The 288358-nt window shown below is 49.2% G+C and overlaps 2 protein-coding genes across 3 annotated transcripts; both read left to right on the top strand.

Annotated features, from left to right (window-relative positions):
• Positions 1 to 6635: 6635 nt before the first annotated feature.
• Positions 6636 to 227971, top strand: LOC119458717 (isoaspartyl peptidase/L-asparaginase). 2 transcript variants are annotated; one of them, XM_037720573.2, is made up of 7 exons: positions 6636 to 6737; positions 6824 to 6909; positions 79354 to 79558; positions 169551 to 169693; positions 205855 to 206021; positions 208523 to 208752; positions 227765 to 227971. In XM_037720573.2, exons 3-7 carry the CDS (start codon positions 79372 to 79374, stop codon positions 227959 to 227961), a joined length of 924 nt encoding a protein of 307 aa, XP_037576501.1. In that variant the 5' UTR covers positions 6636 to 6737; positions 6824 to 6909; positions 79354 to 79371; the 3' UTR covers positions 227962 to 227971. The 2 variants fall into 2 exon arrangements, with proteins under 2 accessions (XP_037576501.1, XP_049527349.1); XM_049671392.1 differs by having other exon boundaries at positions 79370 to 79558.
• Positions 227972 to 279221: 51250 nt separating this feature from the next.
• LOC125947265 (uncharacterized) lies at positions 279222 to 280628 on the top strand. Its single transcript, XM_049671680.1, has one exon. The coding sequence runs from the start codon at positions 279222 to 279224 to the stop codon at positions 280626 to 280628; it is 1407 nt and encodes a 468-aa protein (XP_049527637.1).
• The last annotated feature ends 7730 nt before the right edge of the window (positions 280629 to 288358 follow it).

Consider the following 288358-nt stretch of genomic DNA (forward strand, 5'->3'; position numbering starts at 1 on the left):
CTGGCAGCTGTCCGTACACTTTGGGCCAACAATCAACCCATCTTCACCACGTGCACGATGTCAAATGCGCATATCTCCAAGCATCTCCACGGCCGCGACGCCGTCAGCAGATGATGATGATGAAGTGGTGCCTTTCCCTTTGAAACGGGCGGCCGTTAAAATGACGGCCGGGCAAAATGAAGCAAAAAAAGAAAAAAAAGGAAACGGCAATAGGAAGCAAAAAAAAAAAACTATACACAGGTGTGTATTCCATCCCAGGTGGAACAACTAACCAAAACCAAAACAGGACGGCATATACTACGCAAGTTAGGAATGAATTACCACAATCAATATGGGGAAAAGACGACGATAACGAGAGAAATTCGCGACAAACTCCTAGTAACAAATATACCCAGGAACATGCATCCAGTTTACAACAAGGGCAGACGCACGAGTAGAGCAGAGAAAATGATCCGAAGCTATGGCTCAGACGACAGAGCAGCCTTCGTAGACGCGGCTGAATACACACACAGAAATAGCTACGTGGCAGTAGTCGTAGATCACACCCAAAAACCCCTTACAATCGTGTCAGTTAATACCAAACATTCCGAGACAGCAGAGGAGGTAGCCATTGCACTAGCATTGGTCTCCACAAATGCTCAATACATAATTAGTGATTCTCAGGCGGCCATTAGAAACTATGCTAAGGGTAGGATCTCTCCTGAGGCGTGGCACATCATCATAGTCAACAAAGCAAAATTCTCTAACGCAGAGAAGAACGGCAGGCAATTGCTCTGGTTCCCAGCGCATACGACTCCAGCAATTCACGCAATCAACCCCAACGAGGTAGCACACCGCGAAACTCGAGGTCTTACTCGCCGAGCTGAGCAAGGAGTGACTTCCATTGGGCAGGGAAGCGCGGAGGAGGAGATCTGGAGAGAAAAAGACAGATTAACAAGATTTAGCGATATTACAAAATTCTATCAAAATCAGAGGCGAATATTACCACCGCCTCACACTAAACTGAACAGAACTGAGTCCGTTGCTTGGAGGCGATTACAAACAGAAACCTATGTGAGTCTCGTGCAGTTAAAGACTTTCTACCCCGAGATATACGCCAGCTATATATGCAAGCTATGCAAGTCTGCTAGAGCCACCCTTCAACACATGTTGTGGGGATGCACAATATATCAAGAAAAAATGGCAGTCTCCCCGGAAAATCTACGGGCGCGGTGGTCGGCCACGCTGCTCAGCTCAGAACTCCAAGACCGACTTTGGGCCGTCCAGCGAGCCATGGATGCCGTGCGGGAGCAACAGCTCCCAGTGGCGATCTAGGCGGCCCCAGGCCCGGGCCTCCCAATCGCCGGATTTAAAATAAAGTTAGGTCAGTCAGTAAGGTGTGTTCCAGGAAGAGTGGTCGACTTCGTGGCCTCAAGGTGCACCTAAACTGTCGCGGATACTTCCTCCCCGGTCTTCAGGGGCGTAGCCAGGGGGGGGGGGGGGGCGCTGATGGGGCCTCAGCCCCCCCCCCCCCCCCCCCCGCAATGTTTTCGTGCTGGCATGCACCGCCGACCAAAACTACCACCGACGCCGGGAATCCTTCTGGATTTTGTCTACAATGTCTTTTTCACGCTCGAAAAGACATTTCGGCACGAACATTGCGAACTCGGGCTGGATTTCGTGGCAGCGCCCTTGCACCTGGAGTCACGTAACGCAAGGAGCCCCATCCGAGCACGAACTTTCAAGGGCTTTTCGATAGCGAGGGCGCGCGTTGCGGCGTGTCGCAGCGGCCGCGGAATCTACGGAGCGCATGGATTTCAATTACGAAACTTTATGGGTATAAAGTTCTCAAACTTTTGACGCGAAAGGTGCACTGACATTTCCAAAGGTGTGCTTTAAAAGATTTTCAATTCTGGAACTTTATGGGGTTAATGTTCTTATAAACTTGGGCCAACATGCGCGCACTCGAGCCCTCGTGTCCCAGCCGTTCCAGAAATGGAAGCACGCCCTCGCAATCTTCTACCCACACGAAAATACTAAATATCACGGAGAATGGCAGCTAGCAGCTGATAATTTTCTCCAAACATTTTCAGGAAGCGTGCCCAATGAGATCAATCAGTTGGACCAGGGCAGGAAAAGTAAAATATGAGAAAACAGGAGAAAGTAAACGGCCTATTATTGAGGAATTTCTTTTTTTTTTGCGGGCGACAAGGTCTGGCTTCCCGTGGCCATAGGGACAGTGGCCCTATGGATTTAAGCATAGCCCCCGCTGAAAATACAGGTATTTTCAGAGCGATTCTTCGCATGCGAGCTGATTGTGGAGATACATATCTGAAGAACCATTTGGAAAGTTGCCCCAGTAATGCCTCGTATTTAAGCCCAGATGTACAAAACCAAATTATAGAAATTTGTGGTGAAATTATCAGCAAAAATGTGGTTGATCCCTCTTATATAGGAATCGGTATAGAACACGAAAGTGAAACGTGTCTTCACAGAAGTAGTGTAATGTTTATTGCACATTGATATATAATGTCTATTGGTGTTTTGTGGCTAAAGCGCCCTTAGGCGTTGATGCACCCACGCTGACGCCTGGTGGCACGTCTCCTCCATCACGACTACCAACGCCGATGACCATGAGCAACCGTCGTGCATATGGAAGCTGCACTACGCTGCACACGCTAGCACAACGCGAAAGACGAAGCACGTAACTGACACACTAATACAACGCGCAAGACAAAGCACGTAACTGAATCGTCACCGAGTCAAATCAGCGCGTACAGCGCGTCGTAATTGCAGCCTCCGCGATCAACTTCAGAAACATTTTCAGAGCTAATTGCGGAGGCCACGCTCCGCTGTGCTGAGTACGGTGAACGCCACCTAAGTGGCGTTGGTAGTGCTTCTTGATGCCAGCGTCCCTTCGAATGCTGGCATCGAGGCGTCGCAGTGCTGAGACCACCGAAGCGTTCACTGTCGGTGCGCGTTAGTGTCATAATGCAGTACTTCTCTTTTCTGCTCGTAGGCGGCGGCACCGCCCCGAGCACGAGCGCGGGTACACGGAGGAGTGTTAGATATATAAGGCGCGTCTGTGTAGCTCTGTGCAAATGCGTTTGTGGCGCAATGGATTAAACGCTCGGCGATCTATCGTCGCGGACCGAGAGGTCGTGGGTTCGATTTCCAAATTTTGCATGTTTGTGGAACTTTTTCTTCTGGTTTCTTTCTTTGTATTATGTTCTATGACGTATTTCCGTGACGGAAATACGTCAGTGAAGTCTTGGTGGACCCCGGCATAAAACACTTTCGTGTTAAAAAAGCCTAGATGCAAAAGCAGGCTGCTTCTCTATACTTCCTGACGAAATGACGGACATCGCTGGAATCGAACAGCCTACTGTTTGTGCAAGGTACCTAAACAAGTATGCCAACGACATCGAGGGAGTGTTTTAGGTTTTAGCACCGGAATAGATGCCCATCTCTCATTGCGACTGCAGCTTCTATGTAAATGTGTAAATACTGCTGCAGATTGTAGTCACCCTTCCCGTGGCCACTGCTAGCGCAGAGAGAATATTTTTAAACAAGAGTTTACTAAAAAACTACTTGCGCTCTACAATGTCTGTGGAATGCATGGTTAGGCTGGCGCTTCTATACACCCGCAGAGACGTCGGCATCAACGCGTCCGAAGTCATTGACCGCTTCGCTGAACTTCCCCGCCGAGAGAAGTTTGTCCTTTAGATAGCGAAGCAGCAAAAATCAATGCAAGTAAAAAGCTCTGCTCCTTCAGGTCCATAAGCTCTTAATTATGAAAACGTTTGACTGTTCATTAGCTTTTAAAACCGCAGGAATTTTCGCCGTTTATTCTAGCAGTTGGCATCATGATCAAAACTATCATTCGAATACGAAAATTACGAGGACATAAATGACCAATTTTGACCGACCTTGCTCATTGAAAGTCCGGCCCACGCGGCGTTTGCCGAAAACACACGCGGATATTGGGTAAATCAACTTGCCGCATCATCTGTGGCTTTCGTTTGTCCTTTTCTTTCCTTTTTAGCTACCTGCTTTTATTTCTTTTTTGAAATAAAGCAATACGCTCCTTTAATTTTGGGTGCAGAATAATTGTTGCCGCTCTGCAGGCAGTTAAATTACACATTTTCGGACTGATTTCTGTATTATTCCTCTATTATTCTACCCATATGGCGCTGTAGCGACCGCCGCATGGCCCGGGTACATATCACGATTTCTGAGATCATAGTTTTGTGCTTGCCTGGATCATCTGTCTTTCTGTGCGCAAAGTTTACTATCTGTGACTGCGCACATGTTTATTTGTCTTGTTTGGCGCATTATACACAGTGACGTTTGCTTAAATACGTAGATTTATTGGAGACTGATACGTATTTTTAAATATCTTGTCGCGAGGTTTTGTGTATACAAGCAGTGAACTTTGTTTCCAGTGACTCTTTTTCGCCCTTTAGCGCGTTCCTTCGCATTTGTATATTCTATTCTATCTTGGCATTTCTAATGTATATTTTGCAGAACTCCTACTTTTTATTTGAACTATAAGGAGGCGGCCGCGCTGCAACCTGAGCCCCCGAACAAAATTTCTGGCTACGCCACTGACGAAGACCACGCAATTGATCTGCGCTGCTAATCAGCTCTGACGAGAGCAGCTGTCGAAGGCGAACCATTTTATCACCGATGTAGCGGCGTCATACGATAATGAGGTACATGAAGCTGCAGCATAAGTTTATCCGTTTGATGCTGTAACTTTCGTTTCCGTTGTTTCTTTTCAGTTCCGAAAACACTTAAGGCTAAGTCGGAGTACATGCAAAGGGCTGCCAGCGCAGTTTGCACGCTCGTCCCAGTACCCCAAAAATCATTCGAATGGCAAGAGTAATTCGTCACTTCATATTTCAAGCATCTTATATATTAGCATATTAGCATATTATAGCGTCACATATTTATGAACACCTTGAGTCTAACCACTTTTTTTCTCTAAGCAACACGGTTTCAGGAAGGGTTACTCATGCGACTCACAGTTATTCCAACTCACAACGGATCTTCATTTTAACATGAACTGTAACAAACAGACTGATTGCGTTTTCTTAGATTTTTCCAAAGCTTTCGACAAGGTTGCTCATTGTCGCCTATTTTCGAAATTGTCCGCACTACGTTTAGACTGTTTAACAATGTCGTGGCTGCGTAACTTTCTATCTTTTCGTCAGCAGTTTACCGTAGTAAATAACTTTTCTTCAAACATTTGCGACGTAACATCCGGTGTACCACAGGGAAGTGTTCTCGGACCTTTATTGTTTTTAATATACATAAATGACTTACCCTGCGGTTTATCTTCATCTGTTAGGCTATTCGCTGATGACTGCATCATTTACCGTACTATTAACAATTTTGATGATCACCTTTCCCTTCAAAATGACCTTGAACTAATTTGGAACTGGTGCGACACCTGGCAGATGTCTATGAACTCATCTAAATGCAAGGTGCTCTCCTTTAGTCGTAAGCGCATTAACTCCGACTTTTCTTACTCCATAAATAGTAGCGTGGTTACCAAAGCTTCATCATATAAATACCTCGGTGTTCATCTAACACCGGATCTCTCATGGAGCACGCATATATCTGCTATCTGTTCTAAAGCATCCAAAACACTAGGATACCTTCGTAGGAATCTACGCAACTCGCCTCCCAATGTGCGCAAATTAGCTTACCTTTCGTTTGTTCGTCCGCAACTAGAATTTGCTTCGTCTGTATGGTCTCCTCATCAAGGTTATCTAATTAGTATGTTGGAAGGTATTCAGAACAGGCCTGCACGGTTTATTTCTCGTAATTATGCCCGTCATACCAGCGTAACCCAATTAAAGCTAGATATCTCACTCCAAGAACTGGATATACGCCGAACTAGCTCCTTGTTATGTCTGTTCCATCGGTACGTTCACAATGATACGTCACACTTTCTGCCACTTCACACACCTGAACGCACGTCAAGCCGCCTTCATAACAAATTTAGCTTCAAGCGCGTTTTTGGCAAAACTAAAGCGTTTAATTCATCTGCTTTTCCACGTGCCATCACCCTGTGGAATAGCCTTCCTGATGATATCGCTATGTTATCTAACCGGGATGCCTTTCGTGAAAAATTACACGCCCTGTATGACTGTATAATGATGTGTCACTGTTGCACTGTTAGTGTTTCTGTTATTCTCGCACTGCGGGACCTCTTTATAAGTGTCTTGGCAGGATTTTATTTTAGTTCTACTTGTATTCGTTTGTTCATTGCTTTCACACGTGATATGTACTTATGTTATTCGTTTTACTGCTTTTTCCATTCATTGTATTTTCTGATTGTAACCCCCCTTACTCAATGTCCTTTAATGGACCTGTAAGGTACGATAAATAAATAAATAAATAAATAAATAAATAAATAAATAAATAAATAATAAATAAATAATAAATAAATAAATAAATCTGTCATCAATAAAATGCTTGACCTTGTTCACGTCTGCAAATCGCGGTGAGACCAAGAGATAAGTGGCCTGTGTAATAGAGCGTCGTCTGCTTAACTTCGCATTCGGCATGTATCTCGCAGAGGGCGCTACAGTCGCAAACTCTCATTTGGTGGCTCGCACGTTCGTCTGGCAGGAGCGAAACGTGAAACTCGGGCGCTGTTTGGCGTAATATCCGCTGCACTGCCACGGTGACAGGGTGGCTCAGCTGAACGTACCAATAGTTGTGGTTTTCAGTGTCGTAATGTAACAGTAAATACAAATTATTTGACCACGTACATCTGCTTCCCGTCAAAGTTGTGGGCTTTAGTTGTGCAGCAGGCAACACTGGCTCGCAGGTGGACGCCCTCGCTCGATAGCAGACGGTGAGCCGATAAGCTCCACTACACTCCCCGCTGGCCTTTCCTTCACACGGCAACGAGAGGTGAGCCGCTGAGACCTTTTTCTTAATTTTCACACACATGAATGGGGCCTAATCTGGTGCCTGTTGTGCGATTGCTGAAGCCGCAAGGAATGCAGCGGAGTCGGCGTCGCTGCGGGGCAGGTGTGCAGTTCTTTTTTTAACCCAAACCTCATTTGAGCGGTACTGTGCGCGAGAGCGACGAACGAGAAAACGGGCCTCCGCGCAGCCAAGTCAAGGTCATATGTGGCGAGGCAGCAGCGACCGCCTGCTTTTTTCATGTTCCTGTGCTGTCCCCTGTCGAACGCCACTGGAAACGTTTTGGAAGGTTGCCGGGCAGGGTAGCCAGATTTGGCTATTATTGGGCTCATTTTTATGCGGTTTGGTGTTGAAAATTCACAGTTGGCTACATTTGAGCTATTTTTGTCTTAGCGACTTCCAAAGACCACGTTAACACTTGCAAAATTGGGGATTGTCGGTTTATGAAAACCCAAAGCTACAAAGATTTGGAGGCAATCTCGAAGGCTGTGTTTTTCGGCAATGTTGGTGCTGAGAGGATGGCGTCATGGCTGCCATGTTTTACGTCATTCCGGCGCTAAGCTTTCTTGTTATTGTTTTGATTTCGGCGCCATCTGCTGCTGGTTCACACCTGGCTCAGTAAGAAAAACGTTGGGGCTGACAGATGTCGAGTACATGTTCTGTGCCGGCTGCTATGCAGCAGACTAATATGTGGACTCACACAACAGCTCAAGTATTCGCACGAATGTCTTGGCGCGTCATTTTCGCCCGTGGTCCTTCAATGTTTATCAAGGGTCTCTCGAAACCTGGTGTTTGGCTTTCCCGCAAATCACAGAGTTATTTATTTACCCAGTAACTTTACTTTCTTTTCTGTATCTCACTTTACTTTCGTAATGGCATAAGATATACTTATCTTGAAGAGCTAAGAGAGGACACTTCCATAGGACCCTGCGGCCGATTATGGTTCGCAGTGCACCTAGCGGGTGTGTGGTATCTTAGATACACAGACTCAGAGATTAGGACCGCTGGAAAACTAATCTCGAAGGCTTTTATCTGGTGAAAGAAAAATTACACGGCCTCCAAGATCGATTTCGTGCGAGTGCTCGTCCCGGAGGCTATATTTCGATTTTTTTAACGCGTTGCTTGCATGCATCGAGTAACTTCGTTTAAGCTGTACCGCCAGAGCAGCAAGCACACGATGCCACTGTGTGTTTATGCAGACATTTTAAATAAACATGACAAGTGTGGAAGAGACGAAACATTTTATTTTCGAGTCACAGTCTCAGTAAGCGCATGCACTTTTTTTTTTCGCAACGTTCGATGAACGCATGCACAGGAAGATGTTGCACTGCAAAGTGCAAGACGTGCCAATACAGGTGCCATATGTTGAGAATAAATTCACAAAAGGAATAAACAGGCGATATTATGAAAAACCCCACAGAACGGTAAAACTGGAGCATTAGCATTAAAGAGGAAAACAACGTTCGTGCTTTGAAGCCTAACTTTCTTATTAATAGTTTCGGGCTACATAGCAAACAAGGAATGAAGGCTGCTCACTTCAGTTGTCACCCAACCACGCTCTCTCCCTGTCCTGCCGTTGTTACTGCACCACGCAACACAGCAGTAATTCCCGTATAGTAAGTACTTGGCTACGGACGGCACGACCTGGAAAGAAAAAAAGTATTGGTTATGTCTTCTCTCCCGCCTTCGCACAAATTTTCACCTACGCACTTCAGATCGCCCTTTCGCGAAAAGCGTCACGTGCGTCACAGCTAAAAAAAAAGCGTCACAGCTAAAAAAAAAAAAAAAGCAACCTTCGGTGCCATGCATGCGCTACTGAGGCAGGAGTGTTCATTCAGAATCCGTCGTAGCCACAGCTTACAAACATTCTTCTCAATTCGCAAGTTCTTTCTAATTGCGCTCGTAACAAAGGCTTCAAGCAATCTGCGCACGCCATGAATAACGATCCTAAGAATAACTGTATTCTTTCACACAATTGTACACACGTGCATTGAATTCAGACTACATATACCGGCGTGTGCCGACTCACTTTCTCGCGCCAAGAAACGATTTTCTCACAAACGTGCTGCGCAGCATTCCAAATTGCTGTTTCCCCGCAGGGGCGTCTGCGCAAGTAGGCGTTTGGTGAGTTGCGCCACCACGTACCCGAGCACACGAGGGTTGGACCCTCCCGCGTGTAGCCGTGCGCGGCTTAGCCGTGTCCGGGGAAAAGGGGATCCTGGGGGTTGAGTCAATACCGGGGTTTGGACCTTTATGGCCCCTCGGTGGAGGCAACACACCTCTTTGGCCTCCGCTTCGCGTAGACGGCACCCCCGGACTGACCCACCCGGGGGAAATCGGTAGTTGCCCTTTCCTCTCCTTTTCTACAATCTTCGTCTTTTTCTCTCGCTTTCAATCTTTCCTGTCCTCTCTTTATTTTCCTTTTACTTCCGACTTCATGGGCAGCAAGGGTTAACCTTGTGCATTATATCCAGCCTTGGGTATATGTATTTGGTTATAGTGGGGATGCACCGTTGGCGTGCACAGAACTGAATCGTTTGTCCTGTGTCGTCCCCTAGTTGGGCTCCATGGTGGGTGGCGGCCATCCCGGCCGAATATAGCTATCTTTTCATGGAATAGAATTTCCCTTCACTCCCTGATCGCTCCCTCAAGAGGGGGCGCACCGATGAAACCTTTAATTTCTTCATGCAGCCAAAAGAAATCTTCCCAAAGTATCATGTAATTCACAGTCAGCACGAAACCAAGACAGTCCGCACAATATCTCCTTTTGTTGTCTCAAAATCTTTGACAGAATCACTAGGCCCAGGCTACAAAGTAACTAAGATGGGAAGCGGCGACCTTCTTGAAGTTCGTGACAAGACCCAATACAGCAAATTATCAAAACTCATTGCTTTTGGAGACATCCCTGTATCAGTTGGCCCACACAGATCATTGAACACTGTCCGCGGTGTCATCTCTGAAGATGACCTAATCGATCTTAGTGAAAGCGAGCTACTCGAGGGGTGGCAAGATCAGAATGTAGTAAAGGTCCAAAGAATCACCATCAGGCGCGATGACAAGCAAATCCCAACAAAACATGTAATCATAACCTTCGGAACGAGTAACCTCCCAGACTCGATAGAAACTGGATACTGCAAACTCCGTGTACGGCCATACATCCCGAATCCGCGCCGATGCTTTAAGTGTCAGCGGTTCGGGCATGGTTCGCAAAGCTGCCGAGGGCGCACCACCTGTGCAAAATGTGCATCCAATGAGCACTCGTCTGATACCTGCACTTTCACCACCCACTGTGCTAACTGTGACGGAGATCACCCAGCGTACTCCCGTTCGTGTCCATCGTGGAAAAAAGAAAAGCAAATCATCGAACTGAAAATCAAATTCAACCTATCATTCCAAGAGGCACGTAAACGTTTCTCGACGAACAACCAGTCTAATCCGTCCTACACCGATGTGGCGCGCCGGGGGGCAACGTCACATCATTCGGCGGCCGCCCAAGTCACACGGAGTGTGACGGCGGTCACGCCATCAGCCCCCCTGGCTGGAGCAGCCAGTGCTGTTCCGCCCCCTGCCAAGGAGGGCCAGCAGACCCGCGGGTCTGGGGGACCCAGGGCCACTGCCCGTGCAGATAGGCCCGAAACCCGTGCAAACGTGCCCGCTGAGCGGGCACTATCCACCGCCTCAGACGAGGTGATGGATACAACAAACAAAACACCGGCGTTTCAACGCCCAAAGAACGGCGCAGCTCCCTCGAGCGCGCCGGGAAGAAAGGGAAAAACCCCCATCACGGGGCCTGGAAAGGCCTCGTGAGCTAGCCTAATTTACCTCTCTTAGACACACAGCACAAAACACATATAAAATGGATACACAAATAGTACAGTGGAATGTTAGGGGTTTACTCCACAATCTAGATGACATTAAGTAACTCCTACATAAGTACAATCCAAGGGTGCTGTGTGTCCAAGAAACACATCTTAATTCTTCCCACACGAACTTTCTCCGGCAGTATGCCATTTACCGAAAAGACCGCAACGACGCCCTTGTCTCGTCGGGCGGTGTGGCCATAGTAGTAGATAAAGGTGTTGCTTGCCGGCAAATACAGCTTAAAACGCCTCTAGAGGCAGTTGCTGTCCGTACAGTACTTTTTAATAAGATGATCACAATTACCTCTTTATACATCCCCCCGAACTACCACCTGTCAAAAACAGAATTTCACAGTTTTATCTGTGAACTGCCCGAGCCTTATATTGTCATGGGCGATTTTAATGCACACCACACCCTTTGGGGAGATCGTCGCTGTGATGCTAGAGGGCGCCTAGTAGAAGGCTTCCTCCTCTCTACAGGTGCATGCTTACTAAATAAGAAAGAGCCTACATTTTACAGCATGGCAAACAAAACATATTCATCTATTGATTTAAGCCTTGCATCTAGCACACTCGTACCATACCTAGAGTGGAACGTGATTAAGAATCCATATGGGAGCGACCATTTTCCCATTGTCATAAAATTAACAAAAGCAGATGAGTGCTCTCCACGGGTCCCCCATTGGAAAGTCGAGTCAGCCGACTGGAAGCGTTATAAAGAACTAACGCGCATGAACTGGGAAGACATCTCTACACTTCCTATCGATGATGCAGTGGCGTATTTGACAGCGTTTATTGTTGATGCGGCGTCAATATGTATCCCCAAAACAAATGGATCGCCTTCTAAACGACGTGTTTCCTGGTGGAATGATGAATGTAGAGAAGCGCGAAAAAAACAAAATAAGGCTTGGAATCACCTCCGCGACTCTCCGACTACAGAGAATCTTATCAGCTTCAAGAAAATAAAATCTGAAGGAAGAAGAACACGCCGCCGTGCCAAAAGGGAAAGCTGGCAGAGATACATCTCCAGCATAAATTCTTATGCAGATGAAAGAAAAGCTTGGACTAGGGTAAACAAGATAAAAGGCCGTGAAACTCATCCTCTACCATTAGTGAACACACAAGGAGACACTCTTGAGGCGCAAGCTGATTCTCTAGGAGAACATTTTCAGTACATTTCCAGTTCATCCCATTACTCAGATACATTCCTGAGACACAAGCGACAAGCGGAGCGACTGCCTCTGGATCGCAAAGGAGACAGAAATGAACCCTACAACCGTCCATTTAACATGGCAGAATTTCAGGCCGCACTAAATTGTTGTAATAAATCTGCCCCTGGAAAGGATCGAATACTTTACGAGATGATAAAACACTTAAACCCCGAAGCACACAAAACACTCCTATCGCTTTTCAATGCCATATTCTCTGCCAGCTATATTCCGTCCGCCTGGAGGGAAGCAATAATAATACCTATTCTTAAAGAAGGCAAGGACCCGTCTTCAGCCAGCAGCTATAGGCCTATAGCCCTAACAAGCTGCTTATGCAAACTATTTGAGAAAAATAGTAAACCGACGCTTGATTCATTATCTTGAAATCAACAAAATACTAGACCCTTTTCAATGCGGTTTTAGGGAGGGTAGATCCACAACTGATCACCTTGTCCGCATCGAGGCGAACATCCGGGATGCCTTTGTGCACAAACAGTTATTATTATTATCGGTATTTCTAGATATGGAAAAGGCATACGATACAACTTGGCGTTTTGGAATTCTCCGTGATCTGGCTGCAATGGGAGTCCGAGGCAACCTCTTGAGAGTGATTGAAAGCTATCTATCTAATCGCACGTTCCGTGTTAGGGTTGGTATGATCCTATCTCGTCCATTTACTCAAGAAACGGGTGTACCACAAGGTGGTGTACTGAGCTGTACTCTATTCGTTGTGAAAATGAATTCGCTCCATACTGTCTTACCTAGTACGATGTTCTATTCGGTGTATGTGGATGACGTACAAATAGGTTTTAGATCATGTAACATTTCTATCTGTGAGTGACATGTACAACTTGGGTTAAACAAAGTATGTAAATGGGCTGACGAGAATGGATTTAAACTGAACCCTCAAAAAAGCACTTGTGTTCTTTTCTCGAACAAGAGAGGTATACTACCTGACCCCTGCATTCATCTTAATGGACAACGGCTATCTGTGAGCCATGAACATAAAATTTTAGGCCTCATTTTAGACACTAAATTAACATTTATCCCCCATTTGAAATATCTGAAAGCGAAGTGTCTAAAGACAATGAATCTACTGAAGCTATTGTCCCGGACATCTTGGGGAAGTGACAGGAGATGCCTTTTGAACCTCTACAAAAGTCTCATTAGGTCGCGCCTCGACTATGGAGCTATAGTATACAACTCCGCTGCACCTAGTGCTTTGAAGATGCTAGATTCGGTTCACCACTTAGGTATCCGTCTTGGTACAGGTGCCTTCAGGACTAGTCCTGTAGAAAGTCTGTACGTTGAATCAAACGAATGGTCACTACATCTCCAAAGGACATACTTAAGCTTTGCCTACACCCTGAAGGTTAAATCAGATAGCCAGCATCCATGCCATTCTACCATTCGCGACATGTCCGCGGCCAGGCTGTTCTGTAACCGCCCGGCCACTAGGCCTCCTCTGTCACTTCGGTTGGAAGCACTGTCAGAAGAAACAGGCGTCCCTCTTCTGAAGAATGTTCTAATGGGTCCTACTCGTCTCCCACCGCCTTGGGAGTGGCAGAATATACAGTGTGACATTTCTTTTGTTGAAATATCGAAACGAGCACCTGATACACATATACATTCACATTTTCTTGAACTTCAGGATAAGTATTTTTGTGCTGAATTTTATACAGACGCTTCGAAGTCTCCTGCTGGTGTTGCCTATGCAGCTCTAGGACCATCGTTTTCAATATCCGGTACATTGAATCCACATACAAGTATTTTTACGGCAGAAGCGTACGCGATACTCTCTGCAGTTCAACACATAAAACAAATGAATCTCCCAAAAGCTATTGTGTTCACGGACTCATTGAGTGTAGTCCGAGCTGTAATGAGTGTACGAAAAAACAAGAACACTGTTTTTAACCAATTATATGCAGTGTTGTGCTCAGCGTATACGGCTAAACAAGTCATCGTCCTATGCTGGGTGTCTGGCCATAGTGGCATAAAAGGCAATGAAGATGCTGACGGGAACGCTACCTCAGTAGTTTTTAGCGACGCCGACAAAAACATACCAATTCCTGCCACAGACCTTAAACCATACTTACGTCAAAAGCTGAAGAAGCACTGGCAGAAACAGTGGGATACCCAGGTATTCAATAAACTGCATTTTATCAAACCAAAATTAGGGCACTGGATATCAGAGAAAACAGCACGATACAAAGAAGTGCTCCTCTGCCGATTAAGAATAGGTCATACCTTCGGCACCCACTCTTACCTACTGACTGGAAGTGATACTCCGTCATGTCGAAGGTGTGGCGACACCCTTACAGTGCTCAATGTCCTCATTCAGTGCAAGGAAATAGAAAGGGAGCGTAAAAAGTACTTTTATTCTGCATACCTCCAGCATATCCCATTTCACCCAGCATTCTTTCTCAGCAACGAACCGCTTTTTAACTTAAACACAGTTTTTAGATTTCTAGATGAAGTTAACGTCTTAGAAGTAATTTGGTCAGGTCATGCGTAGCAAAGCCTCGCCCTCGAGGCTGTAGCCGCAGTGACATGTCTTTTACCACACGCCTCTCATCTCTATACTTCAAGAGCCCTGTGGAGGCAGTAGTCCTTGTATGAAACCTATTATATCACCTTTTCGTAGTAAAACTTTTATGCTAATTTTTATTTGGTCATGAATCATTGTCATTCTATTTTACGCAGTTTACAGCGACCCGTTCTTAGGCCTTTTTACAGCCACATAACATGTACATTAACAACTCAATTTAATCACTTCATTCATAATACATAAACATTTTATTACCATATGTCATGGTGCTCTTTGGCCATAGCTGGCCCTTGCGCCATTAAACGCCACACATCATCATCATCATCCAAATTGCTGTTTCTTACATAATGTGAAGCAATCCACGAACATCATGAGCGAAGTGAAGAACACAATAAAGCTCTCTGCGCCGAACAGCACAATGCGACAAATGTCAACTTACGGCTGAAGTGACAAATAAATAAACAATTTGCAAAGTAATGAAGGGAAAAAAGAACGTAATGAAGGCCTTCTTGCCAAGCAGACAGACGTTCTGGCAGATGAACCCAGCAAAGACCACGCAGACGTTATCGCACATCTTTTGTAGCGTCGCCTTGCTTCATCACACCATGGCCGTTATTTTGTAGCGATGCGTTATGCTTTATTCTATATACTAGTCTTATCATCCACCGCTCACGGCCGACTGATCCCGTTGATAACGTCTACGTCTACAGCCACATAGACAAGTAGACTAGAAAAGTTACTACAACAGATAGGTAGTACGCGCGTTCCCTTGGAGACAGGGAGTGTTGTATTGCCCTCTAGCGGGCGGCATGAAGCTGCGTAGCTCGGCCGCTTTTAGGCTGGAGTGGCCACTCTTGTAATGCGTATGCAGACGCAATCCGTATGGACGCTTGCAGACGAGCACGCGCAAGTTGGCGAGCATGGTCAGCACGGGCGATTGCATCACGGGCATAATCGCTAGTCGAAGCTGGTGGACGGATGCACAGTGCCTAGTCGTAGCGTCGGTTCTCGGCCATACAACAGGTAAAACGGGGAAAAGCCAGCAGTTTCGAGACGGGAAGACTTGTACGCAAAGGTAATGTAAGGTAGAGCCAGGTCCCAGTCACGGTGGTCGGCTGAAACCTCCTTCGATAGCATGTCTCTAAGCGTGCGGTTCAAACGCTCAGTGAGGCCGTTCGTTTGTGGGTGGTAGGAGGTGGTAATTTTATGCTGTATTGAGCAGGCACGCATGATGTCGTCAATGAATTTGGACAAGAACGAATGGCCACGGTCGGTGAGCATTTGACGCGCAGCACCATGCATCAAAATGATATCGTGTAGGAGGAAGTCCGCGAGATCAGTAGCGCAACTGGTCGGAAGAGCGCGTGTTACGGCGTAGCGGGTCGCGTAGTCCGCAGCGACGGCAACCCACTTGTTTCCTGATGTAGATTCCGGAAAGGGGCCGAGAATTGGTCTAAGCCGACACGATGGAAGGGCTCGGCAGGGATGTCGAGCGACTGCAGGTAACCAGCGGGAAGGCTTCTTGCGTCGTTGGCAAAGTTCACAAGCGGCGACGTAACGCCGTAGGGAACGGCCAAGGCCCGGCCAGAAAAAACGGCGACGTACTCGGTCATAGGTTCGAGATACGCCGAGGTGTCCTGCCGTTGGTACGTCGTGAAGCTCTTCTAGAACCATAGAGCGGAGGTGTTTACCTAGTACCAATGTACCTAGTTCAGCTGATATAGTACTGTATGCAGATGACACTAACATACTTTTCTACGGTAACGACTTCTTGAACACTATAGCAAATGCAAACAAATATTTGTCTGAACTATCATTATGGATGCCAATGAGCTTCAGCTAAATGCGAAAAAAATTATAGTGTTTGAACCTAAAAATAAAATTCTAACCTTGGATCCTGTCCTCAGTTTCGAAAAGGAAAACATTGAACGTGTGAGGTCTACACGTTTTCTTGGAGTGGTCTTTAGTGAACAGTTAACCCGGACTGAACATATTAATTACTTGCTTTCCAAAAATATCACGCTTAGTCGGACTAATGCAAAAATTAAGGCTTCTTTTATCAACCTGGCTAAAAAACAACTATATTTTACGCTTATCCAGTCACTTTTCCATTACTGCCTATTTGTATGGGGCAGAACAAAATCTACAAACCTAAACTCCTTATTTATCTTACAAAAAAATCAATTAGAGTAATCGATATTATTCCCTACACTTACTTAAAAGGAAGGGATCGAGACACCGACCACAAAAAGGTTGAAATATATTTAAAAATACATTTACGTTTCGGCTCCCCCACGGGAGCCTTGTTCACAATGAAACATGCGGCAGAGCTTGCGCCCTCTTTATGTGCGGCTCAAGACTAAGACTAATATGTGGAAACAGACTAAGTGTTTAGGAAGCAGACTCACACTGGTTCGCTACCTCAACTACACATCGGTGCATCCTGCTTCGCAAAAGAGGGCTGTTGTCGGCGCTCTTCTTCGTCGGGCGAAAAATGTGTGCACCGCAGCGGAAGACTGCACGGCGGACAGTGCACTTGTGCGGCGTGAATTGACGGCTTGTGGTTACCCTGAGCACTTCATTGACTGAGTAGGACGCCAGCGGGCTCGTGCAGTACCCACCTACCTTGGACCCCCAAAAAACGGGCTGCTATACCACACGTCCCAAGCGTAAGCGAGACCCTTGTACGAGTTCTGCGCTCATATGACGTGCAGGCTGCGCACGTTCCCTCCCGGAAACACAGGCACGCGCGTGTAAAATACCCTTTGGAAAAGGACAAGTTCCCAGGTGTGGTGTACGTCATTCCATGTGCGGACTGTCGCTATGTCTACGTCGGAGAAACTGGCAACTTCAAGACTTCAACAGCACAGGAATGACGTCCAAAAACGACACGTTGCGTCGAATGCCCTAGCCGAACACTGCGCAACTACGTCACACACGGTTAACTGGGACAAATCTCGCGTGGTCGCCAGGGAACGAAATCATTCTGCGCGTCTTTATCTTGAATCCTTAATCATCCAAACCATGGCGCACACTCTTAATCGCAACGAAGGAAATCTGCCGTCCGTGTATGCCAAATGCCTTGGTCATGTCTTGAGCCGCACATAAAAAGGGCGCAAGCTCTGCCGCATGTTTCATTGTGAACAAGGCTCCCGTGGGGGAGCCGGAACGTTAATGTATTTTTAAATATATTTCAACCTTTTTTTCGTCGGTGTCTCGATCCCTTCCTTTTAAGTATGCATCGTCCCAACCAGACGGGCTTCCGTCATACTCTCGATTTCATTCCCTACACTTCGAGTACACGAGAATACTGGCGACCACTTCTTAACGTCTATAAGTTAGTAACACTTCGACAGGGAATAGAGGATCATTGGTTGCTCCCACGGAGTAAGATAAACAGGAGCGCCGACTCCGCCGCCGCGCAACGCATTCGCCCGGGACAAACCGTGCAACACAAATTATACATCGCGTAGCGCTATCTGTCAAGGCGCGTGGAAAACACTCAACAGCTTGCTTCCATGTGCGCATGCGCTGAGTGGCGGAGACTGGCGGCGACGGCGGCGCAGAACTGGCAGCGCGGCACCCGTAGAGCGTGTCGTCTGCTACAAACGTTGACCCTCGGCCGTCTCAATTTGACAGCAATGAAACACAAAAAATTTATGCGCACAAATAATAAAAGCGCAAATAAACACGCGGTAGCGCTTTTATGCACACATACTAAACATTTTCAGATGTCTTTAGGTGAAACAGACGATAAATGATGCTGTACAAAAAGACACAACAGAAGTACTTGTTTTTCACTCTACGTCTGCACGGAAGCGAAGGTGCGAAATTTTCGTCTTCCTCGCTTTGTTTACCATGGCTGCAGTATGTTTATTCATGCCTGATGGAACAAGGTATCTTGATACTTGTGCGTGAAGAGACTGAGCAACAGGACAGTGTTTTGTTCCCGGCTGTAAATCTGGGTATGGCAAAGGACGCGAGAAGTTTTCGCTCATCGCGGCGCCTTCTGATCTTCAACTACTGCACCAGTGGCATCAAAAAATTCCTGAAGGTAAGCGAGCGCTTAAAGCAATGGACAAAATACGTTCGCGACACTTCGAGAAGCAGCTTATTTTTGATAGTTACTTCAGCAAAGACAAAGGCGATGTCCTACTAGATGTAAAGCAAGTGCCTCGACTTCGAAGCGGAGCCGTTCCTTCAATTTGTTTAGGGAAGCCTGGCGTAGCTCAATGATGCTGAATGTCAGGAGGAACCAGAAGGCGCCAATGCGGAATGACGAGAGGAGCTCAATTTAAATTTGTCTACAACTACACACAGTGCAGGTGTCCTTCCTTGTCCAGAGACATGCCGTAATGTAGAGAGAGAGAGAGAAAGAGAAAGAAAGACAAGGAGGTTAGCCAGTGTAAATACCGGCTGGCTACCCTGTAAATTCTCAGCCTCGCCTTCGAGATGATTCCCCTAGTTATGCAGACACATAATCAGAGCTTCTATTGCCAAATAATAAGCAGGAAACACTGGCAGGAATTCCCAATTATTATGTTTAATGAGAATGTGGGGATTCTGCTCGCAAGAGAACCGGGCGACACGAAAAGCACCGCGAGAAACAAAGAAGCAAGCGAAGCATCTTAGCACTTGATGCGTGCTCAGTTAAAAAAAGAGTGATAAACGTCAGCTTTTGTATAAAAACTTCTTTTCGCTGTCGTCTGTCATTGCTTGAGACCACCCGAACTGCCATTATATCGCCTTACCATTTGCTATATAGTTTTTCTTTCCGTCTTAGTTTCCGTAATTTGTTTATTTTCTGTTCCTGTGCCTTGTAAAGTCCCACGTAGGCCACCTGACAAATGACCTGCATTTGGCCTGTATAAAATAAATTAAATAAAATTATACATAACTTGTTTCTCCTGCTAACGTCACTCCGTGAACCGCAAGAGCTATGTACGCTACAGGCGTCAGGGCGTGCGCGGAGCAGACGACCAAACGGACAGGCAAGCAGATGCCGCGAGAGAGTCCCCGTGCCTAGGGTGCCTCGATGCCAGCGCCGCCGTTCAGGGTGGAGACAACCTCGCTGGCACCGCCATATTGAATCACACGAGCTTAGACTCGGCTACGCTTGCGTTCATAAATAGTGTTACACGCGGCGCGCTTCAAAGTGCTTTGCCTTGATGAGTATTTTTTTTATCAGTATCGCATCTGCACATCTTCATAACCAATAGCCGTTAACTCTTCGAGGGTCGAAGACGTAAATTTATGGCACCTGGAACATGTCCCAAGTTGCCTTATTCAATCACATTTAATATGCCGTGTGTATGTTTCACAGACGCAGTATTTTTTTAGCGCTTCGTTGCTCGGTATGTAAGGTTTGCGACCACCTGATTATGGAAGTCGTTTTTAATTTACGCTGTTGTATTTTGGTTTACACGTCACGCCTCCTTTACCGTAGCCAGCCACTCGCGCACGGCGGTTAGTTTCACTGGCGTTGCGCGTGCTCTTTGCGTTGGTTGCAATTATTTCACAATATCTACGCGCAATATTTTTTGCCCACCACACTGTGTGCTGACAGGATTAAACTGGTGTAAAATAACTGCGATGTGAGAATAAGGTTTAATTAGTGCTGTAGAGACCTATTTAACGCAACTTGTTTGTGTCAATCTTGCGTAGTACACACAAGAAACGAAACGATGCACAGAATATAGTTACTTATTAATGTGTGGCACAGACAATCATGAAAGAGATGTGTACATGAAAAATTATATGTACTGTGTGGCGCCTGAAGGTCACGTTGAAAGACGAGATAAAAAAATTCGCCAGGTAGGCTCGAAACACACAATGCGGGATAGGGAGTTTTTTGTTTTTATTCGTTACGTGGAGGGGGGGGATTTCAAGTGAGTCCATCAACATTATTACAAACAATATAAATAGAAAACAAGAATACCAACAAGAAAACGCAACCACGGGTCATATTAATCAAGATATACAGCCAGAATACATCAGCCACCATCGCATACATCACATCAGCCAAACATATCGATGGCGAGTACAGAACATTTAATTAAATAACCATTAGAACATTGACGTTAAACACATTGAAAAAATAAACAACACTGCATACATATCGCGTACAAAAACCGTACATGAAGCTAAGACAGTCAAATACAGATTAGCAATGTTTTTCACTTTGAAAATAGTCCATGATGTAGAGAGATGCAACAGGCCTTTCTCCTGCAGTCGACTCAAACATGCTGATGGCGACGATAATGTAATGTGTGGTGTAACCTGCAAAGCAAGTCACTTTACGGCCAGTTGACGTCAGCCACAGTCTTGCTGTCATCAACATCGTCTGAATCATGAGGCTCGTTTAGCCAGCGCAGGTGGATACGCAGTCGCATGACAACAAAACGGCACATCAATTTTCGCATTACGCTTGGGTGGCCAGTGCACTGTCCATTTCCCTGTCGATTTCCCTCGTACTGGTCCTCTTCAAAGTGTTTCTAAGTACAAGTAAAACAACAAAAGTAATTATTGACTTTTAAATTGATATGAAAAGATGCCTTCTAAATAAAGCGAACCCATTACAGTGCTTAAAAATAAATTTTCGCAGAAGTAATGCTGTATTACCTCGCTTCACACGTTTCGAAGAAATGCACAGGCTACAACAGACACCATGTCAGAAAGCTCCGAAACATTTTGGTCCCTGAGGCCCCTTAACTCTATTACACCTGGGCATACCGTGCACAGGCATTTAAAGACCGTCACAGTACCCACTACGATCGGGAATGAGCACGAATGACCATTGGCTAACGAGCACCACGCTACAAAGATATACAAGTCTAAAAAATCAACTATGTAACGTAACACCCTGAGATCCACAAGATATCTGCTGAGAAATCAGAGAAAATCACAATGCTTCGCTTGCCAAGTACACAACAGCCGCTCTCCCCAGACGAAGCACAGCGTTCTTTAGTCCGAAATAACCAGTACTAAAAAAGAAACTGCGAAAAAAAAAAGAAACAAGAGACACACGATGTGTGCTTCCCGTGAAAAAGTAAAATAGGTGGTTTACATGACGATTCGTAGCTAATGTAAGACTATTTCGCGGCTAAGCATCTTAGTCAGTCCTTAAAATAAGGGTACTACTCGCATAGACTGCGCCGATCAAAACAAAACGAAAAAGGCCTATGCGACGCGCGCTCGCAAACCACCCGTTACTCAGACAGCATCGGTGCAGTGCTTAGTTCGTGAGCGAGGATCAGAGAATTTACTTAAATGAAAAACACGGTGCTGTAGTCTAAACTTTCTTGACACTTACCTCGCAAATGTAGGAGTTATCCGTTGCCTTCCAGTGATCCCCCTTTACTTGGGCTTCCCATCTCTTCCGTCGCTCTGGGTCCCGGGGGAAGCGAAAACAACGAAGTCCTTTACGCGTTGATCCGGCGCACTTGGTAACACAACAGACCGTCATGTCGACTCGATGCCCTTGACAAGCTTGTTAGTCATGCGGCTGAACACTGCCCAGCAAGTAGAAGCGTCAGCGAAGCAGCCGCGCGCACTCTGCCTCGAACTAAGCACCGGCACCAAGCAATCGCAACCGCTCGCTGTGATTCAAGGTGGCGCCGCAGCTAGAAAGCGGCGGCGCGGGGGCGGTCATACCTGAACGGCGGCGCTGGCATCGAGGCACCCTAGGGAGGGCTCCACGCGACGCGCGGGCGGTAAGGAGCGCGCGTTCAGCGCGTAGGTCGAGATAGTGGTTTTTCTCCACATGAATCGCTCGCACTGAGTGTCACTCGAGACAGTTTCCGCATGTGTGATATTTTATGCGTTAGGCAAAATGCCGCGCAACTGTTGTGTGCCGTTGTGTTCCACGAATGCATCGAAGGACCCGCAAATACGCTACCACGAGTTTCCCAGTAACGCAGTACGCAGGGCCGCATGGCTGCGAAACATTTCCCGTGAAGGACCCGGCGGAAAGGGAACAGTATGGCAGGCGAATGACAGGTCCCTGGTGTGCGCCTTGCATTTTACGGAGCAGGACTACAAGAAGACCGAGAAGTTGAGGATACTTTTGCCAACGGCTGTGCCGACAGTGTTCCCCGGTTATCCAAGCTACATGAGCACGAGGAGCACGCCTGCTCCGAGGAAGAAGCGGCCACGCTTGGAAATAGAAGACGATAATGCGCAGTCGCGTGCCGAGTGCTCGGGCAATGCTGCTTCAAAAGACAGGCCTGTCATTAGCCAAAACGGCTCGTCAAGTGACAGCACTGAAGCCACGACGCCCAGCAACTCGGAACTAGGGAATGAAACGTGTGTGGAAATTGCCTCATTTTCATATGCATCATGTCAAACTGCATTCGACCTTCTTAAACTGACGGAAGAAGCTCAAAAAAAAAAAAACGCGCTGCTTCCAAGCGAAGATCGCTCGTATGAAAGGAGCACTGCAGGCCCTTCAAGAAAAATTGGATGAGGCTGAGGAGCGCGCACAGTTTTATGAAAATAACACGGACCTTGCCTGTTTTATGAAGGTGCTCAATGGTGCTGCGCAAGGCTACAAGACTGCCGATTTCGTTAGAAACCAAGTCCGCAGTTTCTCGACGAAGAAGCCCCACTACAGTGACGTCATTCTAAGGGAATGTGTAATTTGGAAGGCATGCTCTAACAAAGGTTATGAGCATGCAAGGTCCAGAAATATCTTTAAGCTCCCTTGTCGCTCAACGCTCCAGAAATATGTAGGCCATTCAACAGGTGAAATCGGCGTCACTTCGAGCATCGAATTCAAGGGTCTCACTGTAGAGCAAGAAGCGTTCTGCTCCCTGATCATTGACGAGATGGCCATACAGCAGAGGGTCATATACGACCGACAAGTCGACAAACGTTTTGGTCTCGTTGACCGTGGTGAAGAGCACTCAACAGCGGTACCCCAAGTGGCAAACCGATTACTATGTTTTGTAATAGGAGGCTTGGCTTGTCAACATCATATATCATTCCTGTCGGATATTTTTTCACGAGATGTCTGAAATGTGACCAGCTGTTCTCTATGACCATGGAAGTGCTGAAAGTGGTTGAGCACGTGGGATTTCGTGTTGTGAGGATTGTAACCGATAACCATCAGACGAACGTAGCACTTTTCAAACGCCTGAACGAAGATGGCACACTTTATCACGCAGTGCCGCACCTTCTGCGAGAAGGTACTCCTCTCTATCTGTCATTTGATCCAAATCACTTGATAAAGAACATCCGGACTAACTTTCTGGAGAGAGAGCTAACAGATGGAAACGAAGCAATACGAGGAGGCACGTCTCTGAAAAAGCTGCTCGAGATTCAAGCTCATCTGCTGGTAAAGCCAGTTAGGTTTCTCACGAAGTCTCACGTAGAGCCCAACAACCTAGAAAAAATGAAAGTCAGCAGGGCAACACAACTTTTCTCAGATGTTGTAATTGGGACACTCAAGTATCTTCAGGAATATCCCCAGTGCCATCCAGATGCAGAGGAATTTCAGGAATTTTCTGCCACCATTGAATTTATGAAAATGGTGGCAAAATGGTATGCCCTTCATGGAATTGGCATTGTTAGGGCGCACGGCCCATACTAGAAATTCCAAGCACCAAACGAGGAGCACATCGTCTGCACTTTTGCCACACCTGCTGCTGTGCCGGGAGCTGACTTGCGGGGCGGACGACCACGCCATGTAAGTCTGCAAAGTTTTCATCAGAAAGCTCTTACGAGCGCTTCTTGCCAACTGGGCAGGAAATGTTAATATGTCTGTTGAGCGTCTCGAAGGCTTGGCTCAAAAACCTCTGGCCAGGAAAGTGCTGCGCCTGTGATTCCAATAACACAGTGATCCTTTTTTCACGCACGTGCAATAAAGCAATTATGACTCCCCTGATGTTCACAATGCTTTTGCTTATAAGGTGTGAGGAACAATCATTCCGGAATTACAACTGCACCTGTCAATGAGCGACTCTCCTGTTGCAAAAATAACTGTAGCACAAACATACATTATCGAGGGCGAACAGCGCAACGGCAACAAAAGAGAGAAAACATGACGCGAAAAATCGCAACTCGCACGAGCAACCACTTCAGATAAAACTAACACTTGCTATATTTAGGTTGAAGCATCGCCGACGCACATTCGGTAGGACGATTACCAATATAGTTAACGCTATAGCAAGTTTATTGTAACCCTTTAAAAACTAACAAGCGCATAGCAGCTGCGCTGTCAAGCCATGATGCGCCGCAATAATTCCGGCGCTCTCGCTTTCGGTCTCCCCAGAGGTCGATGATGATGATGATGATTTATTGGCATCCCCTTTGAAACGGGGCGGCGACAAATAGTCACCTAGCCTGCTTGATTTAATCAGGCTCCCCTACTGGTGGCGCCACGGCGGCAGCCCGGAGCACTAGGCGCGCCACGCAGTATCCGCTCCACGCGGCAGGCCGCACCGTGTGTTTTTCATCGAGCGGCCGTGGTATGTGTTAGTGTTGCCTGTTTGGTCTGGACTGTGAGCTTGCCTTGCGCTTGCGTTGCGGAGTGGTAGCTTTCCTTCGATGTTTCCGTTTATTTTTGTCACGAATGGACAATGTAAGAATGACTTACGCTCGTAAGTAATGGTATATACTCATCAAAAGGGTACAGGCCAGCACTGTGCATTTTATGGGTGCACAAACAACCAGCGGAAAATAACGATTTTGGGGAGTATAGTGTGTCCACAACACAGCACTCCGCGAGACCACTGACAATGAGGTACGTTCACGCTTCACCAGTTTCCTGCATCACCTGAGGACTTTGCTTTTCAGTCTAATATGAACCAATAACGCATTTTGGTAAACCTTTTTCGGCACATTTCCCAATAGGTTGCGAGAATCGTCAGCTCTTCGATGCAATATTTTCTCGTATGTAGTGGCAGAGGCTACATTTGTTATTCTTTCAAACACGACTTCATTCCAGTGCCTAATACGTGGTTCACACGGCGCAGTTTTGATCGTGATCGAGCCCGATCTCGGTCGAATTTCTCGATCGCGATTGGCTTCTTGGCCCAATATGTGGAAGGGTGCCAATAGTGGTCGAACATTCGATCGGGATCGATCGCTATCAAAAGTGGCCGTGTACACCAGTATGAGACAAATTGAAGCATTCTGCAAGAGAACTAGTCGGTAAATACACTTCGCAACGATCTGGAAAAATCGTGTCCTATGGAAGATGTATGCAGCCCCTGTGTCCACAAAAACATTGTCTCTGCGTTCACACGCGCCCTGCGCGGCCCTGCACATAAAAGTAATTTCGAAATCTAGCACCTGGGCACTGGCATCAGTTGCACTGGCATCTGTGATCACTGTCGGGCGTCGGTTGTCTGCTGGTACCGCGCTGCTCGAGTGCCACGCTTCTACTTTAACCTTTGGTTATAAACATCCTACGCTGCACCAGATCCAATAAATTTTGCATGATTGAGCTGTTGAGTTGCGTCGGAATCGTATGCAGTAACCACCGCATATCTACCAATCGCTGACATGCGTCGGTGGGCCGCCGGCGCCTGGTTCTAAGCATTGTTCGACAGCTACGTACCCGCCTGCTTTCGCTAAATGAGATAACCCTCAACCGCGAAACGTAATGGTGATCAGATTCAATCGACGACTACAGTCACATGTGCCCAGCAATAACAATGAAAAATACGGCTGATTAGCTCGCCAGGTCTCGACGAAGCAGCCGCAGCCGCTACCGACGACGAAACGCAACATTCACTTAGCGCTCACGCGAGCACGTGAAACATGTAACAAGTCAAGCGGCACAAGACAAGCGAAACGGAATAAAGTAATCGAAATAATGCTTCGCGAAGATCATACAACCTAAGTGTGGCTGGCCTGCTCTCGCAAGGCTCACAGTCCAATATGGCGGCATATCATGTTCTGACGCTAGACGTCGCCCGTGTCGGGCAATGGCGCTACTCAAACGTCTGTTTGTGAAAATGTTATAACTGCAGTGTTCTTATCAATTCTGAGATGAAGTCGACAGCTACACGTGTCATTCTGGTTGCCTATATGTTTTCTTACCTTGTTTCCCTTCCCCTCCTTCCTTAACCTGTCTTTATATTTCGACGTGCACTGCAAATAAATTTCAATTCTTCCAGCTTGTCAGCTTGCGTCTGCCTCGCCTGCGTCAATGATGTAAATGATGATGCAATGATGCAATGATGAAAAACACACGGTGCGGCCTGCCGCGTCGTGGCGCAGGCAATGGGCGAGAGCGTGGAAGCGGAGTTGACAGTTGTCGCCGCATTTCGCTAGGAGGGCGCCAGTAGTAGGGGAGGGTAGAGTGTACTAGACAATGGTCGAGTGGGCCGAACGACGCTCTCCCGCTGAGGCGCCGCGTGTGGAAAAAGTGTGTGAAGGCGCTGCGAGGCGAACTGGATTAAACTGGATTAGGGCGGAGACGCGCTCCCCGGCATAGTCAACGTGCTTTCGCTGCGGGCGCCCAGCCCGATAGTAGGTTCTTAAAATAGTGCTTTATTTCAAGTGCAAATTTATGTTTACACCATTTTGCCAAACATATATATTTGAGACATGGATTATACAGCGCGACGTCTTCAATTTTGCTGTCGTTGTCAAGTGCGTCGTCTGGCAGCGAGCGCGCGTTCGCTACGCGGACGCCCAGTTTATCTCGCAGAACGTCTGTGCAGTTCAGTTTTTTAAATGTTTTAGTTGCTTTGGTGCGCCCATGACTCTTGACGGCCGGTAGCAAATATAGTTTTAGCCAGGTGAACTGCTGTTTTTACCACTGTCTTCTGAAAGTAACTGCAACCAATGCCTCCTCTACTGGATGCCCGCCGCGTCGCTCGCTTTGCCATTGCGGCGGTGGTTCCCTTAGTTCTGCATGAATTCCGTGAGGCGGCGCTCGTTGCCTTTTCAACTTCCGGTGGCGGCGGCACCGGCGGCTGAACGCTTCCGCCGGCGCGTCGGTAGCGCTGAGCTAGAGTGTACTAGAATATGGTCGAGTGGGACGAGCGGCTGGGGCGGCGCATGCTTTGCAGTGAGGCGCCCGACGTGGAAAAATATTGGGGCGGTGCTGCGGTCGAAGTGGATTGGGCCGCATCAAGGTCGCGCCGTTGGAAACTGCTGGCGATACTTCTGGGCAGGGTCATTCGTACTACTTCGCGCGCTGGTATTTGCGTTCAGACCGATCAAATGGGGTTCATAATGGCATATGACATGTATTTATGCCTTAAGAATAAATTCCTTTCCTTTCTCTTCTTTATTTATTTTTTATTATTTTCTAATGCCGATCGGTGATTGCGCGTGCATTGCGGCCGCAGTGTCAGCTTTCATTTTACTATATTATTGTACGGTTCCCTTTGGAGAAAAAAATATTTTTCTCGTTCTTCAAGCAGCATGTATCTCTCGTGTGTATTGTTGCGCATATAGTTTTATATCAGTAGGTCTTGCGAAAAGCAGACGAAGCAATTGTAACGTATGTAACCTTCCTGCTTGCCGCTTCAAACAAGTAAAGCATATCTGCCCCATCCCGCGCCTTGTACTTAGATTTACGGGACTCATTGGTATAGATAAAAAAAGTAAACTGCAGTGCAACATTCCAATCAAGTCTCCGCCTTTCTCGCGTAACAGAATGCGGAGTAATTTGTACGGGGTCATAAATTTATTGCAGTCGGACCTCGCGCGCCGAAAACGGTTTTAGTTAGCCATTCTATATCCTAATCTTTGGCCGTAAGCCGTATGTGGAATTTTTTTTTCCAGTCGATACTTCAAAAAATAAAAAAAAGAAAGAAATCCTGCGCTGTAGCCTAATTAGTGCCTATATCGTGGATACGGCGTTGCGCTGCTAATTCGGGAGCTCGCGGGCTCAATCCAGGTCGCGGAATTCAATGGGAACGAAATGCTAATTGACTCGTGTACTTCTATTTAGATTCGCGTTGAAGAACCCCAGCTGGCAAAAGCTAAACCGGGTGCCTCATAATCATATCGTGGTTTTGCCACGTAAAACCCACGAATTTGCTTATATTAAAAAAAAGAAAAAGAAAAAAAGCAGGTGGCTGCGCTCTTCGGCTTATTTCTGGGGGTGTAAACAACATAAAATTATTCTCGAGCCTGACTTCCCAGAAAAACATGTTACGCTCACCCTATATTTCATGCTTAAATGTAATGCCGTTCCCAAATGTATGACCGCTCAACTCTGCAGCTTATATATTATAAACGGCTGCGTTCAGTTATCCCGTGCACTATCATAACGACCATAATGAAACAAAGGAACGGCATGTCTCACATATACGTAAAGATATGTGCATATCTGTTGCGTTCGTTGAAGAAGATAAGTGTGGTACCACATGGAGCACTCAGTTTTAATGGGCTGCAAACATGGTGAGACTGGACCTCCCGTCCGTTAATTCTATCAGGAACTGCGCCTCTGCGCAACAGCCACGACTCTCCGGCAGCAAAATAATTCGGAATAACAGTCCTCACTTGCATGCAGTCACTCACCTTTGAGATTTCAATAGTGCCGGCATGCGTTGCATTCGAACGGAAATGACTATTCGGCGTCGTACAGTATATCAATAACACGCACGCACGCACGCACGCACGCACGCACGCACGCACGCACGCACGCACGCACGCACGCGCGCGCGCGCGCGCGCGCGCGCGCGCACGCACACACACACACACACACACACACACACACACACACACACACACACACACACACACACACACACACACACACACACACACACACACACACACACACACACACACACACACACACACACACACACACACACACACACACACACACACACACACACACACACACACACACACACACACACACACACACACCACACACACACCACACACACACACACACACACACACACACACACACACCACACACACACACACACACCACACACACACACACACACACACACACCACACACACACACACACACACACACACACACACACACCACACACACACACACACACACACACACACAAGATGGTTTTGCCTGCTATGAATATTATTTCTACGAATGAGAGTTTTAGTTCTAGTATTCACTAATACGTGTGTTTGTTACTGCAAACACGTGCCCTTATTCCGGCCGGGAGTTCTCCCTTCTTCAATTATTGCATTTATAATATTTGTTATTTTCCCCTACATATATATATATATATATATATATATATATATATATATGTCTACGTACCCTTTGATTTAATTACCTAGAAATACATTGATCATTCTTCGCGCCACGCAGTTAATGAACCTGGTTTCTTTCACTCTAATATTGTTTTCTTCGATTATTGTCCCTGATCAATATCCACCAACAAGAAGCGCGTGTAAAATGACACGATATCAATAATAAAATTTTCTTACGTGGCTTCATGTTGCACAGATACCAGTTACTTTTGGAAGACAGTGGTAAAAACAGCAGTTCACCTGGCTAAAGCTACACTTGGTACATGCCGTAAGGGGTCATGGGCGCACCGAAGCAACTAAAACATAAAAAAATGTCACAGTTTCGCCCTAAGGGCGAAGCAATGAATGCGATAGCAACACAGCAATGTCATACGAAGTAAGGTGAGCGGCTTTGGTAGCAACAACACGCAGAACTGTTGTCGACGCCATCGGCGTTTTGCCCGCGTTAGCTCAAAATGCGTGCGGCGTTGGTGACTGTTGCTGGAGCCTCTGATATAAATAGGCACTTGGTGCCGCAGCTAAACGTCGCCTCCCTTCCCTCCCCCTCCCCCCCCTCCCCCACGGCCTCTCGCGCGTCGGAAGAAGGCGCGTTTGCTCTGCATATACGGTGATTTTAAAGGAGGAAAGAGACGCCTACTTCTACAGCCCTTAAGCGAGCACGGCGCAGAACGCGCGTTTGTTCTCCGCCGTGCGTTCACTCCCCGTGAAAGCGCGCGCCCCTCGCGCCCTTTCACTCGCACATGCAGCGTTCGGCGCGCGGCGACGATTTCATCTCCATTGACGTCATACGGAACCTCACGGCGACGGCGCGCCGACGGCAGAAATCTGCTTTTGAGTGTCCATATAATTGCTATCGCAATAAAAAATGTACTGCACAGAGGTTCTGCGAGAAAAACTGGGCATCCGCCAGCGTCCGCGTAGCGAACGCGCGCTCGCTAGCAGACGACGCGCTTGACAACGACAGCAAAATTGAAGACGTCGCATTGTATAATCCGTGCCTCAAATATATATGTTTGGCAAAATGGTGTAAACATACATTTACAGTTGAAATAAAGCACTATTTTAAGAGCGTGCTATGCGCAATCGGCCTCGGCGCTCGCAACGAAAGTACGTTGAATATGCCGCGGAGCGCGTCTCCGCCCCAATTCAGTTCGCTCGCAGCGCCCTCGCACTATTTTTCCACACCGGCGCCTCAGCGCCAGAGCGCCGTTCGGCCCACTCGACCATTGTCTAGTACATTCTACGCTGAGCGCCGATATGCGGCGGGCGTCTGCTATCGAGCATTCTGGCAGGCGCTTTTATTGCGATAGCAATTATATGGACACTCAAAAGCAGATTTCTGCCGTCGGCGCGCCGTCGCCGTGAGGTTCCGTATGACGTCAATGGAGATGAAATCGTCGCCGCGCGCCGAACGCTGCATGTGCGAGTGAAAGGGCGCGAGGGGCGCGCGCTTTCACGGGGAGTGAACGCACGGCGGAGAACAAACGCGCGTTCTGCGCCGTGCTCGCTTAAGGGCTGTAGAAGTAGGCGTCTCTTTCCTCCTTTACAATCACCGTATATGTAGAGCAAACGCGCCTTCTTCCGACGCGCGAGAGGCCGTGGGGGAGGGGGGGGAGGGGGAGGGAAGGGAGGCGACGTTTAGCTGCGGCACCAAGTGCCTATTTATATCAGAGGCTCCGGCAACAGTCACCAACGCCGCACGCATTTTGAGCGAACGCGGGCAAAACGCCGACGGCGTCGACAATAGTTCTGCGTGTTGCCGGTGCTGCTGCATGTCCAAGTTTATACAGCTGATAAAGCTAATATCGTTACTCCGTATAGCTCTCTACAAATTTGCTATCGCAATTGATGCTTCGCCTTTCAGGTGAAACTGCGAGAACTTTTTTTCACTATACGGCGAATGCGTTTTAGGGGCGAAGCTCCTTATAGCGGCACCCGTTCGTCCCCGTCGTAGTAGGTAGCCACGTCTAGTTTTATGAATTGCTCAATAGATGGCGTTGTGTGTCCGTATATGTATGTATACCCATATATACATATATATGTATACGTATAGTATAACCGGAAGCCGACTTCCGCTTCCACTTCCGGTTCCGGAAGCCAGCTTCCGGCCGGCGTTTTATGAAAAAAAAAAATGTCACAGTTTCGCCCTAAGGGCGAAGCAATGAATGCGATAGCAACACAGCAATGTCATACGAAGTAAGGTGAGCGGCTTTGGTAGCAACAACACGCAGAACTGTTGTCGACGCCATCGGCGTTTTGCCCGCGTTAGCTCAAAATGCGTGCGGCGTTGGTGACTGTTGCTGGAGCCTCTCATATAAATAGGCACTTGGTGCCGCAGCTAAACGTCGCGTCCCTTCCTTCCCCCTCCCCCACGGCCTCTCGCGCGTCTGAAGAAGGCGCGTTTGCTCTACATATATGGTGATTGTAAAGGAGGAAAGAGACGCCTACTTCTGCAGCCCTTAAGGAAGCACGGCGCAGAACGCGCGTTTGTTCTCCGCCGTGCGTTCACTCCCCGTGAAAGAGCGCGTCCCTCGCGCCCTTTCACTCGCACATACAGCGTTCGGCGGCGCGCGGCCACGATTTCATCTCCATTGACGTCATACGGAACCTCACGGCGACGGCGACGGCGACGCCGACGGCAGAAATCTGCTTTTGAGTGTCCATATAATTGCTATCGCAATAAAAAATTCCGAAAGTTGTGTCCGTAGCGCGGAATCGAACCAGGGACCCCTCGCTTCCGAACGCGCGGCGCTAACCACTACGCCACGAAGCGCACATAGACACACGCACCACGATGACAATAAATACCCAACATTAACGAAAGGCCGCGTTTCTAGCGCGTTTCTAACGCGTTTGTGCTAGCGCGTTACGGCCCGTGTAAGAAGCTGGTGTAAGACGCTGTGGCCTCTCCGCCTTACCTTCAACGCGTTTCGAACGCGCTGCCCAAGGCGGTGGCAAGTCAATTTCAAGTCGAGGAGCGTTTATGAATACGGGGGGGGGGGGGGGGTATACTCTCTCAGCAGTCATGTGATGGCGTCGGCAAACGCGGTGCACGTTCCGGCATGTGTAAATGGCTGCGTAAGACGCTGTGGCCGCTCCCCCTTACTAGAGAGTACTGCACGTTTCTAACGCGTTTGTGCTAGCGTCCCCTTAAGCGGGAGATCCGATGATTCCCTCCGGAGCTTCGCCCACTCATCATCATTCACCCCGTGGATATGCTGTGATTTTTTTAAAGAATACTACTAACTGGTGGCCTTAACGTACGCTTTTCAGTGACATGCACGGTAATATCTACGTATGCAATCGACACACGCATGTTAAAATAAACTTGGGCCTTACGTTTTAGCTTGTGATGTCGGTGCCTCCGCCAACGCACCAGCCGTCAGGTCGAGTTCTATACAGTCCATCGCTTGTTGCTTCTGGTTGCTCGCCGTGCTTGAACGAAAAAGCGCTTAATTCCAGTTTGCTTTGCAGACAAGGGCTGCTTGGTCGACCGAGTTCATTGATCGTTCACTGTCCTGATGTAGTCAAGTTCAAGCTGCCGGCAGTTCGAGGAAGAATTGCTGTATTTCGCGTTCACCGACACTCGCGAATAAGAACGCGTCAAACCATGCGCAGCATTTGCGTGTGGCAGCATGTCTCTTGGAAGTCGCACGTAGTCGCACGTGTTGAGGTTGTGATGGTTTCTGTCGGGTTACGCGTCCTCATAGCAATTTAGCGCAGGTCGATTTCAGAGAGAACGCGTTGCGCACATGGAGCAAGGTGAAGTTTTGGATCCCAGCCCTAAAGAAGGTAGTTTGGTGACAAGGATGGCCAGGCTTGAAGCACTTATCTTCTACGTGGAAATTGAGCACGAGCACCCCTTCACGCTTAAAATGACAAGATCGATGGCCATCAGTATGTCGTAGTCAGTAAAACTGCTTAAATGTCCTTGCCTGAGCATTATCGCTGCAGTGGAAAAACGCGTAGATAGTCTACATTTTAAGAAGTTTTCGGGAAAAAGTTTCACGCTCCAGCAGCTTGACAGTGGCATGTCTGTCGGTTGTGCCAATTGCATAGGTGCTGAAAAGTGGCTTGAAGAACTTGGCAGTTATAGGATGCAAAAGCCTCCTGCGGTGATCGGTGTCAGTGTTGCCGCATCGCAGAAGTGGTAGTCCCATAAGGAGTTGGACACTCCTTTCCACACAAACCTTTAGTGGTTATGAGAATGATTTCCTGTGCGGCAGCACGCTGTCGACAAATTTCCTGAGGCATGTCAGAAGTTTTACAAGTTATTGGCTTAGATACATGAGCCCCCCGCGATCTTGGTGTGCGATGAGGCCAAGTGTCCGCTTTAGTACTTTGCAGCAGTGCAATGTTAGGCGCAGGGGATGTTTTCACTTGCCGCTCTCACAATGAATCCCCCGACCATCGCCACGCTGGCGACATCTCAATTTGACGGCAATGGCGCGTCTGCGAGGCACTGTTCTTTTAGCCTATCTACCGCCGCGTCTAAACCCTTTTCAGCAATACTGGTGGTCTTTGTGGGAGTATGATGAACTGGTATAGAAGCTGTGCTGATGAGAACGATGGCGAGCTTCTCACGTTGCTTTGGGCGGAGGAGGCGACGATGCCGGTCTTGAGCATCTTTTCTATTCCACACACTGCGCTTTTCACACCCAGGGCATCGTGGTAGCCGGAGCTACGCCGCAGAAATCCAAACATGGCGTTTATGGGGTCACTTGAGAATTGGCGCGTAAGCACAAATTGAAATTTCTTGTCAGAAAGGAGGAACCGAATACATTCCACGTTTGGCGTTGTTGTGAAGACAAGCGCTTGGTGCGTTTCCTTAGGGTACGGCCGCGCTAACGGCAAAAACACGCGCAAGAACGCGCGTCAGAAACGCGCGGCAACGCGTCATGCCGCGCGCGGCAAAAGCGGCAGGAATCGGGGGCCTTGCGGCGTGCCGCGCGAAATGGGTTATGGCACGTACACACTAGCGGCAAATCGCGCGCGGCGCGACGCGAAAGCAGCCGCGAAACAGGTTTTTCTTGCCGCGGCAGGGATCGCTCCTGGATAGAGTGTACTAGAATCTAGTACACTCTACTCGTGGACCGATTTTTTGCGGTTTGCCGCGTGCCGCGGATGAAGGAGACCAATGAGAGCGGCCCGCTTCCGTGACGTGCGCGCGGGAAACTGGTGCCATGCAGACCCGCCAGACTGCTCGTTTCGTACTCGCGTCCGGTTTAGCCGGAAACTCGTTTCGAACTATCATCTGCACGCGTCAGCTCCCGGACCGAGCTGGTGGATAGTTCGAGAAGGGGGGAGAGAGTCTAGTCTGTCACGTGATTGCCGCAGCGGCGCGCCGCCGGTTGGTGTGGCCGCCCTGCCGCTGCTGCGTTTTGCCGCCGGCGCCGCGCCGCGCGCGTTTTGCCTAAAGTCCCTATATAAGAAAAGTACCGCCATCCTTTGAACAACGCCGCTTCTCTCTCTCCTGTATCTCCGATTGGACGATGATAGCGGGCGCTTTTCACTTCTTTATATTTAGTTTTTTTCCGCTTCAGGGCCATGTTGAAAGTCCTCTGTGCAGCCGCAGTAGCCGGCGGCGGCGGCGGCGCGCGCCCGGTCTGAAAGCTTCAACGTAGACTTTCTAGGTGCGCCACCGTCGACTTGGCTTTCGCAAGCAAAAAGTAAAGAAAAAAGCAAGCGCTTTAGGAGAGGAGGCGGCAGAGGAAAGAGTAGAAGGCGGTACTTTTCTTTATAGGGACTTTAGTTTTGCCGCTAGCGTGTACGTGCCATTATTTCTGCGGCAAATTCCGCGTGCCGCGAGATGAAGAACCAATCAAAAGCGACGAGGGTGACGTCACGGAGCCACCACAACTGGGCCGCCGCCGGTCCGCGCCGGGTTTTCAGTCAACGATCGTCGTCGTCTCGCATGAAACAACGAGCGCTGGCGGTTTTGCTCGCGCGATCGGAGACCGCCGGAGATCTTATCGCGCTGCCGCGCGGCGAGACGCGCTTGCCACGGTGGCCTATCCTGTGTGTCTCTCACGTCCCTGTCGTTTTTGAATTGCGCTAAAGTCTTTGCCAATATGAGGAGGTCTTTGGTGTTCATCTTTCGGAGCCTTAAAAAGCGATAACTTACGCTCCTGGGCTGTTCTTGCATAGCCAGTCGCACAGCCTGGCGCGTAATGGCACGCACATACTAGCGGCAAAGCGCGCGCGGTGCGCCGCCGGCGGCAAAACGCAGCTGCGGCCACACCAACCGGCGGAGCACCGCTCCTCTCCTGACGTGACACTCCTCTCCCCTTCTCAAACTATTCATCAGCTCCGTCCGGGAACAGTCGCGTGCAGACGATAGTGCGAAACGAGTTTTCGGCTTACACCGGACGCGAGTACGAAACCATCAGTCGGGCGGGTCCGCATGACACCAGTTTCCCGCGCGCACGTCACGGAAGCGGGCCGCTCTCATTGGTCTCCTTCATCCGCGGCACGCGGCAAACCGCAAAAAATCGGTCCAGGAGCGATCCATGCCGCGGCAAGAAAAAAATGTCACAGTTTCGCCCTAAGGGCGAAGCAATGAATGCGATAGCAACACAGCAATGTCATACGAAGTAAGGTGAGCGGCTTCGGTAGCAATATGAATTGTAGTAAACATGAGCTGATTAAGTAAGCAGGTGTGCTGCGGCGTAAGTAGACCGACATGAAGAGAGACTCGATGACCACGAGAAGGCGCGTGTGAAACGGTGGTGTTGATGAGAAGCGCTTCCCGTGGGCAGCGCGTGCGAAGGGACACCTGTAGTGCTGCACTGCCGATCCGGGCAGCATTGCATGTGTAGCGTGCATTGGAAAATGTGGCCTGACTATTACTAACTGAATGAACAAGCGTGGTGTGAGCGCGCACAAACAAACATGAATAGATCACACACACTGAATGACTGCAGACAACGACTGTCAAAACGCTGGCAGCGAGCCCATACGCCGCAGCGGGCGAAGATACTACGTGCGGTCTATCGCTTCAACGGAAACTGAGCGGCGAATGCACGGCGCATAAAGGTCAGAGCCGTGTGAAGATAAGAGTTGGTGCGGACGAGCGACGAGCGCGGTTGTTGGCAGAGTAGAAGTGCGCCCCCCCCCCCCCCCGCGCTCCCTCCGGCGCTGGCTTCCCGCTTCCTTGCTTGGGCGTGGGTGATGGAGGGCGTTCGCTCTCCGTGATAGCGCGCGTCCCCGCACGCTTCCGCTCGGGCATACGGCGCGCGGCGAAGATTTTTTTTATAGGGAACCTCACGGCGACGGCGACGACGACGGCGACGGCAGAAATCCGGTAGAAGTGTCCATATAATTGCTATCGCAATAAAACCTGTTTCGCGGCTGCTTTCGCGGCGCGCGTTTTGCCGCTAGTGTGTACGTGCCATAATGGCACATACACACTAGCGGCAAAACGCGCGCGGCGCGCCACCGGCGGCAAAACGCAGCTGCGGCAGGGCGGCCACACCAACCGGCGGAGCGCCGCTGCGGCAATCAGGTGACAGATTAGACTCTCTCCCCCCTTCTCGAACTATCCGTCAGCTCGGTCCGGGAGCTGATGCGTGCAGATGATAGTGCGAAACGAATTTCCTGCTAACAGCGGACGCGAGTACAAAACGAGCGGTCGGACGGGTCCGCATGTCACCAGTTTCCCGCGTGCACGTCACGGAAGCGGGCCGCTCTCATTGGTCTCCTTCATCCGCGGCACGCGGCAAACCGCAAAAAATCGGTCCAGGAGCGATCTCTGCCGCGGCAAGAAAAACCGGTTTCGCGGCTGCTTTCGCGGCGCGCGTTTTGCCGCTAGTGTGTACGTGGCATAACAGTAGTTTAACCGCCGCTTAGGCGGCATCATAAACACTAAGGCTACGTTCACACTTGGTCTCGAAGCAGGCGGAAGCGGCAAAAACTTCTAAAAATCCGCCCGCCTAGGAGGCGAAGCGGGCGGAAAACCAGGCGGGAAGCAAAATCGGTCTCGGACCGATTTTTTTGCCATGGCGAGGCGGAATCGCGGCGGAAAGTCGTTCCGCTCGACCGGAAGCTCCACTAGCATGTGAACATCCGGTCGTAAAATCCGTAAAGCTACGGCGCATGCGCCCTGCCCTGGCGGATTAGTCGCGAAACGTTTTGGAAGGGTCGCGCGCGCGGCCGTGCGGCCCCGTCTCGGGGAAACGTCCCCAGAAAAAAAAAAAATGCGCTCGCACGCGCGCCACTGCAAGTGCAAACTCGTGCTGTGTAACTCGTTGAAACTTCACTGGTAGCTCGACGTCGGTGCGGTCCTGAAAACGTGCGTAGCGTAAAGCCCCAACCACAGGCATGCGTCGGCACGCTTCCGCGCGCGCCGACAAGCGAACGCGCCGCTTCGCGTCGGCTGGAGGAAAAGGGCGCGCAACCACAGGATACTAGCTCTGACGCGTGCCGGCGCTCGCTCCTCGGCTGCGGTGCACTGTTGCTTGACCATTTTGTCTTCAACCGTCCAAGTGCGGCCTAAAACAGCCTTCTGTAAACTGAGCTTGAAACAATAAGTTAGTGATCTGTATGCTATTTTAGATGTAAAAAAACACGTTTGATTAATGAATGTACGCCTGCCGCAACGGTTTCCTTGAACATAACTGCACAAGCTATCTACATCAGCGATTGCGTTCGCGTTGTCGTCTGCAAGATCACTTTGCAAACACCTGCACGAGCGTGGCATGTCACATCAATAGCTCTCGTACGATCTCTTTTTTTTTTTTGTAGTTCGTTGCACAGCCAACTATGTAAGAATTACCTAAGAACTACGTAGGAACTACGCAAAGTGTCAGTGAAAAATCTGTATTATAAATATAATTGTGCTTGTTGGTGCATGAATGAAACGCGTAAGTGGGTTCTGAGAAAATCAGCAAAAATAAATAAATAAATAAATAATTGAAACACTTGTGGCGCTCACAAAGAGACATTTCGAACAGCCAAAATTTACCAGTTTCGTAGCTTGTCTCCTGATTCTTGTTTGTCTTATCTTTCCCATGGAACCTTTAATTTTTCTAGGTTGTTTTGAAGCATCAACACCGCATCGGGAGGCCTTGAAGCACTTATTCGTACTCTTGAAGCACTTATTCAAATGTATGGGCAGCTCATTTGCATAATATGAAAAAAATATATGTAAACAGGTTATTTTAAAAATTTATACACTTCAAGTTCCCACAAAAAAAACGGAAAGAAATACCAGTTTGTTTATTGTTTTCAGCCTACAATGATGTTTCGAATGAGAAAGACATTCAATTTGTTATGTGAGGCATGTAACAATTGCTGCGCCATATATTGCACAACACTGGACATGGCAGCCAACCATTATTAAACCCCAGAATAAATTAATGGCACAATGCATATGATCAAGCAAAAAGCGTTTTATTACACTTAATGGATGCTTTAAAAAACTGTCACACTATAATAATATTGCACAAAAGCTACTGAACTAAACTAATATACTAGTACATATTTAAAGATCAATTTCATATTACAGTAACAATAACCAATCAATCAAATGTTTATTATAGGGCCCTGAAACAGCGAGAGGGCCTCTGACTGGTGCACTTAAAAAGCAATATGCGAGACAAAATGTACAGAGAACACAAATGTGGAAGACAAAACAATGCGAGATAGAGAAACATTTAAGGGAAAAGAAAACAAGGAAGCGTAAACTGCAGTTAATCATACAACATGATTATCTACATATATACAATACATAGGAAATGAACTCTGAAATATGTCAATGCAGGCACAATTCTTATGTTTTTTGGAGTCGAGCCATATATAGGACAGTCTTCATTGGAACAAGGCCAGGCACAGAATGCGGAATGTTACCTGGTATACTGTTGCAGCACGACAAATTGCGCAGCTTTGGGAAAGTATAATGCCACTGGACCACCTAATACAGGAACGAAAAGGCATGATTTAATAAGTCTTGCATGAGTGACTAACAACTTCATTACTCGAAGGGGTGAGGTGTAAGGGTGTCTAGAGGTGCGAGTTGAGGTACATTTGAGAGTGCTGGACTATGGTCGCCAGAATGGCAAAAGGAAGACAGATATCAATTTATTCTGGATGCATGCAGTGATGTCAGAATTAGATTTGCATGTTGTACCTCAATATACAGAGACATACTCTAGTAGTGGAAGGCACACAGCAGCATACGATTTCAGAAACAACAGGTGAGTGGTCATCATGCAATATACGACATACAATTCCAAGAGTGTGAAGGGCACTTTGTGCATATTTAATGTGTGAACAGAAGCTTAGTGTTTTGTCGAAGTACACACCAAGATCTTTGATTTCATCGACACTGGACAGTGGAGCATCCCGAAGGGCGTATGAAAATTGTACATGGTATGTTTTGCGTGTGTAACTTAATGCCATAGTTTTGGAAGCATTTAAGAGTACATACCATTATTGTTTCTGCACCAGCTTGAGAGTGAGAAAATGTCTTTTTGGAGGTCAATGCAGTCGTGAACACTGTTGACAGTCTTAAATATCCTTAAGTCGTCTGCATACAAAGCCATGCTGTCCATCTATTAAAATGTTCTTAGCACTAACAGAAAGCAGGGAATGCAATACCGATTCAAACACTTTTGACTCAATGCAGCAGATAGATATAGGTTGGTAGTTAGTAACTGCACTCGCAGCACCCGATTTGTGCACGGGCAATATCCATGCTACCTTCCAAGTGCTAAAAAATATGCTAGACTTTAGGGAACTATGGAAGATGCTTGGGACAACAGGGGCGCTTCTATACGTCTTAAGCAGTGTGGGAGGAGTACCATCAACACCACAAGAAAGGGAAGCTTTGAGGCACTTCGTACACTTGAAAACAAGGTCTTCATTGACTGATAGCATAAACACTGTGCCAGGCTGAGAAGGAAGGTTACTTGGAGCATCCTTTACACCATAGACACAACAGAAATGTTCTGCAAAGGCATCAACAGTGTTCAAGACATCATCACCATTTTCATCAAGAAGACACCTCTTTGGCGCTCTCTTTCGAAGAATGACAGCACACGAAGCTCCAAAAATATTTTGAATTATGTGTCGTGCTGGCTTCAACACCATCAATTTGGTTGTAGGGATCATTATAACTATAATAATAACAACAACAACTAATAATAATAATAATAATAATAATAATAATAATAATAATAATAACCTTAGCAGTACCATGGCACTCTAGACAGCTCGCAAGGCTAAAAAAGTAAGGCTCATGTCTGCACGCTACAGCGTCTGATAGTCAGCCATCTAGAGCAGGAATTTGCTCTAGATTACGCACTCGCTCGCTCACACACACACACACACACACACACACACACACACACACACACACACACACACACACACACACACACACACACACACACACACACACACACACACACACACACACACACACACACACACACACACACACACACACACACACACACACAAACACGCTTGCTCACTTGCAGAACACATCACACGCACATACAGGGCAATAACTGGGAAGTCGACGGTGCACAATGCACAGGAGTGCCGTTTCACTACGGTCGCAAGGAATGGGAGTCCTAATGGAGAGAAAGCTCTGTATAAGAATGGAGTTGCGGCGTTCGACTGTACAGGTGCGCTGGGGCTCAGGCGTCCTGATGGTTGTTCAGACGGACAGAAGAAATATAAGTGTTTCCAGAGAGCCACACAGCGCCCTGCAGAATGGACGGACAAGTGCAATGTTGCGCTGGTATTGCAGGGTGCGCCACTTAAGGGCTTTGAGGTGATCCTTGTAGGCTGGCATGAGCTTGCGACGATCGAAAAGATGGGAGTAGAGGGTGTGCATTGCCCGGCGCTGAACAAGCTCAAGTTTGTCAGCGAGATGAGTTTGGTAAGGGGACTAAACTGATGAGCAGTACTCAAGCTGTGGTGGTACGAGAGAAGTGTAGAGTGCTCTGAAAACCTCAGGTCCCCAGGGAAGGGAGAGACAGGTCACAAATCCCAGAATGCGACGAGCCTAGTGACTTGTGCGGAAAAGTCGAGAGAAGGGCTGAATATTACACCCAGGGTGGGAAGGGTCCGAACGGTCTTCATGGGGGTGCCACTGAGGAAGTAGGTTGGGTGCACAGAGGTTGTGGTGTCGCTGATATGCATGGCAGCACTTATTTCAGTGCTAACACAAAGTTTGTTATTGTAGGCCCAGTCGTCCACCTTTACAAAATGTATTTATTTCAAGCGCATATGCTGCGCTGCGTGTTGGCATAATGTTGCAGTGCAAGTGTTAACTAGTGAATTAAACACACTCTGCGAAGATGCATTAGGAACTTGGTTTTGAGTTAATCTTTTTCCCGACTACAGTTTATAGTATCACAGCGAGATGCATTTTAGTGCAAGCTGAAGAGATTTGGGCAGCTTCAGCATACAGACTGCAAAATGCACTGATGACACCTTTACCCCTTCCCTGCAATGCATGCACTCACACCACCTGATCTTTGCATAAACAAAACAAAAAATATATCAAAAGCCAATTGCAGTTTCACTGACTCAGTACATGCTGCTTGTCAAGCAGGCATCGAAGCAATCCTGGTATACGCAGCAGCATGCATAAGGTCCTACTTATGACGCAGGTCCTCCTATGCATTGCACACGGTGCACAGTGCAAACAGATTTTTTTTTTCCAAGTGCTCAACTACAAGAACACATGACAGTGCTGTATCACGTTTCCTTCAGTGTGTCAGCGTTCTTGAGCGCTGCACGAGCGATTTATCGCCAACTAGCCTATAAGACACCTGCACTTGGAAGAAGTGAGTGAAGGAGTACTGTGAACTTGTACTGAACTCCGAACGAAGAGTGCACTTTCAACTAAACGGATGGCATGGCTGAAGATGTACGCGTATTTCCCATTGTTCGGCTACTAGTGTCTTTCGCTTTCGCAAGTTATCTTTGCCGCTGGAAACAGCGCAGAGCTCTCCCGTTAAACCCGAGTCCCGAGACCACATAATTCACACACGAAACACGCCGCGGTTCACCACCTGAAGTTCCACACGGTTTATTTACACCACACGAAGTCAGGAGTGCCATATTTCAAATCACAGCAGCGCAAAGCGTAACTGAAATTTCATTTACTTCGGCAGAGTTTCTCAGCTGGGCTCGTTCACCGCCGGTCGAACTCGACGGACGCGCTAGGCCTACGCGTAATGTAAACAACATCGGCGGTAGACGAGTGCTGATTATCCAGACTTCACACGTCGAAAGCAAGTTTCCATTCATTTCGAGCACAAGAAAATATACATACAACAAGCACAGGCGTTGCCGCAATCGTCTGCAATCGTGATTAGGTTGGATGTTTTAGCAGACGATCGCACTGAGATCGGCGGAATCCAGCGGGCCGGCAGGTTGGGTTCGGCGGCGTCGTTCGAACGCGGCACGAATTTTCGTCGCACTTCCACCACCCACGGTCGTGGGTCGTGTCGGCCTAGTATCACAACACTGTCTTTCAGAAACACTGTCGCGCGCGTCGTGCGTCCGAAGCACTCGGACGATCGTTGGTGTCGGCGCCTCCGCATCGGCGGCCATCATCAGGCGTGGCAGCCAGAGGCTTCGCGGACTCTGATTGGTGGACGCCGGCGACGGTTTGCAGGCTCTGATTGGTGGACGCCGGCGTCGCGTCGACTCGCGCCGCTGGTTTTCTAGCATCGGCAGCTGGCAAAATCTCCGCGCGCCGACACGCGCCACCCCGTTCGCGACTGACGCTTTTGACGCATTTGACGCATTTGCGCGTGCCGGCGCGTGGCGAAGCGTGCCTGTGGTTGGGCCTTAAGACTGCAACTCCACTTTTAACAGAAAGCGGTGAGGGCTTCGTCCATACTGCATAGGGAACCACGTAGTTGCCGCCTTGCATTCATGGCTGTAATAGCAAATTTATCGATAAACCCCTGCGTTACACTTGGACGACACTTAAAAACACGTTGCTGACGAAGACTTCTTGCAGCGTCGGTTCTCGCTTGCTGGTTGTGGCAGCGTGTGTCCGACTTCACGTACTCGTTCAAGGCGCGGTAGCACTGGGTCGATACGAGACCAACAAGACGCGCACGCCTACGATTGGCCGACCATTCAGCACTGTGTCGCTGAGACCATTTTATCATACCAGGCCTACAAGACGTAACCGACGAGCGCGAGTTGTCGTACTGCGACGGGCTTTCTTGTCGACGGCACCGATAAAATCAGCGTGCCGACCATCATTCGACCGAACCCCGCGCGATCGGCCGTCAAACCGATAACGCGATAGCCGCAACGGCTTCGTTAGTATATATAAATAATCGCGCTCAAAGTGAGTCAAGACATGCCTACGAAGTTGAAATGCACAAGATTCGACCCTCTCAATCCGTGCACATAAGTTTGAGCCAATGTTGATCCTGTTCAGCGAAGGTTAGGCCTGGCGCCGTCGAGTTCGCGCACCCGCTACCGGCGGACCGGTACTGAAAAGTAAACAAGTTATAATGAAGGAAACGGCTTTTATAGTCCAATTGTAGCCTTAGCGATTTGAAATAAACTGCCCTTCGCTTCGATCGTCGCGTACACAATAAGCCGCAAGCGGGGACACAGCGCTGTGCCCAACGCCTGTGCCAACATCTGTACGTCACCGTTCCCGTAGGCTGCCGGTCGTATTCGCAACGTAGATGGGTGGGTTTTTACGTGTTGGCATGCTGACACATTTCTTAATTCCTGAGATGTACAGTCAACCACAAAAGTTTGCGGACCACGCGAGCGCGTGGCCAAGAGCCTCTTCGCGACACTTCCGCTACGTCACCAGCGATCGACAGCAGCGCTACGTTGAAGACGCATCCCTCCTTAAATCTATGGCCTGTCTATTTTCGCACTGTGCGCAAATATTTTCTACCTATCTCTTTCAACGTGACGCGCTCTTTGTTAGCCAGGGCTACTTGCTTATATTTTGAGAGCAGAATATCAGTACAAGTAATCAGACAGCGTATTCTTCGGCTGTTATCAGTTCTATTTTCGCGTAGCCACGCTGTTTTTTTTTTTTTTTTCGTGAGTGCGTGAGTGAGCGGTGAGGCAGCCATGGGACAAAGATGCTTAGTCAGTAGGCAGAATTTTTTCGTTCCTCCCCCATCGCTAAGTGACAGTAGCGGCCGGGATTTGATCGCCTGCGCCCAGGTTTTGCTGCGCAAAGCCCGAACCACCGCGCTGCTATAGTGGTTACATTTAGAAAAATAAGAAATAATCGGGTGCGATGACTCCTTTTATAACCCTTTGCGACACGGCGTCCTCGTTTGGGGACTCGAACTTCGGAGGCGCGTCCCACGCCACGTGTTTCTTCAAATGACCTAAAACTCAGTGTGCACATTCGTGTCCGCTTCCTGATGGGACAACTAGCGGTCAGTTAACTTCATTGTCCTGCGTATTGCTGCAGATGATCACTTTGCTGGAGACACTACCTTCTTCTTTCTGGGGTTTTACGTGCCAAAACCAGTTCTGATTATGAGGCACGCCGTAGTGGAGGGCTCCGGATTAATTTTGACCACCTGGGGTTCTTTAACGTGCACTACAACGCAAGCACACGGGCGTTTTCGCATTTCGCCTCCATCGAAATGCGGCCGCCGGGGCCGGGATTCGATCCCGCGACCTCGTGCTCAGCAGCGCAACGCCTTAGCTGACTGAGCCACCCCGTCGGGTCGGAGACACTACCATGTTAGACAATCGTTCGACGTGCCGCGTTCCAAGACCAACGTCAAGAGTATTTTTTTTTTCTCCGGTCGACACGAATACAACCGAAAAAGCAAGTGTGCATGCGTTTCGGGCCTAATAGTTGATTCTTTTTATGCAAGCATTGAAGCTGACGGATTTCAGAATAATTAGATAATGAGTTATACGCTAATTAATTTTTTTACTGAAACTCGCACAAAACAGCACATTGCTTCGTCTTCTTTCTTGGAATGTAATAGTGAGCGTCTTGAAATGATGCCATGCGCATTTGACGCATTTGCAGACAGTGCATCATAATTCGTGTCTGAAGGGGATGAATTTATTCACAAGACATTTACAGAAGTGTCATGAAACATAGGTCTCTCAATGATCTAGTAGGAAGTGAAATGTCCGCCGTTTTCTAGCACCTTATTGATGCGTGTGGGCATCGACTCGTACAAAGATTCAGTAATCTCCGGTCGACCGCGCAGGCTTTCCCATTCTTGTGCGATCGCTTGCCACAGCGTATCGGCCGTGCGGCCGCGGTTGGCTCGTGTGGACAGCCGTTTCTTCAACATGCCCCAGACATTTTCTATGGGATTCAAGTCGGCGCCACATGGAGGCCACTCAAGCTGGCAAACAGCATGTTCTTCTAGCAATGACTGGACGATACGTGCTTTATGGATCGGGCTGCGGTCGTGTTGAAAAAAATAGCAGCCGTCGCTGAAGGGACCGTCCAGCGCATACGGAACGAGGTGTCTAGTGATGACGTCGCAGTACCGTGACGCAGTGAAGGGCCCTTCCAGACGCACAAGGGGACCAAGGCCATCTTTGCTGATTGCTCCCCACACGCTCACGGAACACCGTCCACTGGATAGAACACTCTGTGTGTAATTAGGCAGATATCTGCAAGAAATAGCATACAATTGGGTTCCAGCGGCGCGTCTAAAAATGTTGTGATTCCTCTTGCGTATGAACTTTATAATGCTGTTATAGAGTTGCAATAGAAAACGTGCAAACATCATTAGATAGTACTGAAAGACCCACTGGCAGCTTTTAATTAGCTTCAGAGTAAGTAGTACTATGAAACAATCGTTAATGTTTTCAACATAATACCACTACAGAAAAATCTCGTAATGTCCAAAAGCTCATTTTACGTGAAACATGTTGTGATGCAGAATTAGCTTCGTGAATTAACTGCCAATACACTGTAAACACACCTGCAGTTTAGTGGACGCCAAACCCGCTTCCGTTGGTCCCAGCGCGTGGAAAAAGTTGACTCGTCGCTAAAGATGACATCGCCCCTATTTCTCTGTTGTCCAATCTTTCATTGCTGTAGCGAACATGAGTCGTTCTTGTAGCTGGCTGTCTGAGAGGCAGGGCTTCTGTGCTGCTACGAAAGACTGCAGGCCAAGCTCACTCAGCCTTCTTCTTACAGTCTCAGACGATACCGTGAGCGAGAGCGCTTCTCGGATATCCTCTGCACTTTGAAAAGGATCAGCCACGATGGCGGCCGTAATCAGGCGGTCCTCTTCCTCAGTCGTGGCCCTTGGACGCCCACTGCGCTCCATATCTGTGAATCTGTCATCGTCGCGGAAAGCTTGAATAATCCTATTCATGGCAGTCCGGCTCCTGTTGGTTCGGCGGCAGATTTCGCGCTGAGGTATTCCCTCTATAAATAAACGCACAATGTGCCTTCTTTCGTCAAGTGGAACACGCAGCGGCATCTTTCCAAATAGGCAATCACCACGTGGCCTGAAGCAAGTCTACTACGTTTTCAGCGACTGATGCGAAGATGCGCCTATGTGTGAAAGAAAATTTTCTATGCATCCGCTTTTTCTTTATTTTTGATGACAGTGAAACACCTCCCTACCCTTTCTCTCAAGACGCAGAAGCAGCAACACTCATTGGACCAAGATGCTGCCAACCAAAGTGCGCCAGTAAACGTCGCGTAAAAAAATCGTCGCAGCGCTTCGTGAAACTTATCTACCCACTGGCACACCAGTCGACAAAGGTTGCAGTGATTGCTCCGATACTGCTATCAAGCCAGATATGTGGCGGTCTTATCGCAGACAGCGCTCTGCGTCAACACAACGAACTAACAATGTCATGCACGGGAATAAAAAATTAACAGGCAGGCGAGTACCAAGAGGGCTCATATCTGGAAGAGCGCCCCTGTCGCCGCTAGGTGGCGTACCGCTAGGTGGCGCGGATAGGCAGTCTGGCACGCGCTCGCGTGGTCCGCAAACTTTTGTGGTTGACTGTACTCTCTATCTCTGCGTCAAACCCAAAACAACAGACGGTACATTCGGTACAGCAGCATAAACAGCCGCTTCGCGCTCAGTTATATACCAACGGTGTCAGCGATGGCATCCGCGTTTTTGAAGGAGAACAACACGACCTTTAAATGAGCGCATATGCGAGCACAGTTTGCTCTAATAATGCTTTATGACACGCGCTAACTAACTATCGCGAAGTTAAAGAAAAGCGAGAATCAGTAATAAATTAACAGCCCAATATTTGTAACTGGATCACAGCCGCCATTGTTTAAGTGGCTCAGCCGCTCATACTGACTCGTCTCACGATGGAACAACGCGGCTCATATGAGCAGATACGTGTGTTTTATTCTACGCTTTGACATTATTTCATATCAGCGCCTTTTCATATATGCACCTTTCCCCCATTTTTTGACGCTAACAACAATCTGTGGCTGTAGATGCCGATGTAAACAAGTGCATCGCTTTGCTAAATCCGACGCGGAAGGCTGCGCACTCGAAAACATCTTATTTATGCGAAATGTCTAAAGAATGTGTAAATAGAATTACAAAAAAAGCGAGGTGCAAGTGCAGGAGTTAGCGCCAACAAACTCCAAAGCAGCCGCTACGGCAAAGGGAACTCAGCGTGCCTTTATCGGCCGCACTGTAAACACAACGGCACAATCAGGCCTGCTCACCCTACATGTATATAGCTGGAGAGTGCTACATGGCTTCCAGGAACGACATGCCGCCCCCCAGAAGCCATTAATAATTATTCTCGATCCATGAAACGCACAACCGATGCACACTTAACACGGGCGCAGGTTCACAAATCAACCGGCGAAAGCCCCAGCACCCTACCAAAACGTTTCCAGCGGCGCGCGGCAGAGGGCAGCACAGGAAAATGAAAAAGGCAGATTGTACATGGCACCAAAAGTGTAGGCTGCGATGGTGCTCGACGCGATCTTGATCCACCACTTTCTCTACGACAAGAGTGGTACTAAAACGTACTGTCAGCAATACTCGCGATAGTATTCAACGTCGCGCGACCGGAGGTGCAGCAACGAAGCCTTGGGGTGACCCAACTTCTCGCGCTTTTGCAAAGCTGGGCGAACGCACCACAGCCCCTTCGGAGGTGTCCGCTCCTTCCGTTTATTCATTGTACATTTCTAGGAAACAAGCAGGTAGAAGTATAAAAAACAATTTCTTCTCCCACTTCCACGGCAGAAAAAAGTTGGGTAGATTCCTCGTTGGCGCTTCGTAATTCTCGCACGGGCGCGGTATGTTGCAGAAGTCGCAGGGCGCTTTTTTCGTTGCGCGGTGCTTTTCTCGTCGCGACAATAGATTGGGAGCATAGGTCTCACGTAGGACGCGCAGGCTTCGGCGAGCCCCAACACAAGGGCCAGCCCGGGTTTTAGCTTTGGTGTACTGGAGGCGCCGCCAATAAAACGAAATGATGAAATGTTATTACAACCTGTAAATAAAAGCTATTAAAGAAATATAATCACGCCTAGGCACCAACCTTTGACTCAGCGCTACCGTGCCCGTATGAGGAGAATTACGGAACGGCTACGAGGAATTTACCGAAGGTCGCAGATGACACGCGAAGTTGCGCGAAATGAACACTTTTGATGACGGGTGGGACAATGAATGAACATATACCGCTCGAAATGGTGCGATAATGAGCGCCACCACGCCGACAAACGCACGCAGACTAGATGGATGTGGGCGAAAGCAGCAGCGGTGGCCGCGGCGATAGCAAAACAAATGTGAACAACTTGGACATGCGCGGAAAAGATTTTCCGGCCGCTTTGGCCTTTCCGCCCGCTTGCCGCTTCCCGAGTGTGAACGTAGCCTAACGCAGGAAAAGGCGCGAAAGAAGCGAGTTCCGCGTCGACGACAACGAAAAAAATTGCCCGCCAATCCACCCTGTGAAAGTGGTTGGAAAGCGAAGCTTTCTACGCCACCCTCACGGTGACTGCGGCGCACTTGATATTTCACACACTACAACGTAACTTTAACCACGGCCTTTATTATTATTTACTTCACAAGAATGTTCACTACTGCTTTATGATCTGTGTGATGTACACTCAAATTTTCAGTTTTCACTGTAGTTACATTCTTTGCCAAGGTTAAATCAATGCCCGTTCCGCGAATGGTGGTTGGTTGTTTTGCATTGGTGAAGCACACGAATGCTAACTCTTCCAAGACGAAATGGAAGGGTTTCGAATGACGTCAACCCTCTTTCAAGCAGCTGCATAAGCTTTGCAACAGCTGCAATCTAATCTTACGGACCGCGCCGAGCCTGTTTCCGTTGTTTGCCCGCAGCCCTTATCATCCATCATGTTGGCTCATCACGTTGAAGCTTGTTTTTGTGGTTTTTCTTGCGAAAACGAGTGCTTAGTTGTACGCTGAATGCCTGAATTCAAGTAAGCTATTCTGCTATACCTGCAATTGTTAGCGGTTCGTCGGGATCGTTTTTTGCTTACAATGACGGACACGACAGAACCCTTGGCTGGTAGAGGTACAAAGCTTCGCTTTAAAAGAGGTTGTAGAGGCAATAGCCATGCGACACTTTAAGGATGGTGATTGCGTTAGTTTTCAATCAGTTGCTGTTACCAAGACGGAACTTTTTTATTTTTCTACGTGATACACACCTGTTAGGTGCCTCGGTAGTCTACAAGCGTTTATCTTAGCGTTTGTATCGCAACCCTGTTGAAAGTCGCTCTGTGTTTTTATTGAATTTCTCGTTGCTTTTCGGGTGCACAAGTGTGTCTGATCTATATAAGTTCGGCGTTCGTTTCATTAAATAAGCAGGTGTCAGTACAGCTTGTGTTATCTCTTTCTTCGTCTCGTGTGTTTTTTGCGGTAATCCTAGACCAGCATACATGCTTACATGGTCCGATGTGCGTGAAGTTGAAAGGCGCGCAAAAAGGCTGCCGAAGCTGATGCCCACGAAACCGACCATGTCCATATTGAAAGATAGAGGGGTACCAAGTGTGACCTACACATTCGCGTCCCCCAAAATAACAAAAAAGAAACGTGCAGGTTGGAACGGAGGTAACGTTAAATTTCCGGGTAGTCCATGTCGCTGTGTTGGCTGCGGCAGCAGATGCCGGCGTCACCCGATTGCTTCGCGATGCAACTTGCTCATCTTCAACGGCGACTGTCGGTGCAAACAGGTGGGACACTGTCCAATCTGCTTGCACTGCTGGTTGTCGCTCGTTACCAGACCGCTGTGTGCGACGACGAAAGTGAGCCGTTTACGAGGTCGCGTTAATGATTCCAGCGTATCTCGACATGCAATTTTTATTTCTGCTCTTGTACGAGAAGGTGCACTGCTTGTCTTCTACCAATAAAGTCGCACGTTCCGTTCACTCACTTGTGGCTTGTTTTTATGGGCGTCAGTAGAGGCTCTTTGGTCTCCTGGCAATTAGAACGCAAAAACTACGCGGCAGCCAAGGCAATGAGGCGTGCCGCAACGCCAACCGGGCGAGCGCGGCGCGTACCAGCGTACGCGACCAGTAAAAAGCTGCCATATTGAATTTTGCTAAAAAAAAAAAATACATTTTCGCTTCCTGTTTGAGCAGCGCCATCTGTCTTATGCCTAAGTTCCATGCGCTGCCGTTTCTTATTTTCGTACGACAGTTTCCCTTCTCTAAAGTTGGTTCTTTATTCTATGTCGTCGTCGTCTGGCATGAAACAACGAGCGCTGGAGGTGTAGCTCGCCCGTTCGGAGAGCGCAGGAGATCTTATCGCGCTGCCGCACGGCGAGACGCGCTTGCCACGGTGGCCTTGCGGAAAGGCGCTGACACGCGGCAACTTGACGCCCGCGGCATGACGCGCGTCTTTTTTGCCGCTAGCGTGGCCGTACCCTTAAGGCCAACCTCCATGGAGCGAAAAAGCGACGAACTTTCGGCGGCGGCCGCTCGGCGACGGCCGCCCGCCGCCCAACGTCAAAAAAAAAAAAAAAAAGAAAGAAAAAAGGATGTCTGTTCGCCGCCGATCCACTCTGTCCAGATATTCGCCGCCCAGCGAACCGCCGCCGCTGGAAGTCGTCGCGCGCGGAGGAGAGCGGGGACCAACGGGACCATAGCACCGAGGTTGACTTCCGTCGGTCGCCCGTCGGCGGGAGTTTTGGTTGTTTACGCTTGGCTACTATTCGGCTATTTCCTACCTTCGTTTCAAACGCTTGTTTTCCAGCGCTGTTTCACCTCCTTGTTGGTTGTTCCTCCTCATTGTTCTAGTGAATAACATGTGGTCACGGCTTGTTTTGTGTAATCTATGTAGTTAGAGGCTTGGTTTCCCGATGATGCTCTGCCCATGTATACCCGCAACATGATACGTTGCCTACCGCCGTGTTTTGGAAAGACGTTTGATTGAAGTTTGCAGGGTGTAGTTCACTGGCACATGCGAGCTGAAGCATCGCGTAGGTGCGGCATATGAGCGGCTCGCTACTTTAAGAGACAAAAGAGCCTTCTCGCAAGCCACTTACGTAAAACATGGCGGCGGTCCCCGCTGCCCGCTTCGAATTTAATTTGGCGTGGCTTTTGTAGAATTCACTTCGTTCGTAGCAAATGACTGCGTAAACGGCTTTCGCTTAGTCTCAGGCCGCTTCGACGACAGTGTATTGTGAATAACCTTGTGGAGTTTTCGAGATCGCTTCTCGTTTCAAACGACACGAAGGCTAACGAGGCAAAACCTTCAAGATCGACTCCACCTCTCGACTTCTCTTCATCTCTCGACTCCACCTATCGGGAAAGTCGAGAGATAAGCGTGACGATGGCATATGGCCTCTGATTTCGGAAGATCTCGCAGGCCAAGTAAAACTGTAATAAACGTGTATATAGCGTACGCTATTAGTTGCGTACGCTATACTAAAACTGTCTAATAGCTTTCCGTGTTTCCTCGATGGCAGAGCAGGCTCGAAGGCGGAAGCTGACGGGAGAAAAAAACTGCTGCGCGCGAGCGGAGAGAACCGCAAACAAACACAGGCTCACAGACGAGGGATAAGTATCGGCGAAATACCGACGTGCCGCGTATTCACACACAAAAAAAGTTACAGTCTAAATAGATTCCGGCTAACAGCGAACACTTATTGTACGCACTTTTTCAGGTCAGGTGCCTTATTTTACGTGTAAAAACATTGATTTAGGCGCTGTTGTGCCTTCTGCTTTTATTCGCCAACGTCGCTTTCGTAGCCTAAGGGCCCATTCACACTTGCGACTAGGCGAGGTTGCGCGACCAAGTTAGTCGCAAAGCGACCAGTCGCAAATGGTCGGTTTTCTCGAAATGCGACTGTTTCGGGCCAGTCGCTCACTGCTCAATTTTTCAGTCGCGCGACCGCAGTCGCAGAACAGATGAACCAATCAGATGCGAAGGAACGGAGCGTCTGTATACGCTGACGCTTATTTTACGCGGCGATGACATTTCAAGCAGACGTGAACGGCATATCGTGAGACATTTCGGTTTAGCGACTCGTCGGTCGCATTTGTCAGTGTGAACATCGTTCGTCTTGAGTAGCTTTTTGGTCGCCAGTCGCAATCGGTCGCGCGACCTTGCTTAGTCACAAATGTGCATGGGCCCTATCTCGTCTGGCCACAATGACTCCTCGCGGGTTGAGTCGACCGCATGGTCGGCGGCGTTCGCCGGCTCTTGGTTGCATGGAGTGTGGTGTGACGAATTCGCGACGGCGCTTCGCGCTGGATTGTTCGTCACGTGAAATTCGTCGCGAAAGTTCGCTGCATGGTGGTTGGCCTTTATGGCACGTACACACTAGCGGCAAAACGCGCGCCGCGAAAGCAGCCGCGAAACAGGTTTTTCTTGCCGCGGGAGGGATCGCATCTGGACCGATTTTTTTGCAGTTTGCCGCTTGCCGCGGATGAGGGAGACCAATAACAGCGGCCCGCTTCGGTGACGTGCGCGCGGGAAACTGGTGTCATGCGGACCCGCCCGAACGCTTGTTTCGTACTCGCGTCCGGTTTTAGCCGGAAACTCGTTTCGCATTATCGTCTGCACGCGTCAGCTCCCGGACGGAGCTGACGGATAGTTCGAGAAGAGGAGAGGAGTCAAGTCTGTCACGTGATTGCCGCAGCGGCGCGCCGCCGGTTGGTGTGGCCGCCCTGCCGCAGCTGCGTTTTGCCGCTGGTGCGTACGTGCCATTACTCAGGAAGTTTTCCGCGCGGATTTTATGGCGAATTCCATTGGGAGAAGAGGAGCAGGGCGCCGCGCAAAGCGGAGTCGGGTGACAGCGCAGTGAGAGCAGGGTCACACGACCCGCCACTGGAATACGGTGCGCATTCGGAGAGCAGGTGGGAGGGGGACGTGTGAGGAGAAATATACGATGAGACTAAAGCAATCGACGGCCGACCATTCTCTGCAGGAGAGCGGCAAAACACGCGTGATCGGCTTGTAATCGTCTTGTAATCTGTCTTGTAATCTGTCGGGCGTAAGGCTGTCACCGCTTGCGGGCACGTACTACATAATTTTGTGCAGCGCTGACGCATCCCACAACGTTCCCGCCTGCGAAGATCATGTGAAAGTGCAACTTGAATCTGAAGTCGTGCTCCAGCAGCTTTCGCTGCTGTCAGGTCGAGGGTCTCAAGCACTTCAACAAGGCGAAGACGCTTTGCTGCCGCTGTCCCCCGCGCATCCGACGAGAAGCAAGGCGGACTAGAAGTGCCAGGATCTGTCGCTAACTCGCTGCGAAGCTCGCTCGTATCACGGACGGCAAAATCAGCGGTGCCAAAACACCAACTACGCTTGGCTGATGCCATTGCCGCCGTGCGCCGGCTGAAGCAAAATAAAAAGAAATGAGCAGGATATGGCGGTTTAAGTCACGTGACTTCCTCCGTACTCCGCTTTTTAGGCGAGAGCAGTCCGGACGCGCGACACTAAATACCGACCACATCATCGCCCAAGGTTAGCGGTATATAAAACATCATGCTGGCAACTATGGGCCGCTCCCTAAAACTAGCTCTTTCATGTACCCAGAATGGAGGCCGAAATTCCCTAGTCAAGTCGACCACTTGAACAGGCGAAGTGAAACTCGCTGTGCATATTCTTTCGCTGCTGCCCATATGATTAATGATGGACCCGCCTATGCGCATTGTTCTGTTTATAATAATTCCTGTGTTTGTTTGTTTGTTTTAGCCAGGATTGCGTTATCTCGCGAGCGCTCACATGAATTCACGGGGAGATTGTTAGGACTGTCAACAACTTCACCTTCGGCGATGCCTTATGTCTTGTGTGGCATATGCGATCATTTGGATGAATCGTCTTGGTGGCGACGATTGTTGACCCTTTTTGTGTATGTAAGTGGTCCATTGTGCGCGATAAGGAATCGGTTATTCGCATTAACATGTGTGTGTGTTTATTTGACAAGAAATTTAGGTCGCTCCGGGGTAAAGCTTCAGGCTCCGTGTGTGTTCTCAAATTCTGCAATCTGTTCGTTCACATCTGTGCGCCCACTAACCTCATGATTCCAAAAAGTCACGTTAGAAACATGATCTTTCCGTTGTTTTTTTTTTTTTTTGAGCCAGTGAGCTGTTGCCGGTTAGAGCTACGGGAAGTCCGCGTGGCAGGTCGAAAAAGTAAATCGACTATTGCAATGCACCTGTAGATCGTCAGCGCGTTTGTCAACGCAGGTGATAGGCTGACTTTATCTGAACTTGTGAATCGATAAGTCGCGCAGTGTGTGCTGCTATGAGATGCAGAATATGCAAAGGCACAAACGGAACCGAGATCTAGTTTTCTCAGACTTGCAAAATTTTTACAATAATCGTTCAGGTCATCCTGCTAGCTGAAACCATGCAGTGCTGATGGCATGCTGATTGCAAAATAAACTGCACCACCATAAGGTTAGCAACTGCCTTGCGGAATAGATAGCATTACATTTGCTAAATGTGTTGAGCATCGACAAGATCGAACGACCTACAGAACGCTGATTTGCGCACGGCAAGATATGTCAAGGACGGGTGTGCTGGGCCAGGGAAGCTAAGAAACCGCCACAAGAAACAGCTGGGAGGGCAGATATGGAAATGGCCTCGAAGTTCACGCATAGAAACAAATATAGGAATGCTAGGCGCCGCCACGCCGTTAAACATCAGGTGAATGTTGAAGAGTGCGACATTGACTAACGTAACAGTAAATGATTTTAAGAATTGGGGGGGGGGGGACCGCATAAAAGGTGTTAAGAACGAGTCGAGAGAGCGTCTCGTCACGGCCCGATCGCTCAACACCAGACGGCCATGACCAGTCGCCTATAGCTGGCCTCAGCTATATAGGCGACTGGTCATAGCACTTACCCCGTCGTAACACACGCTAACTTAGATTTCTCATGAATAAATGAAACATAGTTTCATTTCTCTTCAGAATAAGCTGCAAGTGTAAACCTTGCGCCCACGTTCATCTCCTGTGTGCACACACGTTGAAATCTGGCGCACGCACGCACGTACGAGGAGCGGGAGGCGATAAGAAGGCGAGCGCAGCATGCAGTCGCGTGACTTCACTAGGGACATCTCCGCCTCGCAAATCTAGGGAACCGCACAAGACGAGATCTGGCAACACTGGTGTGTTCTGGTGGGGATTTAGTCGCTCCCATCCGGACTGCTCCCGGCTGCTCTCGGCGCAGCGAAACTGCTCTTGTTGTGCCACTGGATGACGGCTCTCCCACTCCTGTTCGGCCACTGAAACACGTCGCCTCTCGAACGAGCACTTTCAGCCGACTTTTGAGTGCTCCTGTTCTCCCAATGGAATTCGCCATTAGTTTTCAAGTGCTCAATGTAAGAAACAAACTCGCCTTCAAGCCAGTCCAGCCTTGGGTCATCAATTTCAGAAAACTGACGAGCATCTGCATCATTGCGATGGATGTGCTGCTGAAGTCCATGCATGTGAACCACTTGTGGGCGCGTCAGTCGGCCCCACAGATTCAAATTCGGCATCGCAGCTGTGACCTGAAGTAATTTAGTGCTGCCGTTACTGCAGGACCTGCACGGCCGCCTTCACATTCATTTTTTCGATGTTCGAAGGGAAAACGTGCTTCCTTGTGAGAAATCTGATTGGCCGCCTGCCTTTGCATGTTGTAGAGCATTTTGACATACTTTGATGAAATTTCTTTGTTTTCACCAAATTCCTTGGCCAGGAATTGAGACCTGATGTTCTTTATAACATGGCCCTGATCGAATGCGAAAAATATATCCATTGATGGATCTGCCGGATGCGGTGCCCGTGTTTTTGCTTCACCTCCGCTCAGAGTTTCCTTAGCGGTTACGTTGATATTGTGGTTGTCGGTTACAACTCTGATAATCTCAAAACGAATGCTGGCTGTTTTGATGACGACGTGGCGAATGACCTCGGCGAGCTGGTCCCCAGTGCAACCTTTGGTGAAGAAATGACGGACAGGTATCTTATATCTTGCGTGCAGGCCACAAATAAAAAAATGACAGCAGATTCACGAGGTGAATGATGATGAGTGGGCGAAGCTCCGGAGGGAATCACCGGATCTCCCGCTTAAGGGGACGCTAGCACAAACGCGTTAGAAACGTGCAGTACTCTCTAGTAAGGGGGAGCGGCCACAGCGTCTTACGCAGCCATTTACACATGCCGGAACGTGCACCGCGTTTGCCGACGCCATCACATGACTGCTGAGAGAGTATACCCCCCGTATTCATAAACGCTCCTCGACTTGAACTTGACTTGCCACCGCTTTGGGCAGCGCGTTCGAAACGCGTTGAAGGTAAGGTGGAGAGGCCACAGCGTCTTACACCAGCTTCTTACACGGGCCGTAACGCGCTAGCACAAACGCGATAGAAACGCGCTAGAAACGCGGCCTTTCGTTAATGTTGGGTATTTATAGCCATCGTGGTGCGTTTGTCCATGTCCGCTTCGTGGCGTAGTGGGCTAACGCCGCGCGCTCGGAAGCGAGGGGTCCCTGGTTCGATTCCGCGCTACGGACACAACTTCGGAATTTTTTTCTCATTTTTCTCAGACTGGTTACACACTACTACTACTACTACGACGGGGACGGAACGGGTGCCGCCATAAGGAGCTTCGCCCCTAAAAAACACACAGCAGTGAATTCGCCAGATCCCTCAGCTGCCGGAGCGAGGTACTCGAGGTCAGGACCTAGGTCGACATCACCAACGAACGCGTCCCTTTTTTGTTGTAGAGCAGATTTTGTTTAATTGTCATCTCGTCAAAACGAGGCTACATACTTTTGACTGCTTCCAGGCGGGAGCGAACCAACTCGCTGAAACCGACTTCACCGGACGTAGTACCAAAGTATTTTTGTAGCGTTGTTCTGCAAGGTAGCTTGAGAAGCTCTTCGCACCTCAAGTATTCGTATGCTTTTGTTGAGAGGTGTCGCATTACGATGCCATGCCTGACTGTTATTTCCGACCAGCGTGGTGTCTTCCTTTTATAGTTTTTTACTTCTTCCAGAAGCAGCACTGCTTTTGGCGTCCCCTCCTCGGCGTCAGCCACAACTTCTAAAAATGCAGAGACGTAGCGCTCTTCTTTCAGTTTTCGAAGTTCTTCTTTGTAGGCATCTACAGTTCTGCGCAGTTTGTCACTTCCTGCTCGCAGCACTCGTTCTTTTCGTCGCCATCGTTTTCTTTCTAGAAACATGCTTGACGTGTTTGAGTCACATTTTGTTAGCGTCTTGAACGAGCACAAAGCCTTTGTTGGTTGCCTTTTCTTCTTCTTACATGCAAACCTCACTGAAACTGTTAGAGCGCTCTGATCTTCGGGCTCTGAGAAATGCGTGCCATGATTTTCTGAATCAGCTTGTAAACCTCTAGATGGCAAGGAACCAGTCGTAGTAGTACAGCTCTGATTAGGCACCAAGTCTTCTTTTAGTGTATCTTTGCTGGCTGCCACGTCAAACGAAAAGTCGCCCATCGTTCTTGGTTTCGCTCGACAACTTCCAAACTGCAGCCAGGAACAGCTATTGGGTAAACTTCAGCTGTGGCAGAAGGGTCCTCATTCAAGTTATTCTCTGCTGTCTGTTCATGGTGCGGCTGCGAACAGAGTACTTTGCTTTCAGAAGGCAGTATGCAACCAAGCGCGCCTGTGGGCGACGAATCTCGCTTGCGCTTTTCCGCTCTGGCACACCCGGCTTCCGGCTTTTGCCAAAAGCACTCGCTAAACAAGCTGGACACCGCTCCACGCTTGAGTCGACGTCGTATTTTGCAGCTTTCTCGGAAATTGCACTCCCGAAAGTGCAAACTGCAAAAAACCGAGCAGTTTGAGGTTAGCGTGGGCATCCAGTTCTCCCTAGCCATCTTTCACGTAAGCTGCTGTCGACCGGTAGGTGATGAAACGGTAGATGATTGACTCACACTGCGGCACGCAGCAATAAGGCATGATGTTGGGCACCACAAGGATTCACATTTAGGAGGTCTAAAATTGATGCATAAATGACCGATAAAGGGCGCAGGAACTGCGAGCTTAACAAGCCGGCTTTTAACTAAAGAAATCCTGCGACGAAGTACGTCTGTCAACGCGAAATCCTTTACACACAAACTGATGCAAAGCAACACGTCTGCTAACTCCAACTGTGTCGCAATATTCACAAAGCGCTTTTACGAGCTGTGTAAACCACTTTCTAAAACTAAAAAAAATAGAAGGAAACATGTTTCACGACATTTCTTACCACAAATCGAGGTTTAGTTTCTTTATTTCAACATTCAAACAAAAAATGTCGCATAGCCTGTCGTCTGCTCGGCTCCGCGCAACGCGCTTCTCGCAGCCGAGGTCGTCTGCTCCACAGCCGTCCCGCCGCGCCTGCCGACAGATGCCACGGTAATCTCAGAGGCCGCAGCACGGGATCTAGCTTGCAGGCGTCGTTGCCTTCTTGCGAGAACAGAAAATGGAGAGGGCATTGCTGCAACATGAAGCTACGTAAGAAAATTTTATTATCGTGTCATTTTACGCGCGCTTCTTGTTGGATCAGGGACAATGATTGAAGAAAAACAATATTAGAGTGCAATAGACCAGATTTATTAACTGCGTGGCGCGAAGAATGACCAATGTATTTATAGGTGATTTAATCAAAGATATATATATATATACATATATATATATTATGAAAGAAATGCTCACACGTTTAACAACAACAGCACTGCCGATCCGGGCAGCATTACATGTGTAGCGTGCGTTGGAAAATGTGACCCGACTATTACTAACTGAATGAACAAGCGTGGTGTGAGCGCGCACAAACAAACATGAAGAGATCACACTGAATGACTGCAGACAACGACTGTCAAACGCTGGCAGCAAGCATACGCCGCTGCGGGCGAAGGTACGTGCGGTCTATCGCTTCAACAGGAACTGAGCCGCGAATGCACGGCTCATAAAGGTCAGAGCCGTGTGGAGATAAGAGACGGTGCGGCGAGCGACGAGCGCGGTTGTTGGCAGAAGAAAAGTGCGCCCCCCCCCCCCCCCCCCCCGCTTCCTCCGGCGCTGGCTTCCCGCTTCCTTGCTTGCGCGCGGGAGAGATAAGAGACCGTGCGGCCGAGCGACGAGCGCGGTTGTTGGCACAGTAGAAGTGCCCCCCCCCCCCCCCGCTCCCTCCGGCGCTGGCTTCCCGCTTCGTTGCTTGCGCGTGGGGGATTGAGTGCGTTCGCTCAAATACTATTATTTTACTGACGTTTCGGCCGGTGGTCCGGCCTTCATCGGAGTGAATGAGAATACACAAGACGTTCGTTGCCAAGGTGTCGGGAAGTCACGTGGAAAGCACATGTGGCTCCAAACAATGTGTAAGGGGAAAAAACAAAATAAACAGCAAAAATACCCGTTTTTTTAAAACGAGGCACTAACAGATGCAGAGAACACGACACGTGGATGGCTGTGATGAGTCACGGAGGTGGACGCGTGGTCCTCACCGTCAAAGAAGCGGGAAAAAAAAAAGAGAGAGAAAAAAAAAACTTCCTCGATGTAAGCGTCTCACTGTCTGGAGGTAGATTAACTACCAAACTTTACAGGAAGCCAATAGACACCCACCAGTATTTGCATTTCTATAGCAGTCACGTCAGACACTGTAAAACGGGCATTCCGTACAGCCAAGCCCACCGCTTTAAGCGTATATGTTCAAACAAAGAAGATTTCAGTGCTAATTGTGCGCTAATGAAAGACGCCCTCCTGAAGCAGAAATACCCGGCAAAAATAATTGATGATGCTGTAAACAGAGCTGGCGAGCCCAACCGTGCCGACATACTTAAAGCTAAACTACCTGATAGTGAACAAAGCACAAATCTAATCCTTACCCACTCTGCGTCGGTGCCCAAGGTTTCAGCGATTCTTAGAAAGCACCATAATATACTTGCACAAAGCGATCGCCTTAAGCGCATATTTGTGGAACCGCCCCGCGTCGTGTATAGGAGAAATAAAAATTTACGCTACAGTTTGACAAAGTCAACCTTAAACCCAAGCCGTGGCAGAGGCTGTATGCCTTGCAACAAATCACGTTGCCAGGTTTGTCCTCACATGAGGACAACACAGAAAGCAACCAGTACCGCGTCCAACTTCTCAGTTCAAATAAAAGGAAACTTTACATGTGACACCGCCAATGTGATCTATCTTCTTGAATGTACAATTTGTAGTCAACAGTATATTGGTCAGACGAAGACACCTTTCAGGATACGATTTAATAACCGCAGGTCACACACAAAATCTCTTTTGAACGTTCCCGTATCCAAACATGTCAACCTTCCCGGTCACTCTTTCAATGACTTAAAGGCGACAATATTGGAATCAGGCTTTCGCTCACACCACGACCGGGAAATTAGCGAGTCCTATCTTATCTATAAGTTTAATACCACTGCCTCGGGTATTAATGAAAGCAAAGGGAAACTCACGTCCTTGCCTTCTGATTAGACAAATGTGGTTATAGCCGAAAGTTAATTCCTTGTAGTCTAACCGCAACGCATATAAGACGGTCTTGCTTCGTGCTGGCACGTCCGCATATCCTCTCTCTTTTTCACTCTGGAGACGTTATTGTGTCGCATGCCCCCTTCGCACGGCGTGTCTGCCGTGGAGTGCCTTCTTATCTTAAACGATGGTGGTCCCTCGGGACTGGGGAACGCGCTGCCTTAGAGGCGGCTCATCAAAGCCACCCACATGTGTTTCCCTCCCTTTTTTCCCCCTTCCGCCACCAATTTTTTTCTCTCTCTCTCTTTTTTTTTCCGCTTCTTTGACGGTGAGGACCACGCGTCCACCTCCGTGACTCATCACAGCCATCCACGTGTCGTGTTCTCTGCATCTGTTAGTGCCTCGTTTTAAAAAAACGGGTATTTTTGCTGTTTATTTTGTTTTTTCCCCTTACACATTGTTTGGAGCCACATGTGCTTTCCACGTGACTTCCCGACACCTTGGGAACGAACGTCTTGTGTATTCTCATTCACTCCGATGAAGGCCGGACCACCGGCCGAAACGTCAGTAAAATAATAGTATTTTTGTTGTTGTTAAACGTGTGATCATTTCTTTCATAATATTTTCACCGGGTTCAGCGCAAACTCCTAATTGACTATATATATATATATATATATATATATATATATATATATATATGTATATGTAAGGGGAAACATACCAATTATTGTAAATGCAATAATTGAAAAAGTGAGAACTCCCGACCAGAATAAGCGCACGTGTTTGCAGTAACAGGGAAAACAAGGGGAATGCGGGAGACGGCGATTCAAGACGATGAGTAACACGAGAACAAGGTGAGAGCAGGCACAGTATACTTTGCCGAGGAGAGCACATGTCGCCTTGAAGAAGACTTGTCGAAACGTTGGCTCCTGCTCTCACCTTGTTCTCGTGTTACTCATCGTGTTTGCAGTAACAAACACACGTATTAGTGAATACTGTACATAAAACTCATTCGCAGAAAAAAATATATATATACATATATGCAAGTGGTATTGACATACTGTTAGACGCCGAATAGTCGTTTCCGTTCGAATGTAACGCGTAACAGCATTATTGCAGGCTCAAAGGTGACTGACTGCATGCAAGTGAGGACTGTTATTCCGAATGATTGTGCTGCCGGAGAGTCGTGGCTGTTGCGCAGAGGCGCAGTTCCTGAGAGAATTAACGGACGGGTGTTAGTAAGTCCTGCTTAACAAGTTTCTAGCTCTCATTAAATGTAAACGCTCCGTTATGGGGCCGCCTGTAAATCTGCTAACTTGATTCAGACAAGAAAAACTTTTTTTTGACAGTCTCACCATGTTTGCAACCCATTAAAGCTATAGGTGCCCCATGTGCTACCACACTTCTTTAACGAACGCAACGGATCTGCACATATCTCTACGTGTATGCGAGACATGCCGTTCCTTTAATTGTTTCATTATGGTCGTTATGATAGTGAACCGGATAACTGAAAGCAGCCGTATATAATATTCAAGCTGCTGAGAGGAGCGGTCATACATTTGGGAACGGCATTACATTTATGTATGAAATATAGGATAAGCGTGACATGTTTTTCTCGGAAATCAGACTCGCAAATAATTTGTTTTACACCTAGAAAAAATCCGAAGAACGCAGCCACCTGCTTTTTTTTATTTAAACAAATTCTTCGGTTTTACGTGGAAAAACCACAATATGATTATGAGGCACCCGGTTTAGTTTTCACTAGCTGGGGTTCTTTAACGTGCACCTAAATAGAAGTACACGAATCTTTTTCCACTTCGTTCCCATCGAATTCCGCGACCTGGATTGAAACCGCGAGCTCCAGCTTAGCAGCACAACGCCGTATCCCTTATATAGCCAGTAATTATAGGTACCGCGCCGGCTTTCTTTTTTTTCTTTTTTGATGTATCGACTGGAAAAAACATTCCTCGTACGGCTTACGGCCAAAGATTAGCATATAGAATGACTAACTAAAACCGTTTTCGGCGCTCGAGGTCCGACCGCAATAAATGAACTCGTACCAATTACTCCGCATTCTATTACGCGAGGAAGGCGGAAACTTGAATGGAATGTTTCGCTGCAGTTTACCCTTTTTTATCTATAACAATGCCTCCCGTAAATTGAGTACAAAGCGCCGGACGGGGCAGATATGCTTCACTTGTTTGAGGCGGCAAGCACGAAGGTTTCATAAGTTTCTTCGTCTGCGTTTCACGAGACCTACTGATAGAAAACTATATGCGCAACAATACAAACGAGCGATACGTGCTGCTTGAAGAACGAGAAAAATATTTGTTCTCCAAAGGGAACCGTACAATAACATAGTAGAATGAAAGCCGACACTGCGGCCGCAATGCACGCACAATCACCGAGCGGCATTAAAAAAATAAAGAGAAAGAAAGGAATTTATTCTTAAGACATAAATCCATGTCATATGCAATTATGAACCCCATTTGATCGGTCTGAACGCAAATACCAGCGCGCGAAGTAGTACGAATGACCCTGCCGAGCAGTATCGCCAGCAGTTTCCAACGGCGCGACCTTGATGCGGGCCAGTGATGATGATGATGATGATGATGATGATTTATTGGCATCCCCTTTGAAACGGGGCGGTGACAAATAGTCACCTAGCCTACTTGATTTAATAAGGTATACTATACATGTTCTTTATCTAGCATTTTTGTATACCTCTCATTATTCTCTTTCTTTTTCAAAAATTTACCTTGTACCGCTACCTATGATTTTAAGAGATCAGGTCGTATCCATTTTTTCCCTTATTTTTTCCCACCAGTCGTCTCTTGCTTATCTCTACGGCTGATCTGTTTGTTTCCTTCCACATTGAAACCAAGCGCTTCTGCGAGTTGCACGTTACCTACGGTTCTCGCTGGGTGGATCCCGTCGCATTCCATTAGGATGTGCTGAGTGGTCTCTGGATCTTTACTGCAGCATACACATGTCTTATCTAGTTCCGAATATTTGTTCCGATATGTTTTCGTCCTTAGGCAACCGGCTCGAGCCTCAAATAGCAAGGCACTGCCCTTTGTGTTATCGTACAGATTTTCCCTTCTAATTTCTTTCTTCTCATTCTTGTAAATCTCCATTGTCCTTTTTGTTTCCATTCTTTGCATCCAATTCACGGTCTCTATTTCTCTCACTTTCTTTCTGATGACCCCTGGTTGTCTATTTACATTTTCGATTATCCTGTACTTGGTTGCCAACTTCCTTGACCTCTTCCTCCATTCTGTGTCCACGCTTTTCATGTAGAGATACTTGTGCACTTTAGCCGCCCATTTATTTTCATCCATGTTCCTGAGCCTTTCTTCAAAACTAATTTTGCTCTGTGCTTCTCTGACTTCAAAAGAGGCCCAACCCATGTCACCCTGCACTGCCTCATTTGTCGTATTACCGTGTGCTCCCAAAGCCAACCGGCCTACTGATCTTTGGTTAACTTCCAAAGCCGCCAATATATCCGATTTTAAGCATATAATGGCATTTGCAAATGTTAGCGCTGGCACCATTACTCCTTTCCAGATTCCACGCACCACCTCATACTTATTGTGGCCCCACAGTGCTCTGTGTTTCATTATTGCTGCATTCCGCTTCCCCTTTATTTTCAGATTATCTTGGTGGTTGCTTGAGTAATTCTTTTATTCATTTATGTGCACGCCGAGGTACTTATATTGCTTCACTATGGGTATTACTTGCTGTTGAATTGACACCACGAAGTTACTCGTCTCTTCATTAAAGATCACAATTCCTGATTTCTCTGTGCTAAACTTAAGACCTAGATTTGTCGCTGCATTCCCACAGATATTCGCAAGTATCTGTAAATCTTTTTTATTGTCCGCTAGTAGCACAATGTCGTCTGCGTACATCAGTCCGGGGACCTTCTGTTGCACCATTTGTCCATTACGCATGTAGGATAAATGAAAACCTAATTCGCAGTTTTCCAGTCGTCTTTCTATACCCTTGACGTAAAGCGTGAACAACAATGGTGACAGAGGGCATCCTTGCTTCAATCCTTGGTGAATTCCCACCATTTCATTTGCTTTTCTACCTTCCCATACCGCTTGTCTCTATATATCTCCCTCAGCAGCTCCACAAAATCGTCATCTATGCCTTCGTATTGAAGAATATCCCACAACAATTCCCTGTCTACGTTGTCATAACCTCCTTTAATATCTAGAAATGCTACCCATAAAGGTCTCTTCTGAGCTACTGAAATCTCTATGCACTGAGTTAGTACAAACATATTGTCTTCTAAGCGTCTGCCTGGCCTGAACCCATTCTGTAGTTCCCCCAATGCATCGTTTTTCTCCACCCACTTCGACAGTTCTAATTTTATGGCTTGCATTGCCATTCTATATATCACCGACGTTATTGTAACTGGCCTGTACGAGCTCGTCTTATCCTTATCTCCTTTGCCTTTGTAGATGAGATTCATCTTGCTTTCACGCCATCCAACGGGAATTTTCTTTGTTCTAATCACTTGCTCTATGGCATTAGTCAGCAGTGCCTCGCTTTTTGGACCGAGGTTTTTGATTAGCTGTATGGGGATTTCATCGGGTCCTGCTGCCGTGTTGTTAGGGACATTTTGTGCTGTCTTTTTCCAATAAAAGCTTTCTATGCTAAATTTTGATCTCTCTGGCCTCTCTGCTGTTGCTGGATCTGTTGTCTGAACTACGCTTTTTCTCGTGCCGAAGTTATCCCTAATGACGTCTGTGATGTACCGCAGCGCATCGTCTCCGTAGATGTTACTGTCTTCATCCCTTACAGCCGTTTGCGAGTTTTTAGTTGGAGCTCCGAGTGCTTTTATATTGTTCCAGAATCCAGAATATATGGTTCCAATCCACTTCGATCGGAGCGCCGCCACAGTATTTTTCCACGTCGGGCGCCTCAATGCAAAGCATGCGCAGCCCCAGCCGCTCGTCCCACTCTACTCGCGCTAGTACACTCTAGCTTAAAGTCCGGGGGGGGGGGGGGGGCTCGGCCGCCTCTCCATTTTCTTTAGGAGGGGCCCGCGGCCCCTCGGCAGGTCAACTGTAGTACTGCAGCGCCGATTCGACAGGCGCTGGAGTTGATTTCATTACCAGTGGTGCCGTGTGTGGGGCAATTGAAGCATTCCACTTTTCAATAAATGATTTAATCGCAATTAATCGGCTGATGTGGCCTGGAGCGAAGGCTGGTCCTCGGCCGAAACGTCAGTGAAATTTTGGTATTTTTCCTACGTGCTTCTATTCTTTGACCTGTTTCTTTGCCGGATCCTGTGATACAACGCTTCACTGATGCGTGTATATACACATGAGCGTGTGTGAGGGTGCGCGCGCAATACTGGTTGCCGCACTATGAGGGTCCCCCCTCCTCTGAAGGGGGACTTTAAGCCCTGCCGCAGCGTCCAATAGCAGCCGCGTACGAGAATGTGCTTTATTACGAAATAAAGCACATACAAAAGAGGGAGGATCATGGCTTCTGTTGAGAGCGTTTGAGAGAAAGGTGACTTCGCGCTCCGGTGGTGAGCTCCACGCACCGCGTACGACAGAAAAACTTGGCTGAGATGTTCACAACAGCGTATGCTACCTGCGAACCAAGCCCGAAGGGTGGTTCAGGGTCCTTTTAATAAACTTGCGTAAAATAGGTATAAAATGTATAAAAGCGTTGAATATTTTTTGTTTTATTACTCTCGAATTTGGGACATCGAGCACTGCAAAAGCCGCATTTTCCAGCTTTTCTCAGTTAACGTTTTTCCTGTTGAGAAAAAAGGTGTCCGCTAGAGTAAGCTCGGTTTCGGTGTTTTGACGGATTTTAGTATGATATTTATATAAAATTTGTTAGAAATAAAAGATAGTTGCGACGTCCCTCTGATTCTCCTTATCTGAACTCACCCTAGAAGCTGCAAGTGAAACGACGCTTGATCTCTTTTTGACAAGTTATCCTCCTTCCTGTATTAGCAGTTGTGTCTTGGCGCATTGCATTAGTGATCACATGCCAATTTGTATGTACGTTCAAAGTGCAAATATTGCGATACGCAGAAACGAATCTGACATATTATATCAGGACATTAGTGAACAAACACTGCGGGCATTTCAGGCAGAACTAAGCGAGGTGAACTGGGATAATATCCTTCAGGAAAATAATGCGGAAATGGCTCACACTATGTTTATCACAATGTTTGTTGATGTTTATTCAAAACACTTCGTCTACAAAAAACGGAAGCATAAAAATTTCAGAACGCCTTGGCTAACAAAATACCTGTTTAAGAAAATAAAGAAGCGTGACCAGCTTTATGCTAAATTTGTAAAATACCGTGACCCTGCTGACCTGAAGGTTTTTAAAGAGTACAGAAATAAACTAACCAAAGAGTTACGAAAACAAAAGATGCTTATTATTTCCAAATGTTTTCTTCATGCTCTCAGAGCGATAAACTTTGGAATAAGCTGAATTTTGTATTGGGGCGACAAAGAAGGAGCGAGCCTATAGAAAGAATTGCTTACAAGGACAGCAGTTATCACAGCAGGAAATGGTTGAACAGTTTAATAAATATTTTGTGTATCGCGATACCTACGTTACTTCTTCAAAACTTCCTGACCTTACTTTCCCTCCAAATCAGAACACGCTCTTTTTCCAGCCTACAGTTGTTCATGAAGTGCACACAGTATTTTCTAGTCTTAAAAATTCGTCAAGCATTGATCCTGATGGGATGCAAATGACACCCGTAAAATTTGTGCTACATGAGATCGCTGAGCTACTTGTACAAATATACAACTTGTGCATCGCAACCGGTGTTTTTCCTGCAAAGACGAAGACTGCGAGAGTAACAGTACTCCATAAGAAAGGCAGCAGGTTAGGCATAAATAATTACCGGCCCATATCCGTTCTCCCTATCTTTTCCAAAGCTTTAGAGAAAATAATATTTGTACGTTTAAACTCATTTTGTAACAAGCACAACTTAATTAGCGAATCTCAGTATGGGTTTCAAAAAGACAAGTCTACTGAGTTAGCTCTACTGCATCAAAAATAATATATTCTTAACAATTTCGAAAACAAGCTTCCCACTCTCGGTCTGTTTGTAGATTTCAGCAAAGCGTTTGATTATATTAGCCACAATATTCTTTTTCATAAGCTCAATCGTTATGGAGTTAGAGGACTTCCTCTCGAATTTCTTAAGTCGTATCTTCGAAATAGACGCCAATATATACAGATAAATAACTTCACGTCCCAAGAAAGATTTATACTTTCTGGAGTACCTCAAGGCAGCATTCTGGGTCCTTTGCTTTTTAACCTCTATGTTAACGATATTGTAAATATTTATTTCAACGTAAAATTTATAATTTACGCAGACGACACCAGCATATTTCTAACGTCACGTTCTTACACCGAGCTTATCACAATATCAAATGAAGTGCTCCTGAATCTTAGCACATGGTCAAAGCAAAACTGTTTATGTGTCAATTCAACCAAAACGAAAGCTATAATTTTCCGTCCCAAAGGAAGCACCTCCCCTTTACTACATGGAATTGCGTATAATAATGCTCAGATTGAAGTTGTAGAAAGCATCAAAATCCTAGGCGTCCATTTTTCTTCATCACTACTATGGAATGACCATGTAAACGTTGTAACGCAAAAACTGAGTCAGATAACAGGTATAATAAGCCGAAACCGATACCTTCTTCCTACATCAGTTAAAGTACTCTTATATAACGCCTCATTCGCTTCTCATATCAATTATTGTCACCTCGTATGGGGCACTACAATTGATACGAATTTAAACAAATTATTTTTATTACAGAAAAGGATAGTACGCGTCCTCGCAAATGTTCGGTACGATGCACACACCAAACACTTATTTGACAAGTTTAAAATTATCACAGTGCACGAAACTTATAGGCGTCGACTTTTGCAGAAGTTTTATCACATGAACAGGAAAAATTATCTATCCCTTGTTAAATTATCTTGTTTAGAAGAACGCGTCCCCTCACGTTTCACAAGAAACACAGAACCCTAGACAGTGCACCGTTTCAGAACTAAAACAGCTCACAAATGCTAAAAAACAACTTACCAAGGCTTTTAAATGCTTACAACAAATCTGGAATTGATATATGTGCACTTACTCCATCCGAATTTTCTTGACTTAATCAGCAGGACTAACATTCATGTTTATACGGTCAGCTATTTGGGGAGTGGAGATTAGTTCAGTGTACAGCTTCTTGTATACATTTACATTATATATATATATATATATATATATATATATATATATATATATTTAATACATACTGCTAGCCTTATATGTAAGGCTGTAGCAGGGTCGGGACACAAATACAACTGTGAGAGTGGTATCAAACTTGATTAACAGTTTCCGTTAATAACAATTCCAAACAGTTTCTGTTAATAACAATTCCAAATATTGTGGACAAGTAATAAAGGCAGTACAGACACTTTCCTGCAAGTCATATAAATGTATGCAATTCATATACACAAAGGTAATAATAACACTGTAAACATAAAAAAGAAACCTTTTCACGAACAATCACTGGCATGAAAAACACTTGAAAAACACTGATATATACTTTTAATCTTTCAAGCTAAGGCAGTAGAGAAATATAATTAGTTAGTCTTGAGACAAACATATCACTTGAACTGCTACCAACGACGTCTTCTGGTAGTGCATTCCATTCTGTTATTGCCCGTGGAAAAAATGAGAACTTAAATGTGTCATTGTGGAATCTATACTCTTTCAAGTGTTTACTATGTTTTGTTCTAGTGGGCCTGGTCTCTGAGAACGACAGAAGTCGGCGGCTATTTCCGTTTACTTCATTATTTAATAGCTGAAATGCGAACTTGAGTCGTAGAAGCTTTGCTCGTTTGTTTATTGTAAAAAGACCTGCTCTTGCAAGGAGTTCAGAAGGCGAATCACGGCGTCGATACTTGTTGTATACAAATCTAATTGCTTTTCTTTGTACTGCTTCTAATTTATCAATACATCTTTTCGTGTGTGGAAACCAAGCTATAATACCATATTCAAGAATTGAGCGAACTAATGATGTATATGCTAATAGTTTTGTACTTGGTGAAGCAGTCCGGAGTGACCGTTTTAGCGAGCAGAGAGCGGAAAAGGCTTTACATGAAATATATGACACCTGTTTATCCCATTTTAAGTCTGAGGAAATAATTACTCCGAGGTACTTGTATTGGTCAACGACTTTTAACGGTACTTGATCTATTACATAGGTGAACGACAGAGGCTGCTTTTTTCTTGATATTGTCATAGAGACAGATTTATCTAGATTAATATTCATCTGCCATGATCGGCACCAGTTCATAACGTTTCTAAGTGCATTGTTCAGAGTAACTTGGTCTGTAGTATTGTTGACTTCTTTATATATTATGCAATCGTCTGCGAACATGCGGACTGTCACATCCGAGTTCTCAGCTAATTCATTAATAAAAATGAGGAAAAGAATAGGAGCTAGTACTGTGCCTTGCGGTACTCCTGATAAAACAGGTGAGTGTTCGGATGAGTAGCCGTTGCAGTGAGTATACTGGGTCCTGTCTGAAAGGTAATTTTTAATCCATTTTGTGACCTTGCAATTACCAAATAAGTTATCAAGTTTCCAGAATAACTTAGTGTGCGATACCCGGTCAAAGGCTTTCGATAGATCAAGAAAGATAACGTCAGTTTGTCCACGGTTTTTAATGGAAGTTGCGAGGTCATGGATTGTTTCAATTAGTTGCGTTGTCGTTGACCGGCCTTTTCTAAACCCATGTTGATTTTCACATAGAAGTTTGTTGTCGTCTGTGAACTGCATAATGTGTTTAAGTATGATATGTTCAAATATTTTGCAGACAGTACAAGTTAAGGAAACTGGACGATAGTTAGAGGGATTTGTAGCATCTCCAGATTTATGGATCGGTATAATCTTAGCAGTTTTCCATTCACGCGGTAATTCACCAGTGTTCATAGATTTTTGATAAATAAGTGAAAGGTATTTGGCTATCCACTCGGCGTATCTTTTCAGAAAAGTATTCGGAATGCCATCAGGTCCACTGGATTTTTTCTCGTCAATGTTAAGAAGTAGTGAAAAGATCCCTGGTTCCGTAATAATTATCTCACCCATTGGTTCCCTTCTAGTCCCTTCATCAATTCCTATTGGGGGTAAAACACCATTATCAATGGTAAAAACAGAGTTGAAATAGTCATTAAACATTTTCGCTTTCTTTAAAGCTTCAGTGTGAGGTAGGTTGTTTTCTTTATGAATTCGGGAGTTCAAATATCTCCAGAATTTATGAGGAGCCGTTTTGATAAAGTTATTTAAAGTAACATTAACATTAAGGTATCTATCTTTAGCTGCTCTTATATTTGCTTTTAGAGAATGGGAGAGCTTGCGGATTAGTTCAGTTAAGTGGGATTCGTCAGACTTATTTTTAGCTTTTCTTAGCCTTGTAACCCGACGTTTCATGTGTATTATATCACGGGTTATCCACGGGTTCTTTTTATGCACTCTCTTTTTCCTTACGGGTACAAATGATGTCAAACAGTTTTGAACAATGTTCTTAAAAGATAGCCATAAGTCATCTGCTCGAACTGAATCGTTTTGGTAATCATTAAGAAAAGCCGAATAACAGTTTTCAAGGAAATAAATAGTGCTGACGTCATCAGCATTTGACCAGTCTAAAACATTCGTGAAACGCTCATCCTTACGCTTTGGTGACTGCAATAACATAGAACATTTAGTTGCTTTATGGTCTGATACGCCGTCCAATACTTCCCACGTGGCACTGTCTGAAAGGACATTGTCACTTATAAATATCAAATCCAGAACACTGCAGCTTGTGGAAGTTACGCGAGTGGGTTGTCGAATTATCTGTCGTAAACCGAAGTTGAATGCTATCTCGAGCAGTGTTTCTGCAGAGGCTACTTCTGTGTGCCCACTGCAATTCGAATTCCAGTCTATGTCAGGAAGATTGTAATCTCCAGTAAGAATGATTTGTTTTGCGTTTTTAAGATGAATTTGCATATATTCGGACAAAGCTTGTAACCCATCTACTCCTGAGTTAGGTGCGCGATACAATGTTCCAACCGCAGCAGATAAGTTCGCCTTCTTAATCTTACACCAAAGTGCCTCGGCGCCGTCGATTTGTGGTAGGGGCGTTACCTGAATGTCATCCTTCACTAAAATTGCAACTCCGCCGCCACGTGTACTTCTGTCGCTGCGTACTACTACGTAGCCCGGTGGAAAGATATCGCTGTTTGATATAAGTGGGGAGAGCCATGTTTCGGTGATAGTGACGACATCAGGACTATGCTCAAGAAGGAATGCTTCCAGTTCGACCACCTTGTTTACGACACTTCTGGCATTGATATTAATGACGGTAAAGTTATCATATGACTCGTAGGGTGAGAGGTTACGTGCTCTGCTTAGTTTTTTGTGACTGCTACTCTGGTGTTCGTCTCCTCATCCCAAGCGAATAACTCATCATTGATTTTAATTTTATCGAAGTGTAGCGTAACCTTTTCTTGTCTATCTCTGTTTGTCTTGCTGCTAACCCAAAGATTTTTTCTTATGTTCCGTACTCTCATTGAAAAGTCTTCGCCGATAGATACCTTGGAGCCTTTTAGTTTCGAACAATTTCTGAGTATTTTGGATTTGTCTCTGAAGTCAACAAGCTTGAATATTACAGGTCTTGTTTTGTTTGGTTTTTTTGCACCGAGACGATGAATTCTTTCGGTGCCCGATATTGTCACCCCGAGGGTGTCTCTGAGAAGTTTGCCGGTAATTTCCTCCTCGAGAGTAGCCGAAGTCTCATTTTCGGTCTCAGTAATGCCAAATACTATTAAATTTGACCGCCTGCTTCTGTTCTCAAGTTCATCTATTTGTCTAGCCATGCGATTGACGCTGTGTTCCAGTGACGATACCTTTTCTTCAGCAGAAGTTATCCTCTCTTCTAGAAGTGCAAGCTTGTCGAGCTTAGCATGTACAGCTGTTAAGGATTCATTGGTTCTCTTGTTTTCTTCTTTGATAGTATTTAGGTCAGAGGCAACATTTCTAATCTCTGCCAAGATCGCCTGCGTGTCAGGTCCAGGGTTGCTGTCGACATCGCCATCTACTAGCAGTAGCAGTTTTAAAAATGCGAAACAACGGTTAACTATAAAACACATTGGCCGAGGTCACGGCAGCACCAGGAGAAACGGGTCATTACTGTGATAGCATTTTCCAAAATATTTTCTCACCTGGAGAAGAAAAACGAAGGGGTTTGAGGACCACATGTTCGTTGTGGTGCCGCCGAGCCCAATGCCGGAACCTTGCAAGCTGTTCTCTTTATAAGTGTCAGTAGTCGATGACGTCACGAAGCCTGGTATCACGGTATGATAGCTGTCCGGTTGATATGCCCGTGTGTCGGCAAACAGATCGGCCCATGGGACGTCATAGAATTCCGTGCTTGTACTTCCTTCGACGGTTCGTTCGGGAAGTTGCGAAACGTGCTGCTTGCTCTGGGTCGCTAGCAGGATTGCCGGTATTGCCTGGAGAAGAAAAACGAAGGGGTTTGAGGACCACATGTTCGTTGCGGTGCCGCCGTGCCCAATGCCGGAACATTGCAAGCTGTTCTCTTTATAAGTGTCAGTAGTCGATGACGTCACGAAGCCTGGTATCACGGTATGATAGCTGTCCGGTTGATATGCCCGTGTGTCGGCAAACAGATCGGCCCATGGGACGTCATAGAATTCCGTGCTTGTACTTCCTTCGACGGTTCGTTCGGGAAGTTGCGAAACGTGCTGCTTGCTCTGGGTCGCTAGCAGGATTGCCGGTATTGCCTGGAGAAGAAAAACGAAGGGGTTTGAGGACCACATGTTCGTTGCGGTGCCGCCGTGCCCAATGCCGGAACCTTGCAAGCTGTTCTCTTTATAAGTGTCAGTAGTCGATGACGTCACGAAGCCTGGTATCACGGTATGATAGCTGTCCGGTTGATATGCCCGTGTGTCGGCAAACAGATCGGCCCATGGGACGTCATAGAATTCCGTGCTTGTACTTCCTTCGACGGTTCGTTCGGGAAGTTGCGAAACGTGCTGCTTGCTCTGGGTCGCTAGCAGGATTGCCGGTATTGCCTGGAGAAGAAAAACGAAGGGGTTTGAGGACCACATGTTCGTTGCGGTGCCGCCGTGCCCAATGTACTGGACGTACGTCCGTCGATATATATATATATATATATATATAGAGGAAAATGAACGCCTTCGTAAGGACCATTCCCGCGGCTTGGAGCAACAGACCCAAGTCGTCGCCTCCCTTCGAGCGGAGGTTCGTTGCCTGCGCGACGAGCTGTCGCGACGTGCAACTGCCATGCCTGTGAAGACACCTGCCGACTCCGGAAAGTCACCCACCCTTACTACTTCTACTCCTGCCTCAACGCGAGCTAATGTACCTGTGTTACAACGCACTGCTGAACGACGAGATGCTGTTTCCCCACGTTATTTCGCTTCGTCCACTGAAAAAGCACCCGTGACTACACAAAAAAACAAGAGTCCTGCCTCGGTTGGAGCGCGAAAGACTTCCACATTATCTGTAGCTCAACGGCAGCATCGACCTAAGGCTATTTTTGTTTCTAATTTGAGCTCTGAAACAACCTCTTCCGACCTGACCAACCACTTAAAGGCCTTGAATATTTCTCCCCTCTCCTGCCGGCGACTTAGAACTAAATATCAATCGTATTCTTCTTTTCATATAACCGTTGATGAAGAAGCCCTTAAGCGCTTGAACGACCCGTCAATGTGGCCAATGGGTTGCTTGTTCAAGCCTTTCCGTGGTGTGCTACACGATGACATGATTCATGCTACTGAAATAACAACCCCCAAGGATCAAAGTGGCGTGTAATTTGGAAATTTTTTACCAAAACGCTCGCGGACTTCGCACCAAAGCACGCGAATTTTTTTGCAATGTAATCTCATCTTCTTTTCCTATTTTTGTTATTTCTGAAACTTGGCTGTGTGGTGACATTTCGTCTTCAGACTTCTTTCCACCGCACTACAACGTCTTCCGCAGTGACCGGGACTTCAGTGGATCTCAACAAAAAGGTGGTGGCGTACTGATCGCAGTTGACAATTCACTGAGATGTGTACGGAGCATCGATATAGAAAGTGTACGGGAGTCGATATGGCTAGAAGTTAGCTTAGCCCGATGTGAAAAATTGTTGATTGGATCGTTCTATGTACAGCCGAATATTTCCCCTGTTTTGTATGATGAGGTCATCTCTTCCATTGAAAGTGTAATATCCTCCCATAGTAAGCACAAAGTAATTCTTCTTGGTGATTTTAATACACCAGGTATTGATTGGAACACACTTAGATATTCTCATTACAATCATTACACAGAGAAGAAATGCAGCCTGTTGTTGGACTTTCTGTCTTTCTGTTCCCTTCAACAGCATAACTTAGTCGCCAATTCCTGTGGCAACGTCTTAGATCTTTGCATCTCAAATGCTCAGGTTTTAGATGTCTCTCGTTCCGAAATTTTCCTTGTGCGTACCGATAAGTTTCATCCGCCACTAAAGATAACTGCCTCTGTGTCAGCACTGAGGCAGAGCTCCTCCAGCGGCGTAAATGAATCCCCACGCTTTGCTTTCAAGCGTGGTGATTATGTTGGTTTATATAATTCCTTGTCCACCACCGACTGGTCACTGGTTACCGACAAAAGCAATGTTAATGACCAAGTAGATCAGTTTACAGAGCTTGTTTTGAGCAGTATGCGCAAATACATTCCCCAGTACAGGCCTAGACGCTCTAGATATCCCCACTGGTTTTCGTCTGAACTCTTAATTGCCCTAAAGCATAAAGATCGCGCACACCGAAAATCCAGAATTACGTTGCCTAATGAGTACAGAGATGAATTCCGCTTTTTTCGGGCTCTCTGTAAACGTCTCTATAAGCGGGATCAAGATTCATATATGGCATTCTTGGAAAAAAGCGCCTCCGACCGGCCGGCAGAATTTTGGCAGTATATCCGTAAGCGCTCCAATAAACATGGAGAGGGTTTTCGCTTACTTGACTCTAGAGGGGCAGAAGTCCAAGCAGTCGCGGATTGTTTTGCAGCCCATTTCTCTTCCTTATATAAAGATGCAGGTTTCAACGCTGATGTCAGTCAGCAGCACACGACGGTTCCTACATCTAGTGCTGTGCTGTTTGATGAAGAGCTTGTCCACGAATGCCTTAGGCGCTTGAAGCCTTCCCTATACTGCGGCCCTGACGGCATCCCTTCCGCAATTCTAAAAGCTTACGGCAGTATATTTGCTCCTGTATTGACATCTATATTTAATAACTCTTTGACTACTTCCACTTTCCCTCACATGTGGAAAACTGCTCGTGTTTTTCCTGTATTTAAGTCTGGATGTAAATCAGATGTGTCGAATTATCGCCCAATTTCTCTTCTCTGTGCTACGTCCAGGATTTTTGAGCTTGCTCTTCACAACATATTGTCTTTTACTGTGAAGAACTCGCTCATTCCGAATCAGCATGGATTTCTCACCGGCTGCTCCACTATCACAAATCTCGGAAGTTTCATGACACAGATCTCCACGCCGGTACTTCAAAGGGGGCAAGTTGACACCATTTACTGTGATCTCAGCAAGGCTTTTGATGTAGTCAGCCACTCGCTGCTTCTGATCAAGTTTACGCACCTTGATGTTGACTCGTCAGTTGTGAATCTCTTGCGCAGTTATCTTCTTGATAGATCGTGTTATATTAACGTCAATGGCCAAACATCTTCTTCTTACTTGGCAACTAGCGGCGTCCCTCAAGGGTCAGTATTAGGACCACTCCTTTTTTAATTTTTATTAATGACGTTCTTTCTGTTATTCGGAACTCTTCTTTCCTTCTATATGCCGATGACATCAAGATTTTTAAGAAAATTCACACTGTTGATGACTGTCACGCCCTGCAGTCTGACCTGTTTTCCTTTTCTAAATGGTGCAAGGATAATAACCTTACCTTGAATGCTGCTAAGACCAAAGTCATGACTTTCACACGCAAAACAGCAAGTATTTCTTTTTCTTATTCTATAGATTCTGTGCCGTTGTGTAAGGTCTGCGAGATCAATAATCTTGGTGTACTTTTTGATGCAACCTTACACTTTTCGGCTCACACTAAACGTGTTGCAATGCGGGGTATGCGCTCTCTTGGTTCTGTATGCAGACTATCGAGGGAATTCAAGTCTCCTACACCATTCCGCAAATTATACACAACCATCTGCCTTCCTCAACTCGAATATGCGTCGGTCGTCTGGAATGGCTCTTCTAGATCCAACAGTGACATTATAGATCGTGTCCAGAAAAAGTTTCTAAGCATATATAATCACCGCTTTGCAAACCTGGACATTGCACCCTGTACTAGCACTGTTGGATTGTCATTGCCTTCGCTTCGCGACCGACGTAATCGCGCTGACCTTCTGTTTCTCTTTAAACTCCTTCACGGTAACCTCACGTGTCCCGAACTTCTCAGCTGTGTCATGTTCCGCATCCCACGCAAGATCACCAGAGAACATAGACCTTTCCATGTGCCTGCCTGTCATCACGAACACTCAACTGTCCACAGAATACAGAATCTTTATAACGCTTACTTTCGTGAACTTGATATCTTTCATAACTCCTTGTCATCGTTCTTGTCTGAGCTTTGCCTTGTATTATAATATCATGTATTGTTCAAGTGTCCTTCTCCTTTTTCTTTTGTATTTACTTTGCGCTTTGTTGTCCGTACTCTCTTCTTTTCACAATTTTTATTTTTATTCATTTATTTTTTAATGATTTTTCCCCGAGTGTCTTGTTTTTGGTTTGTAATGTATGCGTGCGCCAGCACTCAGACCTTAGGGCTGTTCCTGGGCACGTTAAATAAACATGATTGATTGATTGATTGATTGATATATATATATATATATATATATATATATATATATATATATATATTTCTTTGTGATGTGTGAAACGTTGCGTAACTGATCTACGCGCAATTACTCACTTTTCACTTAGTACTTCTCATGCATTCTTGGAAATTGTGTATTTTTATATTGTCAAAAACACGTGGCAGCTCCGCGTTGCCCATGTCTTGTGACCATAGGGGGCAGGGTGTTTCTTCAAGCTGCACTTGCAGCTTTTCTTCCCTGTCTCCCCCAATCTGTTGGAAATAAATAAAGATATTATTATTATTATTATTATTATTATTATTATTATTATTATTATTATTATTATTATTATTATTATTAAGTATATGAAAGCATAACAAAACGGCAAAACAGCACAAGACACTTTGACCTAGACAAACTATTGAGAATGTGCGTTTCAAGTGATTCGATGGAGTTAAGGTCCCTGAGCACTGGTGAAAATCGAAGAATGAGCTGGTGCTGACACCAGGAGAGTCTGGGTAAACAATGCTTGTTGCGACCCTCATCGACGGAGCATGAATGGAAAAATGACTACCATGACTCGACTAGAACCGTTTTTCACAGTCTTCTGCTTGGAAAAGGTTCTTAATATTTTAAGGTTGAAGTGTAACTTTGACATCTAAAGCTAAAAGTAATTTCTCATTATTCGACTTGCATATTCCCTTAAATGCCTGAGAAGCACACAATAGACATTCAGCAATCAGAGAATTGGCGAGGTGACCAGACGGGCAGGAGATGTGTGTCATGGCTAATGAGTGCCCTTGTGCTGTAGTTATGTGTCTGTTGGTATAATCGTATTCGTTTCTCATTATCCGCCTGTATTACAGCTGCCTCACTGTGCAGGCATGCTTCCAGTCGTGGCAGTACATGGTGGGGCCGGGAAGGTCTCTTCGCCCATTCTTGAAGAGAAGATGGTGGCCCTGCGTGCGGCAGTGGATGCGGGATACGCAATGCTGCAGCATGGAGGCACCTCCGTCGATGCTGTCGAAGCAGCCGTCCGGGTTATGGAGGACCACCCTGCTTTCAATGCTGGTCAGGCTGACTCACCTTTCTTCGCGACGCACTTTGGTTTTTATTTGCCATCCGTTTAGTGGTGCCAGCCTGCGGCTACGCAAAATATATTGCCAAGCTGCAGACAATACAGGGCACACACACTTTTAGCGAAACCCCGTTGTACAGTGCGTCTATTCCATGGGGCCATAAAATAGACGCACTGTACAACGGGGCTTCGCTAAAAGTGTGTGTGCCCTGTATTGTCTGCATGGAATATTCCATGGGTTGTCAAGCCTCTTGGCAGTGCTTGGTCCACAATTTAGGGCATTTCTATTGCAGCCTGTGATGTGTGTAGCAACTTGGTGAATACGAAACCAAGCCGAATCCAGTGCATCAGGCTTGGTTGCCAACTTTTGAAGTCCACCATGTCGTGGCATCAATAAAGCCATGTGTCTATGTGCCGGGCTTACAACCAAAGGTGCAACACAACGGACTAAAATACGAAAAATGGTGGAGTTAGTACGGAAGCATGGCTAATTCGGAGCGCAAACTATTAGGACAAAAGCCAAGGCACGAGAACAGAAAATACGTTTTTTGGCTTGCGTAACACCGAAAACTTTCTTTGTTTTGCATGCTCTTTTTGATGACGTATGACATATCGCGTTCTAAAAGTTTCTAACCTTTGGAATAAACCTTGAGTTGCCGTCTGTGCTGTGCCTTGTCGTGCCTTAGCTTTTGCCCGAGTAGTTCGCGCTCCGAATTAGCCATCTTGTATTGTTCTCACAGACATTCCAGACAAATGCGAACATGTGGGCAAGTGTTTCTGGCACCTGCACAGCATTCACAATTTAGGGCATTGCTATTGCAGCCTGTGAGGCATGTAGCAACCAAGGCGAATCCAGTCCACCATGCTTGATTGCTTTCTTTTGAGGTTTTGAGGCATACGCAATATCATTTCTGGGTCCGAGTTATAAATGTCAGTGGCGGTTACCTGGTTAGGTTCAGTGCTCAAACGTAGAGTTTCATATCACCTAATAAAGCAGAGCGTTCATATTGCTTACTAGGTGGCCATATCCATTCACAAAGACACAATACGTGCCTTAAAGGCCCAACCATACTGTGTAGGTATCTATAAAAATCAGTTGCCCCTGAATTGTCTAGGAAAGGCGGGTAAGGGAAGCTGTATGTGTGTTAACACGATAGCGTTAAGGACCCCGTTTCCCAGGAAATCTGGCGTCGGTGTCGGTGTGGGCGCGCCGGCGTCGGTGGCGGAGAAAATAATCCCGAACCGTGGATAATTTTCGCTCTCCGATGAAACAGGCCCCCTCCGCAAGGCGCAAGGCGTTAGTGAAGAAAATTGAATTTATCAAAGCAAAATCCGTCAGAAAAAGCGTAAAGTACGACTTAACCACAACCTACAGACATGATAGCGTCGGATTTGAATGTATGAGAAAGCGTAATTCTGTAACAAGGAAACTCAAACACAAACCCGTTTTCCAGCATTTCTACCATACCAACAGCGGTGCGCAGAGGCTAACCGGTCTAAAACCCATATATATAAATATATAGGGGCTTTAAACCGGTCACACGCACTGCAGCTGGCTCCGAAGTTCTGGTTGAGAAACTCGCGTTGAAACCAGGCCGTTGCACGGGGGAAGTTGGCACTAGCGTTGCCGAGACGTGCACCACCGTTGTCGGGTTCCTGGAGGGCTCGATGGCCCCAACATCGCGCTCCCACAACTCGGGGTCCGCGGCTCTTCGCTGACGTTTCGGAAGCGCTCACGCGCTAGAATCGGCACGTCGACGACGAGCCCTTTCCCGAGCGCGTTCATTCTGGATGGATTTCCATGAAATTTCTTCAAAATTAAATCGGTCCCTTACGTATGGTAATAAATGGCCCATCACCCCCTTTAAGCAATGGCTCATACCCGCGTAAACGCGGCCTCCCATTATGATGACAGAAAAGACGTGAAATTCTACGCTGGAACGATAAGCAGCCACGCAGTCGAGCCGCCTTCACCTCCTGGCCTTGCTGCTCGGTTTTTTTTTCTCTTCTCCCCTCTCCCCCACTTTCTCACTAACCTGTCACTATATGTCCCTCACCCCCTTCCCTGTACAGCGCTGTTGAGGTGCCCTCCCCCGAGAGGCAGTTACGGCGCTGTACTTTTCTCTTCCTTTTAAAATCACTCACACACACTCACACAGACAGCTGTGGAAGCAGACGACGACGACATACGTAGCACGAGCGCGTGCCCGTCCAGCTCTGAGAGCAGCCGGTTTTCAAGCGAACCTTTATAGGCTCACAAGTGTCGGCAGTGGTGGTGGTGTCGCGCTGAAAAGTGGGCCGATCCTGGTGACAGTGCAGTAGGGCTCAATGGCACATACTCCTATGGGCTCGGGGACCTGTAACGCGCCCTTGTCACACGTGGGACCCCAAGCCTAGGCGAAGCGTCAGCGAAGAGCCGCGGACCCCGATTTGTGGCAGCGCGATGTTGAGGGCAAACGTCAGTGACGGGCCGCCGACCCGGCGTTTAGGGCAAACGAAGCGGAACGTCGTCTTGCCACAAGCTTCGCTTATCCCCATTTTCTCTACAGGGGAAGGGCTCTGAATTTTTTAGCGTTTCATCGTCGGCACATGCTAGCGTATACAAGCTTCGCTTGAAAAAGGTGACGTAGTTGCTTTTTTATTGCGCAGTATGAGCAGAGGCAATCTCGTGCACACGTGTAGCGTTGCGATGGTTTCCAGAGTACTACGCGGAAGATGAACAAGCAATGTGACTCCAGATTTTCTTCTTGTAGCGCAAAAAACAGACGAACGTAAAAGAAGGAAGACACACACAGGCGATTTATTTCCGGGACGGGCGTCACTTTTAAACCCTCACTTTTTTACACTTTTTTTCCACTCGCTTCACGAGCACGTTTCTACTGACACGGTACATGATAGTCTAATATACTTGCAGACGAAGGCAACACAATAAAGTACATGGTAAAATAATAAAATGAAACTTGCAGACTAGGCAGAGAAAACTAGTATGTTTAACACACGCGCAAGAAATTCCAACTCCTTCTTAGATAATGACAGGGACGATTTTCTAACACAAGTATCGCCGAACTTTTCAATGTGAGCACTTTCAATGACTAGACGAGTTAGTTCGCATTTGCTTCTCCCGATAATAACTTGTGCAATTGTGACAACGAATTGCGAGGGAAGCCATCCGCCGCAAGCTTATTAACTTTATTGGCATGTTCTCTATGCCTATCATTGATGCATCTGCCGGTTTGTCCGATATAACTCGTTCCACATTGCAAAGGTGTTCTGTAAATAACACAGTTCCTACAGTTAACGTACCATTTTTTGTGCTGCTTTTGGCATGCGTCCTTTATTGTACCATATGGTCTTGTTTTTGCACACAAGCTGATAAGCTTATTTGGTGCTGAGTACACTATGTCGACCTTTCCACGACGTCCTATCTTCTTCAGGTTATCTTCTTCAGGTGAATGTATGAAATCACGGCGAAATTTTTCTCTTTACCCGACTCTGCGCTAGCTGTCGTCGAGGAACCATTCTCTCCTGAGTGCGTTGCTCTGAGCAAGCCTTCGGAAATTGAGACAATCACATGGTTTGAAAACCCAGCCTCATTCTTTTTCTTTTTTTATTGCGATAAAGACTTGCCGTTAAGGCATAATTCTTGATATGTATATGTGTAATATATGTGTGCTGTGAGGCCTGTGTTGTGTATGAATTGAAGCAGTGTTTTGTGGAATCTGTTATCATGTATCCAGTGGTCATAGCTGGTTGTCACACTGTAGCGGAGGCCGGCTTGTAGTAGGAGACGCGAACGTTCCGATTGTAAAGCAGTACATGTCCATATTAGATGATATGCATCTGCTTCCATCACAGGGACGGAGCAGTATGGACACGTAGCATCCAGTGGTAAATGCGACCAGTTCCACCTTGAGATCACAGCCGGTGTAAGGGCCACCTCGGCCCGAAGCCTCCTACGCACAACTTCCTCCGCCCTACTAAGGTGAAGGGGGAGGGAGCAGACAGACGGGGGGATAAGAGCGCGTGTGTCCTGCCGGAGAAAATTTTTACGGGCTCGGAGCGAGTTAAGGGGTTGAGGTGGGAGGGGAATAGACGGAATGTCTGGATTAGGAGGGCAATGTGCCTGCTAGTCAGCAGCAATGTTGTGAGGGTTCGCTGCCTGGCCTTGAATCTAGTGTACCTTGACGCAAGTAGCTGTTTTTCTATTCATAGTGTGTATTGTCTCGCAGATTTCCATAGCCTTGTCAACCTTTTCAGTTCCTGAATAGCCGCTAAAGAATCAGTGAAGATATTTAGTTGTTAGGCAGCTTAGATGTCGCATCTTGCACAGCGTCGTGGATGACTTGAAGTTCCATTACTAGAGCGCTGGCTTCCGTAGATAAATAGCGCTGGTGGCCGCTGATCAAATTATGCGTAGTACTAAGGAATGATGTCCTCCCGCCGTCTGGGAGAATAGCAGCATCCGTATAGACTTTGCAGGTGTTAGCGCATGACGCATCGGTGGTATTGTGGTCGTCAATAATACCTGTTGTATCGCTGCGTCGTAACTTCGTTGGCTTGTTAGTTGTGATGCTGGTGAATTCCCAGGGAGGCATTGGATAGGACTGATTGTCAGTCCGAGAGCCGCGTTGAAAATGAGCATGCAACGCAGCAACAGCCGGAACAAGTTGCTTTTTTATTTCACGTGCTTTTTCACGTTGCAAAATTAGCTCTGCAATTGTGTTGAGCTGGGCATGTTCCTGTAAGGTTGGTATCGGAGTGATGCGTGGTAGTGCTGTCATTGTGCGCATAGCATCGCGATTAATCGTCTCTAACTGTGCCAACTGGGCCAAAGTTAGCCGTTGAAATTGTGCCTGATATAAAATTCGTGGCTGCAAGACTGCACGTACCAGCCGTCGAGCTACGACAGTACGTGCTCCAGCTGCTTTTGCTGCAATGCGACGAATAAGGTGAAGTGTTTTTGTCGAAGTTTGTCGGATTTTACGGAGCCAGTGTGCACCACTGCCGGAGTGGTGAATATCGAGACCGAGTATGCGGACCTCAGAAGCCTCAGGGAAGCCTCAGAAGCCTCAGGGACTGCGCCGAGTTTAAATGTAAAGGGGTGCTGCGTGATTCTTGTGCGTCCTTTCTTGTTGGCCACCACAACATAGCTTGATTTTTGGGCGGAAATGTCCAACCCTGCTTTCCGAGCGTAGTTGTGCAGAACATCAAGGGGTTCTTGAAGGTGTTGAGTTTGTCGAGATACATCTTCATGCACGGACCACAAAGTGACGTCATCCGCATAGATTAAAAACTTCACGTCTGGAATCTGGTGTAGTTGCCAAGCTAGAGGCATTAGAGCAACGTTGAAGAGAAGAGGAGCTAAAACCGAACCTTGTGGGACTCCTCTGTTCGATGTGAAATATCCTTCTTGCCTTCCATCTACTCTAATCGCAAATGTGCGATTCTGAAGAAATGAGTAGATAAATCTTATGACCCGCGGTGGAAGTCCCAGGTTGATGAGGTTCGTAATAATGATTTCATGGTCTATATTGTCATAAGCTTTCGTTATGTCTGTTGCTACTACCGTGCGCACAGCGTGACTGTGGTGAAATCTGTAAAACGTCGTCTGATAAGATAGAAAGACCCTCTTCAGTTCCCAAGTAAGAACGGAAGCCAATTTGAGCAGGATGACATTTATCATGGCGTTCAAGCCACCAGGAAACACGTGTGGCCAGCATCTTTTCAGCGAGCTTGCAGACAGTTGAGGTTAGTGCAATTGGGCGTAAAGACAGCAGGTTATTTGGAGACTTTCCTGGTTTCGGAATCGGGACAACAATTGAATGCTTCCAGTCAGGTGGAACGTTTCCAGCCTCCCATACTTTATTAATAGCCTGAAGAAGTGCGTCGAGAGCTGCTCCTTCCGTGTTCTTGAAAACGTCATAAGGAATACCATCGGGTCCAGGTGTTCGTTTCTTCGAAGTTTCAATCGCCACTATTAGTTCGGCCATGCTGAAAGGGCTGGATATTTCGGATTCATCAGACTCATCGATTTCCTGGCAGTTGATAGGTGACGCGTGATCGTACGTACTTCGGGAAAAACGCTCTAGCAGCGTGTTCTGCAAATTCATGTGGCGAACTTTGTATGGCTAACCTAACGCTCGCTGCAGGGTCAGGTTGCTTATGACCGCGTTCCATTGACCGAAACGTACGCCAAAGTGCTGTTTCCAATGCCCGATCCAAGATTCTCGCACCACTCATACCATCGTCGTCGAGAAAGTTGCTTTTCGTGCCGACGCGCCTTCGCCGCTATATGGTTATCACGTGCACGGCTACCTGGTACATCGGGATTCCTCGACGCATACACTTCTGCCTGACGTCGCTTTGCCCAAAGTTGCAAAAGAGCGAGGTCCGGTTGAGGTTGTTCCTCGTCAACTGTGGTTACAGTGGTGTTACTCCGGAGCAGTTCTTGCAAAGCGGGAAGAATTTCCGAGGGCTCTGAGGTTACTTTATCAATCGATGATTCCCGAAACTTACACGTGAGGTCTGGAGCGTGTGTTCTAGATACTGCGGGTACAGCACAGGTAGCCACAGCGTGAAGGTTCAACAGTGTAAAAGTGGCATCGCTCATGACGTTTTTAACTTGACATCCTCTTCGGGAGTTGTACTTGTACCCCCATTCTGTATGTGGAGCATTAAAGTCTCCACCCACGAGAATAGGAATTCCCGGGTACGTAGACCATAGATGGGCTATCCACCCCAAGTTCAAACGTGTGCGCTGTGGTCTGGCGTAGAATGACACTAGAATGGCAGGAGTCTTCACTGGTCGTGCCAGGACCCCGACAACTTCTTGATTAACACTACACCATGGCTCCAGATCAATCACTGGGTGGGCAATATGCGATGATACATACACTGCAGCTTTTCCGGGAGCTGAAGCCATTGTAGTAGCACGTCTATCTCTAATAGATGGGTTATGATACCCATTAAAATTGGACAGGGAGCACAGCTTATTAGGCTCTTGAATAAGCAGTGCCCATACATGTAGCTTATTATATTGAAGCTTGGTTTTAATTTCTCCTAACTTGGAGCTTAGGCCCCGACAATTCAACTGTAGAATTCCATCCTGTGAGAGCTGCTGCACAGAATTAGCCATGATGCAGGCAATCCTGAATGAGCAACGTTAGTTGAGCAAGTTGATCTAAAACTGCTGTCCAAACAGCTTGGTTGACCTATTGTGCCGGACGGGATCCAGGCTTAACAGTGGCATTCGCACTGGTTGATGCTGTCCAAACAGCTTGGTTGACCCGTTGTGCCGGACGGGATCCAGGCGTAACAGTGGCATTCGCACTGGTTGATGCGTTACGTGTTGGTCCTGTTTTCTGACGCCGCAGAATTACCAATTCTTTGTTTGCGTAGTCGCTCAATCTCTCTGGCCAGTGCGTCTATCCGAGCGTCAAAGTCATCATGGTCATCATCCGACTGATACAGAGGTTCCGGTAATTTCTGTTTCTTTGTCTGCGACTGCTTGACACGTTTAAGAGCAGAAGAATACAGTTGTGTTTCTGGGGCTTCTGCTTCTTTCTGCCATGAGCATCTCTGGCTCTTCTGCAAGAACCTCATAACGATTGCGAGTTGTTACTATACTCGTTTTGGTATAGCCTTTCGTATCCGTGCTGTGGCCTTCTGTTTAGACGGACAACTTGTGCTTGTCATATCGTGCTCATAAGATTTACATAAGCCACATCGACATCGTGGTTGGCCTTCTTTTGTGAGCTTTTCGGGGTGAATAGTACGCTGAGGGCAAAAAGCCTGCATGTGCCCACGTTGAAAGCAGCGACAGCAGAATATCGTCCGAGGGAGGTAGAGTTTAGGTCGCAATATACAACCATAGTAGTAAAACTGTTCTGGAATACATTGGGGGCCCTGTACCGTCACTAAGCAAGTACGGCTTTTGCCCATGAATCTAGCTGCGAGCACCCTGTGTGTCGTGGACGTCAATTCCCGACATATTATCACAGGGGTGTCTTCCGGGTCAATGCCATAGACAACACACCTCTGTATATTAGGGCCCGATGCAAAGTAGCACTGCACAGGTAGGTGCTGATCTTGTGACAGTGGGATAGATGTTAAAATGCACATTTTCTGCACATCACTGAGAGATGCCAAGTGCACAGTGATCGAGTTGGTAGATTTATATGCTGCGAACCCTTTGTATCCAGTGGTTTCAAGAGATTGGTCGATGACCCTTTGGACATATTTTGTGGCTACTGAAGTTATGTCGTAGCATGAAAGGGGACGTATATGAACTCGATAGGATTCAGAAGGGGTGGGCGTAGGGTAAGACTGAGAGGGAGCGGGCGTAGGCGAGGGCGTGGAGTGGCCTTACCTTCTTTTGCCGGTTGCTCCGATGCGATGGCGTCTTGTTGAAGCACGTTGACTGGGGGACCTCGCTTGGCTGCATTCGTCGAACCGCCAGAGGGCGGCACGTCCATAGGGTCACCAGTGTCCTTCGGAACGATTGCGGATAGGTTCACATTCACATCACGAAGTGGACTGTCCTTCGGTGTTGCATCTTGTGTCTTCGAGCTATCGGTTGCACACTTTGCACACTGCTGCTGCATAGTTGGCACGGATGTTGTCACGCGCAGCAGTCCAGTGGGAGGTACCTGCAGATTAGAAGCTCAAAATTCAAAAAAATTCAAAATAAACTAAACCAAGAAGTACGGCAAGCTAAGCGCTGGTATTTTTACCATACATTGCCAAATTTTATTCGAACGGCACCCCAAAAATTTTGGGCTTTTCTAAGCTCAAAAACCAAGTCAATTGACAAAATTGTTCACGAGGGCCATGTCGTTGTCTAAAAACAGCGTATCGCGGAGCACTTCAATAATTATTTTCAGAGTGTTTTTTTTAAATTTAGATGGTGGTATAAACCTTAACCGCATGCAATGTAACTCGACCTCTGATATGGTTTCGCACCCGGGTGTAGTGTCGATGTTGCTGAACCTCAAAGCTAAATCATCTCCAGAACCAGACAACATACCGAACGCGTTTCTGCGCCGGTATGCTGAAGTGTTAGCCCCTTTTCTTGTTGTTATCTTTCGTTCCTCGTTATCTTCGGCTAATCTTCCTACAGACTGGCTAACTGCACGTGTGGTTCCCATAACAAAAAAGGTGACAAAACCCTAGTAACCAGTGATCGTCCGATATCGTTAACTTCATCATGTTGCAAGTTAATCGGACATATTATAGCTAATGAAATAACCAAATTCCTAAGCGACAACAACGTACTGTCTCCTCATCAGCATGGTTTCCGGAAGGGATTCTCTACTGTGACACAATTAACCACAATTATTCACTACTTTGCAAGTGCTCTTTGCAAGCCAAATTGACGTAATATTTTTAGACTTTAAGAAAGCGTTTGACCTTGTTCCTCACATTAAACTTGTAGAAAAACTACAGTCGATAGAGCTTCCAGCCTATATTATTAACTGGGTGGCGGCTTATTTGTCTAATCGCAAGCAGTTTGTTTCAATTGATAACTACTCTTCTAAGGAACTTTCAGTAACCTCTGGAGTACCTCAAGGTAGTGTGCTAGGACCTTTACTATTTCTAATATACATAAACGACATCACTAACGAAATTTCTCATCCTGTTCAAGTTAGACTATTCGCTGACGATTGTGTGTTGTTTAACGAGGTTACTTGCCACGAAGATCAATTAATGCTTAAATCTGACCTTGAAAACATTCTTTCCTGGTGCAGTCGTTGGGGCATGGAATTGAACAGAGAAAAAACTGTTAACATGTCCATAACAAAAAAAAAAAGAAAAATAAAATGTCGTTTGTCTATAACCTCGGCTCTGGACCGCTGACCAAAGTCAGCCAATATAAGTATCTTGGAATAACAATAACCAGTGACCTCAGCTGGAATAGCCACATTTCTAACGTATGTAACTCGGCTTTCAGAAAACTTTGTATCCTCAGGCACAAACTAAAGCACGCTCCCTCTGGTACTAGATTACTGGCTTACACTTCACTCATCCGACCAAAACTTGAATATGCATGCATTGTGTGGGATCCCTATAAGAAAATTAACATTAACGCTTTAGCATTAACGATCCAACGTAAAGCTGTCAGGTTTATTTTCTCTAAATATAGATCAAGTGACTCTCCTACTAGCCTAATGACTCAACATAATATCCAAACGCTACAGCTACGTAGGAAAATACAGACTGAAATTTCTTTTTCTGCTTAAAAACAACTGTTTGTCCATTCACCCACAGGCTTATGTTCAACCACTTACCGCGCGTCGAACACGGCATCGTCACGCTGATTCTTTAACACCCGAACTAACCTCTTTAAGTTTTCCTTCTTCCCGCGCACTATAACAGATTGGAACAGCCTACCATTATCACAATTGATAAGCACCGATTCTATTGAACGCATGTGTCTTTAATGTTAGCAGTATTGCTATGTTAGCAAGCCTTGTTACTGTTTTCTTTTTCTTTTACACGTGAATTTTGTTTGATATATTCCACATCTTCCTTATTCTATTATTTTCCGCATTTTGCAATGGTCGCTCGTTCATCAACTTCCGGTATTTGTCGATTTTGTCTTTTTCCCCTCTCGCGAGAATGGTTGAAAGTGCTCATATATGCGTATTACTTTTGTTCCTGATGCCTTAAACTCCGTGTGATACTGATCTAATGTTTGCTAAGTTGTATTCCTTCAGTGTACCTTCTATTAAACCTATTTGGTCGTCGCTTTCATTTCATTTCTTTTTCTGATCATTGAATGTGTTGCATTGCTTTTGTATTTCTTTTTCATGTGTGTATATATATACATACGTGCATATGTAAATATTTATGTATTCTGCCCCTCCTGCATGGGCCCCCATTTGGGCCTGCAGTATATTGAATAAATAAATAAATAAATAAATAAATAAATAAATAAATAAATAAATAAATAAATAAATAAATAAATAAATAAATAAAAATAATAAGAGCTTGAATAATTCTTCAAAGCATGCAGTGAATAAATGAATAGCATTGGAGAGATTGTGTCTCCTTGCCTGACCCCTTTCTTGATAGGTAACTTTCTACTTTTCTTGTGGAGAACCAATGTAGGTGTAGAATCTGTGTAGATATTTCCCAAGATAATCACGTATGCCTCCCGAGCTCCTTGATCGCGCTATGCCTCTATGACTGCTGGTATCTCCACTGAATCAAACGCCTTTTCATAATCTATGAAAGCCATATAGAGAGGTTTATTGTGCTCCGCAGATTTCTCGATTACCTGATTGATGACGTGGATGTGATACATTGTAAGATATCCCTTCCTGAAGCCAGCCTGTTCTCTTGGTTGATTGAAGTCAAGTGTTGCCCATATTCTATTGGGAATTATCTTGGTGAATATTTTATACCGTACGGAAAGCAAGTTAGTGGGCCTATAATTTTTCAATTCTCTTCTTTTCAATTTCCTTCTTATGGATTAATATAATGTTGGCATTCTTCCAGCTCTATGGTACAACTGAAGTCATGAGGCATCGCGTGCTCATAAACCGCAAGCTTTTCAAGCATGATGTCTCCCTCGGTCTTTTAATAAATCTGCTGTTATTCCATCTTCTCCAGCAGCTCTTTCCCGGGTCATGTCTTGCCATAGTAGTCCACTAAAAGGAAGTAGCCCCATTGTGGTGGAAAAAGTCCACTGCCACTGTCTTTTAAGGACGCGTTCCTATTTCTGTCTCGCATATTAGCTCGCTGATGGCGTTGGCAGACTTCGCAGTTAGATATCATCTGCTCTGTGAAAGATACCAAGGCAACCAAATTAGGCAGGCCTACTAAGCTTCAACGAATCACTCCTGTATCGGCATCTAAGTGCCGAGTGAAACGCCGGGACAGCAGTAGAAGAGTGAACTACGTTGTTTATTGAATGCGGTTAATATACTACTGCAGGGAGAGGGAAAAGGGGGTGTGTTCGTTGATAAAGGCATGGGTGTTGGTTTGGCTTCCATCAACAATAACTTGTGCGCATGCAGAAGCGCGCACACGTGCGGACACGATACATCTTCCTTCCTCAAAGAATGTTGATAGAAGGTGGTTCACCGCGTGCCTATTTGTTTAAAGTTAGCATCATACGCTAGCCGCTGGGGTGGTCTTGGCTGTCGCTGGGACCTCCTAAGTGCCACGGGTGGTGGGCTTTGTTCTGTTGCTCCATCTGTGCGACCGGCTTCTGATGACGCCGTCGAGGAAACTTGCTCGTCGTCTGGTTCGTCGTCAGTGTCGCTGAATGAGACCTCTGGACTAGGGTTTTCCTTTGTTGCGAGAAGATGGCGTCTATTTCGCCGTATTGTCTTCTTGTTCTCCGTTCGAACGAAGAAGGACCGTGGACCTGCTTGCGCAATTACGGTGGCTTTCGGTGACCATGCTTTTCCTCTCACACGCACGACATCGTCACGTTCGAGGGGCGGCAGTGGTCGATGGTTTCGAATGGTCTGGTTGTGTTTCTTCACCTGAATGGCCGGATGATGCGTGAAGTCTGGGAGCAGGGTGCGTAAACGTCTTCTCTGCAGCAACTCGCCTGGAGATCGTCCGTCTTCCAAAGGGCTTGCTCTATAATTTAACAGACCTAGCCAGAAATCTTCGTTAGCTTCCGTGGTCTTTTTAAGGATCCTTTTCACAACCTGTACACCTTTCTCCGCTAATCCGTTTGAGCACGGATATCGCGGACTTGAAGTCACATGCTCGAAGTCGTACCGTGCGGCAAACTGGGCAAACTCATGACTGGCAAACTGTGGCCCGTTGTCGGTGCATAACTGCAACGGGAGGCCATATCTTGCAAACATGGCACGGAGTGCATCGATGACGGAAGTTGTCGACAGGTCACGAAGCTCGTCCACATCTGGAAAATTAGAAGTGGCGTCATAAACACACAGGTAGTGCTTCCCGCCATACTCAAAAATATCAGCTCCAACGCGGTACCACACTTGCGTAGGTGTCTTTCTCAACATGAGTGGCTCGGCTGGTTGACTGTAGGCATGTCGCTGACAGACAGCGCACTTTTGTACAAGAGATTCAATATCAGAGTTGATGTTAGGCCAGTAGACCAACTGTCTCGCTCTTGCCTTACATTTTCCTATGCCAAGATGCCCTTCATGAATTCTTTTTAGCATTTCTGCTCGCATTTTTGCGGGAATTACCACCTTCATTCCCTTGAGAAGTATGCCGTTGACCACTGACAACTCTGACTTCATAGAAGCTAATGGCCCTTCCACAGTTTCTCCTTGCGTAACCTTTTGCAACACTACTTTTAGATATGGATCAGACGCCGTCTCACGTGCCAGGCGTCCAGACGTCCTCTCAGAAACGAGTGATGATACCATGCTGACAGCATGAAGGTCCACGTCTGTAGTGTCCACTGGAGTGCCGTCTCCAGGACCAGGGGATCGCGACAGCATGTCCGCCAGGTTCAACTGTTTACCAGGAACAAAAGTGAGTACGTAATCGTAACGTAACAGCCTAAGGAAGAATCGCTGCACACGTGGGGGCATTTCTGATATCGCCTTTTTTGCTATGTCGATAAGAGGACGATGATCGCTTTCGAGTGTCACTGAACGGCCATAAACGAAATGGTGAAATCTTTCGCAGCCGAACACTAATGCGAGCGCTTCTTTTTCTATTTGAGAGTACCGCTGCTCGGACGCTGTCAGGGCTTTCGAAGCATAGGCTACTGGCCTCCAATCATCATGTAGCTGCAATAAAGCTGAACCTACGCCGTCTTGCGATGCATCCGATGTAACCTTCGTGGCCCTGTTTGGGTCAAAGATTGCCAACAAAGGGGCTGCGCTCAATGACTTGCATACGTCACGCCATTCATTTTCGTGTGCGGGCGTCCATTCAAATTGCACATCGTGTTTCAAAAGCGAGCGCAAAAGCGCAGTTCGCTGCGTCAGGCTGGGGACATACTTGGAAAAATAGTTAATAACACCGAGCATCCTCTGCACAGCTTGCTTGTTTTGTGGTGCCGGTAAGTCGAATACGCTGGCAAGTAGTGACGGATCTGGCTTGATGCCCTTACTGCTGATTATGTCGCCTAGAAACTTAATCTCTTGTACGGCGAACATGCACTTCGCAGGGTTGAATGTTAGTCCCGCCAACTCAGCTGCTTTCAGTGCGTCTCGCAGGCGCTGGTCATGCTCTTCTCTTGTTGTTCCCCATACAAGCACATCGTCAACATACACGCGGACGCCTGGGAGATCATCAAATATTTCGTTCAGCGCTTTCTGGAATACCTCACTGGCGGATGCTATGCCGAAGGGTAGCCGAAGGAAACGGTATCGACCAAACGGTGTGGAAAATGTGCATAACATTGACGATTCTTCATCCAGAGGAATTTGATGGAATCCGGCGTTAGCGTCTAGGCGAGAGAAGAATTTTGCGCCTGCCAGTTCTGCTTCGATGTCCTCGCGTCGTGGCATCTGATAGTGCTCTCTTTTTATGTTCTCATTGATTTTTCTTGGATCAAGACAAATTCTTAACCTCCCATCTTTCTTTCTAACAATAACTAAGGGACTCACCCAGTCTGTGGGGCAGCTGACTTTCTTGATGATGCCTTCTTGTTCCATCCTTGTCAACTCGGCGCGTAGCGGCTGCTGGAGGGAGAAGGGCACTCTTCGAGCCGGTTGAACGACGGGTAGCGCACCATCACGAAGCGCAATTTTGTATTTCCGCTGGAGGCAACGGATTCCGCAAAACAGCTGAGGGAACTTATGGGTAACGTCTCTTGAAGAGCTTGCGGTTACGCTTGTGATGTTGCGTTGGATTAGCCCAAAGCGCTCACTGGCTTCTAAGCCGAGGATGGCCTGGTGATCCTTCTTGACCACGAAGAATCGAACCGTGTCCTTGTTGCCATTTATCTCCACCGGGGCTGAAACGGTTCCACATTGCTTGATGATGCTTCCACCGTAGGAACGCAAGACTGCTCCACTGGGTTCAAGAGTCCCAACGCTTAGTTTGCGATACAGCGAAAATGGTATCAGATTTGCTTGGGCCCCGGTGTCAACCTTGAATGACACATCCCGGCCTCCTACGCTGGCAGTCACCAGCCAATCGCGATCGTGGCCGACACTACTTACCACGACGTCTAGGACCTCAAATTCATCATCCACTTGGTGTATCCTCCTAGTGTCAGCTCTCTTACTGCAACACGAGGCAAAGTGATTAGGCCTATTGCAGTGATGGCAAGTTTTGCCATACGCCGGACAACGTCTTGGAGCATGAGATCGGCCACATCGGTAACACTTCGCGGGTTGCATCAGCATTGTGGAGGCGGGTCTCGTTACCGCGCTTACTTCTGGTTCTTCCTTTATCTTGTTGCATGCTTCGTTCTGACGCACCGTGGTCTCGGCTTCCCGCGTCGATGTAGTACTGATTCTCGACGTTACTGCGTCTACTTCGTGCTCGACCTTCGTTTTCTTCCATACGTCGTTCTGACGAGCTGCTGTCTCTGCAGCCTTGCACATACTAATGGCTTTTTCCAGGTTGAGCGATTTGTCCCTCAGCATTTTCTCCCGCAGCCGTGACGAATTCGTCCCAAAAACGATTTGATCACGAACCATGTCGTCCTTCAAGAGACCGAAGTTGCAATGCGCAGCCTGTTTCATGACTTCTCGGAGGAATTGCTCGAATGGCTCAGCTTCACCTTGGAGACGCGTTCTGAAGACATACCTCTCGTGGACTTCGTTCTCTTTCTCGACGCAATACTCCTCGAACTTCGCGACTACTGTCTTGTAGTCATGCTTTTCCGCTTCTTCAGCAAACGATAAGTTGTTGTATACCTCTATTGCTTCTTCGCCGGCGACGCTCAGCAGGATAGCGGTCTTTACTTCTTCGGATCTTGGCTTCTCAGGGCTTGTTGCTTTTAGAAATAACTCGAACCGTTGTATGAAGGACTTCCAGTTTCTTCCACCATCCCCGGCCAAGCGTAGCGGCTCTGGTGGCTTGATGCGGTCCATCGCTGACGTACTTCGCCGCTCGTAGCCTAACGGTCGCCACTTCTGACACCATGTATCGGCATCTAAGTGCCGAGTGAAACGCCGGGACAGCAGTAGAAGAGTGAACTACGTTGTTTATTGAATGCGGTTAATATACTACTGCAGGGAGAGGGAAAAGGGGGTGTGTTCGTTGATAAAGGCATGGGTGTTGGTTTGGCTTCCATCAACAATAACTTGTGCGCATGCAGAAGCGCGCACACGTGCGGACACGATACAACTCCCTCACCAGAACAGGAATTCTCCTCCCTGGTGCAGTATTCGGCCGCTACCTCCCGAATGACTCTTAAAATTTACCCATCGTGCTCAGTCCCCAGCGGCTGCGGAGCACCTGACCAAGGCGGCGGTCAGACCTGCTACGCGGCAGAGGGTGCTAAGAATCTCTGGGTCCGGACAGGCTGCCAATGAAAACTGAACCTGGCAACGTTCAACACGCGCACCCTATCGAGTGAGGCTAGCTTAGCAGGGCTATTTGAAGAATTATCTGGCATTGCGTGGGATATTATTGGCCTTGGTGAGGTGAAATCTGGTGAGGCGTATACAGTGCTGACTAACGACCACGTTCTTCCAGATAGGAGAGAATTCGGAGTAGGATTTCTAGTTCATAAGGACATAGCGGGCAACATAATATTGATGAATTCTACAGCATTCTTGAGAGGGTTGCAGTCGTCGTAATAAAGCTGAATAGGAGGTATAGAACGACGGTTGTACAAGCCTACACCCCAACCTCCGGTCACGATTATGAATACAACAGTTTTATGAAGATGTTGAATTAGCAATGAGAAAGGTGCAAACTCAGTATACTGTAGTCATGGGCGACTTTAATGCAAAAGTGGGGAAAAAGCAGGCTGGCGAACAAGCAATTGGCAACTACGACATCGATTCTAGGAACACTAGAGGAGAGATGTTGGTAGAACTTGCGGAAACGAATAGGCTCCAAATATTGAATACCTTCTTCAGGAAGCGCAGCAACAGGAAATGGACCTGGAAAAACCCAAATGAAAAACAAGGAATCAAATAGATTTCATATTCTCTGCCGAGCCCAGCATAGTGTAGGATGTAGAAGTGTTAGGTAGGGTAAAGTGCAGTGACCATAGGCTACTGAGATACAAGGTTTCACACAATTTGAAGAGAGAAGGAATAAAGTTAGTCATGAAGAAACAGACCAACCTAGACGCAGTAAGTGCAAAAACAGACCATTCAGGCTGGTGCTCATAAACAAATATGCAGTTTTGGAACAGGAAAACAAAGTCAACATAGAGGTAAAGAATGAAACCGTAACTAGGATGATCTCAGAAGCAGCAATTGAAGTGGGAGATAAGGCACGAAGGCTCTCCCAAGAAACAAAGGACCTATTAAAGAAACGGCAAAACATGAAAGTGTCAAACTCGAGAGATCAGATAGAATTCGCTGAACTGTCGAAACTGATCAACAAGAAGAAAGTAAGGAATATCCGAAATTATAACGTAGAAAAGACTGAGGAAGCAGTAAAATATTGATGCAGCATGAAATCAGTGAGAAGAAAACTAGACATAGGACAAGGCAAAATGTATGCACTGAAAGATAAGCAAGGTAATATCATGAGCAATTTCAATGACATAGTAAAAGCAGCGGGAGAATTTGATACTGACCTGTGCAGTGCCCAGAGCAGCCAAGCTACTTTCATTCGAAGTAGTGATGAACAGGATACAGATGCCCCCCCCCCCCTTCTATAAATAGCGATGAAGTTAGAGCGGCCTTGAAAGAGATGACCAGGAGAAAAGCTGCTGGAAAAGATGGAATAACAGTCGATTTAATCAAGGTTCGAGGAGATATCATACTTGAAAAGCTTGCGGCCCTATATACGCAATGCCTCACGACTTCAAGTGTACCAGAAAGCTGAAAGAACGCTAACATTATAGTCATTCATAACAAGGGAGACGTTAAAGAATTGAAGAATTATAGACCTATTAGCTTTCTCTCAGTATTGCATAAAATATTCACCAAGGTAATTTCAAATAGAATCAGGGCAACACTTGACTTCAGCCAACCAAGAGAACAGGCGGGCTTCAGGAAGGGATATTCTACGATGGATCATATCCATGTCATCGAGAAATCTGCGAAGTACAATCAACCTCTCTATATGGCTTTCACAGATTATGAAAAAAAAGATTTGATTCAGCAGAGATACCAGCAGTCGTAGAGGCATTACGTAACCAAGGAACACAGGATGCATACGTGAATGTATTGGCAAATATCTGCAAGGAATGCACAGCAACCTTGGTTCTCCACAAGAAAGTAGAAAGGTACCTATCACGAAAGGGGTCAGGCAAGCAGACACAATCTCTCCAATGCTATTCACTGAATGCTTAGACGAAGTATTCAAGCTCTTAGACTGGTAAGGCTTAGGAGTGAGAATCAACGGCGAATATCTCAGCAACTTTCGGTTTGCAGATGAAATTGTCGTATTCAGCAACAATGGGGACGAATTACAGCAAATGATTGAGGACCTTAACCGAGAAAGTTTAAGAGTGGAGTGGGGTTGAAGATTAGTATGCAGAAGACTAAGATAACGTTCAATAGCCTGGCAAAGGAACAAGAATTCAGGTTCGTCACTCAGCCTCTAGAGTCTGTAAAGGAGTACGTTTATCTAGGTCAATTACTTACAGGGGACCCTGATCATGAGAAATAAATTTATAGAAAAACAAAATTAGGCTGGAGTGCATACGGCAGGCATTGGTAAGTCCTGACCAGGATATTACCACTGTCGTTGAAAAAAAGTGTACAATCATTGCATTCTACCGGTGCTAACATATGGGGCAGAAACTTGGAGGTTAACAAAGAAGCTCGAGAACATGTTAAGGACCACGCAATGAGTGATGGGACGAAAAATGTCAGGCCTAACGTTAAGATACAGGAAGAGAGCTGTGTGGATCAGAGAACAAACGGGGATAGCCGATATTCTAGTTGACAGGGGCACGACGCCGCTGAAGGGATGGGACGCTTCCCGCTGCTGTATTTCCAGATTGCGTTCCTCGGTGCCGTATCTCCGTGGATTCTCGAACCTCGGCCGCGCAGTCCTGGTCAAGCATTTCTGTTCCTGATTCCAAAAGTGCAAGGATGGCCAAGTTTGATTCCTTCGGCTACTGGCGGCTGGCAACATGGCTCATTCATTGACGCCCCCGCAAGATATGAAGCGGGATATATAAGCCAGCCAGGCACCACTCGGTTGGGCACGACGCCGCTGAAGGGATGGGACGCTTACCGCTGCTTTATTTCCAGATTGCGTTCCTCGGTGCCGTATCTCCGTGGATTCTCGAACCTCGGCCGCGCAGTCCTGGTCAAGCATTTCTGTTCCTGATTCCAAAAGTGCAAGGATGGCCAAGTTTGATTCCTTCGGCTACTGGCGGCTGGCAACATGGCTCATTCATTGACGCCCCCGCAAGATATGAAGCGGGATATATAAGCCAGCCAGGCACCACTCGGTTGGGCACGACGCCGCTGAAGGGATGGGACGCTTACCGCTGCTTTATTTCCAGATTGCGTTCCTCGGTGCCGTATCTCCGTGGATTCTCGAACCTCGGCCGCGCATTCCTGGTCAAGCATTTCTGTTCCTGATTCCAAAAGTGCAAGGATGGCCAAGTTTGATTCCTTCGGCTACTGGCGGCTGGCAACATGGCTCATTCATTGACGCCCCCGCAAGATATGAAGCGGGATATATAAGCCAGCCAGGCACCACTCGGTTGGGCACGACGCCGCTGAAGGGATGGGACGCTTACCGCTGCTTTATTTCCAGATTGCGTTCCTCGGTGCCGTATCTCCGTGGATTCTCGAACCTCGGCCGCGCAGTCCTGGTCAAGCATTTCTGTTCCTGATTCCAAAAGTGCAAGGATGGCCAAGTTTGATTCCTTCGGCTACTGGCGGCTGGCAACATGGCTCATTCATTGACGCCCCCGCAAGATATGAAGCCGGATATATAGGCCAGCCAGGCACCATTTCGGTTGGGCACGACGCCGCTGAAGGGATGGGACGCTTACCGCTGCTTTATTTCCAGATTGCGTTCCTCGGTGCCGTATCTCCGTGGATTCTCGAACCTCGGCCGCGCAGTCCTGGTCAAGCATTTCTGTTCCTGATTCCAAAAGTGCAAGGATGGCCAAGTTTGATTCCTTCGGCTACTGGCGGCTGGCAACATGGCTCATTCATTGACGCCCCCGCAAGATATGAAGCGGGATATATAAGCCAGCCAGGCACCACTCGGTTGGGCACGACGCCGCTGAAGGGATGGGACGCTTACCGCTGCTTTATTTCCAGATTGCGTTCCTCGGTGCCGTATCTCCGTGGATTCTCGAACCTCGGCCGCGCAGTCCTGGTCAAGCATTTCTGTTCCTGATTCCAAAAGTGCAAGGATGGCCAAGTTTGATTCCTTCGGCTACTGGCGGCTGGCAACATGGCTCATTCATTGACGCCCCCGCAAGATATGAAGCGGGATATATAGGCCAGCCAGGCACCATTCGGTTGGGCACGACGCCGCTGAAAGGATGGGACGCTTACCGCTGCTTTATTTCCAGATTGCGTTCCTCGGTGCCGTATCTCCGTGGATTCTCGAACCTCGGCCGCGCAGTCCTGGTCAAGCATTTCTGTTCCTGATTCCAAAAGTGCAAGGATGGCCAAGTTTGATTCCTTCGGCTACTGGCGGCTGGCAACATGGCTCATTCATTGACGCCCCCGCAAGATATGAAGCGGGATATATAAGCCAGCCAGGCACCACTCGGTTGGGCATGACGCCGCTGAAGGGATGGGACGCTTACCGCTGCTTTATTTCCAGATTGCGTTCCTCGGTGCCGTATCTCCGTGGATTCTCGAACCTCGGCCGCGCAGTCCTGGTCAAGCATTTCTGTTCCTGATTCCAAAAGTGCAAGGATGGCCAAGTTTGATTCCTTCGGCTACTGGCGGCTGGCAACATGGCTCATTCATTGACGCCCCCGCAAGATATGAAGCGGGATATATAAAGCCAGCCAGGCACCACTCGGTTGGGCACGACGCCGCTGAAGGGATGGGACGCTTACCGCTGCTGTATTTCCAGATTGCGTTCCTCGGTGCCGTATCTCCGTGGATTCTCGAACCTCGGCCGCGCAGTCCTGGTCAAGCATTTCTGTTCCTGATTCCAAAAGTGCAAGGATGGCCAAGTTTGATTCCTTCGGCTACTGGCGGCTGGCAACATGGCTCATTCATTGACGCCCCCGCAAGATATGAAGCGGGATATATAGGCCAGCCAGGCACCACTTCGGTTGGGCACGACGCCGCTGAAGGGATGGGACGCTTACCGCTGCTGTATTTCCAGATTGCGTTCCTCGGTGCCGTATCTCCGTGGATTCTCGAACCTCGGCCGCGCAGTCCTGGTCAAGCATTTCTGTTCCTGATTCCAAAAGTGCAAGGATGGCCAAGTTTGATTCCTTCGGCTACTGGCGGCTGGCAACATGGCTCATTCATTGACGCCCCCGCAAGATATGAAGCGGGATATATAAGCCAGCCAGGCACCACTCGGTTGGGCACGACGCCGCTGAAGGGATGGGACGCTTACCGCTGCTGTATTTCCAGATTGCGTTCCTCGGTGCCGTATCTCCGTGGATTCTCGAACCTCGGCCGCGCAGTCCTGGTCAAGCATTTCTGTTCCTGATTCCAAAAGTGCAAGGATGGCCAAGTTTGATTCCTTCGGCTACTGGCGGCTGGCAACATGGCTCATTCATTGACGCCCCCGCAAGATATGAAGCGGGATATATAGGCCAGCCAGGCACCACTTCGGTTGGGCACGACGCCGCTGAAGGGATGGGACGCTTACCGCTGCTGTATTTCCAGATTGCGTTCCTCGGTGCCGTATCTCCGTGGATTCTCGAACCTCGGCCGCGCAGTCCTGGTCAAGCATTTCTGTTCCTGATTCCAAAAGTGCAAGGATGGCCAAGTTTGATTCCTTCGGCTACTGGCGGCTGGCAACATGGCTCATTCATTGACGCCCCCGCAAGATATGAAGCGGGATATATAAGCCAGCCAGGCACCACTCGGTTGGGCACGACGCCGCTGAAGGGATGGGACGCTTACCGCTGCTGTATTTCCAGATTGCGTTCCTCGGTGCCGTATCTCCGTGGATTCTCGAACCTCGGCCGCGCAGTCCTGGTCAAGCATTTCTGTTCCTGATTCCAAAAGTGCAAGGATGGCCAAGTTTGATTCCTTCGGCTACTGGCGGCTGGCAACATGGCTCATTCATTGACGCCCCCGCAAGATATGAAGCGGGATATATAAGCCAGCCAGGCACCACTCGGTTGGGCACGACGCCGCTGAAGGGATGGGACGCTTACCGCTGCTGTATTTCCAGATTGCGTTCCTCGGTGCCGTATCTCCGTGATTCTCGAACCTCGGCCGCGCAGTCCTGGTCAAGCATTTCTGTTCCTGATTCCAAAAGTGCAAGGATGGCCAAGTTTGGTTCCTTCGGCTACTGGCGGCTGGCAACATGGCTCATTCATTGACGCCCCCGCAAGATATGAAGCGGGATATATAAGCCAGCCAGGCACCACTCGGTTGGGCACGACGCCGCTGAAGGGATGGGACGCTTACCGCTGCTGTATTTCCAGATTGCGTTCCTCGGTGCCGTATCTCCGTGGATTCTCGAACCTCGGCCGCGCAGTCCTGGTCAAGCATTTCTGTTCCTGATTCCAAAAGTGCAAGGATGGCCAAGTTTGATTCCTTCGGCTACTGGCGGCTGGCAACATGGCTCATTCATTGACGCCCCCGCAAGATATGAAGCGGGATATATAAGCCAGCCAGGCACCACTCGGTTGGGCACGACGCCGCTGAAGGGATGGGACGCTTACCGCTGCTGTATTTCCAGATTGCGTTCCTCGGTGCCGTATCTCCGTGGATTCTCGAACCTCGGCCGCGCAGTCCTGGTCAAGCATTTCTGTTCCTGATTCCAAAAGTGCAAGGATGGCCAAGTTTGATTCCTTCGGCTACTGGCGGCTGGCAACATGGCTCATTCATTGACGCCCCCCGCAAGATACGAAGCGGGATATATAAGCCAGCCAGGCACCACTCGGTTGGGCACGACGCCGCTGAAGGGATGGGACGCTTACCGCTGCTGTATTTCCAGATTGCGTTCCTCGGTGCCGTATCTCCGTGGATTCTCGAACCTCGGCCGCGCAGTCCTGGTCAAGCATTTCTGTTCCTGATTCCAAAAGTGCAAGGATGGCCAAGTTTGATTCCTTCGGCTACTGGCGGCTGGCAACATGGCTCATTCATTGACGCCCCCGCAAGATATGAAGCGGGATATATAAGCCAGCCAGGCACCACTCGGTTGGGCACGACGCCGCTGAAGGGATGGGACGCTTACCGCTGCTGTATTTCCAGATTGCGTTCCTCGGTGCCGTATCTCCGTGGATTCTCGAACCTCGGCCGCGCAGTCCTGGTCAAGCATTTCTGTTCCTGATTCCAAAAGTGCAAGGATGGCCAAGTTTGATTCCTTCGGCTACTGGCGGCTGGCAACATGGCTCATTCATTGACGCCCCCGCAAGATATGAAGCGGGATATATAAGCCAGCCAGGCACCACTCGGTTGGGCACGACGCCGCTGAAGGGATGGGACGCTTACCGCTGCTGTATTTCCAGATTGCGTTCCTCGGTGCCGTATCTCCGTGGATTCTCGAACCTCGGCCGCGCAGTCCTGGTCAAGCATTTCTGTTCCTGATTCCAAAAGTGCAAGGATGGCCAAGTTTGATTCCTTCGGCTACTGGCGGCTGGCAACATGGCTCATTCATTGACGCCCCCGCAAGATATGAAGCGGGATATATAAGCCAGCCAGGCACCACTCGGTTGGGCACGACGCCGCTGAAGGGATGGGACGCTTACCGCTGCTGTATTTCCAGATTGCGTTCCTCGGTGCCGTATCTCCGTGGATTCTCGAACCTCGGCCGCGCAGTCCTGGTCAAGCATTTCTGTTCCTGATTCCAAAAGTGCAAGGATGGCCAAGTTTGATTCCTTCGGCTACTGGCGGCTGGCAACATGGCTCATTCATTGACGCCCCCGCAAGATATGAAGCGGGATATATAAGCCAGCCAGGCACCACTCGGTTGGGCACGACGCCGCTGAAGGGATGGGACGCTTACCGCTGCTTTATTTCCAGATTGCGTTCCTCGGTGCCGTATCTCCGTGGATTCTCGAACCTCGGCCGCGCAGTCCTGGTCAAGCATTTCTGTTCCTGATTCCAAAAGTGCAAGGATGGCCAAGTTTGATTCCTTCGGCTACTGGCGGCTGGCAACATGGCTCATTCATTGACGCCCCCGCAAGATATGAAGCGGGATATATAAGCCAGCCAGGCACCACTCGGTTGGGCACGACGCCGCTGAAGGGATGGGACGCTTACCGCTGCTGTATTTCCAGATTGCGTTCCTCGGTGCCGTATCTCCGTGGATTCTCGAACCTCGGCCGCGCAGTCCTGGTCAAGCATTTCTGTTCCTGATTCCAAAAGTGCAAGGATGGCCAAGTTTGATTCCTTCGGCTACTGGCGGCTGGCAACATGGCTCATTCATTGACGCCCCCGCAAGATATGAAGCGGGATATATAGGCCAGCCAGGCACCACTCGGTTGGGCACGACGCCGCTGAAGGGATGGGACGCTTACCGCTGCTGTATTTCCAGATTGCGTTCCTCGGTGCCGTATCTCCGTGGATTCTCGAACCTCGGCCGCGCAGTCCTGGTCAAGCATTTCTGTTCCTGATTCCAAAAGTGCAAGGATGGCCAAGTTTGATTCCTTCGGCTACTGGCGGCTGGCAACATGGCTCATTCATTGACGCCCCCGCAAGATATTGTCACGTAGTAGTGACGCTGAAGAAAAGAGTCGTAAAACTGTGTACAACGAAACTGGTTGTTTATTGGGCGAACCTGTGCCCACAAAAGCAAGGTACACTCAAAGCACAACGATAACGGCGAACACAGTCGGCGATCGTCGAAAATCTGATCAGCGGCGAAACGCGTCGGCTTTTATACCTGAGTCATCGAAGGTTCCAGATTAATCCCTGATGCCCGCGTGTCTTCCAGAAAGTTCTAGACAATTCGCGTCGCTCATACAATCAGATTACATGGGCGTCGGTGACCACAGACGACGGATAGAAGCATTGATAACGTCCGAGAAGCTTCCAATGCAGGCGCGTCCTGCGCCGAGCGATAACGTTTAACATTTGTTAGCCGGTGGAAAGCGGCCACCGGTGAAAGATAAACATGTGATACCGGTCTTCCTTCGGCGGCGATGTGTTGTCAAGGCTGTTGCTAGGCGGCGTGCTGATATCTCGTCGTGATGATTCGCGAATCGTCGTCGTCGTCGGCGGCGGAGGATCTTCGGCATTGCGTCGTACAGCAACCGCACCTCCATCGGTTGCTGCTTTTAGTTTCCCGGGTAAGGGCTCGGAGATCGGCCCCGGGTGGGACCGGTGTACTGACGGCGATGCGGCGAGATGTAGCGGCCCGGTGACGGCGAGCGTGAGGGTCGTCGTGGTTGCCACTGGGCTCCGGCGAGGTAGTCGGCGATGTCACGTGGTCGCTCGCCAAGCTGTGGACGCGGCGCGTTGACGGCGAACCCTCGTAGGCCCATCTCGCGGTATGGGCATCGGCGGTAGACATGGCCGGCTTCCCCGCAGTGATAGCAGAGCGGGCGGTGGTCGGGGGCGCGCCAAATGTCCGTCTTCCTCTGGTAGCTGCGCTGGGCGACGGGCGGGCGTGCTGGCGGCGGCGGCGGTGGACGACGGAACTGCGGCGTTACGGGGCCCTGGCGCGAGCGCGGAGGGGGGCCTTCACGACGGGCGACGGCGGCGTAGGTCATCGCTTGCGGCTGTGGTTGAGGCGATGCCGGAACTTCTGGCACTTCCAGTGATCGCTGAACCTCTTCTTTTACTATGTCAGCGATTGAAGCCACCTGAGGCTGCGATCTTGGGAATAATTTCTGTAGTTCTTCCCGTACAACCGCTCTGATCGCCTCGTGCAGGTCGTTGGTGCCTAGAGCTTGAGCTTCGGCGTAGTTTGTCAGGGCACGGCGGTTGTATTGCCTGGCTCGCATTTCAAGCGTCTTCTCGATCGTTGTCGCCTCCGAAACAAATTCTGCCACAGTCTTGGGCGGGTTGCGCATCAATCCGGTGAATAGATGCTCCTTGACGCCCCGCATCAAGAACCTAACTTTCTTTTCTTCAGACATGTCGGGGTCGGCGTGGCGGAAGAGGCGAGTCATCTCCTCCGTGAAGATCGCGATGCTCTCGTTCGGCAATTGAACTCTGGTTTCCAGGAGAACTTCAGCCCTTTCTTTTCGTACGACACTTGTGAAGGTCCTCACGAAGTTCTCGCGAAATAGGTCCCAAGTCACCAGGGTGGTCTCCCTGTTCTCAAACCATGTCCGAGCAGCGTCATCCAATGAAAAATAGACATGCCGCAGCTTGTCATCGTCGCTCCATTTGTTGAATGTCGCGGTCCTCTCGTACGTCTCCAGCCATGTTTCAGGGTCTTCAGCTGATGATCCACGGAAGGTCGGTGGCTCCCGAGGTTGCTGCAGCAGGATGGGGGACGCTGGGGCTGCCATTGAGGTCGTTGACTTGGCCTTGATCGCTGTGGTCTTCTCGGGAAGAAGTCCGTATTCTGGCAAAAGACCTTGCTGCCTACGGCTAGCTCGCTGGTCCTTGGCGATGTTGGTCTCGTCCTCCGGTTTCGGGCTTGGGTCGCGGCTTTGCGGGGGTGTCCGCTGCATGGACACAAAAGCACCTCCACCAGATGTCACGTAGTAGTGACGCTGAAGAAAACAGTCGTAAAACTGTGTACAACGAAACTGGTTGTTTATTGGGCGAACCTGTGCCCACAAAAGCAAGGTACACTCAAAGCACAACGATAACGGCGAACACAGTCGGCGATCGTCGAAAATCTGATCAGCGGCGAAACGCGTCGGCTTTTATACCTGAGTCATCGAAGGTTCCAGATTAATCCCTGATGCCCGCGTGTCTTCCAGAAAGTTCTAGACAATTCGCGTCGCTCATACAATCAGATTACATGGGCGTCGGTGACCACAGACGACGGATAGAAGCATTGATAACGTCCGAGAAGCTTCCAATGCAGGCGCGTCCTGCGCCGAGCGATAACGTTTAACATTTGTTAGCCGGTGGAAAGCGGCCACCGGTGAAAGATAAACATGTATACGTGTCAATATGAAGCGGGATATATAAGCCAGCCAGGCACCACTGGGTTGGGCACGACGCCGCTGAAGGGATGGGACGCTTACCGCTGCTGTATTTCCAGATTGCATTCCTCGGTGCCGTATCTCCGTGGATTCTCGAACGTCGGCCGCGCAGTCCTGGTCAAGCATTTCTGTTCCTGATTCCAAAAGTGCAAGGATGGCCAAGTTTGATTCCTTCGGCTACTGGCGGCTGGCAACATGGCTCATTCATTGACGCCCCCGCAAGATATGAAGCGGTATATATAAGCCAGCCAGGCACCACTCGGTTGGGCACGACGCTGCTGTAGGGATGGGACGCTTACCGCTGCTTTATTTCCAGATTGCGTTCCTCGGTGCCGTATCTCCGTGGATTCTCGAACCTCGGCCGCGCAGTCCTGGTCAAGCATTTCTGTTCCTGATTCCAAAAGTGCAAGGATGGCCAAGTTTGATTCCTTCGGCTACTGGCGGCTGGCAACATGGCTCATTCATTGACGCCCCCGCAAGATATGAAGCGGGATATATAACCCAGCCAGGCACCACTCGGTTGGGCACGACGCCGCTGAAGGGATGGGACGCTTACCGCTGCTTTATTTCCAGATTGCGTTCCTCGGTGCCGTATCTCCGTGGATTCTCGAACCTCGGCCGCGCAGTCCTGGTCAAGCATTTCTGTTCCTGATTCCAAAAGTGCAAGGATGGCCAAGTTTGATTCCTTCGGCTACTGGCGGCTGGCAACATGGCTCATTCATTGACGCCCCCGCGAGATATGAAGCGGGATATATAAGCCAGCCAGGCACCACTCGGTTGGGCACGACGCCGCTGAAGGGATGGGACGCTTACCGCTGCTTTATTTCCAGATTGCGTTCCTCGGTGCCGTATCTCCGTGGATTCTCGAACCTCGGCCGCGCAGTCCTGGTCAAGCATTTCTGTTCCTGATTCCAAAAGTGCAAGGATGGCCAAGTTTGATTCCTTCGGCTACTGGCGGCTGGCAACATGGCTCATTCATTGACGCCCCCGCAAGATATGAAGCGGGATATATAAGCCAGCCAGGCACCACTCGGTTGGGCACGACGCCGCTGAAGGGATGGGACGCTTACCGCTGCTGTATTTCCAGATTGCGTTCCTCGGTGCCGTATCTCCGTGGATTCTCGAACCTCGGCCGCGCAGTCCTGGTCAAGCATTTCTGTTCCTGATTCCAAAAGTGCAAGGATGGCCAAGTTTGATTCCTTCGGCTACTGGCGGCTGGCAACATGGCTTATTCATTGACGCCCCCGCAAGATATGAAGCGGGATATATAGGCCAGCCAGGCACCACTCGGTTGGGCACGACGCCGCTGAAGGGATGGGACGCTTACCGCTGCTGTATTTCTAGATTGCGTTCCTCGGTGCCGTATCTCCGTGGATTCTCGAACCTCGGCCGTGCAGTCCTGGTCAAGCATTTCTGTTCCTGATTCCAAAAGTGCAAGGATGGCCAAGTTTGATTCCTTCGGCTACTGGCGGCTGGCAACATGGCTCATTCATTGACGCCCCCGCAAGATATGAAGCGGGATATATAAGCCAGCCAGGCACCACTCGGTTGGGCACGACGCCGCTGAAGGGATGGGACGCTTACCGCTGCTTTATTTCCAGATTGCGTTCCTCGGTGCCGTATCTCCGTGGATTCTCGAACCTCGGCCGCGCAGTCCTGGTCAAGCATTTCTGTTCCTGATTCCAAAAGTGCAAGGATGGCCAAGTTTGATTCCTTCGGCTACTGGCGGCTGGCAACATGGCTCATTCATTGACGCCCCCGCAAGATATGAAGCGGGATATATAAGCCAGCCAGGCACCACTCGGTTGGGCACGACGCCGCTGAAGGGATGGGACGCTTACCGCTGCTGTATTTCCAGATTGCGTTCCTCGGTGCCGTATCTCCGTGGATTCTCGAACCTCGGCCGCGCAGTCCTGGTCAAGCATTTCTGTTCCTGATTCCAAAAGTGCAAGGATGGCCAAGTTTGATTCCTTCGGCTACTGGCGGCTGGCAACATGGCTCATTCATTGACGCCCCCGCAAGATATGAAGCGGGATATATAGGCCAGCCAGGCACCACTCGGTTGGGCACGACGCCGCTGAAGGGATGGGACGCTTACCGCTGCTGTATTTCCAGATTGCGTTCCTCGGTGCCGTATCTCCGTGGATTCTCGAACCTCGGCCGCGCAGTCCTGGTCAAGCATTTCTGTTCCTGATTCCAAAAGTGCAAGGATGGCCAAGTTTGATTCCTTCGGCTACTGGCGGCTGGCAACATGGCTCATTCATTGACGCCCCCGCAAGATATGAAGCGGGATATATAAGCCAGCCAGGCACCACTCGGTTGGGCACGACGCCGCTGAAGGGATGGGACGCTTACCGCTGCTGTATTTCCAGATTGCGTTCCTCGGTGCCGTATCTCCGTGGATTCTCGAACCTCGGCCGCGCAGTCCTGGTCAAGCATTTCTGTTCCTGATTCCAAAAGTGCAAGGATGGCCAAGTTTGATTCCTTCGGCTACTGGCGGCTGGCAACATGGCTCATTCATTGACGCCCCCGCAAGATATGAAGCGTGATAAATAAGCCAGCCAGGCACCACTCGGTTGGGCACGACGCCGCTGAAGGGATGGGACGCTTACCGCTGCTGTATTTCCAGATTGCGTTCCTCGGTGCCGTATCTCCGTGGATTCTCGAACCTCGGCCGCGCAGTCCTGGTCAAGCATTTCTGTTCCTGATTCCAAAAGTGCAAGGATGGCCAAGTTTGATTCCTTCGGCTACTGGCGGCTGGCAACATGGCTCATTCATTGACGCCCCCGCAAGATATGAAGCGGGATATATAAGCCAGCCAGGCACCACTCGGTTGGGCACGACGCCGCTGAAGGGATGGGACGCTTACCGCTGCTGTATTTCCAGATTGCGTTCCTCGGTGCCGTATCTCCGTGGATTCTCGAACCTCGGCCGCGCAGTCCTGGTCAAGCATTTCTGTTCCTGATTCCAAAAGTGCAAGGATGGCCAAGTTTGATTCCTTCGGCTACTGGCGGCTGGCAACATGGCTCATTCATTGACGCCCCCGCAAGATATGAAGCGGGATATATAGGCCAGCCAGGCACCACTCGGTTGGGCACGACGCCGCTGAAGGGATGGGACGCTTACCGCTGCTGTATTTCCAGATTGCGTTCCTCGGTGCCGTATCTCCGTGGATTCTCGAACCTCGGCCGCGCAGTCCTGGTCAAGCATTTCTGTTCCTGATTCCAAAAGTGCAAGGATGGCCAAGTTTGATTCCTTCGGCTACTGGCGGCTGGCAACATGGCTCATTCATTGACGCCCCCGCAAGATATGAAGCGGGATATATAAGCCAGCCAGGCACCACTCGGTTGGGCACGACGCCGCTGAAGGGATGGGACGCTTACCGCTGCTGTATTTCCAGATTGCGTTCCTCGGTGCCGTATCTCCGTGAATTCTCGAACCTCGGCCGCGCAGTCCTGGTCAAGCATTTCTGTTCCTGATTCCAAAAGTGCAAGGATGGCCAAGTTTGGTTCCTTCGGCTACTGGCGGCTGGCAACATGGCTCATTCATTGACGCCCCCGCAAGATATGAAGCGGGATATATAAGCCAGCCAGGCACCACTCGGTTGGGCACGACGCCGCTGAAGGGATGGGACACTTACCGCTGCTGTATTTCCAGATTGCGTTCCTCGGTGCCGTATCTCGGTGGATTCTCGAACCTCGGCCGCGCAGTCCTGGTCAAGCATTTCTGTTCCTGATTCCAAAAGTGCAAGGATGGCCAAGTTTGGTTCCTTCGGCTACTGGCGGCTGGCAACATGGCTCATTCATTGACGCCCCCGCAAGATATGCAGCGGAATATATAAGCCAGCCAGGCAACACTCGGTTGGGCACGACGCCGCTGAAGGGATGGGACGCTTACCGCTGCTGTATTTCGAGATTGCGTTCCTCGGTGCCGTATCTCCGTGAATTCTCGAACCTCGGCCGCGCAGTCCTGGTCAAGCATTTCTGTTTCTGATTCCAAAAGTGCAAGGATGGCCAAGTTTGATTCCTTCGGCTACTGGCGGCTGGCAACATGGCTCATTCATTGACGCCCCCGCAAGATATGAAGCGGGATATATAAGCCAGCCAAGCACCACTCGGTTGGGCACGACGCCGCTGACGGGATGGGACGCTTACCGCTGCTGTATTTCCAGATTGCGTTCCTCGGTGCCGTATCTCCGTGGATTCTCGAACCTCGGCCGCGCAGTCCTGGTCAAGCATTTCTGTTCCTGATTCCAAAAGTGCAAGGATGGCCAAGTTTGATTCCTTCGGCTACTGGCGGCTGGCAACATGGCTCATTCATTGACGCCCCCCGCAAGATATGAAGCGGGATATATAAGCCAGCCAGGCACCACTCGGTTGGGCACGACGCCGCTGAAGGGATGGGACGCTTACCGCTGCTGTATTTCCAGATTGCGTTCCTCGGTGCCGTATCTCCGTGGATTCTCGAACCTCGGCCGCGCAGTCCTGGTCAAGCATTTCTGTTCCTGATTCCAAAAGTGCAAGGATGGCCAAGTTTGGTTCCTTCGGCTACTGGCGGCTGGCAACATGGCTCATTCATTGACGCCCCCGCAAGATATGCAGCGGGATATATAAGCCAGCCAGGCAACACTCGGTTGGGCACGACGCCGCTGAAGGGATGGGACGCTTACCGCTGCTGTATTTCCAGATTGCGTTCCTCGGTGCCGTATCTCCGTGAATTCTCGAACCTCGGCCGCGCAGTCCTGGTCAAGCATTTCTGTTCCTGATTCCAAAAGTGCAAGGATGGCCAAGTTTGATTCCTTCGGCTACTGGCGGCTGGCAACATGGCTCATTCATTGACGCCCCCGCAAGATATGAAGCGGGATATATAAGCCAGCCAGGCACCACTCGGTTGGGCACGACGCCGCTGACGGGATGGGACGCTTACCGCTGCTGTATTTCCAGATTGCGTTCCTCGGTGCCGTATCTCCGTGGATTCTCGAACCTCGGCCGCGCAGTCCTGGTCAAGCATTTCTGTTCCTGATTCCAAAAGTGCAAGGATGGCCAAGTTTGATTCCTTCGGCTACTGGCGGCTGGCAACATGGCTCATTCATTGACGCCCCCCGCAAGATATTGACACGTATAGATGTTTATCTTTCACCGGTGGCCGCTTGATATCCGGTGGCCACCGGATAACAAATGTTAAACGTTATCGCTCGGCGTAGGACGCGCCTGTATCGGAAGTTTCTAGAACGTTATCGATGCTTCTTTCCATTGCCTGTTTTCACCGACGCTTATGTTATCTGATTGCATGACTGACGCGAATTCTCTAGAACTTTCTGGAAGACACGCGGGCATCAGGGATTAATCTAGAACCTTCGATGACTCAGGTATAAAAGCCGACGCGTTTCGCCGCTGATCAGATTTTCGACGATCGCCGACTGTGTTCGCCGTTATCGTTGTGCTTTGAGTGTACCTTGCTTTTGTGGGCACAGGTTCGCCCAATAAACAACCAGTTTCGTTGTACAGTTTTACGACTGTTTCCTTCAGCGTCACTACTTCGTGACATCTGGTGGAGGTGCTTTTGTGTCCATGAAGCGGACACCCCCGCAAAGCCGCGACCCAAGCCCGAAACCGGAGGACGAGACCAACATCGCCAAGGACCAGCGAGCTAGCCGTAGGCAGCAAGGTCTTTTGCCAGAATACGGACTTCTTCCCGAGAAGACCACAGCGATCAAGGCCAAGTCAACGACCTCAATGGCAGCCCCAGCGTCCCCCATCCTGCTGCAGCAACCTCGGGAGCCACCGACCTTCCGTGGATCATCAGCTGAAGACCCTGAAACATGGCTGGAGACGTACGAGAGGACCGCGACATTCAACAAATGGAGCGACGATGACAAGCTGCGCCATGTCTATTTTTCGTTGGATGACGCTGCTCGGACATGGTTTGAGAACAGGGAGACCACCCTGGTGACTTGGGACCTATTTCGCGAGAACTTCGTGAGGACCTTCACGAGTGTCGTACGAAAAGAAAGGGCTGAAGTTCTCCTGGAAACCAGAGTTCAATTGCCGAACGAGAGCATCGCGATCTTCACGGAGGAGATGACTCGCCTCTTCCGCCACGCCGACCCCGACATGTCTGAAGAAAAGAAAGTTAGGTTCTTGATGCGGGGCGTCAAAGAGCATCTATTCACTGGATTGATGCGCAACCCGCCCAAGACTGTGGCAGAATTTGTTTCGGAGGCGACAACCATCGAGAAGACGCTTGAAATGCGAGCCAGACAATACAACCGCCGTGCGCTGACAAACTACGCCGAAGCTCAAGCTCTAGGCGCCGACGACCTGCACGAGACGATCAGAGCTGTTGTACGGGAAGAACTACAGAAATTATTCCCAAGGTCGCAGCCTCAGGTGACTTCAATCGCCGACATAGTTAAAGAAGAGGTTCAGCGATCTCTGGAAGTGCCAGAAGCTCCGGCATCGCCTCAACTACAGCCGCAAGCGATGACCTACGCCGCCGTCGCCCGTCGTCACGGCCCCCCTCCGCGCTCGCGCCAGGGCCCCGTAACGCCGCAGTTCCGTCGTCCACCGCCGCCGCCGCCAGCACGCCCGCCCGTCGCCCAGCGCAGCTACCAGCGGAAGACGGACATTTGGCGCGCCCCCGACCACCGCCCGCTCTGCTATCACTGCGGGGAAGTCGGCCATGTCTACCGCCGATGCCCATACCGCGAGATGGGCCTACGAGGGTTCGCCGTCAACGCGCCACGTCCACAGCTTGGCGAGCGACCACGCGACATCGCTGACTACCTCGCCGGAGCCCAGTTCCAGCCACGACGACCCTCACGCTCGCCGTCACCAGGACGTTACCTGTCGCCGCAGCGCCGACCATACACTGGCCCAGCGCGGGGCCGGTCCGTGAGCCCCTATCCGGGAAACTAAAGGCAGCAACCGATGGAGGTGCGGTTGCTGTACGACGCAATACCGAAGATCCTCCGCCGCCACCGACGACGACAACTCACGCATCATCACAACGAGGTACCAGGACACCGCTTAGCAAGAGCCTTGACGACAACACTTCGCCGCCGAAAGAAGATCTACCGACGCGACGTAGCAGCAGCGAAGCAAGCCGACGTAGCCGTGATCCGACGCCACGACTTAACCGCAACGCCAGACGACGGTCTACCGACTTAGACATGGTAATCGATGGTCATAGCGTCACCGCTCTCGTCGACACTGGAGCTGACTATTCCGTCTTCAGTGGCCCGTTCGCCGCCAAGTTGAAGAAGGTGAGGACGGCCTGGCAAGGACCTGATATCCGGACAGCGGGAGGCCACCTAATAACGCCGGCTGGAATCTGCACAGCGCGAGTCACGGTTAACAATCGCACTTACCCGGCGAGCTTCGTAATCATGCAGCACTGCTCCAGGGACGTCATCCTAGGCATGGACTTTCTAAACCAACATGGTGCAGTCATCGATTTAAGGTCCAAGTCAATAACACTTTCAACGGACAACGCGATACCACCGGATACAGACATCAGTTACCATGCCTTGAATGTGCTAGAAGAACAAGTCACCGTTCCGCCTCGCTCCAGTGTAATGATTTTCGTCGGTGCCGAAGTGCCTGCAGATATGGAGGGGGTCATCGAGGGCGATCATCACTTACTGCTCGATCGTGAAATTTGCGTCGCTAGAGGCATAGCTAAGCTACGTGAAGGGAAAGCAAGAGTGATGCTCACGAACTTCAGCGACGAATACAAGCACATTAACAAAGGCACAACGGTCGCCTACATCGACGAAATAGTACAAGCCGGCAGTGCTTTTGCCTTCACGGATTCTAGTGCACCTGCAACGAAGACTGTAGTACTTGAACCAACTTTCGACGTCAATCAGAACCTTCCTTGGCATAAGAAAGAACAGCTAAAAGCTCTGCTCCTGCAATACAAGGACTGCTTCTCGTCGTCGTCAAAAGTTCGACAAACCCGGTCGCCAAGCACCGCATCATAACCGACGAATATGTCCGCCCACTCCGTCAGAGCCCGTACCGAGTTTCGGCGCGCGAACGCGAGGCCATAAGGCAACAAGTCGACGAAATGCTACGCGACGACATCGTCCAGCCGTCCAAGAGTCCGTGGGCGTCCCCCGTGGTGTTAGTGAAGAAGAAGGATGGAACCCTACGTTTCTGCGTCGATTATCGTCGCCTCAACAAGATCACGAAGAAGGACGTATACCCTCTCCCACGGATTGACGACGCCTTGGATCGACTCTACAACGCAAAGTATTTTTCGTCGATGGACCTCAAAACCGGCTACTGGCAAATCGAAGTCGACGAGAGAGACCGGGAGAAGACTGCCTTTATAACACCAGACGGACTGTTCGAGTTCAAGGTCATGCCGTTTGGTCTTTGTTCGGCACCTGCGACTTTCCAACGGGTCATGGATACAGTACTGGCAGGCTTGAAGTGGCAGACTTGCCTCGTCTATTTGGACGACGTCGTTGTGTTTGCCTCAAGCTTCGAGGAACACCTCCGGCGCCTTGAAACAGTTCTTCAAGCTATCAAGACCTCCGGACTCACGTTGAAGCCAGAAAAGTGCCGCTTCGCATACGAGGAGCTCTTGTTTTTGGGCCATGTCATCAACAAGTCTGGAGTGTGCCCTGACCCACAGAAAACGGCGGCCATCACTGACTTTCCTCCGCCCGCCGACAAGAAGGCAGTGCGTAGATTTCTTGGCCTGTGCGCCTATTACAGGCGCTTCGTCAAGGACTTTAACGGATCGCCGAGCCACTGACATACCTCACGAAGGCCGACGTCGAGTTCAAGTGGGAGACGCCGCAAATCGAAGCATTTGAAGAACTGAAGCGACGCCTGCAATCGCCGCCCATTCTTGCGCATTTCGACGAAAACGCCGATACCGAAGTCCACACCGACGCAAGCAGCGTAGGACTCGGCGCCGTGCTTGTGCAGAGGACTGACGGAATAGAAAGGGTTGTAAGTTACGCTAGCCGGTCGCTATCGAAGGCGGAATCAAATTATTCCACAACAGAAAAGGAGTGCCTCGCCATCATCTGGGCTACATCAAAGTTTCGCCCCTACCTCTATGGCAGGCCCTTCAAAGTTGTAAGCGACCGCCACGCCTTGTGTTGGCTAGCTAACTTGAAGGATCCTTCAGGTCGCCTCGCACGATGGAGTCTGAGACTTCAAGCATTCGACATCACCGTCGTCTACAAGTCCGGCCGAAAGCATTCTGACGCCAACTGCTTGTCTCGCGCCCCCGTCGAACCGCCGCCACAGGACGACCAGGATGACGACACTTTCTTGGGACCCATCAGTGCCGACGAATTCGCTGAACAACAGCGAGCCGACCCGGAACTAAGGAGCCTTGTAGACTACCTAGAAGGCAAGACCGTCACTGTGCCGAAGGTGTTCAGGCGAGGATTGGCGTCGTTTTTCTTGCAAAACGATATTCTCCTAAAGAAGAACTTTTCGCCTCTCCGAGCCAACTACCTCCTCGTGGTGCCCTCAGCGTTGCGTCCAGAGGTTCTGCAAGCTCTCCATGACGACCCAACGGCTGGACATCTCGGTTTTTCCCGCACGCTCGCGAGGATACAAGAAAAATGCTACTGGCCTCGCCTCTCTGCCGACGTCGCCCATTACGTAAGGACATGTCGAGACTGTCAGCGACGCAAAACACCGCCGACAAGGCCAGCCGGACTTCTACACCCGATCGAACCACCTCGCCGACCATTCCAGCAGATCGGGATGGACTTACTTGGGCCTTTTCCGACGTCGACGTCCGGGAATAAATGGATCGTCGTAGCTACGGACTACCTCACCCGCTACGCCGAAACAAAAGCCTTGCCCAAAGGCAGTGCCGCCGAGGTAGCCCGATTCTTCGTTGAGAACATTCTCCTGCGTCACGGTGCTCCAGAAGTCCTCATCACCGACAGAGGCACGGCCTTTACGGCAGAACTAACTCAAGCCATCCTGCGATACAGCCAGACAAGCCATCGCCGGACCACCGCCTACCACCCGCAGACGAATGGCCTCACCGAGCGCCTAAATAAGACCATCGCCGACATGCTGGCAATGTACGTCGACGTCGAACACAAGACGTGGGATGCCATCCTTCCGTACGTGACCTTCGCATACAACACGGCCGTGCAAGAAACGACGCACATGGCGCCGTTCAACCTGGTCTACGGAAGGAACCCGGCAACGACGCTTGACGCCATGCTACCGGACGTCACCGATGAGGAAAATCTAGACGTTGCCACCTATTTGCAGCGTGCCGAAGAAGGTCGACAGCTCGCCCGCCTGCGCATCAAGAACCAGCAGAGGACCGACAGCCGACACTACAATCTTCGACGACGCTACGTCGAGTACCAGCCCGGAGACCGTGTTTGGGTCTGGACTCCGATACGCCGACGAGGACTTAGAGAAAAACTCTTACGTCGCTAATTCGGACCATATAAGATCATCCGACGTATTGGCGCACTGGACTATGAGGTCGTGCCAGATGGCATTTCGCAATCACAGCGGCGCCGCGCACGACCCGAAGTGGTCCATGTGGTGCGTCTTAAGCCTTTCTACGCCCGCTGACGAACTTAGGTACTTTGTTACTTTTTTTTTTCTTTATTACGTGTGGTTTTGTTTTCGCTTTCACATTTGTTTGTAGCATCGGGACGATGCTTTTTAAGGGGAGGGTATTGACACGTATAGATGTTTATCTTTCACCGGTGGCCGCTTTCCACCGGCTAACAATTGTTAAACGTTATCGCTCGGCGTAGGACGCGCCTGTATCGGAAGTTTCTAGAACGTTATCGATGCTTCTTTCCATTGCCTGTTTTCACCGACGCTTATGTTATCTGATTGCATGACTGACGCGAATTCTCTAGAACTTTCTGGAAGACACGCGGGCATCAGGGATTAATCTAGAACCTTCGATGACTCAGGTATAAAAGCCGACGCGTTTCGCCGCTGATCAGATTTTCGACGATCGCCGACTGTGTTCGCCGTTATCGTTGTGCTTTGAGTGTACCTTGCTTTTGTGGGCACAGGTTCGCCCAATAAACAACCAGTTTCGTTGTACAGTTTTACGACTGTTTCCTTCAGCGTCACTACTTCGTGACAATATGAAGCGGGATATATAAGCCAGCCAGGCACCACTCGGTTGGGCACGACGCCGCTGAAGGGATGGGACGCTTACCGCTGCTGTATTTCCAGATTGCGTTCCTCGGTGCCGTATCTCCGTGAATTCTCGAACCTCGGCCGCGCAGTCCTGGTCAAGCATTTCTGTTCCTGATTCCAAAAGTGCAAGGATGGCCAAGTTTGATTCCTTCGGCTACTGGCGGCTGGCAACATGGCTCATTCATTGACGCCCCCGCAAGATATGAAGCGGGATATATAAGCCAGCCAGGCACCACTCGGTTGGGCACGACGCCGCTGAAGGGATGGGACGCTTACCGCTGCTGTATTTCCAGATTGCGTTCCTCGGTGCCGTATCTCCGTGGATTCTCGAACCTCGGCCGCGCAGTCCTGGTCAAGCATTTCTGTTCCTGATTCCAAAAGTGCAAGGATGGCCAAGTTTGATTCCTTCGGCTACAGGCGGCTGGCAACATGGCTCATTCATTGACGCCCCCGCAAGATATGAAGCGGGATATATAAGCCAGCCAGGCACCACTCGGTTGGGCACGACGCCGCTGAAGGGATGGGACGCTTACCGCTGCTGTATTTCCAGATTTTGTTCCTCGGTGCCGTATCTCCGTGAATTCTCGAACCTCGGCCGCGCAGTCCTGGTCAAGCATTTCTGTTCCTGATTACAAAAGTGCAAGGATGGCCAAGTTTGGTTCCTTCGGCTACTGGCGGCTGGCAACATGGCTCATTCATTGACGCCCCCGCAAGATATGAAGCGGGATATATAAGCCAGCCAGGCACCACTCGGTTGGGCACGACGCCGCTGAAGGGATGGGACGCTTACCGCTGCTGTATTTCCAGATTGCGTTCCTCGGTGCCGTATCTCCGTGGAATTCTCGAACCTCGGCCGCGCAGTCCTGGTCAAGCATTTCTGTTCCTGATTCCAAAAGTGCAAGGATGGCCAAGTTTGGTTCCTTCGGCTACTGGCGGCTGGCAACATGGCTCATTCATTGACGCCCCCGCAAGATATGAAGCGGGATATATAAGCCAGCCAGGCACCACTCGGTTGGGCACGACGCCGCTGAAGGGATGGGACGCTTACCGCTGCTGTATTTCCAGATTGCGTTCCTCGGTGCCGTATCTCCGTGAATTCTCGAACCTCTGCCGCGCAGTCCTGGTCAAGCATTTCTGTTCCTGATTCCAAAAGTGCAAGGATGGCCAAGTTTGGTTCCTTCGGCTACTGGCGGCTGGCAACATGGCTCATTCATTGACGCCCCCGCAAGATATGAAGCGGGATATATAAGCCAGCCAGGCACCACTCGGTTGGGCACGACGCCGCTGAAGGGATGGGACGCTTACCGCTGCTGTATTTCCAGATTGCGTTCCTCGGTGCCGTATCTCCGTGGATTCTCGAACCTCGGCCGCGCAGTCCTGGTCAAGCATTTCTGTTCCTGATTTCAAAAGTGCAAGGATGGCCAAGTTTGGTTCCTTCGGCTACTGGCGGCTGGCAACATGGCTCATTCATTGACGCCCCCGCAAGATATGAAGCGGGATATATAAGCCAGCCAGGCACCACTCGGTTGGGCACGACGCCGCTGAAGGGATGGGACGCTTACCGCTGCTGTATTTCCAGATTGCGTTCCTCGGTGCCGTATCTCCGTGGATTCTCGAACCTCGGCCGCGCAGTCCTGGTCAAGCATTTCTGTTCCTGATTTCAAAAGTGCAAGGATGGCCAAGTTTGGTTCCTTCGGCTACTGGCGGCTGGCAACATGGCTCATTCATTGACGCCCCCGCAAGATATGAAGCGGGATATATAGGCCAGCCAGGCACCACTTCGGTTGGGCACGACGACGCTGAAGGGATGGGACGCTTACCGCTGCTGTATTTCCAGGTTGGGTACTTAAAGAAGCTTCCTGTCTAAAAAGCAGCCATTACTGCCTTGTAGCGGTGTCGTGCCCGACCGATTTGCGTGATATTGTAACGTAGTAGTGACGCTGAAGAAAACAGTCGTAAAACTGTGTATGACGAAACTGGCTGTTTATTGGGCGAACCTGTGCCCACAAAAGCAAGGTACACTCAAAGCACAACGATAGCGGCGAACACAGTCGGCGATCGTCGAAAATCTGATCAGCGGCGAAATGCGTCGGCTTTTATACTTGAGTCATCGAAGGTTCCAGATTAATCCCTAATGCCCGGGTGTCTTCCAGAAAGTTCTAGACAATTCGCGTCGGTCATACAATCAGATAACATAGGCGTCGGTGAAAACAGGCAACGGAAAGAAGCATCGATAACGTTCTAGAAACTTCCGATACAGGCGCGTCCTGCGCCGAGCGATAACGTTTAACATTTGTTAGCCGGTGGAAAGCGGCCACCGGTGAAAGATAAACGTGTATACGTGTCAATACCCTCCCCTTAAAAAGTATCGTCCCGATGCTTCTAACACGAAAGCGAAAACAAAACCACTCGTACAGAAGGGGAGAAAAATAAAAAAGCAACAAAGGACCTATATAAGTTCGTCAGCTGGCGTAGAAAGGCTTAAGACGCACCACGTGAATGACTTCAGGTCGTGCGCGGCGCCGCTGTGATTGCGAAATACCGTCTGGCACGACCTCATAGTCCAGTGCGCCAATACGTCGGATGATCTTATATGGTCCGAAATAGCGACGTAAGAGTTTCTCGCTAAGTCCTCGTCGGCGTATCGGAGTCCAGACCCAAACACGGTCGCCGGGATGGTACTCGACGTACCGTCGTCGAAGATTGCAGTGTCGGCTGTCGGTCCTCTGCTGGTTCTTGATACGCAATCGGGCGAGCTGTCGACCTTCTTCGGCACGCTGCAAATAAGTGGCAACGTCGAGATTTTCTTCGTCAGCTCGACGTACTTGCTGGACGAGAGCTTGTTGTCCCGCCAGGGTATCGCCGGTCAGCTGTACCTCCCACCGCTCAAATGACGTGTTAGGCGTCTTTAAATGTTGAGGTTTGCCCCCGCACCCCCACGAGATGTGAAAGAGTGTAGGGCGTGTGTCGCCGCACCAGGGGCAGATGCCGCGATATGTTTGTGGGTATATTTTGCTGTATCTGTGTAGGTTTGGGAATGTGTTTGTTTGGATAAGTCTGAGGGCTATTGCCTCTTCAGTGCTGAGATTTTTGTGAGGGGGAGGATAAATCCTGCGGTTGAGTCGCTGGATTTCGAGTCGGTCGCAGTAATTTGATGGCAGGGGCACAAAGGTAAAGGGAGGGGATTGATAAGACGATTGGTTTTGCCCCGCTCGGTTAATTAGCGCTCGAGCTAAGGCGTTCGCCCTTTCGTTCCCCTCCAGTCCCGCGTGACCCGGCGTCCAAGTGATTTGATGGGTTTCTTGTAGCCTCGGGCCTAGGGTTCCTTCCGTAGATCAGGTTGAACGGCGCCATGTGCGTCGTTTCTTGCACGGCCGTGTTGTATGCGAAGGTCACGTACGGAAGGATGGCATCGAGCAGCCATGGCCAGTGGAGTCCTGGAATGAGGACACCACCCACTCGTCCTCAAGATCAACGATCTGAATGGTCTAAATAAATGTTTTTCTCTCTCTCTCTCTCTCTCGTCAGCGACGTCCGGTAGCATGGCGTCAAGCGTCGTTGCCGGGTTCCTTCCGTAGATCAGGTTGAACGGCGCCATGTGCGTCGTTTCTTGCACGGCCGTGTTGTATGCGAAGGTCACGTACGGAAGGATGGCATCCCACGTCTTGTGTTCGACGTCGACGTACATTGCCAGCATGTCGGCGATGGTCTTATTTAGGCGCTCGGTGAGGCCATTCGTCTGCGGGTGGTAGGCGGTGGTGTGGCGATGGCTTGTCTGGCTGTATCGCAGGATGGCTTGAGTTAGTTCTGCCGTAAAGGCCGTGCCTCTGTCAATGATGAGGACTTCTGGGGCACCGTGACGCAGGAGGATGTTCTCAACGAAGAATCAGTTTATCTCGGCGGCACTGCCTTTGGGCAAGGCTTTTGTTTCGGCGTAGCGGGTGAGGTAGTCCGTAGCGACGACGATCCATTTATTCCCGGACGTCGACGTCGGAAAAGGCCCCAGTAAGTCCATCCCGATCTGCTGGAACGGTCGGCGAGGTGGCTCGATTGGCTGTAGAAGTCCGGCTGGCCTTGTCGGCAGTGTTTTGCGTCGCTGACAGTCTCGGCATGTCCTTACGTAATGGGCGACGTCGGCAGAGAGGCGAGGCCAGTAGTATTTTTCTTGTATCCTCGCAAGGGTGCGGGAAAAACCGAGATGTCCAGCCGTTGGGTCGCCATGGAGAGCTTGCAGAACCTCTGGACGCAATGCTGAGGGAACCACGAGGAGGTAGTTGGCTCGGAGAGGCGAGAAGTTCTTCTTTAGGAGAATGTCGTTTTGCAAGAAGAACGACGCCAATCCTCGCCTGAACACCTTCGGCTCAATGACGGTCTTGCCTTCCAGGTAGTCTACAAGCCTCCTTAGTTCCGGGTCTGCTCGCTGTTGTTCGGCGAATCCGTCGGCACTGATGGGTCCCAAGAAAGTGTCGTCATCCTGGTCGTCCTGTGGCGGCGGTTCGATGGGGGCGCGAGACAAGCAGTCGGCGTCAGAGTGCTTTCGGCCGGACTTGTAGACGACGGTGATGTCGAATGCTTGAAGTCTCAGACTCCATCGTGCGAGGCGACCTGAAGGATCCTTTAAGTTAGCTGGCCAACACAAGGCGTGGTGGTCGCTCACAACTTTCAAGGGCCTGCCATAGAGGTAGGGGCGAAACTTTGATGGTAGCCCAGATGATGGCGAGGCGCTCCTTTTCTGTTGTGGAATAATTTGCTTCCGCCTTCGATAGCGACCGGCTAGCGTAACTTACAACCCTTTCTAGTCAGTCCTCTGCGCAAGCACGGCGCCGAGTCCTACGCTGCTTGCGTCAGTGTGGACTTCGGTATCGGCATTTTCGTCGAAATGCGCAAGTATTGGCGGCGATTGCAGGCGTCGCTTCAGTTCTTCAAATGCTTCGACTTGCGGCGTCTCCCACTTGAACTCGACGTCGGCCTTCGTGAGATACGTCAGTGGCTCAGCGATCCGTGAAAAATTCTTGACGAAGCGCCTGTAATAGGCGCACAGTCCAAGAAATCTACGCACTGCCTTCTTGTCAGCGGACGGAGGAAAGTTGGAAATGGCCGCAGTTTTCTGAGGGTCGGGGCGCACTCCAGACTTGTTGATGACGTGGCCCAAAAACAAGAGCTCCTCATATGCGAAGCGGCACTTTTCTGGCTTCAACGTGAGTCCGGAGGTCTTGATTGCTTGAAGAACTGTTTCAAGGCGCCGGAGGTGTTCCTCGAAGCTTGAGGCAAACACAACAACGTCGTCCAAATAGACGAGGCAAGTCTGCCACTTCAAGCCTGCCAGTACTGTATCCATGACACGTTGGAAAGTGGCAGGCGCCGAGCAAAGACCAAACGGCATGACCTTGGACTCGAACAGTCCGTCTGGTGTTATAAAGGCAGTCTTCTCCCGGTCCCTCTCGTCGACTTCGATTTGCCAGTAGCCGATTTTGAGGTCCATCGACGAAAAATACTTTGCGTTGTAGAGTCGATCCAAGGCGTCGTCAATCCGTGGGAGGGGGTATACGTCCTTCTTCGTGATTTTGTTGAGGCGACGATAATCGACGCAGAAACGTAGGTTTCCATCCTTCTTCACTAACACCACGGGGGACGCCCACGGACTCTTGGACGGCTGGACGATGTCGTCGCGTAGCATTTCGGCGACTTGTTGCCTTATGTCCTCGCGTTCGCGCGCCGAAACTCGGTACGGGCTCTGACGGAGTGGCCGGACATTTTCGTCGGTTATGATGCGGTGCTTGGCGACAGGGGTTTGCCGAACTTTTGACGACGAGGAGAAGCAGTCCTCCTATTGCAGGAGCAGAGCCTTTAGTTGTTCTTTCTTATGCCTGGGAAGGTTCTGATTGACGTCGAAAGTTGGTTCAGGTGCTATAGTCGTCGTTGCAGGTGCACTGGAATCCGTGAAGGCGAAAGCACTGCTGGCTTGTACTATTTCGTCGATGTAGGCGACCGTGGTGCCTTTGTTAATGTGCTTGTATTCGGGGCTGAAGTTCGTGAGCATCACCCTTACCTTCCCTGCACGTAGCTCAGCTGTGCCTCTATCGACGCAAATTTCACGGTCGAGCAGTAAGTGATGATCGCCCTCGATGACGCCCTCCATGTCTGCAGGCACTTCGGTACCGACGGAAATCATTACGCTGGAGCGAGGCGGAACGGTGACTTGTTCTTCAAGCACATTCAAGGCATGGTAACTTATGCTTGTATCCGGTGGTATCGCGTTGTGCGTTGAAAGCGTTATCGACTTGGAGCTTAAGTTGATGACTGCACCGTGTTGATTTAGAAAGTCCATGCCTAGGATGACATCCCTGGAGCAGTGCTGCAGGATTACGAGGCTCACCGGGTAAGTGCGGTTGTTTACCGTGACTCGCGCTGTGCAGATTCCAGTCGGCGTTATTAGGTGGCCTCCCGCTGTCCGGATATCGGGTCCCTGCCAGGGTGTTTTCACCTTCTTCAACTTGGCGGCGAACGGGCCACTGAAGACGGAATAGTCGGCTCCAGTGTCGACGAGAGCGGTGACGTTATGGCCATCGATGAGCACGTCTAGATCGGTAGACCGGCGTCCGGCGTTGCGGTTAATTCGTGGCGTCGGATCACGGCTGCGTCGGCTTGCTCTGCTGCTGCTACGTCGCGTCGGAAGGTCTTCTTTCGGCGGCAAAGTGCTGTCAAGGCTGTTGCTTGGCGGCGTGCTGATATCTCGTCGTGATGAATCGCGAATCGTCGTCGTCGGCGGCGTCGGAGGATTTTCGGCATTGCGTCGTACAGCAACCGCACCTCCATCGGTTGCTGCCTTTAGTTTCCCGGGTAAGGGCTGGGAGATCGGCCCCGGGTGTGGCCGTTGTACTGACGGCGATGCGGCGAGATGTAGCGGCCTGGTGACGGCGAGCGTGAGGATCGTCGTGGTTGCCACTGGGCTCCGGCGAAGTAGTCGGCGATGTCGCGCGGTCGTTCACCTCGATCGGGACGCGGCGCGTTGACGGGGAACCCTCGTAGGCCCATCTCGCGGTATGGGCATCGGCGGTAGGCATGGCCGGCTTCCCCGCAGTGATAGCAGAGCGGGCGGTGGTCGGGGGCGCGCCAAATGTCCGTGTTCCTCTGGTAGCTGTGCTGGGCGACGGGCGGGCGTGCTGGCGGCGGCGGCGGTGGACGACGCAACTGCGGCGTTACGGGGCACTGGCGGGAGCGCGGAGGGGGGCCTTGACGACGGCCGACGGCGGCGTAGGTCAGCGCTTCTGGCTGGGGTTGCGGCGATTGTGGCTGCACATCGGGAACTCCAAGTGAGCGCTGAACTTCGTCTTTGACGACGTCGGCGATAGATGCCACGTGAGGCTGCGACCTGGGAAAGAGCTTATGCAGCTCCTCGCGAACGACCGCTCTGATGGTCTCGCGCAGGTCGTCGGCGCATAGCGCTTGAGCGTCGGCGTAGTTGGTCAGGGCACGGCGGTTGTATTGCCTGACGCGCATTTCAAGCGCCTTCTCGATCGTTGTAGCCTCGGAAAGAAATTCGGCGACAGTCTTGGGCGGGTTGTGCATCAATCCGGCGAATAGTTGGTCTTTGACACCCCGCATCAAGAACCGAACTTTCTTTTCTTCGGACATGTCGGGGTCGGCGTGGCGGAAGAGGCGAGTCATCTCCTCCGTGAAGATCGCGATGTTCTCGTTCGGCAATTGCACTCTGGTTTCTAAGAGAACCTCTGCCCTCTCCTTTCGTATGACACTCGTGAAGGTCCTCACGAAGTTTTCACGAAAAAGGTCTCACGTAACCAGGGTGGTCTCTCTGTTCTCAAACCAGGTCCGAGCAGCGTCATCCAACGAAAAATAGACATGGCGCAGCTTGTCGTCGTCGCTCCATTTGTTGAACGTCGCGGTCCGCTCGTATGTCTCCAGCCAGGTTTCAGGGTCTTCAGCCGATGATCCAGGGCAGGTCGGTGGCTCCCGAGGTTGTTGCAGCAGGATGGGGGACGCTGGTGCTGCCATTGGGGTCGTTGACTTGGCCTTGATCGCTGTGGTCTTCTCGGGAAGAAGTCCGTACTCCGGTAGAAGTCCTTGCTGCCTACGGCTAGCTCGCTGGTCCTTGGTGACGTTGGCGTTGTCCTCCGGTTTCGGGCTTGGATCGCGGCTTTGCGGGGGCGTTCGCTTCATTGAACGCACTAGCATCTCCACCAGATGTCACGTAGTAGTGACGCTGAAGAAAACAGTCGTAAAACTGTGTATGACGAAACTGGCTGTTTATACCCGCCGTGGTTGCTCAGTGGCTATGGTGTTGGGCTGCTGAGCACGAGGTCGCGGAATCGAATCCCGGCCACGGCGGCCGCATTTCGATGGGGGCGAAATGCGAAAACACCCGTGTACTTAGATTTAGGTGCACGTTAAAGAACCCCAGGTGGTCCAAATTTCCAGAGTCCTCCACTACGGCGTGCCTCATAATCAGAACTGGTTTTGGCACGTAAAACCCCATAATTTATTTTTCTGGCTGTTTATTGGGCGTACCTGAGCCCACAAAAGCAAGCTACACTCAAAGCACAACGATAGCGGCGAACACAGTCGGCGATCGTCGAAAATCTGATCAGCGGCGAAACGCGTCGGCTTTTATACCTGAGTCATCGAAGGTTCCAGATTAATCCCTGATGCCCGCGTGTCTTCCAGAAAGTTCTAGACAATTCGCGTCGGTCATACAATCAGATAACATAGGCGTCGGTGAAAACAGGCAACGGAAAGAAGCATCGATAACGTTCTAGAAACTTCCGATACAGGCGCTTCCTGCGCCGAGCGATAACGTTTAACATTTGTTAGCTGGTGGAAAGCGGCCACCAGTGAAAGATAAACATGTATACGTGTCAATTGACACGTATACATGTTTATCTTTCACTGGTGTCAATTGACACGTATACATGTTTATCTTTCACCGGTGGCCGCTTTCCACCGGCTAACAAATGTTAAACGTTATCGCTCGGCGCAGGACGCGCCTGTATCGGAAGTTTCTAGAACGTTATCGATGCTTCTTTTTGTTGCCTGTTTTCACCGACGCTTATGTTATCTGATTGTGTGACCGACGCGAATTGTCTAGAACTTTGTGGAAGACACGCGGGCATCAGGGATTAATCTGGAACCTTCGATGACTCAGGTATAAAAGCCGGCGCGTTTCGCCGCTGATCAGATTTTTCGACTATCGCTGACTGCGTTCGCCGCTATCGTTGTGCTTTGAGTGTTGCTTGCTTTTGTGGGCACAGGTTCGCCCAATAAACAACCAGTTTCGTCATACACAGTTTTACGACTGTTTACTTCAGCGTCAGTATACTACGTGACAATATGATGCGTCGTTTATTGCTGTTCTTTTCATGCTTGCGCAAGAAATCTGCATGTCTGTTGTTGTTGCTTTCGGGTGACATTGAATCAAATCCCGGCCCTAGCGTGGAACAAACACTTGAACTTGTCCTTGAAAATGTGCGTAGGCAAGAAGTGGGTCAGAATACATTAATTGATGAAATTAAGTGTCTGAGAGAAAAGCAAGATGCAACCGAGGAAGAAATTAATGGCTTGACCGAGAGAGTGGTCACTTTGGAAGCAAAGCTTGTTTCATATGCCCCTACACTGTCCACCTTCTCGGATCATGCTGCTGGTTCATTCGCGAATGAACTTCAGGCAGTTTTGTCAAGGTGTGATGAAGCTGTGAACAGAATGCGACGGTGCAATCTGTTGTTCTTTGGAATTCCCGACGAGGACAAAGAGAGCTCGGCAACTACAGAGGGAAAAGTTATTGCCCTGTGCACAGATAAGTTGGAAACGACAACTACTAGTTCTCAGTTTGAACGTACACACCGGCTGGGAAAATTTGCTCCAAATAAATGTAGGCCAATAATTGCTAAGCTTACGTTTTTTAAGGACAAGCAGGAAATTCTCACCGGTGCGCATAAGCTGAAAAATTCTGAGATCTCTATTAGAGAAGATTTTTCGCTGGCTACACGACAGGCACGCAGGAAACTGCTTCAATTTGCCAGAGAACAGAATTGCCCTTATAAATTGAATGTCGACAAACTTCGTATTGATAATATTACATATACTTACGACAGTGTTTCTGACTCTGTAGTAACTGCTCGATAGCTAGTTGCCGATGTGCGCAGTGCGAAAGTGCAGCGGCCATCAACTTCACGTGCACCTTCATTTTCAGTATCATTTAGTAACATCCGCAGTGTGTTGCCAAAACGTGTCCTGCTTGAATCATATCTTGAAGATAGTAAGCCCGATGTTGTATTGCTGACCGAGACTTGGCTTCACGCCGATGTATGTGACTCTGAGTTATATCATACTTCTAACCAGTATGCCATTTATCGCTATGATCGTGCACATAAAAAAGGTGGCGGCGTGTTGATAGCCATTAATAAAACTATACCTTCCTTTCTTTGTTGACACTGACTCTGCTCTTGAAGTAGTCTGGGTTGCTTGTCCTACGTTATTCGGAAAGTTATTGATGGGTGTATGTTACCGCCCACCTGCCTCTGACCGCCTGTTTGTATCTGATCTTCACAAAACTATTTCCAGGGCTCTTGAACAGTTTCCCACTAACAAAATCTACCTATTTGGTGATTTTAATTTTCCTGATAGTTAATTGGTCTCGCTTGTCGTCATCGAGCAGTGAATCAAGTGATTTTATTGAGCTGTGTTTAGAGTTTAATCTTACCCCGATTGTTACAGAGCCCACTCGCGGCACTAATATATGAGATCTTATCCTCACAACAGAGCCACATAGCATTAGCCCTGTCGTGCAGCTTGACGGCTTTAGTGACCATAACCTACTGCAATTCTCAATTAATATTCCACGTAATTTTGCTGGTGTTGAACGTAAGGTTATTAGGGATTATAACAAGGCAAATTATGAACAACTGAACACTGAACTTGAGTTTTTTTTTTTCATAAAACGTTTCTTCCATCATTCACCAACAGGTCTGTCGAAGAAAATTGGAATGCATTTAAAAATATTATGACACTTCGAGTAGATAAGTACGTGCCATTAGTCGCAATATCTAACGACAAACATAACCCATGGTTTAATAAATGACTTAGATCACTCAGAAATAAAAAGAAAAGATTATACGCTTCTGCTGAACGGCTATCATGTCCTTCATCATGGTCTAAATAGAAAGATTGTTTAAAGTATTACTGTCTTGCAATATCTGAAGCGAAAAAGAAGCATTTTTCCACTTATCTGTCCTCACTTTTACGCACTAACCCTAGAAAGTTTTGGCGAGCTGTTTCTCCTGACCGTGGCTGTAATACTGTTACATTACTTAACGCCGACAATGTTCCTGTCTTAGCATCTGAGTGTGCTTCAACTTTCAATTCGTTCTTTTTTTTGGCTCTGTTTTCACTAATGAAGACTGCTCGTCCATTCCTTGTGTCTCCGACCTTAATTATCGCTTCATGTCTCCTATAAGTATTAGTGTTGATGGCATCTCGAAACTAATACGCGATTCAAAAGTGTCTACATCGTGCGGTGTTGATAATATTAATTCTAAAATCCTAAAAAACACGTCAGCTATGTCCAGTCAGATTTTATACCACATTTTTAAGCAGTCTTTATCAACTGGTCTTCTTCCTGCTGACTGGAAGATAGCCAAAGTCATTCCGATTTTCAAAGATGGAAACAGGTGCTCTCCTGGTAACTACCGCCGCATTTCGCTAACATGCATTTGGTGTAAGTTTCTCGAGCACATCAGTCTCTCCCATATTTTCAACCATCTTGAATCTAATAACTTTTTCTTTCAAAATCAACATGGTTTCCGTAAAGCGTTGTCTTGTGACACTCAACTATTGGAATTTACGTCAGATCTACATAATGGCATGAATAATAGCAAAATTATTGACTGCATTTTCCTTGACTATGCAAAACCCTTTGACAGAGTCGCTCACTGTCGCCTAATAGCTAAATTAACTGCTCTTAGGATCGACTCATTAACATTATCCTTTATTCGCAATTTCTTATCTAATCGGCAGCAGTTCGTATCTGTGAATAACTTTAGCTCCTCTACATCAGTAGTAACGTCAGGTGTACCGCAGGGTAGTGTATTAGGCCCTCTTCTTTTCTTAACTTTTATTAATGATTTACCCAGCAACATTTCTTCCTGTATACGACTTTCTGCGGATGATTGCGTAATTTAGAGAACCATTGATTGTCATGGTGACCATTTAACTTTACAAAATGACCTTCACCTAGTTAATCAGTGGTGCGACCGTTGGCAAATGTCACTTAACACATCTAAATGCTGCGTACTTTCCTTCATTCGAGCGAAATTAGCTCTTAATTTCCCGTACAAAATCTGTTCGGCTGAAGTTCCTCGTGGATCTACTTACAAATATCTTGGTGTTCATTTCTGTACATATCTTTCCTGGTGTACTCACATCGAGAAGATATGCGCTAAAGCTAACAGAACTTTAGGGTTTTTACGTCGTCATCTGCACCTTTCCTCCTCTACCATTCGACAACAGACCTACCAAACATTGGTACGCCCTCAACTAGAATATGCTTCATCGATAACATAAACAGTACCTAATAGACAAATTGGAATCCATCAAAAATCGTGCTGCCCGCTTTATAACTTCTAATTACAGTGGTCAATCTAGCATTACCCAAATTAAACGTGATATTTCCCTTCCTGATTTGGATTCCCGCCTCTCTGTTGCCCTTCTATGCCTCTTTCATAAATACTTCTATTCGTGGTCCAGCCGTTTGTCACTTGAAATTCCTTCTCGCACATCTAGTCGACTTCATAATCATCTCAGCTTCAGGCGTATTTTTGGCCGCACACAGTCATTAAATAATTCTGCATTGCCACGCACCATCGCACTACAGAATAACCTTCCAAATGATATTGTTTTAATAAAAGATTCTGCCAAATTTCGTGAACAATTGCAACTTCGTATGTTCTCTTGACTCTGTATTAATATGTGTTTTTTTATGATTACCAGTGTTCCTATTTCCCTTCCAATGTACAAATTTACTCGTTTTTTCCTACTATGTAGTTCTTTTTATGCCTTATTTTTTGCATTTTTTCTGTAACCCCCCCCCTACGCAATGCTCCACTGGAGCCTGTGGGGTAATATGAATATATAAATAAATAGACATTAAGCGGAAAAAGTGGAGCTGGGCAGGCCGTGTAATGCGTAAGATGGATAACCGGTGGACCATTAGAGTTACAGAATGGATACCAGGAGAAGGGAAGCGCAGTCGAGGACGGCAGAAAACGAGGTGGAGTGATGGAGTTAGGAAATTCGCAAGCGCAAGTTGGAATCGTCTGGCGCAAGACAGGGGTAATTGGAGATTGGAGGGAGAGGCCTTCGTCCTGCAGTGGACATAAATAAAGGCTGATGGTGATGATAATCATCATCATCATCATCTGCTCAATGACCTGGCTTCTTCTGGGCCAGTAGACACTCTGGCAAGTTGCAGTCTTACATGAGACGATGCCTCGATTTGTCATGTGGGAAAGCACTTCCTTCTGGCAAGCATGGAGCACAAGTCGTTCACCATAACAACCATTAGTTGTGTACAGTTCGCTTCTGATTGAATAGTAGGGCTTCCCTTTTGGGGGCTCTTTTGAGATGTTGTCAGGGCAGCCTTTCTGAATGTACGAGGCTACACGTTGGAGTGTGCTATCAGTAGCTGTGCAGTTTCTCATCTCAGTTCGCTTCGGAGTTGAAGCTTGAACCAATGTACAGGCTAGAACCTGATACTCTTGGTATGATGTTTTAATGGTCTCTACTGGATCAGACGCTCGAGACAGCGTATCTCAAACTCTCAGGTGTCTACCTGGTACGCACACCAACTTCACAGTGTAGCACTGAAGCCGAAGTAGTAGGCGTTGTAGCCGGGGAGAGATTTTGTGGAAGTCCTTAGACTGAAGACCGATGAGAGGTTTGTGATCAGTGCCATCCACAACGCTGGGACAACAGATATAATAGTGAAACTGCTCACAGGCAAACACAACGGCTAGCAGTTTCTTCTCAATTTGCGCATAACGCGGCTGTGCTGGCATGAGTGCTGCTGATGCATCTGAAGGAGAACGCGGCCGATTTGATAGAAACTTGCATCTGTGAATATGGCAATAGACTGCGCAGGCTCGGTGTAGTGCAACACTGGTGCTTTTGTCAGCTTGCTCTCATTGAATGCATCTGGCATCTTAGGAGTCATGCAACGTCAGACTTAAAAACTTCTCGAAGGGGTTGTGTCTTTTTTTGAGAAATTCGGGACGAACTTCATGAGTATGTCTCCATACGCCATGAGGATTCCTGTGAAAAAAGTGTGGGCCTAGCATACATAGCTAAATTTGGTACTCGACACTCTGTCAATCAAACTGATCAGAAGTCGGTGGTCTTCCGCTTTCTTCTGCACTATATTTTATTAAAGTATTTCTGCAGTATGGATACTATCACAATAATGCCAGGTTAGGTACACAACAAAGTACCTGCCGAAGCTTCGACATAAGTGTAATATGTAGAAATAAATGCAGGCATAAGTGTCTTGTGCAAAAGAAATTGTCCATAGTTGAGGGCAATTTTTAGAAACAACAATTTAGGATGCTTATCTTTGTGGCGGTAAGTAAATGTATGTATTCATACTATAAAAAATTGCAGTTTGGGCCGAAAGACGAAGCATCGATTTCGATAGCAAATTAGTAGACAGTTATACGAAATAATCAGATATCGGCCGTATAAACTTGCAAACATTCGCTTACTAACTAAATTAATAAGCACGGTGTCACGCGCACAGGTATACATGAGCACATCTCGCTTGATGACCGCGGAAACTTGCTGTCAAAATACTGGAGTGAGGAAGCGCTGCAGTAGAAGCGAGCGAACTGACATTCGTGCTTTCTCTCCTTTCAACGCGAACTAAACGTCGAAAGCACAGCGCATACGAAGCTACCGGCGCTCTGCGCACTTTGTCCTCATAGCAGATCGCTTTGAAGATGAGGCCCACGCAGGCGCGCACTTTGTCCACGTCGCTGATCGCTTTCAAGATACGGCACCCGCGTGGCTGCACCGTAAACACCAGCCGCCGGAGTAGAATCCCCCTCCCTCGGCTCCGCCTCGTGCCTCGCGCGTGTGAGATTGAGCCGTGATCGTAGTATCACCCTTGCAAGCTTTCACTCGTACATACCGCGCACGGCGCGCGGCGACGATGTTACTTTGTTTGGACTTAATACGTTACATCACGACGACAGCGACGGCAGAAATGTGCTTGGAGTGTCCATATAATTGGTATCGCAATAAAAAGAAAGCGAAGTATGCCAAAGCAGCAGAAGTGCCAGTTTATTTATGGCTGAAGAGTCCAGAACACTGACACAGTTGTATTTAACAAACAACAAGGCAGTTTGATGATGTGAAATTTAATGGAAGAAAATCTAATTGGCTACCTTTTTCAATGTCTGAAGCGTTTATTGTTGTAGATGCTGCCATCTAGTGCATGAGTCACTATCTGTATCTGGTAGTGGTATCTCGTGAAAGCGGCGAGAGATAATTCCTCATGACAGCGTGTGGTCGACAGCGTGTGATTTCCTTCTTCTTAGATAGAACATGTCGGGGAGGCAGTATTAATCGTGTGGCTATGTGACGCCTTGTCTGGCCGTCTAGCTCTTTCCTTCTGGCTACGATATTTAAGGTTAAGATTCATTATTATGGTGGCTGTGGGCTGTACTCAGGTATTTCGGGTCATGTCGGGGTAATAAAACAGTGCACAATTTTTAAAGCGAAACGTCATTTGTCTAGGCGAGATCCTATATGGCTAGGCGAAATCGCCTGGGTCACCAGCATTGGCTCTAGCGTCGTCGTCTTCTTCCGCAGCTGGCTCGTTGGCGCCTCTCGGGTTGCGCTCGTGCTCGTGCTTGGCACGCGCTCTTGCCACTGCACCCGCATTCGTCTTCGTCGTCGTCTTCCACACCTGCTGCGTTGCCGCTCGTCATTCCAGCGTAGAATTTCTCTTTTGTCGTCGTAATGGGGAGGCCGCGTTTGCCATTGCTTAAGGGGGCATGATCCATTCATTGTCTTACGCAACGGACAAATTTAATTTTGAAGCAATTTAATTTCGAAGAATCGCAAGCGGCAGTGGGCGGGCAAATGCTGCTATCCACGCCGCCGAGCAAACTCGAGACATCGAACGCAAGCGACAACGGCGGACCATCAGTGAAGTCGTTCTCTCCGTCGCAGCCGAACGTGTCTGTAGCCTCATAAATGAGAAATACTTTAGTGAACGCTCGGGATTAATACCAGGACGGCACGTTTCAGCTTGGCTGGTTAACCATCTTCACGGAGTGGAAGGGCCGACGAATTTTTTTATTGCTTACTGATTCCCCAAGACACATGCCCTCTTGAGCATCGCTATTATTGCTTCTGTTCGTTTTTCCAACAAGCGGTTTCTCTCTGGTGGCCTAAAGGAATTTAACTTAAGTGACAAGAAGAATTCAAGTCTTTAGCCGAACATGCTAAACACTGCTTGCTGGGAACTCGAAGTCACATGATACGAGTGACGTGCTGCTATTGCAAAAGCCTTAAACAAACCATAAGACAGATGGAATGGGTACAGCAGCACTACGTTTAGCATAGCATCATAGCTTTCTTTTTCCATTGGATGTTGTGACCTTACCTCAGTAATGTTTCTAGTCAAGAATTTGGATGTGTTAAAATTTCTTCATGTTGAAAACCTATAGGAAATTGTCAAGCAACCAGCATTGTTTAGGAGAACTTTATTACTCTGTTCTGTACATTAGGCAGCACACTTATGAGTATGCGTTCAGAAACATGTTACAGTTTTATAATAGCTGAAGTGCAGCGCCCCCCACGTGGCGCTGATAGCTTTACAGCGAAGCTGCATATGGCTAGGGTTCCGTGAATTTTTCATGGGCGTAAGCAAAAACTCAGGTCCCGTTCGTCGTCTTCCACAGCTGGCTCGTCGGCGTTCCTCAGATATACATGTTGAGTAGATTAGTTATCAATCGGCGCCATTTTCGAGTTGAGTAGACTTCCAGGTAGATAATGAAGATTTCTGAAATATTGGCCGGTGTGCGACCCGCGTCGGCCAAGTTCGCACCGCCGTCTCTTGGTCGGACTTCCACTCTCCCGTGCTGGCGGTGCCGTCGGAACGTCACGCGTGTCTAGTTTCTTCTGGCTCCTCGGGGCGGCAGTCCCGTCGTCCACGTGAATGTATATAAAAAGACCAAAAAGACACGTTGCCGTTGTTCATTTCACTTCTCTTTTGTCGTCGTGATGGGAAGGTCGCGTATAGTCCGGGGGAGCAACGTGCCTACGTACTAAACAGCTTGGCTGGTCATCCACCTTTACAGAGTGGGATGCCTCATGATTTTTGTTTAGCTGTACCACGCCTGGTAACAACGGCAAGTGGGCACGTGAGAAAAAAAACGGTAGGCGACGCTAGTCTTCGACTTCATCATCATCAGCCTATTTTTATGTTCACTGCAGGATGAAGGCCTCTCCCTACTTTGTGTGGGAGGCTGAATACTGCACCAGGGAGGCCAATTCCTGTTCTGAAGAGGGAGTGCCTTTGTTGAAGCTCAGTGGACCTTCCTAATTTGCTCGCACCTGGACTAGTACAGCCCCATTGGCTCTCGCTAGTGACAGGCACCACTCCAAGCCTAAAAATGTAGTGGACTGGAGGAGTGTCACGGAGCGGCATATTTTCGAGAGTTTTCGAGTGGTTTTGACGGCAAATAACCGCCGCCAAAAGCGTCGTGTCCTCACGGGGAAGCATCGGCTCTCGAGACATCGACACGCCGATTAGTGGCCGCCAAAAAAAAAAAAAACGTCGTGTCCTCACTTTGTGGCATACAATTTCGAGAAGGCGACACGCCGATTAACGGGCATCAAAAACGTCGTGACCCCACGAGGTGGCATCTCGTTTCGAGAAAACGACACGCCGATTAACGGACCCCGAGGTGTGCGTGTGCGTCCGTGAGGTGCAGTGCCGGGGCTCAACCTTGGAGAGAGGGGAATCTACCGTCCTTCGTCCCAGGTGAAAGGCGCGTTGCCAAGTCTTTTGGGATGAGTCATCAATTAATTAGGTGAACTCTGCATACTGGGAGTTCCCCTACATAGGGAAAGGAAAGGCTGTTTGAGCGCAGGCTTTGGGCCCTGCTAATTAGTCTAGAAGCTGAACCTAGGCGCTGCTGAGAAGCCGTCGCGGGGCTAATGCCGTCCAGTATCGCCTGGGCCGCCTGGCCACGTCGGAACACCGATGAACTAGTAGACGTACGAGACGACAAACCAACGTCTGCAACGAAGCTCATGGTAGTTCGGCTCAAGTTAGCTCAACCTGCTTGAGAGAAGATGTCAAATCTAGACTCCCGCGAAATCCAGCGCAGCAATCGCATCCACCTCGACAAGATCGGCCCGCCAGCATTCTTCGGGAAAGCTCTGCGCGCCGACTTCACGGTTTATGGACTTGCTGCTGCTTCCCGGCCACGCGTATGAGATCGTTGTTTTCTTTTGAACTTTATTTTTAGTGAAATGCTGTTAGGAGCTATTCTTGTATATTTGATCTGCGCCCTGTTTCATGTGTATTGTTAATTGCTCATCATATTTCTCTGTCATCATTGTGTTAGTCTGTCTTGTGTCTATTTTATTATTTTATTAATTGTGTATACTTATCAGTCGATAAATATCTGTTTTTTTTTTGTTTACTCCCGACTCTGGCTATTTTCACCGTGTTCGCTTGAGTACGGAACGACCAACTGGCTTGTATACCCCGTCGATCGACTTCGCGCCGACGACGAATCGGTGACAGCTGTGACAAGGAGGATTCGAACCTATGACCTTCAGATTAGAAGCCCGGTGTTATACCTCTGCTCCAAGCCAACACTCCCCGCCACCACCTAAGTCGGTGTCTCTTAGTGGCACCCGCACCTCGGCGTTGGTCTTCTGTGCATTGGTTTCCGGTAATCAGTGATTTCTAAATAATAATATTAATAATAATAGTAATAATAATAATAATAATAATAATAATAATAATAATAATATTTTTTGCCAATAATAAGATCAATACATTCATACAGGCCTGCCAAAGTCTTTGAAGGCTTGAGCGGTAGAGCCTGGCAGGCAGCAAAACCATACACGGAACACTAATATATTTATAAGCAGCGAACTCGAGTATAGCATAGGAGAAAAAAAAGTTTTTAAGAGCTATACAGTGTCTATGAAAAGAATTTCCGTTGAGCATCATTAAACACAGAAACACAGCAATGCGTGTGAACAGTAGGACGTTCTGGCGGGCTAGTTGGTTCATAGCTTTTAGACCTTTATAAACTGCGCAAAAAAAAAAACAAAAAAAAAAAACGAGGACACTAGAAAGAAACAGACACGACCACGAGCGCAGTGGTGTCGTGTCTGCTTCTTTCTTGTGTACTCGTTTTTTTCGCGCAGTTTATAAACGTCTAAAAGCGTGTGAACAAAATAACCATAAGATAATATGTAACCATACACCAATGTGACCGTCATGGGGCTAAGAAATTGCACAATCACATGCATGAACACAAGCAATAACGGTAAGCAAAAGGAACAAATACGCCTTTACAAACAGATACGCCTTAGCAGTCTCTTTAACTTGTATTTCCTTTTAGCACAGAAGGTGCTGGAGGTAATGTATTGAAGTAGCTTGGAACATAATGGGCGCGAGCTCTAGTGCCGTGTCCTATGGAACAACGGGGCCTCCAAAAGGGGTCCCTGGGCCTTGAGCAACGGGAAGAAGTGTACGGAATTCACTGGACCAGAAGTGTATTAAAACAACCGTTTGCATTAAAAGATAATTGAAATTCGGCATCGAAAGTATTTTGAAACGGTTGGCGTCAGCATTCAGGCTCATAAGATATGTTTTCTAAGAGGGAGTACAGTATAGCATTTATTCTGTTGTGCCAGCGAACGGCACAGTGCCCGTACATTGTTATTCCATACCGCAGCAGGGTGTAGCCTAAAGGGTGTGTTATTGTTTTCCTTACCGACAAGGGCATGTAATATTCCAAGTATTCGGGCATTAATTCGAAGTATTCCAGACACTTCAGTAGCTCAACTTGTAACTAAACTTATCCTCTGATATCATATCTATAATGAAATCCATGCATTTTGTACTGTACTATTTTTTGCTATTTTTTCTGGTTTATATTGAATTTCGTCTCACTTAATTAATTCTAATTATTCCAGAGTAACACAACCTGAAACTAAAATTATGCTCTGATATCATATTCATGAATGTTGTGCTATGTTTTCTGAATTTGATCCCCGGTCGAGCTGAACCGAAAGTGCTGCGCAAGAAACAAGGCTCGATGCTCGTGCCACTAATATTGGTTCAGGGTTGACGGCTGCGCATGTTCCTTCGCGATTCGCGGGCCTGATGGCCTTCTTCTTTTCCCGGTAGTCACCGACCATGTCTGGTTGTGTGGCAATGTGTCTGGTAACTGCTGGATATGAATACGTGGAGTCGCACGGAATTGCGAATGATTCTGTGAAAAGGTTTCACACATTACTGTGTGCTAGCCATAGTACTTTTCATCCATTGGAACATGTTTTGTTTGGCCAATTTTATTGGTTGCATTATTTTAGACGAATAAAAGTTGCTTTTGAAACCTCTGTGGCACTGTCATTTATTTCCATCCGATTCGCTCACCTTCCTTAGGAACCTACTGAAGCAATTACCGTCGAGAAGAGCCTAATCATGTTCGCATTAAGACATGCGCCACTTGTATAATTTCATGACGCGCTGGTGCTTCAGCTGAGGCGAGTCGCAAGCTCGCCTTAGCCTCAAAAGAAAAATAACTACTGGCGTAGCGATCGAAATGCCGGATGCCACAGAAATTCAAAAGTTCGCGCCAAGTAGCATAAAATCTTCACGTCACTGCCATTTGCGGTTGTGACGTCACGTTTTTTTCTTGCTCGTAGTTGTCTCCCCGATGGCGACGGTTGCAACGAGCCGCCATTTTGTTGACATGTATGGAAGCTACCTGGGCGCGCGCTTCATTCTCTCTGCGACATCGCAGTGGTGCAGAGCCCTCCCGAGGAGCAACTGGCGTACGGAGACCGCCGCCAATGCCAATCGTCTTCACTGCTCGGCATAAAGGGGCGCGTAAAGTGACGCGTAAAACAGTTCGCAAACACTTTAATGCGTGATAAACCTTAAGGTAAACACCGTGGCCGCCCCTTTTCAGCTTCGCTGGTCGGCCATCTCCACAGGGTGTAAGGGCCGAACGTTTTTATACAATCATAACGTACAACAAGGTTACAAATACCAACGAAAATAAAAAAATGGCATAAGTGCTATAGAAATGGAGCGTTTACAAATCAAAGCAGGAAAGTACAACATATGTCATCTCACAATCAAGAGCTATACTATACAAAATATCGATGCGATCCAGATACATCAGTAATTCTGTCTTAAAGGATGGTACATCAGTAAGGGTAACTATTTGTTCCGGCAGATCCTTTACTGACAACACAAATGGCGAGTTGTGACATTTTATTGTTCTAGCGAAAATTGGCTCAACGTTCAGACGATGATCTCTGCAGGAAGAGATACGATGCGGCCGAAGAATATTCCTAGTTGCAAAAACGGTATTACTGTAATATATCAACTAAAAAAATGATAAACGAGATATCCTGCGTCGTGTGTCAAGACTATAGAGATTAATCTTCGTTTCATGGTTACACTTTGATAAAATGAATATGTAGATAAAATGAACCCGGCTGTCTTTTTCTGCACAGATTCAAGCTGGCTTGAAAGGTCAACCCTATTCGGATGCCATATTACAGACAGCCGACATTGCCAGCCGACAAAGGGCGCTTTAAAAGACCAAAAATTTTTAAAGCGTTATTTGTTATATGCTCTACGTGAACGTTCCACATTAGATTAGGCGGGAAGTGCGCACCCAGATGCTTAAATGACTGTTTTTTTATTATGCTGTTGGTAATCGAATAGTTATTCGCCGGAATATTAGTGTGTAGCAAAAGTCTACAGCTTTGTTTTGTCAATGTCCATTTGCCACAATACGCACCACTCATGTAAGCAGATTATATAAGCCTGTTGAAGTATTACGTCAAGCTGGTTAGTATATCACACAGTTGTCGACGAAAAGCGGTACACTAGAAGTTATGTTGTTTGCTATGTCATTAATGTAAATTAAAAAGAGAAGCGGCCCTAATACTGACGCCTGTGGCATGCCCGATATAACAGCTGGAAATGTGCGCTTTAATCTTGACCTGTTGAAAGCGATTGCGCAATAATTCTTCAATCCAAAACGTGGTATTATCGTGAAGTTGCAGTTCATGAACCTTCTTATTTAATTTTCTATGGGGCACCCGATCAAAAGCTTTCGAGAAGTCTACAAATATGGCATCAACATAGTGCAGAGCTTGCAAGGTCGCTTACTAGTTCAAATAGCTGTCTTTGACAACACTTTTTTATCTAAATCCTTGTTGTTGATCAAGCAGCAGGTTGTCAGCGTTTAGGTGACCATTATGTGCATGTAAATGTTATGTTCCAACAGTTTACAGCAAACTGGGGTCAGCGACATTGGTCTATAATTGTTGGGAGACGTGGTTACGCTGACTTGAATACCCGAATGACGTGCGCTATCTTCCAGTCGTTGGGAAGACATGCCGATCCCAAGGACTGCTGGAATATAAGTGCTAATAAAGTAGATGACATGTGGCACGTTCGTTTAAGTAGCTTATTGCTGATACAGTCAGGGCCCGGGCTACTATCCTGCGACAGTCTCTCGATATTCGCTTATTAAAATCGACTGGCATTGATGAAGTATTATTGGGTCAGCCTCATCGGGTAATTCGCGTAGCGGTGCCTCTTTTGTAAATACTTGTGCAAAATATTTCTTAAATAATTCGCTTGTGGTTTCAATGGACAGCCCATCACCGTTTTCATCCTTTAGTGCCGGTGTCTTGAATTCAGACTTGGGATTTATGTATTGCGAAAATTTTGCTGGTTTGGTTTTCAATAAACTGGGAAAATTTTTGGTTAACGTACTGGTGTTTAGCTGCTATAATTAAAGTCTCAGCCTCTTTATAGTTTTCCCAGTCCCGACCTGCCTTTGTTTGATTTGCCCTGCGGTATTCTCTTTTCTTTCTATTTAGACACTTCTTTACCTCTTTCGTGAACCAAGGAGCATCGTCGGTTGTTTTAATTGTTAACTTTGGTATACTCAATTTCTTTCAGTTTTTTACGAAACAGCAACCAGTTTTCGTTAATTGTGTGGGTGACGTAGGAACCTTCAAACATCATCCTGCAACATACTATTCATTTTCTCGCAGTCGGCTCTAGAGTAGTTCAAAATCGTTTTTGTAGTAGGAATTGGAGCTGCAAGAATGCTATGCACTACTCTATGGTCGCTTATTTCCTCCAGCACATGAGTTTCAGAATTATCAGCGAGATTTGTCAGCAACAGGTCCAACATGTTACTGCCTTGTGTCAGGATTTTGACAAGCTCATTAAAGTGATCCATACTCAATATACATGTATGTAGCAACTTGGAACACTCGGAGTGATTTTTTGAGGAATTGACGGACCGTGTAGCCCAACTAACGCCCGGGTAGTTAAAGTCACCGCCTAAGATTATGATGCATTTTGGATATGTTTTAAAAATTCCGCCCAGTGACTTCTGTCAAGGATGAATACAATCAGAAGAGCTTCTCGGAGGGCGGTACAATGCACCCAAGATGGATGCGATGCCCTTAAGTCGCATCATCACCCAGATCAGCTCCAATGGGGTGTCAAGCGAAACCAAAGATGGCTCATAGTCACTTCTAATGACAACCATCACACCACCTCCTCTAGCCTCATTATTTACGAAATATCGCCAAGTGGCTAGGCAGAGATAGCTCGCTGTTTTCGACATCTGCCGAAAGCCACGTTTCAGTTTCAATGATATCTGCAGAACACGTGTGTATCAATGCGTTTGCGATATCAGGTTTTGGGAGTATGCTGCGAAAGTTGGCGAGAATGATAGCTGCCTACCATTTTTTATTTCTACTGTGCGCTGAATTTTCTGTCACTTGAAAGAGCGTAAGATTGGGCGAGTTGGTATACCATGTCTTGTACTTAATAGCGCATAAAAAGGGGACGAGGCACAGATGGACGACGCGGACACAGCGCTACTGATCACTGATCATAACGCCCTCCCTATGCGACTATCTGTTTTACACTTTGTGAAAGCGCATCATATGCGTAGGCTTCAAACTACAGCTTCTTCCATGAAGCTGTAGTTTGTTGTATCGAAGTGTAAAACGTTCATTGTTCACGTGGTTTATTTTCGCAGTCTCTTAGCTTTTTACGTTCTAGTTGAATTTTTGGTGAAAAATCTTCCTCTAGCCACACTTTAGGTAGCACGTCCCTTAGTTTGGATGCGTTCCCTAAGATGTGATCCTTCATTTTGCAATTGAGAAATTTAATAATAATAGGGCGCATGAAGTCGGTCCGCTGAGGGCCAATGCGATGGGCACGTTCGATATCATTAAGTTCCAATATCAAATTCAAATTAGTAGTGATAAAGCCTCGGACTTTTCTCTCATTTGTCGCATAGTCCTGTCTGTCCGAATCGGACAAGCACTTTACAAGCAGCTTATTTCGTCTTGATCTGTTGCTAAGGTCGTCAAGCACGTCACTGAGTTCTCTGTTCGTCTTCGACGCTGCTATTTAACCTCATTGTCCCCTAACAGAATTTTAAAGTGGTACCAGCGCACACAGACGGGGAAAGCGTGAAGAACAGGACACAGCACTAGTAACCTGACCTGACCTAACCGAACACAGATCGTTCATGTTTCGCTCAGTGAGGCCCCAATTTTGTGAACGTCCTGTTCGATTTTGTTGAGAATGTCGAAGTTACTGCTCCATTTTTGTTCATTCACAAACTCTTTCAAAAGGACTATAAAATCTTCAGTCTTACGCCTAGGCAAGCGGCATCGAAAGATACCAGAATTACAGCGGATTTGTTCACCCACCGGGCAGCGAGCACCTCGACATATTCGAACGCCGTTCTCCGACCGCCGCACGCGCCCCAGGAGCGGGCCTGCGTGGCCTCGCGAGCATCGAGAATGGCAGAGGAAACGAACGGCAATGCTCACGAAATGGAAATAGAGAACAATAGTCAAGACTCGACAGCGGACCAGAGCAACATGAAATTCGATGAGAACAGCGGCAAGACGCTGAGTCAAGCTGGCCCATGGTTCCAATCAATCAAGGCAAGGAAAAACAAGAAGTCGCCGAACGAGGACCGCATACAAGAGGGAGGAAAGCAAGGAAACTCCCAGAACCAGCAAGGAGGACTGAACGCGAGGAGCAACGCGAGAGTGGAATCGAGCATTCAAGCCAAAAGCAACCAGCAACGGCAGCAAGATCAGGGAAGCCGAACCAACGGCAAGCCACCGCCGCGACGCGCGACGCCGCCGCTGCCAGATAATGATTACAAGGTGGTGTACCGACCAAGAACCGGCATGAAGCTGTCCAGCTGGCCGGACGAGAAGATCACTGAGGGACTTGCAAGGGCAAGTGGTTCCCCTTTCAAAGAGTTTTGCGCGAAAGTAACCATCCAAACGCAATGGAAGCAGAACCTGATAATTGCCAGCACCGCAGACGAGGACTACGCACTCAAGCTCGGTTCCATCAACGGCATCGAACTAGGGGCGTCCACATACGAAATGGCGCCGTACATCAAACCGCTCCCAGGAACAGTACGTGGAGTCGTGCACGGTATCACTGCGTGTACGACGAAGAAACGACTTGTGGAACTTCTGGCAGCCAACAACTGTGGCATCCTGCATGCGAGGATGCTCGGCCAATCCATCTCAGCAGTTATCACCTTCGAAGGTCCGCACGTCCCTTTCTATGTGAAGGTGGCGAGCTCGTACACACGTTGCCGCCCATACCGCAGATCGGTACAGTATTGCAAGGCCTGCAGAGAAATCGGCTACCGGCAGGACGTATGCCCCAACACAGACAAACCTATCTGCAACCGGTGCGGGATGCAGAACCCACAAGCAGACCATGATTGCCAGTTGCAGTGCAAACTATGCGGGCTACCTCACGAGACGGCAAGCAAGGAGTGCGAGAAAAGGCTCAAGCCAAGACCCCCACCCCTGTACGTAAGGGAGAGAAGTAAATCAAGAGGCCGACAGCCATCTATAACAAGGGAGACAAGTTCAAGCTCCTCGGAGTATGGAACAAATAAGCCACAGCAAGAGCAGCAGATCAGCTGGGCTGAAGTGATCGCCAGTTCTAACTTGACAACCGACCCGTTTCCCTCACTGCCGACACAAGAGCGAAATTCAAGATACGAGGAAACCATCTCCTCCCTCAGAAGGCAAAACGCCGACCTGATGAAGCGGAATGAAGGGCTTATGAAGCGTCTAGAAGAGCAAGAAAGACGTCAGGAGGAATGGGACAGAAGAGCTCAGGCCAGGGAACAAGCCCTGGAGATGAAGCTCCAACATCTCATTGGCCAATTGCAGAAGCAGCAGGAACCGACCACAACACCAACGCCGCCGAAGGAACATACTACCCCGATAGAGGACCTAGAATCGGGAATAGAGCACAAGATGAACAAGGCCCGAACCGAAGACAAGGTCGGACTGAGAAAAGAGTTCCGAGCCGAACTGGCTCAGGCCGTCGACACCATAAGTAAATCTGTGGCAGCCACCGTCCAAGCAGCCGTACAAACGCTCCGCCAGGAGATCACCCAGATGGGCAACGAGCTCAGCCAACGCATCTCCATCCTAGAAAAGGAGAAAGAGCAGGCAAGAAAAAAGCCAAAATACCCCATCAGAGAAGCCCAGATGAACGAGACTCTGGGAAGCCAAGATGGCGAGTAAGATAGCAAAGGAGAAAGAAGCGACCCAAACCCTCAAAATTTGGCAGTGGAATTGCAGAGGAATAAATCGGAAACGGGCAAAATTTGCTTCACCTATGCACCCTACACCAACTTGACGTCGTCGCGTTATAGGAAACAGAAACCAACAATAATACGATGCGCGGCTACGAAACGCACATTGCTCCAGGAAGGACCCGGACCGCCGTCCTGATCAAGAAATATCACACGACGCAGCAGCACCAAATCAACCACAGAATTGAACACACTCTGATTGATCTGGTTCCTCACAAGAAAACACTGCAGAGCCTCTACATCCTGAATGTATACAGTCCTCCGCGCGACACCCTCAAGGACTTGGACAAGTTCCAGAGAGAAGTGAAGAAAGTCACGAAGAGTCAAAAACTCCTTGTGGTGGGCGAATGTAACGCTCCACACGTGGATTGGGGCTACCGGTCAACCAAAAAGAAGGGTATGGACGTGCACAATGTGGCACAACACCACCAGCTGACGTTGTGGACCGATCCTCAAATACCAACTAGAATCGGCAGCAGTGTCTCCAGAGACACCAGCCCAGACCTGACCTTCTCCACTGGATTAAGGCAAGTCGAGTGGTCGAGACTGGACGAGACTCTGGGCAGCGACCATCACATCATCCAGACCGAAATCACGCACCGGAAAACCCCCGTGAGATTAGGTCAGGCCAAAATTACGGACTGGCCCGCTTTCCGGAAATTTGAACACCCCAGAAGCCTAGAGGACATCGAGGAGTGGACCAAGAACGTGATGGACTTGGTTACCAAGTACACAAGGGCCATCCAACTCACTGCGGACAATCCCGACATCGACCCACACCTACGTCACCTCTGGGAGGCCAGGCGAGGACTTTTGAAGAGATGGAAGAAGCAGAAGAGAAACCGCAAACTCAAGATCCGCATTGCCGCAGTCTCGCGGCAGGCGGAGAAGTATGCTGAAAAACTCGGACGTCAGAACTGGAATCAAGTGTGCGACCAATTGCAGGGAACCCTCAGCAACCGAAAGACCTGGGTCATTCTAATGACCCTTCTGGCGAAGACGGAATCAAAAACTGTCACGCCTGCCCATCCTGTGGGCAGACCTCCACTCTAGCACACATGCTCTGGGAGTGCGGGTCGAGATACCCCAAGTTCAGCAAGGATGAGTGGGACTCGCTTCTGCGTAGCCCCGCTCTAGACAAGCAAATCCTGGCTGTCCGGTGTGCCCGCGACCGGGCTGGTGGGCTAGACCTGCCGGTCCCGACGTGGGACTAGCCGGGTGCGCGACGAGTTCGCGTCCTCGCCGGACCTGTAATAAAAGTTATTTCACTCACTCACTCACTCACTCACGGGGCAACACATACAAAGACTTATACACAACTTCCAGGGCACCGAGGAAGAAGTGCTCGAAGCCATCACCGCGAAATACCTCGGAGACGAACAACAACGGGAGGCGCAGCCAGTCATTCACCCGGAGTACGAGGGGGAACCCAATCCGGATCTAGACCAACCTTTCACCAAGTCGGAGATCGTGGGAGCCTTAAAAAATGTTACGATAAGCACGACGCCCGGCAGGGATAAAATTAACAAGACCCTCCGTAACCTGGACGACGGGGTGACGGAGAGTTTACTAAAAAAAGTTGTCGCAGTTTCACCTGAAAGGCGAAGCATCAATTGCGATAGCAAATTTGTAGAGAGCTATACGGAGTAATTATATTAGCTTTATCAGCTGTATAAACTTGGACATGTAGCAGCACCGGCAACACGCAGAACTATTGTCGACGCCGTCGGCGTTTTGCCCGCGTTCGCTCAAAATGCGTGCGGCGTTGGTGACTGTTGCCGGAGCCTCTGATATAAATAGGCACTTGGTGCCGCAGCTAAACGTCGCCTCCCTTCCCTCCCCTTCCCTCCTCCCCCTCCCCCACGGCCTCTCGCGCGTCGGAAGAAGGCGCGTTTGCTCTACATATATGGTGATTGTAAAAGAGGAAAGAGACGCTTACTTCTGCAGCCCTTAAGCGAGCACGGCGCAGAACGCGCGTTTGTTCTCCGCCGTGCGTTCACTCCCCGTGAAAGCGCGCGCCCCTCGCGCCCTTTCACTCGCACATGCAGCGTTCGGCGCGCGGCGACGATTTCATCTCCATTGACGTCATACGGAACCTCACGGTGACGGCGACGCCGACGGCAGAAATCTGCTTTTGAGTGTCCATATAATTGCTATCGCAATAATATATCAGTGAAAGCTGGCAGACCGGCAGTATACAGGCTTCCTGGAAGCAGGCGTCGTAACGATGATCCCCAAATACGGCAAGCCCGTCAAGATACAGAACCTGCGGTCGATCTCTCTCACGTCGTGCGCGGGAAAACTCTTCGAGCACATGGTCCACAATCGACTCTCGCCCTACCTGGAAGGAGGGGGGCACCTGCCGAGCACTATGTTCGGTTTCCGACCAAACCTCTCCACACAGGACATTCTACTTCAGCTAAAAGAAGAAGTCATCGACGGCCTCAGCACACGCCAGAAGAGTGCCATCCTGGCATTCGACGTGAAGGGAGCCTTCGACAACGTCTCACACGAAGCAGTGCTAAACAGCCTACAGCATACCAACTGCGGAGGGCGGACATACACTACGTCCGGGACTTCCTGACGGGTAGAACGGCGACCATAGGCCTGGGGAACCTCAGGACCGAGAAGTTCCAAATACCGCAGAAAGGAACCCCCCAGGGGTCGGTGATCTCCCCGTTGCTGTTCAATATAGCGATGAGGGGATTGCCGAACCTCTTGGAGAACATCAGGGGTCCGTCACGCAATGTATGCAGACGACCTGACCATATGGACGTGCACGGGATCGGTGGGCGAACAACAAGATGCCCTGCAGGAAGCCATCGACAGGACCGAGCATTATCTACACCGCTGCGGTCTTTCATGAGCGCCGGACAAGTCGGAGCTCCTGATCCTCAAAAGGAGGACAAGAGGGGGGAGGACAAGAGGGCGGCCTCCGCAGGAGACACCGGACCCAACGTTGACCCTACATGGAGTCAACATACCCTAGGTGGACGTACTCCGTATTCTGGGCCTCACTTTCCAGAAGGATGGTGTCGGTCTCGCCGCCATTAAAAACGCTGCAAGCGACAGTTACCCAAGTCGCGCACTTGGTGCGAAAAATGACTAACAAAAAGCACGGCCTGAAAGAGCAGGACACAATCAGATTAATACAAGCCCTGATAATCAGCAGAGTCACTTACGGCACCCCGTACCTGGGCCTCAAGAACAGCGAGAGAGACTAATACGAAAGACCTACAAGCTGGCACTGGGGCTTTCACCGACAATGTCGACGGAGAAGCTACTCAGCCTGGGCATCCACAATACTTGGGAGGAACTAGCAGAGGCCCACAAGACGAGCCAGATAGAGCCACTCAAGCTCACCAGCACGGGCAGGGACACCCTAATAAGACTGGGCTACTCAATCAAATATGAGTCCAGAAAACAGCGGGTTCCTCTACCCCTGAGGGAGAAGATCACGGTGGCCAACATCCCGAGAAACATGCACCCTGAATACAACAGAGAAAGGAGGCGAGCGAGAGTGCAAGCTTTACGTAAGGCCTACGAAGGACCAAAACAAGGAGAAGTCAGATACACCGACGCGGCAAAGTACAAGAACAGAGCGGCCCACGCTATCAGCGTGATCAACGGCCAAGGACAAGAGGTAGCAGCGGCCTCGGTAAGCACTTCAGACATCGACTGCGCGGAAGAAACAGCGATAGCCCTGGCAGCCACTACGGGCAAGCGAGAGGAAGATCACATCACGGTCATTACGGACTCACAAACAGCATGCAGAAATTACCAAAAGGGCCGCATTTCCAAACAAGCCCTGAGCATCCTCGAAAAACTAGGCAATTTTCAAGAACTGTACATTGTCTGGGCCCCGGCACACGAGTTCCTGGCGGGTAATGTAGCGGCTAACGCTGCTGCCCGAGATCACATTCTCCAGTCTATCCCACCGGGTTCACGAGCACCGGCAGACCAACATGATAGCGTCCCGAAAAGATACGCCGATATCCTGAGTCATTACAGACTGGGCAGGAGGACCTACCCATCCCCGCATCCCAAGCTAACAAGAGAAGAGGCAGTGATCTTCCGCAAACTACAGACCGGCACATTCCCGCACGGCACCCTGCTACACGCCATGTACCCTACGAGCTATACTCACAAATGCGCCTTCTGCTCTGCGCCCAATACCCTCTACCACATGGTATAGGAATGTCAACAAAACCCATCGACACCACCCATCACCGGACCAACCTTCGAGCAGTGGGAGGCCCAGCTGACAAGCCCGAGCCCTGAAGACCAGCATCGCCTGGTGAGCAGGGCCAAGCTATCGGCTCAGGCCCACGGCATCCTGTACTAGGGACGCCGCCCACCTCGGACGATTTTAGCGTCTGCTCATTTCTCTAAATAAAATTTATTCCTCCTCCTTACGCATAGGGTTCGCCTCAGTGTCACCAGCGCGAAGAATAAGACAGAACACGCTGCTGTATTTACATTGCTTGACTATTGGTATGACTTACTTGGAACACGGAAACAAAGAGACAACAAAAGAACATTTAGGTAGTGCATTAGGTACACGCATCCCATAACAATTCCCTGTCTACGTTGTCATAGGCTCCTTTAATATCTAGAAATGCTATCGATAAGGGTTTGTTCTGAGCTACAGAAATCTCTATGCGCTGAGTTAGCACAAACATATTATCCTCGAAGTATCGGCCTGGCCTGAGGCCATTATCATTTTTTTCCACCCACTTTGACAGTTCTAAATTATGGCTTCCATTGCCATTCTATATATCACCGACGTTACTGTGGCTGGCGAGTACGAGCTTGTCTTATCCTTATCACCTTTGCTTTTGTAGATGAGGTTCGTCTTGCTTTCACGTCATCCAACCGGAATATTTTTCGTTCTAATAATTTGCTCTAAGCATTAGTCAGCAGTGCCTTGCTCTTTGGACCAAAGTTTTTGATTAGCTGTATTGGGATTTAATCGGGTCCTGCTGCCGTGTTATGAGGGACAACTTCTCGTGCTTTTTTTTTCAATAAAAGGCTTTCTATGCTAAACTTTGACCTCTCAGGCTTCTCTGCTGTTGCTGGATCTGTCATGAATCTTAACTACGCTTTCTTTCGTGCCGAAGTTATCTCTAATAACGTCTGTGATGTACCACAGCGCATCGTCTCCTTCGCAGATGGTACCGTATTCATGCCTTACAGCCATTAGCGAATTTTTAGTTGGACCTCCTAGTGCTCTTATATGGTTGCAGAATTTTTTTTGGGATGCCTTTGTCTTTTTTGCGAATGTTGTGCACCCAATGTTCACTTGCGCATTTATTTTATCTTGTACGAGCCGACTCGCCACCCTTTTCTTTTCATCTAATCCATCTAAGGAGCACCTCTTCGTGTAATCCCAACTTTTTGGCTTCTCGATGATATCTAGACGCCTGCTTACGCTCTTCTATAGCTTTATTTATTGCCTTGTTTCACTACTTACGTCCAACAATTATTTTTGTCGTGTCTGTCTGATTTGTTGCTGCATAACGTCTACCGATGCCTAATATTTGCAGACTACTGTAGGAAAAGCCTCCATTTTCTTCTCTATGTTTTTTTTCGATTTCTGTTATTTACTCTTGATTCATTTTTAGAAATTATGATGCTATTGGTTCGTGTTTTGCGTTAGTATATCTCCCAAACTTTAATGCTAGACGCCTATGATCGCTGTTCGTCTATTATCATTCGGTCAAGTTGACAATTTCTCAGACTATGGCGTTTCTGCCTGTTTCTGGATTACCACGTCACCTGTCCATGAGACTTCCCTGTTAACTACTAGGGTGTCAGCGCCGCCGTGACACCCAGGCCGCACCTCCGCGACATTGTGTCGGAGCCGCTGCGTCAGTGCGGCGCTCTCGCGTTGCGTGGTATTTGTAATTTCCACCGCGCGGCGGACTTCTTCGATAAGTTGACTTTTTGACCTCGCGACGTCAAGTGATAGGTGTGCGACTGCTATATAGCTAAAAGCACTCCGTCATAACCATGTGCTGCGCACCTTTGTGCACCAGCTCAACGGAAAGAAAAGTCAGGGAATTCTTTTTTGATAGGCCCGACATAGGAAAACACGATAAAGACTCTCTGAGACCACATAGCACGTAGACACCGGAAACCGAACAGTGCCCAGACCTTGATCTATACATAAAACAAATCTCAAAGGAAATTCTAGAGTCAACGCGGCATTGCCGCAAACGCAAAAGTTTGTCACCCGCTGAACACAAAATTTTTTAAGAACTCGCGTAAAAAAAGGATATTGTAATAAAACCACCAGACAAAGGCGGCAGTATCGTAATCTGGCCCATAGAAAAGTACAAAAATGAGGCCTTCAAACAAGTGAGAAACCACGCCAATCACACAAAAGTCGACTCTAACACAACTTCCGTTTACAGCAACCTTGTCCAAAGTACAATAGCGCAGCTGCTGTCCCAGGAACTAATCACCCAGTCTGAATATCGCTTCATCATGCCCAATAACAAAGAAGCCGGCCGATTTTATCTCCTTACTAATAAAAACATAAGTTCCCGTAGAAGAAATATTTACAGCAGAAATCCCAGGCGGCGGGCCTATAGTGTCAAATAACAACACACCTACCGAGTCACTATATAAATGCTTAAATCACCATCTATCAAACATCCCAACCATCCTACCATCTTTTGTTCAAGACACGCCCCACTTCCTTCGAATTATCGAATCGATTAACGCTAACCAAATCCTCTCTGCCCGCGCTATTCTAGTAACTTGAGATGTTTCTGCTCTTTACGCTAACATACCCATGAGTGAAGGAATTGAAGCCGTGTCGAAGTCCCTCGCAGTTAATCCTGAAGTGCACGCTCTTGAAGTTTACCCGTGACTTTCCGAGTTAGTTCTCACGCTCAACTATTTCGAATTCGATTCTATTCACTACTTACAAACTTCCGGCACAACCATGGGAACACCATTCGCTCCCATGTATGTCAACATTTTCATAGGACAGCTTGAAGGAAACCTGATAAAATCATACACTTTAAAACTCCACACCTCGTTACATTCACGACATATTCATAATATGGGAACGCGGCACAAACGCGCTAACAGACCTAATTAGCCATTTCACCCGCTTTCACCCGAGTATTAAGTTTATTGCTCACCACTCTCCTAGTCAGATCCACTTCCTCGACACGACGGTTTACATAGAAAATGGAAAAGTGGGAACAATACTTTCCCGGAAGCCTACGGATCGCCAGCACTATTTAGACTACACCAGTCATCACCCGCGACATTGCAAGGGAGGAACTTTTATCGGACAAGCGAAACGAATAAGAAGAATCTGTAGCGAAGACAACTATTATACAACTATACACCGCCTAAATGTCATTAAAGTAACGCTAGCGGAACGAAACCATCCACAAACTTCTCTCGACCGGGCTTATCGCGTCAAGATTAGAAAGGCAGTCGGCATTAGCTAAGAAACAACCTACACCAGAATCTGATAGACCACCAGCATTTATAACAAAATATTCTAATGACCTCCCAAACGTAAACAAAATCGTACGAAAATACCACCCAATATTATCAAGTACCGAGCATCTGACAAAAGCATTCCCGGCTGTACCAAGGGTTACCTATCGCCGTAACAAAAACTTTAAAGACATGTTAGTGCATACAAAAGTCAGCCAACATCATTCCCCGTAATAAAAGCATGTTCTCGCCCCAGGTGCAAAACCTGCAGGCACCTTCAAAGTGACCTTAAAATTAAAAGCACCGTAAATAGCTATACACACGAAGTGAAAACTAGCTTTACTTGCAGAAGCCCTGATGTAATTTATATGCTTGAGTGTTCGTTTTGTCATCATCAGACTGTATTGATGTCGACTGCAAGACGAAGGCCTATCGCTGCGATCTCCAATTACCCCTGTCTTGCGCTAGCTGATTCCAACTTGCGCCTGCGAATTTCCTAACTTCATCATCCCACCTAGTTTTCTGCCGTCCTCGACTGCGCTTCCCTTCTCTTGCTATCCATTCTGTAACCCTAATGGTCCACCGGTTATCCTTCCTACACATTACATGGCCTGTCCAGCTCCACTTTTCCCGCTTACTAGAATATGGGATATCCCCGTTTGTTCTCTGAGCTACACCGCTCTCTTCCTGTCTCTTAACGTTAGGCGTAACATTTTTCGTTCCATTGCTCTTTGTGCGGTCCTTAACTTGTTCTCGAGCTTCTTGGTAAACCTCCAAGTTTCTGCCCCATATGTTAGCACCTATTAATTGTCGGAGTCATGAGGGCCGAATACTGCACCAGGGAGGCCAATTCCTATTCTGGTGAAGGAGTGACTTTGATGAAGCTTAGTGGGCCTTCCTAATTTGGTTGCACCTGAACTAGTATAGCCACTAGCTCTCGGCAATATATATATATATTTTCTTGCCAGTGTCAGGCACCACTCCATGCCTGAAAATGTAGTGAACTCGAGTAGGATTCGAACTTACGACCTTCATATTTGAAGCCGGGTATTCTACCTCTGCTCCACGCCACCACCTTCTTTTCAGCAACAGTGGTAATATCCCAGTCAGGATTTGGTAATGCCTACCGTATGCACTCCAGCACAATTTTATTCTTCTATAATTATTTTGATCATGATCAGGCTCCCGTGTGAGTAATTGACCTAGATAAACGTACTCCTTTACAGACTCTAGAAGCTGACTGGCGATCCTGAATTCTTGCTCCCTTCCCAGGCTATTCAACATTATCTTTGTCTTTTGCATACTAATCTTCAACCTCACTCTTACACTTTCTCGGTTAAGTTCCTCAATCATTTGCTGTAATTCGTCCCCATTGTTGCCGAATAGGACAATGCCATCTGCAATGCGAAGGTTTGCTGAGATATTCGCTGTTGATCCTCACTCCTAAGCCTTCACAGTCTAAGAGCTTGAATACGTCTTCTAAGCGTGCAGTGAATAGCTTTTGAGAGATTGTGTTTCCTTGCCTGACCCCTTTCTTAATAGGTAACTTTCTACTTTTCTTGTTGAGAACCAAGGTAGCTGTGGAATCGTTGTAGATATTTGCCAATATATTCACGTATTGCTCCTGTACTTCTCGATTACGCAATCCCTCTACGACTGCTGGTATCTCTATTGAATCAAATGCCTTTTCATAATCTATGAAAGCCTTGCAGAGAGGTTGATTGTACTCCGCAGATTTCTTGATTACCTGATTGATGACATGGATATGATCCTTCGTAGAATATCCCTTTCTGAAGGCAGCCTGTTCTCTTGGTTGACTAAAGTCGAGTGTTACCCTGATTTTATTGGAAATTATCTTGGTGAATATTTTACAGAATACTGTAAAGCAAGCTTATGGGTGTATAATTCTTCAGTTCTTTAATGTCTCCCTTCTTATTTATTTATTTTTATTTATTTATTTATTTACTACTGCCAGCCTGTTTTTACAGGCGCTGGGCAGGAGTGGAATGACCATAAAAGGTTTAACAACCTAATAACATGTGAAACACAAAAAAGAATGTCAAAAAAGAAGGTAGAAACAAGCAAAGTGTTATCTCGTTACAATGCAAAAGAAAATAAGAAAACATTGAACAAAGAAAAAAAAAAGAAAGCAATGGCTTATACACACAAAGATAAGGGTGGCTTATACACAATGGCTTATACACACAAAAATAAGGGTGCCCTTAACATGATTTGATCTATATCACATAGTATATGGAATAGGACAGAGATCGTGGGAAACGTTTCGGGTCATAGATTAACGAGAGCGTGCACAAAGGATGATAAGGTTGAGCTTTGAAGAACGTTTTCAGGCAGAATGTTCCAATCATGAATGGTTCGGGGGAAAAACGACTGCTTAAATAACGTGGTATGGTGCGGATACTCGTCTAACCTGAACGAATGTGATGAACGCGTTAGGCGCCGGCTACAAGGTGTAATATGCCATTTTTTATCTAGTTTGACATGCTCCTGATGAATTAAATATAACATTGTGAGCCGCTCTCGATATCGCCTTAGCTCTAGGGTTTCCAGGTTCGCCTCCTGTAATAGAGCGCTAACTGATGTATGGCGGTGGTAGGAATTAAAAATAAATCTGACTGATTTCCGCTGTATCATTTCAATAATATATATGCTTACCTAGGGTCCCAGACAGGAGTAGCGTATTCTAACAATGGTTTGATGAAAGTCTTGTATGCTAGTAATTTTATGCTACTTGTAGATTTAGCCAAGGTCCTCCTCAGGTGTCAGAGCTTCCTCATAGATTTTTTTTATGTAGGCTACATGGCTATTCCACTAAGGTCAGACGTAATTACTAAACCAAGATATTTATATTCTGTAACAGATGATAAGTTATGGCCATTAATGCTGTATACGAAAGGCAACGGCTTCTTTTTCCGTGTAATGATCATTGATACTGTTTTTTTAGGTTAATGCTCATTTGCCACTCTAAGCACCATGTCACTATTACTGATAAAGATTAATTTAGGATCGTCTGATCTGCCTCGTTGTGAATTTCATTATAAAGTACGCAGTCATCTGCAAACCGCCGAATTTTAACTGGTATATTATTCACTATATCATTGATAAAAATTAAAAAGAAGAGGGGGCGCAAGACTGTGGGATTCCAGATTGCACATCGGATATGATTTCGCATTATCAACAACAACTGTCTGTCGCCTGCCCGTAAGATACGCCTCAATCCAGTGAAGTAGTTGGTCGTTTTTGAGATAGGTTTTAACTTTGATAAGAACTTTTGGTGGGACACACGGTCGAAGGCTTTCTCAAAATCTAGGAATACCATGTCAATTTGGCCTTGACCGTCTAGTGCTGCCGCAATTTCATGCACTGTTTCTAATAGTTGTTTTACGGTGGATTTACCACCATGGAAACCGTGTTGTCGCGCGTCGCTGAGGCCATTACTTTCAATGAAGACTGAGATGTGCTTAAATATTATCTGTTCTATCAGTTTTGATGAAGTACAAAGCAGGGAGATAGGACGGTAAGAGGAGAGCAGCGAACGGTCGTCTGATTTAGGGATGAGAATTATTTTTGCATGTTTCCAATCACGTGGAATGTCTGCACATGAAAGTGATTTATTATAAATAATGCAGAGATATTTGGCGCACCATTCGGCGTATCTCACCAAAAAAGCATTAGGTCGACGCCTGGCGACTTTATATCAAGATCAAGAAGCAAGGACAATACACCTGCTTCGTTTACGTCGAGATCACCGTTGGGTGGAATATCATTTAAAACAGCTATGCGTGGTGTCTTTCCATCATCGTTCGTGAACACAGAGCAAAAATACTTGTTAAGTGCATTTGCAATCTTCAGTTTATCTGTCAGTATGAAACCATCCACACAGATATCGGAGACGTGGGTTTTCTTCGGCGATAAGTACCGCCAGAACTTATCCGGGGATGACAAAAGAAAGTTTTTTTAAAGCAACATTTTGATAATAGTTTTTAGCTTTCGAAATACCAGTTTTAAGCTATAGACGCAGGTTGGTTAGCTTTTCGACGTTAGCCTTTGAGGGTCGTGCGTTATGTTGCTCTCTTGCTTTAGTTTTGCCCAAGTCGTAAGAGGTCTCTTCTCATCCACGGATTCGTTTCACATACAACTTTCCGCTTTTTGGGCGCAAATATGTCGATACAGTTGTGAACAAGTTTTCTAAAGAAACACTATAAACTGCCAACGGACACAACGTGGGATTCTGAAAGAGGTGCAAATTAAGAACATTTTTTGTCTAAGGCATCAAGTATGTCGACAATCGCTACCGCGCGAGAACTCAGGAATCCAGTACTGGTTTTTAGAGGGCTTTAATCTGAAATTTAGCTCTAGTGTAAGGCATATCATTCTATGATCCGAAATTCCCTGGAATGTGTCGACACTCGGAATACGATTGAGGACTTGGTCATTTACAAGAAAGAGATCTAATATGTTTTGTGCGCGAGTTGGTTGTTTTACCAGTTGAGTCAAAGCATGGAAAAGAACGATGTCAGTTAAAGGCTCTACTGCCGCGCAAAGGGCATCAGAGGAATCAGTTGACCAGTCCACTGATTGGACGTTGAAATCACCAGCAAACAAAATATTCTTGCAATGTATGCCACACATTGCCAGTTGTACACAAAAATTCATTCAGAGCATAGAAGAATACGTCACAATGTGGTGGGCGGTAAAAACCAGCAATTATAACATGGAAGTCGTCGAAAAACACTTTTGCGATGACTTATTCAGTGCCGGCAATATCAGGTAACCTTTGCACTTGCAAACAGGCTTTAAACAACAAGGCGACACCGCCTCCGCGGGAATCTCGATCTTTCCTGTATATTTTGTACCCTGGTGGTGTTATGGAGTAGTATAATGCTGGCGTTCTTCCAGCTCTCTGCTACACTTGAAGTCGTGAGGCATTGAGTATAAAGAGCCGCAAGGTTTTCAAGCGTGATATCTCCTCCATCTTTGATTAAATAGACTGTTATTCCATCTCCTCCAGCAGCTTTTCCCCTGGTCATGTCTTGCAAGGCCCTACTAACTTCATCGCTAGTAATAGAAGGCGCCTCTCAAACCTGTTCATCACTACTTCGATTGAAAGTAGCTTTGCTGTTCTGGGCACTGTACAGTTGAGTATACAATTATTCCGCTGCTTTTATTATGTCGTCGTGATTGCTGATGATATTACCCTGCTTATCTTTCAGTGCATACATCTTGCCTTGTCCTATGCCTAGTTTTCTTCTCACTGATTTCATGCTGTGTCCATATTTTACTGCTTCCTCAATTTTTTCCACGTTATAATTTCGGATATCCCTTACTTCTTGTTGATCAGTTTTGACAGTTCAGCGAATTCTATCTCACCTCTCGATTGTGACACTTTCATGTTTTGCCGTTTCTTTATTAGGTCCTTCGTTCCTTGGGAGAGCTTACCTACTGGTTGCCTTGGTGCCTTACCTCCTACTACAATTGCTGCTTCTGAGATCAACCTAGTTACGGTTTCATTAATTACCTCTATGTTGTCTTTATCTTTCTGTTCAAAAGCTGCATATTTCTTTGCGAACACCAGCCTGAATTGGTCTGTTTTTACCCTTACTGCGTCTAGGTTGGCCTGTTTCTTCATGACTAACTTTATTCTTTCTCTCTTCAAATTGAGAGAAATCCTAGATCTCACTAACCTATGGTGACTGCACTTTACCCTACCTAACACTTCTATATCCTGCACTATGCTGGAATCGGCAGAGAGTATGAAATCTATTTCATTCCTTGTTTTTTGATTCGGGCTTTTCCAGGTTTCTGCGCTTCCTGAAGAAGGTATTAATTATTCGGAGCCTATTCCTTTCCGCAAATTCCACCAACATCTCTGCTCTAGCGTTCCTAAAATCGATGACGTAGTTGCAAATTGCTTGCTGACCAGTCTGCTTTCTCTCCACTTTTGCATTGAAGTTGCCCATGACTACAGTATACTGAGTTTGCACTTTCTCATTGCTAATTCAACATCTTCATAAAACTGTTCTATTTCTTCATCATTGTGACTGGAGGTTGGGGTGTAGGCTTGTACAACCGTCATTGTATACCTCCTATTCAGCTTTATTACGAGGACTGCTGGACTCGAAATCCTGTCCCAGAATTCTCTCTTATCTGGAGGACCTCTGTAGCAGAGGGCGTGGCCGTTAGCGAGAGGGTTCGCGTGTTGAGCGTTGCCAGGTTCAGATTCCAGTGGCGGACCCATAGATTACTAGCGCCCTCTGCCGCGTGGCAGGTCAGAATGCCGCCTTGGTCAGGTGCTAAGCAGCCGCTGGGGACTGAGGGCCATGGGTTCATTGTAGGAGTCATGAGGGAGGTAGTGGCCGAATACTGCACCAGGGAGGCCAATTCCTGTTCTGATGAGGGAGTGACATTGTTGGAGCTTAGTGGGCCTTCCTAATTTGGTTGCACCTGTACTATTATAGCCCCACTAGCTCTCTGAAAATTTTATTGCCGGTTTGAAGGTTTTAAATGGAAGGTTTCAAATGGAGCTTTAGCATTTATTCGCTATGCTAAACTTCAAAGCATAGGCAACAGCACTTAGCTATTTTTCATTGACTTGTTTATTTTTGTTTTTCGATTGTCAATAATACTACAACCTCCCTTTGCTTTCACTCATTCCTTTTGTTTTTTTATTGATATATTTACCACTTCTCCCGTTTCTTTCCCCACGAGCACCATTTTTCTGCCGCTACTTGTATTCTCTCTTTCAGACACGATAGTTCACTGACCTCCAGCGGAGCAGATGCCGCCCCCCCCCCCCTTTCCCCGTCGTCCAGGCCCCTTCCACAAAAAGAGGAACCTACAATGACATGTCAACCGGCTAACACACGGCGCTGCCTCAAACTTCTCCACCGACTATCAGTAGCGCATTATCTTTCTTTTCATTTCCACACCCTCGCCGTTAACACACTCTCGCTCGTTACCTCACCCACCCGCCTTACCTTCTCTCCCGTTTAGAAGAATCCTACCTACATGTACTGTGCCGAGGAGAGCACATGTCGCCTTGAAGAAGACAAGTCCACTTGTCGAAACGTTGGCTCCTGCTCTCACCTTGTTCTCGTGTTGCTCGTCGTCTTGAATTTCTATCTCGCGCATTCCCCGTGTTTTCCCTGGATACCTAGCAGCTAGACACGTGAAAGCACAGTCATGCAAAAATCGATGAAATCTCAAATTTAACCGTAGGAAGTATCAAAAAGTTATCTTTTTGCACCATTCTAAGCATTCAAGATGAGCACGTCTACATGCAAAATGTTGAAATTCACTGGCATGTAATATTTGTGAATGCGCTCCCCGTAGCTTGTAAGCACACCAGAAACAAAAGTCCACTGGTGTGGATGGAGGTACAGCCTATCAGTTAGGCAGATTTATTTTGTCGAGATGTACTAAACACAACTGTTTCCTTTAACAATAGATCAAATTGAGCACCATAAATTATGAGAAAGCACTCTGGTCGTGGCTTTTGTGGGAGCCATATGGAATATATTTTAAGACTTTTCAGAAGACTTTTCACCTTGCTGCCCTTACATTTCAATCAAAGTTTATTTCACCAGAAAATTCTGGATGGTCTTCAGGGCTAAAAGCTGCTCTAGGCAGCTTGACTGAGTCCCTGAAGACCCTTACATCGGCAGCATACAACGTTCACAGCACATATATGCATATAGGATCACAATTGTAACATGCCTACGAATGTAGAGTATACAAAGTTTACGTAAGGATCACTTGAAGTTAACATACACAGTTAAAGTAGGATTTGCATCAAATGTTTAATACAGGATAAACATAATCGCATAAGAACTTTTGACTGCAAGAAAATCAAAATAAAATCCTGTTCATTTAACAGGTTTCACAAAAAAAGAGCACTGATAACAGACATCGCGCAACGATGACAAGACCACAACCACAATGCAATAAGTACAGGATAGGCAAAAAGACCACGCAAACACGACACATGCACGTCATTCCAAAGAATAATATGTGACAGCTGTTTACAACATTGATGCGAAGAACTGACATAGCTGCCGGTGTGTAGCAGTAGTTAGTTCAGGAAATTCATTTAAAATGGATGGTAAATTGAAGTGGAGTGCCTGTAAGTTGTAGGTTGTCCGGTAACGAGGAACAGACCATGTTAAAGTATGTCGCGTACGCCTATTAGGGTCATTAAGTGTTAGGTTTGATATAGTTACAAGGAATTCTTTATAAGTGTTGGAAAAGAGGAAGGATCGCAAAATCCGAAATTTGTATAAGTGCTGCACCCGAATGATACCGTATTCTTGAAACACTGTTTTAGTTGAAGCCAGGTTGGAAATGTTTTCAACATGGCGAAGAATCTTTTTTTTGCAAGAGCAAGATTTTATTCAAGTTCTCTTTAGTTGTGGTAGCCCAGACTAGGCTACAGTAGTTAATGTAGGATGCGAATAGTGCGTAATACACTTGAAGTTTTACCTTCGAGGGGAGTAAGCGTTGACATCGTGATAATGCTCCAGTAGTTGATGACAGTTTCCTACATAGCTCTTCTACATGCGAGTTCCAACTAAGGTGAGCAGAAAACGTAACGACGAGTACCTTGTGTTCGTTTACTACAGCGATGTTCTGACCTTCATATACAATAGGGCTTAACTGTGGAACTACTTTACTCCTTGCACGAAATATAATAATGTTAGTTTTTAGAGGATTAATCTTTATTTCGTTAAGGCTTGACCACGTGGATAGCTTTGAAAGTGTGCTATTACATTGAAATACCAGATCATTTATGTTTGGTCCAGAAAATAGTATGCTACTGTCGTCAGCATATATGACAAATTTTGCTGATTTTTCAATATTTATGAGGTCATTGATGTACACATTGAACAAGAGGGGACCCAGAATGCTCCCTTGTGGCACACCTCTTGAAATAGGAAGAAGAAAAGGCGAATGGAAACCCTGCAAACATACGTTCTGCTGGCGGTTTTTTAAGTAAGATTTCAACAAATCCAAGGGTTTCCCGCGAATTCCTCATGCGAACAACTTGTCCGCAAGAATCTCATGACTGAGAGAATCGAACGCCTTAGAAAAGTCAATAAACAGGCCTAACGTGTAAAATCTGTTTTCTATCTTGTGCGCTATAATTTCTTTCATTGTTAGCAGAGCTGTTTCTGTCGACCTTCCCTTTCGAAAGCCGAATTGCGCATCTGATATGATATGTTTATTAGAAAAGAAACCGGTTATACGCGTACAAATGATTTTTTTCTAAGCCTTTGGGAAAAACTGGGAGAACGGATATTGGCCTGTAGTTTTTCATGGACTGATGATCACCGCCTTTGTGTATTACATATACCCTTCCTATCTTCATTTCTTCGGGAAAGGCGGCAGAAGTTAGTGCAAGGTTGAAGATATGCTTTAGCACAGAAGAGATACATGCAATGACGTATTTTACTGGCTTTATCTGCAGGTCATTTATATCTAAGGCCCTTCTGTTATTGAGGTTCATGAAGGTTTTGAAGATTTCAGCTTCATCGGTTGGTGCTAAAAACAAGCTGTGACTGATGTTGTAATTAAAAAATTTCGTATGTGACATGATAGTAGGTCTCTTGTTATAATCAGGCAAGCCAGCATTCTGTTCAGCTAGATTTGTGCCGGTGACACGCTGATCATTGACTGTAATACTTTCTGGAGTGATCTGCTTCTTGTCGCGACCCAAGACCGAGTTCATCGCCTTCCAAACAGCCTCTGGGCGTTTCTTAGCGATATCAGAGAAAAGTGAATGATAATAAGTAACTTCATCACGCTTTAGCTCACTGTTTAGCTTATTTCGTAGTGCCTTGAATTCTTTAAGCTGTGACGGGCAACGTGTGCGTAGAAATAGATGATACAGTTTATTTTTATTTTTTATCATTACTAGGTGGTTGCGTGTAAGCCATGGCTTCCTTATCTTTTTAGATTGTTTAACAGTTTTAAACGGAAAATGCTTAGCGTACACGTGAAGAAAGGTTTCAAGAAATCTGCAATAGGCTTCATTTACATCTCTTGTACGCATAACATGTGACAAATCGCACTTAGTTATTTCATGTTTGAACGACTGCAAGGCTTTTCCAGATAAGTGCTGAACAACGAGAGGCTCAACTTCGCGTTTTTTGTCACTCATAATGCTATCAAATACAGCAAATATGGGGCAGTGGTCGCTTAGACCTGATGCTAACGTTCCAGCATGTAGTACTCTGGTTTCGACGTTCGTAATTATTAAGTCGAGAGTTGACGCGGTAGCAAGTGTCACGCGTGTCGCAGTATCAATTAAATTAGTGAAACCAGTAGAGCTAAGAATATTTTTGAAGGCGGCTGTTTCGCGTGTGTTCTCGGAGATATTTATATGGAAGTCACCGCCGCAAATAAGGTTAAAACTGTTTACCGAGATGTAATCTAGGAAGCTTTCAAGGTAAGTAAAAAATCTATGCGTATTGCCACGTGGTGGACGGTATACGACAGTTCTGAACTCTGTGTTGTCCCGCAGTGTTAGTATTTCGTAGTCATCGGTAACCCCGCAAAACTCTGGTACTAAGACATACGTTGGTCCTTTTTTAACATAGATAGCGACGCCGCCACCTCGCTGTTGAAACCTATTTAGAAATAAATTATTATAACCGGGTAAATTAAGCATAGCGGATCCATCACTATACCATGTTTCTGTGATTAGTATAGTGGAAAATTGGAAGCTAAATGCAGTTACAGAATCACATATTTCTTCATGCTTGGATGAGGCTGAGCATGCATTCATGTGCAGAACAGAACGAAGATTTGCGTTAGCTGGGGTAATGTGCCGTGGCAAGACAAATTCGTGATAATCCATTTTTTGAGGTTTTCTGTTTCCGAGTAGGAATAAACGTATGTAACCCGTATAATCTAGCGTATTTTGTCAAGGCCAGCCTCGTCTGTGATCTGAATCATGACTGCGTCATCAGATTGCCTTGCAAATATCCTGCCACCGAATGTCCACACAGACTTCCACTTGTGTTCAGGTTTACGTCTTATAGCCATGCCCAGAAGCCGCTTCAGAGTAGGGCACAAATGCTCATTAACGAAAACGGCATTCGAGCTGTTAAGCCCAATCTGCAAGTTAGTGAGCTTTGTCTTTTTGGCCTTTCTCAGTGTTATATCACGTTTCGCGCGTGATTTAAACTAGACCATAATATTTGCCTTATCAGGATTTCTTGTCGGCACACGATGGCAGGATTCGATATCGGAAAGTGCTATTGGCTCACCAATAGCAGTACCAATCTGTGAAACAATGTCGATGACCTGTTCGTTTTTGCGTTTTTCGACACCTTGAATTCCAACATTGCAGTTTCTGGAGTACTGTTCTTGATTCGTGACACGTCTTTCAAGCTCACAAGCACGCTTTTCAAGGGTTGTACACCTGGTTTGCAAAGCTTCGTTTTCGATTTTCAACTTAGCATTTTTGGCAATTTCTGCTTCGAGACTCTTCTTTAATTCCGCCACAACACCGTGTGAGAATTCAAGGCTTTCGGTCATGCTTCTTTGCTCTGTACGGAGCTCACGAATTTCAATTCGCAAGTCTCTCTCCAATGTTTCTCTCGACGTTTTAAGTTCATCTCTGAGTTTATTAATTTCTGCCTTAAAATCTTCTTTTACCTTGGCCATTTCCTTGGCCATTTCACTCACACAACGCTATGGCAGCAAGCCGAAGAGTCTAAAAGAAGTATGTTTACAAAAACAGACAAACAACAAACTATGGCAGTGGCAACAACGGATACGTCTAAGAACCGGAAGATACTGTGAGTTTGCCGAGCACTAACCTACACCAAGAACCAGCAGCGATTAGGCGAGATGCAGTGCCGTCGTCACCACTGCCGAAAGTGGCTGTTAGCAGCTCTTGCAAGTCCTTATATGCGCTTTCTTCAAGTTGATAAACGTCGCCGCCAGTTGTCGCAGGTTCCACGCACTGCTGACTGTTCAACTTCCGTCCGAATGTTATCTACACACGTCGCTGGAGGGCAGCAAGCAGTGATGCGCAGATAGTGATGCGCAGAAACGGAAGGACGTGGTGCAGCTGAACGATCGGAGACCTGCACCAAGAACCAGCAGCGATTAGGTGAGATGCAGTGCCGTCGTCACCACTGATGACACCGACATGAAGAGAGACTCGATGACCACGAGAAGGCGCGTGTGGAACGGTGGTGTTGATGAGAAGCGCTTCCCGTGGGCAGCGCGTGCGAAGGCACACACCTGTAGCGCTGCACTGCCGATCCGGGCAGCATCGCATGTGTAGCGTGCGTTGGAAAATGTCACCCGACTATTACTAACTGTGGTGTGAGCGCGCACAAACATGAATAGATCACACTGAATGACTGCAGACAACGACTGTGAAAACGCTGGCAGCAAGCGCATACGCCGCAGCAACGGGCGAAGGTACGTACGGTCTATCGCTTCAACGGAAACTGAGCGGCGAATGCACGGCCCATAAAGGTCAGAGCCGTGTGGAGATAAGAGACGGTGCGGGCGAGCGACGAGCGCGGTTGTTGGCAGAGTAGAAGTGCGCCCCCCCCCCCCCCCCCCCGCTCCCTCCAGCGCTCGCTTCGCGATGCGAGATTGAGTGCGTTCGCTCTCCGTGATAGCGTGCGCCCCCGCACGCTTCCGCTCGGGCATACGGCGTGCGGCGCAGATTTTATCTATACGGAACCTCACGGCGGCGGCGACGGTGACACCGACGACAGAAATCCGGTTGAAGTGTCCATATAATTGCTATCGTAATAAAGGGGGGATACTGCGCTAAACAACAGCAGAAGTAAAGAATGTGGACAGGACGGGTCACCTAAGACTCAAAACTGAATTTTATTGGTTGAAAGCTGACGTATATATAATGCACAAAAAGGACGTCATCATGCTGAGCGGCATCCAAAACGCTGCGGTCACAATCTGGCGTGCAGAAATAAAAAAGAAAACACGTGTATGCGTTCGTGATCCAACCGTAGTACTTGCCGATTGTAAGCTTTAATTTCTGGACGCCAGATTGGGGCGGCAGCGTTTTGTAAGGCCACTGAGCATGACGACGTCGTTTTTGTTCATTGTATATATGTCATCTTTCACCCAATAAAATTCAGCTATGAGTCTGTGCGCGTCCTGTCCACTTATACTTCTGTTGTTCGTGTTCTTTAGCGCAGTATTCCACTTCTTACAAGATGAAGTAGGCACGTGTAGAATAAATTGTGCATTGGTGCATATCTGTTAGTAATGATTACGAAAACATACGACCTTTGTTTGCAGCTTTTTTCATTAATCAAGTTATCCCGAAAAACGTAAGAGACAGTGTTGCCACTTTTTTTTTCTCAAGGAGGATAACGTCAGCCTAGAATAATATGGGAGTTCCACAACACTTTTTGCATCTGCCATTGTTGGGGCCTCTCGTGTTTTCTCCGCGCGAAAAGGTCTTCTTGGCCTATGCGGCAGCGCCAGCGGTTCAATTCTGATCACATGTGGTCACAGAGCAACGTCTTATTGACAGCCTGGCCATGACCCATTGCCGCGGGTGGAAGGCGTGCCACCACATCAATCTGCTACCAGTTAATTTCCGATACTCGCCAGAGACCACTGTACTTAAACTAGTGCTCCTTGATTTCATTGATTTCGTTCTTTAATCACCCATTTTTGGGTGAAAGTCAGTGCAATGCAAGATTAATTAATTCAACATATATACACTATCGTGAAATGACGGCAATACTAACAAGTTGAATACAGCATGTGAAAATACATTTAACAAGACTAATACTACCTGAAAGCATATTTCTAATCCAACAGATGAACCAGAAGTTTGCAGAACATTTATGAGTCTTAATAATAGTAGTGCATTATATACAGACAATCTTCAGATAAGACGTATAAAATTTGTTTTAGAGCATGTTGCCCCTGTACTTGTTTATATATTTAATTTAGCAGTACAGTCCGGAGAATTTCCACGTCAATTGAAGCGTTCTCGGGTGTCCGTTCTGTATAGAGGTATAGACAAAACATGCTGGGAAGCTATCGCCCAATATCTATTACACCAGTATTTGCTAAAGGTTTCGAGAAAAAGTTTCATTCCCGGTTCTCAATTTTTTTTCAATTAAGCTGATATTATCAGTGATGCCCAGTTTGGTCCGGACAGGAAGGTCTACGGAGGTAGCTCTGTTAAGGCTCAAAGAATTCATTTTAGAAAACATCGACAACAAGCTCTATACATTAGGCTTATTCATGGATTTCACTTAGGCTTTTGATTCCCTTGACCATATTATACTATTGCATAAGCTAGAAATGTGTGGTGTTCGGGGCACTCCTCTGGCTTTAGCTAAATCATATTTAACAAATAGCTCACAATGCGTGTGCCTGGGAAACTATCGCTCATCTTCATTTCCGGTTAGTAGAGGTGTACCTCAAGGAAGCGTATTAGGTTCCCTTTTTTAACGACTTTATGAGTGACATTGTAAGTATCTACAAAACAGTGCAAATTATAAAATATGCTGACGATGCCACATTCTTGCTGTCTGGCGAAAATGCAGCCGAGTTGGCGGAATGGTGTAATCGATTATTAAGTCACATTAAATCATGGTCACTGTCAAATAAACTTAAAACTAACCCCGGAAAAACGAAGGCACTAATTTTCAGACCTAGAAACAAGACATGCAACACAAAACATGTGTGCAGAACATAAAATCGATATTGTTGATGAACACAAGGTGTAACATTTTCATCTCATATAAGGATAAATAATTTATGTACGCAACATTCTTTAACTACGGGAGTTTTATCGCGGTGCAGCGAAATTCCTCCAACACAAATAAAAGAATGTATCACGCGCTATTTCAATCACACATAAACTACTGCAGTTTGGTTTGGCTTACTGCGACTCAGCGTAATATAAATAGAATACTGCTTTTACAGAAGCAAGCTGTCCGTCGCATTGCCAGCATTGGTTATTTATCTCCGACCTCCACACACTTTCGCACTCACAGATTAATTAAAATCCAAGATATGTACGAGTTTCGCATCCTGCGTTCACTTTACATCTGCTCTTTTGCGTTGAAACACTTCATTCAGACTACTGCATTTCTGCAGCGTAACAGTCATGATATCAATACTCGAAACGCGTGAGAGTGGCTTATGCCCCGTTTTCGTACCTGCTATAAACACCAGTCTTTGAAACATAACCTTCCATCTATTCTAAATAAACATAATGACTTAGACAAACTCAAAGTAAATATTTTATGTGAAATATTTCTGAATTACTAATTTATTTATTCATTAAATTACCTATCAAAACACGGTCTTCATTTGTAACGGACTGTGTTTTACAAAACAGGTTACTCTGGTTTCTGACGCCTTATGTATTATTGTTTCATTCTTGTTACTGGCCAGCGGTATATAACTGATGTTATTAGACAGTTTTAGAATAGGGGCCCCAAAGAAATAGCGTCGACACCACTGCGCATGCGCGAGACACTAACTGCGTTTGGGTTTTGCGTTGGGCACGCTTTGCGTCAACAAACATGCCAAAAGCTTTGCGTCAACAAACATGGCGGCACCCATCGAAGCGATGACTCTCCGAGTACCAGACTTGGCTTGAGCCGTGGTAACGCGTGATGTTCGTAAGCTAGAAGTGACTGCGGTTATCGCTTTCTCTCAACTAACGTGTGTAATGAAGATTGATTCATTAGACGCCGCTGATTCCGAATTCGATTGTCGATTTCATGGCTCGTAGGCCTAACGTGGATTAGCTTGGCTGGTGAAGGCTCGTAAAGTTGGTTACTCAAAATTAGGCGCAACAAATCGCTTGCTGCTAATAGAATAACCGCTCAATTATAATTAAACGCAAAACCACGAAAGTCAGAATTACTCTTCCTGTCATAAAATGGTATAGTTTATTTTAATATTTATAATAGTTTTTCTTTGACACCGTAATGTCGCTGCAAGCGCAAGACGCTATTCGCAAATGAAAAGCCCTATAATACTCTTCACTCTTGCATGCCCCAACGCGAACACCCGCAAAGCTCTTTGGGGCCCCAAACTTTTGGGGCCCCTATTTTAAAACTCTCTACTTTGTCCTATCGCAGTTAGTTCTTGTATTAGCTGCGTTATCATTCCTTTCTGTTAATAAAATTAGTGTTACGTATTGTTGTAGAATTTTGCTTTGTTAGTTTCTTGAATTAATGTTTGTTTTGCATTGCAACACAAATGCATTGTTTTTTTTTTCTTTTTTTTCGGTTCTATAAGTAAGAGTACAGGTTCTCAATGTATAATCATTTGTATTATCTGCTTGAATAACTCGTTTATTTTCGTGTATGAGGCTTTTAAACACCTGTTATCTGTTTACCTGTCACTCGTTGCCATTAATTATGGTCTCCTGGGCCCCGACAAGCTGTATTCTTGCAGCTTTTAGCCCATGAGTCCAGTCAGAGTATTTCTGGTAAATAAAGAGAATTGAATTGAATTGATACCGTTTACATTCTGGCTTGGCGGCAAGTTCTTACACATTGCTACAGGCGTGTCGTTTGAACGAGGCCCGCGGGCGCCATCACTCGAGCAAAGATGAGGAAGAACGAACTGGGTTCGCGCTACAGTGCCTAGAAGTGTATTCTAGGCACTGTACTCGCGCTGTGAATCCAAACGGTCAGCGCTACAACCGCTGCTGTAAATATAATCTGTAAATATTTTCGCGTTTAATTGACTCGTTCTTTGCCTAACAATATTTTCTCAAGTTTTAGCTCTCACTCAACAGCTCTGCTCAATCTGGTAGCTGTTTCCAATGTCTAATTTGCATGTGAAGGGGAAAATTTAGATGCATTAGTACATTGAAGTCTTAGTGCAAGTTCAGATGCCTGTGTTGTGTGGTGGTGTAGATCATCTGTTGGGTGCAGTTTAGCAGTAGAGCCGTTTCCTTGGTTATTGAAAATGGTAATATATTTAGTCTATGCAAATTTATGAAAGCCCCCGCAAAGCCTTCGTTGCTCTAAAGGAAGAATGGATCTTCCATTTTCAAGTAAAAAGAAATTGAAACTAAAAAAAGAGTAAAAGCATCCCAAATCTAATTGTGTTGTTGCAGGCTTTGGCTCCTCACTGACGAATGAGGGTAGCGTGGAGATGGACGCGCTCATCATGGAGGGCACACACATGAAGGCTGGTGCCGTGGGCGCTGTACGCACTGTGCGCAACCCGGTCACCCTGGCACGCAAGGTTATGGAGAAGGTGACTGCTCCTTGAGTCCTGCATGAATTTTGGTACTCTGGATGGCCGCATGTGCTCTTAGGAGCACATGCAGCAATGGGGACGGAATGCAGCTCATGTACATTGCTTGTCATACTTTGCTTTGTATTTATTGGACTACTTGAGGTTTTTACACTTTTTTCTCTTCTTATGTTGTTGTAGCAGCACCAGCAACGCGCAGAACTGTTGTCAACGCAGTCCGCGTTTTGCCGCGTTCGCGCCGAACGCGCGCGGCGTCTGTGGCTATTGCCGGTGCCTCTGGCGGTTTGTCGGAGATTTTTGACCAGATCAGAGCTGGACACTCGTCAAGCAGCGTCGGAAGTCTTTGCCACCTTCTCGCCTCGCAACGTTTCTATATAAATAAGTTTCTGTTTGTAGGTGTTTGTTGTTGTAGTTTTATTGCGATAGCAATTATATGGACACTCAAAACAGATTTCTGCCGTCGCCGTCGCCGTCGCCGTGAGGTTCCGTATGACGTCAATGAAGATGAAATCGTCGCCGTGCGCCGAACGCTGTATGTGCGGGTGAAAGGGTGCGATGGGCGCGCGCTTTCACGGGGAGTGAACGCACGGCGGAGAACAAACGCGCGTTCTGCGCCGTGCTCCCTTAAGGGCTGCAGAAGTAGGCGTCTCTTTCCTCCTTTACAATCACCATATATGTAGAGCAAACGCGCCTTCTTCCGACGCGCGAGAGGCCGTGGGGGAGGGGGAGGAGGGGGAGGGAAGGGAGGCGACGTTTAGCTGCGGCACCAAGTGCCTATCAGAGGCTCCGGCAACAGTCACCAACGCCGCACGCATTTTGAGCGAACGCGGGCAAAACGCCGACGGCGTCGACAACAGTTCTGCGTGTTGCCGGTGCTGTTGCATGTCCATGTTTATACAGCTGATAAAGCTAATATCATTACTCTGTATAGCTCACTACAAATTTGCTATCGCAATTGATGCTTCGCCTTTTAGGTGAAACTGCGACAACTTTTTGGTTTGTTGTTTGTTTACTCGTGCTTAAGAAACTTCTTCGCGGGCAACACATGCACTCTACATCTACAATATTGGTGACCACGGACTTTGGAAACTTCGCGACTTTGTGCTGACTACTGTGAGAATGGAATCCACCGGCGCCTCCGACCCCGCAGCGTCCCAGGCAGTCTCGGCTTTCTCGTTCCGCCTTCCTAACTGCTGGCTAGCTGATGCCTCCCTCTGGCTAGCGCAAGTCAACAGCCAGTTCGTGATGGCCCGGATAACATCGCAGACTTCAAAATTTGACCAGATTGTGTCCGCGCTTCCTCCAGAGATTGCCGCGCAAATCCGAGACCTCATTCTTACTCCGCCCCAGACAAACCCTTATGACGTTTTGTCGGCTGAGCTCCTCAAGCGTACTACATCGCCGGAAAGGCAACGTCTCCAGCAGATACTCTCAGCTGAAGAACTAGGCGACCGCAAGCCTTCACAGCTTTTGCGCCGTCTTCAGCAGCTCCTCGGCGATAAGGCTGCCTCTTTCGATCAAGACCTACTCCGAGAACTGTTCTTGCAGCGGCTGCCTTTCACTGCCCGCATGGTGCTCGCGCTACAGGTGGTTTATCTCTGGCGAATCTCGCGCACCTTGCCGACTCCGTGATGGACGTCGCCTCCCCACCCATTTCTTCGATCGTGACGACGTCCGCAACAAATAAAGCCTCTCGTCTCTCGGCAGCTGATCTGCAGGCACTTCGCGACGACTTTCGCAGCGAGATAGACCATCTATCAGCGCAGATTGCCACCCTATCAGCACGCTGTCGAACCCCGTCACGCCGCCGCTCCTCGTCACGCCAGCGTTCCTCATCTCGATAGCCGCGTCCCGGCGAGTGCTGGTATCACCTAACCTTCGGTGGTGGTGGTGGTTAAAACTTATTTATTGTCCTTAAAATTTCTGCGAAGAGACTCCGGCTGGTCGGAGGTTCTTGGCTTGCGGTGGGGGGCCCTCAGTCCAGGGCTCCGCTTGCGGCTGCCGTTCTGCGGGCCCGGTCAATCAGACTTAGCTGATCGTCCAGGCTCTCGCTGGCCAGCAGCTCTTCCCATCGCTCCGCTGTGGGGTGTTGTATGGGGGGTACGGCAGTGATAGCCTGACATGCCCACGTGACATGATATAAGGTTGCTTTATCTGAGCACCATGGGCAGCGAGAAGGGTATGCCGTAGGATGTATTTTACTGAGGATATGCAAATTGGGATACATGCCAGTTTGGATTTGTCTCCAACTGACCGATTCCTCTTTATTTAGTGTTCGGTGTGGTGGGGAATAGGTTTTCCTAAGTCCTCTATAGTGGTTTAGAATGGCCGAGTAGTCGCACGGGACGGGAACGGGTTCCCCAGGGGAGCATTTGGGGGGTGCTCGGCTCGTGTGCCCTCGAGCTACCCTATCCGCCGCCTGGTTTCCCTCCAGCCCCATGTGACCCGGGGTCCATATTATCCGATGCCGTATTGGGTGTGTGTGTGTACTGAGATGCTCGCCAGTGTCTGTCGCGCTTAGGATGATACCGAGGGCAGGCTGGCTGATGCGCCCTTGTAGATAGTTACGGCAAGCCGCTTGGGAGTCTGTAAGAACTGTGAGCGATCGTCTATGTCTGTAGCCATGGGCAAGAGCGAGCGCAATAGCTGTTTCTTCGGCTTCGGTGATATTGTGGCATCGTATGGAGGCGCTGGTCAGTTCTTGGAGTGTGTTGTCCAGAACTGTGGTTACTGCCTTGGTGTTCGTGCGGTCGTAGTTGGCAGCGTCAACATAGTATGTGGTGTTCTTGTGCCCGTACTCTCGTTCGAGAGCTTCCACTCTGGCTTCCCGCCGTCCCTGATGTAGTCGGGGGTCCATATTACGGGGGATTGGGGCGACCTTATAGGTGGTGCGAAGGTGGTCTGGAATGGGCTTGCGGCGAGCTGCTTCATGGAGCTGGCCGGTATAACCGAGGCGTCGGAGTAATGCGCAGCCTGTTGGTGTTTGTGCAAGTCGCTGCAGCTGCGTGGCGAGCTGCGCTTCGCAAAGTTCTGCATAGGTGTTGTGCAGACCCAGTGCGAGGAGCTTGCTCGTGGGAGTGCCCTGGGGTAGCTTGAGTGCCGCCTTATAGGCCTTCCGGAGCATGGCTTCCACTTGGTCCTGTTCGCCTTTGGTAAGTCGTTGATAGGGCAAACTGTATGTTATCCTACTAACCACGAGGTTGCGTATGAGTTTCAGAGTGTCCTCTTCGCGCATACCATGGTGACGAGTGGCGACCCGGGATATCATTCGGGCAACCTGCAGCGTGGTAGTGCGGAGGATAGTGAGGGTGTGATTCACATGGCGGTTTGACTGGATCCACATACCCAATATACGGATGGTGGTTTTCTCTGGGATTTGTTGGCCGGCGACAACGACGCGCAGGCTGTAGCCTGGGTCCTTCTGCGCCGATTTGGGGGGCTTGTGTTGCCAGATTCTTAGGAGCTCAGACTTCTCGGTTGCACAGGTCAGGCCACGTGCCTGTACGTATTGTTCGACGCAGGTGGCTGCTTTCTGCAAGTTATGTTCTTTTTCTCCAAGGGACCCCCGCGTAGCCCAGATTGTGATGTCATCCGCGTACATTGCGTGATGGATGCCATCAATGCGATGGAGTTCGTGCGCAAGACCAACCATGGCTACGTTGAACAGTAGCGGGGAGATCACTGAGCCCTGTGGGGTGCCCTTGTTCGGAACCTTGATGATGTTTGAGCGGATTGAACCGAGACCGACCGTGGCGGTGCGGTCCAACAGGAATGCCTGAACATAACTGTAGGTGCGCTGTCCGCAGTGAAGGGCAGCGAGGCCGTCGAGAATGGCTTGATGGCTCACATTATCAAAGGCGCCCTTGATGTCCAAGGCCAGAATGATATTTTCTCCTTGCTTTGGGGCAGTGTCAATGACATCTTCCTTTAGTTGAAGCAGTACATCCTGGGTTGAAAGATGTGCCCGGAATCCGTACATTGAATGCGGGAGAAGGTCATTGTCCTCGAGATAGTTTTGCAGGCGGCTAGTGATGACGCGTTCGAAGACTTTGCCGAGGCAGGAAGTGAGTGATATTGGTCGAAGGTTCTCGATCTGGAGCTTCTTACCCGGCTTCGGTATCATCATCACCTCTGCGTGCTTCCACTCGGGGGGGAGCGTGCCACATTGCCAATGGTCGTTTAGGAAGTTCGTGACTTCTTGTACGGCGGTGTCGTCGAGATTCCTGATAAGAGAGTACGTGATTTTATCCGCCCCCGCTGCTGTGTTGCGGGTGCTGCTGCGAATGGCAGCATTAACTTCGTCCAACGTTATCGGCCGGTCCAGGGTGTGGTTTGCATAACCTTGATACCTCGCCCGATAGGGAGGCGGGTGATAATCACCATAGCATTTGCGCTGTACTTGAGCAAGCAGCTCGTCGTCCGTGCCTTCAAAGGCGTGTATGAGACGCTGGACTGATTTGTTTGTCTCATTTTTTGTTCGAGTAGGATCAATCAAGGCTCGTAGAACGTGCCACGTGCGGGCCGTACCCAGTGAGCCTCGAAGCGAGTCGCTGAACTGGGCCCAGTTAATTCGTGCCAGTTGCTCAGCATACTGCTCAGCCTCGAGGGTGAGAGATGCGATCTTGAGCTTGAGACGTCGGTTATGTTTTCGGGTCTTCCATCTGCGGATGAGGCTTCTTCTGGCTTCCCACAGGTGCAGAAGATGGCCGTCCACTTCTGGGAGTTGAGATGTTCTTTTCATGAGGGTGGTGCAACGGTCCCGAATTTCTTTAATTTGCTCGCACCAGTCAGTGAGGTTTGCAAGGTTGCCAATTGAATTCTCGCTCTCGCGACGGAAGACGTCGCAGTTTGTGATGCGGGCTTGTCCAATGGAGCGACGCATCGCACTCTCCGTAATTTGTGTACGGAGAATGCAGTGGTCACTACCCAAGGATTCCTGCAAGTTGTCCCAATTATAGTTTGCACTACCACGGGCGAAGGTGAGATCGGGACAAGTGTCCCTGCATACGCTGTTGCCGATCCGGGTAGGGTTTGCTGGATCCGTAAGCAGTTCGAGTTGGAATTTTTCGGTGGCAGCTGCAAGTTGTTTGCCTTTGACATCCGAACGATTGTATCCCCAGCGTTCGTCGAGAGCATTGAAGTCCCCGAGGAGTACGAGTTCCTTCCCCTGGGCTAATTTGCAGGCACCCTGAACAAGAGCGTGGAAGTCGGTGGATTTTTGTTTCGGGGGACTATATACATTGACGATTATGATGCTTCGCCTCTCGGCCTTCTTTTTGCGCCTGAGAACTAGCTCCACTATCACATGGTCGATGTTGGTGTCTGGGATGTTGTCAAGACCAATTGCAGTTAATGCTTTGTTAATCAGGACGGCCGCTCTGCCTTCTGTCGGGCTATCGTAGGACTCATAGCCTGGGAGTATGGGTGATGTGCCAGGTTCCTGTAGCGCTATGACATCTGGTTGAGCAAGGTGTGTGTTAATGTATTGTTGGAGGAGGCTCCGCTTTTTGCGGAAGCCGCGGCAGTTCCATTGCCAGATTTCTAATGGTTCGCCAATGGGTGGGGTTGTACTGCCCATGGTTAATTCGTGTTGTGGGGAGGTGTGGTTGTCGGAGTGTTGGCTTGCGAGGCCGATGTGAGGCCGAGGTCAGCGTGTGTCAACGCCGGTGTAGAGTAGTGTTCAGGGGCAAGCGATTCCAAGCTTACTCTGAGAGGGACTTGGTCTTCCGTGGTGCGGGAGCTGCGGGTGGCCCTCTTCCTTCGTATATTACCGCCTGTTTCGGCAATTTGGGTGTCGAGGCGTGTCTCGAGGGAGTCAAGGCGGGCTCCGAACTGTGTGAGGTGTTGTGTGAAGACGATACTGAATTGTTGGGAGAGTTGTTGGGAGAGCGCAGACAGCATTTCGCGTATCTCTTCGCGTGTGACTGCGGAGTCCGTCGGGGTGGGAAGCGAGGGCGGAATCTTAGGGGTTGCGTGTCTGTTGGGGTTGTTTTGTGAGTGGCATTCGGTGGATTCCGGTGGCGATCCAATGCGCGCTATTAGGGCGTGGAGTTGAGCGCTGTCCTTAGCTTGACGCGCCTTGACGGCAGCCAGCTCCTGTTTGAGCTTGAAATTTTCTGCGAGAAGGTGTTCGTACGCGGGGGACTGAGTGTTGGGCGGAGCGATGGGTGTCGCCCCTACTGCTGGCCAGCTCACCTTGGTATCAGTGCCGGCTGAAGAAGTGAAATTGTGCTTCTCGGCAGACTTGCGAGAGGCCTGCTGGGGCTGCTGGCGTGTGGGTTGCTGCTGTTGCCCTTTGGTCTTCCGGTCCTGGTTCTGCGGCTGTTGCTGCTGGCCAGGTCCTGCAGGGGGTAGAGGAGGGAAAGACTGCGACCGCGAGTGAGAGAGGCTGCGCGAAGTCTCCCCCTCCTTGCTGAACCACCTGCGTTTGGTATTGGGTGGGTTGCGCTGAGGGTTGCGCCAACGGGGTTGGGTGGGTGGGGTGGGCCGCGGCCGCAGGGTCTTCAGTCTCTGTGAGCACTCTTTGGCACCCGTCAGGTGGCCTTCCCCACATACTTGGCATTTGGGAGCACAGGGGTGACCATCCACAGGGTCGAGGGTCCCGCACTGCCGACACACTCGAGCGTTCGGCGTAGGACACACGTCTGATCGGTGCCCCGGTTGTAGGCAGACTTGGCAGGCTTGCCGCGTCGGCTTGTAAGGGTGGCAGGCTACCTCCCCACCGTAATACAGTACATAGCGGGGGATGAGGGGGCCCTCGAAGGTGATCAAAGCGGATTTAGTAGCACCAAGCATCCGCGCACTGTGCACTCTCACCCCCTGCGTGCGCACGCGGAGGTTGGCAGTGAGTTCTTCAGGAGTAGTGCCGGGGTCTATGGCATGGATGACTCCACGCAACGTGTCTTCGGGGGCCGCCACGTAAGTGTTGAATTCGTGGGTATTCCCCTCCCCCAGTGTCAGGGTGGTGATCCGGCGGAGAACTTGGGCGGTGTCAACATGTGGCGTGCTGGCAATAATAATGTTCGATCCGGGGCGGGTGCGGATGATGAAGTGGTCACCTGTGCAATGTTGTTGAGAATCGCCTGCCACCACAATGGCTCGGGAGATTTGGTGTGTCGTGAAGTTCCGAATGGCCAGACCCTTTTTCGGCCGCATGATGATTTTTAGGTCTGTGCGTGGGAGCGGCGGCAGCTTCCGTCGTAACTGGCGTGGCTCCTTCACATGTTGTGTTGTTCGCGCCGACGCAGCGCAGGCCGCGTCTTTCGACGCAGCGGGAGCGTTCTCCGCCGAGGCAGCCCCGGCGACGGTGTGGCTGGGAGGAACGCTTGCAGGACCGGCTGCCTGCGTTGTTTCCGCCCGAGCTTGGTCGAACTTTTTCTGGCGTTGGCGTTGACGACGGGAAATCGCCAGTTTCCAGTTCGCATCGGTGTCAGTCACCGGCCCCCACGGTGCAGACGAGGTGGGCTGAAGTACTGGGGCCTCGTCGTCGCTTGCCGAGGTGAGCTCGTCGAGGTCGAGGATGTCCGTGGGGCCCAGGGGCTCGGAGGGGTTGACCGCAGGTTGCAGGCATGGGGTGGTGGTCGTGCCGGCAATCAGCGTGATGGGAGCGTCCATATTGGTGGTGGAGGGTGCCGCGTCGCCAGACCTGGTGGCCCGTACTCGCCGACGCGAACTAGGTCCACCCTTAGGCCTAGCGGGCCAACGCCCGCTTCGGATCTTCTCGAGCCGATAAAAAAAAATAAAAAATGTCCTACCGGCTCGGGAAAGATGTCCGGGTGTTGCCGATCGTGAGTTCTTGGTGGTCCGACGCAATGTCGGTGACGATCTCGAGGTAATCCGGTCAGTGAGAGCATATGTTCGGCGGAGCTCAAGCGACGCACATCCGCTCACTCCGAACGCTCTAGGGGATCTCCCCTAACCTTCGGCGCAACCGCCCGAAAGTGGAGACGTGTCTGTCAGGACGCGGCGGTCGGACGCATGCCACGTCGGCTCCGTCGGAAATCGATGAGTGTCGCGGAAATTTGCCCTACCTCCACCCGAAACTGGTCTCAGCGTTTCCGCGAAGTCGCCAGGAACCCCTGGATGCCATATTTGTTCCTGTGGGCCTTTTTTTGGCAATTTACGACTGGTTGAAGCTCGCGCCACGCACGAGACCGGCTACGCCTAACGCTGGCGGGGCGAACGCCGAGGCTCCCCAGCCATGGCGCTGGCCGCGAAGGCAGGCAATGACCCCAGGACGACGCAGTGAATGGAACTCGAGGCCACAGACGCACGGCGAGACCATATCCCCGGAGAATATTGTCACGTAGTAGTGACGCTGAAGGAAACAGTCGTAAAACTGTGTATGACGAAACTGATTCTTTATTGGGCGAACCTGTGCCCACAAAAGCAAGCTACACTCAAAGCACAACGAAAGTGGCGATCACAGTCGGCGGTCGTCGAAAAATCTCATCAGCGGCGAAACGCGTCGGCTTTTATACCTGAGTCACCGAAGGTTCCAGATTAATGCCTGATGCCCGCGTGTCTTCCAGAAAGTTCTAGACAATTCGCGTCGCTCATGCGATCAGATTACATGAGTGTCGGTGACCACAGACGAAGGATAGAAGCATCGATAACGTTCGAGAAGCTTCCGATGCAGGCGCGTCCTGTGCCGAGCGATAACGTTTAACACTTGTTAGCCGGTGGAAAGCGGCCACCGGTGAAAGATAAACATGTATACGTGTCAATACCCTCCCCTTAAAAAGCATCGTCCCGATGCTACAAACACGAAAGCGCAAACAAAAGCACGCGTAATAAACAAACAAAAAAAAAACAAAGTAACAAAGTACCTAACGTCGTCAGCGGGCGTAGTAAGGCTTAAGACGCACCACATGGATGACTTCAGGTCGTGCCCGGCGCCGCTGTGATTGCGAAATGCCGTCTGGCACGACCTCATAGTCCAGTGCGCCAATACGTCGGATTATCTTATATGGTCCGAAATAGCGACGCAACAGTTTCTCGCTAAGTCCTCGTCGGCGAATCGGAGTCCAGACCCAAACACGGTCGCCGGGCTGGTACTCGACGTAGCGTCATCGAAGATTGTAGTGTCGGCTGTCGGTGCTCTGCTGGTTCTTGATGCGCAGGCGGGCGAGCTGTCGACCTTCTTCGGCACGCTGCAAATAAGTGGTAACGTCGAGATTTTCTTCGTCAGCGACGTCCGGTAGCATGACGTCAAGCGTCGTTGCCGGGTTCCTTCCGTAGACCAGGTTGAACGGCGCCATGTGCGTCGTTTCTTGCACGGCCGTGTTGTATGCGAAGGTCACGTACGGAAGGATGGCATCCCACGTCTTGTGTTCGACGTCGACGTACATTGCCAGCATGTCGGCGATGGTCTTATTTAGGCGCTCGGTGAGGCCATTCGTCTGCGGGTGGTAGGCGGTGGTGCGGCGATGGCTTGTCTGGCTGTACCGCAGGATGGCTTGAGTTAGTTCTGCCGTAAAGGCCGTGCCTCTGTCGGTGATGAGGACTTCTGGGGCACCGTGACGCAGGAGGATGTTCTCAACGAAGAAACGGGCTACCTCGGCGGCACTGCCTTTGGGCAAGGCTTTTGTTTCGGAGTAGCGGGTGAGGTAGTCCGTAGCGACGACGATCCATTTATTCCCGGACGTCGACGTCGGAAAAGGCCCGAGTAAGTCCATCCCGATCTGCTGGAACGGTCGGCGAGGTGGCTCTATTGGCTGTAGAAGTCCGGCTGGCCTTGTCGGCGGTGTTTTGCGTCGCTGACAGTCTCGGCATGTCTTTACGTAATGGGCGACGTCGGCAGAGAGGCGAGGCCAGTAGTATTTTTCTTGTATCCTCGCGAGAGTGCGGGAAAAACCGAGATGTCCAGCCGTTGGGTCGTCATGGAGAGCTTGCAGAACCTCTGGACGCAATGCTGAGGGTACCACGAGGAGGTAGTTGGCTCGGAGAGGCGAGAAGTTCTTCTTTAGGAGAATGTCGTTTTGCAAGAAAAACGACGCCAATCCTCGCCTGAACACCTTCGGCACAATGACGGTCTTGCCTTCCAGGTAGTCTACAAGGCTCCTTTGTTCCGGGTCGGCTCGCTGTTGTTCGGCGAATTCGTCGGCACTGATGGGTCCCAAGAAAGTGTCCTCATCCTGGTCGTCTTGTGGCGGCGGTTCGACGGGGGCGCGAGACAGAGTGCTCAGAGTGCTTTCGCCCGGACTTGTAAACGACGGTGATGTCGAATGCTTGAAGTCTCAGGCTCCATCGTGCGAGGCGACCTGAAGGATCCTTCAAGTTAGCTAGCCAACACAAGGCGTGGTGGTCGCTCACAACTTTAAAGGGCCTGCCATAGAGGTAGGGGCGAAACTTTGATGTAGCCCAGATGATGGCGAGGCACTCCTTTTCTTGCTTCCGCCTTCGATAGCGACCGGCTAGCGTAACTTACAACCCTTTCTAGTCCGTCAGTCCTCTGCACAAGCACGGCGCCGAGTCCTACGCTGCTTGCGTCGGTGTGGACTTCGGTATCGGCGTTTTCGTCGACATGCGCAAGTATTGGCGGCGATTGCAGGCGTCGCTTCAGTTCTTCGAATGCTTCGACTTGCGGAGTCTCCCACTTGAACTCGACGTCGGCCTTCGTGAGATACGTCAGTGGCTCAGCGATCGGTGAAAAATTCTTGACGAAGCGCCTGTTTTAGGCGCACAGTCCAAGAAATCTACGCCCTGCCTTCTTGTCAGCTGGCGGAGGAAAGTTGGAGATGGCCGCAGTTTTCTGAGGGTCGGGGCGCACTCCAGACTTGTTGATGACGTGGCTCAAAAACAAGAGCTCCTCATATGCGAAGCGGCACTTTTCGGCTTCAACGTGAGTCCGGAGGTTTTGATTGCTTGAAGAACTGTTTCAAGGCGCCGCAGGTGTTCTTCGAAGCTTGAGGCAAACACAACGACGTCGTCCAAATAGACGAGGCAAATCTGCCACTTCAAGCCTGCCAGTACTGTATCCATGACGCGTTGGAAAATCGCAGGTGCCGAGCAAAGACCAAACGGCATGACCTTGAACTCGAACAGTCCGTCTGGTGTTATAAAGGCAGTTTTCTCCCGGTACTTCTCGTCGACTTCGATTTGCCAGTAGCCGGTTTTGAGGTCCATCGACGAAAAATACTTTGCGTTGTAGAGTCGATCCACGGCGTCGTCAATACGTGGGAGGGGGTATACGTCCTTCTTCGTGATCTTGTTGAGGCGACGATAATCGACGCAGAAACGTAGGGTTCCATCCTTCTTCTTCACTAACACCACGGGGGACGCCCACGGACTCTTGGACGGCTGGATGATGTCGTCGCGTAGCATTTCGTCGACTTGTTGCCTTGTGGCCTCGCGTTCGCGCGCCGAAACTCGGTACGGGCTCTGACGCAGTGGGCGAACATTTTCGTCGGTTATGATGCGGTGCTTGGCGACAGGGGTTTGTCGAACTTTTGACGACGACGAGAAGCAATCCTTGTATTGCAGGAGCAGAGCTTTTAGTTGTTCTTTCTTATGCCTGGGAAGGTTCTGATTGATTTTGAAAGTTGGTTCAGGTATTATAGTCGTCGTTGCGGGTGCACTGGAATCCGTGAAGGCGAAAGCACTGCTGGCTTGTACTATTTCGTCGATGTAGGCGACCGTGGTGCCTTTGTTAATGTGCTTGTATTCGGGGCTGAAGTTCGTGAGCATCACCGTTGCTTTCCCTGCACGTAGCTCAGCTATGCCTCTAGCGACGCAAATTTCACGGTCGAGCAGTAAGTGATGATCGCCCTCGATGATGCCCTCCACGTCTGCAGGCACTTCGGTACCGACGGAAATCATTACGCTGGAGCGAGGCGGAACGGTGACTTGTTCTTCAAGCACATTCAAGGCATGGTAACTTATGCTTGTATCCGGTGGTATCGCGTTGTGCGTTGAAAGCGTTACCGACTTGGACCTTAAGTCGATGACTGCACCGTGTTGATTTAGAAAGTCCATGCCTAGGATGGCATCCCTGGAGCAGTGCTGCAGGATTACGAGGCTCACCGGGTAAGTGCGGTTGTTTACCGTGACTCGCGCTGTGCAGATTCCAGTCGGCGTTATTAGGTGGCCTCCCGCTATCCGGATATCGGGTCCTTGCCAGGCTGTTTTCACCTTCTTCAACTTGGCGGCAAACGGGCCACTGACGACGGAATAGTCGGCTCCAGTGTCGACGAGAGCGGTGACGTTATGACCATCGATTAGCACGTCTAAGTCGGTCGGCGTTGCGGTTAAGTCGTGGCGTCTGATCACGGCTGCGTCGGCTTGCTCCGCTGCTGCTACGTCGCGTCGGCAGGTCTTCTTTCGGCGGCGAAGTGTTGTCGTGAAGGCTCTTTCCAGGCGGCGTGCTGATATCTCGTCGTGAACATTCGCGAATCTTCTTCGTCGGCGGCGGAGGATGTTCGGAATTGCGTCGTACAGCAACCGCACCTCCATCGGTTGCTGCCTTTAGTTTCCCGGATAGGGGCTCACGGACCGGCCCCGGGCTGGGCCAGTGTATGGTCGACGCTGCGGCGAGAGGTAACGTCCTGGTGACGGCGAGCGTGAGGGTCGTCGTGGTTGCCACTGGGCTCCGGCGAGGTAGTCGGCGATGTCGCGTGGTCGCTCGCCAACCTGTGGACGTGGCGCGTTGACGGCGAACCCTCGTAGGCCCATCTCGCGGTATGGGCATCGGCGGTAGACATGGCCGGCTTCCCCGCAGTGATAGCAGAGCGGGCGGTGGTCGGGGGTGCGCCAAATGTCCGTCTTCCTCTGGTAGCTGTGGTCTTCTCGGGAAGAAGTCCGTACTCCGGCAGAAGTCCTTGCTGCCTACGGCTAGCTCGCTGGTCCTTGGCGACGTTGGCGCTGTCCTCCGGTTTCGGGCTTGGATCACGGCTTTGCGGGGGCGTTCGCTGCATGAACGCTCTAGCACCTCCACCAGATGTCACGTAGTAGTGACGCTGAAGGAAACAGTCGTAAAACTGTGTATGACGAAACTGATTCTTTATTGGGCGAACCTGTGCCCACAAAAGCAAGCTACACTCAAAGCACAACGAAAGCGGCGATCACAGTCGGCGGTCGTCGAAAAATCTCATCAGCGGCGAAACGCGTCGGCTTTTATACCTGAGTCACCGAATGTTCCAGATTAATCCCTGATGCCCGCGTGTCTTCCAGAAAGTTCTAGACAATTCGCGTCGCTCATGCGATCAGATTACATGAGTGTCGGTGACCACAGACGAAGGATAGAAGCATCGATAACGTTCCAGAAGCTTCCGATGCAGGCGCGTCCTGTGCCGAGCGATAACGTTTAACACTTGTTAGCCGGTGGAAAGCGGCCACCGGTGAAAGATAAACATCTATACGTGTCAAATGAATGTTTTGAGATCATGGTTCGCCAAATGCAAAAGAAGCTCGCAAAGATGAAGCCAGCGGGCTCAGCGGCAGCCGCCCAGCAACAGGCTCGCAAAATAGGATTGGCTCCCGCAGCTGGCGCCGCCTCCGACTCTCTAAGGCGAGCAGGGCAGCTGACGCTGCATATGCCAACACAAACACCTTGGATCCGGCCAGATGAGTTGGTGATTGTGCTCAAGCCAAGAATTAACATGTATCTCCGCGCTGCGTTCGGCCCAGGCCGGATCGGCACCTCAGTGCAAGGCCTCACCGGTAGTACCGCGAACGCGTGTGTCTCCGCGTGGCCGGTATGGGATCAAAATATCGTTGTTGTCGGAGTGAAGACAGAAGCCCTGGCCTCGAAGCTTATCGGGGACGTTACGCTGACAATCGGGGACCGCCAAATGCCGTTTCACGGACATTTAAAATCGACTGGAGAAACCTGCAAAGGCGTCATCACCGTTGCAGACACCGAAACCTAGGAATTCCTTCGGCACAAGCTGGAATGGATCGACGGCGAAATCCTGTACGTGTGGAAACTAGGAACATCTAACGTTGCAGTGGTGACCTTCAAGGGACGTCGCGTTCCAAGATTCATTCCGTACTGCTCCGAAAACGTGCCAGTGCGTTACTACAAGAAAACGGTGCCGGCATGCTACCGGTGTGGCACGCTGGGCCACAGAGCGGATGCGTGCCCGGACGATCACCCCGGACGGCCCAACGGAGCACAACTGTCAACCCAAGTGTCTCATTTGTGGTGGAAACTACTTCACTGGCTCTGCGGAGTGTGTGGGAAAATTCAGGAAGGCGTGGACGCCCACTCCACCCTAGCTGAAACAGGGACAACCGGGACACCACAAGCAAGGGGGACCAACATCTCCCGCGACTGGCGTAAAGAAACCACAGGATTCCACGGAACGCAAAACTCGACAGCCCAAACCGAGCAATTACAGGCCGGGCCGATGTCAAAGCCGCCTACCTTCCAGGCTGGGGATTTCCCCCCGCTGGTAAGCGCGCAACAAAAGGTGAGCAGTTGGGCAGGGGCCGCCTCTGAGCCTCCCGCTACCACCTCCCCCTCCCCTTCCGAAATCGAAATCAGCAAACAGCTAGAAATTATGCAGAAACGGATTGCCACTCTGGACCCGAACACCAGGCGCTTAAAGCGACGCCGGCTCCAACACGAACGGAGCCGGAGTCTATGCAGGCCTCGGCCAGCTCGGACGAGGAACAGGAGAGCCTGGGTCGGATCTATCAGGTTATACTAGCGTCTCGAAAACCTAAACCGTCTTAGCAAACTCGGAGGACATAGAGACACGTCTTAGCACGCTGGCAACATAATTTGAGGAACAGAACAAAATGATAATGGAACAAAACAAACTCATGGTGGTACACATTATTCTACAACAGGTAAACCTTGCAGTCCAGGCGGCGATTCAGGACCTGAAGCAGAGTCTCGTTCCAATATTCACGGCCAGCATACTTTAGACCGTCTAAAATTGGCCCACTCCACAATTGGAGGAAATCAAAGCTAGCATTAAGATGCCGGAACAACGTTGACGGAAAATTGTTCATCGTAACCCGGCAAACTCTGAATCCGAGGGCGCTATGGAGCAACCCATGCACATTGGATCGAGACTTCCTTGCCTACTCAGGCTCCCAGCCAAGTCCCAGTGGTGATGATGCCACCCCCTCAACAATAAATTCATGATGGCAGGCATTTCTAAAGTTAATCATAAACGGTCCAAAGAAGCGACATTAGAGATTCTCCAATGGAATTGCAGGGGCTTTCGAGATGGGAAAAAGAGGTCCAATTTCCATCTCTACCTGCCGACCCTAAATTCAATGCCGGCGGTCATACCCTTAAAAGAAACCGGACTGCAGGCGAAACTGCCTGGATACAACTCATTTCAGGGGGGTACGTCCACCTGTATTCTCGTCCATAAGGAGTGTACCACTCGTCAGATAGACCTCGACCTCTCGGAGGGACATGAATACACGATGGTGAGCATCCTACTTAATAAAGGACGAGACCATAGCGTATACATCCTTAATGTTTACAGTTCGCCCAAGTGCAAGCGAAGCGTATTTGGGATCTGGAAGCGTATTCAACGAAATCTCTATAAAGCAATAAGGGAGGCGGATAAGCATCCACTAGTGATCGTGGGTGATTTCAATGCCCCCAGCTACCACTGGGGCTACACTCGCGATATCCGCAAAGATCGCAAATTGGCAGAACTCATCTCCACTCTGCGTCTATCGCTCCTTACAGACCCGATGCAACCCACTAGAGTTGGAAATTCTGTGAACCGGGATATATGCCCGAATCTAACCTTGGTTAAAAACATATCTCATACAACATGGGAAACTTAGACGAGACACACGGTAGCAATCACTGTCTCCTCGAAATCACTATTTCCGCTAAAGTAGCCCGCACAACGTGGAAATTGGACAGGTTTTCGCTCTCATGCAATCCCCTCTGTTTTGGGAGCGGGTGGGTACAGAGAATGGGCGAAACAACTCACTGCCAGAAATTCAAAGTGTCACAATCCTACAGACCACGGAAGACATTCCCGCAGTAGACAATCACCTCCTCCATCTTTGCGAGGCCCGCAGGAGTTTAACCAAACGCTGGCGGAAAAACAAACTCAACCGCAAGCTCAAACTTCGAATAGCTGAGCTGAGCATGCAAGCGGCGGAATACGCGGCGCAACTCAACGACTCAAACTGGACAGAACGATGCAATGCGGTAGCTAGGCAGATGAACTCGAAGGGCGCATGGCGCCTTTTCCGCAGTCTCATTGACCTCACGCAAACCAGAGGAGAAACACAAAAACAGCTCCGCCGGGCCTTGCACGGCTTTCATGGAACCAATTCCCAGCTAGCCAACGCTCTTTGCGATAAATACTTATGCCGCAAGCTGGACCCGGACAAGACTGCATACGAATACGCGGGCAGGGAAAACCATCAACTCGATCCTCCATTTGCCATGCATGATCTGAAAGTGGCGCTTGGCAAAATGCCTAGGGGCACCGCTCCGCGCCGAGATCATATCACTCTAACACTTCTAGTAAATGTGATAAACTTTTAAAGCGCAAACAAGAGACAATAATTAAGGCACAAAAGGAGGGTCAGACACAGGGCAGGTGCTTGACAAGCGCACAGGACAAGCGCCTGTCCTGTGTCTCCTTTTGTGCCTTGGCTCTTGTTCGCGCTTTAAAAAGTTTATCAAGTATGCACCAACTGGGCCCACAGAAAGTTGTTCTAAACTTCTAGTAAATCTGTCGGATGATGCCTATTGGCATCTATTGGAATGCATTAACGCGATCTGGGACGGCCAACCGCTTCCAATCGATTGGAAAACATCATTAGTCACCCCAAACCCGGCAAGCAAATTAGCACAGAAAACCTCAGGCCCATATCGCTTACTTCCTGCGTAGGCAAACTCATGGAAGCCATGGTTAGAGACCGCCTCTCTCCATACCACGAAAGTAAGGGACACTTCGCGGTTACCATGTTTGGTTTTAGGCCGCATATGTCTGCACAAGACATCCGCCTTCAACTAAATCGAGACATCATCCAACCCACCTATTAGGCACACAATTACAGGGCAATTCTTGCTCTCGACCTTAAAGGTGCGTTCGATAATGTGAAACATCAGAGCATTCTGACCAACTTAAGCGACACTCATCGCGGTAGGAAAACCTTTGCATATATCAGAGACTTCCTCTCAGATAGACTGGCGATTCTCCGCATAGACGATGAGGAACATGGACCATTCAAAATGGGTACGCGAGGGACCCCGCAAAGGGCGGTCATCTCCCCGTTACTATTTAACATTGCTATGATGAAGCTCCCGCGGGTCTTGGCACAGGTGGGGGGGGGGGGTGCATCCTGCGCTATACGCCGATGACATCACAATTTCGGCAAATCACGGCAGTATAGGCGAAATGGAAGACCGTCTCCAGCAGGCCGCCTCCATCGTGGACGCCTCCGCGACTCAATGCGGATTGCAGTCTGCTCCAGCTAAATCCCAACTTCTACATATCCGAGCAAACTTAAAAGACAGGACGACGCTGGACTTGTCTATATCAGGGGGTTCCATTCGGGTGGTCTCTGAGATCCGAATCTTAGGCCTTATCATACATAACAGAACCAAAAACGGAACTACGTTGGACAAGTTAAGCAAAGTAGAGGAACAGGTAGAACGTATGATCCGCCGAGTCTCAAACAAACGCGGGAGGTTAAGAGGTAGGGACGCGCTTCGGCTCGCCCACGTCTTTGTAACCAGCAGGATTCTTTACTCAACTCCGTATTTAAGAATGACTAAACACAAAGAGAACAGGGCTGACGTAATCCTCAGGAACGTAGCCAAACGTGCCTTTGACCTGCCCATCAGCACTTCCAATCACAAACTCTCTGGCTTGGGGGTACTTAACTTTATTCAGGAGCTCAGGGAGGCGCACCTCTCAAATCAATACACAGGGCTTATGCAGACCGCCCCGGGCCGTCGCCTGCTGGACCTCCTGTGCATTCAACACAACTGCGAACCTGAACACACAGAGCGCATCCCAGAGCTGTGGCGCACCAAACTCTTGGTGCCCCCACTCCCTCGTAATATGACGAAGGAAACACATGAAGGACGAAGACAGGCACGTGCCAAAGCGCACGAAAGACAGCTTGGCTCCCGTTCTGGGGTTTACTATGTGGATGTGTGTCCAGGGGATATTACACGGTGGCGGTTGTCCATCAGGGAACTCAGGTGGACGGACTCTCATTTAGAGCCGCGAATCCAAACCAAGCAGAGGAGGTCGCTGTCGCCTTGGCGGCTGCACACCCTCAATCCAAATTCATGCTCACAGACTCTCGAAGGGCTTGTGAAAACTACTTGGCAGGGGAAATCTCTCCACTAGCCAACAAAATTATGAGACTCTGCATCAGGGATCGGGATCCCGCACCAAAACGAATAATCTGGACTCCAGGCCATCAGGGCCATCGAGTTAATGAAGCTGCAGACGCAGCAGCCCGCGCACTTATTCAGCGGAAACCTGCCTTTTGCCCTAAACAGCCTGAATGTCCTACGGTTCCGTGCAATCCGAGATTACTTCTGCGAGCAGCGCCGGCCGGGTGTACCCCCTCCGGCGAAAGGCCTGTCCAAAACAAAAGAACGCGTCCTACGGCGCCTCCAAACTAATAGGTTACTCTGCCCAGCTATAGTGAAACATCTCGATCCCAAAATCAATGGGCAATGGCAGCACTGTGGTAATTTGGCAGATCTGTATCACATGGTCTGGGCCTGCCAACAGAATCCCAAATTATCCCCTATTCCCCACCCAACTCGAGAGTACTGGGTGGCGACCGCGCTCAACAGCTCCGGACTAGAGGAACAACGAGCTGTGGTCTAACGGGCTCGAGTGGCGGCTTTGATCAATGACGTCCCGGACTAAGGACGACACCTAGTTTCATGGAGCTCACGGGCTTCACCCTCTCTCTTTGTTCATTAGAAGTTTTCACCTCCACTACCGCCCGAAAGTGCGCGTGTCCCTGCACTTACTCGGGAAACTCCGGCTCACCATTAGAAGCGGCGAGTGGTGGTGGTCCAGCAAGCAGCCGCTTATTCTTCATTCACGACAAGGCGTCTGACCTCCGTTTCCTAGTGGACACATACGGGAGCCGAAGTCAGCGTTGTTCCACCCTTGCCTGCACTTCCGAAGAAGCGCCGATCTGAAGTTACGCTGCAAGCCGCCAACAAGACCAATATCGTGACTTACGGTGAACCCGCACTCACATTTAACATTGGACTCCGGCGTTTGTTCCGATGGGTTTTCCTTGTAGCGGACGTGGCTTACCCGATCCTTGGTGCAGACTTTTTTCATCGGTTTGACCTGCTTATGGACATCGCCCACAAGCGTCTTGTCGATGCTACGACACACCTGATGGTGCAAGATATAGCGTCCACAGCCGGCCTCAGCACTGTTACCAACAAGCCAGCTTCATCGATCTACGAGCACTTATTCGACGAATTTCCAAACTTGCTGCACCCATCCAATTTCATGCGTCCTGTCAAGCACGATATCACCCACCATAGTATTACCACAGGACCACCTGTCCACAGTTGTTCACGACGCATCGCACCCAATCGACTCAAGATTGACAGAGCCGAATTTGACTATATGTATGCTTTGTATTGTGCGACCATCATCAAGTACTTGGGCATCTCCTCTGCACATGGTATCCAAGAAGTCCCCATGTGACTGGCGGCCCTGCAGTGACTACCACGTCTTGAACAACGTCACTATTCCCGATCGCTACCCCCTTCCTAACATCGCGGATTTCACAGCACCACTGCTTGGAGCAACTGCCTTTTCAAAGATAGACCTCGTCAAGGAGTATCATCAGATACCTGCCGAACCCTCGGATATTCCCAAGACTGCTTTCATGGCGCCCTTTGGCCTCTTTGAATACCTGCGGATTCCCTTTGGTCTCCGCAACGCCGCTCAAGCTTTCCAGCATTTCGTGCACACAGTCACCCGAGGTCTTCCGTTCTGCTTTGCCTACATCGATGACCGTCTCATCTTTAGCCGCGATGCAGACGACCATGTTTCACACCTTCGACAGCTTTTCCAACGCATTGACGAGTACGATCGTGAACAAAGCCAAGTGTACGTTCGGCGTTCCTAATCTTGACTCTCTTGGACACCACGTTGATCGTCACGGCATCCGGCCGCTCCCTAACAAAGCGCAAGTCATTCGCGATTTTCCTCAGTCCACTTCCGTACGTAAACTACGCGCGTTCCCGAGACTGATTAATTTCTATCGGTGTCCTGTCGGTTAAGGACGACCGCACCGACCGTGGTCGTCCTTAACCAGCCGCTAATATCCAAATCCTTCCATGGGGACACCTTCGAGGATGTTGAGGACTGGCTCGATGACTTCGAACGTGTCGCAGAATTCAACGGCTGGACACCGGAGCGCAAGCTACGCAATGCCTACTTTGCCCTCGAGGACTATGCGCGGACATGGTTTGAGAACCGTGAGGCGGTCTTATCAACATGGGACGAAATCCGACGGCAGCTAATCAGCACGTATGCCAGCCCCTATCGCAAGGAGCGAGCTGAATCTGCAATTCAGGCGAGAGTACAGCGGCCGAACGAAAGCGTCCCAATGTTTGTCGAAGATATGTGCCGACTTTTCCGACGCGCGGATCCGTCCATGCCGGAAGAAAAGAAGCTAAGGCACTTGATGCGCGGTGTCAAGCAAGAGTTATTCGGTGGCCTAATACGCAATCCACCAAAGACCGTTGCAGAGTTTCTCGCGGAAGCCATATCAATGGAAAAGGCACTGCAGCAGCGAACAAGGCTGTACAACCGCGATGTGTCGACCATATCGCGTGACCCTCTCGCTATACCGTTTGACAATACCGACGCCTTGCGGGAGCTCATTAGGCTTGTTGTTCGAGAAGAGCTCCAAAAGCTTCAGGTGGCTCTGGCATCGGTACCGCGACTCGCTCTGGCTGAGGTCGTCCGGGAGGAAATCAGGCAGGCAGTCCAAGTCCCCGAGCGAAGCGAGACACCACAGCCCGAGACACGGCAGCCACAGCCTCGCATGTCGTATGCGGAAGTTGCGCGAAGTTCGTTGTCCCCGACTTTTCACGGTATGAGTGACGTCCCGGACTTTCATGGTGTGCGCGCCGTGGAACAAGCAACTGGCGACTTCAGGCCTCGCCGCACGCCATTCATGGCTGAAGCACGACCACCCCGCAAGAGCGACGTATGGCGCACTGCAGACCGGAGGCCCTTGTGTTTTCATTGCGGTGAAGCCGATCACCTCTACAGGGCATGTTCTTACCGCCGAGCTGGGCTCCGTGGATTTTGACTGAATGAGCCGTGCCCGCGCAATGGCAAACGCCCCTTGGAGATTGAAGCCTATACCTCGCGGACGCCAGGACCTCGTTTGCCCCACGATTCCGTGACACCCGGTCACGGTCACCCGCCCGACGCAGGTCTTCCAGCCCCCTCTTCACGCCGAGTGCTACAAGGCGTCGCTCACCCAGCCCTGCTTCCCGGGAAAACTGAGTCCAGCGACCTGCGGAGATGAGGTCACTGATGTTGCGAACGCTGAAGATCCTCCACTACGACGACCGCGATATGACGCAGTTGAGACGCAGAGAAATCAGTGCAGTTCGGTGTCAGTATCTTGCGACGTACCAGTTACCATAGATGACCACGAAGTCACGGCGTTGATCGACACGGGTGCGGATACGTCTGTTATGAGCCAGAATCTCGCGCGTATACTGAACAAAGTTTCGACGCAATGGGCCGGAACTCAGATTCGTACTGCAGGAGGGCACCTCATAACTCCAATGGGCCGGTGCATCGCACGAGTCAACATTCGCGGTTTCACGTACATCGGCGACTTCGTCATTCTTCCTGAATGTTCAAAGGACCTTATACTCGGTATGGATTTCCTTCAGGCGAACGGTGCCATCATCGACCTGTAAGAGTCTAGAGTCAGCTTTGCTACTACACAAGCCATAGCGAACAGTAATGACACCGACCGTGACATCGCGCTTCACGTTGCCGACGATCACGCCACGTTGCCACCCAAGAGCAGCGTGCTTACCCTTGTCCGATGCGACATGGAGGACGACGCCGAAGGAATTGCTGAGGAAAACATCCCCCTGCTTCTTGAGCGCCACATTTGCATAGCCAGAGGGCTTCTTCAGGTGCGAAACAGATGTTCAGTCGTGTTGCTAACAAACTTTAGCAACGAGTATCGGCATGTACCACGAGGAACGACAATCGCATTTCTTCGCGAAATCATTGATGTTACTCACATTGGCACATTGGAAATCGCATCGTCTCAACAATCTGAGTTACCCAGCCTAAAAGAAAGGATTCACGTTAACGCTGCTCTGCCAGACCATCAGAAAGACCGTCTACTGAGTCTCGTGAATGAATTTGCCGAGTGTTTTTCAACGTCGTCCAAAGTACGGCGCACGTCCATCACAAAGCACCGCATTATTACGGACGAATCCGCACGTCCTGTTCGCCAGCATCCTTACAGAGTGTCACCAGTGGAAAGGGAAGCGATCAAGCAGCAGGTGAAAGAGATGCTCCGAGACGACGTGATCCAGCCGTCCACAAGCCCGTGTGCTTCCCCTGTAGTGTTAGTCAGAAAGAAAGACAACACACTACGTTTCTGTGTAGATTACAGAAAGTTGAACCGTGTCACCAAGCGCGATGTTTATCCATTGCCACGCATCGACGACGCATTGGATCGTCTACAACATGCCAAGTTTTTTTCTTCGTTGGATCTTAAATCCGGGTATTGGCAAATCGAAGTTGATGAACAGGATCGTGAAAAAACAGCGTTTGTGACACCTGACGGGCTTTATGAGTTCAAAGTTCTCCCCTTCGCTCTCTGTTCCGCACCTGCCACCTTTCAGCGGATGATGGATACCGTGCTTGCTGAACTGAAATGGCAAACCTGCCTCGTGTACTTGGATGACGTCGTCGTGTTTTCGAGCACGTTTGACGAACATCTCGCACGACTCGAGAGCGTCCTCCCTGCGATCCGTACTGCCGACCTCACCATCAAGCCTGAGAAATGCTACTTCGGGTTCCAAGAGCTCAAATTTCTTGGCCATGTCGTTGGTCCTAAAGGCGTCCGACCAGACCCCGACAAGTTAGCTGCCGTCGCCGAGTTTTCACCACTAACAGACAAGAAGGCTGTCCAACGCTTCCTTGGTTTGTGCGCCTATTATAGACGCTTCGTCGAGGGATTCTCGAGAATTGCTGAGCCTCTGACACGGCTTACACGCGACGATGTGCCTTTCATTTGGGTGGACGAGCAGCAGCAGTCGTTCAATGAACTGCGCGAGCGTTTGCAAGCTGCCCCAATACTTGCTCATTTCGACGAAAACGCAGACACAGAAATACATACTGACGCCAGCAATGCGGGTCTCGGTGCAGTTCTTGTGCAGTGGCAAGATGGTGCGGAACGCACCATTGCTTATGCAAGCCGCAGTCTCACCAAGGCTGAGAAAAACTACTCAACCACTGAAAAAGAATGCTTAGCGGTTGTGTGGGCAATTAGTAAATTCCGACCGTACTTGTACGGTAGACCCTTTAAGGCTGTCAGCGATCACCACGCCCTGTGCTGGCTTGCCAACCTCAAGGATCATCCCTTCAGGCAGACTAGCCTGTTGGAGCCTACGCTTACAAGAGTACGACATAACCGTTGTCTACCGATCTGGAAGAAAGCACAGTGACGCTGACTGTTTGTCACGCGCACCGCTCCCTACGACATCATCGGACCCTGACTATGACTTGCCATTTGTCGGCGTTGTCGACGCCGTAAAGATGGCTGAGCACCAGTGCGCTGACCCCGAACTGCTGCCGCTTATCGAGCACCTTCAACGAGTTGAACGTGTTTTACCTCGCTCGCTCTTGCGCGGCTTATCATCGTACTGTTTGCGCAACAACGTCCTTTACAGGAAAAACTGCGGAAGCTGTCCAAATACATACCTCCTTGTCGTGCCGTCGGCGCTGCGCCAAGACATTTTGCAAGCCTGCCATGATGAGTCATGCGCGGGACGCCTGGGATTCGCTAAGACATTAGCAAGGATACGACAAAAGTATTACTGGCCCCGGCTTTTTTCTTCTGTGCAACGGTACGTAACGACCTGCCGCGATTGTCAGCGTCTCAAGAAACCGCCTTTTAAACCGGCTGGTTTACTCCACCCTGTGGACCCTCCTCAAGCACCGTTCCAACAAATAGGAATGGATCTACTTGGGCCATTCCCAGTGACCTCTTCGCGCAACAGATGGATAGTCGTCGCTACCGACTACTTAACCCGGTATGCCGAAACCGAAGCTACTCAGCAAGCAAACTCGTATGAAGTGGCCAAGTTCTTCGTCCACCACATCGTCCTACGACATTGTGCACCGTCTGTTCTCATCACGGATCGCGATACAGCATTTACAGCCGAATTTATGCAGGACGTTCTCCAGCTGACCCATACTTCTCACCGCAAGAGCACTGCCTATCACCCTCAAACCAATGGATTAACGGAACGTCTGAACAGAACGCTGGCTGATATGCTCTCCATGCATGTCGACGTAGAGCACAAGATGTGGGACGAGATTTTACCCTATGTGACCTTTGCGTATAATACTGCTGTACAGGAGACTACACAGTTTACGCCGTTCGAACTTGTATACGGGCGCCACGTCACCTCAACACTGGACGCCATGCTACCTGTGTCTGATAATAGCCCGACCAGCGAAAACGTGGAAGAGTTTGTGCAAAGAGTCGAAGAAGCTCGCCAGCTTGCTCGGCATCGTATCCGGAACCAACAACGTACCGACACCCTTCGATACAACCAGGGTCGACGCGACGTCCATTACAATACCGGTGACTGCGTGTGGGTCTGGACGCCCATCCGTCGCCGTGGACTCTCAGAAAAGTTGCTATGAAGTTCGCAGATTCGTACCATAGCATACCACCCTATCGCAAATGGCATGGTCGAACGTTTCCACCGGACACTGAAGGCACCTTTGAGGGCACAACCCAACACGATCAGCTGAACACTTTCCCTGCGTCTTGTTTTGCTTAGTCTCAGCGCAACGTTAAAGCAGGACATCAAGTGTACACCTGCTGATCTAGTCTATGGTTGGTCGCTCCGTCTTCCTGGAGCACTCTTCGACCATACATCACCCTCGCCTTGTCCGACCCGTCCGAGTATTTGGTGCAGTTGCGCTCCGCTCTGCGCAATGTTTGTGTCCCGCATCCTCTCCCACAACACCGTGATTCGCTCTACATCCGTCCTGACTTGGAGACGGCAACACATGTGTTTGTCCGTCGCGACACAGTTCGCAAACATTTGCAGCGCCCTTAAGATGGGCTTTATCGCATCATCAAGCGCAATGACACGATCTATACGCTTGATTTGCACCTGCGTCAGGACCCCGTCTCTAATGACCACCTAAAAGCAGCCATCGTTGAAGACCCACTGCCGCATACCCCAGACCTTACCTCCCCTCTCATCCCCGTCGCCGCTACTTCGTTGCATCCGCTAACCCCTTCCACGGCTACAACCAGCAAGCGTTGTTCCGTATCGTTCAGACTCCCGACTTTCACCGGGCCTCTTCACTAGCTGGGGGCCCATGTAGCAGCACCAGCAACGCGCAGAACTGTTGTGGACGCCGTTCGCGTTTTGCCCGCGTTCGCACTGAACGCACGCGGCATCCGTGGCTGTTGCCGGTGCCTCTGGCGGCGGCTCGGAGGTTTTTGACCAGATCAGAGCTGGACACTCGTCGAACAGTGTCGGAAGTCTTTGCCACCTTCTCACCTCGCGACAAGTTTCAGTTTGTAGATGTCTGCTTACTCGTGCTTAAGAAACTTCTTCACGTGCAACACATGCACGCTACATCTACATTGCTTTTTCACTTCTGTTCTCCCATGCCTATGTATGACCGCCTCACACCTCGGTCCCATGCCTTTTTTGGCCACTTTGTTTGTTTGCACACCGCTTTTCATTTCGCCCGCACAGCTGAAATATTTACTTTTATATACTGGTACTTTGCTTGTCATACTTACCCCTTTTGTTACTCTTTATTATTATTATTATTATTATTATTATTATTATTATTATTATTATTCTTGCGATAGCAATTATATGGACACTCAAAAGCAGATTTCTGCCGTCGGCGTCGCCGTCGCCGTCGCCGTGAGGTTCCGTATGACGTCAATGGAGATGAAATCGTGGCCGCGCGCCGCCGAACGCTGTATGTGCGAGTGAAAGGGCGCGAGGGACGCGCTCTATCACGGGGAGTGAACGCACGGCGGAGAACAAACGCGCGTTCTGCGCCGTGCTTCCTTAAGGGCTGCAGAAGTAGGCGTCTCTTTCCTCCTTTACAATCGGAGAGCAAACGCGCCTTCTTCCGATGCGCGAGAGGCCGTGGGGGAGGGGGGGAAGGGGGAGGGAAGGGAGGCGACGTTTAGCTGCGGCACCAAGTGCCTATTTATATCAGAGGCTCCGGCAACAGTCACCAACGCCGCACGCATTTTGAGCGAACGCGGGCAAAATGCCGACGGCGTCGACAACAGTTCGGCGCGTTGCCGGTGCTGCTGCATGTCCAAGTTTATACAGCTGATAAAGCTAATATCATTACTCCGTATATCTCTCTACAAATTTGCTATCGCAATTGATGCTTCACCTTTCAGGTGAAACTGCGACAACTTTTATTATTATTGCGATAGCAATTATATGGACACTCAAAAGCAGATTTCTGCCGTCGGCGTCGCCGTCTCCGTGAGGTTCCGTATGACGTCAATGGAGATGAAATCGTCGCCGCGCGCCGAACGCTGTATGTGCGAGTGAAAGGGCGCGAGGGGCGCGCGCTTTTCACGGGGAGTGAACGCACGGCGGAGAACAACTACGCGTTCTGCGCCGTGCTCGCTTAAGGGCTGCAGAAGTAGGCGTCTCTTTCCTACTTTACAATCACCATATATGTAGAGCAAACGCGCCTTCTTCCGACGCGCGAGAGGCCGTGGGGGAGGGAAGGGAGGCGACGTTTAGCTGTGGCACTAAGTGCCTATTTATATCAGAGGCTCCGGCAACAGTCACCAACGCCGCACGCATTTTGAGCGAATGCGGGCAAAACGCCGACAGGGTCGACAACAGTTCTGCGTGTTGCCGGTGCTGCTGCATGTCGAAGTTTATACAGCTGATAAAGCTAATATCATTACTCCGTATAGCTCTCTACAATTTTGCTATCGCAATTGATGCTTCGCCTTTCAGGTGAAACTGCGACAACTTTTTATTATTATTATTATTATTATTATTATTATTATTATTATTATTATTATTATTAGGCTACTTTTCACATTCTGTTTTCCCATGTCTATGTATGACCGCTTCACTCCTCTGTCTCCCCCCTCCTCCTTATGTTTTTCCCTGACGGGACCTTTAAGGGTACAATAAATGATGATACATGTTACAGAACCCAAGGTGGTCCATAATAATCAAGAGTCGAGAATGTGCCTCATAATCTTGTGGTTTTGGCATGTACCAACAAGCCCACATCGCCACCCTTGCCCACAATGTAATTGATTTTCTCAGGATGCATTTCTTGTTAAGGTATGTCTATGGTCCCCTTAATGCACAAAATGGCTTGTGGTGCCTAGCAGTTCGCGGAATATCACTGACATAAGCATTCAGATACTAAGTATGTGTTGCACGCCACTGGTTTAGAAGATCAAATCACAAACAATAGGCTGCCATCCTGGCAATTTCTTCAGTGCGGCTGGACCTATGGTTTTTAGGGGCTTTCGGTTACCATGAAAAAAACGAAGACATAAAAATGCAGACAATGGAGAAGGGTTTGCGCGAAAGCTACTCTGTAGCAATATTCAAAATGCTCCTCCACTCCACAGCACACAGGGGATGCTATAGCAGGGTATTCACCGACAGATGCGGATGGAGTCAGGTCACCAACAGGGGTTTATTAAACCACGTTGTGCTTATCACAGTATGCTCATCACCGATCAAGTATGCGTGCTAAACAAGTAGCGATCCAGCAAGCACGAGATGTCACAAGAGTGAAGGTCCCACGTAACCAACGTGTAGTGACCATGTGGAGAAACTGCAGCAGCGAGGAATCACTCAGCTGTTCAGAGCTTGGGCGAATTAACCCGTGATTGATTCCGGGGAGGGCAGTGGGCACGTCCCGGTGACACATGTAATTCGGCTCTGGAAGGGACATGCGTGGTTTGCCTATCAAATTAGATCCACTCCATGTCACTCACATTTTGACCAGGCGGCAGTTCCCAAAAATCTATCTTTGCAAAGAGCCGTCAACATGTCCTCGTTGGGAATGACGCTCAAGAAGGTACCTCAATCCACCAAGAATTTAAAGAGCGCCACTAGCAATTGTTTACGTAGGAGAAAGGGGCCAGCATATCGTTACGGGCACATTTTGGAAGGTATGTGAAAGTGCAGAAGAGAGTAGTTCAGCGTGGTGGTAAACTGTGCGTGGCAGGAAGGCGTCATCGCTAAAATGCATCTCCAGTGTGGACAGCACTCTCACGTCCACAATTCATGTGCATGCGTTTGTTCGTCAGCCTTGTCTCTGGCTAGGAAATATTTATTTTGCTCTATATAAAAGCTCCTTCGGCGCTTTTTGTGCGTTCATCCAACGTTGTGACACCAGCAGGTAAGGCAGTAGTTCCTGTACGAAGCTCCACCGGACGGCACCAGCTGAAAAAAAAAATGTGCAGAAACCATCGGCGACGATTCTCAATCTAAACGAACACACGACGCTTCTAGAAAGCTATTCATTAATAAAGGAATGATATGCGCTTCAAGGCGCATACTTGTAGCATTTATGATATTAAGGTAGCACGCGTTTGGTTGCGTAATTCCGCAGATAAAATAGCCATTAACCAGCCCATTTTTAGCCGTAGTATAGGTGGCTTTACATGTGAGCCGATGCGCCATGTGTGTGTTGTATTCAGGGAGTAGTAGTAGAGGTTCGAGGTGGGAAAAGATGCATATTTCTGCAGCCCTTATAGGGAGCACGGCTCAGCATCTGAGGGGAGGGGAATGGGGGGGGGAGAAAGAAGGAAATAGTGGGAGAAGGGTGGAGTATTCAGGGACGAGAGCGCCGGCATTGAAGGCGAATGCCATCCTCCTCTCTTGCGGCTCCCGTAGGAGGAGAGGGTCGGGAGAGAAGAGGGCAGCAATTCCCGCGGAGCGCTCCATTACAGCACTTTTGGGGACACTGGAGAGAAACACAAAATTAGTTTGGACTGATAAAGTATTCGTTGAAAACTCCATCTTCGTTTGTATTACGGCGATATATATGTATAAGTTGGCAATTAAAAGAGAAAACAAAGTCCAAGTTTCATTTTTTGACATTCTGGCCAGAACACCAGCGCCGGTGCGTGACCATGACGTCACAGATTTGAAGGTACCTTTTTCACTGTGGTACCGTCGTGGCTAAGTAAAAATTCTAGAAGCTGGCTAAATGCAGTCTTTGACCCCTCCATTCCATTGTAGTACATTTTTATCGATAAAAAAGTTGTCGCAGTTTCACCTGAAAGGTGAAGCATCAATTGCGATAGCAAATTTGAAGAGAGCTATACGGAGTAATGATAGCAGCTTTATCAGCTGTATAAACTTGGACATGCAGCAGCACCGGCAACACGCAGAACTGTTGTCGACGCCGTCGGCGTTTTGCCCGCGTTCGCTCAAAATGCGTGTGGCGTTGGTGACTGTTGCCGGAGCCTCTGATATAAATAGGCACTTGGTGCCGCAGCTAAACGTCGCCTACCTTCCCTCCCCCTCCCCCCACGGCCTTTCGTGCGTCGAAAGAAGGCACGTTTGCTCTACATATATGGTGATTGCAGAGGAGGAAAGAGACGCCTACTTCTGCAGCCCTTACATCTCCTGCTGGCCTGCCCGGCGTACCTCCAGCAGCGGGGCCCACTCCTGCAGGAGTTCCGCCGCCTGGGCCTCCCCTCTGGCAAGGAGGAAGATCTACTCTTCCCCGGCCGACACCACCTTTCTGCACTTCGAGGCGTCGTGGAGTACCTTGACTCGTCAGGGCTCTCCGCACGCCTCTAAGGACATTTCTACAAGCGGGAAGGCCTCGTGGCCTCCCATCCCATCCCGGGCCTAACAGGTCTGGCACAACACCCCTGCAGACTCTGCGGCACACCAAGGCCTTCCATCTCGGCCTGATACGTGCCGCCTATGCCTGCCGGTTTTGCTTCGCCCAGCCATGGTGACTCCACTCTATCCCTTCTTTCGCTCCCACTTACCCCTCCCCGTTGGCGCTGAGCCGTGCTCCCTCAAGGGCTGCAGAAGATAGCGTCAACCTTTCCCTTTCCCTCAAGAACCACTTATCATCATCATAAGGGAGCACAGAGCAGAACGCGCGTTTGTTCTCCGCCGTGCGTTCACTCCCCGTGAAAGCGCGCGTCCCTCGCGCCCTTTCACTCGCACATACAGCGTTCGGCGCGCGGCGACGATTTCATCTCCATTGACGTCATACGGAACCTCACGGCGACGGCGACAGCGACGGCGACGCCGACGGCAGAAATCTGCTTTTGAGTGTCCATATAATTGCTATCGCAATAAAAGTAAATTACAAGCATGTTACATTTGCAAGCACGTAACAGCATGTTACAAGCATGAGTCATTTTGGTATTTAGATATAGGAATACTGCGTGTAGAGGCGAAACGTGCGAAAGCGGTGAATGGGCGGCATTACAAACAAAAGCAATTCGCTTTTACATACATGGCGTAGAAAATACCCGACTCATCCCAAACATATATGAAAACATCTGATTTACAAGCGTTCCCCCCTTTCCGGGCACTATTTCCTGCACTTTGGCACCACAAATACACGGGCGACTTCGCCGGTACGTGACATACACAGAGACGGACGCAACAGGCACTCAAGACAAATGCGTGGGTGCAAAGCCTGTTTTCAGTCCTTTAGAAGACGGAATTTTCGAATTACAAGTGTGATATTGCTACACGCGTGTGGTATTTGGTTGTTTGAACGAGGCGCGCGGGCGCCTAGACGAAGAAGACGAACTGCTCTGGGCTCTCGAGCTATCGGCTGATCTGGCCAGCGCTGCAGCTATCTTTTGTAAATAGCATTACTATTGTGATCCCTAAACACCTTCGCTCGGCTGTTCTCCACGAACTTCACGACCTCCCCACTGCCGGTCACCTCGGTGTGTCACGTACCTACGACCGGATCCGCCGACGCTTCTTTTGGCCAGGGCTTGCTCGCTCCGTTCGAAGATACGTAGCTGCGTGTGAGAAATGCCAGCGACGCAAGACACCGTCGACGCTCCCTGCTGGGTACCTTCAACCAATTGACATTCCCGCGGAACCATTCTTTCGGGTTGGTTTAGATTTACTTGGTCCTTTTCCTCTTTCTACCTCTGGGAACAGGTGGATCGCTGTGGCTACAGATTACGCCACGCGCTACGCCATCACCCGAGCGCTCCCTACCAGCTGTGCCACAGATGTTGCCGATTTTCTTCTACGCGACGTGATTTTATTACATGGAGCTCCGCGACAACTTCTCACAGACCGTGGCCGGACTTTCCTGTCAAAAGTTATCGCGGACATCCTGCAGTCCTGTGCCACGAGGCACAAGCTATCCACGTCATACCATCCGCAAACGAATGGCCTCACGGAGCGTCTTAATCGCACTCTCACAGACATGCTCGCGAAGTATGTGTCTTCCGACCACACGTTCGCGTAACAATATGTTCCTCGGCGTTATCTTTCGCGCGTTCTGCCGGCGCCAGCAGCACACTCCCATGTTATCACTCTTGGCAATCGCCCATCGCGTTTTCAACAGGCGTGAGTACCGAAAGAAGGTATATGTTGTTGCGGGGTCACAAAAAACGTCACAAACTTGACCCTCATTACACGCCAAACTAACTTTATCACCACGGCCGAGCTGCTTATCGCTAACTGCGTCACAGCGCGTTGTGCGGCCAGCGTGCCTCAAAAGTACCCCAGAAAGTAACGAAATTACTCTTCAGTAATGTCTGGCGTCAGAGAAAGCGGCACAAACTTCTTCTAGTAAGATGCACTACACTGCGCACTACGACCGAGTTGGTTCTCGCTAACTGCGTCACAGCACGCTGCGCGGCCAGTGTGCCTCAACAGAACCGAAATAAGTTACAATAATCCCCTAGGAAGCTTCGGAAACATGTCACAGCACGATTCATTAACTCAAATTAACTGCGCCAGGACGGCCGAGCTGTTTTTCGCTAACTGCGTTTTAAGTCTCGGTCCCGTGCCGTAAGCCTAAATGCGTCGTAGACTGTGAAAGCAAATTTCTCACCTTGCCGTAATCCAATAGTGCAGTGGTGTCTTGTCCCAGTGCAAAAGGAACGTAAGCATACGCCGGGAGCCCACGAAACCAGGCTACTTTACAAAAAAAAGGGGACAGACGGGTCGCCGCGGGCGAGCGCTAAAACGCGCGCGCGGCCGCACTCGCTGGCTTCGGGGGACTGTCTGGCGGATGACGCATGTAGGGTTGCCAGATGGCCCCAACAAAAAATAGCCAAATGATCTCACAATGTAGCCCAAAGATAGCCAGACCCAACTTTTTTATGACCCAAAAGTAGCCAAAAACATAGCCGAAAGTTTGATGATGTCCTCCAGGTGTCTTATAGATTGTGCAGATGGTTCACTGCGTATTTTCGGCTCCAAAATTACTTCCGCCGCATGCTACCAGCACAACAGTGGCCTCAAGATCTGTGTACAGAATTCTAGTGAGAGGTGCCACTCGGACGTGGATTTGGACACCACTTATTGTTACGAGCCGAAGGATTTCGTTTCCGATTGATTCATGACGCTATCAGTATTTACTGAGCCACGTTCACGCCTCGCTTTACTCGAGGCATTTTTCTATAAGTGTCGGGCAAAATACTGCCAGCTCCAGCCTCTAGGGTCACCTTCGGCTGGTCACGATCGTGTGCCCAAGAGGCGGCCCGAGCTCAATGCAATTAGAATAGTGATGCCTTTCCTAAGCTTGATTCATAAAATCAGCATGTCATTTCTATCCCGCTCTCTTTCTTTCTCTTTCTCAATTTTGTATTTTTTACTTGAAAGCAGCTTGACGCTGAGTTAGCAAATGCTGCCGCTTAGAGGCACACTGGACTCTGGAGAAAACTTGAAACCTTCTCGAATTTTCCTCGTGCGAAGAAGGGACAGTTGTGACTACAACTCGCCTTTGAGTGCAAAAGCGGAACGACCTGCTCGCCCGTAGCAGAAGAGGTGAATTAAAGTTTACACTTTCAATTGCCACCTGGATTACGGCGCTGGCAATAACCCAGGTGGTAGTAGTATCGAAGCGTCGAACTGTGCAATTTTTAAACAGGGATTCCCTGGCAAGATTCGGGCAATCTGAAAACGTGTGCGTAAGTTTCTGTGAATGCAGGCACGAATGCGTGTGTTGCCAAATTTCCGATGGAGGCTGTGTACGTTACCTTCAGTGTGACTTGAAAAAATAAAGAAATGTAATTCCGCTAGGGAACAAATACGCGCGCGGCGACGATGTTACCGTGTTTGAACTTTAGACGCAACCTCACAGTGACGACCACAACCAGGGTAGAAATTCGCTTGGAGTCCCCATATAATTGCTATCGCAATAAAAGGAAATACCTCTTGCTCAGTTACCCGTTATTTTATCATAGACAAGCACTTTTTTTTAAACCTAGTAAAAGCATTCTCACGTTCCCGAAATACTCATTTTACGGGTTGTCAGCCCGCCTGGGCAGACAACAGTAAAGGAAACGAGCCCGCGCACTTTGATAACCCGTTCTTCGCGAACACAATCGGCTCGACCACGCTGGCGCACCCTCCGTTACCGTCACTACGTCACACTAACTGAAAATGGCGCACGTGCCTTCTTACTTCTGCAAAAAGGAAACGCAATAAATATCCTATCGCGCATTCTATTATCCTTTCTTTAATAAAGCCAGTGGGCCGGCAGTATCTGTGTGTTTCCAAAGACTAGAAGGGCAAGAGGGGATGGAACGGCACCACGCGCACCGTCCGTGGCTACCGATCTTGAGATAACGGAAGACGACGAGCGAGCACAAAGTACGTCCACTGCAAGTACGAAGTGCGACAGCGCGCTCGTGATCATGAGGGAGCCTCACGCAAGACCTTCACGCTACCTTAAAGCATCCTCATTCTCAACTACAATATTTTAAATTCTGAATGGCGTTATGCTTTGCAGATGCAATAGTTGCCTTCGAATGCGGAATGAATTTCGGGCATTTTGTAATAGAGTAAGAAATTTGTCGAATTTCTTACTCCATTCCGAAACAACGCACCACCAGACGCTTTTAAAACCAAATATGCGCATAAAGAAAAATTTACCTTTGAGAGAGGGGTCCTTCTCCCATTCCTTCTTATATGCACGGCTGTATTTCGCCCACTTGTTCATGCTTAGTTTTGAGAACGGTTTTCTTACTGAACCACATGTGCAGCGGCAACAGATGGCGCCGAAACCAAAACAAAAAGAAAGCTTAGCCTGGAAAGCGCCGACATTGCCTAAAAACACAGCCTTCGAGATTGCCTAGATAACTTTTTCGCAGCAATGAGCTTTGGCTTTTCATAAACCGGCGTTCCCAAATTATGTCAGTGCTGACGTCCTTAATACAAAAATAGCCCAAATATAGCCATGTAGCCAACTCTGAATTTTCGACGCCAAGCCTCGCAAAAAGTAGCCCAATTTGGCTATTAATAGCCCAATCTGGCAACCCTACTCGTACAGTTGTTTGTGCTGGAGGAATCCAACCCAGCGTGTAGGCGCGATGAAGGGGTGGTAAGCAGCGCCACCGCTCAAACCCTACCTGCTCCTTTTTGTGTGTTTACTATGCTCGCACGCGAATAATGTTCAAACAGCGTTATCTATGGTGATATATGTAACTGGCAGTGAGAGTAGACAGTGTCTTTTCGTTATATTTTTTGCGTGTTCATTTTTCACTAGTAACATGTTCAGTTGCCCTCCTCATGAAATTACGGACGGCTCTCCGTATTTCAAAAACGGAGCTCACGTCCGTCTTTTTTACGTAGAATACCGCCGTTTTTCATAAAACAGAATGGTCTACGTAAATTTTACGTAGGTTTTTGCTGTAAAATTACGGAAATTTTTTACAGTGTGGGAGTGTTAGCCAGCGCCACCGCTCACAAACCTAGTGGCGGATGTGGAACATCCTTTCTGCCGAAGGCGTCACGAGCACGTGATCTTTTTTGGGTGATGGAAACTGGTCAATAAATCCACATATGCTACCTGGTGCTACAATGGTGAGACAATGGTGCTACAATGGTGAGAGCATCTCACGTGTAATGATATGATTAATAAAAAACGGGTCCCTCGGTTCCCTTTCTTCTCGTTGATTGTCTCTGGCTCATGACATAGCACCCTTTTGTGGCTTGCCATCATTAATCACTTTTCTCTGAGCCTTTATTTCGTATTTCTGCCCTATAGCTCAGTGCCTTCACGTGTTCTATTGGTACCTGGTGCTATGTAATGCTCTGGTCTCCAACTTTCATGTGAGAGTTCCAATATTAATTATTTTGTGTCTCGGCACAGGTTACGTTGTATTCTAGGTATAGCCATTCAATGATACAGGTGACTGAACCTTCTTTTATTCACATGGTTGGTATAGATCCATACTTGTCATTGTACAATGCAAAAGGTGCATAAAATGGCTTACGACACTGATGGCAGCACTGTCTTCCTCCTTTTTATGTGCGTAAACTATCAGCGTAAATTCAAACGGGAACAATTCTGTGTTGACTCATGCTTGTTGGATGCATTGTTTCATTTGCAGCTTTGCCTGCATTACACTTGGGACTACTATCTGCTTAGGAATTGGCCGCAGGACAGTAACACGTCACACTTTCATGTGTGACACACATGAAATTACACATAACAAGCACTCTGATCTGTTATTTCCAGTTTGCATTCTCACCTAAGCTGACTGTACATTGACAAGTATATATCAGTTCCTGCAGTATTTTACACTGGCTTGAAATGCAAGATGCATGTTGTTTTGCAATCAGGTTAGGAATGAATAGTAATTCAATCCAGATCTGAGCTACGTATGCAGCGGTCAACCTGCTGATTAAGATTTAAACGAGAAAGTTTGAGAAAAATAATTTGGCTCTACCGGGAATGGTTTTTGTTACTTTGTGATCACTTTACTGCTCTGTGCAGACAGAGCATGTGCTGTTGGTGGGGCCATCAGCAGATAGCTTTGCTCAAGAAATGGGGATCCCACTGGTTGACAATGGCTCGCTCGTCTCTGCTAAGGCCAAGCAGAGGTTGGAGGAGTTCAAGTCCTTCCGCAACACCGTCCAACGATCCATCAACGTCGATAAGAAGTGAGTGAAGCAAGGCAAATACTCAATTGATTAAAATTTGTTGCTGGGCAAGCTGATTATAATTTACTTGTAGATATTAGCATAACAAAAACAAAATTAAGCGCATCTCTGCATGCTTCGCTGCAAATTGCCCATAAGCTCGTGCTTTGTCAGTACATAGCACGGTGGAAGAATATTTAGGTGTTGACACTGCGCGCGAGCGAGCGTCCAGATTATGTTCGGCCGCGCGCGGGCGCACCGAGTAGCTCTGCTGCGACCAGATAGAGGGCGCCGCGGCCAGCGGTCCCAGCTTAGCGGCGCCGGCGGCTTGGCATTCCTCTGCCTCCGCTAAATTTTCGTTCATAGTGGAGTGAGTAAATCTCAAAGCGCGAAAAAAAATCGTTATTTCACATTAAAGTGATAAGTGTACCAGGCTTAGCTAACATGAAGGTTCCTTGTACAGGGCGTGAACACGGATCAATCGGGCAGCACTCAAAGCCCACTGAAGTTACCCTCGCGCGCACAATTTGTTTCGTCCGGTCTAGCCGTTCATCCAAGCATAAAAAATGAAAGTGTTAGTCCACGTGCTACCCCTCGATCAGAAGAAAATAGTGACTGCACCAGAAAATGTATTTCATGCTTATCGCTGCTTCCATTCACACTCAGAAAACCGTTCAATCATCGTTGCGCTAATTCAATGTGGCCGCGATATAAATTAAGAAATGAAACGGCGCAAGCTTGCGATATGCAATGCACTAGAGCAAAGTGGCTGTTCATGGCTAGAACTTAAGATCAGAATGCACATCAGCTACTCTTTCAAATGGGAATTTATTAGGCGGGACGAAGGCAGGCGTCTATCTTGAATTAGAGCATCACTACCACAGTTTACTGATGAAAACCTGAGCAAATGCCTTTTTTATTCCAATTCCACTTAACATAAACAGTGTATATTATTCGTTGGGCTTTCGTCCATTGAGGACTGAGTGGCTCTTGCAAGATCTAAAAAAAGAGGTGACTTTCTTTTTCTGAAATTTGTCGGGATATGGGGGGATGCCAACGGCCCTCACCTCGACACACCGAGCCCCGCGGTTGGCGCATGCCTGCGCATCAACCGCGGTCCGGTACAAGCTCAAGGAAACAATAGACGACAACCACGTGTACACTCGGAAAGCATTTATTACGACTGCAACTAACTCGAGCAGGCCAGCTAGCTATAGTTGACATCGCTGAGGGTTCCCTCGAAGAGAATAATACACTAGGTAAAGAAGGGCTTCCGACTTACCAACTGGGGAATATGAGGGGGCCGCGGCGTTTGCCGCGGCAAGAACGCGGTTGACTAACCACGTGCGGGAATACGGGAGCGGCGGCAGAGACTTCCGCCGTCGCCGCTTGCTGGAGACCAAAGAGATCCGGGCGATATCAGCGGGATCTCACGTGACCCACCCGGTGGCGCTGATAGCGCTTGCGATTCCTGCGCGGCGCCCGCGGAAGGAAAGTTTCCCCTCTCCCAACTCTCCCTGTCACGCATGCGCTCACGGAATACGAAGCATTTCTTGCCGGCGGCTCTGTCCGTCCCTCCCGCGTATCCAACCCCCACAGCGCATGCGCGCCCCCTCCCCCTCGCTCTCCTATCCTACGCTCCCCCCTTTCTCTCCTCTAGGAGTCCTCTACGGAGCGGCGCCCGCGTGCCACACCCCCACAGCGCATGCGCGTCCCCTCCCCCTCTCGCTCCTATCCTAAGCTCCCCCCTTTCTCTCCTCTAGGAATCCGGAGCGGCGCGCACGACAGGTGATGCGTAAAGTGGTGCGACAGCTGCATACTAAGCTGGGGGCGCCAGGGTAGTTCCGCGGTATGAAAATGACGGAGCGCGCGCGCCTCATTCTCTCTCCTGTGCAGCGCCGCGATGAGCGTTCGGGCCGCTGCCGCGAAACCATCTCCCGCTCAAGCTAACCATCTCCCCGCTGCTTCGCATCCACACATGGTGTGGATGCGGGAGATGGAGTATTTTTTTCTTTTTTTTGGTACGCCCACACCATGTGGAAAATGGCAGAGGAATTTTCCTCGCAGTGCTTTGCAACCTGTTTTGGACGTTGCGACTATATCATGTTCTTTGCGGTTGGCATGAACGTTGTTTCAGAATAAAAATTTGTCGTCTTATCTATTACGAACTTTTGTCATGGCTACCAAAAGATAACTCGCGATATCTGACAAATAAATGAAAAGTTGAAGCGCACTCTTTATTTCGCATGGTACACATGACGTACACATGGCACTGCTCATGGAACAGTGTTGATGGAAATGTTAACGACGTGTCGAAAAGCTTTCAGCTAAACTGATCGATTTCCTGTTGTCTGGCAAGAAAAGAATGAGACCAGTGCGAGAGTGCCTGTGTTGCTTTCTATCTTTTTTTCTGAACATAACTAAATTGTGGTTTCAATTTACCTACACTACCTTATTACAGGACATTCCTCCTTGTTGCAGACGCGTGTCTTGCATATAATGAGCGCTTGACCTCGACGCAGAGAGCATGACACAGTGGGTGCTGTGGCAGTGGACGTGGCCGGCCATGTGGCGTGTGCCACATCGACAGGGGGCCTGACGGGCCAACGTTGCGGCCGGGTGGGTGACAGCCCTCTGGTGGGCGCTGGTGGGTTCGCTGACGACTCTGTGTGTGCCATCTCCACCACTGGCCATGGCGAGGCAATTGCTAGGTCGTGCCTGGCATATGACATGGCTATGCGCTTACAAGCCGGTGAGTTTGCGGCTCCTGTGAACTATGCTTTAGCAGAGTTGGGCAAGGTCCTGCATAGCTTTTGCATGCTTTTGCATGCTTTTAGCGCAAATTGTGTGACAGGAAACACAAGAGGGACAAGATAGGATGCGCCTGGCGTCATATACCGTCCCTCTCGTGTTTCCTTTCACTTACTTTGCGCCAAAAATCTTTCGTTTAATCCTGTAAGGAATCTTGTTTCTAATAGTATCCATTAAGGCCGCTGGGTGGTTGTCAATGTGTGCCAACCGGCCTTTGGACTCGTAGGACTCATTTGATTTTCGACTGCAACATCGGAGCATCAGGGGGTACATCATGTCTGATTTCCACTGGTCAACAGCACGGCGTATGATATAGAGTCCCAATGAGAGTACTGTAGATAAGGAGCCTATAAACAATGATGTGCATGACACAGGAAGAAGGAGGCTTGAGGTGATGAGCAGTAGTTAAGCAAGGAAGACCTTCTCAAAACATTGACTTCAGCGACATATCTTGTTTAACTGCTAACAAGGCTGAAAGTTGGACAAGTTGGGTTATGCAAATGCAAGGACGAGCGCTCGTTCTTGTATTCTTTCCAGTTGCACTGCTTGGAGAAGAATGTTCAGCTATTACTTATCAAATAAATACGTAAAGTGTTCCTATACACATATAGATGAGACAACTTGGAGAGTTAACTATAAATACACAGACAGGCAGGGTTACAAGGCATTAGCTCAGTCATTAAACAAGACAACACATGTTTACTAGCTTTCCTTTTTCTCGTGAACAATGAATGAGTAAATTATGGGGTTTTACATGCCAAAATCACGATCTGATTGTGAGGCATGTCATAGTGGGGGCTCTGGAATAATTTGGACCACCTGAGGTTCTTTAACGTGCACCTAAATCTAAGTACACGGGCGTTTTCGCATTTCGCCCCCATCGAAATGCGGCCGCCGTTGCCGGGATTTGATCCCGCGACCTGGTGCTTAGCAGCCCAACACCATAGCCAATAAGCAACCACGGCGGGTAACAATAGTTGACAAAAGGAGCAGGTAAAGGTCTATCTACGATTACGCAATTCACAGAACCTGTTCACGATCTCTCTGGCACAATTCATTCCCGCGGTCAGACAGACATAATGTTTTTAGAATCCACAAAAGCATTTCACAAGGTGTTTATTCAACGTGATTGTTAAATATTCATGCTATAATAAAGCTCTTCATCTTTAAGAACCCAACATAATACGGACGTTTCACTCTTATCTTTGCAATCGTAGGTAGTGCGTTCTAATTCACGATAAAAAATCAATACCAGCTAAAGGTGCTTCCGGAGTTCACCATGAGAGTCTTTTATACACCTTTTTATTTTCGATTTTTATCACTGACCTGCCAAGCGATATTATGGTACCAATACGGCTGTTCGCTGATGACTGCATAAAGCATAATTCAATATTGTTTTCCTACCTTACAGTACGGATGGAGGGGTTATAGAAAAAAGCTGCGTCAGGGCAGCTTGACGAGTCTACGATAACTACTGTTTCAGATCAAGCAGTCTCAAGTTTAAATTGCCAGAAAAATGGAACGTTTGAGCAGTGAGTGGCAGATGGAGTGAAGTGCGTCATTGTCAATTGTGAAGGCACTTAGTAGAGGTAAACATCTTACAATGCACATATTCTATAAATGAGCATCGACTTGTCATTGACGAGAACACAAATATTTGTGCCTATCAATAACTTGTGATTTTATATGGAATTTTCATGTAGCTGGATAACGTTTCCTCCAAGGCCAATAAAGCATTGTGGAGCCTTCGGCGAAACTCGCGTAATGCAAGTCCTGAAATTAAATGCTTGGCACTCAGTCGCCAATCGATAATTCGGACTCGACGGGGACTGCCTAAAAGTCGGAATAATCTGGAGTTTGCTATGTCAGATTCGCCAGAAAACAAGTGGCTTAAATTCATTCCACAAGTGGAAAAAGAAATGTTCCACTTGTGCCGCCAAATATATTCCGCCTTTTCGGAAAGTGCAGAGACCGGTCTAACAATGATTGCGGTGATGGCCATACAGATAAGCATCCGAAATGAACGAAGGCGTGACGGCGGCATGAGCAAAAATGTCGCAGTTTCGCCCGAAAGACGAAGCATCAATTGCGATAGCAGATTAGTAGAGAGCTATACGGAGTAGGGATAGTAGTTTTATCGGCTGCATAGACTTGGACACATTCACTATATTAACTGAATTAACAAGCATGGTGTCAGCGTGCACAAGCAAACATGAATGGATCACACTCGATGACCGCAGACAACCACTGTCAAAACGCTCGCGTGAGCAAGCGCGGCCGCAGCAGCAAGCGAAGGTTCGTGTGGTCTATCGCTTCAATGAAAACTGATCGGCGAAAGCACAGTGCCTACAAAAGTAGGAGCCGTGTGAAGATCACTTTCAAGATAGGGAGCGCGCGACCGCCCGCAGCCGCGCGAAGTACAAGTACGCAGTTGCTGGCATAGTAGAAGCTGCACCCCTACCCCCCACTGCCTTCCCGCTTTCCTCCTTTCGCGTGGGAGATTGAGTCGCCAGTTCCCCTTGCGCCCGATTACAAGATACGCAGTTGGTGCCGCAGCTAAACGTCACCTCCCCTTCCTCACTCCCTCCCATCCCCCCACGGCCTTTCGCACGACAGAAGACGTCGCGTTTGCTCTCCGCCGTGCGATCGCTCTCCGTGAAAGCGCTTGTCCCGCGCGCGCGCTTTCACTCGCACATAAACATACGGCGCACAGCGACGATTTTATCGCCGTTGAACTTTATACGGAACCTCACGGCGACAAAGACGACGGCAACGCCGATGGCAGAAATCCGCTTGGAGTATCCATATAATTGCTATCGCATCACCGACGCGCACGCCAGTATGACTCATCGCCGCCACCACTATCGCGATAAGCATCTTCAGCCATCTGCTGGGCAGTGCGCGTGGCGTAGTTCACGCTTTTAATAGGCGATAACCGAAACGTGCCGCCGTTCCCTGCCACCTCTTTGGGATGGGGTGAAGCGTTTGAAGCGTATGGGATGAAGCTCTTGCTGGATATGAAACTGAAACGCTGCGCACAACACTCGGGGCGCTTTCTTTCGCTGCGCGCGATCTCTGGAACGGGACGGAGCGATTGCATTACCTTTCTTCGCGTCGGTTTATCTCTGAGAATTCGCTGCGCGCGTTTGTGGCACGCGTCGCAGAACTCTCGGATACCTTTTATAACCAAAGCTAGGCGAAACGAAAGACCGTTCGTTCCAAGTTTCGATAAACGTCTCCATTGGCTGCGCCGTCAGTTACGTCGTTCTCCAGGTCGCACCCAAGCGCGCGCGCCATTGGTAGCGCCGTTAGTAACGTCGTTCTAGCGCTGCGTCGTACCTGCTCTACCCGCAACGCCGGCTCCTCAGCTCGCCGTTGTCGCGTGCGTCCGATATCTCGAGTTAGCTCGGCGTCGTGGTTAGAAGCATGCGCCCGCCATTGGCGCTTGCGTTCGACTTCGCGGTTTAAACGTGGACGTTTCGTCGCAGCTGAAGCCAAAGTGTCGCTCGAGAAACTCCCGTCGAAAGCGCGCGTTAGCCCTGGCGAACGCGTTCCCGCCATTGCCACGTTTACGCTGCTCTGCCCGCAACGCCGCTTCCTCGGCTCGCCGTTATCGCACGCGTTCGATATCTCGAGTTAGCTCGGCGTCGTGGTTAGCAGCATCCGCCCGCCATTGGCGCTTGCGTTCGACTTCGCGGTTTAAACGTGGACGTTTCGTCGCAGCTGAAGCCAAAGTGTCGCTCGAGAAACTCCCGTCGAAAGCGCGCGTTAGCCCTGGCGAACGCGTTCCCGCCATTGCCACGTTGACGCTGCTCTGCCCGCAACGCCGCTTCCTCGGCTCGCCGTTATCGCACGCGTTCGATATCTCGAGTTAGCTCGGCGTCGTGGTTAGAAGCATGCGCCCGCCATTGGCGCTTGCGTTCGACTTCGCGGTTTAAACGTGGACGTTTCGTCGCAGCTGAAGCCAAAGTGTCGCTCGAGAAACTCCCGTCGAAAGCGCGCGTTAGCCCTGGCGAACGCGTTCCCGCCATTGCCACGTTGACGCTGCTCTGCCCGCAACGCCGCTTCCTCGGCTCGCCGTTATCGCACGCGTTCGATATCTCGAGTTAGCTCGGCGTCGTGGTTAGCAGCATCCGCCCGCCATTGGCGCTTGCGTTCGACTTCGCGGTTTAAACGTGGACGTTTCGTCGCAGCTGAAGCCAAAGTGTCGCTCGAGAAACTCCCGTCGAAAGCGCGCGTTAGCCCTGGCGAACGCGTTCCCGCCATTGCCACGTTGACGCTGCTCTGCCCGCAACGCCGCTTCCTCGGCTCGCCGTTATCGCACGCGTTCGATATCTCGAGTTAGCTCGGCGTCGTGGTTAGAAGCATGCGCCCGCCATTGGCGCTTGCGTTCGACTTCGCGGTTTAAACGTGGACGTTTCGTCGCAGCTGAAGCCAAAGTGTCGCTCGAGAAACTCCCGTCGAAAGCGCGCGTTAGCCCTGGCGAACGCGTTCCCGCCATTGCCACGTTGACGCTGCTCTGCCCGCAACGCCGCTTCCTCGGCTCGCCGTTATCGCACGCGTTCGATATCTCGAGTTAGCTCGGCGTCGTGGTTAGCAGCATCCGCCCGCCATTGGCGCTTGCGTTCGACTTCGCGGTTTAAACGTGGACGTTTCGTCGCAGCTGAAGCCAAAGTGTCGCTCGAGAAACTCCCGTCGAAAGCGCGCGTTAGCCCTGGCGAACGCGTTCCCGCCATTGCCACGTTGTACGCTGCTCTGCCCGCAACGCCGCTTCCTCGGCTCGCCGTTATCGCACGCGTTCGATATCTCGAGTTAGCTCGGCGTCGTGGTTAGCAGCATGCCGCCCGCCATTGGCGCTTGCGTTCGACTTCGCGGTTTAAACGTGGACGTTTCGTCGCAGCTGAAGCCAAAGTGTCGCTCGAGAAACTCCCGTCGAAAGCGCGCGTTAGCCCTGGCGAACGCGTTCCCGCCATTGCCACGTTGACGCTGCTCTGCCCGCAACGCCGCTTCCTCGGCTCGCCGTTATCGCACGCGTTCGATATCTCGAGTTAGCTCGGCGTCGTGGTTAGCAGCATCCGCCCGCCATTGGCGCTTGCGTTCGACTTCGCGGTTTAAACGTGGACGTTTCGTCGCAGCTGAAGCCAAAGTGTCGCTCGAGAAACTCCCGTCGAAAGCGCGCGTTAGCCCTGGCGAACGCGTTCCCGCCATTGCCACGTTGACGCTGCTCTGCCCGCAACGCCGCTTCCTCGGCTCGCCGTTATCGCACGCGTTCGATATCTCGAGTTAGCTCGGCGTCGTGGTTAGAAGCATGCGCCCGCCATTGGCGCTTGCGTTCGACTTCGCGGTTTAAACGTGGACGTTTCGTCGCAGCTGAAGCCAAAGTGTCGCTCGAGAAACTCCCGTCGAAAGCGCGCGTTAGCCCTGGCGAACGCGTTCCCGCCATTGCCACGTTGACGCTGCTCTGCCCGCAACGCCGCTTCCTCGGCTCGCCGTTATCGCACGCGTTCGATATCTCGAGTTAGCTCGGCGTCGTGGTTAGCAGCATCCGCCCGCCATTGGCGCTTGCGTTCGACTTCGCGGTTTAAACGTGGACGTTTCGTCGCAGCTGAAGCCAAAGTGTCGCTCGAGAAACTCCTGTCGAAAGCGCGCGTTAGCCCTGGCGAACGCGTTCCCGCCATTGCCACGTTGACGCTGCTCTGCCCGCAACGCCGCTACCTCGGCTCGCCGTTATCGCACGCGTTCGATATCTCGAGTTAGCTCGGCGTCGTGGTTAGCAGCATCCGCCCGCCATTGGCGCTTGCGTTCGACTTCGCGGTTTAAACGTGGACGTTTCGTCGCAGCTGAAGCCAAAGTGTCGCTCGAGAAACTCCCGTCGAAAGCGCGCGTTAGCCCTGGCGAACGCGTTCCCGCCATTGCCACGTTGACGCTGCTCTGCCCGCAACGCCGCTTCCTCGGCTCGCCGTTATCGCACGCGTCCGATATCTCGAGTTAGCTCGGCGTCGTGGTTAGCAGCATCCGCCCGCCATTGGCGCTTGCGTTCGACTTCGCGGTTTAAACGTGGACGTTTCGTCGCAGCTGAAGCCAAAGTGTCGCTCGAGAAACTCCCGTCGAAAGCGCGCGTTAGCCCTGGCGAACGCGTTCCCGCCATTGCCACGTTGACGCTGCTCTGCCCGCAACGCCGCTTCCTCGGCTCGCCGTTATCGCACGCGTCCGATATCTCGAGTTAGCTCGGCGTCGTGGTTAGCAGCATCCGCCCGCCATTGGCGCTTGCGTTCGACTTCGCGGTTTAAACGTGGACGTTTCGTCGCAGCTGAAGCCAAAGTGTCGCTCGAGAAACTCCCGTCGAAAGCGCGCGTTAGCCCTGGCGAACGCGTTCCCGCCATTGCCACGTTGACGCTGCTCTGCCCGCAACGCCGCTTCCTCGGCTCACCGTTATCGCACGCGTCCGATATCTCGAGTTAGCTCGGCGTCGTGGTTAGCAGCATCCGCCCGCCATTGGCGCTTGCGTTCGACTTCGCGGTTTAAACGTGGACGTTTCGTCGCAGCTGAAGCCAAAGTGTCGCTCGAGAAACTCCCGTCGAAAGCGCGCGTTAGCCCTGGCGAACGCGTTCCCGCCATTGCCACGTTGACGCTGCTCTGCCCGCAACGCCGCTTCCTCGGCTCGCCGTTATCGCACGCATTCGATATCTCGAGTTAGCTCGGCGTCGTGGTTAGCAGCATCCGCCCGCCATTGGCGCTTGCGTTCGACTTCGCGGTTTAAACGTGGACGTTTCGTCGCAGCTGAAGCCAAAGTGTCGCTCGAGAAACTCCCGTCGAAAGCGCGCGTTAGCCCTGGCGAACGCGTTCCCGCCATTGCCACGTTGACGCTGCTCTGCCCGCAACGCCGCTTCCTCGGCTCGCCGTTATCGCACGCGTTCGATATCTCGAGTTAGCTCGGCGTCGTGGTTAGAAGCATGCCGCCCGCCATTGGCGCTTGCGTTCGACTTCGCGGTTTAAACGTGGACGTTTCGTCGCAGCTGAAGCCAAACGTGTCGCTCGAGAAACTCCCGTCGAAAGCGCGCGTTAGCCCTGGCGAACGCGTTCCCGCCATTGCCACGTTGACGCTGCTCTGCCCGCAACGCCGCTTCCTCGGCTCGCCGTTATCGCACGCGTTCGATATCTCGAGTTAGCTCGGCGTCGTGGTTAGAAGCATGCCGCCCGCCATTGGCGCTTGCGTTCGACTTCGCGGTTTAAACGTGGACGTTTCGTCGCAGCTGAAGCCAAAGTGTCGCTCGAGAAACTCCCGTCGAAAGCGCGCGTTAGCCCTGGCGAACGCGTTCCCGCCATTGCCACGTTGACGCTGCTCTGCCCGCAACGCCGCTTCCTCGGCTCGCCGTTATCGCACGCGTTCGATATCTCGAGTTAGCTCGGCGTCGTGGTTAGCAGCATGCGCCCGCCATTGGCGCTTGCGTTCGACTTCGCGGTTTAAACGTGGACGTTTCGTCGCAGCTGAAGCCAAAGTGTCGCTCGAGAAACTCCCTTCGAAAGCGCGCGTTAGCCCTGGCGAACGCGTTCCCGCCATTGCCACGTTGACGCTGCTCTGCCCGCAACGCCGCTTCCTCGGCTCGCCGTTATCGCACGCGTTCGATATCTCGAGTTAGCTCGGCGTCGTGGTTAGCAGCATCCGCCCGCCATTGGCGCTTGCGTTCGACTTCGCGGTTTAAACGTGGACGTTTCGTCGCAGCTGAAGCCAAAGTGTCGCTCGAGAAACTCCCGTCGAAAGCGCGCGTTAGCCCTGGCGAACGCGTTCCCGCCATTGCCACGTTGACGCTGCTCTGCCCGCAACGCCGCTTCCTCGGCTCGCCGTTATCGCACGCGTTCGATATCTCGAGTTAGCTCGGCGTCGTGGTTAGCAGCATGCCGCCCGCCATTGGCGCTTGCGTTCGACTTCGCGGTTTAAACGTGGACGTTTCGTCGCAGCTGAAGCCAAAGTGTCGCTCGAGAAACTCCCGTCGAAAGCGCGCGTTAGCCCTGGCGAACGCGTTCCCGCCATTGCCACGTTGACGCTGCTCTGCCCGCAACGCCGCTTCCTCGGCTCGCCGTTATCGCACGCGTTCGATATCTCGAGTTAGCTCGGCGTCGTGGTTAGCAGCATGCGCCCGCCATTGGCGCTTGCGTTCGACTTCGCGGTTTAAACGTGGACGTTTCGTCGCAGCTGAAGCCAAAGTGTCGCTCGAGAAACTCCCGTCGAAAGCGCGCGTTAGCCCTGGCGAACGCGTTCCCGCCATTGCCACGTTGACGCTGCTCTGCCCGCAACGCCGCTTCCTCGGCTCGCCGTTATCGCACGCGTTCGATATCTCGAGTTAGCTCGGCGTCGTGGTTAGAAGCATGCGCCCGCCATTGGCGCTTGCGTTCGACTTCGCGGTTTAAACGTGGACGTTTCGTCGCAGCTGAAGCCAAAGTGTCGCTCGAGAAACTCCCGTCGAAAGCGCGCGTTAGCCCTGGCGAACGCGTTCCCGCCATTGCCACGTTGACGCTGCTCTGCCCGCAACGCCGCTTCCTCGGCTCGCCGTTATCGCACGCGTTCGATATCTCGAGTTAGCTCGGCGTCGTGGTTAGCAGCATCCGCCCGCCATTGGCGCTTGCGTTCGACTTCGCGGTTTAAACGTGGACGTTTCGTCGCAGCTGAAGCCAAAGTGTCGCTCGAGAAACTCCCGTCGAAAGCGCGCGTTAGCCCTGGCGAACGCGTTCCCGCCATTGCCACGTTGACGCTGCTCTGCCCGCAACGCCGCTTCCTCGGCTCGCCGTTATCGCACGCGTTCGATATCTCGAGTTAGCTCGGCGTCGTGGTTAGCAGCATCCGCCCGCCATTGGCGCTTGCGTTCGACTTCGCGGTTTAAACGTGGACGTTTCGTCGCAGCTGAAGCCAAAGTGTCGCTCGAGAAACTCCCGTCGAAAGCGCGCGTTAGCCCTGGCGAACGCGTTCCCGCCATTGCCACGTTGACGCTGCTCTGCCCGCAACGCCGCTTCCTCGGCTCGCCGTTATCGCACGCGTTCGATATCTCGAGTTAGCTCGGCGTCGTGGTTAGCAGCATGCGCCCGCCATTGGCGCTTGCGTTCGACTTCGCGGTTTAAACGTGGACGTTTCGTCGCAGCTGAAGCCAAAGTGTCGCTCGAGAAACTCCCGTCGAAAGCGCGCGTTAGCCCTGGCGAACGCGTTCCCGCCATTGCCACGTTGACGCTGCTCTGCCCGCAACGCCGCTTCCTCGGCTCGCCGTTATCGCACGCGTTCGATATCTCGAGTTAGCTCGGCGTCGTGGTTAGAAGCATGCGCCCGCCATTGGCGCTTGCGTTCGACTTCGCGGTTTAAACGTGGACGTTTCGTCGCAGCTGAAGCCAAAGTGTCGCTCGAGAAACTCCCTTCGAAAGCGCGCGTTAGCCCTGGCGAACGCGTTCCCGCCATTGCCACGTTGACGCTGCTCTGCCCGCAACGCCGCTTCCTCGGCTCGCCGTTATCGCACGCGTTCGATATCTCGAGTTAGCTCGGCGTCGTGGTTAGAAGCATGCGCCCGCCATTGGCGCTTGCGTTCGACTTCGCGGTTTAAACGTGGACGTTTCGTCGCAGCTGAAGCCAAAGTGTCGCTCGAGAAACTCCCTTCGAAAGCGCGCGTTAGCCCTGGCGAACGCGTTCCCGCCATTGCCACGTTGACGCTGCTCTGCCCGCAACGCCGCTTCCTCGGCTCGCCGTTATCGCACGCGTTCGATATCTCGAGTTAGCTCGGCGTCGTGGTTAGAAGCATGCGCCCGCCATTGGCGCTTGCGTTCGACTTCGCGGTTTAAACGTGGACGTTTCGTCGCAGCTGAAGCCAAAGTGTCGCTCGAGAAACTCCCGTCGAAAGCGCGCGTTAGCCCTGGCGAACGCGTTCCCGCCATTGCCACGTTGACGCTGCTCTGCCCGCAACGCCGCTTCCTCGGCTCGCCGTTATCGCACGCGTCGATATCTCGAGTTAGCTCGGCGTCGTGGTTAGCAGCATCCGCCCGCCATTGGCGCTTGCGTTCGACTTCGCGGTTTAAACGTGGACGTTTCGTCGCAGCTGAAGCCAAAGTGTCGCTCGAGAAACTCCCGTCGAAAGCGCGCGTTAGCCCTGGCGAACGCGTTCCCGCCATTGCCACGTTGACGCTGCTCTGCCCGCAACGCCGCTTCCTCGGCTCGCCGTTATCGCACGCGTTCGATATCTCGAGTTAGCTCGGCGTCGTGGTTAGCAGCATCCGCCCGCCATTGGCGCTTGCGTTCGACTTCGCGGTTTAAACGTGGACGTTTCGTCGCAGCTGAAGCCAAAGTGTCGCTCGAGAAACTCCCGTCGAAAGCGCGCGTTAGCCCTGGCGAACGCGTTCCCGCCATTGCCACGTTGACGCTGCTCTGCCCGCAACGCCGCTTCCTCGGCTCGCCGTTATCGCACGCGTTCGATATCTCGAGTTAGCTCGGCGTCGTGGTTAGCAAGCATCCGCCCGCCATTGGCGCTTGCGTTCGACTTCGCGGTTTAAACGTGGACGTTTCGTCGCAGCTGAAGCCAAAGTGTCGCTCGAGAAACTCCCGTCGAAAGCGCGCGTTAGCCCTGGCGAACGCGTTCCCGCCATTGCCACGTTGACGCTGCTCTGCCCGCAACGCCGCTTCCTCGGCTCGCCGTTATCGCACGCGTTCGATATCTCGAGTTAGCTCGGCGTCGTGGTTAGCAGCATCCGCCCGCCATTGGCGCTTGCGTTCGACTTCGCGGTTTAAACGTGGACGTTTCGTCGCAGCTGAAGCCAAAGTGTCGCTCGAGAAACTCCCGTCGAAAGCGCGCGTTAGCCCTGGCGAACGCGTTCCCGCCATTGCCACGTTGACGCTGCTCTGCCCGCAACGCCGCTTCCTCGGCTCGCCGTTATCGCACGCGTTCGATATCTCGAGTTAGCTCGGCGTCGTGGTTAGCAGCATCCGCCCGCCATTGGCGCTTGCGTTCGACTTCGCGGTTTAAACGTGGACGTTTCGTCGCAGCTGAAGCCAAAGTGTCGCTCGAGAAACTCCCGTCGAAAGCGCGCGTTAGCCCTGGCGAACGCGTTCCCGCCATTGCCACGTTGACGCTGCTCTGCCCGCAACGCCGCTTCCTCGGCTCGCCGTTATCGCACGCGTTCGATATCTCGAGTTAGCTCGGCGTCGTGGTTAGCAGCATCCGCCCGCCATTGGCGCTTGCGTTCGACTTCGCGGTTTAAACGTGGACGTTTCGTCGCAGCTGAAGCCAAAGTGTCGCTCGAGAAACTCCCGTCGAAAGCGCGCGTTAGCCCTGGCGAACGCGTTCCCGCCATTGCCACGTTGACGCTGCTCTGCCCGCAACGCCGCTTCCTCGGCTCGCCGTTATCGCACGCGTTCGATATCTCGAGTTAGCTCGGCGTCGTGGTTAGAAGCATGCGCCCGCCATTGGCGCTTGCGTTCGACTTCGCGGTTTAAACGTGGACGTTTCGTCGCAGCTGAAGCCAAAGTGTCGCTCGAGAAACTCCCGTCGAAAGCGCGCGTTAGCCCTGGCGAACGCGTTCCCGCCATTGCCACGTTGACGCTGCTCTGCCCGCAACGCCGCTTCCTCGGCTCGCCGTTATCGCACGCGTTCGATATCTCGAGTTAGCTCGGCGTCGTGGTTAGCAGCATCCGCCCGCCATTGGCGCTTGCGTTCGACTTCGCGGTTTAAACGTGGACGTTTCGTCGCAGCTGAAGCCAAAGTGTCGCTCGAGAAACTCCCGTCGAAAGCGCGCGTTAGCCCTGGCGAACGCGTTCCCGCCATTGCCACGTTGACGCTGCTCTGCCCGCAACGCCGCTTCCTCGGCTCGCCGTTATCGCACGCGTTCGATATCTCGAGTTAGCTCGGCGTCGTGGTTAGAAGCATGCGCCCGCCATTGGCGCTTGCGTTCGACTTCGCGGTTTAAACGTGGACGTTTCGTCGCAGCTGAAGCCAAAGTGTCGCTCGAGAAACTCCCGTCGAAAGCGCGCGTTAGCCCTGGCGAACGCGTTCCCGCCATTGCCACGTTGACGCTGCTCTGCCCGCAACGCCGCTTCCTCGGCTCGCCGTTATCGCACGCGTTCGATATCTCGAGTTAGCTCGGCGTCGTGGTTAGAAGCATGCGCCCGCCATTGGCGCTTGCGTTCGACTTCGCGGTTTAAACGTGGACGTTTCGTCGCAGCTGAAGCCAAAGTGTCGCTCGAGAAACTCCCGTCGAAAGCGCGCGTTAGCCCTGGCGAACGCGTTCCCGCCATTGCCACGTTGACGCTGCTCTGCCCGCAACGCCGCTTCCTCGGCTCGCCGTTATCGCACGCGTTCGATATCTCGAGTTAGCTCGGCGTCGTGGTTAGCAGCATCCGCCCGCCATTGGCGCTTGCGTTCGACTTCGCGGTTTAAACGTGGACGTTTCGTCGCAGCTGAAGCCAAAGTGTCGCTCGAGAAACTCCCGTCGAAAGCGCGCGTTAGCCCTGGCGAACGCGTTCCCGCCATTGCCACGTTGACGCTGCTCTGCCCGCAACGCCGCTTCCTCGGCTCGCCGTTATCGCACGCGTTCGATATCTCGAGTTAGCTCGGCGTCGTGGTTAGCAGCATCCGCCCGCCATTGGCGCTTGCGTTCGACTTCGCGGTTTAAACGTGGACGTTTCGTCGCAGCTGAAGCCAAAGTGTCGCTCGAGAAACTCCCGTCGAAAGCGCGCGTTAGCCCTGGCGAACGCGTTCCCGCCATTGCCACGTTGACGCTGCTCTGCCCGCAACGCCGCTTCCTCGGCTCGCCGTTATCGCACGCGTTCGATATCTCGAGTTAGCTCGGCGTCGTGGTTAGCAGCATCCGCCCGCCATTGGCGCTTGCGTTCGACTTCGCGGTTTAAACGTGGACGTTTCGTCGCAGCTGAAGCCAAAGTGTCGCTCGAGAAACTCCCGTCGAAAGCGCGCGTTAGCCCTGGCGAACGCGTTCCCGCCATTGCCACGTTGACGCTGCTCTGCCCGCAACGCCGCTTCCTCGGCTCGCCGTTATCGCACGCGTTCGATATCTCGAGTTAGCTCGGCGTCGTGGTTAGAAGCATCCGCCCGCCATTGGCGCTTGCGTTCGACTTCGCGGTTTAAACGTGGACGTTTCGTCGCAGCTGAAGCCAAAGTGTCGCTCGAGAAACTCCCGTCGAAAGCGCGCGTTAGCCCTGGCGAACGCGTTCCCGCCATTGCCACGTTGACGCTGCTCTGCCCGCAACGCCGCTTCCTCGGCTCGCCGTTATCGCACGCGTTCGATATCTCGAGTTAGCTCGGCGTCGTGGTTAGCAGCATCCGCCCGCCATTGGCGCTTGCGTTCGACTTCGCGGTTTAAACGTGGACGTTTCGTCGCAGCTGAAGCCAAAGTGTCGCTCGAGAAACTCCCGTCGAAAGCGCGCGTTAGCCCTGGCGAACGCGTTCCCGCCATTGCCACGTTGACGCTGCTCTGCCCGCAACGCCGCTTCCTCGGCTCGCCGTTATCGCACGCGTTCGATATCTCGAGTTAGCTCGGCGTCGTGGTTAGAAGCATGCGCCCGCCATTGGCGCTTGCGTTCGACTTCGCGGTTTAAACGTGGACGTTTCGTCGCAGCTGAAGCCAAAGTGTCGCTCGAGAAACTCCCGTCGAAAGCGCGCGTTAGCCCTGGCGAACGCGTTCCCGCCATTGCCACGTTGACGCTGCTCTGCCCGCAACGCCGCTTCCTCGGCTCGCCGTTATCGCACGCGTCCGATATCTCGAGTTAGCTCGGCGTCGTGGTTAGCAGCATCCGCCCGCCATTGGCGCTTGCGTTCGACTTCGCGGTTTAAACGTGGACGTTTCGTCGCAGCTGAAGCCAAAGTGTCGCTCGAGAAACTCCCGTCGAAAGCGCTCGTTAGCCCTGGCGAACGCGTTCCCGCCATTGGCACGTTGACGCTGCTCTGCCCGCAACGCCGCTTCCTCGGCTCGCCGTCATCGCACGCGTCCGATATCTCGAGTTAGCTCGGCGTCGTGGTTAGCAGCATCCGCCCGCCATTGGCGCTTGCGTTCGACTTCGCGGTTTAAACGTGGACGTTTCGTCGCAGCTGAAGCCAAAGTGTCGCTCGAGAAACTCCCGTCGAAAGCGCGCGTTAGCCCTGGCGAACGCGTTCCCGCCATTGCCACGTTGACGCTGCTCTGCCCGCAACGCCACTTCCTCGGCTCACCGTTATCGCACGCGTTCCGATATCTCGAGTTAGCTCGGCGTCGTGGTTAGCAGCATCCGCCCGCCATTGGCGCTTGCGTTCGACTTCGCGGTTTAAACGTGGACGTTTCGTCGCAGCTGAAGCCAAAGTGTCGCTCGAGAAACTCCCGTCGAAAGCGCGCGTTAGCCCTGGCGAACGCGTTCCCGCCATTGGCCACGTTGACGCTGCTCTGCCCGCAACGCCGCTTCCTCGGCTCGCCGTCATCGCACGCGTCCGATATCTCGAGTTAGCTCGGCGTCGTGGTTAGCAGCATCCGCCCGCCATTGGCGCTTGCGTTCGACTTCGCGGTTTAAACGTGGACGTTTCGTCGCAGCTGAAGCCAAAGTGTCGCTCGAGAAACTCCCGTCGAAAGCGCGCGTTAGCCCTGGCGAACGCGTTCCCGCCATTGCCACGTTGACGCTGCTCTGCCCGCAACGCCACTTCCTCGGCTCACCGTTATCGCACGCGTCCGATATCTCGAGTTAGCTCGGCGTCGTGGTTAGCAGCATCCGCCCGCCATTGGCGCTTGCGTTCGACTTCGCGGTTTAAACGTGGACGTTTCGTCGCAGCTGAAGGCAAAGTGTCGCTCGAGAAACTCCCGTCGAAAGCGCGCGTTAGCCCTGGCGAACGCGTTCCCGCCATTGCCACGTTGACGCTGCTCTGCCCGCAACGCCGCTTCCTCGGCTCGCCGTTATCGCACGCGTTCGATATCTAGAGTTAGCTCGGCGTCGTGGTTAGCAGCATCCGCCCGCCATTGGCGCTTGCGTTCGACTTCGCGGTTTAAACGTGGACGTTTCGTCGCAGCTGAAGCCAAAGTGTCGCTCGAGAAACTCCCGTCGAAAGCGCGCGTTAGCCCTGGCGAACGCGTTCCCGCCATTGCCACGTTGACGCTGCTCTGCCCGCAACGCCGCTTCCTCGGCTCACCGTTATCGCACGCGTCCGATATCTCGAGTTAGCTCGGCGTCGTGGTTAGCAGCATCCGCCCGCCATTGGCGCTTGCGTTCGACTTCGCGGTTTAAACGTGGACGTTTCGTCGCAGCTGAAGCCAAAGTGTCGCTCGAGAAACTCCCGTCGAAAGCGCGCGTTAGCCCTGGCGAACGCGTTCCCGCCATTGCCACGTTGACGCTGCTCTGCCCGCAACGCCGCTTCCTCGGCTCGCCGTTATCGCACGCGTTCGATATCTAGAGTTAGCTCAGCGTCGTGGTTAGCAGCATCCGCCCGCCATTGGCGCTTGCGTTCGACTTCGCGGTTTAAACGTGGGCGTTTCGTCGCAGCTGAAGCCAAAGTGTCGCTCGAGAAACTCCCGTCGAAAGCGCGCGTTAACCCTGGCGAACGCGTTCCCGCCATTGCCACGTTGACGCTGCTCTGCCCGCAACGCCGCTTCCTCGGCTCTCCGTTATCGCACGCGTTCGATATCTCGAGTTAGCTCGGCGTCGTGGTTAGAAGCATGCGCCCGCCATTGGCGCTTGCGTTCGACTTCGCGGTTTAAACGTGGACGTTTCGTCGCAGCTGAAGCCAAAGTGTCGCTCGAGAAACTCCCGTCGAAAGCGCGCGTTAGCCCTGGCGAACGCGTTCCCGCCATTGCCACGTTGACGCTGCTCTGCCTGCAACGCCGCTTCCTCGGCTCGCCGTTATCGCACGCGTTCGATATCTCGAGTTAGCTCGGCGTCGTGGTTAGCAGCATCCGCCCGCCATTGGCGCTTGCGTTCGACTTCGCGGTTTAAACGTGGACGTTTCGTCGCAGCTGAAGCCAAACTGTCGCTCGAGAAACTCCCGTCGAAAGCGCGCGTTAGCCCTGGCGAACGCGTTCCCGCCATTGCCACGTTGACGCTGCTCTGCCCGCAACGCCGCTTCCTCGGCTCGCCGTTATCGCACGCGTTCGATATCTCGAGTTAGCTCGGCGTCGTGGTTAGAAGCATGCGCCCGCCATTGGCGCTTGCGTTCGACTTCGCGGTTTAAACGTGGACGTTTCGTCGCAGCTGAAGCCAAACGGTCGCTCGAGAAACTCCCGTCGAAAGCGCGCGTTAGCCCTGGCGAACGCGTTCCCGCCATTGCCACGTTGACGCTGCTCTGCCCGCAACGCCGCTTCCTCGGCTCGCCGTTATCGCACGCGTTCGATATCTCGAGTTAGCTCGGCGTCGTGGTTAGAAGCATGCGCCCGCCATTGGCGCTTGCGTTCGACTTCGCGGTTTAAACGTGGACGTTTCGTCGCAGCTGAAGCCAAAGTGTCGCTCGAGAAACTCCCTTCGAAAGCGCGCGTTAGCCCTGGCGAACGCGTTCCCGCCATTGCCACGTTGACGCTGCTCTGCCCGCAACGCCGCTTCCTCGGCTCGCCGTTATCGCACGCGTTCGATATCTCGAGTTAGCTCGGCGTCGTGGTTAGAAGCATGCGCCCGCCATTGGCGCTTGCGTTCGACTTCGCGGTTTAAACGTGGACGTTTCGTCGCAGCTGAAGCCAAAGTGTCGCTCGAGAAACTCCCTTCGAAAGCGCGCGTTAGCCCTGGCGAACGCGTTCCCGCCATTGCCACGTTGACGCTGCTCTTCCCGCAACGCCGCTTCCTCGGCTCGCCGTTATCGCACGCGTTCGATATCTCGATTTAGCTCGGCGTCGTGGTTAGAAGCATGCGCCCGCCATTGGCGCTTGCGTTCGACTTCGCGGTTTAAACGTGGACGTTTCGTCGCAGCTGAAGCCAAAGTGTCGCTCGAGAAACTCCCTTCGAAAGCGCGCGTTAGCCCTGGCGAACGCGTTCCCGCCATTGCCACGTTGACGCTGCTCTTCCCGCAACGCCGCTTCCTCGGCTCGCCGTTATCGCACGCGTTCGATATCTCGAGTTAGCTCGGCGTCGTGGTTAGCAGCATCCGCCCGCCATTGGCGCTTCAGCTCCACTAGAAATACAAACATGTAACCAATAATTAAGAAACGCTTCACAACAGCGTCGGGATTAACCCACTTCTAAACACCGGGGCCGCACGTTTCAGCTTCGCTAGTTAACCATCTGTAAGGAGTGCTTGGGCGGTGTTTTTTTTCTTTGCTGCGCGCGCGATGGGTGTTATGTACCTATGGGATGAAGCGTTTGCTGGATGTGAAACTGCAACGCGTCGCACAACACTCGGGGCGCTTTCTTTAACGTCTGTGATGTACAGCAGCGCATCGTCCCCTTCGTCGGTGTTACTTAACGTCTTCATCCCTTATAGCGGTTCGCGAATTTTAGCTGCGCTCTGAGTGCTGTTATATGATTCCAGAATCTTTTTGGGGTGCCTTTGTCTCGTTTGCAAATATTATGCACCCAACGTTGACTTGCGCATTTAATTTTCTCTTGCACGAGCTCACTCACCACCCCTTTCTTTTCTCGGTATTTCTTCCATCTGTATTTGATATCGGCGCACACAGCGGTCCCCAAGAGAGGCGTCACATTTCATTGCCATTTTGTGGAGCCCGTCACACCGACCCTTTTAGCCACCATACTTAAAGCCCCTCCATCCACGCGCCACCGCCGCTTTTGCTCGGTGAAACGTGTACGGAGGGGCTTTAGCCACACTATAGCACGCGGCAATGCTGGCGATGTACCAAAGTCAAAATGTCGCAATGTCCGCTCGACTCGTGTAAGCAGAGTCCGAATTATCGAATAAGGTGTATGCTAGTTTGGTCGTTCGTTAGTCTATGGGGCCATAGGCGGGATCGCGAAGCAGTCCGAATAATCGAGCATGTCCGAATTATCGAGGTCCGAGTAATCTGTCGACGCAGAGCGTTTCCAAAATACTTTCGATGCCGAATTTAAATAATCTTTTAATGCATACGATTGTTCAAAAGCAGTTCTGGTCCAGCGAATTCGCATTTCCGTACACTTCTTCCCGTTGCTTAAGGCCCAGGGACCCCTTTTGGAGGCCACGTTATTCCATAGGATATGGCACTAGAGCTCGCGCCCATTACGTTCCAACCTACTTCAATATATTACCCCCAGCACCTTCTGTGCTAAAAGGAAATACAAGTTAAAGAGACTGCTAAGGCGTATCTGTTTGTAAAGGCGTGTTTGTTCCTTTCGTTTACCGTTATTGCTTGTGTTCGTCCATGTGACTGTGCAATTCCTTAGCACCATGGCCGTCAGATTGGTGTATGGTTATCTATTATCTTATGGTCATTTTGTTCACACGCGTTGCTGTGTTTCTATGTTTCATTATGCTCAATGGAAATTCTTTTCACAGACACTGTATAAATTTTGATAACTGTTTTTCTTGTATGGTATACTCGAGTTCGCTGCTTATAAATAATCTATTAATGTACCGTGTATGGTTTTGCTGCCTGCCAGGCTCTGCCGCTCAAGCCTTCAAAGGCTTTGGCAGACCTGTGTGAATGTACTGATTTTATTATTGGCAATAAAAAGTATTATTATTATTATTCTTATTATTACTGTAGTACAGCCAATTATTGATTTGGCAAAAATCGTATGGGATTACTATAAAAAATCAATTGCTTAAAAATTGATATGGTGCAACGACTTGCATCCATATTTTTTATTTAATACATATATCAGCATATTCTTTCCCCAACATAGCTTTGCTAACAAGCCCACTTTCGCCGACTTTAAATTGACTCGGGACGAGCTGGCATCGTCAGCGGACGCGTACTGCAAATGGTCAGCAGCTTCCACATCCACAGCTGAGTGGCTTACTCAGGTGACCAACTGCAGCACACAATTCATCAGAACAGCAATGACGCCAGCGAACTGGTGGCCACCTCTCCCGCAGGTTCACCTGCCGGCGAGGCCGTGGAGCAGGCATTGCAGCGGATGCGGCTCAAGACGCAGGGAGGCTGCGCGGGGGCCATCCTGGTGGTGCCCACGGGCACGGTGGTCACCGCAACCACCACCGAGCTGCTGCCCTGGGCTTGCCGGAATGCACGCGGCTACCAGTGCGGAAGCCAGCCCGACGAGCACCCGTTGTAGCTGCTCCTTTTTGGCCTCCACAATGGCGGCTGTCGTCACTGCGTGGAATAAACAGCTTTATTCCCAGTGAACTTTTTAGAAACATGCAGCGCAACGCTTTTCCCTGGCGGCATGAGAGAGTGCGCCGAGCAGCTGCCATCTAAGCCAATGTGAAGGCGTATCGCGAATTTTTCGTCTTTTCTAGGCATTTTACTCATTTTTAGTAATTGTCGGTTGCCTGTTGGAAGTGCGCATGCAGCTCAACTCCGGCCAAGCATTGTATTACCTTCAGCACACTCTTCGCTGGTGAACTATCCGGCTGCGCTCAAAGATAGCGGCGTCTCCTCGACAACCTTGAACAGGCGCTCACTGGTAGAGCGGTCGTGTAGGATGTATTGTTAGACACACAATGAGCAAACCTAGTGTGGGCATTCTAATGCATATGAAACAAAAATGTTGAGTAAACTGGTGTCTAACGCAAGAAAAATAGCTTTAGACTTTGTCGCAGGCTTTCGTAGAGAAAACGCCTGATGGAGGCCATCTTACAAACAATCGCCTTCCATCCTTGAATAGCTTTCTGTTGCGCTACTGCATGTCGCGGCTTGCCATGATTAGGACGCATCACGAACTTTCTGGCCGGGGCGGTCTGTGTCGCAAATTACAGAGTGTATGCACGAACGGCGGCGACCGGGCAGCGCGCCATGTTGGTTCACTCCGTAGCGAGGAGAAGCACGCGCGTACTTCCCCAGGTGCGCGTCGTATAAGTGGTGTGATGTGCTGTTGTGTGTTGCAGAAACCGCTACAAAGTAAAAGAAGACAAGCTAAAGATGAAATAACGGAAATGTGCGTGTTTTTAGCATTTTCCAAGGTATGCACTCGCGTGTGCGATAAAAATGTGAAACTTTCTGAACAGCAAAGACGCGATGGACTCCCGTATCAACATGCGCGGATCAACCCGCTATGAATCCTTACAAATACAGGGTTTGTTCTCGGTACTTTTGTTGCCCTGCTCTGCACTCTGCTCTTCGTGAGCGTCGCCATAACACCCTCTGTGCTCTCGGGTCGTTGTTACAATGCCCTCTGGAGCTCCCTGGCCATCGACACAATGCCTTCATGGACGGGCGTAACTACGCGCTAGAGCCCCGCAAAGACATAGTTTTGTACTCACGTGCAACCGCCCCGAGCGGAGATAGTGCGGAAAAAAAAGGGGACAGAATGACGAAACGGGTGAATAATGGCCACTCTTCGCACGTGGCAGCTTGCATACATGGGATGTTCGCGGGAGAAGGGAAAGGCGCCGTCAGGAAGAAGTGTGCTTGGTTTGGGGTCTCAGCAATAAAAGAAATGGACCCACCGTGGTTGCTTAGTGGTTATGGTGTTGGACTGCTAAGCAAGAGGTCGCAGGATCAAATCCCGGCCACAGCGGCCGCATTTCGATGGGGGCGAAATGCACCCATCCTCGGTAAATACAGAACACCCCTGTACTTCGATTTAGGTGCACCTTAAAGAACCCCAGGTGGTCCAAATTAATCCGGAGTCCTCCACTACGACATGCCTCATAATCAAATGGTGGTTTTGGCACGTAAATCTCCATATTTAAAAAAAGAAAGAAACGCTACTACTGGGCATGACAAAAGTTGCGCACAAACTGAAAATTCAAGCTATGATACAGCACGCTTGTGCTATTCCTGAAAAATAAACACCGTGCAAATTTGTACATGCCTACAAATGACGCAGGACGTGCAGACACAAAGCCACACTAAAGCACCGCAGCGTCAAGACGCACGCAAGCAAATGAACGCTTCAGCCGCGATGCGATGTGAGGGAATGACAGTGATAACATTCTCGCAGGCTACGAACAATGGCGCACCACAACGCCTCTAGAAAACACGTCTCGTTGTGTGTACTACGTAGACAAACAAAAGTGGTGCATGCAAGGTAACATCACGACTGTCGTAGGCAGTCAACATCATAGAAGTCTTGGTACTTTTGAGCATTTTAGTGTTGATGCCAGCTGACGATGCTACCTTTAGTGTGCCGATTACACCGGCGATGCAAGCAACTTCAAACATCATTTCAGGCATTTCTGACCAATTGATGCGGGCATGTAGAGCAAATCAGTATGTCCCTCGGCAAATACAGAACAGAAAACGGTTCAATAGACGTGCCCCGTCCTCTTCTGGGATGAGTTCATTATACTCGTTACACAGTAATAACGTTTTGGAAGCGTTTGCTCTTATAATTTTCCTAACTTCTAGGGGGTTACTTCTGAGCATGTCAGCTAACGTTGGAGCAAAAAAACTGGCGTTAGGTATTAGCAGCAAGTGAAACGAACAGTTTTTCGGAGACATAGTAGTTATACCTAGCATGTCGTGTACGAGGAGGAACCCCCCCCCCCCCCCCTAAAAAGAAAAAAGAAACGGACTGAGAGGGTGCTGCCATTCGTAGACATATAGTACAGATTTCACCTGCTAGATGGGGTCAGACGGCGGGACGGCGTCAGAGTGTAGGTGAACGTCTGAGCGTAGTGTTGTGTTTCTCTGACTGTTGGTGTGTTCCGCCTGCGAAATCATTATGCCAACGTTAAAAGAACAAATAATGTGTGTGAAATTTTGTTTCCTGCTTGAAAAATGGGCAACGGAGACTCGCCAAATGCTTCACGAGGCTTTCCAGGAGGATGGTATGAACCGCACACATGTTTTCGACTGCTTTGGGCGCTTTAAACGGGGTGAGATGAGTGTTGAAGACAAACCTCGTTCTGGACGCCTGGGAACATTCATGCGCATGCTTTTTGGCTCCTGTGTGAGAAGGCACAAAACAAATTTAACGGAAACACGTCTCACAAACACATTCTCCCTCAAAATCCGCTGGCACGACTTCCAACCTGTCGAGACGAGAGGAACGACGCGACTTTCGACTGAGCCGGCAACAAACGAAGTGCCCGGCGCTGTTTATTGCCATGGTATATATGCACAAATGGAATGGAACCATTTCAATGGCGCCCTCTGTTAGAGGGGTAAGCAGCGTTAGTGTTAGTGGTGTTAGGTGCGCCACCGTGGGCTAGAATGCAACACAACACTACATCTTCCTTTCCGAGGTGAGATTTATAAGTTCAGTCTCTTGGGTGGCACCACACGCCTTCCAGACCTTGTAACCTTTTCGGGGATGCCAGCCGTGTCCCGCCTGGCACTGATCTCGTGCTTGCCGGGTGATGCTTGCTCCTGGCTTGGCCCCGGGCTTGGAAATAAGGTTGGAGATGTCAGGTTTGGTTTATCGGGGGATGATGCACTTGAATCTGGAGTGGGCTGCTCGGTTGCAAAAGACACCAGATACCGTCGGTTTCTCTGCATTACACCCCTGGGTGTTTCCACGATGTAGGAGCATGGCCGCTGGGCTCGGCTTCGTCCCACACTTCGTGCCCTGAAGAGAGGTCCCGAAGCTCTCGCACCCCGTGGCGACGGTTAAAGTTCCGAGCTTGCCGTTTCTTGGCGGTGGTGTCCTTTTGGGAGATGTCTGGTGGTGGTATTTCTGGAGACAGCTTGCCGTGGTCCCTGGGCACGCGTGTTCGTAACCGCCGACCCGTGAGCAGCTGCGATGGGCCCGTGACACCTGGTGTGTCGCGGTACGCTAGCAGTGCCAGGAAGCAGTCGTTGCTCTTGCGGAAGAGATCCTTCACAGTGTGCACTGCCCGTTCTACTGCACCGTTTGACTGGGGGTAACCGGGACTACTAGTAACGTGACTGAACCCATAATTTTTCGCAAAACATGCAAACTTGTGTGACGAGAACTGGGATCCATTATCACTTCGGAGCACTTCCGGTATGCCGAATCGAGCCATTACACTCTTGATAGCCGAAATCACCACCTGGCTGGAAGTGTTGCGTAGCGTGATGACTTCGGGGTAGCGTGAACAGTCGTCGACAAGCAGCAGAAAAGTTTGTCCCTCCAGGTGGAACAAAATCTGCCCCAACTTGTTGCCATGGGTGCTCCATTGAAGGCGTTGGTAGCAAAGGCTCAGCCCGCTGAACTCTTCTAGTTGCGCACCGTTCACATAATTCAACCATTGACGTAATATGTTTGCCTATGTTAGGCCACCAAACAGATTCGCGGGTACGTTCCCTGCACCGGTTCACGCCCTGATGGCCTTCATGGATTGCATCCAAAACGTCCCTCCGTAGAGCTTCCGGAATCACAAGACGCCCTCCTTTAAGAAGCAATTCCTTGCATACCGTCAGCTCCCCTCGGTACTTCCAATACTTCAAGAAGTTCGATGGAACCTTGCTCTTTCGGTGCCAACCTTGCCTGCAGTATTTCACAAGGGCGACGCACTCGCCATCCATCGACTGGTGTGGATCCACTGCTTCAAGGCCGACTGGTGTGTCTTGCTCGATGCTGCTGGCAACCTCACTCACATTGAACTCCACTTGGTTTGCCTCAGCGGTGGATGCAGGTGTGACAGGGGCTATTGAAAGAGTATCAGCCGTTGCCAGCAGCTTCCCCGGAACGTACAGAATCCTGTACTGGTACCTCCTGGGCTTTAGTCGAATCCTTTGGATTCTTGGCGGTAAAGCATCGACATCCATGGAACCCAGCAGTGACGTGAGCGGTAAGTGGTCAGTATCGACGGTGAAGTATAGACCACGGACATACTTGTCAAACCGCTTGAGTGCACATGCAACTGCCAAGCCTTCCTTTTCCGTCTGGCGGTACCTTTGTTCCGTTGGTGTGAGGGAGCGTGATGCGTAGGCCACAGCTCTACGCTCCCCACTCGTCTGGTCGTGTAGCAAAACAGCACCCAAGCCAAACGAGCTAGAATCTGCGGATATGATGGTCGGGTGCAGTGGGTGGTAGTTCGCCATGCAGATGTTGGACGACATCATATCCTTCAACTTCTGGAACGCATCCTGCTGGGCTGGTCCCCACGCCCACTCGCCTTTCTTGTCGAGCAATCAAAGAATGGGTGACGTCACCTCTGACAAGTGTGGTAAGAACCATCCCACGTGGTTGGCCATGCCCAATAGTCTGCGGACACCACCGACATCAACCGGAGGTTCCATGCGCCTGACCGCGGCAAGCTTGTCTGGGTCTGGGGAAACACCACTGCCACTAATAATTATCCCAAGGAACTTGACGTTTGTAACACCGAATTTGCATTTAGACTTATTGGGGGTCAGCCCGGCGTTCCTAAGACGACCCAGCACTGCTTGAAGCCGGCAGCCATGCTCTGCCCTGTCTCGGCCAAGAACCAGAATGTCGTCGATCATATTCACGACGCCGTCTTGGCCTTCAAGAATGTAGCTTATTTGGCGCTGGAAGTATTCCGGGGCGGACGTTATCCCGAATGGCAGCCGACGGTAACAATAACGTCCAAACGGCGTGATGATTGTCGTTAATTCTTGAGATTCTTCTGCCAGCCTTACTTGACGAAAGCTGGACGTTGCGTCGAGCTCCGAGAACACTTGCGCATTACCCAGAAGTCTCAAAACTTGATCGACGGTGGGCAAGATGTGACGCTCTCGCAACACTACCTGGTTCAGCTTGGTAAGATCGCCACAGATGCGGTATGAACCTGACGTCTCCGGTACAATAACCATACCGGCGCACCACGGTGTAGACTTTGTCACGCGCCTGATCACGCCCTCCTCTTCGAGCCTGTCGAGCTCTGCCTTGACGGCACCGTGTAACGGAATGGGCACCCGTCTTGGGACTAGCAGTGAGTAGGGGTCTGCATCTGGTTTTAAGCGTATAATGTACGCTTCCTGTAGCTCGCCTAAACCACAAAATAGCTGGTCTGATGTCGCCTGGTTGTTTTCAGTCTCGACCACGGGATCCACGAACTTGACCACACTCAACTCTTGGATGGCAGGAAACCCCATAAGGGGCACGATCTGTGACCGAATTACATACAGCCGCTGCTTCACCAGCTTGTGCTTCCATTGCAGAGTGGCGACAAACGTCCCTAGCGCGTCCAATGGTGGCCCCGCCGGTCCCGCGAGCTCCCCTTCTGGCGCCTCGAGATGTGGTGGAATCCCAGAAAATCTACTGGTGACAACTGTGACCTCTGTGCCGCTGTCAACATTAAAGCACAGAGGCATTCCGTCAACTCTAACGTTGACAAACTTGGCCCGGGCTCCGCTGCTGCAACCGACTGCACTTAATTCCACAAGGGAAAGGTTCTTGCCAGCACGGCACACTGCTGCGAAGTGTCCCTTCTTACTGCATTTGTTGCAGGTCGCTCGGCGCGCGGGGCATTCTGAGCGCGGATGAAAAGACCGTCCGCAAAATCTGCAAGGCGAAAAAGAAACGTGCGCTGCGTGGTGCGTCTCTCGCTGCTGTGTGCGGTTCTGCATGACTTTCGTCGCGTCCACCTTTATCAGCCCGGGATGCGTTATCACTGCTGGCGAGCATGCCGAAAGGTTTGCTCTTTCCTTTTCTGCGTCTTCCGCCTGACCAACACAAATGAGCGCTTTATCTAATGTAACTTTCCGATTCCGGCAGAGCTTGTCCGATAACTTCGTGTCACGAAGGCCAACAATAAAACGGTCACGGACCAATCGCTCTTCTATGACACGTGAAGCGTAGTTGCAGCACTTCACCATGTTTCCTAGAGCCGTGAAGAACGCATCAGCAATCTCGCCGGCCTGTTGAACGCGTCGGTGGAACCTACATTACATTTACATTATTTACACTGGCCCCTTGTGCGGAAGCCCACTCTATCAGGAGCATATTAAACGTCCGAGTTCACATCAGGACACGTCAAAACTAAAGCCCCTTAATATAAAAAGTAGCGAAACTCTCCTCCACTCCCGCGCTTTACTACTCGATATCCTCTCCCGGCTAGTGTTCCTGTGTAAGGGACACTACTTCCGGCCGCCTGCGTTCTCTGCGCACGGCACGCTGAGAAGGCCGCCGTGTGGGCGCCGGCCCTATGCGTTGGCTCTTGCCCGCGAGCGCGCCTAAGTTAACGTTTTATTGCGATATCAATTATATGGACCCTTCAACCAGATTTCTGATGTCGCCGTCGTCGTCGCCGTGAGGTTCCGTATAAAGTTCAAGGGCGATAAAATCGTCGCCGCGCGCCGTATGCGCGAGTGAAAGCGCGCAGGGACGCGCGCTGTCGTGGAGAGCGAGCGCACTGCGGAAAGCAAACGCGACCTTGGTCGCACGAAAGACCGTGGGGGTATGGGAGGGAGGGAGGCGGGGCGACGCTGTGCTGCGGCACCAAATGTGTATCTTGCAACCGGGCGCAAGGGGAACTGGCCACTCAATCTCCCACGCGAAAGCAAGAAAGCGGGAAGGCAGCGTGGGAGGGAGGGGGGGGGTCATGAGTAAGACGCCGGCGGCGAAATAAAAGAAGAAAAGGACGACGTGAACGGAGCGTTCGGAACGGCGCGAGCGCGCGAGCGAGGCGCGTGAACCGAGCCATAATCGAGGCAGAAGCGAGGCTGAGCTGGGATTATCGACGTGGCTCCGGGCCAGGAAGGTCGCATCGCCAGCTCCGCTCTGGCGACGGGAGACTTGGGGGTCTGATTGAGTCCGTGACGTTGGCTGTCCAAGGTGTGGCCGTCGACCTCGGCAAGTTCGAGCAAGGCTCCTGGACTGGCTGCAGCCTCTCACGGCCGGACCGGGCACCCCAGAGAGCACTTGAATCTGGTCAAGAGATTCCCCCTTCTACGGCAGACCGGCACGTTCGATTCTCCACGAGACGCCACGTCGGCACCCACGAAGAGGTAGCGACGCACCCAGACGCTAGGCCTACCAAGGTGGCCCCAGTCAACGCCGTGTCACTTCACCGACGAAGTTTGAGACGCCGGCATCTAAGACGAGTGCACCGACGGGCCGACGGCAAGACAGACGCAACTACAGAATCGACGAGAGCACAGAACTCTTGGAAAAGGAGCCGCCAAGCCTCACACTCGGACAAACGGGCAACGGCAAGCGCAACAAGGTGACACGTACTCGTAGCGTCTCATTGATATGACAGGGTTGCCTGACTTTGAAAGATCAGCCGCCACAGACAAGCGTAGGCGCAAAATAGATCTTGTTTAGTGTATTTTTGTTAGGATTTCTCCCGCAGTGTATTTAGTGTGCTTGATTTTTAGTTTGAGTTTTGAGTGTGCGTGTTATTAAAAAATCTGTTTGCTGTGTCGCCATCCGTCTTCCTTCTCCATCTCTTCTAACACCCGCACGCCTCCGAGATCAGTGACAAAACACATCACAATTGGCGAGCTTGCCAGGAGCCGTTCCCGGATTCTATCCAGCCCAGTCACTGATACTCGGAAGTTGCAGAGATGGATTGGGAGGCGATATCGGCCACTATTCGCAAGCAGAAGCTCAGCAAGGAGCAGGGCCTCAAACTAATTGAGGATGAAAGGAAAGGCGTAGAGGCCGCTCGATTAGCAGAACCTGCTGTAGTTAAGAGAGCTTATGAGGAAAGAAAACAGCGCCTAGAGAAAGAGATAAAGATGCTACAAGAGAAAGCTCAGGCATCGAAAATGAAAGAGAGTGAGTCCGAGTTAAAGATAGAGGTTAGGCTCACTAGCGTAATAGAGCAGCCTGAAAGCAGAGGGACGTCAGAAGACGCAGAAAGAGTAGATAGCGCCCGTGATGGCGTAGAGGAAAGGCTCTTGACTAGAGAACCCTTGAGTAAGGACTATGACATGATGGGCGACATCCCGACCGAGGTTTGTGTAACCAAGGAGCCGAGGGTTGTAGAGGAAGAAGTAGCTTCACCTCGTAACGACATGGGGTTTGTAATGGAAAACGATTTCAAGGATAGCCAAGCATCAGAATCGATAAGTCAGCCAACCTCAGAGGGAAATGAGAAGGACGATAGACGCCCTAGTCTCCTAAAAAACGCAATGCGTAAGGGTAGAAGGTTTCCTAGGAGGTTGAAGACACGGCGGCGTAAGAAACCGCGTGTGCATGAGAAGATGAGTGGGTCGAGGAGAAGGAAAAAGACGAAGCCAGAGTTAAGGCACACAGAGCCCAAGCTGCACGAGAAATGTGCCAGAGTAGAAATAAGGAGGAAACAGGCCGTACGTAGGGAAGCGTGGGAGCTCCGTAAAAGGAGGAAAAAATAGAACAGGTATAACTGGTAGGCTACAAGAGAAATATAATTTAGGAACGCCCTTGAATTGTTAGTCCTGACAAATGTGTCTTGGGAACAAGTTTATTCATGTAGAAGGTTTAGGGACAATGAACTTCAGTTCAGTGCAGTATGTGCCGAAATGTGAATGGCGCACGAAAGTGTGGTGATGAGTAGTGAGACACGTCGATGCACGAAAGAGTAAGAAAAGCACGCAAGGTACAATGAGAGAAGAGTTCATCACAGAAAAGAAGGACAAGAGAAAGCAGTTTTTTGGAAAAAAAAGCTCTTAAAAAGGGGAGCCATGTCATGAGTAAGACGCCGGCGGCGAAATAAAAGAAGAAAAGGACGACGTGAACGGAGCGTTCGGAACGGCGCGAGCGCGCGAGGCGCGTGAACCGAGCCATAATCGAGGCAGAAGCGAGGCTGAGCTGGGATTATCGACGTGGCTCCGGGCCAGGAAGGTCGCATCGCCAGCTCCGCTCTGGCGACGGGAGACTTGGGGGTCTGGTTGAGTCCGTGACGTTGGCCGTCCAAGGTGTGGCCGTCGACCTCGGCAAGTTCGAGCAAGGCTCCTGGACTGGCTGCAGCCTCTCACGGCCGGACCGGGCACCCCAGAGAGGCTCCCCCTTCTACGGCAGACCGGCACGTTCGATTCTCCACGAGACGCCACGTCGGCACCCACGAAGAGGTATACCGACGCACCCAGACGCTAGGCCTACCAAGGTGGCCCCAGTCAACGCCGTGTCACTTCACCGACGAAGTTTGAGACGCCGGCATCTAAGACAAGTGCACCGACGGGCCGACGGCAAGACAGACGCAACTACAGAATCGACGAGAGCACAGAACTCTTGGAAAAGGAGCCGCCAAGCCTCACACTCGGACAAACGGGCAACGGCGAGCGCAACAAGGTGACACGTACTCGTAGCGTCTCATTGATATGACAGGGTTGCCTGACTTTGAAAGATCAGCCGCCACAGACAAGCGTAGGCGCAAAATAGATCTTGTTTAGTGTATTTTTGTTAGGATTTCTCCCGCAGTATGTTTAGTGTGCTTGATTTTTAGTTTGAGTTTTGAGTGTGCGTGTTATTAAAAAATCAGTTTGCTGTGTCGCCATCCGTCTTCCTTCTCCATCTCTTCTAACACCCGCACGCCTCCGAGATCAGTGACAAAACACATCACAGGGGGGCAGCTTCTACTCTGCCAACAACTGCGCTCGTACTTTGCCCACGGCTGTGGCGGTAGACCGCACCGTCTCGTAAAAGCGATCTCCACACCGCTCTGACCTTTGTATGGGCTGTGCATTCACCACTCAGTTTTCATTAAAGCGATAAAGCGCACGAACCTTCGCTCGCTGCGGTGGCTGCGCTTGCTGCCAGAGTTTTGACAGTCGTTGTCTGCGGTCATTGAGTGTGATCTATTCATGTTTGCTCGTGCGCGCTGACACCAAGCTTGTTAATTCAGTTGGTAAGCGAATGTGTCCAAGTTTTTGCAGCCGATAAAACTACTATCCCTACTCCGAATAGCTTTCTACTAATTTGCTATCGCAAATGATGCTTCGCCTTTCGGGCGAAACTGCGACATTTTTTAACAGCGAAGCTGTTCTAGCTAACCGTAAAATGTGCCACCTGCTGCTGCAAAACCTCGCCGAGCTATGACGTCATTGGGCTGCCTAGCAACCACCTCGCAGAGTGGCGTGTGCCTCGCCTCCTCTCCGTGCCGTGCACATGTTGCCTTGACATGGGACGTTAAGGAGAGTGAAGGAGAGCATGCGCGCGGCGCGCGCTATGCCAACAGCACCTAAACAAGAGGTGGTGTTGGCTATGCTCTGGAGAGAGAAAGAGAAAATGAGAGCGAGAGAGAAATTGTAGCAGCACCAACGAGGCAACACACAGAGCTGCTGCCGACGCCGCTCGCGTTGCCTAGCCGCGCATGCGCCGAAGCAGTAGCGATGACGTCTGCTCGCGTTGCCTAGTAACCGCTGGCGCGAGTGCGCGCTTGCTTCGCCGACCACGGCCGGGCTCGACTGGCGCGCACGCTCGCTTCTTACGGCCTTCGCATCGGGGCTAGTTAATGCCTATCGCCGCTGCTTGGAGGGGGCGCTGCGACCCCACCCTGCGCAGCTGCTCCCAGCCGATCTGTGCAGCCCGCGCAACGCTAGCAGGTGGGGTCGGGCGCGCTTCTTACCTCAACGTGCATTCAAGAACAAGTCGCCTAATTGTAGAGGACGCGTAAATGGTTCATCTAGGTTTCTTATAAATGGATGCAGTGTAACCGTATTAATACATCGACCTTCTTAAAATTCACTGGGGATGCATGAGCCGGGAGAACAGCTCTCCGCCATCAAATGCATTTTGAGGAGGAGGAGGAGGAATGAACGTTTATTGCTAGAAACAGCGAGAAAGTGTTCTTTCTTCGCCCTAGGTGGGCGGCTCTCTCAGTCCAGAAAGCCGTTGGCTAATGCCGCAGCCCGGGCCCGGTCCACCAGACTTCGCTGATCCTCCAGGCTCTGTGCCGTTAACATTGCCTCCCACGTTTCTTCGGTGGCTTGTATCGTTTCTGAGGCATCGTCTTGACTGTTTTTCTCGCGGTGTGGGCACACCAACACCATGTGTTGTAGGGTGTCTGGTACATCACAATATCTGCATAGGTATGAGAATTTAGTGGGATGCATCCGGTGCATGATAATTCCATGGACATATGTATTTTTTGTAGTCTGCGGAGGGCGGTGGCTTCTTCCTTGCTTAATTTTGGATGTGGTAAAGGATATTCTCTTCTTTCGAGTCGGTAATGTTGCAGTATTACGGCGTAGTTGATGGGAATGTCCTCCACCCTCGTCGATTTCCGGATCCCGTGCGGCAGGAAATCCCGGCTGGTATGTTCTCGGGAGACAGCATGTGCTGCTTCGTTTCCTGCCATGTGTTCGTGGCCTGGGGTCCATACGACGTAGGTTTCGGGTAGTTCTTGGCGTCTTGATAGCTCTTTTAGAATTTTCACGGCTGCGGCAGAGATTCGGCCTTTTTGTAAGTTTCTACATGCCGTTTGCGAGTCGCTCAAGATGACTGCGGTGTCCTTGCATGTGGCGATGCCGAGGATGATGGCCACTTCCTCCGCCGTTTCTGGATTTCTGGCCGGTATGGTGGCAGCGACTAGCTCATTCCCTTTGTCACGGTAATTGCGTAGGCTCTTCTACCTGGGTATTTTGCCGCATCTGTGTATCTCGTGTTGGGGTTCCTTGAGTATTTCTTGCTTAGCGCTCGAACTCTTGCTTGTCTTCTGTCTTTGTGGTGTGTTGCATGCATGTTTCGAGGTATTGGAGCGACTGAAATAGAGTCACGGAGAAGTGGTGGCAATCGGGCTTTCACGTCTGAGTCCGCTATAAAGTTTTCGCTGTATGCGAGTTTGCGAAGTACTGCTCTTCCTGTTTGAGTCAGCTTAAGGCGTTCCAGCTGGCTGGCCCTGTGGGCTTCGCTCATTTCTTCCCAGGTGTTATGGAGGCCAAGTTTGAGTAGTGTCGTGGTTGAGGTCGTACTGGGAAGTCCTAGTGCGCTCTTGATTGCCTTTCTGATGACGATGTTGAGTTTTTCAATTTCAGCTTTCTTGAGGAGTAGATACGGGCAGCCATATGTTATCCGGCTTATAAGGAGTGCTTGGATAATTTGGACGGTTTCTTGCTCTTTAAGTCCTCTTCTTTGAGTGGTTATACGCCTAATGAGATGAGTTACTTGTGTTAGGGTCTTCTGAAGCTTCGGAAGTGTAGCTGCACCAGAACCATCTTTATGTAGGGTGAGGCCAAGGACGCGGAGGGAGTCAACTTGAGGTATATCGATTCCATTGAGTGTGACGTTGGGATCTGGGTCGACGTAGGCTGGTGGTCTTCCCCGGGTCCTTGCCTTGAGTATAAGTAGCTCTGATTTTTCGGGGGCGCACTGGAGACCGCATCTTGATATGTACTGTTCTATTAGATCGATTGCCTCTTGCAGGGTAGTTTGCTGTCGGCCGGTTGTCGACGCTTTTGTCCATAACGTTATATCGTCGGCGTATATTGCATGGCTTAAACCTTCGATGTCATCGAGTTGTTGCGGGAGCTTAATCATAGCGAGGTTGAACAGCAAAGGTGAAATGACTGACCCTTGTGGAGTGCCTTTGTTGGGCATTTCGAATTTGTCGCTTCGGATGTTGCCGATGCCCACCGTAGGCGTGCGATCCTTGAGAAAGTCCTGTACGTAATGGTAGGTCCGGATTCCGCAGTTTGTGTCTTGGAGATTCTGGAGGATTGCATCATGCTTCACATTATCGAAGGCTCCTTTTACATCTATTGCTAAAATAGAGAACTTTTTGTGGCGTTCTAGGTAGTCCAAGAGGTCTTCCTTGAGCTGTAAAAGTATATCTTGGGCTGAGAGGAGCTGTCGGAAGCCAAACATTGTGTCAGGCATGAGTCCTGAGTCTTCGAGGTATGTGGTGAGGCGATCGTGAACCATGTGTTCGAGAAGCTTTCCAGCGCAGGAAGTCAGGGAGATGGGCCGTAGGTTGCTGATTTGTAGTGGCTTGTTGGGTTTTGGAATCATAATGACTTCTGCGTGCTTCCATTCTGCCGGGAGCTTACCTTCTTCCCAGCAGTTATTCATGTAGTCGAGGAGCCAATTTAGGGCCTTGTCCGGGAGGTTTCGTAGGATCCTGTTGGTCACCTTGTCATTTCCTGGCGACGTGTTACGGGTCAATTTGGCAAGAGCGGCGTGAAGTTCAGGAAGCGTAAAAGGGCTGTCGAGGGTCAGGTTTGGTTCGCCTTTGTACGGTCGGGGATCCGAGACCTTGGGGGCATTGTCTCCGACAAGTTTACGCTTGAGTTCTTCCAAAATTTGTTTCTCAGTTCCTGCATGAGAGTGAATGATTTTCTTGAGGTCATGTCTTTGTTGTGTCTTGGTTTTGGTGGTAGCTAGAAGGGCTCGTAGTATATGCCAGGTCTTCTTTGTGCTGAGTGTGCCTTGAAGTTGGTCGCACAGTTTATGCCAGTTCTGACTGCTGAGTTTATCTCCGTATTCTTCTGCTTGCTTTGTTATGTGAGCGATCCGTTTCTTCAGTTTGCGGTTATGTTTCATCTTTTTCCACCGCCTCAGTAGGCCTCTTCTGGCATCCCAAAGATGTAGGAGATGAGAGTCTACGGCCGGTGTGTCCATTGTGAGTTGAATGACTTTAGTATGCTTCTCCGCCGTCTTGACCACTTCGGTGAGCCACTCTTCAATATTTTTGATGTTCTCTTCTATGTCATGCTCTCTAAAGGCCTTCCAGTCCGTCAGCCTTGCCGTTCCGGTTCTGCTCGGCTTCTTATGGTGCAGGATTTCTAGCTGAAGGATGTGGTGATCGCTGCCGAGATTTTCTTCCAGTCGGGTCCATTTTGAGGAATGAAAATGCATTTGAGGAATGAAAATAAATATTTATTGCTCGTATGCACTTACAATGGTTGCCATACTTTCAGGCGAAAACTCTTGCGGACACAGTAGCTCACAAGTGTGTCTTGTTCACAATTATAATCTAAAGTGTTCCTGTGTACATAGGCCGAATGCTTGTCATTTTCGTCAGTCAGTTGCTTTGACTGATTTACAAGGAGTATTCTCAGATACTTCTTGGCAATTAGATTTGCAGATCGTATCGCATGACTGTCGTCAACACCTTCACGGCAGCTCAAGATGGGAGCGCGTTGTAAATAGGCCTGGACTGCTCTTTCGAGTACTTCTAGTACATTCCTGCGTGGCAGGTGTTCGGAGGCTTTATCGAAAAAAAAAAACGATATTATTTATTTATTTTTATTTTATAAATACTGCAATCACCATGCGGTGATTTTAGCAGGGTGGTACAAGCATAACGAATACATTGGTGTGTACAGAAAATGCAGAGCCTAATAAAAAAACTTATTTGAATAAATACAAAGCGTACAGGCTGGGCACACGCAACGTTACACTAAAGAAGTAAAACACTGTCACTGCAAACATGGCACAAACAAAATAATGTCACTGTAAACATGATAACAAAGAAGTTAATGTTGGCGCAGAGACGACGTCATTTTTTAGCTGGTTCCAGTCCACTACTGTGCGCGGAAAAAAAGAATACTTAAAAGAGTTGCTGCGTGAGGAAAAAGTAGTTATAGTGAAATTATGTATTTGCCGAATAGCGTATTGGGAGGAGAAGGCTACGATCTTTGTTATGTCCATCTTAATTCTCCTTTATTAGTTGATGCTCTTGTCCAAATATCTTATCCAAAAGCGCTAGAAACTCGGGCTATAAACTCATTGCTTGGGAACTGGTGAAAAGAAACACCGGGTGTTTTCCCGGAACGGGACTTTCAATACGAAAGGCAGCAATTCACCTTCACACAGCAGTTATATACAGATGTGCAATGAACGGCGCCAAGTCTTGGCTGTGGCAGCGCGTACTGAAGCCTGTACGACCGTCTTCAGGAGCCCACAAATTACTGCATACTGAACAACACTGACAGAGCACCGAATAAAATGCGCGGGAAGACGATCGTCGTGCGAGCGCGAAGGCAAGCGCATGTACGCGGAGCAGGGGAGGAAGGGTCTAGGGTGCCTCGATGCCAGCGCCGCCGTTCAGGGTGGTGCCAACCTTTGACCGCCCCCGCGCCGCCGCTTTCTCGCTGCGACGCCATATTGTGTCACAGCAAGCCGTTGCGATTGCTTGGTGCCGGTGCTGAGTTCGAGGCACAGTGCGCGCGGATGCTTCGCGGACGCTTCTACTTGCTAGACAGTGTTCAGCCGCATGACTGACAAGCTATCAAGTGCATCGTGTCGACATGACGGGCTGTTGTGTTCCCAAGTGCGCCGGATCGACGCGTAAAGGACTGCGTTCTTTTCGCTTCCCCCGGGACCCAGAGCGACGGAAGAGATGGGAAGCCCAAGTAAAGCGCGATCACTGGAAGGCAACGGATAACTCCTGCATTTGCGAGGTAAGTGTCAAGAATGTTTAGACTGCCGCACCATGTTTTTCATTTAAATAAGAAAGTATTCTCTGATCCTCGCTCACGTACCTACGTTCGCTCACGAACTAAGTAAGCACTGCACCGATGCTGTCTGAGTAGCGTATGGTTTGCGAGCGCGCGTCGCATAGGCTTTTTTCGTTTTGAGGGGCGCAGTCTGCACCCTTATTTTAAGGACTGACGAAGATGCTTAGCCGCGAAATAGTCTTACATTAGCTACGAATCGTCACCTAAGCCACCTATTTTCCTTTTTCACGGGAAGCACACATCGTGTGTGTCTCTTGTTTCTTTTTTTTTTCTTTTTTTTTTGGTACTGGTTATTTGGGACTAAAGAACGCAGTGCTTCGTCTGGGGAGAGCGGCTGTTTTGTACGTGGCAAGCGAAACATTGTGATTTTCTCTGATTTCTCAGGAGATATCTTGCGGACCTCAGGGTGTTACGTTACATAGCTGATTTTTTAGACTTGTACATATTTGCAGCGTGGTGATCGTAAGCCGATGGTCATTCGTGCTCATTCCCGATCGTAGTGGGTACTGTGACGGTCTTTAAATGCCTGTGCACGGTATGCCCAGGTGTAGTAGAGTTAAGGGGCATCATGGGACCAAAATGTTTCGGCGCTTTCTGGCATGGTGTCTGTTGTAGCCTGTGCATTTCTTCGAAACGTGTGAAGCGAGGTAATACAGCATTGCTTCTGCTAAAATTTATTTTTAAGCACTGTAATGGGTTCTCTGTATTTACAAGGCAACTTTTCATATCAATAATCACTTTTGTTGTTTTACCTGTACTTAGAAACACTTTGAAGAGGACCAGTACGAGGGAAATCGACAGGATGGGTGCCGTCTGTTAAAGTCAACAGCCCTACATCATCATGGACTATATTTTCGAAGTGAAAAACATTGCTAATCTGTATTTGACTGTCTTAGTTTCATTTACGGTTTTTGTACGTGATATGTATGCAGTGTTGTTTATTTTTTCAATGTAGTTATCAGTGTTCTAATGGTTATTTATGAAATGTTCTGTACTCGCCATCGATGTGTTTGGCTGATGCGACGTATTCGATGGTAGCTGATGTATGTATTCTGGCTGGATATCTGGCTGGATATCTTGATTAATATTACCCGCGGTTGCGTTTTCTTGTTTGCATTCTTGTTTTCGATTTACATTGTGTGTAATAAGGTTGATGTACTCACTTGAACCCCCCCCCCCCCCCCATGTAATGAATAAATAAAAAAAAACTCTCTCTATCCCGAATTGTGTGTCGAGCCTACCTTGCGAATTAATTTTTTTTATCTCGTCTTTCAACATAACCTTCAGGCGCCACACAGTACATATAATTTTTCATGTACATATCTCTTTCATGATTGATTGTACTAGCCATTATAAGTAAATGTATTTTGTGCATCGTTTGATTTCTTGTGTGTACTACGCAAGATTGACACAGACAAGTTACGTTACATTTTTCTCTACAGGATTGACACAGACAAGTTACGTTACATTTTTCTCTACAGCACTAACTAAACCTTATTTTCACATCGCAGTTATTTTTACACCAGCTTAATCCTGTCAGAACACAGTTTTGTGGGCAAAAACGCAAAAATTGCGCGTAGATATCGTCAAATAATTGCAACGAACGCGAAGAGCACGCGCAACGCAAGAGAAACTAACCGCCGTGCGCGAGTGGCTGGCTACGGTAAAGGAGGCGTGACGTGTAAACCAAAATACAACAGCGAAAAAGAAAAACTTCCACACACAGGGGGTCGCAAACCTTATATTCCAAGCATCGAAGCGCAAAAAAAAAATAGTGCGTATTTTAAACATACACACGGCATATTAAATGTGATTGAATTAGGCAACTTGGGGCATGTTCCCGGCGTCATACATTTACGTCTTCGACCTTCGACGAGTTAACGGCTATTGGTTATAAAGATATGCAGATGGGACACCGACAAAAAAATCCTCATCAAGGCAAAGCACTTGGAGGCGCGCCGCGAGTAACACTTTATGAACGCAAGTGTAGCTGAGTCTCAGCTCGTGTGACACAATATGGCGGCGCCAGCGGGGTTGTCTCCAGCCTGGACGGCGGCGCTGGGCATCGAGGCACCCTAGGAAGGGTCAGGGTCGCAGCGCCCCTACCGCCGACGGGCGGCGAAACGTGCTGAGAAACTCTCCCATTGTTTCCCCGACGGGTGAGAAGGCCGTAAAGAACCGAGCGCGCGCGCCAGTCAAGCCCGGCCGTGGCCCGACACAGACACGGTCACGGTGGTAGAATAGGAGAGATGTCCGAACGAGCTCCGCAAGCGCGTCGCGGCACCTCTCGAGTTTCTACAGTGGTCGCCAGGGGGCGACAGGGGTTTTTTGGGCTCAACGACGCGCATCGCAAGCTTTCGCGGTGCTGTAAAAGGTGTAAAAGGTCGGTTCTTGCAAATTTTGTGGCTTTAAGACGTTTACGTTTTAATAGCTTGTAGAGGCTGTCTGCAGGCCCTGCGCGCGAAAATGAGGGTATCAGGCTCTATGGAGCTTTACAATTTCTAATCGGCGCAGGTTATCTCGACAAGACTGACGCGGAGCTCTGATAGCAAGCGACGCGCGTGTATTTTTCTGGCAGCGTGAAAATTGTTACCGGCGAGTGCACAACGTAAAAAATATATATTGTTTTCACGTCATTGTGGGTAGAATTGGGCTTATGGGCGTAGTTTACTTATGATCGCCTGGCTTGAACTAAATTTCTCTGTGCGCGGTCACCACTTGTTTAATTATTGTTCAACTCCCTTCCCAGCCAGTAGCGTCAGATGCCGAGTGCAAATCTGCACGCGCTTACGAAGTGCATATATATATATATATATATATATATATATATATATATATATATATATATAATATCATACGAAGCCAACAAACATTGACACCAAGGACAACATAGGGAAAATTACTTGTGCTTTACTAATTGAAAAAAAGAAGTGATAAATTAATGGAAATGAAAATGGTTGAAAAAACAACTCTCCGCAGGTTGGGAACGAACCCACGTCTTCGCATTACGCGTGCGATGCTCTCACCATTGAGCTACCGCGGAGCCGTTATCCGTGCTCTCATCATTGAGCTACGGCTAACCAATATATATATATATATATATATATATATATATATAGGTTAACACGTCAACAGTAGTTTTGGAAGGACAGTAAATCCTGTTTCTGCATAGTTGTATATGCTAATAAAGGAGTGTTTATTCATATTATAATTTGGAAGAAGATCAAGTGTACTCGATCGTGAACATATAAAAAGTATGTTCGTTTCAATTGTGATTAATTTGGCGATGACACATTAGTGACCATACAGTTATCAGTATCCGGCAAAATAAAGAAATAATACAATCAAATAAACAAGGAATAAACGACGCGTCTGAAGTCACACTGCATGGGTAAATCCGCGCGACAAGTCCGTTTTAAGCGACGGTAATTATTCAGTGGTATTGAAGGCCTCCCTAGTGTACGGCACTATGACGCAAAGCTCTTTCTCAAAAGTCAGAGACGTAAAACATGTCACAGTTTTGCCCTAAGGGCGAAGCAATGAGTGCGATAGCAACACAGCTATGTCATACGAAGTAAGGTGAGCGGCTTTGGTAGCAATATGAATTGTAGTAAACATGAGCTGATTAAGTAAGCAGGTGTGCTGCGGCGTAAGTAGACCGACATGAAGAGAGACTCGATGACCACGAGAAGGCGCGTGTGAAACGGTGGTGTTGATGAGAAGCGCTTCCCGTGGGCAGCGCATGCGAAGGGACACACCTGTAGCGCTGCACTGCCGATCCGGGCAGCATTGCATGTGTAGCGTGCGTTGGAAAATGTGGCCCGACTATTACTAACTGAATGAACAAGCGTGGTGTGAGCGCGCACAAACAAACATGAATAGGTCACACTGAATGACTGCAGACAACGACTGTCAAAACGCTGGCAGCAAGCGCATACGCCGCAGCGAGCGAAGGTACGTGCGGTCTATCGCTTCAACGGAAACTGAGCGGCGAATGCACAGCGCATACTAAGGTCAGAGCCGTGCGGAGATAAGAGACGGTGCGGGCGAGCGACAAACCCGGTTGTTGGCAGAGTAGAAGTGCGCCCCCGCCCCCTCCCTCCGGCGCTGGCTTCCCGCTTCCTTGCTTGCGCGTGGGAGATTGAGTGCGTTCGCTCTCCGTGATAGCGCGCGTCCCCGCACGCTTCCGCTCGGGCATACGGCGCGCGGCGAAGATTTTATCTATACGGAACCTCACGGCGATGGCGACGACGATGGCGATGCCGACGGCAGAAATCCGGTTGAAGTGTCCATATAATTGCTATCGCAATAAAATGCAATTCGAAAGCTCGCGACGCAAGCCGGCTACGTACTTTCAAGTACAGCGGAGCGGAGAAATGAGCCCAGACTACCCCTGCTGCCACCTTATGCAAAGCGGCGGCAACTCCAGAGCCGTCGCGTCATGCGCGGCGCATTGGCAGAGCGGCGCCGTTTAGCCACCTCCTATTCTACCACCGTGGACACGGCTCCGCCGAGCACCCGCCAGCTGCGCGCTACTGCGCATGCGCCGTGACGTCATCCCGGCGTGTCGTCTGCTGCTCGCTCGCGTCATCATTGATGTACAGGGTCGTCCACTCTTAGTACGAACACGGCGACGCGTGGCCACGCTCCGCGGAGCGCCAGCGCACACGGCGCGGCCGCGCATCGAAGCTACGCGGCGCAGGCGCACAGGGGCTTGGAGGTGGGGCTTCGTGTCGTCTGCTAAAGTGCGCGAGCGCGCTGTGCTTTAGCAGACAACAGGCGGCACATACACGGCTCGCTCGCGCGCTTTAGCAGACGACACAATGCCCCGCCTTCAAGCCCCTGTGCGCCTGCGCCGCTTAGCTTAGATGCGCGGCCGCGCCATGTGCGCTGGCGCTCTGCGGAGCGCGGCCACGCGGCGCCGTGTTCGTACTTAGTGGACGACCCTGTACATGGGCTTGGCTTCGGGGTTTGCCACAAAAGGGGCTGCGCCTAGTCGTGTCAACTTTCGCGAGATATCGAGCGGCTAGCCTCGAACGCGTTCGGCGTCGGCAAGCAACAGCTTTCTTGGAACTTTGCCAACCTTGGTTAGTCTGCCTGCGCTTGTGGCATGCCAGGAACGCTGTCGCTCGTAGGCGCCGACTCGTCCGGCGGTAGTCACGCGAAATGTCGCGAAAGGGAAGGTACCTCCGAAAATGATCGCTTGAGAATACCTTCCCTACATGCGTAGTTAAGTTAAACCAAGTTAATACCTAGCAGTAGCAGCCAGTAGAGCCAGTTAGAGCAGTAAGTAGCAGTAAGACAGTTTCGCTGTGCCTAAGCTTTGCACCACCGAGTGCAAACTTGCCCGTTTTGTTTTACGTTCTACTATACAACAAAATACAGATGACATTATCCTATTCAGCAACAATGGGGACGAATTACGACAAATGATTGAGGACTTTAACCGAGAAAGTGTAAGAGTGGGGTTGAAGATTAATATGCAGAATACAAAGAAAATGTTCATTGGCGAGGTAACAAGAATTGAGGATCGCTAGTCAGCCTCTAGAATGTGTAAAGGTCAATTACTCACAGGGGACCCTGATAATGAAAAGGAAATTTACAGAAGAATAAAATTGGGTTGGAGTGCCTACGGCAGGCATTACCACGACGCAGAGCAGACACTGCAGGGCTGCCTTCGAATCAGTAAATATACTCCATTTTCGTGGTAAATCTTCATGAAGCATGTGAAGGGCGCTGCGAAGTGCAGCAAGCTCCGCAACAGTCGATGTTGTCGGGTGACAAGTTTTAAACTGAAAGGCAACGGCTTTTTCAGGGATCACAGCTTCTGTAGATCCGTGAAGAGTTGTCGAGCCATCAGTGTAAATGTCAAGGTGGTCCTTATTGTATGTCTCGTGCAGCATGACTTGAGAGCTGCTTGAGAGCTGGTGACGAGAGTCCTGCTTTCGTTCGAATCCCTGGTACCGAGAGTCGAACTTGTGGACGAGCCAAACACCAAGGAGGGGATAGCAGCCTCTCGGCAGGCGTATAATCTCGAGGGAGGCAGTCACGGTACGTCGATATCACCTGGAAAAAGGAGGCATTGGGTCGGTCTCTCAACAGCGTGCCCGCGCCCCTTTCCTTTCCATCAGGAAAGGGGTGCGGGCAATGTGCCTGAGTGTGCTCTGAGCACTTCCAATGCCATATGGGTTGTGACTGAGTAACCTTGCGCTATCACGATTGTTTCCGCTGTCGATGTGCAGCGCGGCAATCCTAGACAAACCCTGAGAGCCTGTGCCTGAGCACTCTCGCTAGCGCGGATGTTGCTTCTGCAGGTATTGCTAAGTACAGGTAAGCTGTACCTCAGATTAGAGCACTGCACGGGCTCGAGCTTACCCGAAAGCCCGGGCCCGGCCCGACCCGTGGGCCGGGCCGGGCCGGGTAGAGGAGTTTTTTCACGGGCTCGGGCCGGGCTCGGGCACGGCGTGTGCTTTTTGACCCGGGCCCGGGCCGGGCTCGGGTTTTTTGACGCGGGCCCGGGCCGGGCTCGGGCTTTCTGCGAGTTATTCTCGGGCTTCTCAACTCTGAAAAACCTGTATTTTTCGGTCTCGGGCCGGGTTCGGGCCGGTTTCGAGTCGGGCTCGGGCCGGGCTCGGGCTTAAGGTAAAGGGGTGGCGGGCCGGGCCGGGCGGGTAACGTAGATTATTTCCGGGCCCCAGCCGGGCCCGGGTCTCGCCATAAAGTTTTGATCGGGCTCGGGCGGGCCACCCAATGTGAAAATGGGCCCGGGCCGGGCCCGGATCGCAAAAATCGGACCGTGCAGTGCTCTACCTCAGATATCCGAGAAACAGCGTCCTGTAGAGTTGTAACATCGCGTGTACTGAGGTTCCCCAAGTTCTTCCTCCAAGCAATTTTTAAAAAATGTGTGAAATGGACGTTAGGTGTTTCTTCAGGTAGGCCACATGAGGACTCCAGCTGAGGTCTTGATCAATGATCACCCCTAAGAATGTATGCGTCCTGGCGTAACAGACGTTTTGCCCATTGATGCATATGGCGTAGGACGTCATTGGCTTCCGTAAACGCGACCAGCGCAGATTTCTCAGGTGAAATCTGGAGGCCTTGTTCGCTAAGGTACACCGATATTGAAGTCGCGGCTTTTTGCAGCCTCGCGCACACCTGAGGACGTGTTACACCTGACGTCCACACGCAGATGTCATCGGCGTACATTGATATCTGGACAGCACTTGGTATGCGTTCCACGAGACCGACAAGAACAAGGTTGAATAGTGTGGGGCTCAAGACGCCACCTTGGGGAACACCACGGTATGTGTAGTGTTGTGAGGTCGGACCGTCATCGGTCTGCCCAAAAAAGGACCTCGGGTGTAAGTAGTTGCGGGTCCACCGGTACACTCGGCCACCAAGGTCGACCGATTCGAGAGCGTCAAGCATGGCGTCATGAGCAACATTGTCATAAGCTCTTTTACGTCGAGAAACATGGCGATAGATAACCGTTTCAATCTCTTTTGATGTTGGACATAAGCGACATAATCAATAGAGCACCGGAGACGTCGAAAACCGGCCAGAGCGTTTGGATAAACTTTGTGGCGTTCCAGGTACCACTCCAACCTGGAACGCCACAGTGTTTATCCAAATGTTCCATCACCTTCCCTACGCAACTTGCCAGTGCGATTGAGCGGTATGACGTGCGCTCTAGTCATTGAAAAGAAAAGTGTACAATCATTGAATTCTACCGGTGCTAACATATGGGGCAGAAACTTGGAGGTTAACAAAGAATCTTGAGAACAAGTTGAGGACCGCACAAAGAGCGATGGAACGAAAACTCTTAGGCCTAGCGTTAAGAGACAGGGAGAGAGCAGTATGGATCAGAGAGCAAACGGGGATTGTCTATATTCTGGTTGACAATAAGAGAAAAAATGAAGCTGGGCAGGTCATGCAATGCGTAGGATGGATAACCGGTGGACCATTAGAGTTGCAAAAGGAAAGCGCAGTCGTGGACGGCAGAAAACTAGGTGGGGTGATGAAGTTAGAAAATTTGCAGGCGCAAATTCGAATAAGCTAGCGCAAGACAGGGGTAATTGTAGATCGCAGGGAGAGGCTTTTGTCCTGCAGTGGACATAAAATATAGGCTGACAATGATGATGATGATTATTATAACCCACACAGGATTTGGCCTTTTAATACCGGTCGTATTAGTAGTGCACAGTTTTAATGGTAGAATATTTCCGTTCTATATTTATACATTCCTGAATATTTTTCAACCCATTGACGTTATGCTAAATACAGATTTTATGTAGTGCAGGATTTTCGCAGAAATGTTCTTGTTTATGAAGCTGCTCCCGAGTTGTTTTAGAGGCAGGATAGTTTCTTGGTGCCTCGGAGTGATTTCCATGCAGCTGCTTTATAACTTGTTGAATACAAAAAATCACAGCTGCTTGAAAGTCAATAACACTTTTTCATGATCTCGAGGGAGAAAAATTTTACCGACCATTTGGAGAAGTTGGCTGGCCAAGGGTTTGACTTGAAATATATGGATGGTTACTGATGCCAAATGATAATTAGATTAAGTTATGGAAATATTACGTTCTCTGGATGAAGTATCTAAGCTAGTTCCTCGATGGCACTTTAATAGGCCTTCAGATACCCGTGTCGAATCAATATTTAGCGCTGTAAAGCCTGGCCATAAAGGATGTAGTCATTTTGCGATTAATAGCTGCAAGAAAATAATTCGTACCATTTTCTAAATTAACGAGGTCATGAACCTGGAAATATTTTTCAAAATATATTTCAGTGTATATATAACTCAGATCATCTGTGATGGAAACCAACCGTTCGCGAAACCAAGGCAAGCATAGGGGAGTGTTTCTTCCCTTTTTTAAAGTTGTGCTGTTAAATATTTTGAAATTGACTGTGTAATCACTTATGAAAGAAATAGTTGATTACAAAGTTCGATCACGATCCGCGTGACACCCGCAGTAATACAGGACGCACCACATCCGCCGCTATGGAGGAGGGTGGCGCTGGTCAACACTTTCGAGATTAGCTTACACTAGACATAAATACCCAGAAAAGTTGAAGATTGGACAGCCGTCACCGTAGCTCAGTTGGTAGTGCGCCGGACGCGAAATTCGGAGGCCGTGGGTCGGATCCCACCGGCGGCGCATGGTACTTTCTAATCAACTATTTCTTTCATGAATGATCACACAATAAATTTCGAAGTATTTAACACCACAACTTAAAAAAAAATTGAAACACTCCCCTTGGCTTGCCTTGGTTTCGCCGACTCATGGTTTCCCTCATGTGTATGTCATAACGAGAGCCTGAGTTCCCTCCACGTGTTTGCAGATCACATGCAAAGCTCGCGTGACGCTAGATATCAGAGCAGCGCTAGCGTTGTGGTGCCGCGACGGTGGAGCGAAGGCCGTCATCGGTCTAAACAGATGCATATAGCTATGGGAGAAAACGTTTAAAGATCCGTTTAGCTATGTCCTGGTCAAGCTTCCTGTGCGGATTTATTCGGTTTATTATTCCAAACTTCCAAAAGCAGACCTTGAAGAGTCAGAGCGTACCCCTCGTACCCCGACGGAGCTTGACTCGCAACAGAGGGAGGCGCCCTGCTAATGGCGCCGACGTAAAATGAAAACACAATCAAAGCGTTATTTCGCGCGCGTTTCCCGGAAGACGGCCCGAGGGGTTAATCATTGCTCAGAAAAGCGCCGATTCGAGAGGCGGGAGAGGAGTGCGTGCGAGGGTCTTCGGCGTGGCGGAAGAGTTCACAGAAAGTCGATACTTTCAAATTATCAAGAGACTTTAGTCAGGACCACCCCCCTGCACCACTGGTCCCCGCTTTTAATACTGTCGTCTTCCCTAGGAGACTAAACTAGGGAATCTGATGACGATATCTCGTCCAATCACAATCGTCGAATCAGTCCAAATATCCCTCCCATGTTGCCGCACCGTTCCGCTGGGCCGGCCTCACGGGGCAGCAAACACGACATTTACGTTAGCTCGCTTGGCAATCTTTTTCAAATTGTGCGACATGCGGTAACGTATGACAGCTACCTTTTCTTTTTCGCGAGGTGGCTCCTGGTCCAGTTGGTGAGTTCGCGACTTCTTCAGGATTGTTTCCGCTACGGAAACTAGAACAGGCTGCGGGTAGCCTGCCTCTTCCAGTCGGTCGATCTGCGAAGTGAATATACAGAACTACAGCTACAAGAGGTAATATACATTTGATCTGGTAATAGTATGAGGCCAAGTGCTGCGGAAAAAAGTTTAAAAAAGGATAAACAATACAAATTATTGGTCTACATCATAAAGCACACTTTTTAGGCCCATGTGAGCGTTTTAAAGTTTGCATTATTTTTTCAATATTTTTATTATTTGAAAAATTTGATTAAATGTGGGTCTCACGCCAACAGTCATAACTCTAATTTAACTCGATAAAAAAACACAATTTTTGGCAGTGGTATAGGAGAGGCTTTGATCTGTGCAATGAACCAAAATTATTGAGATCAGATCAATTATCGAAGCATAGTGATGAAATAACCAAAAACATGTGTGCTTCCAATGGGTGCGCCTTGGTGTAAACGGCCTCCATATCAAAACTTGGGGCACGATTTTACTTGCTGAGGTTCATTGCACACCCAATAACGTGAGAAAGAATTGTGGCAAGTTTCACAAAAAAATCTTTATTAGGGAAAAAGTTATGAATGTTTGCGTTTGAAGAAATCGTAAAAAGATGAGTTCTTAGAAAATCAACAAAAAGATTGCAAAGCATAGCGCTTACATAAGATGATCAGGAGAGCTAAAATCCCCTATATTTGTAGCCAGTTTTGTCTTGGGTCTTGCCCTTGTCTGATTTTGCTCGTGTTGCACCTCGGCTTCCTTTTTTTTCTAGCCTGCTTTTCAGTATTACAGGTATTTGCTGTACGTCTCCAGGTCCGTTGCCTTGTACTGATTGCCAACAAACTTTAATTTTGGGCGTCTTTGCGCTCTAAACTTCCCCATTCTGTGGCTGCCAGTAAGAAAAAGTAAGCGACAGAGAGTAAACACATCCGTCACACGATCCGGTTCTCATTTAGCGCACGTGCAGCCTCCATAACGTAAACAACACGTGCAAAAGATTGCACGTCCACCTAGTGAGGTGTTTATTATTTTAATTGATAAATAAAATGTTGAAAATGCTAATATGGCATTGCTACACTTTTTACGTGATATGATTCTTAAATAACCAGCAAATAACTGCAAACCAGGGCATTTTTTCTGTTCCACAGAAAACTGGCACTTTCAGTTTCGGTTTCGTAGACGCCGGGCGGGTTTACATTTTTTTATGTATCTTTTGAAAGAAACTGCATAGGAAGATACTTTTTTCAGCAAAATGATGTAGAATAAATTCCTCATCTAACAAAGCAGAAAACAAAAAATTGACATTTGGAAAAAAAATTACAATTTTCACTTGGCCTCACACCTTAAGAAAACTCGCCGCAGCTCGATGTGGACATGACTTCTTAAAAACATTCAGCAGGCACATGTCAGCAATGCTTCGTTTAACCAGCTTAGAGTGAGAGCAGCTAAAAGGTAGCAGAGGTTTACTAGCCCGTGCAAGCTTTCCAAGCTCTGCAGAAGGACCAACCCTTTCTTCCGCAAGGCACCGGCCTGTGTCACAAAACACAACAAATACGTAGATTGTCAGGCAGGAGTAGTTTACGAAATTTCTTTAGATTGCGGTAGAAAGTACGTGGGCCAAACCGAGCAGTGCCTGAATGACAGGCGGAGGCAACATAATAACAAAGTCAACATAGGGAGAGAGGGCCACCTGTATATTCATTGTAGAGACTGCAAATGTGAGTCAGACTTCTACGCCTGCGTTGTGGTTGCCAGAAGCCATGACAAATGGGTTCGTTTAATAATTGAGGCCAAAAGGATCATTGAGGCAGGTGATAAGTGCGTAAGTGTTGCCTCAATATCTCAACCCCGCAAAGAACTACTTTACCTGAACGCGAATGCGCACTGAGAAACTGTGATTGCGCTCCCTGTATAAAATAGTGGCGCTTTTTCTGATTAAACATTGTTGGAAGTGGCGCCCTGTGTGTGCGCGCTCTCTCTTCGTCCGTCGTCGTTTTCGCGCCTTCACTTCAGATATTGCTCTTTCTTCTCGCGACTTTTACCAGGCATCCGTGAGCTCATCCGCCTCGAAACCCACTTCGTCAATCGCAGAACGAATTTCGGGCTTCCTCAACTTACTGCTATGTTCATACTGATCTCTTCTGCTAACAGCAACAGCTCCTCTTTCTTTAACAGTGTGATATCCGCGCTTTTCCGAGAGTTCACTGCAATTTCCCCTCTATTGACCGCATACCCGGCGGCAAGCAATAACTACTAATTGCCCGATAGAACCCAATCCTTATCTTCCGGCAAAACGTAGTTGCTCAAGCACTCACCAAAATGCGAGTTTGCGAAGGTCGTGTCTCCCGGAACCACGTTCCCAGGTCCGCCGATCCCAGATCGTGAGGACTGCCTTCTGCTGCTCTTTCTTCCGGTTTCCTCGAGTCGTCCGAGACTCCACGCCGTTACTGCGACGGTTATGCCTCCCTAAGCCTCGAAGAGGAGCTCTGCTGATCCCGGATCCACAGAAGTCGCTCTTCCGTCCGCAGTTTACCTCGAGCCTGCGAAGGTTCCCAGGTCCGCCGATGCCAGATCGCGAGGACTTCCTTCTTCATCTCACCGCTGCCATCCAGTTTGTTGTGGCTCGAGGTGGCGTTTGGGCCAGGAATCCACCAAGCCACCAAGATGACTACGTCCGCTAGAAGGAATGACGGAAAAAGGGTTTAATTTACATTATTTACACTGGACCCCCTGGTACGGAAGCGCACTCCATCAGGTGCATATTAAACGTCTCAGTTCACATCGGGAGACGTCAGAACCACCTACTACACCACAGGTCTCCGCTTTTAATGCAGTCGTCTTCCCTAGGAGCCTAAACTAGGGAACTCATACATAACGAGTTATACCGTCATGCCGTCATACATAAACGAGTTATGTATGACGGTATCTCGGCCAATCACAATCGTCAAATCGGTCGAAATATCCCTCCCATGTTGCCGCACCGTTCCGCTGGGCCCGCCTCCGATGTCACTCCCTCGTCCGCGCATTTCTGAATCTGTGTGGCCAAATGGGAAACCGAGATCGACGTAGTTCCCACGGTAGGGGTCTACGTTGATCCCTTTCATCAATCAGTGGGTTCTCCTTGACGGTCAGCTTGCCGGTTCAGGACTAGGGAGAGTGATCTTCACGGTAATTACCGTATCCACGGATGGCGCTGGTTGTCTCGACGCGAGCTCCTTTGTTAACGTGTCATAGTCTATGACAGGCCCGGTCGCTGTCGGTGCGTGCGTTGATGAATGGACTGACTCGTGGGAGACGTCCAAGGAATGCGCTTGTTCAGGTTGAGACGTAACAATACAAAGAATAAACATTTTTACTTGCACAAAAATGGGCAGGGCGGGTTACTGCTGGCCATCGACGTAATGATGCCATGACCACTTGAATGCGCGCAGCTGACGCTTAGCTTTTAGCGGTGGTCGATGACATCAGTATCGGCTGGGTAACACGTGTTTGTGAGCGGTACGCAAGAAGCTGATATTGTCACCTGTAGTAGTGGGCATAGGGCAAGCGCAGAGGCGCAAGAAGAAAGAAGTGCGCGTGCTAACCGCCCCGCTCGATAGCTGCCTCTCGCTGCCGTTTTCGCCAGAGCCCCAGCCGCTCCCAATAAACGTCGTCAGCCCCTTTTGAAGACCCGTGGCTAAATGGTGGAGGTGCTGGGTATTTATCACTCATGCCACAGACTCCTCCTGGGAGCAGGAGCACCAGCCCTGTGTTAGTCGATACTCCCGTCCATCGGACCAGCCGCAGGATCCGGGGACTGCCCCCTGAAGACACCGGAGTGCTTCAGACTACCTCAACCGGTATGGAACGTGCAATGACGAACCGGTATACACTTCAGAACCCGCTGGCGCCGAAGTCGTTCCATGGCGACATCTTCGAAGACGTCGAAGACTGGATGACCGACTTCGAGCGCGTCGCCGAATACAACGAATGGGACGACGCGACTAAACGTAGGAATGTCTACTTTTGCCTCGAGGACGGCGCGCGTACATGGCTTCAAAACAGTGAGGAGCAACTGACGTCGTGGCGCGAGTTCCGCCGTCATCTACTGGACACTTACGCCAGTCCTGATCGCCGCGAACGAGCCGAATGAGCAATTCAGGTCCGCGTCCAGCTTCCCAACGAAAGCGTTACCGCGTTCGTTGAAGATATGACGCGCCTCTTCAGACGAGCAGACCCTGGAATGACCGAGGACAAGAAGTTGCGTCACCTGATGCGAGGGGTGAAGGAGCAGCTCTTCGCTGGTCTGGTGCGCAATCCTCCGCAGACTGTCGCCGAATTTCTATCCGAGGCGGTCAGTATGGAGAAGACGCTTCAGCAGCGCTCTAACTTTTACGAGCGGCAAGTGAACGCGACTACGGACATGTCCACGGCCATCGGAAGCCACAATGACAACCTTCGAGACCTCATCCGCACCGTTGTGCGCGAAGAGATACTGAAGGTTTACGGCACCCCACAAGCCACGGTGAGCTCCATTGCGAGTGTAATAAGAGATGAAGTGCACCAAGCGCTCCGGTCCACCGTTCCTTTTTCTAACACCGCGCCTGCACCTTCTGTACACCACCGTGCGACCTACGCAGAAGTCTTGCGACAGCCTGCTTCGTCCCCGCCGCTGTTTGTTCAAGCCGCTCATCCGGTTGCACTCCCACCAGCCCAACCGGTGCCATACATCGAGGAACGACGCACGCCTCCACCGTTTCCCCATGCCGCTTCTCCGGTTGTGCTTCCGCAAGAGCGACCAGTGCATTACGCCGATGATCGACGCATGCCCCCTCGGAAGTCAGAGGTTTGGCGCACTCCGGATCGCCGTCCTCTGTGTTTCCACTGTGGTGAGGCAGATCATTTGTACCGCCAGTGCCCATACCGACGCCTCGGGTTGCGGGGCTTTTCTGCCTATTCGCCGCCACCCCGACTGGGCCAACGACCTCGGGACATTGAGGATTATCTGGCTCAGCAACGCATGCCACCGCCTACCGGGCGGCAGTCACGCTCGCCGTCGCCAAGGCGATTTTCACCATCGCCCCAGCGGTATTCGAGCGGACGGTCGCCAAGTCCCCGCCGGGAAAACTAACTACAGCGACCTTTGGGGGCGAGGCCGCTGGCAGTCGACGCGCTGAAGACCTCCGATCGACGCGAGTAAACAAGGGTACCGGTACGCCATCAACTGAACGGAATGACCGGCTTTCGCTCGACATACCGGTGGTGATCGACGGTTACGCGGTTAGCGCTTTAGTGGACACCGGAGCGGACTATTCTATATTAAGCGGGAAGATGGCGACGTTTCTGAAGAAAGTAATTACACCTTGGCATGGCTCGCAGATTCGTACGGCTGGCGGTCACGTCGTTACTCCACTGGGAACCTGCACGACAAGAGTTCGGTTTCGAGGATCGACATTCGTGGCGAGTTGCCTTGTCCTACGCGAATGCTCCCGCGACGTCATTCTCGGAGTTGACTTCCTGCAGGAATACGGCGCTGTTATTGACTTACGGGGCGGTGTAGTCACCTTCTCAGCCGACCAAGCAATCGACGCAAACGACGACAATCGACGTGATGACGCGCTACGTGTTTCCGCCGAAAGTGTTACGCTTCCTCCACGAGCCAGTGTTCTAGTCGAAGTGATGTGCGGTGGAATGCGCGAAGGTGGAGTGGTCGCAGAAAGTAACTTAGCGCATCTACTGACACAAGGTGTTTGTGCGGCCAGGAGTGTGCTACAGCTTCGTGATGGCCGATCTAAGTTGCTAGTCACCAACTTTAGTAATGAGCATCGACACCTCTTCCGCGGTACTTCGATAGCGTTTGCCGAAGAAGTGGAACACGTAGCTGAATGTTTTGCCCCTGAACCAGTGAGGCTGGCTGACAAGTCACTGGGCACCGTCGACATTAATCCCGAGTTATCTAACGACAAACAGGCAGCACTGCACGAGCTCTTGCTTGAATTCAGGGCATGCTTCGCAAGCTCGTCTAAGGTACACCAGACTTCGGTTACAAGGCACCGGATCATCACATGCGACGACGCACGCCCGATACACCAGCAGCCTTACCGCGTGTCGGCAAAGGAACGCGCGGCGATTCGTACGCAAGTACAAGAGATGCTTGAAGATGGCGTGATCGAACCTTCCAACAGCTCATGGTCGTCTCCGGTCGTTCTTGTCAAAAAGAAAGACGGAACGCTACGCTTTTGCGTCGACTACCGGAAGCTCAACAACGTAACTAAAAAGGACGTGTACCCACTGCCACGTATCGACGACTCGTTAGATAGACTGCGGCGTGCCCAGTACTTTTCGTCACTCGATTTGAAAAGTGGATACTGGCAGATCGAGGTAGATGAACGAGACCGCGAGAAAACTGCCTTTGTGACTCCCGACAGCCTTTACGAATTTCGAGTGCTCCCTTTCGGTTTGTGTTCAGCCCCAGCAACGTTCCAGCGCATGATGGATACTGTCCTCGCTGGATTGAAGTGGCAGACTTGCCTTGTGTATCTTGACGACGTAGTTGTCTTTTCTGAAACATTTGAGCAACATCTTCATCGCCTGCGGCATGTGCTAGAAGCGCTCCGATCGGCTGACCTCACGCTTAAACCAGAGAAGTGCCACTTCGGTTATGAAGAGCTCAAGTTTCTCGGACACGTCGTCAGCGCCAAAGGAGTTCGACCCGATCCCGACAAGCTTGCCGCTGTAGCAGCTTTTCCTCTTCCTGCCGACAAGAAGGCCGTCCGACGCTTTCTGGGCTTGTGCGCGTATTATCGCCGCTTCATCGACAACTTCTCGAAGATTGCGGAACCCCTGACTCGCCTTACCAGGGATGACACGCCATTTGCCTGGACGAATGAGCAACAAGCGGCCTTCGCTGAAATACGCCAACGCATGCAGTCAGCACCCGTCCTGGCACATTTCGACGAAGAGGCTGACACCGAGGTGCATACTGACGCCAGCAACATCGGCCTTGGCGCAGTACTCGTCCAACGTCAAGACGGCATTGAACGAGTAATAGCCTATGCTAGCCGCTCGCTGTCCCGTGCCGAGGCGAACTACACTACTACAGAAAAAGAGTGTCTCGCGGTCGTCTGGGCGATCACGAAGTTTCGCCCTTATCTCTACGGCCGTCCCTTCAAAGTGGTGACAGACCACCATGCTCTATGTTGGTTGGCGAACATACGCGATCCTTCAGGACGGCTGGCACGGTGGAGCTTGCGGCTACAGGAGTTCGACGTCACCATAGTTTATAAGTCTGGCCGCAAGCACGAAGACGCCGACACGTTGTCGCGTGCTCCCGCCGAATCTTTCAGTCGACAGTCAGAGGACGACTAAGGCTTCCTGGGCGCCCTTACTACGTCGGACTTGGTCAAATCGCAGCGTGACGACGCTGAAATTCGACCTCTCATCGACCACTTAGAGGGTCGTGATACAACCATACCACGCCATCTACGTCGCGTCTTGACGTCCTTCTGTCTACGAGACAATGTGCTGTACAAGAAGAACGCCCGCCCGAATGATCGAGCCTACCTCCTAGTAGTTCCCAAAGACTTGCGGGACGATATTCTTTTCGCTTGCCACGACGAGCCTACATCTGGCCACCTCGGCTCCTCACGAACGCTTGCTAGAGTGCGCGAGATGTATTACTGGCCCGGACTTTCAGCAAGCGTCAAGCAGTATGTGAAAGGCTGCCGTGAATGTCAGCGACGAAAGTCACCACCCCTGAAGCCCGCCGGGTTATTGCAACCCATTGAACCACCTCATAAGCCATTCGACCAAGTCGGCTTGGACATTCTTGGGCCTTTTCCTCTGTCAACCGACGGCAACAAGTGGGTGATTGTCGCCACTGACTATTTAACCCGCTATGCCGAGACAGAGGCGCTCCCACGAGCCACGGCTTCTGAGGTAGCGCAGTTCTTCATGTGTCACATTGTATTGCGCCATGGTGCCCCAGCCACTGTTATCACAGATAGAGGAACGGCGTTCACGGCACAGCTCACGGACGAAATTTTTCAACTAAGCAACACCAGGCATCGAAAGACGACCGCTTACCATCCGCAGTCCGACGGCCTTACGGAGCGATTAAACAAGACCATCACAGACATGATATCTATGTACATCGACGTCCAGCACAAAACATGGGATCGTATCCTGCCTTATGTGACCTTCGCGTATAATACCGCCGTACAAGAAACAACGCGCTTCACACCATTTCGCCTTGTCTACGGCCGCGAAGTACAGACGATGCTGGACGCTATGCTTCCGTGCCACGACGCCGAGAACCTAACTACTGACGCCGAAGAATTTGCTCAGCGCGCTGAGGAGGCTCGCCAGCTCGCGCGGCTGCACATCGGTGAGCAGCAACACGCGGATGCACGGCGCTATAACATCCGTCACCGGCAAGTGCGCTACAGTCCCGGCGACCAAGTGTTGGTGTGGACCCCTGTTCGCCGCCGTGGCCTTTGTGAAAAGTTGCTCAGCCGGTATTTTGGCCCGTACAAAGTGCTGCGCCGCATTAGTGACGTGAACTATGAAGTCGTTCCTGACAGTGCGGCGCAAACACGGCGCCGACAACCACCTAGTTCTGACGTAGTTCACGTCGTACGCATGAAGCCTTACGTTGCGCGTTAGTGATTTTTACGCGCCCATTTGCACCTAATGCACTTACCTCTTCGTTTCTAGAGAGGTAGAGAATTGTTTCTAGCTACGCTGCTGTAGCTCTCGCTGTGTTCTGTGCGCGAGCATCTTCATTGAGCGTGTGTTGTTTTTTTTTGTTGTTGTTTTTTTTACTTTCCCACACCACTTCTTGAGCATCGAGCCGATGCTCTTTCCGAGGAAGGGGGGAAATGTCACCTGTAGTAGTGGGCATAGGGCAAGCGCAGAGGCGCAAGAAGAAAGAAGTGCGCGTGCTAACCGCCCCGCTCGATAGGTGCCTCTCGCTGCCGTTTTCGCCAGAGCCCCAGCCGCTCCCAATAACGTCGTCAGCCCCTTTTGAAGACCCGTGGCAATATGGTGGGTTGATTGCAGATGCCGCGGTGCGGTGATGTCTTTCAAAGAACGAAGAATCCATAAATTGTGGTTGGCGTTGTGTGGGGCCTCCCAGGACGGCGACACCAGACTTTCGCAGGCAGCACACGATTGTCCAATGGAACAAGGCAGAAGGCAGGCCATTGTGAGCGTTTGCACACACAAGAAAAGGGGGGGAACCCATCTCATGATAATTGTCGACTGTAAGGCGTTAGGATTGAATCAATATAGCGAGAAAACGTATTGCCACCGTCAAAACGAGATATGTATGAGGCGTGTACTGGCAGCGGGTCGTGCTTCCCTAAGAGCACTCTTTGCCATTAGGCGCCGCTGCCGCGAAGCCTGCACCTGGCCTCCGAAATACACGACGCGCCGGTTCATGTGAACGCTGAGAAACTGGTTAAGGCTGTTTCACATGCTGCGACTGGAGCGCCGAAAGTCGGTGCAGTCGTCGCAATGCGATTTTTAGAGGGCCCCTTTCACACGATTGCGATTTCACCAATGCGGCTGGTGCGACGCCCACGGTTGCTTGCTGCAAAGTTTTGTGGCGTACCTCGCATAATTTTTCAAATGTAATGAAAAAACCTGCGCGTTACACAATTATTGACCAGTCTTTATTAGGATACGTGTGTTTTGTAATTTAAAAATGCTTCAAAGTTTAATTTGTTTTGGAGTGCGCAACGGCGGTTTCTGAAGTTCAGTGGAGGAGACATGGCGGACGTAAACAGCTGTTTGCAGCTGGTCGTTCAGCTACAGTACCTAGAATATACTGCTAATATATTATAGGCACTATAGTTCAGCGCTGTGTACTGTCTCGTGTGTCTTTCATGTCCAAGCGTCGCAACCACCCTACCATCTTTTGTTCAATATACGCCCCACTTCCTTCGAATTATCGACTCGATGAACGCTAACCAAATCCTCTCTGACCGCGCTATTCAAGTAACTTTATATGTTTCTTCTCTTTACACGAAGATACCCCATGAGTGAAGGAATTGAAGCCGTGTCGAAGTCCCTCGAAATCAATCCTCAAGCGCGCGCTCCTGAAGTTTGCCTGACACTTCTCGAGTTAGTTCTCATGCTCAACTATATTGAATTCGATTCTATTCATTACCTACAAACTTTCGGCATGTGAACACCATTCGCTCCCATGTATGCCAACATTTTCAAGGGACAGCTTAAAGCAAACCTAATAAAATCATACCCTTTAAAACCCCACACCTCGTTACATTGACGACATATTCATAATATGGGAACACGGCACAAACACGCTAACCGACCTAATTAGCCATTTCAACCGCTTTCACCAGAATGTTAAGTTTACTGCTCACCACTCTCTTAGTCAGATGAACTTCCTCGACACGACGGTTTACATAGAAAATGGAAAAATGAGAACAACACTTTGCCGGAAGCCTACGGATAGTTTAGAAGAACTTCTTGCTGGGCGAGTTGGTGCATAGCTGTATCGGGAAGCGTTGCGCGTACAAACGGACAAACACAGGAAAAAAGATGTGAACGGATAGAGCGCTCTATCCGTTCACGTCTTTTTTCCTGTGTTTGTCCGTTTGTACGCGCAACGCTTCGCGATACACCTACGGATAGCCAGCAGTATTTAGACTACACCAGTCATCACCCGCGACATTGCCAGCGAGGAACTTGAACAGCGAAGCTGTTCAAGCCAGCCGTAAAACGTGCGCGTTTCACGAAAAGCCAGCCGCACCGTAGCCATGGCAACCAGCGGCGCCGCAGCTGCCTGCCACTGCGGTTTTAGCAACCACCTGGCGGAGCGTCGCGCGCTTTGCTCGGGAGAGAGAAAGAGAAAATGAGAGGGAGAGAGAGAGAGACAGAAACAAATTGTAGCAGCAACAACGAGGCAACGCGCAGAGGTTCTGCCGACGCCAACCGCGCTTTCCCGTTTCCTCGAACGCTCGCGGTGTGCGTGACTGCAGCAGGCGCCTCGGCCGAGCCAATGCCTCCTGAAAGGCATTGGCCGAGCTCTCACCAGCTGCGCGCTACTGCGCATGCGCCATGACGTCATCCCGGCGTTTCATCTGCTGCGCGCCGCCCGTACACTGTGCATAGCTTTCGCCCCACTTCCCCTACGTGTGCTCAGACTGCAAGTGTTTCGCGAAGCGTTCCCCGATGCCACGGACCACGAGGAAATGCTTATGCACGTCGTGTAACTTAGCATCACTTGGCATTACTTCGTACATCCATGACCAGCTAGGAACCGATCAGCTCCGCTGTGTCTTTAGCGTTGCGCCACTAGTGCAAGCTAACCCGTTTTTTTTATTTGTCGGATTATATCCACCACCTAAATGGCCTTAAAGTAACGCTAGCGGCACGAAACCACCCACAAGTTCCTCTCGACTGGGCTTATGACGTCGCGTCAAGATTAGAGAGGCAGTCGGCATTAGCTAAGAAACAACCTACACCAGAATCTGATAGACCACCAGCCCTTATAACAAAATATTCTAATGCCCTCCCAAACATAAACAACATCCTACGAAAATACTACCCAATATTATCAAGTAACCAGCGTCTGAGAAAAGTGTTCCCGGGTGTACCAACGGTTACCTATCGCCGCAACAGAAACATTAAATACATGCTAGTGCATGCACACGTCAGCCAACATCATTCCACCGCAATAAAGCATGTTCTCGCCCCAGGTGAGAAACGTGCAAGCACCTTCAAAGTGACCTTAAAATTTAAAGCACATCAAACAGATACACACACGAAGTGAAAACTAGCTTTACTTGCACTAGCTCCGCCGTAATTTCTATGCTTAAGTGCTCCTTCTGTAAGAAACAATATATCGGCGAAAGGGGACAATCAATGACCGTCAGGTTAAACGGACATTGCGCGGACACAGCTAAAAAGCTTCCCAAAGCCGTCGTCGAGCATTTCAACCAACCAGGTCATAACTTTAATGAACTTAAACTCTACATACTACACTTTGGAAGGTCATGCGCAAGTTGCGCCAGTTGATGAGCGACGCTTCTGCGCGAGCTCGTGACAAGTCGTGTTTTGTTTGAGAGTAGTGCTCTTCTTTCAAGGCACGTTTGGTAAGTTGCATTCATTGTTACTCATTTCTCTGAGGATACTTTGGAACAACTTTGAGTTTTAGGAACGTTCTGTTAGGCAGAGGGCAGTGTTGGTCTCTTCTGATCGTGATAGAGGCAGATAAATTTTCGAGTGAATTTGATGTTGAGTTTTGAGTTTCTTGATGTTTTCAAGAAAACTTGATAGCGGAACGCTCGAGAAAGGATAGCGTCAGTAGGTTTTTTTCGCAGAGATATGCAAATAGTTCGCGTGAGCTTCCGTTAAATTAAGACTTTCTTTTCGGATTTCGCGAGTTCTGCAAATAACACTCTATCAGGTTAGACACTGGTTATTCTACAGTCTACCTCAGCTGATTTTAGAAATCGCCGTATGGTTGTTCCCGCACACACGTAGAGAGTACCGCGCCTTAAAGACAGGCTGCGCGGATCGCTTTTAGTAATGGTATACTCTACAGATTTCTTTCCTCTTCGACGTATTATGTAAGGGTTTGTCTAAGGCTGTGCGTGTCTCGCACGTGTATTCAGAAGACGGGAGCATTTGAGTTTCATTTAGTGCGTTCGCACTTATTTTATAAATAAGTGCGAATCTTATTGTACTCTTGAACGGGTAATTTGCGCATTAATTTGTGCGTTAATAACGAATGTAGAGTACGAATAGACAGTTCATGGCTTTTGTGCCGCATGATATTTCAATGACCATTTATTTAGGGTCATCCTGCAGTTAAGTAGGAGGGTTGTGGTGTTGTATGCCTAGACGTGTAATGTTCTGCTCGGGGTTTTTTTTTTAGTATAGTAAACTGAAGTTGTAAGTCCTAATTCTCCTCCGTGCACTACATTTTCAGGCATGGAGTGGCGCCTGACACCAGCAATATATATATATATATATATATATATATATAATGTCACGGGATGTTCTTGCAAGTCCACAGGGCGTCTGACTGATGTACAAGAAGACGGGGCAGTCTCAGCTGGACACCGATCGAGCGCGCACTCCTAGTTCGTCGACTTCCTCTTTCACACTTTACCGTGCCAGTACCGATAATCTCCAGTACAATCACCCCCCGCAGAGAAAGAAGCCATCCTGGCGACCTAGGGAGAAGACAGCATCGGCGGGTCGTAACACGGTTTAAGCCGTGCTACATGAACTATTTCGCGCCCTCGGCAACGGCGATCAGAAGACGGCGCGAGCGGCTCGATGACATAGTTCACAGGTGATGCTTGCTGCAGTACGCGGTAGGGACCGTGGTAGTTGGACAAAAACTTAGTGGATTGGCCGGGGGAAGTAGCCGGGACCCGAAGCCAAACAAGCATTCCGGGAGAATAGCGGGCACTAGGAGCGGATGCGTCATGGCGAGATTTTTGGCGCCACTGATCTTGGGTGGTGAACGAGCGGGCTAGTTGGCGACATTCTTCAGCATAAGCAGCTGCTTCTGAAACAGGTGTCACTTCAGAAGCGTCAGGACGGTAGGTGAGAATGGTGTCCAAGAGGCAGGAAGGTTCTCGGCCATAGAGAAGAAAGAAAGGAGAGAAGCCGGTGGTAGTTTGCGGGGCAGAGTTATATATATATATATAACTATATATATATATAACTCCATACTATACTCCATACTATACTCCTACTATATATATATATATATCGCCGAGAGCTAGTGAGGCTATACTAGTCATCATCATCATCATCATCAGCCTATATTTATGTCCACTGCAGGACGAAAGCCTCTCCCTGCGATCTCCAATTACTCCTTTAATTGTCGGAGTCATCAGGGAGGTAGTGGCCGAATACTGCACCAGGGAGGCCAATTCCTGTTCTGGTGAGGGAGTGACTTTGATGAAGCTTAGTGGGCCTGCCTAGTTTGGTTGCACCTGCACTAGTATAGCCCCACTAGCTCTCGGCAATATACTAGTCAAGGTGCCACCAAATTAGGAAGGCCCACTGAGCTTCAACAAAGTCACTCCCTCACCAGAGCAGGAATTGGCCTCCCTGGTGCAGTATTCGGCCGCTACCTCAATATGACTCCAACAATTTACCCATGGCCCTCAGTCCCAGCGGCTGCGGAGCACCTGACCAAGGCGGCGGTGATACCTGCTACGTGGCAGAGGGTGCTAAGAATCTCTGGGTCCGGACAGGCCGCCAATAGAAGCTGAACCTGGCAACGTTGAACACGCGCACCCTATCGAGTAAGGCTAGTTGAGCAGGGCTATTGGAAAAATTATCGGGTATTGCCTGGGATATTATTGGCCTTAGTGAGGTGAGAAGAACTGGTGAGGCTTATACAGTGCTGACTAATGGCCACATCCTCTGCTACAGAGGTGTTCCAGATAGGAGAGAATTCTGGGACAGGATTTCGAGTCCATAAGGACATAGCGGGCAACATTGATGAATTCTGCAGCATTAATGAGAGGGTAGCAGTTGTCGTAATAAAGCTGAATAGGAGGTATAGAATAAAGGTAGTACAAGCCTATGCCCCAACATCCAGTCACGATGATGAAGAAATATGATGATGAAGAAATATTTTATGAAGATGTTGAATTAGCAATGAGAAAGGTGCAAACTCAGTATACTATAGTCATGGGCGACTTCAATGCAAAAGTGGGAAAAAAGCAGGCTGGCGAGCAAGCAATTGGCAACTACAACATCGATTGTAGGAACACTAGAGGAAAGATGTTGGTAGAATTCGCGGAAACGAATAGGCTCCGAATAATGAATACCTTCTTCAGGCAGCGCAGCAACAGGAAGTTGACCTGGAAAAGCCCAAATGGAAAAACAAGGAATGAAATAGATTTCATACTCTCTGCCGATCCCAGCATAGTGCAGGATGTAGAAGTGTTAGGTAGGGTAAAGTGCAGTGACCACAGGTTAGTGAGTTCTATGATTTATCTTAATTTGAAGAGAGAAATAATCAAATTGGTCAAGAAGAAACATGCCAACCTAGACGCAGTAAGGGTAAAAGCAGACCAATTCAGGCTTGTGCTCGCAAACAAATGTGCTGCTTTAGAACAGGAAGATAAAGACAACATAGAGGTAATGAATGAAACCGTAACTAGGTTGATCTCAGAAGCAGCAATTCAAGTGGGAGGTAAGGCACCAAGGCAACCAGTAGGTCAGCTCTCCCAAGGAGCAAAGGACCTAATAAAGAAACGGCAAAACATGAAAGTGTCAAACTCGAGAGGTCAGATAGAATTCGCTGAACTGTCGAAACTGCTCAACAAGAAGAAAGTAAGGCATATCCGAAATTATAACGTGGAAAAGATTGACGAAGCAGTAAAATATGGAGACAGCATGAAATAAGTGAGAAGAAAACTAGGCATAGGACAAGCCAAAATGTATGCACTGAAAGATAAGCAGGGTAATATTATCAGCAATTTCGATGACATAGTAAAAGCCGCGGAAGAACTCTATACTGACCTGTACAGTTCCCAGAGCAGCCAAGCTATTTCATTCGAAGTAGTGATGATCAGGATTGGGAGGCTCCTTCTATAACTAGCGATGAATTTAAAACGACCTTGAATGACATGAGCAGGGCAAAAGCTGCTGGAGAAGATGGACTAACAGTCGATTTAATCAAAGATGGAGGAGATATCATGCTTGAAAAGCTTGCGGCCCTTTATACGCAATGCCTCACAACTTCATGTGTACCAGAGAGCTGGAAGAACGTCAACATTATACTCATCCATAAGAAGGGAAACGTTAAAGAATTGAATAATTATAGACCCATTAGCTTGCTCTCAGTATTGTATAAAATATTCACCTAGGTAATTTCAAATAGAATCAGGGCAACACGACTTCAGCCAACCAAGAGAGCAGGCTGGCTTCAGGAAGGGATATTCTACGATGGATCATATCCATGTAATCAACCAGCTAATAGAGAAATCTGCGGAGTACAATCAACCTCTCTATGTGGTTTTTATAGATTATGAAAATGCATTTGATTCAATTGAAATACGCGCAGTCATAGAGGCATTACGTCACCAAGGAGTACAGGATGCATACGTGAATATATTGGCAAATATCTACAAGGATTGCACAGCAACTTTTGTTCTCCACAAGAAAAGTAGAAAGTTACCTATCAAGGAAGGGGTCAGGCAAGGAGACACAATCTCTCCAATAGTGCTATTCACTGCATGCTCAGAAGTATTCAAGCTCTTAGACTGGAAAGGCTTAGGAGTGAGGATCAACGGTTAACATCTCAGCAAGCTTCGGTTTGCAGATGACATTGTCCTATTCAGCAACAATGAGGACGAATTACAGCAAATGATTTAGGAACTTAACCGAGAAAGTGTAAGATAGGGGTTGAAGATTAATACGTAGAAGACGAAAATAATGTTCAATAGCCTGGCAAGGGAACAAGAATTCAGGATCGCCAGTCAGCCTCCAGAATCTGTAAAGGAGTACGTTTATCTTGGTCAATTACTCACAGGGGACCCTGATCATGAGAAAGAAATTTATAGAAAAATAAAATTAGGCTGAAGTGCATACGGCAGGCATTACCAAATCCTGACTGGGAGATTACCACTGTCGTTTAAAAAGTGTACAATCATTGCATTTTACCGGTGCTAACATATGGGGCAGAAACTTGGAGGTTGACAGAGAAGCTCGAGAACAAATTAAGGACCGCACAAAGAGCGATGGGACGAAAAATGTTAGGCCTAACGTTAAGAGACAGGAAGAGAGCGGTGTCGATCAGAGAACAAACAGGGATAGCCAATATTCTAGTTGACAATAATTAAGCGGTAAAAGTGGAGCTGGGCAGGCCATGTAATGCGTAGGATGGATAGCCGATGGACCATTAGAGTTACAGAATGGGTACCAAGAGAAGGGAAGCGCAGTCGAGGACGGCAGAAAGCTAGGTGGAGTGATGTAGTTAGGAAGTTCTCAGGCGCATGTTGGAATCACCTAGCGCACGACTGGGGTAATTGGAGATCGCAGGGAGAGGCCCTCATCCTGCAGTGGACATAAATATAGACTGATGATGATGATAATGATGATGATGCACAGTCAAACTTCCGTGTGCGCGAGACAGAAAAAAAATGGGAGGACGCATAAGCTTCGCTTTTAAGAGTGTAATACAATCGCATTCAGATCGCTGACTGCTTCTCACGCCTCCCGACAACTACAATAACCGTAATGGTTACCGGAAAACAGTGCGGCGAACGCTCTGCACGAAGGCGAGCTTACTGGTAGAAACGCGGTGTCTTGCGTGTGGCGATCCCGGAGATATTGCACAGCCGCGCCAAAAAAATTGCATAATTTCCAGGTTTCCGTTTTTGTTTTGTTCTTTTGTTTCAGTCTGAGAAGATTTAACATAAAAGGCACGCGCTGCAGATGTTTTGTTTCATGACATTTGTTTGTGGATTGTCATTTTCAAAATTCCGAGGAATAGCTTTGCCAAGAATGCAAGACAAGGTATGAGCAACATTATTGATAGAATGGTGTGGCATACCTAAATATATCTGGAGGGCCTGCGTGGTTGGGGATGATTTTCTCGGCCGCGGGGGCCGGATTTTCTGCGACACGGGGCCCTTAACGCTATCGCGTTAAAATATACAGAATCGTACCTCCTCCCTAACTTCGAGACATTGCAACCAATAGGCATGAATGGTTCAAAGGGAGCTTTAGAATATATTCTCTGTGCTAAACTTCAACGGAGGGGGGGGGGGAATAGGCAACAGCACTTCGTTCTCATTGAGTTGCATGGGTTTTTTTATTGCGATAGCAATTATATGGACACTTCAACCGGATTTCTGCCGTCGCCGTCACCGTCGGCGTCGCCGTCGCCGTCGCCGTGAGGTTCCGTATAGATAAAATCTTTGCCGCGCGCCGTATGCCCGAGCTGAAGCGTGCGGGAACGCGCGCTATCACGGAGAGCGAACGCACTCAATCTCCCACGCGCAAGCAAGAACGCCGGAAGGAGCAGGGGGGGGGGCACTTCTACTCTGCCAACAACCGCTCTCGTCACTCGCCCGCACCGTCTCTTATCTCCACACGGCTCTGACCTTTGTATGCGCTGCGCATTCGCCGCTCAGTTTCCGTTGAAGCGATAGACCGCACGTACCTTCGCCCGCTGCGGCGTATGCGCTTGCTGCCAGCGTTTTGACAGTCGTTGTCTGCAGTCATTCAATGTGATCTATTCATGTTTGTTTGTGCACGCTCACACCACGCTTGTTCATTCAGTTAGTAATAGTCGGGCCACATTTTCCAACGCACGCTACACATGCAATGCTGCCCGGATCGTCAGTGCAGCGCTACAGGTGTGTCCCTTCACACGCGCTGCCCACGGGAAGCGCTTCTCATCAACACCACCATTTCACACGCGCCTTCTCGTGGTCATCGAGTGTCTCTTCATGTCGGTCTACTTACGCCGCAGCACACCTGCTTACTTAATCAGCTCATGTTTACTACAATTGATATTGCTACCAAAGCCGCTCACCTTACTTCGTATGACATTGCTGTGTTGCTATCGCATTCATTGCTTCGCCCTTAGGGCGAAACTGTGACATTTTCTTTGTTGTTCGTTATTTGTTTATCAGTAATATTGCAACCTACCCTTGCTTTCACTCATTCCTTTCGTTCTTTTATTTATATATTTACCCCCCGCCTTCATTTTTTTCCACGAGCACCATTTTTCTGCCGCTACTTGTATTCTCTCTTTCAGACACGATAGTGCACTGACCTCCAGCGGAGCAGATACCGACCCTCCCTCCCCGTTGTCCAGGCGCCTTCCACGAAATAAGGAACCTTTAATGACACGTCAACCAGCTAACACACGGCGCTGCCTCAAATTCCTCCACCGACTATCTTTTCAATTCTACACCCTCACCGCTAACACTCTCGCTCGTTACCTCACAACCCGCCTTACCTTCTCTCCTGTTTAGACGAACCCTACCTATATACTGCTGTGCCGAGGAGAACATATGTCGCCTTGAAGAAGACAAGTCCACTTCTCGAAACGTTGGCTCCTGCTCCCACCGTCGTCTTTTATGTGCGTGTCGTTCTGCCACGAGGACATATCAACAAGCCAATATAGCTGTCATTGCCGCATATGCAGTACTCGGAATTCGGCTTCAGTGAAGTCGTCATGCCAACGCAGAGAGACCTTCGCGCAACCTGTGCTTAATATCAGCTTCTGAAGAAAGGATGTGTGTATATTGCTTGTAATTGCGCATAAGCGGTTCCTGCTCCTAGCAATATTCTTGCGCCAACCGAAAACCTCACGTCTGCCTCTGAAGGAAACCGCCAATGATGTGTGTGTAATTACTGAACGTGCAATGGAATTTGTGTTGGGAACTTTAATCTTAGCGCCAGCCTGGTTCGTCCATCGAGGCGCGTGTGCGGTAATTATGTACAGAAATTCTCTCTGAATATTTCGAAAGGCGTAATAGCCGACGCCACAATATTTAGGAGCTGCAGTCACTTGTGTACGTAGCATCATAGCATTCTAATAAACGTGGGCGTCGTCTACTTTCTCGTCCTGTGTCCCGCGCAGTTATATAGTATACTGTGAATATCTATCAATAAGTTTAAGTCCATACGCTGCAGTACGTAGCCCAGCGGCGTAGCCCCATGGAAAACATTAAATACTTGGTAAGAGTACGTGTGTTTCTTTAATAACAAAATAGAACGCTTAAATATTGTATTCGTTGTGGCAAGCGTAAAGTAATAAGCTAACGAAACTACCCGCCAATGGCATGCGTGTGCTTCTACCTGCTTCATCACATTATCTTAAAACTAGGGCTGAAAACCCCAGATAACCAAAAACATATGCAACTGGAGCAGGTGCTATGGTTCCTTTCCTGGAAATGAAAGCCAGCATCCCAATCTAGTCATGTACTTAAGCTGTATTAGACCAATGTTAGAGCATGCTAATAGGAGCCATTTCAAACTAGATTATTTGAACAAAATAATAAAGTGCAAGGAAAGTGTCAAGGCGCAATCTAATTTGGTATTCCCGAACGGATTGTATTAACAAAACTTTATGCCTGCCTGAATTGCCTGCGTTAACCCAATGCTGAAAACAGGAGAAGCTGATTCCCTTTCTTGCTGTTGAAAAGCTGCTTGAATGTCAATAACATAGTATATATGTTCCGAGGGAAGGTGAGGGGCACTGACAATATCTCTAAGCTTTTGTATGAGCTTTCTTCAAGAACAAGAATGCAATAAAACTATTTACCTTTGAAAGTCTTAGAATCCAAACATTGTCAAATTCTTTAGGAGACCTAATCAAATTTTTAAGATATAGGCAATAAAAGTGTGCCTAAGTACAAGTACAGACTGAACACAGCTGATTGGTTGAGTGGCCCGCTGCGGAATGCAACATTGCTGCTGCTACCTGAAGGTAACTGCTAGGTTCCACGTGTGTTTCTCCTATAGCATATGTATCTGGCAAGGGGAATAATTATGCGTGATTCCATTACAGCGTTGGCCTGTGCTTTTTTCTCTATTTCTTTTGGTTGCTATAGGTGGCGGCCAACTGATTCCGTTTGTTCATTTATTTAGCATTTGTGTGTATCTTATTATGTGCATGTGCTTGTATCATGTTCTGGGACTGGTCTACAGAGGCTATACTAACGAAACGGACCAAGCCATTCACGATGAAATATCAAAAAATAACCCGTAATGCAAGAAGATTAGGTAATTCAAAACACTTTGTGACCACCTTCGCCGGCCGAGATTTACCGTCCTTGATACGGTATCGGTCTTTCACCCTAATCGTGTACCCATTCAGGGAGAGGCCAGAAGCTTGCTTAAATTTTCGGAAATTAGGGCATCGCTCCGACGTATGTACATAACCCCGACCAGAAATCACCCAGATGCCGAAGGTGCGTGGAAGAGCTCTCACCTTCACCGGGAGTAGAGAAACCGACCTGCATCCCACTCTGCGTCGTTTGTCATGGGCAACATCCAACGGGTAGTCGAAACTGCAAATGGCGTTTCATACAACCAAAATACTGCAAGAGAGCAACGTCAAAAAACGACACCCAAACCACCAGAGAGACCAGGCATTCCCGATCAAGAGGGCGAACCCAAGACGTCTTTCGAGACCGCTCCGAGTCATTCCCTCCTCTGCACAACAGCGATAGAGACCAGTACACCTCCGGAAGCAACAACTCCAAGCTAGACGAACCTGCCAAGCAGGTAGCCTGGGGCAGCGGTAAACCTAACCACCGCGACCAAGCAACACCACAAGTGACCACCTCATTGGGGACACTGAGCAGTAATCACGAAACGGACGGACAACGACGCAGACCAGGGAAGAACGTTCCGGCTCCAAGACGAGCCAGGCTGCCCGAGAAGAGGGTAATCCCACAATGCACCAGCAAAGCAATCCACAACAGCAACAACAGGTGAGGGAGCTTCTAAAAGAACAATTGGCTGCCGCTAATGACAATATTCGACAACTCGAAAACAAACAAACCCCAATTAGTAGCTCACAGAATCTCAGTGCGGACAGACCAGTGGTTTGCGCTCCGAGTGAGGCAGAAAGCTGACGTAACTGAAGCGAATAACGGAAAGCAGCTAGCCAAACAGAATCGATAGGTGATAAGTATCGGAAGTGACAGAAGCGTGCGTAACTCAACTAGAAACCGCAATCAAGCACATTCTAACTAACATGAGCCACCGAGCAAATTAAGCAACAAGCTGAAAACATCCTAAGCACGACAGCGCAGGCCCCCATACAGACCTAGACATGGCACGTAAGCCATCCGCGCATCCCTCCCACCTGTCGGCAGACCATGACTCATCCGAAGCTTCGACGTCGAAACCCCGCAGGGGGACCAATCAGATAGCACAGCGTCGGCTCGGCGCGGCCTCATAGGCGTTCGTGATGGCTGGAGCAGCTATAATTTTATGGCAATGGGATTGCAGAGGGTTCAAAGAAAAACGTCGAGCCCTAGAATTCACAATTGAAGATTCTCAAGAAAAGCCCGACATTTTGGCACTTTGGCATTGCAGCCAAATTAGCAGGCTATGCAACCTACACGGAAGTTCTTCGATGCGGCCGCTCTCTGGCCATGGCGCTCATGGTGCATAGAAATGTGACAGCAATTTAAGTAGACTTGGAATGTGAGGAATTGAAATTCTACCTAATAAACGGGCTGTGCCACGATGCAGTCATCTAACCCGTTCGCCTACGCTACGCCTGCGCACTCATCACCCGGATACTGACATATGTGCGTTCACTCGGTGTCAAATGCATGCCTGTTGCATTCTGTGCAGAGTCTTCCAAAAGGGAACTTAACATGCCCTCATCACAGTTTCCTTGACTGACACTTTTCGCTAAACCATAGAATGACAAGCAATTCACGGTAATCAAAAATTGAGTAGGTGTTTGGTGGTCATTACTGCCAGAAGACTGCCTGATAATACCGAAAATGTTTTCAAGAGGATCCTGGCTAGTTTTTCAAGTCATGAGGTACTTGAACCCAACTTTTTGATTCAGGTAGTTGAGCAAACCTAGCCTGCTTGAAATGGTCACACGTAGACCAACTGCAGTGCAACCACCCAGGAAGCCTCCTCCGCCTTTTGCGTGGCATGCGTCGAGATAGGACAGAAAGTCCTGCAGCACAGCTGTTCCTGATGAACATGGTCGGAGAGCTTCAGCAGGCAACCGCGATGTCATCAATTCAATTCATTTTTATTGATAATTAGTGCATAGTAGTACATAGGGGTTGATTCCATGTAAGATCGAACAAAGGATGGCCGGTCGACCTTTCAAATTTAGTTCAAAATTTTACATATTGTTGCCTGATGAGTGGAAAGAAGAGATCCGCCATTGGTTTTGCTGCCAAAAATTTTTTCGAAGCACCGCGAATCAGTAATGACGAAGAGGTGGAGTGCCGCGCTTACCTGCTCTGCTGTTTTGGCCAACTTTGGCTGTGAATTACACAAAATATATTAAAGTTAGGTAGCTAAAATTTCTCTAAATAATTATATGCATGTTTTTGCATGTGTTCAGTTATTTTTTGTTTTTGTGGGTAGTGTAGATGTTTTTATAAAAAACCTCAAAATCGGCCCAGGAAACGTTTGTTTGTCTACTTTGCAGGTCTTTATCTCAAAGAAGGCTTGTGGTAGAGCGGCAAGAATTCCGCATTACGTTCTAAGCATACTTATTTACCAAACTGCTAAAGCTCATATTTATATCACTTTTCATTAAAGAGATATTACCGGTGTAACTTCAAGAAAACACCGAATAATGAAAATTTCTGATGACAATAAGAAAAAACACCATTTTTGATATTACTTAAACTTTGCCCACTTATTCTCCTCCACATCAGCTTTCATAATCATTAAAACATATTGCATAATTTTGTTCCATTCGTAGTTACAGCACGTCGAATGAGGCCCTTACGCAAGGATAGGCAATTGTTGTAGATCCGACTTCTTGCCCGCTAAGTGTTTCGAATGCAGGTAGGATTAGATTTCTTTTTCTTGAAAGGCCAGTAGTACCGAAAAAGGTGGAAAGTATTAACGTGGCACTCCAGTAGCAAATCAAGATGTAGAATGCCAAGGGAAACAAAAGCAAAACTATCGGTAACCGGATGTGCGCGCCTATCTCAGATGACGGCAGCAGACTGCCTGAACCATAGAGTTTCTCACTATATTACCTAGAGGGAGAACTGGCGCTGCAGCGCTGTGGTATCCACGGGAATGCCGGTATATCGTGACTTCGGATTGGCATCGTTCTTGGAGAGCCAGAACGCCTTGAAGACGTGCCTGGCTAGCACCGCTCCGTCTGTAACAAACATTCATTTGCTGCTAAAATAGCACGTAAAAAACTGCTTTAGCTTTATTATTACACAAAAACATATGTTGTTTAATTTTGAGGACTTACTATTGGATGCACAATTATATGAAACGTAAAAAGTATCAGCTGGCCGCTAAAGTTGGAGGGCAGACGACAAGATTGTCGCTTGCTTTGGAACAACTTATCGTCTGTTCTTGCTTTTCTTCACTTCATTCGGCATTGTAGGTGAGTAAACTTTATTGAGATATGTAATATGGGTGAATGAAAGCCTTTTATGTAGATTTTACTTTAAGAACGCATTATTTGTGTAGCCATATCCACGTTTTAGACGAAGCCTTGTTCAACACCAGCCAACACAAGCCTCGCAGACACATATCCGGTCATTCCCATGAGGGCACGGCGCCCTATAAGAAACTCGCATAGACGGTGGCGCCAGTTTACCCTCTAGGTGTTATAGTGAAAAACTCTATGGCCTGAACAGCAGACGGCCTGAACAGCAGATGGCCTGATAGGAGATAGCCTGAATCGATCCGCTGTTCACACTTCATTCGACACCGATAGTGCTTGTGCTTTGCTCTTACTCTACTGTTCATGTGCGTCTCATGGCTACAAAATATAGCTCTGAGCGAGTGTATTGTGCAGACTACCTTTCTAAGCACAAGAAGCTCATTGCAAAGAATCGAAATTTTCGCAGAGCTACCGACGTAGACGTTAATGCTTTGGAGCAACTTTTAACATCCGAAACATCAGTAACTGTCAAAGAGAATGACTACTTGTGCTTCCCGTGCTTTCGCTACTTCTGCAAAGAAATATCCTCACGGAACACACAGTTGAGCGATGACATTTTTATGCCCCCTGAAGCAGAAATCAACATCGTCAACCAGATCATTGCGACTACCTGCGTGTCCCCTTTGAAACGTCCAGGCGCAGTGAGAAGTCGGGACAGGCCTACTTACATCAAAAGAAAACAAAGTGAGGTGCAGAAGGCGGTAGCAGAAAATGTTCGCAACAAGATACGGCGGGCGTACAACCAATGTGATGCATCTGGAAATTCAGCGGAAAGAAAGTGCTGCTTCTGCGAGCAGTGGACAGAAAGCTTTCGGCAAGCCTATGCAGCGTCGACGACACCCCAGAAACGTTATCAACTTCTGACTCTCCTGCCATCAACACTAGCTAAACATGAGATTAAGAAGCTTATTCCTGAAGCATCGATGTATGAAATAAACAAGTCCAGGAAATTGAAAGAAAATCACGGTGTGTGGTACCGGCCGGATCCTTTCACCAGGCACAAGGTGAGCCCTGAGTGCGTATCTGCGGCACGTGAGTACTACACGAAGGACGAGTTGGAATGCTCGAGACAAAGCCCTAACAGAAGGGATATCTTGTCGGTTACGATCGATGGAGAAAAAGTATTAGTAACAAAGCGTTTCATGACCAGATATATTAGAGAGGCATTCCGCATATACAAAGACGACCATCTTGATTCTGGCATTGGCCTATCAAAATTCTACACCTTGCGACCGTGCTGGGTAAAATGTTATCCCCAGCATGATGTGTGCGTTTGTGTCATTTGCGCCAACTATAAACTTTGCCGTGCCGCTCTTGAGAACATTACTGGCCACAGAATCAATTCTGATGACCTTCACTCCGCATTCATTTGCATTCCGTCATCAGCACAGTGCCTTTTAGGCGAATGCAATCAGTGTCTAAAAGGCGGGTCCCTGACAGTGGAGGAATTTAATATCCCAGAAGAAGAAGAAATACTGCTAGCGACGTGGGAGGCAGGCGACCTTGTGAAAAAGGTTTTGGATGCTGATACTTTTTTGAATCATCTTCCGGTTCTAGTGGCAAAGTGGATCGTGCACAACCACATCAGGAAGACACAAGGCAAAGCTATCTACGAGGAAAAGCAATGTACACAGCGTGGGAGCATTGTATTCCACTTTGATTTTGCCGAAAACTGGACTGTCGTGCTTCCTGACGAAGTTCAGGCATACCACTGGAAAAAGCAGCAAGTATCCGTGTTTACATGCGTGGTAACAACGAAAAAATCTACGGAGAGTTTCGCTATTGTTAGTGACGACTTGAATCACGACTCCACTCACGCCTGCTTGGCTCTAAAGAAAGCGACAGAATGGGTGGACGATAACCTGCCGGTGTACTCCAAGGTGACGTATGTGAGTGATGGAGCCGCCAGTCATTTCAAAAATAGATACCGCCTTTACGAGTTCGGAAAGAGCGATTGTCCCAATATCCAATGGATATTCTCAGCAACTGGACACGGGAAAAACGCGTGCGACGGAGTTGGAGGACTTGTCAAGCATCAAGCAATGCTGAAGAACTTGAGAACAAGCCCTGAAAGTGCAATTCGGGCAGCCAGAGACTTTGTAACAATTTTAACAGAAAAACTGAAAGGTGTGCATCTAATACATCTTGAAGAAAAAGAAGTTGTTGCCTTCCGCGGCTTAAAGAAGGATGAGTGGATGAAAGTGCCCGCCTTCCATGGCATTCAGTCTTGGCATGCCTGGCAGCTATCCAGGTCAACGGAAGCATCTCCTGAATTGTACGTGGCAAGCATAGCCGGGTCTGCATGGAAGAAACTATGTGTACAGGAATGAAGGAAATCAGCGTTCTTGAATCATTCGAATAAACGATTGCAGCCCAGAAACAAATTCTGTTTTAATGAAGCGGTTCTCCATTACCTTCACAATTTTTTTCATTACGCTAAAGATTATTTGGAATACAGTTGCTTGCTTATTGAATTATATCCTATTTTTGGCTTATCAAAGATGGGTATCGATTTCTGAGTGCGTTTTCGTAGAGGTTAATTGCGCAAAACGTCTGTGTGCTCTCCGATGCCGCAGCGCAACCAGGAACCCCACGCGTACAAAACTGATTCTGAATCATTCACTACGGTTTGTCCCACAGCTAATTTGCAGCGTTAAGCCATAAATGACTGGATACAATATCATGCCAAAATTCAAAGGTCGTACGTAATCACAAATGTCTTAGAATCTTCAGACCTGCATGGTGCGCTGAGCCTTGCGTAGGGGCCTCATTCGACGTGCTGTAACTACGAATGGAACAAAATTATGCAATATGTTTTAATGATTATGAAAGCTGATGTAGAGGAGAATAAGTGAGCAAAGTTTAAGTAATATCAAAAATGGTGTTTTTTTTTTATTGTCATCAGAAATTTACATTGTTCGGCGTTTTCTTGAAGTTACACCGGTAATATCTCTTTAATGAAAAGTGATATAAATATGAGCTTTAGCAGTTTGGTAAATAAGTATGCTTAGAACGGAATGCGGAATTCTTGCCGCTCTACCACAAGCGTTTTTTGAGATAAAGACCTGCAAAGTAGACAAACAAACGTTTCCTGGGCCGATTTTGAGGTTTTTTATAAAACATCTGCACTATCCACAAAAACCAAAAATAACTGAATACAAGCAAAAACGTGCATATAATTACTTAGAGAAATTTCAGCTACCTAACTTTAATATATTTTGTGTAATTCATAACCAAAGTTGGCCAAAACAGCAGAACAGGTAAGCGTGGCATTCTTCCACTTCGTCATTACTGATTCGCGGTGCTTCAAAAAAAATTTTTGGCAGCAAAACCCATTGCGGATCTCTTCTTTCCACTCATCAGGCAACAATATAAAAAAATTTGAACTAAATTTAAAAGGTCGACCGGCCATCCTTTGTTCGATCTTACATGGAATCACCCTAGTACTACTATGTACTACTGTAAGGGGTCCCAAAGTAAAAGCTGCAGGCGGGACCCCATACGATGAATTAAATATCGTATAATGAAACGAAATTAACACTGCATAGGTGAAAAATTAATAAGCACATGAAAGACGAAATAATTACAGTAATATGCATAGCCATATACTTAAAAAAACCAAGTTACAAAAAATAAAAGCTCTACAAAAATACAAAAGAAAACAGACGCAACATAACAACCAAAAAATAAAAAAATAATAATACCATGGTAAAAAATGTCAGCACAATAAATTTGAAAAAGTGACGAATACATTCATAGACAATAGCAAGTTAATTAGAACAGTTATTTTTGATTCAAATAGGTAGTCCTTTAAGTCAGATTTAAATATGGAAATGGAATTACATTGTTTTAAGTCGGTAGGCAGGAAGTCTCGGTAACTTCCATAGTGATGTAGCAGTAAAAAAATAATAAAGAAAATATCACCAGGCCATCTACGCGTTTCCATGCTGTTGTGTTCTCTTTATTTCTTTCGGGCGTTTTACGAGCCAAAACCACTTCTGATTATGAGGCACGCCGTAGTGGAGGGCTCCGGATTAATTTTGACCACCTGGGGTTCTTTAACGTGCACTACAACGCAAGCACACGGGCGTTTTCGCATTTCGCCTCCATCGAAATGCGGCCGCCACGGCCGGGATTTGATCCCGCTATCTCGTGCTCAGCAGCGCAACGCCTTAGCCGACTGAGCCACCGCGGCGGGTCACGCTGTTGTGAATTGCTGCTGTGTTTCTTGTTTACCCATTATTTTATCAGAGCTTTATGGGATCGCCGGTGAAATGTTACTCTTACGTAGCGATTTCCTCCAACGCAATTCTCTGGAAGAGAAGAGAAATTGAAATTTTAGGGTTGTTACGAACGTTTAGCACAGCGCTATACAGTATATCGCTTTATACCGTTGCCGCGACGGTCTCAGGCACAAGTCTAGTTGCGCATGCTCGCTAAGCTGCGCCAGTTGTACGCGTGGCGTGCTTTAGGCAATGCAAGCAAACCAACTGGTAGCTGGCGGATATGGTAGCGGCAATGGTAGAGCGGCATATGGTAAATGCTTGTTCATTTAATGTTCCATTGGGAACCTGTGAGGTACCTGGGCAAATAAATAAATTGAGGTATGTGCACCTACTCGCACGTAGCGTCAAACGTTGAGCAAAATCACAGACTTGCAGCGTTCCATCAACAAGTTCAAGCGCTGGTAAACAGAACGATGCATGAGAGAGTGGTTTCCTGTGATCCACATAACGATAGGCCTTTGTTATCGCAAGACTAAACACTTGCAACGCCGAAAAGGTCATTTCTTATTCCTGTTGTGCCATAGATATGCGGAAATATAGTTTACAAGTCAGGCCGCATTATTGTTCCGGAGCGGATTATGTGTTGCATTATACGTGGCGTCTTTTATAGCTGCACCATTTTTTTTTATTTTGCCTGTGGCAGATAGCATAATTATAAACCTTGATCAATATTACTCGATAAGGCGGCCATTGCCTTACGAGAAACCAATATGCTTTTTGAATAATTTACTTAATTGAGCTAATAAACAATTTAACTACTTTGCAGCACATATTTTAATCAACGAATTGTAGCTAGTGGGTATGCAATGCATATCGACTCAGAGCGAGATTTGAGGACTGTGCCAGTTTCGATATCATAATTTTGAATGTGCCCACCGAAATGCATTGGCGTTCCCTTTAGTGTGTGCTTCAATGTTACGTATGAAACAGCGTTTTCTTAAAAAAATAATTTAAGAAACAGTGCATTTTTACTGCAGGTGTGATACCGCATATCTCGAAACCATTGCAATCCTCAGAATTCGTTCCAAGTCGATATGTCTTGCATAATCACTAGCTACAATTCGTCAATAAAAATATGTGCAGTAAAGTACTTAATAAAAAGTTAATTAGTGTAACTATGTCAATTGTTCAATTAAACGTTTTGATTTTTCATAGAAGTAATAGGCCACATCATCGGGTAATTTAAAACAATTCGTACAGCACAATTGTGCTGTCTGCCAAATGTTCTTAAAATTTAGTTCAGCTACAAAAGGACCCTGTAGAATGAGAACATGCCGTATGTTCTCATTCTACAAGGTTTTATTTTATTTAACTGAACCAAATTTTTAAAAATGCACTTGCGCAATGGTCCAGTCATATATTACTTGCTTCAAACCATTGCGTTATTAAGCTGCTTTCTGTGTCACGGGGAGAGAGAGAAAAAAACATTCTTTTATGAGATGCTGGAGATGTTAGCCTAGCTATTCGCCTGACATGCTATTCCACGTGCTTAATAATTAACGTAATAGTTTGAAGTAGTGATACGATTAGCCAATGGCGCTTGTCATGTAATTGTCATTTTAATTGAGTATGCTGTTACCAGTAAGCTCAACCAACCACTGAGTAGGTTGAGCTTACCACTGAGGTGAGGATGACAGGAGAAGGTGAATACGTCATTGCGGCCTCGGTAATGACAGAACAAGATGTTGGACTTCAGAATAACGCACGGATGTAATGTCCTATCATTTGCGCCTCTAAATGAATTCCTAATGTGTCCTGTACGTATGTGCGGCATATGTATTTTTGTGTCCTCATTAACTGCTAGTTTGGACCGAATGTTTTTATGCTGCTGCACTTGGTTTTTGACCAATCTATCTGTTCTAATTTAAACCACAAGAGTGATTAATAAGTGAAATTTTGCCGTATTTAGTTTCTTTTAACTCACATTTGACTTACATACCTTGAAACAGCTAGGATAATAAATTCAACTTCAATGCTGCATCTGGCTTATGCTTTCTCTTGGTTCTGGAGTTCATGTTACAAGAAGAGAAAAGAAAAGCCGCCGATTAAAAGGTGTTAAGAAGAAATGGACGTACGGAAGCCTTGCTCGAAACGATGGCATTCTGCGTACTGCGCGATATTGCCATAGTTGCGATACATTGTTTTTTCTGTAGTTTTCTGTAGTCTGGATATCAAGGGATTCGGATACTCCCTTCAAATCCAGTTTCCTTGGCAACGTGCTCCGCAAGTGCATTAGAAACGACACTGTTTCTTCACTTCTGAGTCATTTCTAATTCATCTCTTTGACATAGATTTCTTGCTTCAAGCGCTTTCAGAATGACTGCTTTCGCTGATGTAAAGGTAGTCGCCATTCGCGCAATCTATTCTGTATACAATGCTTGGAACATATCCTCTGCATCTTCACATCGCCTGTTCATGCTGCAACTAGTAGGCCTAAACGTGGGACATTGACTTCATAGGGTTTCAGAACAATTGCGAGGGCCTTGCTCACTCAAGGGACATAGGCGAGGGTCGTGCGAGCTCGAGGGCGCGCGTGGCCGGCTATGTGGCAGGCCTCAACGATATTTCATGGAACGAATGAAAATTTCTGGTTATGCTCACTCGGACGTAATCTGTGCAAGTCATTGTCAGAATTCTGGTCGCCAGGATTAAAGCGAAAACCTTACAGCGATCCCGGCAAATTTGCTCTACACAGGACGCTCAGGGCAGTGGCGTATTAGGTGGGGGTCTGACCGGGCTTCCGCCCCGCCTCCTTTTTTTATTTTACTGCCGGCGCCCTGCCCCCTTTTGTGCCTGGCACATCGCCTATTAACAAAGGCGCGTATCCTTGGAACGTGCGGCTATTATGGGGATTCGCGTCTCAACGCTTCTCCGACGCCTGGGAGCTTAAAAGAACGAAGCACCAAAGTCAGGACGATCGTGGTGCTTTAGCTCCCCCACCCCCACCCCCGAAAAAAATATCCGGGCTACGCGGCTGGCTCAACGTACGTCGCGAACATTCCGAGTGCGGTTACCCCGGAAGTGTTTCATTTGTTGCGGTACATGTGAAGGACTCGGTGTAGAATTGTTTTTCGGTGCAAACTGCTACTACGTTTAAATCAACAAACGATGCAGTTTCGAAAAAGGGCTTGCAGCATGTGTATGATGTGGAAACGAAAAATGTCGCTTGAGACGTAGTTGCGGAGGACGTGGCAGCCCACAACCATGGCACTGGCCTTCTTGGACAAGGTTGTCGTTATCACCAAGGATCCGGATTTCACGGTAGTATCTCGGGGGCTTGCTACCGAGGCTACAGATAAGGCCGAATCGCAGCGATGGCATTATTGCATCTGCATACGGAAGATGCCTACGCGGGATTCCTAACAGTTACTGTTTGCAAACAAGGCTGCGGTATAAATGAGGCGGAACTCTTATCAGTCATATGCAATAAAACCTTTTTAAGGGGGAGCCAAAGTTATGTCATTATATTCATTACTGCCGTTCACTGCAATATGCGTGCAATGTCGCGCAGAAATTTGAACTTGCATAAAAGAAGGCGGCTTCTCGGCTAGCAGAACCACTACATGGTGTTGGATTTGGGAGTCGTGGCCTCGCCAGTGGTAGGAGTTGGGAGTCGGGCATATCCGAAGTGGTAGCTCCATGCTGTCGTCCGCCTCATCCACGCTGAAGACGTTGTTAAAGGGAGGAACATGTTCTCATTGAGAACGAAGAGTACAGGGTTTACTTACATTATTTACATGAGAAGTAGGAGAACGAGACGTTACATCTCATCAGTCTAGCATGACTGGATCGAAGCATATACTAGATCGAAGCACTGGCTACATCTCAGGGAAGTCGGGAGAGCACTCTCGATGGCCCGCACAGTCTGCTTAAGGCCTGTACACGCTCGAGCCGCACATCGCCGCAAGCCGCACCGCCCTCGCGCGGTCCGCTTAAAATGGCCGCTCTGACGTCACGAGAGGCGGTCGTGAACTTTTTCCAGTATGCAACATGTATGCGGCGACCGCACAAACATGGCGCTGGTTCGAAGCGAAGCGCGAGGCCTAGGCGCCTAAGCTGCTGTGGCAGTTTTTTTTTTGTCGTTTTTGTGTTTTTGTGGGATCATTGCAAGAGTTATCGAGCACTCGCGGAGACAGTCGTCGAATGCAGCAATCCGATGTACCCTGCCTGACCTCTTCAGCGCGTGCGATCGTCAACGGCAACAGATGGAAATGTGTTGTGTTTACGCGAGCGTCGGAAGCAATGAAACCGGCGATTTCGTGTGTGTTGGGCCGTATTTCGCTTGTGCAGTAACAGCAGTACAAACGCGAAGGCCATCACATACACGCGCATTCTAAGCATGACACATGCATTCAGTACGCGCCAGAACGAAAATAGTGCGGTCGCCCATTTCAGCGTATGGTGTACCTAGGTGTTGTGTGTGCGCGCTTCATCGCTTCGAAGCTCATACGTGTATGTGCATTGTGCAGTGCTGGTTTGTGTTTGAGAAGTGACCATATGACCTGTAGCGATTAGCTTTATTGTCGCGTCATCGCAGCCATTCGTAATGTGCTGTTTGTGCCTTGCTTCGTGTGAGCTGTTTTGGGGGCTGCGATGCGCCTTGGTGACCGCGAACACGTACAGAGCGTTTGAGTGCTGAGGTTCTTACTGTACGAGGTGAAGGGTACTGTTATGTATACGTGCAAAGTGTCGCAGTGGTGCTAGGTGTATAAGTATTCGTTTTATGCGATATGCATATGTTCTGAAGTGAACCGTGCATACAGAACGGTTTGTACAGAACATTAGACCCAAAATTCAAGGATGCCAAAACCAAAATTCAAGGAGGCGGAAACAAACCGTATTTGTACACATACATTGAAAAATTATGAAACCTCCTTCTCCTTGGCCGAACTTTCTTGTAGCTAAGCAGCTGCTGAGTTGGACACACACTACAAGCTCTTTAGGGTGCTTTTTATGCATGTGCTCTGAAGTAAACAGTGCAGAAGCACTGCTGGTCGTTTGTGCTCTTTGCATCTCAGTATGTGTTTTGTATCAAACCAGCTTTCCTTTCTTTGTACACGTGTTGTTTGTTTCCAGTGTTGTCACTGCACATTTTACTCTTTACAAAGAGGGGAGGCTAGGGAACAGCTTAAAAGTTATATCACTGCTCCACGTATTGCAATTATTAATTTTGTGCTAGGTGTCATGTGCTGTAATGTAAACAATGCAAATGTGCCGCATGCTATTTTTTGCGGATGTGACGACACTGCAACGCACCTTCTCTGCCACTGCCCAACCTTTCATGCTGAACAATGTGCTTTGCCAGTTATACTCCATCTCAGTAGTTCCTTGCAGCACTGGGGCAGCGGCAGGGCTTGTTAGCCAATAGGAAGGCAGAATTCCCCTCAACATGTGTTCATCCATGCTGCGTCAGCTGCTCAGCGTCTGCTTGCCATCCTTTCGATACATCAGCCACTGTTGGAGCAGCGACGCAACAAATGTTCCTACGTTGTAACTAAAGGCTGCGTTCCCATGAATGCTACTGTTGGGCTTCGCTTCATCGACACGCTATCTGAGCAGTTCAATACAGCCTCCTGAGCCAGCTTTAGTAAAAGTGAACACCTTGATAAATGTTCACATGCACCGCGCCATCTCCTCAGCGTGCATTTGACGTTTGCTCACCACTGTCATCACGTACCGTACTAGAGCGGAGTAGGAATTAATGATGCAGTGAACAATGACGCCTTCGTAGCGTTCTGCATCGTCAATGCATCACCATTGCTACTGCTGTGGTG

The sequence above is a fragment of the Dermacentor silvarum genome, chromosome 7, assembly GCF_013339745.2.
Source record: "Dermacentor silvarum isolate Dsil-2018 chromosome 7, BIME_Dsil_1.4, whole genome shotgun sequence".
Taxonomy (NCBI): domain Eukaryota; kingdom Metazoa; phylum Arthropoda; class Arachnida; order Ixodida; family Ixodidae; genus Dermacentor; species Dermacentor silvarum.

Bases quoted from the DNA above. Each gene is read 5' to 3' on its own strand.
- LOC119458717 (XM_037720573.2), top strand. From the start codon at position 79,372: ATGCTTCCAGTCGTGGCAGTACATGGTGGGGCCGGGAAGGTCTCTTCG. The intron at 169,694-205,854 runs GTGACTGCTCCT...TGCTCTGTGCAG, and splicing joins CACGCAAGGTTATGGAGAAG to ACAGAGCATGTGCTGTTGGT. The intron at 208,753-227,764 runs GTGAGTTTGCGG...CCTCTCCCGCAG, and splicing joins GGCTATGCGCTTACAAGCCG to GTTCACCTGCCGGCGAGGCC.
- LOC125947265 (XM_049671680.1), top strand. From the start codon at position 279,222: ATGTATGAAATAAACAAGTCCAGGAAATTGAAAGAAAATCACGGTGTG.